The following is a 209,435-nucleotide window of genomic DNA, read 5'->3' as shown; positions in this document are numbered from 1 at the left end:
TTTTTTAGAAACTATAAAATTAAAAACAATAATTTTAGCGAATTCGCAAATGAGTTGCGCTTTTTATAAATTTGATTTCTCTCTTTTTATGGCGCTTTTTTTTAACATTTACATTTAGTTAACGTGTTGTTGAATTTAGTTGCACGTTTTTGTTTGACATTTGCTCGCGTTTGTAGTGGGAATTGTTTTCAACTATTTGGTAAACCTAAATGCTGCCATTTCCGTGGAAAGTTGGCTTAAATAATGATAATAGCGTTTGCGGTTTGTTTGCAAGTCTTAACACTTGCTAATGTTGTTTTGCTTAAAAAGAAAAATTCAAGGAAATCTTTTGTCATTTGTCATATTGCATGGCAAATACTATAATGTAAAGTTCGTGTCCTAAGTCTTTTGTTTAATGCTGCTAATTAATGCGCAACTCCAATTTTGATTAACCCTAATCCCAGTCTATGTATGCTAGTAGTAGAAATTATATGCAAGCTCAATATGCATGCAACTATTGCTAGATCCAAAAGCAAGCAAAGCTGCAACAAAAAAAATACATATTTTTCAACCGGTTCCTAGTGCAACTAGAAGCGGCTCTGTGGCATTTTTTTGCGGCAACTTTGGCCGACTGCGAGCAACTAGAAGACCGCAAATGCAATTGATGCTGTTGCTCTATTGTTGTTGGCCAAGTTTTTGGTTGCACATTGTATTAATTGTATAAAATACAATGCCGCCAAGTGTCACAGTTCACAGCAAGTACTTTGAGCTGAGCTCTGAACTACTTAATATTAATTTATATATAAATGATGTCATTGTAAAAGTTATAAACTGCGCTTGTTTAGACTGCCATTTCACATTTCACTCTCACTCCTTTTATGTGGAAATGGCAGCAGCTAAAGTCAAGTAAAGAAGAAGAAAACACACAACAGTTAGCGGGGAGAGCAAGCAACAAAAACTTGTTTTCTTCTATTTGTTTTCTTTGATTTTTAGGTATTTTTAGTGGAATTTTTCACTACATGTTTCACTTGATCTCGCTCGTTTGTTCAGAAGAAAGCCGCGCTTTGCATAAACGCACACACACATAAACATAAATATATATATGTATATACACTTTTGCACTAACCCGATGCGCAAAGGTTTTGTATAGTTGGCCAAGCGCAGGGGCCACGTTTCTGTTGCTGGCTAAAACACACGACTGTGCGCCTGATTTATTTGTAAGCAACCGCTCTGGCTGAAGCACAGTCTCCAACTGAACACACAGAGCACGGGCACGGAGACGGCGCGCGCTCAATTCACCACGAAGCCGGCCACGTCGCGACTCTATCACGAGACAGTCCACAGACAGGTTTGAGTCGTTAAGCTGCTGCGCTCGCTGTGTTGAGTTTCGATTGCTCGCAACAGCTGAGCGACAGGTGAGAGAGCGCGCTGCTTGACATAATCGCTCTCACACTCACTCTTATGTGGGTGTGTGTGTGTGTATGTGTGTGTGATTAATGCAAGAAGTCGTTGAATTTTTGAAATTTGGCAGCATAAGGCTGAGACTTTGGGAAACTTTGGCAAGGCAACGACTTGACAAGTGAACTCAACAAACTGATTTGAACCAGCAATCAATAACAGATCGACTACGCCTACTCTTGTACTTATCTATAAAGACCTAACCGCATTCAAGAGCGAAATCTTACTCAGCATCGAATCAGTGATTGCTGCGCCCAATCACAAATTCTTTGACTGAAATGCCAGCAATGCAAACGAAGACGCGCCCAGCTTATGTCAGCAGTCATCAATGGCAATCTTTGGCCAATTTGCAGCGAGAACCAGCAACGTCAAAAACTATAAGCCTTCAATTCGCCGACTTGCACACAAATAACATGAAAATGTGCACCACTGTCTGCCATTGTTAGAGTCATATATAAGGCATGTGGTTGTTGTTGCTGTTTCTGTTGCTGTTGCGGTTGCAAATTGAAAACAGAATTCCAAAATGCGCTTTTGGTGTTGCAAAAACTTTTGGCCAGGCCAACGCGCTGCCACTTCCATTGTTAGTCACTCACTGAGCTGTGTCTATAACAATAACGGTACAAGTGCCGGCCAAGTTGCAGTTGAGTTCTTTTGAAGTAAAGATAAACAGCAGAAATCGTTGTCTGTCGTTATGAGTCAGTTGCAAGGCTCATGCAAATATTAAACAGTAAAAAAACTTTATTAACTGACACTTGGCATTGCCTTAGCCAAACAAACGACTTAGGCAACAAACCTTTGCCGCCTGCAAATAAACAAATTCACACATTACAAATATATTGCAAGGCCAAATGACCAAATATATATACAGCTAACGTTGAGTCATTTCTGTTGGCTTAATTCAAAGAAATGCCAAATGACAAATGCAAAGATTCTCAAGCACGCCTGCAGTTAATGTTAATATGCTACCAACTATGATGTCATTGTGCTGCAAATAATTTCAATTTATGAACATTTGGCTTTCAATTTTTTGTATCTGTATCTGCGCTTATTTTGTCTTTGGCCAAAAGCTGGCGCAGCGGCACTTTTGTACGCATTTCATTAGCGACTAAATACTTGTTGTATACATATATGCATGCATGCATGTGTGTGTGTGTGTGTGTGAGTGTATAACTTGTCTGCAGCGGGCACAACCGGTGTCGCTTGTGCCTGTCTCGTCTTGGCTTTTGTTTGTTTTGTGGCATATGTATAAAGTTATTTATTTAAGCCGATATGTATACACCAACGATATGTCTGCACACACACATACAGCCGCACACACATACACATGCATATATATAACATACAAGTCGACTGCTTGCATTTGTTTTTGTCTGCGTTTGCTTTACTTTTACTTTCATATGCAACTGGTTGCTGAATGGGGAAGCAGCCGCATGTGTATGTGCATGTGTGTGTGTGTACCTGTGTGTGTGTGTGTGCTGCAGTCACGGGCCACAAAACGAAATTGTTTATAAAGTGATTGTCAATCATTTTTGGTGCCATGTCGCTTAACCGCTTTAACAACGAATAAACCAACAACAACAAGCCACAAAAACTGCTACACATTTGGAGCTTGGAGCCGGTCATGGCCATATGACACATGGCACAATTATAGCACCAAATATTTTGAACAATTACTTGATATAATTATTGTGAAATTCGTCGCAAGTCAATTTGAATTAATTTCGGTAAACAAACAATTAATAGCAACCAATATAATTAGCCCCAAAAACAAAACAATAGATTGCTCCAACATTTGGCCAATTAGTTAAATGCTTTTAATAAGCATATAAGGAAACTCGCAAACGTATTAAAAAGCGTTGTAAGCAGCGCTGGACTAGTTTGAGTTTTTTGGGGGCCACGCTAAGAGATTTTGTGTTGATTTCATGCATTGACGTTACGCTTGTAATAGAAACCTCCATGTGATTTGACGCGCAAATTTTCATGTGTAACCGAAAATGAAGACATCATGAAAATGAAAACCCTCACAGATATATATAATGATAGTTGTCTATGTTATGCACTTGGGCAGTCATATTGTGAAAAGAAATTCGTTTGGGCGCTTTTATGTAACGTGGAAATGACATTTGGCTCATTTCTATGTAGATCTCATTGTCAGCAGAGGAAATAGACAAACTTTCGCCTAAATACAAACGGTATATTTATGGCTAATATCCAATAACAAGTCGCACGCCTATCGCATTACCAACTGAAGACAGTCGCAGTCTAAACAACATTTGAATTTAAGCATCAAACACCTGCGAGGCGTCACTTGGCTTGTTTCTTTGGCATTTGACACGAGTCGTTGACATATTGACCAGTTCACAAGCATTAGCCATGACCATGGCTTGATGAGCTCTGAGCGCAAATTGTGCAACGTTTTTATTTTAGTTTAATTTATGCATGTTTGAACATGCGAACTGTCAAAATTACAATAATTATTGCAAATTTTTGCCAATCGCTACAGCGACGGAGACTGTGAAAGTTTTGCACACACAGGAAGATGGGTGAAGATTTATGCAATCGTCCGTCCGGCGATATCGTTTAAATTATCTACGCTACACTTTCGTGCTCTCGCAGCTCCCAAATGCAAATACTGGCTCAAGGCTGTTGGCCATAATGTGGCTGAGGCCTGCATACTAAATGCGCTGTGATTCACATTCAGGCTAAAAATTAGTGCTCGAACGGCCTTCACAGGCGGCAACGAAAGTCGACAACGTCACAAAATTGTGCGCGCGTAATTCGAGAAAAAACCAATTGATATTAACCGTTTAGCATTTCGTTAACAAGCCAATAAGTGACTCAGTACGCAAGCATTTTGAGGGTTTTATTTTTTATTTTTGGCAATAAACAATTCATTATAGCATGTTCCGTTAATAGCATAGTAAGCTGTTTAGAATTGTTAACGTGATCGTGCATCTCTCAAGCTCAAAGAATAATATTGAAGGTAACTAGCCAAAAGTATTAAAGCGCCCAAGGAAATATGAGTATCTTAAATAAAAAGCAGTTTGTTGTTAACCTTCAATGCATATGACTACTAATATTTTGTTAACTTCCAGCTTTGCTCTAAAAATAAATTAAAAAAAAAGTTTATTAGCGCGCGCTGGTCATTCATAATTATCAATTATTTATGCTTATGTCTTTTGAGAATAACACTAGTGCCATATTAAAGTTAAGGCAACAATTTCAGTTAACCTCTGCGCCAAGTTGCATAAGCTAAGCGTTTAATTGTTTGCGCACAGTGCGTATGCGCGATTTGGCATGCACGAGTGAACTTGAGACCACATGCATTTGTTAAACTTTAAATGTGCCTATTGTTTAATTGTTGCAACTAGCAACAATGTGGCAATGTGCATAGCTTAAAATTAGAGGACAGCTCAAGCTGAAGCTTGATTTAGTAGATTTCACGCTCAATAGTTCGAATGCTAAATGTCTGCACTGCATGATCTTTGTTAATTGTTATTTCTATTGACATTTAGCACAGCAAATTCCACAACTGGTCTTTCAGCACAGTCATAATTCGATTTGCGCTTGCTGTCTAATCAAAATGCCGGCTCTCTATGGCCGGCCAAAGTTTTTGTTTGGTTTTAGCCGGAGGCGCGTGTGCTGTGTACACAATTCAAACAAAACTCGTTGGCATCGTCTGCTCAAGAGCTGTGGTTTTTATTATGAAAATTCTAAATGACTTGCGCTTGCCATTTGCTAATTTTTTATGTCTCGCCTGCACTTGGCAAAGCTGTTGGACAAGTTCGTTGCCGCAGTCACTGCCAAAGACCTTGACTTTCTTTTCAAACTTTTCATCGCTTGCCAGAAGCCATAAAAACATAATTTTAGCTGACAAACTTAATAATATTAGAAAAAGTATTTTGAAAGCATACACAAACAGTTTGTAGAAAGCTTAAAATATTATTATATAGAAACTATTGTTGTTGTTTACTCACGCAGAGTTCCTATAAAGACATTTCACTTTACCAGTCGCTTTACTGTGACCTTTCTTAATATGACCATACATTAGTCCAAGCCCAGTTCATATGCAAATTTTGCCTAGCTTTAGTTCTTCTTCGGCCATCATATCAATGTGCATATAAATGGAATTTGCCCGTTTCCACTTTTGACAGACAAACAAACAAAAGAAGCGCATAAATTAGTGTGCAATAACTTTTGCTTTGTTAGCTGGGCTACAATGGTAAATCAATTAAATTTTAGTGCCTGGACAAGCAGCACGTTTTATGCTTAAAAGTCTGTCTTCCGCCTGCCAATTCATCAATATATCAATATATCAATATATATGTACACATGTATGTTTAGTGCAATTTTGGGGAGTTACGCAGGCGCCTTGGTGCAACCGGCATGCAACTAGTTTTGACTCAAAGCACACATTCCAAGGCAATAAACTGCACCTAGTTAAGTTTGTGGTAGCCAGGCCTGAGTTGCTGCTTGCAGCAAATGCATTTCGATTTCATTGCTTTACTGGCTTTGCTTGCTAGTCGTCTGGGGATGGGATCTCTTCGTCTGTTTGTCTAGTTATTGTTGACCGTGCATGTCATTCGCATTTACTTTGGACGTCTTTTTGAAAGTTGTTTGCTTCCTGCTGGCCATTTTAATTAAAATTCACAACACCCCACTGTCCACAATCTCTCCATGAAAAATGCAACTTCATTGCTCATCAGTGGCAATTGAATTTAAATTTAAATTTCTTTCACAGCACTTGGAAAATCTCTAAGCCGACAACTAGAACCAACGACTGTTAACTGAAAGTAAAATTAAAACAGCAAAATTACGCACACAATGCAATACAATCATGGGCGTAGACACGATGTAATCAAGGGAGGCCAGCAGCAAGCCTGCAACTACCAGACTACGACCATGAAAGCTATAAATCAATCAATCAATATACATCAAGCGTAGCGTAACAAATGCACTTCAGATTGCACTTTATTCAAGAGCTGTGGCACACTTTGGTCCTTTCAACAAGGTAATTGAGTGCATTAGCACAAAAAGAGATCAATGCTAACTTTCTTTTTATAACCACTGCGTTTTTTTTTTCGAGGTAGTGTCAAACTGCAAAAATGTATTAAATTAGGTATATAACGTACTCACTGTTCCTTGATAAAATCAGCGTAAATATTTATATGTTCTTAATTTACGCGCCAAGTCTGTCAGCTGTTTAGCTACTAGTATTTTTAAAATACTACTAAACTACTATTTTTCCCGCAGCTGGCCTTAAAAAAAGCCAGATTTAATTTGTTGTTTGAGCGCTAGCATCTTGAAAGTTGCACAAAAACTGGTAAGCTCTACTTTATAATAATTACTCTATATGAATTCAATATAAGTACATTTAAATTACAGAAGCAGACACAGCTTTAACAAAAGCAAAACCATTTGTATAGGCTGTGCTTGAAAATATAAAAAATGGCCGAAGAAGAGCAAAGAATAGATAGCAGGGTTTCTATTATGGTCAACTTCATACTCTGCCATTCGGCCAACAAAGTACCAATCAAGTACAGTGATTTATCATCAATAGTGGATGGCAAACATGAAGTAAACAAACGTCTACCATTTGTGACGGAGCTACTGGAGCAGCGGTATGGCATGAAGCTAGTGCAATTGGAAGGAGCCGGCAAAAGATACATAACTGTAGCCGAGGCGCCAGTTTGTTCCATACACGAGCTAACAACAAATCAGCGTCCACAATTCACACTGATCTCCATTGTACTTACGTACATATTCTTGCGTAGCAATCGATTGGAAGAGGAAAAACTGTACAATATGCTGGACGAAATGGGTGTGAATGTGCAGGAGGAGCATGGCTATTTTGGTGACAACATACGCAAACTAATTGAGGATACATTTGTGAAGCAGCAGTATCTGAAGCGAGAGCGTTCACAACTCTCTTCCAATGATGATCCCAAGAACTACTATAGCTGGGGACAGCGTGCCAAACTGGAGTTTACTTATGAGAACATAGTACAGTTTGCATGTAAGCTATTGGATAAGGACGAGGAATTCTTTGAGCAACATTTAATGACTGCGTACGCCGCAGATAATCCAGAGTTAATGTACCAGCAGTCAATGAGCACCAGTGTAAACGATAACTCAAATATTGGATAATGCTACTCAGTAAACCTTTGTTTTTGATTATAAGTTTAACAAAACCTTAAACAAAATAAATACAAATTGTTAGAGCCTACTTATATACTAATACTTTGCATAGTCTGTGTCCATTATAAGATTTCCATCCTTGTCTTTAAGACGTACGCGCCCATTGGAATAGCGCGTCTCCTGACTGCCATCTGGATACACAAGCTTGACAGTGCCATCAGGATACTCGCGACGCTTGTTCAATTTGGTGTGTATCTCTTTTTGGCCATTGGGCAGACTTAAGATCTTATCACCATTGCGCAGCTGCACCAGATATGAGCCATCCGCATAGCGCCACTCTTCCAGCTTCTCTGCATCATTGGGATCAGTAATTTTAATGGAATTATTAGGGAAGTGTGTCTCAATGATGCCATTCTTATGGCGATGCTCAGTCTGCCCATTGGGAAACTCAAGAATTTCTAGACCATCGAGATAGGTAGTGTGCCAGGTATTTGTTTCCGCATAATAATACTTGACTGTACCGCCGCGTATATCTGTTTCCTTTATGTCCTTGTTGAAGTAAAGCATGCGCATGTTCATGCCATCGGCGCTTATCTTCTTTAGGTTGCCATTGGGATACCAGACATCCTTGCTTCCATCAGCATTGTCAATTACACGACTCAATTCAACGCCACTATTGCTATCGTTGTTTTGACTATTGTTGTTACTCTCTTTAGCTGGTTTCTCGCTTGGTTTCTCAGCCACTGGAAACGCAAGCACTTCTTCCATATCACAGGAGCTGCTAGAGTCGTAGTTTTCAGATACTCTTTCGGTTCTTTTTACAGAGCGCCCAGTGCTATGACGACGATTCCCAGCTCGTTGTTTGCCTGGTTTCTCCTGAGCAGTGCTACCCAAAGATTTACTCTGTCGTCTTCCATTTTCATCCGTATTTGGTTGTAGTAATGGTTGTGGTTGTGGCTTCTCCTGCTAAAATATTGTTCAGTTAACAAAAGACAAGCTGTATAGTTCCATCTACTTACCAACTTGGGTGCCAAACGCGCTATATTACGATTTATCTCCTGGAGCATTTTACTGTTACTCTCACGTGTAATCTTCACTAGCTCCTGCTCCAGTCGTTTGTTCTCGCGTTTGAGCAACTCGATTTCATCACTGAAATGTCGCTGCTCCTTTTCCATGGCGCGCAGCTGAGCACGTAAACGCGCCTGCGCTGACACATGCGTTTGTTCTTTTTGTTTCAGCTGCAGCTGCAGTGCCTCTATCTCCTGCTTGAGCGTGGCCACCTCCTTTTTCTCTTTGCTGTTAATGTTGCTTTTTTGCATGCGCATTTGCTGTTCAAATTTGCGACGCTCTTCCTCAATCTTCATGCGCTCGTCATGCAAATAGATTTCCGCTTGTATTTTCTCATCATGCACGCGACCCATGGCATCCATATGATCTTGTATGCATCTGTTTTTATCCAGCTCATGCTGCTGCTTCATGCGCAGTAGTTGTGCATTTTGCTCTTTAAAAGTGGCAATTTCAATTTCTAGCTCTTGCAGACGCTCACGCACAAGTTGGGCTTTGGTCTGCAGTTCTTGTGAGAGTGGTTCCTCTCCCGGCGGCGGTGCCTTCTTTTGCTCGAGTGCTTGAAAGAGCGCGGCTTTAAACTGCTCAAAAAGCTGCACATTGGAGCCATCCTGCAGTGTGGTCTCGTCCGTGTATTCATGTGTATCGTTGGAATCGGAAAAACGAACACGCACCTGCGCTTTGCTAGCACTCAAAGGGGTCATGGTCAGCGTGCTATTGGTATTTTGGTCATCTTGCTCGTCAATTAAATCGGGCACTTCTGGCTGCAAGCGCATTTCACGCATCTGCGTCACCACAAATTGATCACTGTCATCGTTATCTAATTGTCTACGGTGCTCCTTGCGCGCCATGAATGTGCGTATACAACTCGAGTTCATATCAATGTTACCCTCGCGTGCCTTCTGCTCTAGCAACTCAAAGATGCTCACATTGTCCTCATTCTCTACACGTATCTGTGCTGTACGTCGCTGTAACATTGGCGGCTTGATTTGCTGCGTGTCCAGCACCTTGGCCCAACAAATATTCGTCAAAGCACTGGAAGCTGTATCTGTGTTAGACTGTTCGTCGTCAGCACTGTGTGCTATGACAGGACTCGCTTCCTTTTGCTCAACAAAGCGAACTTTTGGCGAAATACTTGCATTGGTATTGCTGGAAGAGGAGCAAGAAGACTTCATATCCGGCGTGGAGCTGACTACATTCTTGTGCGACATTAGAGTCTGTTGGAAATGTTGCTCCTTGAGCGATAGCTTTGCCGCTGGCTTGGGTACAGTTGCTTCCACCACTTTAGGGTCCTTCTGCGACTTCAAAATCCCACGCTTTTGAAATTTACCCGGTTCTGGGGCACGGAGATGCGGATGCGCTTTGGCGAACTTATAGCGTGGTAGATTGTTAAGACGCAATTTATCGGGGTCAACCTTAAAGCGCTGCTTTAAGCCCTCGCCACGACGTAAAAATGGTTGCTTAGGCTTTTGAGGTCGTGGACTGGTGTGCTCCTGTGCGACAGCAGCTTCAGCGAATTCAAATTCTTGCTGTGCCGCCGCTTCATCTTCGTCGTGCGACTGGTCGTCGGGGTCCCGCACCATTTGTATACTTGATTGCTCGTCTCCTGATACCGCTTCATCCAAAATGCTGTCGTCAAGTGGTTTAAAGTCGTTCTGTAAAAGTCCTAGCATTTCGTACATATTGCGTTGCTCCAAGCCCAACATTAAGCGCTGATTGTTTTGCCGCTCCTCTAATAATCGCTTTTGCTCTTCCTGCCAGCGAGTCAGAGCCGCCAAGCGAGCTGTGATATCCTGTTGTGTTGCAACAGCTATTACATCGTCACCCATCTCTTGCATTTTACACGCAATAAAAATAACAAAATATAAATTACGCTGACGACGCTACACATTCAAACAGAATTACAACACAGTGTTGTTTTCGATACACACAGTTCGATTTTAGATAACGACAGCAGGGCTGAACAACCAACCATCGTTGCAATTCAATTAAAATTAAATTTTAATTATAAAATTATTTACAGTAAACATATGCATATATAAACGGTTTTTTAAACTACATGTTTGGCTCATTATCTTCCTCTGGCTCTTGTTCATCAAAGTCGCGCACATGCACGTCAGCATCTTCACCGTACTGTAAGATGCTATCAATCTGTAGCAAAAGATCTCCAACACTTTCCTCATCTTCTGTGTCCAGTGGAAAGAATCTTACCAAGCTGCAAAGAAATAACAAATTATTGTGTAAAATTATTAACTTTAATATTACACTCAGTGGCAACGCCAGCGTTATACGATAGATGGTATATAGATGGTATCGATATATTCCTTAATGGGCTGACACATTTTTCACGCAACATTTTTTGGGCACACACAAAAAAACAAACGTACTGGAATTCAAAACAATGGAGGACCATGATATGGACCTGACGAAGGTAAATGTCGTTCGCTCTGCCAAGGGCGTGGACATGCTCTGCGTGGACGATTATCTCTATCACTTTGATCGCATAGCCAAAAACAATACCTACCGCTGGCTATGTAATCGCCGCAAAGATAAAATAGCGCCTTGCCGATCACGAATAGCCACCATGATCCCCGATGCGGCGAACAAGTCCCAACATATTGTTGTCGAAGTAGCATTGGGTCACGTGCATCCGCGATGCAGCGATCATGAAATTACCAAAGTCACGCAACGTAAACGCCTCTCGAACATGAGCATGAATAATGCCTACAGCAATACCCAACCCAAACGAGCGCGTCAATACGAGCGTGCCACGGCTGGACTCAATCCACCGGAATGGATATCGACAGCGGAAACGCTGCACTGTGACTTTTTCTTAGACTTTGAAGTAAGTAGCAGCTGTAAGCTTTAGCTCTAACTAATTGCTCTGCATATATTGCAGGAAAAAGATCGCATATATATGCTGAGAAGACGCGATGGCCGTGTTATGGTGTGCATGGACGGACACTTGTACTATCTGAGTGGCAAATCATCTAAAGGAGATATTTACCGTTGGACCTGTGTGCGTAACCGTGATATTGAATGCTCCGCTGAGATTTGCACAGAGGGCACAGTTGCTGGCGGACATCGTCTCCATCCATTCGAGTCTGATGCCCACTTACATACACACTATGCCGCACACAAGCTAATGCAGATGTTTGCAAGGCATCAAATACTACTTGTCGACGATGATCAAATTAATGAGGTTCTAACAGAGTGTCCCAATTTGGCCACTTTTGATCTGGACTGTAGTTTAGAGTCGCAACTTAAAACCGAGGATTGCGAAGCACTTATTATTGAAGAGCATGAAGCCTATAACGATAGCCTGAACATGGAAGATGAAGAGCAAGTGCAGGAACAAACTGAGCAAGAGGCTGAAGTCAAATGGCCAAGTGCAAGCGATATTATTGATAACTTTGTGCAGCCAGCAAATTATGATGCGCTTAACGAAACCGATTTGACTAAGTTTACATTTCTGCCCTCAGCCAAAGGGCGTAAGGTGCTGTGCTTGGATCGGCACTTGTTTCACTTTGATTCGCAGAGCCGAGCGAATGGTAACTTGTTCTTCAGCTGCATCAAGCGACATGACAAGCAGCAAAGTTGCCATGTCCGTGTAACCTTGGATTTAATCTATGATGAACCCTTTGTTATGCGCATTAACGGCGAGCACAATCACAGGCCTGATCTAGAGGAGTTACAGCAGCGTATAATTCGACAACAAAAACTAGATAGTGCTCACATGAGCACGGAAGAGAACAATGAAAGTGAGCTTCATTTTGACAGGACGGATGCAGATGAATTACTTGAAACTACGGAGCAACCACGCAGCAATGTCATCATGAAGAAAGTGATTGATATAGATGGCATACGCATGGAGCCCGAGCAGCATAAGACCTCGCCCTCAATGATTGTGCAATATATGAACGATGGAGCGGACAATATTAGCGCCCAAATTGAAATATTACCAAATGCTTTGCATAGCATAGAAACTGCTACCACATCAACACCCAAGCCGCTGCTGACCAACGTGCGAAAGCGTCGGGAACCACATCCAACGTCGCCTCAACAAGATAGCAGTCCAACTGCTGATATGGATTTGACAAAAATCTGCACGTTGCGCTCAGCAAAGGGAAGTGAAATGCTTTGTGTCGATGGTTATATATTTTATGCCAAGAACCGCGGCCTCATTTCTCGCAATTACTGGGTGTGCATCAAAAGCCGCGATCCGGAGATTAATTGCAAAAGTCGCATATCAACTGCTACACAAAAGGATGGTACCATACGAGTGCTGCGTGTCTACAATAGTCACAGTCATCCTTACAGCGAAGATGACATAAAGCGACGTCTCTTCAACGAGATTAACAAGAAAAATAACAAAAAGCTTAAATTTCGTCCACTCCACTTCATAGGCAAATCGCTGGATCAAATAAAACAAGAGTTTGGCGACCTAGCTGTCGAACGTCTCAATGTGTCCAATCTCAGCGAAAGCGTTGTGGTGCACAAAAAACCACGCAAGAGTGCCGATGTCAGTCAGAGCAGCAGTAACACAACCGCAGATGCTAGAAGCCAGACAGCAGCAGAGCACAGGAGACAACAATTTGAGGAGTATGAGGATGATATTGAGTTTACAGAAGAGCACGAGCATTTAGATTGCAATGCGGATAGCGAACTTTTGTCCATAGGAGACAACACAGATGCAATAATAGAAGTGATTGAGGAGGCCGACATAGACAACTATAGCGCCATTGAGTAAGTGCACCCAATAAGTGATTTTATTAAGCGCACAGTAAAAAAAAGCTGCTATTATCAAATTGCGTGCACAATTGCTGCAATAAAATATTGATTAGAGTCGGCTAGTTAATCAGTAACTGATTCTGAAAGAAACGATCACTACACATAGCAAAACTAAAGCTTTGATGTAGCAACAATTAAGCTTGTGAGAGAGACATATTACTAACTGGTTTTTTCGACATCAATTGACAAAACTAGCCGAGTTCAGAGCTTTTGGTTTAGTTGAGTGTAAGAGCTGGGCGAGCACATATCTAATTTACGGAATAGCAAAGTAATTAAATATTATAAAAAAAATTCTCTATATGCACGACACCTACCTAAAAAAAAAAGCAGTGCTAGTTTTCACTTTCACTTTATCTATAAATTGAAGCCACGACATTGAAACAAAAACCAGTTTTACCTGCTACAATTACTCATTTGCATTTGCCATTTGTTTAAGCATTGACAGACCCATTTACACCATGAAGCTATACGCCGTATCCGATGGCCCACCATCTCTGGCCGTACGCATGGCCCTGAAGGCTTTAAACATTCAGTATCAGCTTATCAATGTGGACTTTTGTGCGCTGGAGCATCGCACTGAGGACTATGCCAAGGTAAGCAAATCAGAAATTTTACGAAATTCATATTAAAATTATCCATACCATATGCAGATGAATCCACAAAAGGAAATACCTGTGCTAGACGATGATGGCTTTCATTTGTCTGAAAGCGTAGCAATTATGCAATATCTGTGCAATAAATATGCGCCACTCTCAACTCTTTATCCAGAGGACCCGGTCGAACGTGCATTGGTTAACCAACGCCTGTGCTTCAATATGGGCTTCTACTATCCACCTATTATGATGCACAGCATGGCACCCATATTCTTTGATTACGAGCGCACGCCTATGACGTTGAAGAAAGTAGAAAATGGACTCGACGTATTCGAAACATACTTGCAGCGTATGGGCACCAAATATGCAGCAGGCGAGAATGTAACCATTGCGGATTTTGCATTAGTAGCGTCTACGCTTTGCCTGGAAGCTATCGATTTCGATTTAACGCCCTATTCGCAAGTGAAGAAATGGTATGCTAGCTTCAAGGAAGAATATCCAGAACTGTGGCAGATTGCTGAGAGCGGCATGAAGGAAATAAATGCCTTTGAGCACAATCCGCCAGATTTGTCGCAGATGGAACATCCATTCCATCCCACGCGCAAATTAAAGGCCTAGTGCTTTGTCTATTTTATTTTAAGTCACCTTATTATTCTGATTTTTATTCTACAAATAAATAAAGTTAAACTCACCTAAAATCCTCAATGAGCGAACCAATGGCTTCAGTTAGCTTGCGATATTTTTCACCGAATGCTGTGCCAATAGTCAGCTCACCCATCAGATTGTGTGTATCTGGTTCCAGGTACAGTTCCAGCTGCTTGCGCGCCTCCGTGCTGAGCAAATCCACTTTGGTCAACACATTTACATGCGGCTGCTCCATGTTTGCCATTACACTTAATGCCGCCATTGTGCCTGATATAAACTTGGCACCATCGACCATAAACTGTGAATCCAGACAGAAAACAACGCACGTACGAAAGTTCCATGATTCCAATAGTTGAACCAACTGCTTGCCCATTTTCAGATGTGTGAATAGCTCTATTTGTCCGGGCATATCGAACAGTATGTAGTCATCATCAGGTTCACCCACCATTAACTCATCTTCGCCACCGCAAAGCTGCGTTTTTAACCAATCCTGGTTCTCAATGAGGAACTCTAGGCAAAAGATCAAGCCGCCATTTGGTCCATAATGCAACTCCTCATCCTCCATTGCATCATCCAAGTGTATTAGCTCTCGTATATCTGTCAGCGGTGTGTAATTAAAATGCTCTGCAGCTGGATCCAAATTAACAACCTGTATGTTTCGTTTGCTGTCCATAGCATGTTGTTGCATAAAGCTACAATATGTAGACTAAACAAATATCAGATTAGAGCTTTGATAGACGTACTAACAACAGACATACCTTGCCACTGCCAGCGGGCCCAACAATAATCTGTGCAAAACGCATCTTGGCTTTAATTTCACGTGCAGTTTAAAATTGACCACGCTTTGTTTATACTCGGAACTGACAACAGTGTGACCGCTTTTCACAACAGAGCAAACATTTGGCTTTTCCCCCCATTAAATCTGGCTATTTTTGGCTAATCAGGTATCGAACAGCTGCTATCGATTATAATCACATTTGAATATTTGTTGGCGCGCGAAATTAACTCGCATCTGTTTTGAATAATGCCCGCAGAAGCAAGTTAATTAAATTTATGACCGCAAATTTACATATGATCAGATTGATATATCAAAATGCTCAATCACGCCAGAGCTCTGATTATCGCGACCACCCCGCGGACTAAGCCTAATTGCTGATAAGTATCTAAATTGCGCTACCAAACGTGCGCACGCGTCGACACAAGGACAATAGAGGAAACGACAGCTGTACATCTAACGGTTGTCGCTGCTACAGGGCATGACAGTCATAATGATTTTTTAAATGCTACGCTTGAAGCAAAAACTATAACGCTTAAAAATAATAAATTCCCATTCTCTCAATATATGTTTTTTTTTACAAAATTCTCTAGTTTTGCTGGCTTTGCGTGTGCATGTCGGAAGACCGGAAATAATTTTCTAGTTGCACTGCCAAAGGCCGAGGAACACCCACCCCCAAATAAACTGCACTTGTGCTATATGATTGTTTGGTTTCGTTTTTTTAATGATATCAGCGACAGGGGCCGAGGCCAGGTGTTCAATAATGTTCTGCTGATAAGTAGACACGTTATTTAGTTGTAAATAGCGCCTTTTGGCCTCATCGCTTGAACTGCAAATGGCTGACAAATGGACAAATTAGTTTTTAAATATGTACTTGATTTATTTGATTGTAAACTAAACCACTAAGTATAACATTTAGATATTAGCAAACTTAGAGCAATTAGATACCACAGAACATGTTTTTGTTTTATAATAATAATAATAATAATTTTAAATTGGATTATACAATAAGTATTGTTTGTATGCCACTATATGCTGTCGACTAGCGAAACTTGACTAGTTAAGATTTTTGAAATTGTATTGCAAATTGTAGCGTATTGCTTTAAAGTCCACCACTGCCAAAGATGCTAGCGGCAGCGCCGGAGTCGCTACGCATATCATCGGAGAGATTAAAGTCGTCGCTGCTTTGATTGCTGTGGGGCGACTGGCTTGAATGAGAACTGTTCTTAGTCACATTGTTGTTGTTGTAGAGCGGCTGCACTTGCTGCTGCGGCTGCTGATTAGGGACACCATTGGGATCATCTGGTGTCCAGGTGCGCGCATAGAGCTTGCTGCCGGGATAGCGATCGCCTTTACGATACCAGGACAGTGAGTGTGCCATGCCACCAGCTGAAAGAGAGCAAACATAATCTATGAGCATACCTATTATAGTCTATTATAGTCAATTAAAAGTCAAGCGCCGCCCAGTCAATTTAAATTGTTGCCAAATACTGAGCAAATGCCATTAGCAGCAGCCGAACAAACAAGCAAAGGGTTCAGGACTAAGGTTGCTGTTGCTGTTGCTGTTGCAGCTGCCCGCCATTTGCGTTGAACAAACACAAATCTTGCAACCCGAATCCTCCCTCTCTGAGCTTTGCTGCTGCGTCCAATCAGCTTGCAGGCACTTTATCCCACACCAGGATTTAAGCAAAGTTGAGCAATTTGTTTCGAGTGCTTCATGCGGGTGTTGCTCAAATATGTATGTAACCGCATCCCCCGCACAGCTTCACACCGCCACCCCACCCGCTCTTAGACAACTTGCAACTTGGTGTGAACATATGCCAGGCGCGTGCTTCCCCAAACCAAACCACCCAATACACTTGCAGCCAAGTTCAGTTGCGTTTTGCGTTGTGCGATTTCTATCTACTTTTCTTTCTCTGTCTCTTTTTTGCTCGACATTTTTAATGCCCTTTAAGCATGAAAACGCTTTTGCCATCCCATGCACTCTGCTTGCTCCCAGGCTCCCCCACTTTAGCTGTAGTTTGGCCTTTAACAGGACCCAGACCCGGACCCGGACCCACAAATCGTTCGTTCAATGTGATGGCGATGGCGACGGCAGACATCTGCTGGAGTGTAACGAATTTCTCACGATATGATTATGTCGATTGCGCATTGTTGTTATTGTTTAGTTGTTGTTGTAACTGCTTTATTGTTATAAGCGCGCATGTGTGTGTGTGTATGTTGGAGTTGAAAGTTGGGCAAGGTGTATGTCATGTTGGATTTTATGATAACAAATTACAAATTCTACTGTATGTATGTATTTATTGCTGTGTCATGTTCCAACAGAGATTAAGCTACAGGCTTATTTAAAGCCTTTTTAATACAAATTATTATAGTTTTTTATACAAAACAATAACTATTTGCATAGACTTGCATTTATCATCATTTAATAAGTGCACATAAATCAAGTTGCTCTTAAATATTTTTTTGTTTTCAATTGCCAAATGACGGCAGTTTTCTCCACTAAGTGTTTCAATAACCAGTATTAATTTTTGTTTTGACAAACATAAGAGTAGCCTGGTAAAAAAAAACTTAGAAAAAACATTAAAAAAAGCGCAGCTATAACTCTCTGCACCCTTTTTGGCGTACATCCTGTTGAGCTATTAGCTATGCAGATGGCTCGATCAGAACTCTGTGTCAGGCATTGCAGTGTCATACATTTTGAATAGAATAATTATTAACCAAAAAACCGTAACTAAAGCAACTTTTATGAGCTGGCCCACGGAAACCCTTAATCCATTCTGCCCACCCCTGACAGGCGCAGAGACTCATGAAAACCTTTCGTGTCCTCTGCCAATGAAGCGTTCAGCAATTTTCATGATCGATGCGGCATTGAACAAAACAATTTGCTTGACTGGCAGACACGCAAAGCCCGCAAAGCGAGAGATGCTGGAGAGAGAAGTGTGAAAATTCTAATTAGCTACACTTAGACAAAGGAGCAGCAGGACCCAGAGAGCTACCCTCTATATCAGTAGCGCAGGCAATTCAACATTTTGCTAACCACACGAATGTGTTTTAAATATGCAGCTGAATAATGTTATTAAACTAAACGTAATGGAAAACTAAACAGATGGAACGCCCCCACTGCAAATTGATGAATGAGTTCAGTTTGACAACTTACTGCGATCCTTTAGTATAATTTTCTTTGGTGGCTCCTTTTGATAGTTGCGCTGCAAGCTCAAGCCCGCTTCGTTACCATTCTTATCCTTTTTGACCATCTCACTTAAGAATGTTATATAGCTGATGGCCAACTTAAGTGTATCGACCTGAAAAGAAAGTAGACAAGATCAATTTGAGTGTCTGTGTGTCTTTTATGTTTCAACAGCAATTTAGTGTTACAGATTTTATTTTTATACCTTGCTCACCTTGCTTAGTCGCTTCTCGTAGGGCAATGTTGGAATGTGAGTGCGCAATCCCTCGAATGCCTCATTAATGCTCTGCATACGCCGACGCTCTCGAAGATTGGCCGCTTGTCGCTGCTGTGCCATCTGTGAAGCACACTTAAGACGTCGTGGCTTATGGCTGCGCCGTCTGAACATAAATAAAGAGTAACTGAAAGCGGTGAGTATCGAAAGGGCTGAGAACTAGTCGGGCTGCCTTACGTCTTTTCGTTGTTCTCCTGATCGCTATTGAAGCCACTGCTGTACGCATCGTCATCATCATCATCACTCTCCGAACTATGTTCGTCGGCAAAAAAGAACTCGGAGCTGGAATTGGAGGCATTGGTTGCCTGCGAGCCTTCGAAGAAGTGCCGCGCCATGGTGGCCTCCAAATCGAAATTGTCCATGGAAAACATTTTTGCAAAATTTCTATGTTGTCTGCGCTAATTTAGGCCAATTATGCAGCCAGTGGCATAACGGTAAATACAACGCCCACTGAATCTAAAAGCAGACACGTGTCCAGCGCGTGTCGTTGCAAGTGCCACAAACTGATTCGATCGCTACTTGAATGGGACAATAAAGACGCGTGTCGTCGCTTTTGACTCGTTCTGAAATTAAAGGATATACATATTATAATGTTTCAATATAATTGCTGTTATCAGTTTGTTTGCTTGTGTTAAGTAATTGTTGTAGTGACAATAAACATGTTTGACTTTCTATAGATAAGATATCACAATGATGGATGTAAACATAAAACTGTTTGCACCTTTTGCAATAATATGGTAAGCGGATCATTAAACTTTGTCTATATCAGCCAATGTCTAATACTGATTTTAAAAAATTTTGTAGCTTCTCTGGCAGTTAAGTGATGTTTACATTCTAAAGCTTGTCCAAGTAAAAATAAACAGTAGTCCTTCAAGGCTTTTTCCTTTTAAAATCTGAAGCTTAACGGTTGCATTTAATTATACAGAACACCATCTAAAACTGATTTGTATTAATAATTGTAAGTACACATATTATTAGGAGTACGATCACAATTATAATTTTGAAAATCACTGAACAGATACCAATTTAACTGGAGTGTATCATTTTATCTACCGACGGCATTAAATTCCTAATGTAGGGCATGTTTCATACCTGTGCAGGAAAAAAGGTAATCCAATTTGCAGAGCAATATTTTCTTATTGCCAGCATACACGAACTGGTATTTGTTTTATAAAATTGCACATAAGATGATTCACAATGCACTTGAGTGCATATGCAGAGTGCCACGCCCAGTAACTAATAGTTAATAATTTATGAACACTTCGAACACCACGGAGACGCGATTCCGCAACGAACAACCGTACGGCCAAAGAGCGAATGGCAAGACCCGGGCAAAGCACGCCAGGATATAGTCTGATAAGAGCTGAACTAGGGGTAGTTTATCAACTTAATGGCGGTGCCACATCAAATGAAATGGGCGGGCTCTAAGCTGTTAGCTGTCAGCCAATCAGCGCCTTGCTGAAAGTTTCGTGCCCCAGCAGCAATGCAACAACCCCTGCTATAAGCTTATTAAGTTGGAATTCGACGCTGGCGACAGTTAGGGGCACATTAAATTGTTTTCAGACCCGGTACATCAAAATGTGCAAAGGATCTTATAAGTTAGCCAGTTATACTATATATTCGACATCTTGATCACATTAAAAACATAAAAGTTATAAGCTTATTTACATTATGTGATTAATAATTGATATATATAATATAATAATTCAAAATTCAATTTGTCAACAGTTTTGTACCGGGTCTCGTAGTGTCGACTGCGCGCGACTTTCCCAATTTTTTTTATTGTGAACGCGTTTATCTGTTTAAGCGGAATTATTGCCCGAGTGCCAGGCAAAAGTGTTTGGGACAAGTGTATAAGCTGGATTTGGGTTGGGCGTGAGTTTGAGGCATCTGCAACAACTGATGATGCATGAGCTGTTGAGTTGTTGCGCTTTTTGTTTGCCACAGCATCCCGAGTCTAATTAATGATGTGTTGCTGGAAAATCCACCAAATACAAAATGAAAAAAAAAAATTTTAAAAAACCAAGGCTTTGTCAACCAGCATAATTTTTAAGCATTAGTGCAAGGCAAATGCAAATATTTGCACTGCCTGGAAACAGCTCCATTAAAAATTGAAAATTTGTCTACTTATTTGTGCGGCGCCAGACAAGGGTGTCAAAATATGCAATCGTTCTTCCCATCCCTTCCCTTCCCTCCCCTTCTCTCGCCTGTAGAGGCAACCACATTGCAAAGCGCCGACCCTTGGCACTGCCAAAATAACGTTTGTTTGTTGTCCTTTTGCCTGTGTCTGTTGCTCCTGCCCGTAGTAGTCGTCTCATCATCGTCCTCAGCGACTACGACTACCCCTTACTCCATGATAAACAAATTGTTGTGCTGTGTTGTTTTTGCTTTGCCGGCGCTGCTCGTTTGCTGCAGCTGTATAAACAAATTAGTTTTCAATTTTATCAAGTTGTTGGCCAGTGGCAATCAGTTAACAACTAACTGCAGTTTTTCTTTTTATCAAAGTATGAGCTGTGCGTAGACGTCAACTCACTATTATTTCTATGGTTTAGCTACGTTTAAAACTTAACTGCTTCAACTATATAATTAAACCTCCAACAAATTACAGCCTTGGCTTGTCGTATACTTTTAAAATATATATATGTATGTATCACTCGTGGTATTATGCACAATCAAGCGTAACCACTGCAAAGGGGTTGCCCTTTTGCACAATAATTTTAAATTTGTTTTTTTTTTATTCGAGTTCTAATTAAAAACCAAATGTATTGTTAAGGTAGAACTGGGGTGCTTATCACACTGTCTGCCTTGATCGCTAGATCGCTTCGCCTGCTTATATGTCCGTAAGGGTTAGCAATATTTTAATCTCATTTGAAAAGTGCGTAAATTTTAATCTCATTTGAAAAGTTTTAGTTTTTTAAGTGCTATATAAATTGAAATCAATAAAGGACATTTTGAGGGGTTGAGATTGAGTGCTACTTATCCAGGCATAAGTAAATCCACTCGAATACAAAAAGTACTATTAATTTTGTTAAAGTAACGGAAAGTGCATCGCTGTCGCCATCTAGTGTTTATGTATGAAAACATATGTACAAAACGCACCGCCATCTATTGTTCGTATATGAAAACATACAACAGTTCGTTGCTAAATTAAATTTGCAAAACGAAGCGATTTGGACCGTGGGCGTCGGTGGTGTAATGGTTAGCATAGTTGCCTTCCAAGCAGTTGACCCGGGTTCGATTCCCGGCCGACGCACGACTCTTTTTTTATATTCCTTTGCCAACATTTATTTAATTTTGTTCTTTTTACAATTTATATACAACAAGCTCACTGAACTTGTGAAGTTCTCCAATGCGTTCGTCAAAGCCCTTTCCATCAAATTTAAATTCAGTAAACGGCACTGTATTAAGCACCTTAAAATTTAAAGATTTTCCAATTTTTTGTGTATATATGGATGTCCAAAGCGCAGTAACTGCTGCTGGACGTTTATCATGCAGCTCCTTCGGCACATCTTCCAAGTTTTTACCTTGCGCAAACTCCTTGGCCAACTTTACTGTGTATTCAGTCAGAGCACGACCAAGTCCGAGGCAACCAAACTCAGGTAAGGTGCCCAAATACATTAGTTCCAAAACGCAATCAATGTTGTACATGGCACAGACATCGATCCTTGTATCCATATTTATCATATAATTCATAAGGGCTTGGGCCTGTGGGCTTTTAACGTGTTCATTGCGAAACTTAACAAAGAAAGGCTCTTCGCCATTCGGTGGGGCAAACTAGGAAACATAAAAAAGTTTTTGGAAAGGCTAAAAATAATAGAACTGTAACTTACCTGAAGCTTATTAAATGCAACGCTAACAATGCGACCACTTTCCACATGTCTAATGAATAATGACACGCCATCCTGCGCAGTTATCACGCAAAGTTGTCGTAACTCCTTACGCGCCTGTTCATTTTCTGGTAAATTGATTTCACAGCCTATGCAAACAGATTCATGGGCAAAGAATGCAGCATCATTTACCTAAAAAAAATAATAGTAGTTAAAAAAAATACAAATAATAAGAACAACAAAAAAGCGAACTGCGTCGGCCGGGAATCGAACCCGGGTCAACTGCTTGGAAGGCAACTATGCTAACCATTACACCACCGACGCCACGTATGAGTCGGTGCTTAAGATCGTTGTTATATATAGCAAGCAGTAACAACAATGTCGAAAAATGTTAACGGAAATGTCAAACGGAATTTATTCGCTTAAAATTCGCGTAAATAAACATGTTAATAATATTAGACGTAGGTGCAAACCTCTTTTATTATGTTATATTACTTACATCTAAAGCTTCCTCCAAATCAGCCTCAGACAAACTGCGTAGCTCATACTTTCCTATTATGAAATGAAAAATATAATAATTCAGTTGCTACAGTTGTATATACATATATAAATAAACACGAATAAAATGAAGCAAACATATATAAATGTTATAAAATCATCATTTGTTATTGCAAATTGGATTTATTAATGCCAGCAAATTTGCATGTTTGAAAAGCGACCGTGAAATTATGCAACAAATTCATTTCAAGCTGCAATTTATCTGCACGCCAGATGCATCATTTAATTTAAGCCAATAAAACACACGCCAACACATTTTCCTAAGCCTTTTAAGCTTAATCTTAAAATTAAGCGGTATTAGAGAGCGTAATGATTAGAACCCACGCAGTAGTACAGCTGCGCGCTCATAATTAACAAAAATATGCAAGTTTAAGTACATAATTTTGGAAATATTTTCCGTATTACCTTCGAGTAAAGTGCTCCAAAGTTTGCCGTGTTCCGCACGCATTTTTTTTCTTATCTCGGCACTGCGCAATAAAATCAAACCGGCGGGCTTTAATGTTTGATTGTAACTGAACTTAGATTAGTCTAGTGGCTACACTATATAAAGTCAATTAGGTACAGTACACTCGCGATAATTAGAAGTATAAAAAAGTTAGCGTAACGAACGAAATCTGTCGGTGGACTTATGCCCACATATAAATAACTAAAGCAATTAATTTCCAAAAATATTATTTATATTTTACAATTGCTAGGTGTTTGCTGGTAGGGCTGCAAACTACAGAGAACTTGAGCTGATAGTATCGATGATGCCCACAATCGATAGCTTGCCACCTCTACAGAGAAGAACAGCTGTTCGAAATTGTTATTTATTTATTGTTGTAATAGACTGTTGTAATAAACTGCACTTTGCATCATCCTATCGTTGGAAAACGACAACAACTGGTTGCCAATAGCAACAGCTTTCCCATGGCAACGCAGGAGTAAACAGAGCTTTAACATTTATATTAGCTGCAAACTAAGTTGGTAAATTTGCAACATGTTTATTCTGGATACAATCTTGCCGTATATATTTGGGTATATCCGTCCGTTTATTAAGTGGTTCCTGCATGTGTTCACCCGCCTGTCTGAGCTTCAGCGCATATGCTATGGCGCCAGAACAGGTGCGCCCAGAATACGGCAAATTGAGCGTTCCCTGCTGCAATCGAAGCATCCGGATATTAAGACCATGATCAGAGAACTCGACGAAGCAGCGCCTTACGCTGAGGATAGAGAGCTGCTGTACTTTGGTGAGTCATGAGTCTTGCATCTTTACTAAATATGATTACTAACATATATATTGACATTAATAGCGCCACGCGCCGTGCAAGTGATCTCACGTGTGAAGCGCATTAAGAGCAACGTGCATCCCGATTTTGGCAGACTGTTTGGCAATTGTGTTACCGCCATTTGGGGCTATAAGCGGCTCATGCACCAGGTGGAAGAACTACGGGCTGAGGCTTATGATGCGGCCAACCTTGAGCACGAAGAAAAGCTTTTAATGCTATGGCAGCTGCTTATGCCAGATTCTCCGCTGACGGGGCGCATTTCCAAGCAGTGGCAAGATATTGGTTTTCAAGGCGACGATCCCAAAACGGACTTCCGTGGCATGGGCTTGTTGGGACTTGAAAACCTATTGTACTTTGCCAGCCATTACAACGATGCCGCCAAACATGTGCTCCTGCATTCGATGCATCCCACTCTGGGTTACACCTACGCCATTGTGGGCATCAATCTAACTGCCCTAGCGGTGAATCTCCTCAAGAGCGGCGCAGCGAAGACACACTTTTACAATCAGGTGGCAGCGCACAAGCAGAACTTTAGCACACTGGATGATTTTCATAAATTATATTGCTATTTGTTCTTTGAATTTGATCGCTTCTGGATGGACAGCTCGCCCAGGAATATAATGGACTTCCGTGAGGTCTATCAGGCCTTTGAGATAACCAAACTGCAGGCGTTGCACAATGATGGCACAATTTTTAAAACGAATCTGGTAGTAGAGTCTGTGTAGTTCAATTGTAATTAAAAAATGTTCATAGCATAGAAAATTTATATTTGTATAAATGCAGCTTTTATGCGTTTATTTGAGAGCTAATCGTATTTATATATATATAATATATGTATGTATGTATATTTAATATGTATATATATATATTTTTTATGCAAATGCAAAATGCTACTTAAACACTTGGAATGTCAAAAACGTTGCGCATAATACTATAAAAAAAATTCAAGATCGAGATTGCACGTACCATGAGTAGAAAAGTTTAAAAATAAATTCATAAATATCACACTAAACAAAACAAATGGAAATTGCACCAAACAAAATACAAATAAATCAATTCAAAGATACCCTGTCGTTGCATTGCATTAAGGAGCATATAAAAAAAAAGCCTATCAAGTTTGGATTAACTGCGCGTTGTCTTGCTTGCAAGCTAGTTAAATATCGAAATGTGTTAATCGTTATTATAATTGTCTAGCGATAGAACTTTACTTCAGCCTCAACGCAGTCCTTGAGTAGTTCGTCCAATTCGTCACTGGCATGATCCTGGAGCGAAAAGTAATTGTTCAACTCATCCACACAGGAGCCCTCCAGACTGCGTAGATGCTCCAATGCAGCAGGCTTGCGATTGGCATGTAGGCTGTGCAGCAGCGTCTCCTTGGAGTCCGGCTGCAATTGGGTTAGCGGCGAAATGCGCGGCTTGGGCGCAAATACAAATGGCTTGAACACAGAGTCGGCGGCATTAGGAGTGCCGGTAAACCAATGACACGACACACCCTTGCCGCTCAACACGGACACGCTGGCGCCACGCGAATCAGCACCACAAGCTGAGCGCAATGTCAGAAACATATCCTGTTGCGTAAAGGCGCCCTCACCTTCCGGCTTAACGCCACACCAATCGGCTGTGGAAGCCTCAGCCTCTGCATCATGGGCAGCCGCAAAGCTAACTGATGTGTCTAAGCCATCACTAGACTTGTCAATTGTGCTAGTTACAGTCAAACCACCGCTAGGCACACGCTGCCAGCTTGATTGTAGCTTTTCGGCTGCCCAGACCTTGCCGGCGCTGCTTAATATCCAGGCGGCCGATGGATCACAAACTATAAAGTTAACTTTGGTATTGTCATTGCAGTGCTTGGCCACCAACGAGCCAATGTGGTCCACAGCAGTCTCAGCATCATTGGACTGCGCCAAGGTAATGCTGTAACAGATATAAGAAATATATCCAACAGCATATATTAGAGAAATATTCTTACCGCACTATATCCGTTGCTAAAAGACTATCAGTATCTTTTGCCTGCTCCTCGCCCGTACTCCAAGTGAGTGCAACAGTCACACCTTTCTCATTGGACCCGTAATCGCCGCCCCAGACGCCGGGTTGGGGTTTTTGCAATATTACACGTAAAGTATCACTAGTTGGTTCCAAGGCAGCGCCACCATCAGTCTTAATTGTAAAAAGAAAAGAAAAGTGTTAGATGTGGCAAGTGTGCAAAATGACTCATCTTCAATCAGCTTGTCTGGCTGTGTGCCCACCTTCCCCTCCAGCACGGCACTTGCATCAAAGTAGCAAATTTCCGAGGAAACACCTATGCCACCCACGGCTGTTGCATCCTCCGCATTTCGACCCAAGATTAAAGAGTCAGACGAACATTTTGGAGGCAGCACCACAAAGCAGTCAGCGTTCGATGACATTTTCTTTGCTCGACTTTAAATATTTGCACAGACTTAAAAAATTGATTTTTCCCTAACAGCATTCACATTTTAAGGGTTGCCACACACAAAATTGAAATTCGAATTTCGCATGTATTATCTACAACGCTGTGGTGGAGTCAACGGATGATACTTGCGGGAGGAACGTTTGGAATACAATACAATAAAACAACAAATACGGTCGATGTAAAAAGTTGTACTTTCGTAAAAAGTTTCAATAATTTCGCAAATATATTCGTTTGCTGACGTTTGACATCAACAAAATTGCTGTGCAATAGTTAACTTGCGCGTAAAGTTATCGTTTAACTTTGAAGAATTGTCAAAGACCTGCAGGTGTTGTTGTCTCATTTGGGCGTATTGCATTTATACGAGGAAGAGTGAAACAACAACAATAAGTTACAAGGTAAATTGTTGTTGTTGTTGCTGGTGTTTTTGTGTTGCTGGTGGATGTTCAGCGCCTTTTTTCGTGTGTTGATTATATTACTTGCGTGCGTTGTAACTCGTGGGCGGCTGGCTGGACCGACACTCTTCGAATTTTGCGGTTTAACCAAATTCAACGGCATATTTACCGCTCGAGCTATTGAAATAAAAGCCAAACAAGAGGCCCAAGTGCAATTGCAATTGTGAAATATTGTAAAAGTGAACAAAGTGGTAAAGAAAATCAATAGTCACTTTGCGAAAAGCACGTCCAATAGGAATCTACAGTGCGTACGTGAAAATAACAAACATAATTAGAAAGAATTTCGAGTTTAGAAGACTGTCTGTTGGTTTCGGTGGGGGGCCGCTCCCTAAGCAGATACAATTTCTTTTATTTTTTCTTAGTTTGTGTTAGTGTGTGTGTGTGTGTGCGTGCGTGTGCCGCTTTGCGTTGCTTGACCACTTTGACCGCGCGCTTATTTTGTATGTTGTTTTTGCCTTAAAACGAGTTTTTGTTGTTTTCTTGGGTTAAATTTTCACCCTGGACTGTGATGACGTTTTTTTTAAAGCCCCCGAGGCTAGTAAATTTAAATCAAGTCTCAGAAAATCAATAATTTCAAGCTTCGAGTATACACAAAATTTTGTGAGAAAACCGCTTGATATTAAATTTTATGTGGCAAGCTTTAAGTGTGTGAAAGCGGAGCACAAACCACCCTCAGTGCTCCAACTCCAGACTCAGACCAGCCCCCGTTAAAGCATCTTGCAAGCAAAAGCAAAAAGCAATATTATGTATTTTGTATAGAGTGCCGCTACATTCCTCCCCCAAAAACAGACGTTGCGCTCCCTTTTGCGGCATTTCTGTTTTATATACAGTCGTGTTTATGTGCGAGTGCGAGTTTGTGTGTGTGTGTGTGTGTGTGTAATCTTCGTATGTATCTGTCTGCCGAAAGTGCATTGCTCTGCCTCTTCCCCAAAACGTATTGTAAACATTACAAAAGCTGCGTGTGGAGCGGCCTCGTTTTATATACAGACGCGTTTCTGTGTCTGTGTGTTCGCGCGTGTGTGTATGTATATGTTCTAGTGCTTTTATTTACATTTACAGCGCTAAAGTTGCTCTCGCTGTTGGCAACACGCGCATCTCAGCCGCATTTTCGGCAGTTGGCAACACGTTGACCCAATAACGGTACAAGAAGGCACCCGCATATACAAACACACGCATATGCATGTACATATGCATTGGCATACAAATATATGAATGAATGCCGCATCCCGTATGAATTATGATTGTGTTGTTATTAGTGTTGTTGTTGTTTTAGCATTAAAATCTCTGCAGTTGCGACCCACATAGGCAAATATCTAACTTTTTGTGCTAATTATGCTGTGTACAGTGGTACGAAAACGCATAATATGAATTTGAACTAATGCAACATTTGCATATAGTTTTATTTTTCACTTTTGCCTTTGTTTACATTCAGAAAATAGACACATACATACATGGCAAGTTCAATGAACTCCACTCTCCGCCGCCGCCGCGTGTGAGTGTAAACGGTGCGCGAGCACGTAACCAAAATTTCTTGTTGGATTTTATGAGTTTCGATCAGTGTGCGGCTTGATATGTTTATAACCATAATTTGTGCGTTCCCAATCAAAAATATTCAATACCTATGTATGCGTTGGCGGCGCCGACAAAATACCTTGACATTGAGCAGTTATACATCTGCATACTTGAGTACATATATGTGTGTGTGTGTGTGTTTTGCAAACAACAACAGCAATCATCAGTTTATTTTGTGTGAATGGTGCGCACATTGGCGCTATCTCTATCTCTGTTTAGCAATTGTAAATGATTATTTAATAAATAAGTTGCAACTCAATGTTATTGTGTGACGACCTTGCCGCTGACACCTGGCAATGCAACAAAACCTAAACTTGACATCGATACATTTGCCTATCAATCTGGCAGTAATTAATAACAAATCTTAATTTAATTTCAGCTTTGGAGCGTGCCTAGAGACTAGCGCGACTAATTTTACTGGTGAGCATGCATTTAAAAATTAATTAAATTTGCATTAACATAAATCTATTAATTGCAGCTTAAAAGTTCGAAAAAGCGTACGCAATTCCTTCAACACTAAATGCAAAACTGGAGTTGCTAGACTCCAGCAGCAGCAACGACGACACCATTCAGTCCACCAACTTGAATCGAAAATTAATCAAAATTAAAAAGTTCAAGCTGGACGATATGAAGGAAATGGTGGGCGGCTGTTGTGTTTGTTCCGACGAGCGGGGGTGGCCGGAGAACCCGCTCGTCTACTGTGACGGCCAAAATTGCACCGTTGCCGTGCATCAGGCATGCTACGGCATCGTTACCGTACCCACTGGACCCTGGTATTGTCGCAAATGCGAGTCCTTGGAGCGCACCTCGCGCGTACGCTGTCAGATCTGCCCCTCCAGAGATGGGGCGCTCAAGAAGACCGACACCTGCGGCTGGGCTCATGTCGTTTGCGCGCTGTATATACCCGAAATACGTTTCGGCAATGTGACCACAATGGAACCCATTATATTAACACTAATACCGCAGGAGCGTTACTCAAAAAGTAGGTTAAGCATAAAGCTATTGAACTTTTAATATAATGTGACTATTGACAGCCTGCTACATTTGTCTGGAGATTGGCAAACCGAATCGCGCCAATGTGGGCGCCTGCATGCAATGCAACAAGGCCAACTGCAAGCAGCAGTTCCATGTGACCTGTGCGCAGAGCTTGGGCCTGCTATGTGAGGAGGCTGGCAACTATTTGGACAATGTCAAGTACTGTGGCTATTGCCAGCATCATTATAGCAAGTTGGTATGTAGCTGCGTTTTAAACTTAACGATTGATTACTTATTGTTGGTCTGCAATATTTTGCAGAAAAAGGGCGGAAACGTCAAAACCATACCGCCTTACAAACCCATACAACATGACACATCCTCTGATTCGTGCTCATCGCCCGAAAAGGAAATCGATTCCACGATGAACTCAGCCTCAACCTCGGCGACAAGCATCAAAATTACCAGCAGCAGCTTAGCAACTAACTCCAACAGTCAATCGAGTTCGGCCAGCAATGTTTCATCCTCAACAAAGCAGCGCAAATCAAATGCCTCGGGCAAGTCGTCAAGCTCTTCAAGCAGCAGCTCCAGCAATGCTGCAGCACAGTCAAATTCCAACAGTGCGTCCAATGCAGGCAACGCTGTTAATGCTGCCAGCTTATTGCCAGGCAACAACAACGGCAGCAGCAACAACAACAGCAACACCAGTGGCAACAACAATAATAATGCGAGTAGTAGCAGCAGCATGAACAGCGGCGCTGTTGCGGCAAATCCAAGCAGTGGCAGTAGTAACGCCAATGGCAATCAGGCACAAAGCAGCAATGTAGCCGCCACAGCAGGCACAGGCAGCAGCTCATCACAGATTGCAAACAATTCCAGCAGCAAATCAGCAGCGAGCAGCAGCAGCTCTGGCAGCAGTTACAAGGATAAGCATAGCAAAAGCGCCAGCAAGCAGTCAAGCTCCAGTTCCAGCAAGGATAAAGATAAAGATGTTATAGGCAACAGTTTTTCACATTCATCGACCTCATCTTCGTCATCATCGTCTTCCTCTTCACGCGAAAAGTCTTCGAAATCATCGAAAAATAAAGAAAGCTCAAAGGAAAGCGCCAAGGAAACAAGCAGCAGCAGTAGCAATCACATGCCGCAAGTGTCAAGCACAGCCAACAGTAACAGCTCCAACACTAACGCCGCGGCACATGTGTCCAGCAGTTTGGCTGCTGCAACGCACAGCGAGCATAGCAATCATGCTCAAAACTCAAGTGCCACAGCAGCTGCAGCTACAGCAGGCAGCAGCTCAGCGGGCAAACTGCTGGGCGGCGGCTTTGGCAGCGAGCTGCATGCAACTAATACGAATGCAGCAAAGGATGCAACAATCTTTGGCAGCAGCAATGCGAGCAGTGTGGATAATCTTACGGGCGCTGGTACGTCCGCAAATCCACTGGCAAACAGCAATGCAGCTGCAAGTGGCAGTGGCAATGGCAATGGCAGCAAGAGCAGCACAACTAGCACAGCTGCTGCAGGCGCCAGCAGCCAAAGCAATCAATCCTTAGCCAGCAACAGCTCCTCAGCGACTTCATCAAAGAAGCGCAAGACTGATGCAGCCAAGTCGCAGGTGACCAGTGTACATTTGGATGATCACAATAGGTAGCAGCAATGCGCTCATTAATAACAAACTTTTATTAATAACATTAACTTGTTTATTCTAGTTCATATCGTGATTTAATTAAGGATGTGCATGTATCGCTAACAGACTTTGAAAAGGAAATTGAGAAGAGCTCCAAACGCGTAAGTGCCCCAAGCATTTCTCTTTAATAAACAAATTGTTTCCCTTGAGTGCAAACTATGCCGCCGCTCTTGAGCGCATTCTCTCTCTCTCTATCGCATTCGTTCTTGTTATTCTAATCGTTTACATTTGTCTACAACTTGTCAAGTGCCAGTGCGCGTTGCTGTTATGTTATTCATCACTGCCTACGTATAGTCGATTGGAAAGGATCAACTGAATAGTTGCCATAGACTGTGTTCCTATGGCCATTTCACTTGCTCGCACTGCGTGCCAGTTGAGAGTCCACAGCGCAGTCGCTTTGCCAACTTTCGTATCATATTTATAAGTAGAAATGCAATTATTAATGCATACACCTTGCTGAACAACATCAAGGTGTGTCCCACACACACCCATACATATAGACAAAAAACATGTGTAACTCACCTGTGTGGGTGTTCAAAAGGAAAATTTACTGTAGAATTTAGCAGTAAAACACTTTGATATTAAAATGTTGGCTAACAAAGACTTAAGGCAATTTATATTTACTTTAAGCTTAAGAAATTATTATGATCAGTTATATATAATAAGCAGCTAAATAATTTAGTTTTAAATATCATACTTAGAGCATTTAACAATTTAAATGCAATCAATTTAATTATGCATATATGTATATATGTTTGTATTTTCTATTTCTGTTTGCCAATTTGATTGATGCATGTGTGTTGGTATTTTGATGTGCCATGCACCATTAAGTGCATTTTAATATCTACAAAAATATGATGTGCACTTAAGAATGTTGCAAATTGCAAATATAATTGAGTGCATAGTTAACTAATTGATATATCTCTTGCTTAAAATGACAATTTCTTGCACACAAATAATTTATAAGTTTGTTGTTATTAATCTGGGCTTGCAGGCTGTTAAATTCGTTTTTGGAATTGCTGTTTTGTTGTTCAAATTCAAGACAATGAGTCTACATTAAATACATTTTATGCTTGTATATATATATTTGCTTAATTTGCTGGGTTGTTGTTGCTGCTTTTGTTGTTGGCTATATAGTCATCCCTATCGTTCAGCTTTGGCGACAAGCATCTCGTTGTCTATTGTCGCTATAGTCGTGCCGTGTGCAGATATAATGTCTTAGAGTCCACACAAGAGTTGACAATTTGGTAGCGCGCTCAGTCGAAAATCGTTGCTAACCGAAGCCAAAAGGCTCCTAGTACAATTAAGAAACAAGCTGAAATAAAATTTACTGCGAATTTTATTATTACGAACGAAAAGTAAATATGAAAAACAAGGCATAACATACATAATGCTCAGCAGCTGACATAATATACTATAGCGCGTTAAATATCGGTTAAAGCTGTAAATTGCATATGATAAAGTTTAATTATAGCAGCGACGTAAAAATTTGGCACACATATTGACACAACAACAACAACAACAAGAAGAAGAAGCGACAAAAGAACTATAAAAAACGAAAACAATATAGCTGACTCCATTGAGAAATTGTTTCCCACACGTATCTTGTATTTATAGAACTGTTTTTTAGTGAAAACTACGAGTCGTTGAGTGAAAATCAGTTGAGTGAAAAATAGAAAAGTGCTGCGTGAATATTTCCAGCAGTTCAGTTTAGCAGCAGCGCAGCAACAAATGTTTCATATAGAGAGAGTTTTTAAAATAATATTGCAATGACCTTACTGCAGACTGTAAACAACAGTTAACAATAAATTAGTACTAATCATTTGGCTGTTGCTTTTTCGCACTACATTTTCAGCCTGTTACCGCATATAAAAAGAAAACTGAACAATAGACGAATAATGTGAAATGAAAAACTTTGCTAGCCAACCTATGCGTGTAGCTAAGTTTCAGTGTGTGTGTGAACTCAAGTTGAAAAACCACAGACGCCTTGAGATACACACACAGACACACACACACATATATTTCCATTTCACTCTCTTGCGAGATATTAGATGAAAATTTTGCGCTACATCTAAAGTTTCTCAACTCAACATTTTGTTGAAATCAAAAAGCGCACAGAAAAATGAAATAAAATTCAGAGAAGTAGTGAGCACCACCAAAGCTGTGCCGTGTGCACTCAAAATTCTATAGATTAGTTTGCGTTGAGCAATCTTCCAGTTCAGTACTTGTTGTTTACCGTGTGTGGTGTTTGTGTCAATATGTAGGTGCCTGCTATCTATGCATACATATATATATATAAAAAAGCATATAACCGTTATTTCAACTGCACTAACCTAACTGCATTAGTTAGACACAGACAGACGCTAGTTAAACTTACAGACAGCGCATAGAATAGACGTCAGAATTTCGAAAATGTATTTGTCATCATATTTTTTTTATTTTTTGTCTTACCTGTGTTATTTTTATAAATATATGTTCGCTTGCCAACAAATAGACAGCTAGATAGATACACATTTATTACTCATTTTTGTTTGCTAGCATAATTTAGTTATTCCTTATATTACGTATACGCCGCGTTTAAAGTTGAGTAATTATTAGATAAACAATTCAATGACATGGCGAGGGGTGGGGACTCCTACACTTGCAGCTGGACTTGATTACCGACTTTAGTTACTTTTGTCTCATGCAGCGCTTGAATCATCTTGATCTTGAAACATCTCATCTCACTCACCAACGCTTGAGCAACCCGCACGCCACACGCAGCACGAGACGATGATCGCAATTTCTTCTGCTCTCTGTTTGCACTTTCAGATAATAAGCATAATATACATAGATACACAATACAGATAAAATTGTAGTCCAGAAGTCCTCTTTTAAGCTATAAACAAAAATAAATAAATAAAAGCAAAGCAATGCCCCTGCAACCGATCGAGTCCCCAAAGTGTCCGCGTTGCGGCAAGAGCGTCTACGCTGCTGAGGAGCGTCTGGCCGGCGGCTATGTATTCCACAAGAATTGCTTCAAGTGCTCCATGTGCAACAAATCCTTGGACTCCACCAACTGCACAGAGCACGAGCGCGAGCTGTACTGCAAGGTTTGCCACGGACGCAAATTCGGACCCAAGGGCTACGGCTTCTGCACTGGCGCCGGCACACTCTCGATCGACAATGGTCCACAGTTCCAGAACGGTCACGATGCCGTCAGGAACGGCGCTCGCATGGAGCCACGCGCCATTGCGCGCGCTCCCGAAGGCGAGGGCTGCCCCCGCTGCGGCGGCTATGTGTACGCCGCCGAACAGATGTTGGCACGCGGTCGCAGCTGGCACAAGGAGTGCTTCAAGTGCGGCACCTGCAAGAAGGGCCTGGACTCCATACTCTGCTGCGAGGCGCCGGACAAGAACATCTACTGCAAGGGCTGCTATGCCAAGCAGTTTGGCCCCAAGGGCTACGGCTATGGCCAGGGCGGCGGCGCGCTGCAGTCCGACTGCTATGCCACCGACGACGGTGCTCCGAATATGCGTGCCGCCATCGAGGTGGACAGGATTCAGGCGCGTCCCGGCGAGGGCTGCCCACGCTGCGGCGGCGCTGTCTATGCCGCCGAGCAGAAGCTGTCGAAGGGCCGCGAGTGGCACAAGAAGTGCTTCAACTGCAAAGACTGCCACAAGACGCTGGACTCCATCAATGCCACCGATGGCCCCGATGGCGATGTCTACTGCAGAACCTGCTACGGCAAGAAGTGGGGCCCACATGGCTATGGCTTCGCCTGCGGCTCTGGTTTTCTGCAGACCGACGGCCTGACCGAGGACCAGATCAGCAACAGTCGCCCCTTCGTCAATCCGGACACCACCTCGATCAAGGCACCGGAGGGCGAGGGCTGCCCACGTTGCGGCGGCGCTGTCTTTGCCGCCGAGCAGCAGCTCTCCAAGGGCAAGATGTGGCATAGAAAGTGCTACAACTGCACCGATTGCCATCGCCCACTGGACTCCGTGCTGGCCTGCGATGGCCCCGATGGCGACATCTACTGCAAGGCCTGCTACGGCAAGCACTTCGGCCCCAAGGGCTTTGGCTATGGCCACGCTCCCACGCTGGTCTCCACCTCGGGCGAGTCCACCATGATGTATCCCGATGGCCGTCCATTGAACGGAGCGCGCACGTCCGGCGGCTGCCCGCGTTGCGGCTTCGCTGTCTTTGCCGCCGAGCAGATGATCAGCAAGAGCCGCATCTGGCACAAGCGTTGCTTCTACTGTTCCGATTGCCGCAAGTCTCTGGACTCGACGAATCTTAACGACGGACCCGATGGCGACATCTACTGCCGTTCCTGCTACAGCCGCAACTTTGGACCCAAGGGCGTGGGCTATGGCTTGGGCGCTGGCGCTCTGACAACGTTCTAATCTGCACTAACCAGCAATCGTTCCGATTTAAATTTGTTTACCCCCCAATCCCCCCCAAAAATAAGATTCTACTAACTTGCTAGCTAGCTTAGTCTTCGGTTTTTTCCAACGATTTTTTGATGAACGATCTGCAGTAACTGCAAACGTTTTTTGTCTTAGGTTATGTGAGAAATAAGCTCTATGAACAAAACAAACAAACAAATACACACAAAAAAAATTTAAAAACGCAAAACAATTTAATAAAAATTTTAAAAATTTAAAAAACCCAAAAAAAATGAATGTATCAAGTTCAGAACTTACGAAAACAAAACTTAAGCATAATACGAATCTTTATAACGAACGTTAACTAACGAAACAAGTACCGACAATGGCACAGGCACAAAAAAAATATAAAAAAAATATATAAATATTAAAATATGCAGGCGAACTGAGACGAGCACAGCTAAAGAATTGTCAACTGTAGCGCAGTTTTAGTTTTTTTTTTTGGATATGGAAGCGAAGTGAGCTGCATTCGTTTTTTTATTTTCTATATACTGTTTAACAAGAAATTTATTGCGAAAGTATGTTATATGCTCCAACATGATATTTATTATATATAAAATCCAAACATATACTACAGAGCTATTGCTCGCTTATAATAATTATAACTGATTTAGTTTTTCTATATCTTTAAGTGCTAATTGCGAAATATTATGAGCAATGTTCAAATTCATGCTACGCTTTGGATTCGCTCTATATAAAACAACACACCCATACATAACAAGCAATAATATATTATGCCCTGGTGGGTTCCATGAAAAAAAAAAAAACAACTAAAAATCAAAAAATGTTTTTACGGAATTTCTATTTTCCAATTTATGCACCTTGTTCAATTAATTTTAATTGGTGCCTGCATACCTGTGTGTATTGAAAATAATATTTTCTCTGCTGTTTTGGGTTAGTTCTGGTGGCGGGTGGTTTGCTTGGGTTAAAGATTGAGCCACCGCATCTGGTCTATATTTAGCAGCCGACCGATCGACCGACTTGTGCTGAACAAAATAATTGCTTAACACACTCGCATAATGTCTATATATATACACACACACACATATGTATACTTGTGTGCGTGTGTGTTTATATAGATCTCATTTTGTATGCTCAAAAAAAAATATAGAAGAATTCGAAATGTTCCATAGGCGTATTCGTATATTTTCTAAATATAAATATGATGCTTAATATCATATGCGTACAAAATGTTTGCACTCTTGAGCTAAAAAACTCTCTTACACTCAAGAGTATTAAGGTTTAATATAAATATTTACATGCCACGTGCGATGGCTCTCTTAAGTTTCGAAAGCGTAACAATTGAAATGTTTAGAATTGCTTGCGTATTGTTGAAAAAGCAAAAATACTTAAAACTAATTGACTTGACGTTTGGCACAAAGTTGGACGCGTCATCAGCTACAAAATCCTTTTTGCATACACTGCAAACTATGAAAAGTACATGCACTTTTATGAGTAAATTGCGGCGCATATAAAGTTGTTGCAAGTTGTTGGGAAGATCTGAACTAGACAACACAATTTTATAGTTGAGCGCCAATTAATTAATTTGTTGTTGCCATGCAAGGTGGGCAGGCCATATATTATATTATTTCATTTTTGTTTTTTTTTTTCACGCTATTTAATTCAGGAACATAAAATAAATCGTCTAAGGCCATTGTGTGCAACCAGGTGTGTGTGTTTACGTATTTTGTATTTTGTATTGGCCTTTCGATACGTAGCTATGCAATATATTTAGACCTTCCTAGTCATCGTCTATTTCTGAGTGATTCGATTTTTGAAATTTTTGCACATATGACACATGCGATGAAATGTTGGCTCTTAAGCACAAAAGTTGATAAACAACGTCAAGCGTTCTGTACGCTAATGATGTGCGCTATATATAGTGCATGGATATATTTATATATGCGATTTAAATTAATCTTTAATGTCTTGTGATCACGAGTGCGAATGGATTTATGCGTTGGCATAGAGTTTATAAATTACTTTTAGATTGCGTAAAAAACAAAATAATGCTCATATTTATCAAATTTGATTGTATTTGAACTGTATCCAATTATATAGATTTATTGTTTACGTGACTTCATTGCATTTAATGTCGCTATTATTGATTTTCAAAATGAAATTTCCCTTTTATCAAATATAATAAAAGCAGCAGCTAAAATTGCCTTTTTTTATATTTTACAAAACCAACCACATTTATTGCCAAACGCAACAATCCATGTCGACAGGGGAGAGTTCGAGCGAAACAATCAAAAACTAAAAACGGAAGGATCTCACGCTGTGTGGTTAAACTGAACTGTAGCTTGTTGGTTATAGCATTGGTGGTGGTGGTGGTGGTTACACTGCCTGACCTCTGGGCTGGGCTGGTGGGTGGTGGGTGATAATTTATAAATTTGTCACTTGTGTCTGCATGCAATTATATGCGCTTGTCAGTCCAAATGTCAAGAGCCCAAATATATATATTTTATGGAAAATTATATAGTCTTATGCTGCGCAGTTTATGACAGGCTTAAAATGGTTTTTCTTCAAAAACAGTCATAAACATAAAACAATTTTCGCAAAGCAATTAATGTGGATCCTTCGACGTCGTCGTCACCCGGCAACAAAAATCAACAGCAACACCTTTTTGGCTTTTAGCTAGCGTGTCGTCTGCCTGCGACACGTGTCCTGCTTGTGTTTTATTGCTGCCACATTTGGTGGCATGTACGTACAGTTGAGTTAATGATGCTACAAATAGTTATAGATTACTGCTGTTTACTCCTGATAATTAATATTTTATTTTTGGCTTTTATTTGCCTGTGCTGTTGACATTTGCAAATGGAAACTGAATCTTTGATCTTCCATATGCATATTTACCAAACCATTGCACTTTTTGTTTAACATTTATGAAATGAGTTTACTTAGTGCCGTATGCCAAGTCAAAATATGTGTAGCCTGTTTAAATATTTGACGTTGTGCTCCCTGTTCCTTCATATTTTTTGAAGTTGAATGACCCTCAAGCTGTCTAGAGCGCTACTGTCTGGAACATATAAATGCATATTAAGATTGTTAATTAAGCACAACAAAGTGCCCATCAAACATAGCCAATGTTTCTTTGTTTCCAGCAGCAACCGTAATATTAAAATTAATTTTCCACATTTTTTATGGCGACGGCGCCATTGTCACCTTCTAATTTGTGAGCCCAGTGGCGCGTCCAAGGAATCCCCCAAGCAACGGCAATGTTTGTGCTCATTTTGCTTGTGTTTTTTGTTTGTTTTGTAAAACAGGCACGTTTCTCAAAGGTTCGCCAGGTAAATGCCACTTAACGTTACTTTTTCCGCTCCATGATTTTTTGGGCTTTGCATTATCATTTATTTGCATTACAAATTATGCTGAATCTTTCACTCTCGCTCCCGCTGCCACTCGCTCTTGTATCTTTTTGCTTTATTTATTGGCAATTGCAAGCGTCTGGTGGTCTCTTCACACCGCAATCTCCAGTAAACATCGCCTTACAATTCAATTATTTTTCATTTTCCTGTTTTGTCTTCTTCAGTCGTCGTCGTCGACGGGCTCTCCTCAGACAAAACAACAACAACAACAAGAAAACAGTAGAATTAACCTGCATGCAGCACCCGCCCTCACCCCCGCCGCTGCTCTGTTAACAGTATTGCATAAACCACACACAAGCAACAAATTCACACACACACACACGCACACGATGTTGCAATAAATTGTTCTCTTGCTCTCTCTGAGTGTGCCGCTCTCTCTCTCTCAGGCGTTAGCAGCCAGACTGTTCCCAGCAAAAGTGAATGACTGAGAACAGTTTGGCAGCAACAATGTTTGAAATTATTAAGCACAATTTAACGAACAAATATGTAACTTCCTGTGCTTTCCAACTCTATTTACCGTTTGTTTTTTACCATGGCTTTCTTGTATTCCTGACCATTTATAGAATTGATAACATTGTCATTGTTATCTATCGACAACCTGTATCATTTGAATTCGAATTTTAGCATTGGCCCAAAGTGAATCGGCTCTAATCAGCAACTGTGGCCCTTTCGATTTACTGGCCCTTATCGCTGCGCTTTACCCCACTGGGTGACGCTTTTCCAGCTACATGCAGACTAAGTTACGTTTTAACATACATACATATGTATGCGTGTATGTGTGTGTTTATTTTTATGCTGTCGTCGAGTTCGACTTCTTATGCGCTTCATTTTGTTTTTGTTGTTGTCGTCTGGCCTACGTGCAGACATAATATGCAATACATACATATGCACACAAACTCAGTACGTTTGTATGTATGTCAATAATCCCCCACTGAAAACCGGCTGCAGAAAGCAACTGCGAGCGAGAGCAGCGCTTTTCTCTCCCACCTATGCGCTCTGCACCCAGTGGGACTGCCGCTGGATAAAGCTAAACATACGCAAATTAAACAAATGTGATGGAAACTACATCAACGTTTTAGATGCTGCTAATGCTGTAAAAATGCAAACTAAAAATACCTGAGGGAAAATACAGATTTTCCCAAATATTCACGCAGCTGGCAGGCACAAAGTCATGTGTGAAATTCCCGCTGGGTATCGCTGCCTGCGTACGCGCTACATGCATCACAAACCGTCGCGGAGAGAGTTCACAGTAAAACTCCGCACGGCCAGCGATACACAACATTGTCGCGGCCGCTCTCGTTGTCTTCTCATTTCGTTTTTTAAGTTGTTTTAGTGTGTATGTGTTTGTGCTTGCGCATGCATAAGAAGTGCATGTCTGGCTCTATGCTTACATATTTTGTTGTAAATTGTGTAAATTGTTGCAAACTCGTAATTGTTTGTCATTCATTATCAGGAGTTGTTAATGTAATGTACTGTGAATAAAACGCGCGCAAAGTGTGCAACATTTTCTAGCCACCAGTGTTGTCGGGCATTGACGAAAAGCTGTCTTTCATTCTATTGTACATTACCAACAGAGAGAGTGCTTAAATAATTGTGTATACATGTGTATTTAAATCGTTCACGTGGCTAGTCAAGCACATGTTTTAAATGTTGCCAGAAACAAAAAAGCTAATTTCCAACTAAAAGAAATTCACTTTGTGTTTTTGTGTGGAGCAGCAAATGAAGAAAATAAACGAGTCGAATCTCTGCGACTGCTGTGCTGCTGCTCCGTGTGTTTAAAGTGTGCGAGAGCGAGAAAGAGAGCGCGCGTCGTTTACGCTAACAGAGAGACGAGAAGAAGAGGAAGAACAGCCGCCGCAAGTTATTCACCCCAACAACAACAACAGCAACAGCAGAGCTAGGCACGCACACCTCGACAGATGGCTCACACAGATACAAATAAATGTGTGCATGTGATTGTTGTTTATACACATATGTGTGAGTGCGTGTGAATGTGATTTGAAAAAACAAAAAAAAAAGAACAGCCTAAAAGAGCAAAGAGCATACAAAATAATATTATTGAAGCCGAATCAACAACAATACCAAACCGATTCAATCAAAGTGTAAGAGAGAGAGAGAGCGCGAACGAACGAAAGAGAGCTCAGTCCAAGACTGAGAGTGATTCAAAGACTGTCAGACAGCAAACCTATGTTGCCAGCCATTGCTTTTGGGCCTAATCGCAGTGCACAAAACAAAATTGACGCTAAACGACCAAGTCAAAGCACAAAAGAAAGCAAACCTGGCTTGGGGCCAAGCAACAGCAACAACAACAACAACAACAAAAAGAAGCCAAAACTGTGATCCCCACAGAATACTTAAGCAACAGCCAAGCAAAGCAAACAAAATGATGATGATGGACACACTGGACGCGCAGCCAATGGACGTGGCGCCGGCAGTTGCAGTCGCTGCCACAACAGTCAGCAACACGTTGGACTTTACGGCCACAATGGTGAGCATGGCGGCCACAGCCGAGGGCAACAATAACAATCACATTGAGATGGCCGAGTACAAGGAGCATCGCAAGAACAAGAAGAAGAAGCGGGAAAAGCGCGAAAAGGACAAGGAGCATCGTCATAAGCATCGCGAGCATCGTGAGCATCGTCGTCATCGGGAGCGTGATAGGGAACGCGAACGAGAGTCCGCGCATCATCAGCATTCAACATCCGCCTCTTCATCACCATCCTCCGCCTCAACAACGCCATCGGCCACCATTGAATATGTCGGTGGCTCGGCATCCGCATCGCCCTCCTATCTGGGAGCCAGCGGCAGTGCAGCAACTGGCGCTACAGCTGTAGGTGCCACTGCCACCGCCACCACCACATACCCGCACAATTTAAAAATACGTTTCCTGCTGTCCGGGGTAAGTAAATGGCGCCCATGTTGCGCTCAACTGACAGCTCCAGCTGCAGCGCAAACTATTTTAGGAGCGCAGGCAACTGCAAACTACTTGAAATTAGCCAAAGTTGTGCACATTAATAATTAAATTGTCTCACGGCCCATGGCGTTGCCCTCGTTAGCTTCACTGTAATTGTTTATCGATACTCATTTCGTATTAAGATATGCGCGTTCTGTTTTCAAGTCTTTGGCACTTCATCAATAATTTAAATGCCTGCAACATGCAACGGGACCAGCACCTGCATAAATGTCCTGCGAACGCTGCCACCTGCCAGCTCCAGAGCAATGCAACGCCAAAGGGGGAAAGACTGGCAATTATTGGGTCGCCCTCGTTGCAACTGCAACGCATGCCGCATGCATCTATCAAAGTCGTGGGGCAGGCGCTCAAATTATTGATTAGTGTAAGTGACATTTAGGGCGGTTCGTTGGTCCTGTTGCTGCTGCTGCCTACGTGATCTACTGCAGAGCAGAACAGGGCAGACCCGGCCAGACCAGCTGTTCGTCTTATCCCTTTTATTACGTTTTTTTGTTGCTTACTTAAGCGCGCGCGCTCAAGGATAAATTTAGCTGCCTGCTGTATGGGAAGTATCCTGTGTGCCTGCGTCAGCAACAGCTGCCAAGTTGCTCGCAGCTACCTCTCTTCGTTTTTTCTTGCTTCCATTCCATTCCATTTCTTTGTTGCCTGCTGGCGGCTGATTGATCCTGCCTACGATCTTGTTACAGCTGCTGCTTGTATATCCCGTCAATGTCTCAGGTATGCGCTACAGCAAGCCGAGTCTGCCCCAAAGGATATTTGTTAAAACGTTAGCGTTCCTTTGTTGACAACTGCATGCGGTGCTAGTTTTTATGTCTAATTTCAATTTGCATTTTTTCTCAGCTCTAACCCCGAATGGAATTCGAGCATTGCCTGGCTTTTATTTGTTGTTTTTTTATTGCGAAATTCCTGCCGTAAAGCGGACAAGGACAACCCTTTTGCTGTCGACAACAGCGTCGCATGTCCTGCGAAACTTTGGCAAAGCTTTCAGACGCACGCTAATATAATATTTATAGTTGGTATTTTGTTTCCTGCCGTTCGTGCTTATTCAATTTGTTTGTTTGCAAAAAAAAAAAACGAAGGGAATTAACAACAGTTTGAAAAATGTGTGCGGAAGTACAGTGAGCGCAATTTGATGATGCAAAGGGGTTGCAGATTCGTTGGACCATTAGGCATTAGCCTGATGATGCAGCAACAGGATAATCAGCGACGGCGGCGGCAGCCATTGTTAAGCGACCAGCTGCCGCTGCTCAATGTTTGCATACACTTTCCTAGAATAGATGCAACTACTTGATTTTGAGGCACGTTTTGCGCTTGTTCACTGCTGACTTGACCCAAATTAAATAAGGCGTGAAGGTGTTATGCAGTAATTTGACACTTTTTAACCAGTTAACAGCAGGAGAGAGCAAAGCAAAGCAGCGAGAGCGCAGAGGCAGGTAAAATGTCAACGCTGGAGCGCCTAGTTATGATTTCTGATTGGAACTTGGCGCCAGGTGGCAACGCCATGCATAGTTTATGTGTCTACGTGACTTACAAGAGCAACAAGAGCCAACAATAATGACAACACCAGCAGCAGCAGCAGCGGCAGCAACAACAGCCAATGAACCCCCACCTTTATACCCACCACCCAAAATAAACAATGAACGCTCACGCAGCGGCAGAGAGAGAAATATCAAGAGAGAGAGAGAGAGCTTGGGTGGTTACAATACTGTTCCCAGTCTGTGTTGCTGCTGCATTTAATAAACTTATACATACTCGCATACACACACACACACAGTTACATACGTAATATTGTCAGCATGTATGTATGTGTGTGTCGCGGCTGCATATGGCAAACCACAAAACAAAAATATTAAAAGAGAAGTAAACTTGTCTATTATTGCAGCAACATTTGTTGCCCTCGCCAAGTTTTGACACAGCATGTTGCGGTTGCTGTTGCTGTTGCTGCTGTTGTTGTTGCTGCACATTTTCTGACTCTGACTCATTTTGGAACAGGCTGCAATGCCTCTACCACTGCAGCTTTGCCATAGCCATGCAGCATCAGTTGGCTGCGATAAGCTTTTACACACTTTTAGTTTGTCTGTATGCGTGCGTGCGTGTGACTGTATGTGTGTGTATTTTGTCTTCCGACTCTGTCAGTGCATTTCAACAATTGTAATCTATGTGGAGCAGCAAGAAGTTAAGCTTCGCACTGATTGCTGCCGTCCATTAACTATTGCTCAATGATATGATAAAGCCCACACACACGCACACATATGTGTGCACACATACTTTTAAGCATAAACATGTGCGCTTGCTGCTTGCCGGAAGCGAGTACAACATTTTTAATGACCACAAGAAGAAACCGCTAATAAGTAACATAAGCGCGGCAATGAAGGTTATCAACAGATGTTAGCTCGAGAGTGAGACGTGCCCAACTATATTATACACTTTTATTTATACATATATTGCTGCTAAAAACTAATTAAATTGTTTCTTTTTTTCTTACAGCAACGCACAGAGCTCAGTCCGCCCACGCATCAGACATCCGCCACAGCCGAGGTGAATGCAACATTGGTAACAACAGCAACAATTGTTGCTGCCAGCAGCGGCACACCAATAGCCACAACGGCAAGCACAACAGCAGCAGCAGTCACTACCTCAAGCTCCAGCAATTCAAATGCATCCAGCTATGCCAAATTAGAAGCCAGCAAAAGTAGCAGCAAACACAGCAGCAGCAAGGATAACACCAGCAGCAGCTCAGTTTTGGGTGTAACTGGAGTTGCCAGCAGTGGCAGCAACAATGCTCAGCCCAGCTTGTTTGTATCGGTGCCGTTGTCTGCCGCCAATGTACCTGGCATTAGTTTGCCCAACAACAGTGGTGAGTGCATCATTTGAATTTATAGAATCCTCAAACTCAACTCTTGCTATTCCAGAAACGCACACGTCCGCCCAAACGCAAGCGCAACAGTCGCCGCTGATAGCTGGCGCGCCATTAAGTGGCAGCGGCTCTGTCATACAGCAGCAGCAGCAGCATCAAAGCGGCAAATCATCACCAGCGTTGGGATCTCTAGTGAGCAGCAGCAGCAGCGTCGTTGGCACTACCAACTTAACGGCGTCAACTACAGAGAGCGGCAACCTAAAGATTAGTTTTGAAAAGCAAACGACGCGTGTGCAGCAGCTTCAGGAACAGGAAGCGTCACCAGCTCGCCGTAGCAGGTACATACTATAGATATAGATCAGCTGTCATTAACTAATTATCATTTGACTGTGTTTGTGTTGCCTGCTGGACAATTGTAATCTTAAGTTGAGTCTCCTAGTTTCCATTGTGTTTTAGTTTCGTGTTGAATGTTGCTCTGTGTCATTTGTTTGTTTGTTATCATTTCCACCGTTTGCCGACTGTTGCACTTTTCACCACACTACACTGAAATTCACCACGTCATAACATTTTGTTTGTGTTTTTCGTTTTTAACTCACTCAAACACACACAAGCAAAATGCGCCATTTATAAAATTACTCTCTCTCTCTCTCTCTCTCTTTGTTCTCTGCTTTAAACGCTAAAATCCAAAACACACAATGCACTTGTTAATAACAACAACGTAGATCGCGCTCTGGTGAAAGTGGTAGCCATCATCAACATCACCACCAGACGCACCCAACCCACCACAATCATCACCAAACACCGCAGCAACAGTCGTCACAATCGCAACAGCAGCAGCAACAACAACAACAGCAACAAGCACTGCACTCCTTCACGTCCTCTTCTTCCTCCACGTCAAGCTCCGCTTCGTCATTGTCCCTGACTCCACCCGTTAGATCACAGTCGCGTTCGGGCAAGAAGCGCAGCGCAGTATTAGGCAAAGCCAGCGATGTTGCAGCGGCTGTGCCACCAACAACAGCAGCAGCAGCAACTGCAACAAGTGCCGCTGAAAAGCTTAGCCGCAGCGGCGGTGGCAGTGGCAGCCGTACAAGTTCACCACACTATCGTGCTACGCCCACACCGCCGCCGCAAGCTGCAACGCCTGCGGTCAGCTCGCCGGTGGTCATGCTGCAGTCCTTGTCCACATCCTCCATAGACTCGCCACCAATTGCAACTGCTACGCGTCATACGCGCAATCAAAATAACAATAGCAACGGTATTGAAAACATAGCATCGCCTTCATGCTCCTCCACATCCTCAATGTCGTCGGCAAGCGGCAACAATGTTGTCAACTTAACAGACTCACCTGTTAACATGTCCACCCAGTCACAGTCCCAGTCCCATCAACTGCAGCCGCAGCCACAGCCACAACAGCAAAATGTTGCTGTCTACAATAGAAGCAACAACATTGCTGCTGCTGCTGCCAAGCCACTGAATAAGAAAATGTTGCGAGCGCAACAAACTCAGTTGTATCAGCAGCAACAGCAGCAGCATCAATTAGCACAAAACACTAGCGCCTCAGTCTCTGCCACTGCTTCGCCCACAAGCCTCAGCTCAGTCAATAGTCAATTTGCGCAGCTGCAACAGCAACAACAACAACAGCAGCAGTCAAAGCAACATGAAGATTTAGAAATATTGCAATTTATTAATATTAATACAAATACTTCTTCCACAACGACAACAACAACCACAACAAACGCAACAACAATGTCGCACAACAACAAATCCACAACGAAATGCAACAGAACTCCCGATCTCAATCCCATGAGCAATGCTGCAACAACAACGACAACCAGCAGCAGCAGCAGTCTCAATCTGCAAATGGGCGGCGGCGGTGGATTAAAGTTCAGCTATGAGGCGCAAACGATTAGCAATCAACTGGATGTGCCCATGTTGCCGGTTAGTGCTATCAAGGACTCACCGCCCAGCTCACCAGGCTCGGAAATCGGCAGCGCCATGCATACAACAGCAGCAACAACACTCAACACAGCTCCAGTTGTTGGCAATGTGCGCAAACGCGGACGCAAAGCCAAGGATGCAACACTGGCGGCGGCGGCAGCAGCTGCAGCCGCAGCGGCTAGTGTGCAACAGGATCTCAAGGATGTGCGTTTACTACAGAATGGTGTTGGCCCGCTCAGTGTGCCAGTGAGCGCGCCCACGCCGCCAGCCACGCCCGCCATAAGCAGCGCCAGCAGCTCTGGTGCCAGCTCGATTATCGCCCACACGGCTACACATATGCTGGGCAATCATGTGAATCCCAGCAGCAGTGTGGCGCAGAAACTATCCGAGCAGTTGCATATGGAAGTGCAGGATCATGCCATCTACACAACCGACCCAATCAATGCGCAGTTTACAGGCGTGCCCTTTCCCGGCAAGCAGGTGAGTCTAACAGCAAACAAGAAGTGGGAACTCAACTTACATTTTATCTTTTTTCATAGCGCAATGCTGCAGCAGTTGCCGCCAGCAGCACAACAATGGCGCCAAATCCGCTGCAGTCCATGTTCAGTGGCATTAGTGGCATGAATGGCAACATGCCCATACCGCAGAGCCTCGAGCAGCTGCTGGAGCGTCAGTGGGAGCAGGGCTCACAGTTTCTTATGGAGCAAGCGCAGCATTTCGACAGTGAGTATGGTTAAACGCCCACAAAGTCAAAGCGTCAGAGTCCAAGTTAATCTTTTGTTTTGCATTTCAGTTGCCTCATTGCTCAATTGTCTGCATCAGTTGCAAAGCGAGAATCTGCGCCTGGAGGAGCATGTGACCAGCTTGATAGCGCGTCGCGATCATCTGCTGGCCGTCAATGCGCGCCTCCAGATACCGCTGAACAATGCAATAAACAACGCCAAAGCCGAGGCGCATGGTAAGTAGCGAGACATGCAACATGCTTGGTGAAGGCAACTGCCCCAACTTCTACCTATCCACCTACTACTCGCACACGCACACAAAACACACACACACATACATACAAATGTTCACACTTAACGCTAATGGCCACTGGAGCGAGGATTCATCTTTCAAATTGAAACTGTACATTAACTTACATCAGAGATGTCAGCCGATCAGCCAGTCCTTAGTCATAATTTCTTTACGCTACATACTATATAGCCTGATTCTAACTAGCTTAAGTTAATAACTAACTGGGTACAAGAGTTAAACATGTACATATATATATTAGTTTTAAATTTACTTGCTACAATTACTGTTTTGTAACTAGCTTAACTTACTAAATCTATGACTATGCTAAGTTATACACAACAATTTGACTTTAAGTTTCCAATTCGTGTATTTTCATTTCGACAAGCTACAAATTAATTTAAGTTATACCACAAAACTGAATTCTTATTATTTTATTTATTTCAAAAATGAATAAAATGTAACCGCAACAAAAAACAACTTTACAAAATTCTAAATTCATTTATTTTGTATTCATTTGGACTTTTTCCTATGCGATGGACATCGTTGCTTTCTGTGTTGCATGCAACTATTTAACACACACACACACATACACATACGCACAAACATAAGCAACTAACGTGTGTTGAACCCTAGCTACAATATTCTCTATTTGCACCATTAGCTTCTAGCAACAGCAGCAATGCCCTCAATGCAGCCACAACGATAGCAGCAGCAGTTTCACTGGCAACCACTGCCATCAACACTACGACGCCCACAATGGCCAACAGCCGCGCCAGCAATGTCAGCGGCCTGCTGGACTATAGAAGCAGCAGCAACAGCAACAATAATAGCAGCAGCAGTATTAATAGCAGCAACAGTCTAAATAGCAATCCTGCCTCCAGCAATGCCAATGCAGCACAGCCAGTGACGACCTCAGCGCCGGTTAACAGTCTAGCCATGAGCAATTCCAGCAATCTAAGCTTGAGGTATGTTTTTTGTATTAAACAAATAGTTTGCATGAATTATAATTTACTTATCTGCTTATCCCATAGAAACGTCGCGTATAGCAGCAGCAGCAATCCCATTAATAGCAATCTGAACGCCAACAGTAGCAGCAACTTGCACGCACACACGCATCAGCAGCAACATGCAGCGTATTTGTCATCACAGCAGCAACATCAGCAGCAGCAGCATCAACAACAGCAGCAGCAGCAACAGCATTTGCATCACACAAGCGCCGCTGTGGCCGCCCACATGCTAGGCGTGGGCGTAGGCGTAAGCAACTCCGCAACTGCGGGTATTGGACGAGGTGGGTCTGCTGCCACAACAGCCACATTGACAACAACAACATCAGGCAACATCAGTTTGCAACATGGTGGCGCACAGGCACACCTAACGCACCACCAGCCTAGCATTCAAGGTGGCATCGTACACGTTGATGATTTGAGTAGCTCCTCCACCTCCACCACAGCCTCAGTCTCAGTCTCAGCCTACGCAGCACATCATGCGCTCTTCAACACGCATCACCAGGTAGTGTGTGTGTGCGTGTGCGTGCGTATGGGTTGGCTGCATGTTTATGTGTGTGTGAACGTTAGATTCAATTCGCTGATAACCTCCCCACCACGCTCCCACCATGAGTGTTGTTAACTTTTCATTTTTCATCCAAAACCAATCATACATACATCATCATCATCTCATGTGTACATACATAAATATTGGCCCATTCAATTCGCTTTATTTTGCCACAGCCTCAGCCATTTGCCACTCATTTATTGTTCACTCTGAAATTCAAACATCAATCTCAATGTACATAAGCAAAATTGTTGTTACTGTGTGTGCCAGCTTAGAATACTCTTACTGTTAACTCTTATCATTCGGCTTGTAACAATTTATTAATCCACATTCCAATGTAACTCCTACAGTCCCAACTAAGGCGCGACGATAATCTCGCCAAAACTAGCTGAAAGTCGTACCGTGAGCAGCAGCAACAGCAGATGAAGTCCGCCCTGGCCTTGGCCAGACGTGGCCGCAACAAGTTACAACACCAAACGCATCCTTATAAAAAGCTTAAGCAGACGGCCGTCAGCTTTCAGCAACAGCACGACAATCAAGAAGACGATGTTAGTACGACTTTCAAATATTAGCTGAATCTAAATTTGACAACGTTTATCTGTATCATTGTAGCTTAGCAGCAGCAGCAGCAGCTCAACATTTTCATCATCCTCTCAGCAGCAATCGTCGGTAAGGCTATTGACACATCTTAAGTGTTTGGTAACTAATTGTACATTTCTCAAAGGTCTATGACTATGAAGCTGAGGATGAGAATGAAGATAAGGAGCGACAGCGACGTCATAAAGATGAAAACGATAGTCTAATCAATGTGCAGAATTTTCTGAAATGCTTTGGTGCCAATGCCTATGCCATAGGCGCGACAAGAGCCACACCCTCAGTGCCAGCATCCACAACAATCTTATCGGCTGCAACAACCACAGCAACTGCCACAAATGATGTAACTGAACTACGCAACTGGCGTCAACAATATCGCACGCCAATGATTACAGTTACAACTACAACAACAATTACGACACCAACAACACAAGCCCCATTGACATTGGGAAAACCACAGAAGTTTCAAATTAATACAAAATTTTTGCGCAAGCCACGTAACAAAGTAATGAAAATGCTGCCAACAACAGCAACAGCCACACCCACACCACTTCAACAGCAAGAGCAACAGCAACAGCAACACCAAGAGCAAGAGCCACAGGCGGCGCAGCTATTTAATGATGATTCCAACGCCAAATTTAAAGACTTTTCAATCGACTCGCTATTGAATAAGTAAAACGATCCAGCACCTAGCCCTATTATTTGTAGTCCAATTCATCAAGCAGCCACCCACAAACCGCGTTCCTAGTTTTTCCCTCAGAAGACAATTTTTGTTTAGCCAATCATACAAAATATATAAATACATATAATAAACACATATAGCATACATATATTTACATAGTACTCGAATGCATTAAAGCCTAAGTTGTTTATTTATTACATATATACATAGATTTGCACTTAAAGTCACGAATAGTAATTATATAAGCATGTACATACTTAATAACAGTTAAATAAATCACAAATGTGCGAGAATTTAAACTTTTGCATTTTCTTTAATCCTTATCAACGGGCAATTCAGACTCTAAGGCTTCGCGTACACGTATCATCATTTCCTTATGAATCTCCTCTGGAACTAAGGCACGAGCCTAGAAGATTTACAATTTTCTTTAGCTTACCACACATCTAAAGACAATAAGCCACTTAATTTACCAGTGGAATAATCTGTTCAACAAGCTGCTCTTGGCTTATGTTTCCCTCGCTTTCTTCCTGGAGCGCCTTTCGAACTAAATGCTCAACGCTTGAGCTCCAACCACAATCATCTAGTCGTTTCTGTAGCAGATCTTTTAGAGCAATCTTGTTAGTATTTGCTAATTTTACGCTACTATCCGGCTTTAAATCAGTTGACGTGTTTTTTGATGTTGCCATAATTTAAAGAATTGGCTATAAGTAATAAAGTAATAACTCAAATGACTCAAAGTGTACTAGATTATCTAGTTTAAAATTTAAATTTATTGGAATCACGGCGGGCTGTTCAAATGAACAATTCATTGGTTCATTTGAACAGCCATCTATCGAGCTGCGATAAGCCGCCTATCGATAGGTAAATTTTAGCAAGATGTAATTACTTTTTATATGCATATTTAAAAACAATTAACTTATTTGTCATAGCCGTACCATGTAAGGACAAGGGGGTTAGCTGCTCACCCTAGATTATGCAAATTTACTTATTATTTATTATGTATTCAATAAATAGATTGTTATATGTTTATTATTGATCAAACTACCAAATGTCGTTCAATCAAAGTCTATTCACTTGAATTAAATTCAATTAATGAACAGACTGACGTGATATCACAAATACCCACACAGTTTCGCCTACACCGAAATCCCGTCATCTCATCTATGTATGTACATATATACATGTATGCATGTGTGTGGGTTGGAACACACTTCATTGACTTATTTTACAAATGTTTTACTTGCACCTGGCGCTAAAATATATATACTTAAGCATTTAATTGTCAATAAATGCTTTCAGATTTCTTTAACAATACAATAAGCTGTAAAAAAAATCATTTTACATTGAGGTTTTACTTTAATAATGCTAGATTGTACATATACATACATACACATGTGTGTATTTACCTAACCTAACTCTAGCTGACGTCATTGTTTACTTCTACTTCAGTTTGACCATCTGTGCGGCTTTGCTGCATTTCCTGTACTTTTAATGTAATTCTGTAAAAATTCTTTAGAAGCAGCTGCGTCTGCTTCTCGAATTTACCAAAATATTGCATTTGTTTCATGGCAACGGCAACAACAAGCCGGTTTACCTAGGCTTAAAATCCACAATTGCGAAAAACAACCCCATAAAAGGCAAGCCAAATACAAAAACCCACACTTATACATAAATATATGTATTAACTACATAATGTACATAAGAATGAAGTCATCGCATGATGATTGTGCCCCCACAGAGTATGCGCTGTATGTAGGTTTGATATTGCTGCAGCATGACTCATCGTTAAATCGATATATGGATGTATGCATGTGTGTGGGCATGGAAATGCAGTAGACTATTTTTAAAATAGGGAAAGGGGAGCTGGTGCATGCCACGCCTTGGTACAGTCGCCGCACTTACAACGGAAATGGAGCAAAGTAGAAAGCCCACTCTTTGCTATTAACAAAGCAAGAGGCACATAAACGGCCCGCTTTCCCCGGCAACTTCAATTATCCAGCTATTATTAGCGCAAAGCGTTCACTGAACTCGCTTGGAGAGGAAAATGGAGAAAAATAGACATTAAAATGCGTTTGAAATTGTTTTTATAGGCAACACTGACTATTTATTTTCGAATAAATTGCTATTCGTTCTTGTTTTTAGCAATGGAAATACTATCTGGTTGTCTGCAGTTCTTTTTTTTTAACCATTTCTTTTTTTTATTGATGACAAAAGCAAAACGTAAACATCAGTTTCGACGTATAGCACGCCCACCAACGACGCTTGCCCTGTGCGTGTTGCTGCTGGTGATGAGTGTGTTTAATACTCTTCGGCGCCCTCGCCCTCACCATCGCCGGAGTCCATGCCGACCTCCTCGTAATCTTTCTCGAGAGCAGCCAAATCTTCACGGGCCTCAGAGAACTCGCCTTCCTCCATACCCTCACCGACGTACCAGTGGACGAACGCACGCTTGGCGTACATCAGATCGAACTTGTGATCCAAACGAGCCCAGGCCTCAGCAATGGCGGTGGTGTTGGACAACATGCACACAGCACGCTGTACCTTGGCCAGATCGCCACCAGGCACCACAGTAGGTGGCTGGTAGTTGATGCCAACCTTGAAACCAGTTGGGCACCAGTCCACGAACTGAATGGTACGCTTGGTCTTGATGGTGGCAATGGCGGCGTTGACATCCTTAGGCACAACATCACCGCGGTACAACATGCAGCAAGCCATGTACTTGCCGTGACGAGGATCGCACTTGACCATCTGGTTGGCTGGCTCGAAGCAAGCGTTGGTGATCTCAGCAACCGACAACTGCTCGTGGTAGGCCTTCTCGGCTGAGATGACGGGAGCGTAGGTGACCAGAGGGAAATGGATACGTGGGTAGGGCACCAAGTTGGTCTGGAATTCAGTCAGATCCACATTGAGGGCACCATCGAAACGCAGCGAGGCTGTGATCGAGGACACAATCTGGCCGATCAAACGATTCAGATTGGTGTAGGTAGGACGCTCAATGTCCAAGTTGCGACGGCAGATATCATAGATGGCCTCATTGTCGACCATGAAAGCGCAGTCAGAGTGCTCCAGGGTGGTGTGAGTGGTCAGGATGGAGTTGTATGGCTCAACAACAGCCGTGGAGACCTGGGGAGCTGGGTAGATGGCGAATTCCAGCTTGGACTTCTTGCCATAGTCCACAGACAGACGCTCCATCAACAGGGAAGTGAAGCCGGAGCCAGTGCCGCCACCGAAAGAGTGGAAGATGAGGAAGCCTTGCAGACCAGTGCACTGATCGGCCAACTTGCGAATGCGATCCAGCACCAGATCGACAATCTCCTTGCCGATGGTGTAGTGACCACGAGCGTAGTTGTTGGCGGCATCCTCCTTGCCAGTGATCAACTGCTCAGGGTGGAACAGCTGGCGGTATGTGCCTGTGCGCACCTCATCCACTACGGTGGGCTCCAGATCAACAAACACAGCACGGGGCACATGTTTGCCGGCACCAGTCTCGCTGAAGAAGGTGTTGAATGAATCATCACCACCGCCGACAGTCTTGTCAGAAGGCATCTGGCCATCAGGCTGGATACCGTGCTCCAAGCAGTACAGCTCCCAGCAGGCATTACCAATCTGGACACCAGCTTGGCCAACATGGATAGAGATACATTCACGCTGAAGAGAAAGCGAAAATTTTTCATAAGTAATTTGCAAGAAAGAAAAAATCGATTTGCCGCATAGCCACACCCATTATTTCAAGTATGTACATCCATGCAGACATATGTATATATTTATGTGATGCAGACATCAGTAAATAATTTCCAAGTAGAAATACATAATATTCCCAATTTAATTGTAATTTAGATTATTCAAGCCAACATGGCGATTTTAATTTGCAAAATGTTTTTCTCTATAAGGTTGACGTCATCACTTTAAAGTGAGAGAAAATTATGCGGCGGCCATTTTGAACATGCCACATGCCTTTACTATCGTAAATAAAAGCATGCGTATTTATGCATTATGATTGTAAAATATTTTTTACTTAAATAAATCAAATGCCTGCCTGTACTTACCATATTTAATCCCTTTTATTTTACTTCACACGCGACAATAAAAATTCACAGAGCTCTCGGACAGAGTTTACGTTCGAATTACCGGCTATGAGGCTTCACAAACGTATAATGATGAAAATTTTATCGGCGACTACTATTTATACTCTCGCACACGCCTACTTCGTGACGAGAGAAACGATGCTTCGTAACGAAAAAAAACGATGTGTTGTCAGAATATCATAGGTTCGATGGCTACGAATAGCCAAAAGCAAAAAAAAAAGCTAAATACAAATATGCTCGATATAATACGATATACAAAATTTGTTCTAACTAAATTTAGCTATATACTCAATTGCCACTATCGTTTGTGCGAGGGAAAGATTATAATTTAATTTTGTGCAAGCTTTATTTACATGTCCGGCAACGCCGCAATATACATATTTACATATATATACACAATTTGTGTTAGCGCGTGTGATACCGCTTTAAAACCGCAAATAAATAGTTAAATTAAGCTTTTAAGTATGAGAATCGACGATTACGATTCATTTTGGGTGGACAAAGCAGTCTACAACTATGCTGAGAGACTGTTTTACGAGGCGATCCAATCAAGTGCACAAATACCAGCGCCAGAACCTAATAGCAGTGAAAATGTAAATTTATAAGTAAATAGTAATGTACATACATATCTATGCTATGCTTTTATGGTGAAATGCGTTTTTCATACACACTTGCATAGTTAGTTAAGTTATGTACATAGATGGCTACCCTAAACAAATCAGCTGCTGATCACAAAGCAAATCATTTTTATACATATATATTTTTTATTTGTTTACTTTGTTTTTATGCTTTTCTTTTTCGTAAAAATTAAATTTGTTTTTTGATTTCTACAGAAAGTTGGTGATACCAAAAAGAATAAAAAGACAAAAATGGCTGAAGATCAACGAAAACCGAAAAGCTTGTTGTATGTAAGTAAACTGGGATAAATGTTGACGTATGCATAAATATGTATAAAAATTAATATAAAATTATGTGTTTAGCTAAATCCATTAACATTGGAAGCCAGCTTCTTTTTAGAAACGCTAGAAGAAGTAAGCAGACAAAATGAGCCACAATTGGATCCTTACTTGACCAATTTGCTCGAGCGTATTGTGGTTGGCATTGAACAATATCTGGATAAGAAGCCTGCGTACATTGTACCGAAGGAAAGGCAACAAGTTGCAAGCGAGCAGAAGCAGCAGAATGGTACGCAGAGTACAGGTGTGGCCTTTGTGCTACCAAACGAAATGCAGAAAATAAGAAGAACATTCAACTGCGCTGCATGCACGCATCGCATTGTGGGCACAACGATTACCAAGGCAGTGGCGCATTTAGCCGAACAGCATCCGAACCCCAACCCAAATCCAACTCAAGGGCAGCGGCCAACAGCACCTAAAAAACTAGAAAAGAAACGTGCTGAGGTAGAGGCACGCGCCAAAGTTTTGGCATTACCCAAAAGCAAGTAAACCATAATATCTAAGAAAGACAAAGGAAATTCATTGGTTATTTTCTTTTAGAGGTTAGGGCTTTGCTAACTGGCGACATTACAAACAAGTTCAAGGATAAATACAAATTAGCGGATAAGCTTAAAGTGATACCAGAGTACGACGTCATCGAACAGGCATTGTGTAATCTGTTGTCTCCGTTCTCTTCGCAAACAGTGCGTGTTTACAAGTTTGGATCACGCATAACAGGCATAGGAAACTGTTCATCGGACCTCGATGTTTTTATTGATATTGGTACGTTAGCTTGCAAACTTAACTAAACCAAACGAAGCAACTATAAGTTTAAATTATAATAACAGGCAACTCCTTTCATACATTCGAGCACCGTGCTTCAAAGGAAACTCTAACTAAATTGCGAGCATTGCGTGCTCTTTTCTGTGCTAGCCGCGAGTGGCGCATAATAAATGTAAGAAAGATAACTTTTTTAAATATACAACCTATTTTTATATTCATTTGTTCGACTACTAAGGTTATCGAGCAGGCGCGTGTACCCATTATAAAAACTCTTCATTTATCCTCTGGCATCGAATGTGATATATGCTTTAATAGCTTAGGCTTCTGCAACACAAACCTGCTCAAGTACATATTTGAAACGCAACCTATTGGTAAGTTGCTCAGCTTAAAATCAGGATAGCTTACTGACCATTGTTTCAGCACAATTTATGTGCATCTATCTGAAGACCTGGCTGGAGCGCTGCAGACTGGCGGAACAGCTAACAACGTACAGCATTGCATTAATGGTCATTTACTTTCTACAAACCAAGAACTTATTACCCTCTGTTCTCGAGCTGCAGGAAGAGCCCTTAATGACTCAAAAAGTGTTTGTTGGACGTAAGTGCTCTTATGATAGTGCATGAAATAAAAATTGGTACAATTCATTTCTTCCCACAGCATGGATCTCAAATTTTGCGCATAAGTCACTCGCAGATTTGAAACTAGATACAATTGAAGTTACTATTTCGTGTATCAAAGAGTTTGTTAAAGAATTTTTTAAATTTTATGCAACATTCAAGTACGAATCTTTTTTGGTTTGCCCGTATTTTGGAAAAGAGAAAATCTCTATATCGACCATGGAAGCTGCGTTGCCTCCACGGTAAATATGATATATGTACAGGCTTTATACATACATATCTCAAATGTATTTAATTTTCAGGTACCGTGAGTATGCCTCCCAACATCCGGAATCGGCTTTGCAGCTGCGAAAGCCTATGGTCGTGCAGGATCCCATACAATTGAATCATAATGTTACGAAAGCTGTATCCAAGTATGGCCTGCAAACATTTGTTGAATACTGTCAACAATCAGTTACAATTCTCGGCGATCAATCTGAAAATTTGAAAAAGCACAGTAACAACACTGCATAATGCATTGTGTTGATAATAACCATTATCGTATGCACTCACTTACGCTTACATATATATGTTATTATTGTACAAAGCTGTTCATAACCTATGCATCGAATTTCGAAATCGATTAAAACTGACTGCCGTCATTAAACTAAAATAAAGCCTTTTATTAAATACTCAAAATGTGGCCTAAAGTACACTTTGTAGTGTATATTTGGTATAAGCTCTTGCTTTCTTATTGACGCCATGATAAGGACTTGACATCAAAAACATAGTTTATGAAGTAAAAGATAAAGCCAGCGACTAATATAACGCCCAGTATAAACATGCGATTGTACCAATGTTGATTGCTCTCCTGCATCATATTGTAAATTAAATTGACCGCAGCCTCAGTCTGCTCCACGGTCCCATTATTGTCTACAACAAAATGAGATTTCTCGCATTTTTTCTCCAGCGGCATTTGAGATTCCACGCGCTTACGTGCCTCTGCTTCAGACAACTCATTGCGTGCAAGTAGTCGCTCCAATTGTTTATTAGAATCACTACAAATATATATGGCTAATATAGATAATTGTACTAGATATGTTTAAACCACCTTACCAAGATACAGTTATAATTTTGTGCATAAAGTCCATCAAGATTTCCGTTTCAAAGAGTAAGGGCAAGTCAAGCACAATCCATTTGTGGCCAGCCATGAAGAGCTTAAATACCGTTATATATATTTTACGATGTATGGCAGGATGTGTTATCTGATTAAGCTTGCCTCGCAGCTCCTTGTCCTCAAAGATTAGTCGTCCAAGCACAGCTCGGTTCAGATCTTTGGTGGGCAGTAGTACTTCATCGCCGAATACTTCACGAATTTTTTTCCAGCACGGCTCACCTGGTTCAACAACTGTGAACGTGTAAAGTCAATTATTAGTTTAAGCTCTTACGCAGACAAATTAATTAGTAAGAATTATAACAGCCCGTACAACTCAGCGGTCAACTTACTCTCTCTAGCAATTTTGTCTGCGTCAACAACGGGTATACCATGTTGCTCAAATACCTTGGTTACGGTACTTTTACCCGTAGCAATGCCACCAGTTACAGCCACAATAAACATTTTAAAATATAGTTTTTATGAATTAAATGGAATGTTCCGTTTATTTTTCCGTTTTTAATGAGCACCAGTGTTGCCAGGTGTTGAGCTACCATATAAGCTAGATTCTGTGTAAAAAAAAGCTAAAAATAAGATAGCAATCCTTAAGCTCGCTACTTTGTAGTCCGGCATCACGAATTTATTTTAAGCTTTGAGATTATTTTAGTGCAGCCACTAATGCATTTAATACTAGAATATGGTGCATAAATGCAAGTTCTGAAAATTTTATGCTAGGTCTTGCTTGAAATAAACTAATCTGGCAACACATATAAGAAGATCTGTTGACATATACAACACTACATGGAAAAAGAGTGCGTTGCTCAACACGCTTTTTCACAAAGTCGGCCATATTTAATTTTGTTGCTATAAATTTTGTTTCGTGAATCTTGCACGCGTTTGTGAAATAATATAAAAAATCGCTGCTACGCGTATATAACTAAGAAATCTGCATAATTCGAACGATCTCTTTAGCTACTAGAAGTCGCAAATATAAATAAAGCAAACGCAACAATGGTGGACAAAATTGAAATGAGTCTGGATGATATCATAAAATCAACGCGCACACAGAAGAAACCACAGACCGGACGCGGTGGTCCCGGAGGAGCACGCCGCCCTGGTGGACGTGGAGCACGTCGTGGTGGTGGTGGTCCGAGTGGCTCACCACGTAAACCAGCCCCAGCTAGTGGAGCTGGCGGTGTGCTTAAAGGTCGCCGCGGCGGCAGCGGAAGCGGTGGCGGCATACAGAAGCCACGACTCGCACGGGTAATTGAAACGTAGCGTTTTGTCATATAGAGAGAGAGGGAGAGCCTTTAAGCAGCATAATATCCATGCACATGATTAGAAAGGACGGTCATAGTTGGAAACTAGATTGCTTTCTTGCGAATCGGTGGCAATATAAAAAAAAAGAGATCAAACAGCAGCTGCACACAAACATACGTACACATACAAACGGATTCAAAATGGCCACCGTGCAGAATTAAAACGGTACCTGTGCTGGTACATTACAGTCTTCGCTGCAAAATGGCGGCCGCGAGTGTGCCGATAATATATAATACATATAAATTAAACAAAACTAAAACATTGCAGCAGCAGCTGATTATCAATCAACGAAGTGTCGAACGTCAAGCTCAACAGTCAATTAAATGTGTTTTCTAGCAGTCTTACAGCAATGCGTATGCGTTCCGTTATTGCGAACTCAATTTTGTTTTTATTGTATTCCAAGTTTATAATACTTTTCATATTTCTCTTGCACTTGTCAAATCAATCAACGAGTGACAATTCAATCGATATACCATACCATATATATGCCAAAAATATTTAGTATTTATGCACTCCTTCGATGGCGTCCTCATGATATGGCTAGGATACGACAACTGCTGCTACGACTACTACTCCCCCCCACATATTTGATCAGAAACTTGTTCCCACGCGTTCCAACAAACAAACAAAAACCTTCTACCCCCTCTAGGGCGATGTGAACAGCGCTTGGAAGCATGATATGTACGATGGGCCCAAGCGTAACGGAGGCGCTGCCGGCAGTACGGGGCCAACTCGTCTAATCGTTGGAAATTTGGATTACGGCGTATCGAATACAGACATAAAGGAGCTATTCAATGACTTTGGGCCGATGAAGAAGGCAGCTGTGCATTATGATCGTTCAGGTCGTTCACTCGGTATGCTTTCATTATTGCTTAACAAATAGACGGAGCTTATAAACATTTTCATCATTCATTTTATCCACCAGGCACCGCCGATGTTATATTCGAGCGTCGTTCTGACGCACTTAAGGCCGTTAAACAATACCATGGTGTTCCCTTGGATGGTCGTCCCATGACCATACAACTTGCCGTATCAGATGTGGCAGCACTGACGCGTCCAGTAGCTGCCGATGATGTAAAGCGTCGCGTGGGTGGTGGCTCTGGGCCACCATTTAAACGTGGTGGTATGTAACTCAATATATACCAATTAAGTTGACCGATGCTATAATCAAGTCGACTCTAATTACAGGTGCTCAGGCTGGCGGCGCCGCACGTCGTGGCGGTTTCAAGCGAGGAGCTGCCGCTGGTGGCAAAGCCGCTGCTGCAGGAGGTCAACGTCGAGAACGCAAAGCCCCACCCACTGCCGAAGAACTGGACGCCGAATTGGATTCATACATTAATGACATGAAAATCTAAATAGTTATAGTAGTCGATTTAGTCTAAAAGAAAACACAACACAAATAAGGACTCACTTTGGTTCAACAAATTCAACGAACAGACATTGTGCGAAAACAGCTTTTAGTCATAATCTATATAAAATAACACTTATTTACAAACAACAAGTGAACAAGATTTGTTGTTAGCCGTATCAATGTGACTCCCACTAGCTGATAAGTCGTCTAAATACAGTTTCATTATGTATTTATTATGAATAGAAATGTATTTGATAATAAATACCAGACCTAATATATATAAACAAACAATCTCATTGTGTTTTCGTTTTCCATTTCCCCCAGGTCCAAATAAGGAACTGCAAACGTTTGTTTAAATTTTAAATGTTTAATTTATTTTTAATAGGTTTTTGTTGAGAAATACACAAATAGAGGGGAATGATAAGCAAATTTTACAGTTTATCAGTTTAATTTTGCAATTGCGACACTTAAGTACAAATTTATTTAATATCCATTCGTAAAGTTATAAATTTTATCGTGGTTGTTTATGTTCAGGGCGGAATCGCGAGTCACTTAAAGTTTAAACTATTGCGTTAGACGTTATCAAACATTTTGCTTAGTAATACAAAAACAAATACCACAAAAAAGATAGAAATAGAAAGAGCGATAGAGAGCGCAGGTGAGAAGGCGGTGAATTATGCAATAAAATCACATAATTTGCATATGAAATCGTATCAACATTTAGCCAATGAATTTATGTATATGTTATGTATGATTTGTATAGGCTATATAAGTGTATATATGTTTTAAGCGATTTATATTTATAGATGTATGCATTTATGGGCTTGAGGATGTTTTGGCGTCTGTATGTATGTAGGTGTGTTGGTATTAGTAAATGCGTGGCAGTCAGACAGCTACCCCAGCCAAGGCTTCTGCGCCTCTGCCTTGTCTACCAGAAGCCACCCGATGAGTAACCGCCTGGTGGCACACGTCCACGAGGCTCATTTGTCGAGTTGCTGCCATTTGTGGTTCCTTTGTTCTGGCTTGCAGGTGCTGCTTTCGGCTCCTCCTTTTGCACCGGCACCTCCTCGCGCAGCTTTTCCACCACAATGTTGGCATCGGTTGAACCCATGCAAGCATTCAGATTGGAAGAGTTTTGCTGGTTGTATTTAGGACGCGGCGCATTGACGGCCACCTCAGGTTCAGAGAAAATGTTTGTATGACCGCCGCCTGGAGGCTTCAGTACACGGCTGGATGGACGGGCGCTGGCGTTAAGACCAATTTTCAGTTCAGTGGAAGTCATGTTGTTAGCGTTTCTGTGTGGGGAAGTCTAAAAAAAGTATATTTGCATTAGTAACATATATTTAAAAAAAAATGTTGTATGTAAGTCACGTCTCCAGACTGTACATCATTTATATGCATATAGTACATTTGTCTGTATGAACACAACAGTCACGCCACTTACAAAAGATGGTCAACAATGAAACGATGACGAACGCGTTGGTCGACTGAACCGCAACAGAGCGAACTGCCAGAAACAGAAGAGCAGAACGGAAATAATGGAATGTCCACCACCCCCCACAGTGGAGTGTCAGATATATGTATACACACACACATGCATATATCTATTTTTGCGCGCTCTTTTATGCTTTCCCGTTAGCTATAATTGCGCGTTTTGCAGCCAGCCGCACTTTCTAGTTGTTGCCGTTTTTTTTTCTTTTTATTTCTCTTTTTTGGTGTCAAGCTGCTGCTGCTGCTGCACATCATGCACACAAAAAAGCGGCTGAATAATAGTTTTGAATTGTTGTAAAGGGCCATTAATGATGTTGTTATAATATTCAACAAAGGCTTTCATGACTATCACAAGTGTAGAAAGAGGTCAAAGTGGGGGATAAGGGTTGGCATCTGCTGTGACAAGTGTTGTAAAACGAGCATAATGATGAGTCATGTTTTATAGCTGTATGGGGGGTGGACAGAAGGGTATGTTTCCCAACAACTTCAAACTAAGCTAACCACGATTATGTTGAGGTACATAAACATATGTACATTTCTATGTACATACAGACAACAAAGTAAAGTGAATGACCGGAAAATGTCGAAGATTTTTTAATGAGGCCAGTTTGTTATCATTTTCCACTTTCGTTGTTTTTGCAAAGCAATGCGAGCAAACGTCAGATAAATTTATATTTAGCAACCGCAAATGGCTAATAGCTATTTTTTATAATATTAGTCACGTTGGCCAGCACTACACACATTCATCTGTATGTATAAAGTTACAAGCCAAACTTGTGAACAGACATTATTGTTAAGTAAATGTGGTGCAAGTGTGTGTGTGTTTGTAAGTAATTTTGTAGAAATTATGAGTAATGATCGATCTGGATAAAACTAGAATTTGTGCCTCTCTCACTCTCTCTCTTGCTACGATTTTGTTATTGCTTGGACTAATGACAAGATACCGGGCGGACGACAAAATAAATAAGGTAGAAATACATTAAGGCGTTTGTATGTATGTATTGTACATACAATGACGGTCATTTATTTGCATATCTACACATACACACATAACTAAAAGCGAATTCAAGTTTAACCAGTGCTGGCCTACCTACCTATATTTATTTACCATTTGTGATAGTTAAGACCAATGCATAAAGCATAAAACACTGTTTGGCATATTGTTAAATTGACCTGGAAATATGTACGTGTACACATGTTTTTAGACTTTAACAAGCCGCATGTTTTAAAAATTCGCTTTAATCTGCTTGTAGCTAGTTTTTAAAGTTCGCTGCAATGTAGCTGCACAAAATGGCCACTTGGATAAACGAGAGGGCAGCAGGGCGGGGCCCTAAAGTTTGGAGCACATAGCATCTGGGATGTTTTGTGATATTTTTATGCCTCAAGCATATGGCATTGCTAAACTAAGCGAAACAGCAGCTGCATTTCAACACATACAAGTACTCAACGCACACACACAGACAACCCTCCAAAAACACACACACAGCGCAATTAAATTCCATGACACGAGCAAAATTAATTTTCAATGAATTTCATTAACGTGCAACAAGTCGCCCTTACATCCTTTTAAAACATTTAAATTCTGGATCTTTAACATACCTTGTTGTACTTTAAAAACACTTTTTGCACCGACAAGAAAACTCAATGCGACGCTATGAACGGTTTTTTTTAAAATGGAGCGTTGTGTGCAGTGCTGCCAATTCGACTTTTTCACCGCTAACGGCGGGATTTCTGGCTTTTTAAGAAATAGATTTGAGTCGAACTCATACCATTGAGACGAGCCTCGAACATGGATCGAGCTAACTTCGAACACTGTTAAAGCGACTTGTAGAGAAATTGGTCACACTGCAGGCCAATTAAGGTAATCAGTGGCAGCTCTGCTAGAGCTATCGCTTATCGGTTGTTTGATTCTAATAAGAACCGCCAATGTTTCTTTTTTATTAAATATCTAATTCGCTTTTACCTTTTCCCATATATTATTCAGTTGAAGGTATAAAATTATTGTAGAGCTTGGCATCCAATGTTAAGATCTATTTTAAATCCAATTTAATTCCAGCGCTTCATGAGTGCTATAGCCTTATGTAAATGCACGTTGTTAATGTTTTGAAAAATGAAGAACATCCGTTTAGAGTTAAATTTAAATTGTTTCATTTATTATAAAACGGATATTTGCAGGTCAAATAATTAAGTTAATCATTAACTTAGATCCTTGATGGGTACAGCATCTGAAAGAAGACATTAAAAATACGTTAGATTATAGGGTATGTGTATGTAACGCAAGCTGCTGCTTTACTTACAATGCGAACACGGTGTCCCATGGCATGACCGGGCAAATTCCTGTTGAAACGGGCACGCACGGAGCCAGTGTTGCCGTGGATGCGGGTAACCTTGCCCCAGACAGCGCGGACGCGAGTCTTGCGGTCAGGATGCTGTGGCACGCACTTCTTGGTTTGAGCCTTGTAGACATAAACGCAACGCTTGCCAACGTAGAAGTCACCGTGCTCCTTGCGACGGGCACCCTCAATCTTAAAAAGGCAGAGCAGCGTGTTACTTGAGACTTGTTGTTTATTTACTGTTGGTTAAGACTTACCTTGAGGATAGCATGGTTCTCATGCTGGTTCCTCAATCCGCGCTTGTAGCCGGTGAAGACAGCCTTGGCAAACAGACGACCGTGACGCTTGTATTTCTTGGCAGCCACCTTAGTCTCGGCAGCAGCAGCCTTCTCTACCTTGGGTGCCTTAGCAGCCTTTGGTGCTTTGGCTGCCTTTGCAGCTTTGGGCGCAGCGGCGGCGGGCTTAGCTTGTGTGTCAGCCATAGTTAACTGTAAAAACAAGAACGAAATTAGCCACACATGACTCTTTGAACAGTTGGTTGGTTTCGTATGCGGCTGTCATTTGTTTTGGTTGTCGGGCCTGATGGGCACTCGACCTTAGCCATAAACATCGTCAAAGTTACACCATTCCACAACACAGGTACAATTTAATCACGTAAAACACATATTCTTTTATGCATTAACGGCACGATTTAAGTTTATTTTCGCAATATTCATGTATATTTTTGTATTTTTCATTGGCGAGCATAAATTCCCCGTACGTACCGGAAATCTGTCAAATGGCGAAAGAGAGAGAGGGTGACAGTTGTGCCAGTGTGACCGCTACATTTGCCAGAAAAACGTACTATTTTCGTTGTGGCTATCGAGCAGACCTATCGACAGTCGGACGTAAAAAATACTTATACTTTGATTTGGGGAAGTAACTCAAAACAATAACTAAATTACAATAACAATGTTTCTTTGAGCTAATATTTTGATAAATTAACAAAATTTACTGGCACATGTACAAATTGTACGTACTGCGGCAATTCAGAAACAACATAACTGGAAAATCTTTCCCATCTGAGTTGCATAAAAGCTGGTCAAAGATTCGTTAAGGGGAACGGAAACCCGCTGCTGTTGCACTTCTCACGTAGCTCTGCGATTCACAACAAATGGGTTTGTTTCTGAATACCATAAAATGGGAAAAACGCTGGCAACTGCTGCATAAATGTGATATTATAATAAAGCGTAGCATTAAAAAACAAGCTGTTAACCCCACCAAGTAAGTGAATACTGTATAGTTGCTTCGGTGTACGGAGGGGGTGGTTGGGTGGTTGTTTAGCTGCGACGCTGTTAAAACGAAAACAAAAAGTTGCATAACGTTAATGCATACACTTTGATTTGCAGGCTAGCGGAGGTTGGTCGCCTGCAGGATGTCAAGGAAGAAAAATACGAGACCGGCCAACTGTTTCTGCATCGCATCTTTGGCTATCGCGGCGTAGTGCTCTTCCCATGGACGGCGCGCGTTTATGACCGCGATTTGCATAATCCCAATAAACAGGTGACAACAACAACAACATCAGAGGCTTCATCACTTAGGATTAAGGCTAACAACGACAGCAATGAAAATGCAACTACTGCAGATCACCACGAAGCGGCGACAGCTTGGCAAGCTAACAGCAGTGAGACTAGTACGCAGACTACTACAAAAATCGGTACCGCAAAACCTGTAGGCGAGATCAATACGGATTCGAAGGAAGTTAGAGGGAGAACGCAAACGTTCTATCAGGTGCTTATCGACACCAGGGATTGTCCACATATTGTAAGTAAATCCATCCATCCATTATGCTGTTTATTAAACGCTGTTGTTATTGCAGCGCGCCCAAACGGAGGCTGTGACATTTTTAGGAAATCAGGACTCAAATCGTAGCCTGTATGCCATACCCGGATTGGATTATGTGGCGCATGATGATATTATGCCATACTGCTCTGCGGAAAAGCATCCGTTGCAGCACGAACTTTTCGACAAATTTCTAACATATGAGGCCAATGCAGATCCGCCATTTGTGGGTCAGGATACACTCAAGGCATGGCAGGAGAAGAATCATCCTTGGCTAGACATGAGTGATGTTCACAAGGAAACAACGGAGCAAGTGCGTGTCACTGTAATTCCCTTCTACATGGGTTGTCGCGAGACTCCAGCTTCTTCTGTATACTGGGTACGAGACATTAACCGCTTTTTCCTTTGTTAGTCCACTAATGAATTTGTTAATGCAGTGGCGATATTGCATACGTTTGGAGAACTTGGGAGAGCTCAGCGTGCAGCTGCGTGAGCGCCATTGGCGCATATTTTCGCTCTCTGGCACTTTGGAGACCGTGCGTGGACGCGGCGTTGTGGGCCAGGAGCCTATACTCAGTCCACGTTTGCCTGCGTTCCAGTACAGCAGTCATGTGAGTCTTCAGGCGCCAAGCGGTCATATGTGGGGCACATTTAGGCTGGAGCGTGAAGACGGTTACTCCTTTGACTGTAAAATACCTCCTTTTTCGCTGGAGTCCAAGCCGGAAGATACAAGCACTCCCACGGCAGGCACGTCCACGTCCTCTTCCACGCGGGACGACAGTGAATGAACATGTTACTAGGAAAGTTATTTTGTAGCTAATCATATTTAAATTCAAACGATTTTGACCATTCAGCAAGTACATGTGTGTTTAGTGCAAATTACATTTAATAATCAACCAAAAACGAGAACAACACCTTAACCTAGCCTGACATGCTGTGCCTCCAATTGCACTCGAAAGTCAAACGGACGACGGCTATCATGCATGTCAAAGAGTGCCTGTAGTGCATCGATGGCGGCAGTTTCTGTTGCCTGTTGCACATTCTCGCCAAACCCTTTGCCAAGAAGTTTGCGATCGGCATAAATGCCTACATTATAGGCAGCTAATACAGTATTTTTCCCACAATCAGCGAGCAGGCGTGGCTCGGGTTCGCCTAGATTACGTTGCTTGCAAACATCGCTGAGTAGCTGCATTGGTTGCTCGGGTGTCCATATTTCTAGTAGATCCTTTTGATTGAGCTGCGTACATATGAAATCCCTGACAAACAGAAATGCGCGTTCAACACCATTTGAGTCGGCCAAGGCGCCAATTATAGCCTGCAACGTTTTGGCCAAGGTCTCTTCACTGGGGGGATATTCGGTGGACAAGATCAGATCTTTTGTTCCAAGATGTAATGATACATGAGCCAGGGACTCGTTGCTAAGCAGATACGTGGTAATTTCTCGATGTCCAATTTCTGGCACTTTTGGCAGCGCGTAACGCAAATATGCCTCCACATAAGCTTTGGCTATATGTGCGCCTTTGGCTATTAGTTCGCTGTTGTCGCCTCTTTGCAGATCAGCCTCAGCAATTCCAAGTTTCCGCTGGCGCTCCTGCTCCTGGTGCGCATATGTACTTTGCATAAATGCAGTCTGTAACAGAGGCAGCTGGAACTCCTCATTAAGCCGCTTGCCAAAGGCAAACAGCTCTGATCGGTAGTTCCATTCAATAAATCCGGAACGCGGCTCCGGCTTTTGTGGTCCTTGTTTTTGCACACGATGTGCAAGCTCACGTAACGTTGGTGATACCCAACGTTTTATGTGTCGGCGTGGTTGCACTGTAAAAATAATGTTTAATGTATGAATTGAATTATAAAATCCTAGCTTACCTCCGCCGGCAACATTTATAGACCTTGTTAGGCATAATACACCCGTTGCGCTGCGAAATAATGACATATTCTGTTTATTTTTTAATATGCACCTTAAATTATTTCGCTCGACCTAGAGAGATGCCACCCAGTTTAAACAAAATTCAATGTATTTATTCCAACGTGGTGGCAACGTCTGATTCCTTGTTATCAGATGTCGAAGTATGTCGATATTTGGTGCCCTCCAAAAGTAATGATAGTTTTCCACATCTACTCAATACAGCTTTGAAAGCAACTCTGGTTCCGTCATAATATCCAAAAAGTCTGGTCACTTTAACGACGCCATATTCACAGCTTGCATGAAAATTTTTGTTTTGGAGTGGGTGATAAAAGTATTTTAATTAAAACTAAAGCATAAATAATATATAAAACAGCATAAAGTGCGTGAGTGAACATAAATTGAGATTATGGCACTACAAACATATGGCGATAAGCCAGTGGCATTCCAACTAGAAGAAGGCGGGGAGTATTACTATGTCGGCTCGGAGGTGGGAAATTATATGCGACACTTCCGTGGTATACTCTACAAAAAGTATCCGGGCATGACACGCATTGTCCTTTCTAATGAGGAACGCAAGCGCTTGGCTGACTCTGGACTTAGTTCACATATACTGGCAAGCTCAGTATCGCTGTTGCGTGCTGTTGAAGTCGATGACATTATGGCCGGCAACGATGAGAAGTGAGTGCCTAGTGTGTGCTTGCAAATTGATTAGTGCTCATTTATGTTTGATTTTTGTTTTAGATATCGTGCTGTATCAGTAAATACTTCGGATACACCAGCTCCCCGCGAAAGCAAGTCAAAGAAACAGCCACAGTATGTTCCAACCATGCCTAATTCGAGTCATCTGGACGCAGTACCGCAGGCTACACCTATTAATCGCAATCGTGTTCATACCAAAAAGGTGCGCACATTTCCCATGTGCTTTGACGACACCGATCCCACGGCGAGTCTAGAAAATGCGGCACAGAAAGAATGCCTGGTGCCCATACGCTTGGACATGGAATTAGAGGGGCAGAAGTTGCGTGATACTTTCACTTGGAACAAAAACGAAAGTATGATAACACCAGAGCAATTCGCTGAAGTGCTGTGCGATGACTTGGACTTAAATCCCATACCCTTTGTCCCGGCTATTGCTCAGGCCATACGCCAGCAGATTGAAGCATTTCCCAATGATCCTGCTATATTAGAGGAGAGCTGCGATCAGCGTGTCATAGTCAAACTCAATATACATGTGGGCAACACATCACTTGTCGATCAGGTTGAGTGGGATATGTCTGAGAAGAACAACAATCCCGAGGAATTTGCCATCAAGTTGTGCGCCGAACTTGGACTCGGCGGTGAATTTGTCACAGCGATTGCATATAGCATACGTGGCCAATTATCCTGGCATTGTCGCACCTATGCATTTAGTGAGGCGCCATTATCCACCATTGATGTACCATTCCGCAATCCAAGTGATGCGGACGCATGGGCACCATTCCTAGAGACGCTAACCGATGCTGAAATGGAGAAGAAAATACGTGACCAAGACCGAAATACGCGACGCATGCGACGCCTGGCCAACACAACAACTGGCTGGTAAAAGTTGCGGATCGTTCCTCTACTCTCATTAGCCCATACCACAAAGAGCTGGAAAACAGCTTATTGCGTCTCTTATAATTGCGATACCTTTTCAATAGGAAGTGATCGTGTGTAAGCTGCGATCAACTTAGTCCAGTTTCGCTTAGCAATATAATTATTAAATATATATATGTGTCTATTTTAAAGCCCAAGCTTGACCGTCTGTTCATTGTTTGCATTTCTTAAAATCTAAAAGACTTAATAGTTATATACAATCTTAACTTTCAACTGAATCTGGCTTGTCCTGGTCTTGTTCGTTATCGTAAAACTCATTTTTTGCATCGACTAGTTTGTCCTCCTCGGCCTGTGACATGCGTATATCCGGATCAGATTCTTCTCTTGAGCGCAATTCCTCCAGATCTACGTCTGGTGGTGTTTGTATCATTTGCACGCTTGGTGAATGTTGGCACATCTTGAGATTCTCATAAACATGCTTAACAATTAGTTCCAAATATTGTTTTGAGTTGGCATTATCTTGACGCGAGTTGATTTCTGGATGTAACGTAAAGTCGGGCGCAAAAAAATCATAATATTCGGTTTCGGGCAGGTCATTTGATATATCTTGATCCAAGAGCAGTGAGGTTTCATGCGTCCAGCATCGTGCCACGTTGCGCAAGGTGTAGCCGCCACCACCAACCACCAACGTGGGCACATTCAATTCTTTCACGAACTTGACACACTCTCCGTGTCCACGTGTGCTAAGCGAAAAGCAACCAAGACGATCTCCAGCTAAGGAGTCAGCACCACATTGTAATACAATTGCCGTGGGTCTATAAAAGTCCATTATGGCAGAAATGATCGGCTTAAACACTTGGAAGTAACTCTGATCATCAATACCCTCCTTAAGCGGTACATTAACACTATAATAACGACCAGACTCCGCACCAATCTCATACATATCTCCAGTGCCAGGAAAGAAGTAATTGCCGTATTTATGAAATGACGCTGTCATTACACGATCTGTTAAATAGAATGCCTCTTGCACACCATCGCCATGATGTACATCTATGTCTATATACAACACTCGCGGATTATACTTTAAGAGCTCCAGTATGCCAATGACAATGTCATTCACATAACAAAAACCTGAGGCTTCAAATTTCTTAGCATGATGCAGACCTCCTGACCAGTTTATGCAGATGTCGCTGTGATTATGGTTAAGTTTCTGTGCACCTTCAAGCGAAGCTCCTGTATACATTGCGCAAAAGTCAAACAGCCCATCGAATACAGGACAGTCCTCACCAACACTAAAGTGTGCCAAATATTTTGTATAGGCCACGGCTGGAAGAAGCAAATTAGCAGCAGTTATAAAAGAAAATATTATGTTTGTACCTACAATTGCACTGTATATTCTGTGGCGTCACCTGTTGCAAGTAGGCAATGTATTCATCACTATGAAAACGCAGCATGTCCTGTGCACTCGCTCTATACAAATTATAAACATTAAGTAAACAAGTATGAACTTCTACTTGAGCACCTACTTGTACGGTCTGTAGATTTTCATCTTTTTGTTCAAGCCGTAGTTCATAACTAGACTGTGGGTAACTGCTAAGCGCTGTGGCTTCATTGGATGCCCAGCACCGTAGTGGAAGTTACCCACATCGGCATTGTAGAAATATGAGACACGCCTTTCAGTCATTGCTATATCATTTATAAGTCACTTGCAGACCAATCCCACTCCAGTTCGGGCAGTATATAGGTTTTTGCATAAAGTACAATGCCCAGAACAGCCGCAATAAACAAAAGTCGACGAGTTGTGCTCAGCTTGTCCAGACCAAATAACATACCGTTCTCAGCTATGGTTGTTCCAATTTAAAACTAATAATGGTTTAAAAAATTTTCAATACAAGCATTTAAGTTCAACTTACACAATTGATTCCTATTTGTATTGAAATAAGTTAAAAACACCGCATTGCAAATTGTTTAACAACTTTGAGATGGTGCCATCTTGAATTTATTGCGTGTAACAATCGATACACCATTGAATGAGATGAGATAATATCGATAGGGGCGCTTGCAATATGCGGAATTTTAAAGAATTAATATGAAACGTATTTTACTTATGGACACAGCAGAAAATATACGCGTAGTTACATAGAATAAGCATAAAATTGTTTAAAATAATTCACGTCATGCGAATAATGCAATATTATACGGCAACTTTTATCGGTGGCGGCCGGTTTGTTTTGGTTTTGATAAGCCTTGCGCGAAAGTGAAAGAGCGGTAATCAACAATAACGGTGAGGGTGGAGCGTAATGCAAAAACTGTGTCAAACAGTTGGCAAGGAAGCACGAATAAAGCTCCAGTAGTGAAAACAGCAAATGGAAAGAGCTCAAAATTACGAAACCATAAATTGATTTTATTCAAGCGCCTATGGTTGATTATTCCATTAGTTGCTGTGCGTGCGATTGTTACTTATGAATATAAACGTAAGCTGCGTGCTGCACTACCTAGTCCAAAATGTTAACACTGTATTACGTGAGCGCCACATTGGTGCAGTCCTGGCGCATTCAAAGAACATGTAAAAAGATTACGGAACAATTGGCGCAATCAGCAAGCATTGCATTTTATACGCTACAGCCAGGTGGCGAGGATGGTTTTGGTAAGTTGATTGCCAATAAGATAAGAGCGTGTGTGTGTATGTATATCAAGGGACTAATCAATTGGCTTGTCTGCTTCAACAGATGCCACCTTTGCTAGCTCTGAGTTGTGCGGGAATCGGAATGCGGCCAAGGTAACGGATATTTTGTGGTTACATGGCAACCAACGTGGTTGCTGCTTGCACCCAGTTCAAACATTGCAGATTACGCCTTGGATTAGCTTTCCAGCTGCACCCAGCTGGTTGCCATTTGCCTATGCATCCGATACCTTAAGCCCTGTGACGACGCCAACAGACAACAAGCTGCAGCCCAGAGTAACTTTATCAACAGATTCAAAGCAGCATTTGCAATTGCTGTTGGAGGCACGCTTAGAGCCTCAAGGCGATGCGGACTCGTTGGAAACTCTGGCTGTGCGGGTATGATGCGTTAAAAACACCTATAAAAACATATAAACATATTGACTAATTTTTCTAGCTGGAAGATTACGGTAAGCTTATAGCATGGAAGGTAGATTCACACCTGGCAGTACTTATCGAAACCGATGTTCAACATTTCACTCAACTTTTAATAATGACATTTTTACAAAATAATTTATGCATAAATGATAAGTTGCCACTGATAAGGATTGAGTGTAAGCCCCTCCTCAATATCCGTAAATTTTAAACGTTGAATACAAAAATTAATCTCAATCAAACTTTCAGCTGTGTTGCGTGAAGGTAATCCGCAGCCTTTCGAATTGCTAACTAATCATGTTAAGCGTCAGTCGCGTAATTCTGCTGAGATCGGTGCAGAGAGCTGGCAAAAACACTTGGAGGACTTGCGCGCATTGGGAGTGCTGGCTCATCAAGCCAATGAGTTTGAGCAGCAAAAGCAACGTACCGAGAGTAAGCTGGGAATGCGTTCAATGGAGCAATCGCCTGTTGGAAATACTAAGGCAATAGCTGTTGTGGAGCCCACCACCAAGGCTACGTCTCCTGCCAAAGTAACGGCAATAAAGCCGCTGCCCAGCGAGTTGGAAAAAATTGCTGCTTCAAAGGCAAAGCCAAAGCCAGCTGAGGATAGTAACAAACCAATAGCTGCACCGTCAACGCCAGCGCCAAGAAAAACTACTCCCACCAAAACGTTTGTTGCAGTTGCTCCTACTTCACCACCGCCAGTGTCAGCATCGCAAGGTGCCTCTGGGTCACGACCACGTCCCATATTGCGCCGTAACAAGGATAGCCTAGGCGAGAGCAAGCCGTTGAATGTGCTGGTTTACTCGGACAGTAGCAGCGCTCGGGATTCAGTAATTAATACTCTAGAACAACTGCTGGAACGTGATGTGTACACTGTGTACGCACTAACGCCACAAGAAGCTGTTAAAAAATTTTGGCTGGAGCAGACAGCTTTGCTGGTAGTCTGTGGCTCTGTATCAACGTCAGTGGGACAGATACTTGTGGACTACTTTCTACATGGTGGCAAGGTTTTGAGTCTCTGCTCTGATATACTTCATTTCGTTTTACCCAACTATCGCACGGCGGAGGTAAGGCTCATAACTATCTTAGTATATTTTTGTATGATCATTTATTAATAATTTATGTACATAGGTGCGAGAGCACGAGTTGGTGCAGTTCTCCTATGACAAGTGGCAGCGTGTAAAAATGATGCATCATATTTTCTGCTATCAGCCATCGCCGGTAAAGAAACACTTCTCCTCTGATAGCGAAGAGTCAACCGTTGCAACGCATTCGCGAAATCCGTAAGTTTGAATAGCTCCAAGTAGCTATGCTACATACATACACACACATGCGCATTATTTAAACTGGCCACTGGAAATTTCATATAAATAATACATATTGTGATTGAAGCATGGAAACATCGAATAATTTGTATATACATTTACTAAATGTAAAGGGAAGATTGCGTCATATACATTGCATGATTTAGTAACCTCTATATTGAATGTTAATATATCTATCCAAATTATGGTTTAATAATTGCTTTGAATCAATGTATTTAAACATCGTTTCACTTCTTTTTTAATTCCTATCTAACTATGCATATATATGTATATTCTAACATTATAACCATTTATTTATCTACTTCCTATGCACAACTGATTGTTGTATAATGTGATTTCCCCACCTGTTTTTTTTATTTTTTACTGTTTTGCTTGCTTTATTTGTTTTACATTTTGTGTTTGTTCCTTGATATCCTGTGTGCTTCTATATGTGTGTGTGCTCACTATTATTATCCTGCCAACCAACTAAACAAACAAACAAAAACCAAATCAAAACGCAAAACGAACACCGCTTAGAGCTTTAGTATGTCCAAGGTCCATGGAAATGAAAGATCTGATTGGCCATAATCACAAACTGGATGTGCAAGTACTGGGCAGCGAGGAAACTTGGAACACGCCCAGCATAGTGCTGGCCAATAGCTTACAAAGTGGCGGCAAGGCTATATTCTCCCAGGTACCAAGAGCAGCTAAAAAATATAATTTATATTTATTTTTGATTAACCACATTATTCTTCAGGTTCATTTGGAGACCAGTCCCAGTGAGTTTGAGTTTGACGAAGTCAAGTGCTCCATCTTGAAGCAAAATGAGCGCACACGTCTGGAGATCTTTGCGCATCTATTGCGCAAGTATTTGGATGTGGATGTGCAGAGTACACAAACTGCAGCTGGAGCAGCACCTGGAGCTGGCATTGTCTATAAGCAAGCATATTTCCTGGGTCGTCATGAGGTGAGCTAAGCTGTATGCTCTGCATTCACGTAGCTTAATCTATTACCTTTGTATTTTAGTCTAAATTCGAGTTGCTTGAAAAATTGGGTTCCCGCTGCAGTGGCTCCGAGAATGTTATTGTAACACCAAAGCTAACGCTGAAATTCTGTGGCCGAGATGACAAGCCACCAACAGCAAGCACAAATCTCTTGCCTATTCTAATACATTCCTGCCCAGATGATTTCTCAACTGTGGATTATTTCGACGTAAGCATACACTGTTGAAAATATTTAAAACTTGTAATAAAACGTTTTATATATTGTAGTGCTTAAAAACGGAACACATTGGTCGATTGGTCATCTATGCGCCTGTCATAAGCAGCTCGATGAATTTGATTAATGATCTGGAGCTAATGCATGGCATTGTAGTGCTGCCACTGCAGCAGACAGCAGGCATGGGTCGCCATAATAATCAGGTGAGCAAGACCAGGAGTTTATAGGCTTCCTTGCCTTAATATTGTATTGCCTGCTTATTGACGCTGTTCTTTTTTCTTTCAGTGGCTGAGTCCTTTGGGCTGCGCCATGTTCTCCACACAGTTGCACATTAGCATGGATACGCCTCTGGCACAGCGTCTGCCTTTGTTGCAACATATTATTGGCGCCGCAATTGTAAACACACTACGTTCTCATCCACAATATAGGGTGAGTTGTGAAAAAGAATCTTTGATCTATGGAAATAAGAACTCATTTGTTGTGTTATTTTTGTATTTTGTTTATATTACAATTATACCTGTGCAATATTGCTTTATTATAACAAATTTAAATGAATTCTGTATAATTGATTTGGTTGAAGTGATAGCTTTTATTTTGACATTTCTCGTGTATGTATATATAATTAGCATTCAACTCTTTATCTAAATATGTATATGTATTTGAACAATACATAATGCTTGCATGTCTATTATAATTATTTGTTCACATATAGTTTGTATATTTATATATACGTCTCAATATTTTTTGTTTGTTGCACCTTACACATAATTAACAATTTTAAAATTGCTCACCTGATTTACGTTTACATATAGATTTGCCACAGTGTTTGTTTCTCATTCACATACAATTTGATACATGTAAATATATGCATGTGTGTTATCCCTATTAGTATATTCAGAATTCAGTTTTTGCACGCTCTTGCTCATGAACATTTAAACATTTTGTCTTTTCGTTTTTGTAAATTAAACATTAACAATCCTGTACAATTTGTAATTTTTTATGTAAATTGCTATAACCTGGATATTCAATACGCATCATACTAGTATGTGTGTAATTAGTTTAATCGTTATTTGTTTGCCTGTTTTCTAATAATTATGTACAATATTTGTTTATTTGTTTGTTGTTGTAACACATGCTTATTTGAACTTTGCTGTTGAGAGTCGTTGAGTTGCGTACATACTAAAAACATAAAAGGCTGAGGAAATGAGCTTTGCTCTCTCTCGCTCTCTTCCTGTCTCGCGCCCTTCCCGCCCCGCTCAATTGCTTTTGCGAGCGACTTTCACATTTGACATTTTAAAACGCACAATAATTAATTACAGTTAGAGTTTAACATATTTATATGTATGTGTATGTACGTATGGTTGCTTAAATTTAAAACGTGGAATTGTACTAATTAGAAACTGTGCCTGCTTACATACATACGTATAAGTAACGCATAGTGTATACATACATGCATGTATGTGTGTATGTATGTGTGTGTGTGTGCTTGTATGCGTACGCCTAGAACACAGACTCAGCGGAACGCGACAGATTAACAGGATGTGAGGGACTGCGCGCCAAGCGTTTCTTTGGCAGATTCTCGAGCAGTTGTAGCAAGATGGCAAAGTCCGGACGGTTCCCCTTTTCATATGCCCAACAGTGCATTAGCAGATCTTTGACATCTCGTCCAGACTGCAGGTTGGCCAGCGATTGTTTCATGCCACGACCCACCTGCCAAATGATCGACTCTGCCGGCTGATCCTTAAACGTAAACTCACCGCATATGAGCTCATACCAAACAGTGCCAAACGAGTAGACATCCGATGGCGCGCTGAACTCCAGACACTCGCCCGCTGGCTTATACGGCTTGAGGGCGCGTATTAGCTCCGGCGCCAGATAGCAGAGCCAATTGTGCGGTATGCCCAGGCCCATATCACAGTACAGCAGCTTTGTGGAGCTAAAGAGTCCAAAGTCCGTGATGATCACTTTGCCGTTCTCAATGAATATGTTCTTGGTGCGCAGATCCTTGTGTATTATGTCCCGCGCATGCAGATAACCCATGCCCTGCGCTATCTGCTGAGCAATCAGCAGCGTGCGATTCATGGCGAACTTCTCACGTCGCTGATGTATATACGTATAGAGGGTGTTGCCCTTGCACAGCGATGTGACAATGGCCAGATACGGCGGATTCATGCAGGCGCCCATGAACAGCACAAGATTCTCGTGACGTGTCTTTTTGAAATTGGCCACTTCGCTGCGAAATGTTTCCAGCATATGCTCATCCTGCAGATAATCCTCGTTGAGCAGCTTGACGGCCACATCGCCATGCCAGAGCGCACGATGCACAGTGCCAAAGCGTCCCTGGCCAATGCGTTCGAGCAAATGGAGATCGCCATATGGTATATCCCACTCCTTAAGCGATATGGAGTTTTGACGCCACTGACCCGAGTCGCCATCCTCTGTGGAATCAAGGCGCACTGGCGTGCGATCCGAGTCCGTGCTGGCGCTGCCCGACAACGAGACCGTCTTGTCGCTATCGTTCGACTTGTGTGTGTCCGTGAATTCGCTGGTAAAGGGCGTGCGCTTATCCACGCCCGCATTGCTCAGCTTGCGCGGAAAAAAGCTGCCGCTGTTGACCAGGCTGGATGTATAAGTAGCAGTGCTGCTGCTGCTGACATGCGAGGCCTGCGAGGCGGCTGAATGCGTTGAGGCCTGGCTGCTTATGAGCGAGCTCAAATGCCCGTTAATGCAGTTCATGTTGCTGTGGCTATTGCTGCTGCTGTTGTTGTTGCTGTTCGAGTTGCTGCTGCTATTGTTGCACACGTTATTGCTGCTGCTGTGGCTGCTGGTGCTGCCGCTGCCGCCACCACCGTTGTTGCAATTGTTATTGCCATTGGCCAGTGTTTCATTCGCTGCAGCGCTCGACTCATTGGAGATGAGCGTCTGGGCAGCACTAGTGTTGCTATTGCTGGTGCTTATGCTGGTGATGGTCACATTGGGAAAGTTGAATTGACTCTGCTGCTGGTGTTGAGCGTGTGCTAGGCTTGGATTGGGCTTCAATTGCAGGGCATTGGGCGTAGCAATTTGCAACTGTTGGTGATGTTGCTGCTGCTGCTGCAGTTGCTGTTGCTGAAACAGCGCTGGGCTGCTAGGCGTTGAGCTATTGCAGCTGGAGCTGGGCGAGCTACTGTCGCCATGATGCAGTTGCTGTTGCTGCAGCTGTGGCTTGCCCAACGTGCTCTTCTTAGGCACTGGTGAGGCCTTGCTGCTGCTGTTGCTGCCCACATGCTCCCAGCCCTGTGTCTGCTGGCGAAACTCGTGTATATACTCGGGCGGCAGACCGCAGGACAGCGGCACATGCTGTGCGCAGGACTTGTGACAAATGTACTTGCAGTCTATGCACTTGAGCCCATGACTGAGCATTTGCTTTTGGCACAGCTTGCAGGTGGCCATGAAGCCGTACCATTTGCTAAAGCGATGCTTGATGGCATGGCCCATGCCAACTTGGGCTACGCCTGGGGAGGGCGGTACTAACAGTATATTGGAGCTGCTACTGTTGCTGCTACAATCCACAAAGTTGTCCGAACTGCTGGCTGAGCTGTGGCTATCCGGGCTGGGATCTGTGGGCAAACGACTGCGCGGCGGCCGCGGTGGCTGCTCCGAGCCAGCTGCGTCGGCAGCCCCAGCGGACGTGTTGTTGTGCATGAAGAGCGTTTGATGCTTCTTGGCGGGTGGCGGTGTGCCGCCGGCTGCAGTTGTAGTGCTGCGACTGCGCTGCGGTGTGCCGCTGTTGGATGCAGTTGAAGCGGGCGTAAAGGGCGAGTTGGGTGGCGAAGGTGTCAGCGTTAGAGTCATCTGTGACCCTGTCAGCGGCTGCTGCTGATAATTATGATGCTGATGTTGCTGCTGCTGCTGCTGATTCTGAGGTTCACTGCGTGAGCTGGAGGTCGAGTTATTGCTGCCTTTCGACTTGCTGTTGGTGTGAGCATGCTGATGTTGTCGATGGTGGGCACGTGGGGAAGCAGTGTTCAGATTGGCGCCAATGTTGCCAATGCTGCCGCGATGCATGTGGTGCGCATGGGGACGATCCCAGGAGTCCCAGTGCCATTGCTCTGGATCGGAACTGGGCGCAATGGCGCCGTTGCTTTCCAGAGTTTCCATGCATTTGCGCAAATTATGCATGGCTTTGGTCAGGCGGCGCAGTTCTTCGCCATGCTGGTTACTTGGCTGGTTTTGTGTCAGCAATTGTTTTAAATCCTCATCGCTTAACTGCAGAGATTGCTCCAGTGTCGTTAGGCTCGCCAAGCACACGTTCAAAGACTCTGGGCTAAGGCCCACAACGCGCAGCCATTGACGCAGTTCATTCCCAGTGGCCTGCTGATGTGGCAGCAGTCCATTGGCGGGTATACGTTCGTTTAGACGCGCCTTAGTCAACAGCAGCTCGGAGAAGTATCTCACTAGCTTGGACTCCAGGCAGCGTATCTCCTGTTGTGTTAGTGTTGCGCTTGTCGCGCACTGTGTGCGCAGGCCCTCCAGGTGGTTGGCTGAGAGATCAATCATATCCTGTATGATGATTAGATTGCTTTCGCTAGCAGTGGCCGCCGTATTATTGTTGCTGCTGTTTGCGCTATTGTTTTTGCTGACTGGCGGCGCAGTCAGCTGGGCGGCGGCGCTGCTGCTCATATTGTGTGTTGCCCCCCCGCCCTCTCTTCGAACAGCACAGAACTGATTGATTTTTTCAGACGCACCACTTACAAAGCATTTGTTGTCCAACAGCTTGGGTGAGCATTCTGTTTTCACCCACCTGCAATCGAAGTTGCAGCATACACACGTACTTATTTTTAATCCTGGCCACCGGGCAACTACCGTTAAGCACTAAACGCGTTGAATTTTATAGTTTTTTAGCAAGACAGACAGACAGACGGCTGCGGTTGTTGTTGCACGCACGAAATTTCTCTACACATTCGAAAAGAAAAAAAATGTAATTCTTAACAGAGAATGTTAAGTTGTTGCCTTTTTCGTCTGATATTGGAACCACTGTGTGTTATTTTATCGGTTTCGTGAGTTTGCTGCCTATCGAATCGATGCTTATCGTTCAACTTAAGGCGGATGCGGATCCTTCGTAGAAATTTAATTTATAATTAATGACTTTATTAATCAATTAATTAATATTTATAGGTTCTGGATATAGCGCTTAAATGGCCTAACGATATTATAGCCAACGGCAACAACAAAATCGGCGGACTTGTAGTCAATACCATTTTACAAGGATCCCAAGCTATTGTAAACATTGGAAGTGGTATTAATCTCAACAATTCGAAGCCTACAGTATGCATTAATGATGTCATAACGCAGTACAATAATCGCCACCCAGCAGCTAATTTACCTCAGTTGAAGTATGAACAATTTATGGCATTCATCTTTAACGAGATCGAACGAATATTAGCCATTGTGCAAAATGGCCATTTTGATTACTTCTATAATTTATATTACGATCTTTGGCTGCATGGGTAAGGCTCACAGTTCGTATATGAAATGTATACAATTAATATCTTTATTTTAGTGAACAATCTGTGAGGATTTGCTTGAAAAACGATGAGGAAAAGGATGCCACAATTGTTGGCATAGATGACTATGGGTTCTTGAAAGTGAAACTGGCCAGTGGAGAGATCGAGACGGTACAGCCGGATGGTAACAGCTTTGATATGTTGAAAGGGTTGATTGTACCCAAATACCATTAGATAGAAAAACTTAAAAACTTCTTTATTTACATGCATATGAGTGCTACTAATATTACTAATTCCAGTTTGTAACGCCAGGTGTATTTAGGTAATTATATATGCAATGAATTTCACTGTAAGTGACACTTAATATCGAACATTAGTAAATGTTATTTCGATCTTTAATAACACTGCCAAATTAAGGTGTTTTGCTAGTTATTCCAAAATTTATAAGTGTTTACATTGAGTCAGAGTCACTATATTAACAGTTTTTCTTGATTAACAAGTCAATATTTATGAAACTATATGTGTTATTTGAAAATTGAAATTAATAAAGTCCTCCGAATTGAATGTCTAAACGTATAAGTAATGTTTGTTTCGTTTTAAGCTTTCAAAGCAACATATTGCTGTTAATTTAAAATAGTTCAATATCGATTGAGAGAAACGGCTCTCCAGTTTGAGAGCAACTACTCTTCAATTGGAATTCGGAAATTCGAATAGGACGGTGCGTCAGGGTTGCCAGCTTAGCTTTTTAAAAAGCTCTGGTCATACTGTTTTCATTTGCATAGTTTTTATTTGCAGCGAACAAAACTCACACAAGCCATTGATTTATATAAGCATTTTTGATAAAAGCAACGGAAAAGCACATGAAAATGGCGCAGCGTAATCATCGCGTGGATCGCTTTGCACAGATGAGCAAGCAGGAGGAGATTATTGCGAAAAAGCGGCTGGAAATACTTGAGAAACAGCGCACATCTGAACTTGCCAAGGCTGTGGCTGCTGCACAGACATTGGCTGCACAATTGAAAACGATGGATGCGCCATTGCCGCCAGCTGTTGACGACCCAGAGGAGGAATTGGATGATGAGGAGCAATCTCCTTCGCAGAATTCACCAGAATCGAACGATGGACAAGAAATAGAGGCAAAAGGCATAGATCAAGCTGTGCCAGCTGTCAAAGTAAAATCTGACGATGGCACGCCCAAGACATTAAATAGTTTTACTGGGAAAACGGGTAAAATAAATTTCAACCTAAAGCGTCAGCTGCCACAGCACAGTGTGGAGCAGCCCCCGCCCAAAGTGATAAATACTTTTTGCAATGACGGCTCATTTTTGGAAAACTTTAAAAAAATACTCGAGAAGCATGAGCAGCCACCGCCGCCCCCGCCAATGCTTAATTTAGTGCCAAGGTAAGTGGTTGCTATATACATACAAAACACTTGTTTAAATGTAAATTATATCTTGCAGCGGCAATGAGGATAACACATCCCCAGAGCTGCCATCTGGTGAGAACGATAATCCAACAATTCCAGAGCTGCCTGTAAACACAATAACCACAAGTGCACCGGTAGCAATTGCTACATCCATGGCTGGCAACATGGGCGTACCTAATGCGGGCCAGCATTTAGCCTTTAGCACAGCGCTAGCGCCTTCTGGACCACCGCCTACACCTCCGCCGTTTGCGTTTAATCCAACGCTGTTAGCACAGGGACCACCATTCTTCCATGGCCATCCACATCTATCCATGCAGTTGCACCCTGGCGCAGTGGTGCCACCGCCGCCGCCTCCACCGCCTCAGCTGCCATTTTTAACACCAATTTATATGCAATTGGGACCAACGCGACCACAGATGCCGCCTGTAGAAGCTGCTATGCATCAATTGAACACTATTCCGCCACCCAAAGATTTCGACTTGAATGCAATACCAAAGCCTCAACTCAACTTGGAGGCGATACAAATGCCGGAGCAATTGGGTCTGCTGCCGGAGATTGTAGCCCATCCGCCACCGCCGCCACCCGATGAGCCCTTAGTGTTGCCGCAGCAAGCGCTACAACAAGAACAAGAACAACAACAGCAGCAGGAACAGGAGCAACAGATGCAAGCGGAGCAAGAGCATCAGTCGACGCCACCACCTCAAGGTGTGTATGGTACACTTGACATATGTTGATGTCCGTTCTGTTCTGTTCTGCCCAAAACACCCATCCAGAGACCACTATCCAGTCCAGCACGATATCTCATCCCATCCCATCATCTCTCCACCAATCCACCCCATTTTAATATGTTTATATTTAATTACAAAAACGTTGAGCGCGATTTTAAAGCAATTTGTGTAGTTTTTTCAGAAACATGCATACAATTGCCAACATGCATAGAAAACCTTATCGCACTGGTCGCCGAAAATGGTGAAGATTACGAAGATAAAATACGTTTGCATAGAAGCGAATTGCATCCGGCCTTGTGGTAAATCAGCAGCAGCTAATATTTACGTTTAGGGCACATATCATTTAAACAATTAGAACAGACTAGGGCTGCGAATTTATAGAATGGGGCTAAAGAATTGATTAGCTTGTGTACAACTGAGCAAAACATTTCAAAATCGAATCAAACCATAAAGTTCGTAATAAATTTATACGCTTTGGAATTGTTTAAATTTGTTTATTTTTTGCTCGAATTGTACATAGACTTTAAAACAGTGTGCTTATTGTTTTAAAAATTCTTTTATAGATGCAATTATGTAAAAAGTTTTCTTTTTTGAAGTAGTTAGTGCTCGTGAGTGTTTTTTTGTTGTTTATATTCTTGTTTGGGAGGGGCAAAATAAAAAGAAGCCGCGAGTTGCCGTCACCTTTCATCCCGCTGGAGGAGTAAGCTGAAGGATTCTGTGCAAATACACTACTACTACTAAATGGGCGTCAAAAGCCAGTTACTCATATAATGTCTTTGTATAACTCTTAATGCAATTGAGCACATTTCATTGGACGTTTCACTTCTTCTTCCAAAATTTTTAATATAGGTTTCTTTATGATAAAAACTGCGAACAATATCGAAACTATCGTGCACAAATCTTTGACTACGAGCGAAAGCGAGTCGCGCGACTCCGAGAGCGGGAGCAACAGCTAACAAATGCGCAACAGCAGCCGCAGCAGCAGCAGCAGCAGCAGGAGAGGCAGCAGCAACATGAGCAACACAGCAGCGATTCGGCAGGAGACAAATATGATCCAGAATCGGCTATTAATGCGGATTTCGATTCAGATGATGAATACATGCGCGGCATGATGGATCGTAATCGCGACAATATAAAGCGTCGCATTGAATGCCGCAACGAACTGAGCGACGAGGAGCGTCAGGAGCGGGAAGAGGAGGCAGCTGCTTTGGCTGCCGGTGGCGATCCGAATAGTCCGGATCAGGACGATCGCGAGTCGTCGCGCATGCGACGCAAACGCGAACGCAAAAGCCGCTGGGGTGAAAAAGAGCACCAAATGCCAAGCGTCTCAGGTAAGTGGAATACAATCATTTATATCAATATAAACACTAGCAATAATATTTAACTTTTCCCAGGCGTAAACAGCAGTTTTGGCAACCAGAACAAACCCATGCTGACAGCGGTTACACGCAATGATCCAGCACTGCTGCAGTATGCGCGTCTGAACTATGGCTCCACACAGCTGACGGAGGAGCAGTGGAAGCAGTGCGAGGAGCACTACAAAGTCAATCTGCTCTATCAGGATATGATGCGTAAGCGGCAAGAGATTGATCGCTTGGCGCGTGGTGGAAAATTCAAATATGAATACGATTCCGACGAGGATGTAGAGGGCGGCACCTGGGAGCACAAGTTGCGCACGGCCGAAATGGAGGCAACGCATCTCTGGGCGAATGCACTAACCAAACAGAGCGAGGGCAAGCATCATATTGGTGACTTTTTGCCGCCCGAGGAGCTAAAGAAATTTATGGAGCAGTATGAGGCCAAAAAGAACAATAGACAACCTGATCTAAGCGATTATAAAGAATATAAACTGAAAGAGGACAACATTGGCTTCCAAATGCTGCAAAAGCTGGGCTGGAAGGAGGGACAAGGCCTGGGTCAAGACGGCGCCGGCATAGTGGAGCCCGTCAACAAGTGAGTGAGGTGCAAAATAAACAAGATTGTTGTTTTTAATGTTTATACTATTATTTATGCAGAGCACCGCAGCGTGATGGCAACCAGGGTCTGGGTGTGGTCAGCGCTGCGCAGCCAGGGGATTGTGACAACGAATACGATGCCTATCGCAAACGCATGATGTTGGCCTATCGCTTTCGACCCAATCCACTGGTAAGTTGCTCTGACTACTCCAAAAAAATAATGACTAATATTTCGAATGTTTATTTCGTTGCAGAATAATCCACGTAGAGCCTATTACTAGCAAGCAGCCTTAAATTTAAGCTCCAAATTTACTTAAAAATGCATCTATAGTTATATATTCACCCATTTACACATCCACACACACTCACCGAGCCACACACACACACACATGCATATACTCACGTTGACTGCTGGCCCATAATGAAGTTTGCTGAAGTTAACTGAATGATTAAAATAATGCCACAAGCTGTATTTTGAATTGTATTAAGTATACAGTTTATATATTTAGACATCATAGTTCGTAATCGCGACTTAACAGCTATGTATGCTCTAGGGCCTATCAAGTTGCTTGGATATAACTCTCCTTGTATATTTGGGGATAGTAATTGTTGTTGTTTGTAGTTGTGTGTAGTAGTTTGGCTTTGCGGAACTTGAACGCCTACAAGCTAATAATACTAAATTGTACTCGAAACTGGAAAACTGTCTTAGATCTAAGAGTAGAGTGTAAGCACTGGCGTTTGATTGCCGCGAGCCATGACCACTGGGCATTTCATGTCTGACGTCAGCATCTCCAGCCAGGACATGTAGAGAGGTGCGGAAATTGCCTCCTGTAAGCAATAGATACAAATGAGTAAGGAAATTGCCGTTTGTGTGGGATTGTGCTCACCTTGCGCGGCATGGGCAGCGACATGACCACCAGCGAGGCATTGGTCGAATGCTTAACGACTAGCTCGTGTATGCGCAGCTGGCGCTGCGTCTTCTCCGCCATGCTGTGCAGCTCCTCATCCGTAATGCCGAACTCATTGCGTGCACTGCGACGGAAGGGCTCAATCAGACGCTTGTGCTTCAACATTGTGTCGTGACGCGGCTGCTCCGTGACGCCCTTGAGCATTATGAGCTCTGAGTACTTGATGCGGAATTTGGTTAGCAGACTGGCCATGCTGCAAGATTATAAACTTGGTATTGGAATTCTTCATAGCATAAACAAGTAGCGCTTACCTCTTCTCCTCCTGCTCTTCATCCTTGCCATGGCACATGGTGAACACGCGCAGCTTGCAGTTTTGCCAATGCGAACGCATTGATATAATATATGGCAACAGAATGGTAAGACCTAAGTACATATATATTGTATATTTAGCTACGTTTATTTAATTCTACGCTTACCGCCATCGTCGTAGAGCCAGAAGACATCGATGGTGCCCTTGGGCTGTTTGCGTGTGAATACAGTGACTGCATCCAGTATATTCTGTGGGACCTCGGAGCCGCCTTTGGTGTGATAGGTAATGGCAGCTGCCTCGCTGTTGTTCACCTTGTAGCTGCGTGAGCTGCGCTGCATGTTGGGCATGGGCGCAGGCTGCGGCATGGTGTAGGAAGCATTGGGACTGGGATTGTCCATGCTGGCTAGATTCAGGTTGGAGTCAATGTGCAGCAGCTCGGAGGCAGCATTAGCTGCGGGCATCAGCTCATTGGTGAAGCCTTGTGCGTTGGCTGTGTTCATGTGGCCCAGACCAGTTGGTGGCATATTCACCTCAGGGCTGAGCTCCGAGAAGTCCAGGCCATGTGGCAGACGCAGCAAGGCCACGCCCATGCGCTGCGAAAAGGCGTTGCTGCAATTTCAATTTAGTTAAAACTGCAAGTTAAGCAAGTTGCTAATTCTCTAACTTACTGCAATATGGCAAAGTAGCTCTCCACCTCCTCCTTGCGGCAGCGATTCCAGTCGGGCTTGTAGCCCACCAGCACAATGTTGGGTGACATTTTACCAAAGCCTGTGGACTTGATGAGCGCATTGATGCCATCCTCCAAGCTAAAGCCATCGATGACATTGTAGAAAGCTTTCATCTTGCGCGCGTCCAAGAACTTTTGGCCATCCTTAATGAGATTCTGGCGATTCTTATAGCCCACGCGCACCTGCAGCAATTAAAAGTTAATTAGCTTTAGTATTAGCAGTCATGTAATTGCTACTCACTGGTATAATGTTGCCCACAAACATGAGCGAGTTGTTTTTGGTGAGCAGATAGCCAAAGTCAATGAGCGGCGGACGCGCCTTGGGATCACCTGCCAGCACCAGCACCTGCGGATGATAGTTCTTCACATGATCGGAGACATTCTGCAGCCGATGCACCGCAGTTAGCGCCGCCTTATACTGCTGCGCCTGTGTGGTGGAGCCCCAGTTGGCGTCCGGCTTGCGATACATGACAATCAGATAGAGCGTAAAGATAATGCCAAAGGTAATAATGGCAGCCACATAGTTGATGAGGAACATAATGGCCACGCACATGGCGAAGCCAAACAGACTTATCCAGGCGTTGTAGTACTTGAAGGTAGGACGCCAGCCCAGCGGCTTGACAAACGCCGCATGGAATGTGCAAAAGTTGATGAGCGCATAACTGGCCAAATAGAAGGTGGAGATGAGCGGCGCAATCAGATTCAGCTCGCCAATGAGCAGAAAGCCCGTGGATATGAAGAAGGTTAGCACATAGCCGCGATAAGGTTCGCCATGCTTGCCATAAGGCTTGGAGAAGAATATCAAGCCGGGATAGATTTGATCAATGCCCAGAGCTTGCACCAGACGCGGCACGCTCAATAGATTCGTCAGCGCTGTGCTCAGCGTGGCCGCAAAGCAGCCGGCATAGATGAGTGGTCCCCAGAGCGACATTTCCTGCATCATTTCGTAGGAGTTAAACAGACCCCACTGGCAAGTGTTGTTCTGCATGCAGGGCAGCTGGGAGGGCACAATGGTGCCATTGACAAGATCAGCGGGTATGCCAGAAGCGTCACGCACTGCGGCGCCACCAGCGAAGAGCACAAAGAGCGCGTAGGACGTCATCGAGATGAGCAGTGACCAGAAGGTGCCCTTGGGTATGGCAGCGCCGGCGTCTTTAAGATCACCACAGATATTAGCGCCCGCCTGTATGCCCGTTACGCTGGGAAAGAAGATGGCAAACACGCTGAAGAAATCGTGATTCACTCGCTCCGAGTATCTGTAGTCCGAGCCAAAGTTCTCCTTGAAAGTGTCAACTGTAAGCAGCAGCAGATGAGCAACAAAATCTGTTAATTTTTATTATGGTTGCTTACATGAGAAGCCCACAAATCCTTTGGATATTAAAGTTTCATCGCCGCGCGGTCCAATGGCAGCGCCAATGAGAAAATTGAATATGGCCAGCACAATGGTTACAATCAGAAAGTTCTGCGCCTTGGTCTCCCACTCCATGCCCACGCAGCAGATTAAGATGAGCACCAATATGGTCACGGAGCCCACCACGCGTATGTCATTGATTTCACTGCCAGTTATATTCACCTTATATGTGCCTGCAAAAGAAAGCATAATTATCGATATGTTATCGATCGGTTTAGCGATTGGAACTTACGCAGCAGGACATTGAGCGATTCGCAGAAACCAATTGTGTTCATTGAGGCGGACACCGCATTGGCAAAGGCAAACACAACGCCCACCGAGGCGCCGAACTCGGGTCCCAGCGATCGGGAGATGATAAAGTAGACGCCACCACCTTTAACCTCGCCGTTGGTGCTAATGGCCGACAGCGAGAGCGTCGTAATTACACAGACCACCGCCGAGATGGTGATTATAATTAAGGACCACAAAATACCGGCCTCAGCCACCACCCAGCTGAGACGCAGGAACAGCATAACGCCCCAAATGTTGAGCAGGCATGGTATGAGCACGCCCACAATCCAGCCCAGCTTGATGTGGCCGCCGGTTGCTTCCGGTTCCGCGGCATCGGGTATGGTGATGCTCTGTCAACATGCAAATGAAGCAAATTGAAATGTAAGTAACCAAATCAGACAGCAATTGAATTACTCACTAAATACTTTTGTAAACATTTAACAAATATTTATTGAACTCATGCGCGCCTACGCAATTAACAGCAATTGCTTGTGATTAACGCCCAGTTTATGGCCATACTAAAAATCGCACATCAGCAGCTCCCAATTATCACAAGCAATTGATAAATTGAGCACAGCCTGCCGCAACAATCGTTTAACTTAGGCAATAGTAAGGATTGGTTGCTCACTTCTTAAGCCTGAGTCTTGCAATGTCGGCTGCGCCTGACTTTACTTTTCAGTATGCTCTTGTATTTTGCGTTAGTTGAGCTTATCCTTTCGCTTGATTGTTTGCACACATAATTGAGTGTTGTTGGCTTTAAAATGTAAGTGAACTTGCATAGGGGATGTGGCTTAGTGTGTGGGACACTTGGACACGCTTTTTCAATACCAACCCCAAGGGCAGTTGCTTAGCTACGCAGCTGGGGGGCACTGCTGGAGCAGCGACTGCTCCCCGTGGCTGCTTAATGTTGATTGTTTACACATTTTTGGCGGCAGACAGACAGTCACACACACACACATGGAGAGTCAAACACACCCACGTCGTAGCTATCAGCTGGACATCCACATTGACAGTTGGACACGTTTGTAACCAGGGCAATTTAATTTAGTTTAGTTTGAGGCGCATTTCGCATTTGCCGCCTGCACAAGCGTGGAAAAGTTTTCGTTTGTTATTATTTTTATTATTTTTTTGCTATAAATTTGCGACGTGTGCGAGTCATACACACACACAGAAGTGTCGTGTGGCAGCAATTTGACAATGCAACAGATTAAAAGTGGCAAATTGCTCAATTGTTGGCACGCTTTGGATTTTCAATTTGTTAACAATTCAAACGGTTGGTCTTGTTTACAATCTCAGCTCTTTAGTTTGCGATTCGTTGAGTAAACAGCTGCAAAACGCATAAAGACGAATCTATAAAATTCGAAATGCAAAAATAGCATCAACTGACTCTTTTTGATATGAATTGTAAATTAGAAATGTAATTGCAACAATGGCCGGGGCAAGTGCAGGGCAAGCACAAAGCGCAAGTGCGCGCGGGCGGGCAGCAATAGAAATGCGCCGTAGTCGGCAATGCTGATGATGTAAACACAATACTCATACGCAGCGTGGCACAAGCAAAACTATTTTTATACTGAGCGTATATGTAACACGCACAAGGCGCAAGAGTGAGAGAAGTTTGTTGGCAGATGAAAATTGAATTTGGTTAGAAGTAAACTAAATTGAGCTTCAAATGTGATTATGCTGCAAATGAGAAAGCAAAGCCCAGGGCAAAAGTCAAGTTAATGTTAATAACAAATGCTATGCACTAAATTTTCTAGCGTTGCTAACATATTTGAATTCTTCGCAGGCAGCCTGTAAACAATTTTTAAAGTGTGCGCTTATCGCATTGACAAACTGTCAGCACTTTTGACAGGCTATGCACACACACACACACACACACATGTGCGGCGAGGGCTGCGTCTTTGCTTTGACTGTTTTTATGATAAGTGCGAAGCGCACATCGATCGATGAACGCGTTAGCGCCATCTGTCGGCTGTTTGCTGTCAATTTTAATGATACCCGCTGTTCATTTTTCAAATTTGTAATGGTGTTGACTATAGAACTACTGCCCCTGCTACTGTTGTTATTGTTACTGTTATTGTTGTGGCTGGGGCTTGTGGCAGCTTGTGAGGCAGTTAAAACAATGTGTTGCATGTGGTGCTGCGTCTTGTTGACAATTAATTTGCTTCGAAGGCTGTCGTTGGTGTCAACTTACAAGACACATGCGCTCGAGACACTTTGTATGCATTGAACTTTAAATTGAATGCAGCCAAAGCTTAAGCAATGAGTTTTATCCTCATTTATTGCAGCCGTTAACACTTGGCGAACTTTAGTGCATTTGAATTTGACTAAATGCGCAGTAAGTTGCTTTAAGCTGCTGGTTTTTATTTTTACGATATCTATCATACGCCATGTTGTCGCGTATTAATTAAATAATACACAGGACTCACATCAGAGCAATTCCTCACGCTGTCATCAGACTGGTGCATATAAAATTTACTGCTTTGGCGATAAGCATTAAAAGTTTAGCGCAGAGTGCGCGCTTACCGCGTTTCTTCTTAATTGAAGACGATAAGAGCGCTACTGGTCACTGGCCTTGGCAATGCCAATACCATTGCTGATAAACTTATAGCTGAAACTATTTTCGGCTACGTCATTGCTTGGCATTTTGATTGGGATTTATTTGAAGTGCAAGCATATTGCGTATACGTCATGTTGCGCGCATGGGAAGTGTGAAATTTGTTCAACTAAATAAATAAAGCAGGGGCGTATTAATAAATTATGCACATAGTACAAGTGTGTATTATTGTTATGGTGTGTATTAATATATAATTTGCTCTTGTTTTTGTTTTTCAGCTGCACACAAGCGTTTATGGAAGCTGTAACAAGCTAAAGCAATAGAATTTTTGATTTTGATTTCTTGTTTCCATGTTCTTTGTTATAATTTGTATTGGATTAGGGCGACGTGTGTAGCATTTGCTTGTTTATTTGTCGAGCACTTGAAATATTTTGAAATTTCGTGTTTATTTTTATAAAACATTTGAATTTAACATTTGCAAAATGCGCAACATGAATTTCATTTTAACATTTTCATTTGCAGCTTACCTGATCTGCTGCCTCGCCCTGCAATTCACCAATGGACGGACGCTTCAAATTGCGCATAGATATGCGATAGTTGTCCAAACGCGGCAGCGTTTCCCTGTAAAAAGTAAGTACAAGCGTTTAATTATCAATTACAAGCCGTAGAGTGTAAAATATATACGGCTGATACGGCAAAAGCACAAACAGCGTATCGGGCAACATGTCCGTAGTCTGCAGCACTCGAGGCACAAATATATCCAGTGGGTGCCCACTCGTTAGAGATTTCAACAGAATTGAGTAAAGCGATTTGCTCAAGGTGCCCAAGGGGAAGGCCGTGCTGACTTTTGCCATAATTTTATTTATTATTCGATTTCTGTGTCTGCGCAAACGAAATGAAAATGATGAGATTGCTGCTGTGCGTCCAGTGAGGCGAATTGCAGACACTTTTTTTACATTACATATTTTTTATTACGTATATCTATATTTACTGATTGGCAATGAAAGCGCCAGCAGTAGCAGCAAGACAAAAATTGATTTTGATTTAAACGCAGAGAACGCACAAAGAGACAATGTGACGTCATCAATTGCACTTAAGAGTTAAACTTATGGATTATGTAGTTTTCATTGCATACTTTTGGGTACACACACCGCTATTTGTTTGCCAAATTAAATATACGAGATTTGTTATATATTTTACGTGCTTATTAGTTAAGCTATAAAACGCTAAATGGCGTGGCAAATCAAAAGCACTTGCCATAGGTTAAAATAACATTGCTTAGTTTGAAATAAATTGAACATACAGCTGACAGCAAGCTGGACACTTGAGAGCTCTACATGCATTTATAAACAATTTCATGTTGCATGTTGCAACTGTGCGTGTGTCTGTGTGTTGGTGTGTGTGTATTGATCTACGATATATTGGCTGTGCGGCGGTTACGTTGAGATTTAGCTGGTATAATTTAGTTGCACAACTGCAGCCGATCGCAGCTCCAGAGAGCGAGAGATGTTCGTCTCGCTCTCTCTTTCTCGCTCTGTCTTGCAGCTTGGTGTCTGTTCAATTGAATTCTCGTTCCTTGCGCTGTGTGATATCACACTCAACTCACGAGAAATGGTCAATGACTAATTTATTGTTGACACACAAGTCAATTTTCATGAACTCGACTGCAAACTCTTATTGCTGCAGAACCGAATCAAAACAAACCCATCTAGTTGAGAGTTTTGTGGGGCACAAATTGTTTGGCTCTACGAACTGCAAAGCCAATAAATCGATGCCAATAGCACTTATTCATCGACTCGACTTTGAAATCGAACGCTGATGTAACTTGTCAAATTTGTTAAATTGAATTTTAATGATTCAGCTACTAAACGCTTACACAATTTATTTTTTGGGCGTCTGCGTTTAATTGAATTTAATTTCTTGCACGATATGTAATTTTTCTGTTTTTTCAATATAGTTAATTCAGCAAGTGTTATGGTCTTGATTAATCTGATCTTGGCCTTAGGGTCGACTTGATGTCACCGTTGTCAGCTGCTTAAGCTTTTCACACATATTTGCAACTTGAATATTCCAAATAAAAATTCTATTAATTTATGCATAGCAATTAAAGCTGCTGCTGTTGTTGTTGTTCACCTTTGAAATCGATTAGAGTAAGTGAATGAATTTAGATTGAATTTCAGGCTTGTCAAGTTTGTTGGCTTTGCTAACTCATCAGCTGCTCCTCATATTTATTAAACAAAACAAAACAATTGCAATTTGTATTTTACATTTGGCATGTTGTTGTTTAAAAAACGTGATTACAATAAAAATAAGCTGCTAACCTTCTTCACAGCTAAACACACAAATTAAATAGATGCTTTCGTTTTTTACATTCTCTGTATTTATTTTTGGCAAATATTTATTGTTGTATTTAGCAAGGCCATTTTATTGTTTTAAATGTAAATTTTGTTGTGTGCCGATTGCCGTTCCTGTTTGTTTTATGGAACGTCATTATACGATTTTCAGGTTTATGACAACAAATACGAATTTAATTTTGAATTTGTCAGACTCGAAAAATAGCAGCTAGGGAATTTTACAATTGAAAACTGTAATTAAAGTAGCAAAAAAATTGAATATTTTTAATTGTAATTGCTGCATCATTACTGGAAAATATTAATAAAATAAAAACTGCAGGCGACTAATTAGCATAAGGGAACGCTTGTAGTTCGAAATATAATTTGCTCGTTAGTTACTTTAGTGATTAGAATATAGCATGTGTACTTAAGTGAGATCATATAAGCATTAACAATAGCACTATGTGGGGAAATAATTATATCATTTTCCAAAAAGCAATTCACACAGGCAAAACTAGTTTTCACTTTGGCTGAAGATCACAAAGCGTGAAGAACTAAGCTGTTTTTATTTTAAATATATTGGTATAGGCATATAAAAAAAATCAAAGAATGTATACGCTTGTTTATAATAATTTATATAATTTGCAACAGTAACGCCTGCATTTGATATAGAAATAAGCTAACAAAGAATTCTTGAAACGTGATTCATTTAAATTTTAGACTTAATTGCTTACTTTGTGAGCTGCGCCAGACTGAACTTGCGTTCGGCATCCGATTTACGCAGGAATTGGCCAAAGCCGCGAAAGGATAGGCGTGAGGTGCGTCGATTTTCGCCCGCCTCGGCTGGCTTGGGCTGCAGATGATTATCGTGGGCGGCGTGATTGCCATCCGTGTTAATTGTGGCTGGCCCATTGTTTGTCTGACTGTCGCCGTTGGCCATGCCGGGCTCTGCATCAAAGGCGGCATTTACACTGGCACTGCCATTAACTTTTGAGATTTGAAAACGATCTGCCATGGCGCGTGGCTTTAAATTTGTCAATTATGGTGCAACACTGGGGCTATAAAGTTAACACATTTGCATAACACGCGACTGGACAGCAGGTCCTTTAATATAACGAAGCCGTAGCGTAGCCGCTCGCTGTGTTCACTTGACGACGTTTGAACTGCGTTTAACACTCAAAGCCAATGTTTATGCATATATATATATATATGTATATTAAATTGTTATGTGCGTTATATATTTATATTTGAAACGCGCTCTCGCACTAACGTTTAACGTATAACAAAATGCCGCGGCGACGCGTCGCTTACAACTTACAACTTGACGCACTGGCTGTCGCGCTCAGTGTGAACGTTGTCAAGTGTTTGCCGCACGATTATTATGGTTTTTATTTTCTTCGCTTGATTATGGACACCATTCTGACTGTTTGCTGCTGCTGCGGCTTTGGCTTCATTATCACACACACACACGCGCGCTATACGTATAAGCGCAATGCGCGCTTGTGTGCGTGCGTGAGTGTGGTGAGTTTTCAACAAGTGTTTGCCCTGCTGCTGCTGCTGCTGCGCTCTCTCACACACACACACGCGCGCAGCAGAGTTCACTTGGCAGCTGCCGCGCTCTCTCAGCTGCTTGCAATTCTCGCAGCAAAACAAATTCAACTTAAGTAAACATTACAGTAGCTGGCAATGTTATTAGCATTAACAGCGTTGACCCTCAAGGGTCCTTTGGCAGCTTGAGCTGCGCACTGTTGCTGTGCGGTATTTTCTTGGTATTTTAGGCGCTTTGCTAATTGTACTAATTGTAGCGCCATTTTGTCATAGGATCTAACTAATTGCTGCTCACGCACTTTGTGCCAAGTTTGGTTTGCGTTTTCCTCTTTGATTTGCTTCACGCTGCTATTAGCTTGTTTATTTTGTTTACTTAATTCATAACAATGCGAGACAAATACTTGTACTACTCACAAACACTCTTAACATCTTTATAGCTCGGATCAAAGCAACAACAACAAACCGCAACAACAACAGTCACAATCTGGCCAAAGAGCGTAGCGAAAACCTCTTTAATCGAATTAAAATCGGTTTTATCTGGTTTGATTGGCTGGCGTAGCCAAAAGGCAGTTTACACACAGACACACACGCATACACAGAGAGAAACACTTACGTTTGTATGAATGAATGTGCTGCGGAAACAGCAAAGAGTTGCTGCTGCTGCTATTAAGCAAACATACAACTGTATTTATTCACATATTTACATATATGTTAACATGTGTGTGTGTGTGTGAGCCTGTGTGTGTGTTTATGTTGGAAAGTAACTCTCTTCGCTTACATTCGCATTCGTTTCTCAGACGAAGCGACGTTAAGTCTTGTCGCGCAAAGAATAAAACACGTTGACAGTTTAGCCGTTAACAATCAGCCTCTGGCCTGTTTGTTATACTCGTGGCCACATTTTCTCTTTCTTTTGAACTCGGCACCCGCATAACTTCATAGCTGCCGCCAGCGCATGCTGCTCTCTTACGTCATGGATGATTATTCTTTCGAAAGCGAAACAAGTTCTGAACCCTTTTCCATTATTGTTTTGTTACCGCACATGTAAATCTAATAACTTGTTTTGATTAAACGCTAGTACTGCTTGCTTACTGCTGTTTACATAAGGTTGACGAACCCAAGTGATCTTGAGCTTTCGATTGTTTATAACAATTCTGTTAAATCACTAGTCGCTCACTTTGCTAATCGCCATTAGATCTTATCGTGTTTGCCTTGCACTCTTTTGGTTTCTAAGCAGATTCCGTGTATTTTCGTATCTTATCATTTTAAATAAGTTCAGTGCATGCGCCGCTGTATTTAGGGAAGTAAACTATAAAAACTATCAAAGTGGCTCTTAACACATTAGGCTTCAGTTAATCTGCAAGCGCTTATAGAATGAATGGCTAAATATATTGCGCATACGCACTGTTGATTAAACAAATGGAAATACCAGTTCACTGAATAAATTAAAATCTAATTATATAGCATGCTACAAATTCTGGCATATGAAATATTTGAGAATAGAGTTCCCCACTTCGTTACGGCTAAATTGATTCACCTGCGCATGAGTAAAACTCGTTTTTTGTTCTTTTTTTTTGCTAAAACCAAATACACATAATACGTAAATAATTAACATTTGCGCTTGTGTTATTAATTATCTTTACAATTGTATCAGCAATAAGTTTAAACAACTTGTTGTTGTTGTTATTATTGTTGTAACTAAATTAGATACTATAAATTGCTAATGACAGTTGCATTTCCAATAGTACACTCGCTGCATAGTATTAATTATACAATTATACGCTAAAGGGCATAAATTTGCTTATTACAATAAATAATAAATTTATTGCGTTTTTATTGTGTATCTAATTCACACTTGTACGCTTATTTGGGCAATTCTTCAAGCCAATTATTAACAGTTAACACATTTGTTTATAGTATAATTTCTTTTATTGATTGTATAACAAAAGTAATGTTTATAAATGTGCGAGCAATAAACATTTAACGCTGATGAGTGTGTATATACACTAAATTCTTATAGCGTTGTCAAAATGATCGACCAGGACATGAGTCATGCAGTTTTTGGAAAGAAATACATTTTATTTGTTTATGACGCTGGAATTATAAAACTTTAACTAAGCTGTGAATACTTTGATTTGTTTTTTGTTTATTGTTGATGCGGCATTATAGTTGATATAGAATCTAGAGTGTTGTTAAGATAAGTCTTTTGAGATAATACCTGGCATTGACTGAGGCAACCTTGAATTGGGTTAACCCACTTCTTTTGATAGTGCGCTTGGTAAACTTATTGCTGCCCAATGTGAACTTGTTGCAAGCGGTTTGATTGAGTTCGTAGATGTCGCGATCGATGCAGCGATTAACACCTAGGACAGGCAAGACTTGGTGTCTAATTGATAGACACACAGTTCGTGAAACAGACAAATTGATTGTTTTACAACACAAATGTGTAACTGCTAATTAATAATGCCAATGACAATAAGGCTGATCGAGTATTGCAAAGCAGGTTGCATTGCATGGGGGTGGGGGAGGGGAGGCTGAGGATGTCACCCAGCAATTGGCTGCGACTTTGGGGTATGCTGGAAAAATATTTGACACTTGATTATTAATTGAATTAACTGCTTTGTACCACTTTAAAAAGGTTTTAATTTAGCGCTTGCTGGTCGAGGCGTTGCGAACAATCCGCAGAAATCGGCAAGTATCTAGATACAATCGCTTTCGCTCTCGTCTCTTTGCCCGCTGGACGCCTGTCAGAGCCTTTGTCTTTTGTTAATTGTTGCGTGTGACTTGTGGCTCACTTTGTTTGGTCTCTGGGTTACGACTGCACATCAATTGCGCCCGGTCTGGTCTTGGGTTCGACTCGCTTTGGTATTGGGCAAGTAATCAACAGTTGTTTACCCAGCCACTTATATCTTGTTGCGTGTTAAGCGATTGAATAAAGAACGTAACGAAACGGAACGAGACCAAACAGTTGTGGCTGTCAACGCCGACTAGATTTTTCTATATAGCATTGTGGCCCCTTGGCCCTTACTCTAACCCTTTTAGCCTCTGGCCAACAAAACGTTTCACTCTGTTTTTTTTTTTTTTTTTTTTTGGCAGTGACAATGAAATGAAAAGTGTGGAATTCCAATGTCAATGTCAGTCTAACACAAAGAACTTGTGTTTTCTTTCAAAGCAAGTTGCTTGCTATGTTGTTGTTGACCGGAAATTATTATTTACTTGCTATTAATATTACGTAGCTGCGTGTCATATGAATTAGAACTTAACACGTTTTAAAGCAGCGCCTTACCGGTTAGAACTCATAGCATACTTTGTGACAAAGTATTTAGCACAAGTCCAAGGATAAAACATATTTTCTGCAGTTAAAATTCTCTTGCTTTTAACTGCTATTAAGTGTTGCAATCATTTGCATTTCAGTCGCTCTTGCATTGAAATCTGTTGCTTGGACTTGGCGCCTGTCGGGGATTTTTTTTTTTTAGCTGGCTGCGCTCAACTCACAGCGTTAATTCATTTCATTTGAATAATGTTGTTGTTGCTTTTGTAAAACGGCTAACGAAGCAGCAGCAGCAGCAGCTCCCAGCTCAGTCATTAATAGGGCGGGGAGTCTCTGACTGATTCGAACCGCTTTGGGGCGGTTACAACTCGCTTAGCGCCGGCTGGTCTGGTTGAATGTTTTGGAAGGTTGCTTGGCCGGCTTTGAGCTGGATGAGCTGCATGGCTGGCTGTCGTTGTAGTGTGACAATTGCAAAAAACTGTTTAGAATCAAATGTTTAATTGCACTAATTATATTAATTTAACATTTTTAGACAATAGCTACAAATATATCCGCAAATTTAGTCACTTAGTCAGTCCCAGCACGTGTTGGGAAACTCTGTGAGCTGCATTTATTTATTTTTATATATGTTACATTGAACTCTTGGCACATCTTTGGCCAAGAACGCTTTTGAAAACCAGTTTACAAGCTGCAGCTCTTTCGTAAAGGGGTCAACTTGACTGCCATAACGGTAAACAAAGGTCTTAGGCTGCGCTCTGAGTGGCCGCGTCGTATAAACAATTTATGACTATATGATAGCTGGCTAGCTGGTATCTGCAGTCGACTAAAGGACTCTTGACTCGGCGGCGCATGTTTGTTGCTTGCATAAGTGTAACTAATTAAATCTGGTGCAGACTGGGTCAACAGCAAGGCCATTGTTAGACTATTTATGGATTGGCTAGATAACGATTTATACAACAGTAATAGCTGCAAACTGATAGCACAGCGAGTAGTGTTGGCTATTCTATAAAATAAATGAGAGTCTTGAGAGCGCGAGCATTTTCTTTTGAAGGCTTTTCTTCGCACTCACTTCCGTTAACGCTCAATCGGCAGCAAAACTGCAAAATTGCAAACAAATTAATCAAGACATCAATCATCATTACAGGCCAAAGCGAAAACAATTTTCATTTAGCTTGTCAATCAGCCATAAATGTTTGGATTTACAAGCAGCGAAAGAGGGGGGTACACAAATCTATAAATATGCAAATAGTTCTACAACGAATATTTACACTGAACAAATGTACATTGCTGACAAATTAAGTTATTAAATAGTTGTGCATATGTTTCGTAAATATTTATTGATTTTTGGCATAAATAGTTGCACATTCAAAACATTTAAAATTCTTATTACATTTGTTAATTTCAGTTGCTCGTTTTAGTTAAATTTTTCATGTTTGTTTGTTTGATTCACATTTATGCTGTTAACTTTCACACTTAATATACATGTATGTGTATATAATATAGACATTTCAAGGTATTTGGTTTAAGATACATATTTTAAGATTCATATTTTAGTTAAGCTTGCAGTATTTTAAGCTACTGTCTGTAGTTTATAAGTAATCGGTTTTAATTGTCTGCGTTCCGCATAGAACCGACGTTTTTGTTTTAAGTGTTTACTTCTTTATGATAGCCCCGACTTGGGGTATATCTATATTTATTTAATGTGGCAGAAAATCGGAGCGTTTCTTGTTGTGGCCCTTTCGAGTTTATACCCTATATAACAATGGGTGGGTTTTGTGTAAATGAGTTGCGATGAGTTCATATTTCATATACTTAACAACGAGTGGGAGTAGCTATATCGGTTAGAGTTTAGTTAGGTCAAAACAATTGGGAAACATTCTTAGCTGTTAGGTTCAAGCAAAGCGTTTAAATTAAACAGTTAGTTAACAACATTGAAAGCAGACGCGAATGTTTCGCAGACGTTTTGAACAAATGTCTATCAAAATCTATGGCCAACTACACAAACTTAACTCTGCAATAAAATAAATGCAATTCATATAACTTTACATATACAAATATATAGATATATATATATATATTATAAATACAACTAGACTCTGTTTGAGTTCCTGGCGCCAATTCGCATCCAGTGCCAAATATTCATTCATCATGTACAAATTCAGGTAATGAGCAATGGAATGGTTTATAATATTATAACTATGATATCTTTGGATATCGTTGTTCTGTGCCCAAGGCATAAATGTTAACTTAAACGACCAAGTGCGAAACATCGCTAGTGTAGCCGGGCGAGTAGCGCGGCGGCAATGCGTTCTGTGCTGGACGCGGCTTCACCATCAGCTCATGCGGCTTGCGTATGCGCAGCACCTCGGCTGCATCTCCGGGCCAGGCGCGCTCCGGTCCCAGGCGCTGTCCCAAGCGTGGAAAGCGCCGCTTATCGACAGCCAAACTAATCGTACCCGGCGTATGGCTTGCCATCAAACCCACGTTATACTGTCGCTGCATGGCCAAAGAGGCGCGTATGGTCTTTCGTTTCTGCAAGCAAGTCAAGCATTTGTTGATGCTCATAACTGGGTTTGTACTAGGACTTACCTCTATAGTGCCACGCCACTTGTCGGCCGCATGCCTGGCAATGTCCAGACGCTTTTGCTTTTTCACCTGATGCTTTTTATAGATCACCTCTATGATAATCAGACCCACGCCGCCAGCAATGCCCACGCCCACCAATATGAACACGCCTGCCATATTCTTGAGCCCCAGCGTATTGGGTGTTTTCTCAAACAGCTCGCAGTTCTGTTGCACACTGCCATGGAAGATCCATTGTTTATCCAGCTTCTCCATGAAACCACCTGCAAAGCAATTTGTTTAAATCTATGGCAATCATATTAGATTAATTCTACTCACTTTCATGAAACTCGAGTATTGCCAGCGTTACTGCATCCGTCCAAGGTGAGCCCTTCTGCAGTCCAATGCCATAGCCACTGCGTCCAAAGAGCTCACCAGCTGTGACCAGCTCACAGTCCTTGGAGGCCTCGTACTCCAGACGCGATGAGTCCCATATAAAAGCCATCAGCTTGCTGCAAATATTATGCAGACATTAGTACAAAATAAACGCAATAGTTTAAAACGTAACAACAAATGCAAGAGTATAGAAAAGAGTTACACTTTAAGGGAAGATTACGTAAATACGGGGACTATGACATAACTACGGCTACTGGAAAGTTAAACAGCGAGACAGAGAAATAGAGAGTTTAAATAATTGTACTGAGTGAAGTGGAGAGAGAGAGAGAGAGAGTGAGGAGTAGTTGGCTGTTGCTGGTTAGTTGGATCATGCGATTGAGCCTAAAGCCTATAGAGAGCGAGCTGCATGTACCCCTTCTTCACATCCTGTATGGCCTGCTCGGCAGTCACATAGTTGTTGGACTCCATGGTGCGATACATGTTCGATAGCTCCACCTGCCGTCTGAAGTACATGTCCACCGATGAGCCCTTGACAGTGGCGCAAGTCAAGTTCTCCATTGTGTTGCGCAGACGTGCATCGTTGATGCCGCTTAGCTTGGTCTTCGGACGCTCCAGCACAAGGAACGCAGCCAAGTTGGCAGTGTATGAGGCAACGATGATCATAGCAAAGCCAGCCCAGACCATGCCCAGCACGCGAGCCGAGAAGCTGCGTGGCGTGCCCTCGCCAATGCCGCTGTTGAGCAACACGCCCCAAGCGAACCACACGGCCGAGCTAAGATTCAGCGCCTTCTCCTCGTTGCTGTCCGAGTGCGACAGCTTGAAGCGTCCAAACGGTGAGAATCTAAGTGTTAGAGAATGGAATAATATTTAGTGCTAAAAGTGCAACAAGTGCGAAACAAATGAAACCTTGGCTAGGGGATCGCTGCTTTTCAACCGCCGAATGCAACGAGTTGGGTGAGTTGGGAATATTTGAATTTATGTTTGGGAATTTACGTACCTGTCCAGCAGATAGAGCACGAGCGCCACAACATGAACAGACACCATTACCAAGATCCATAGCGTGTTACTAAATGGCTGCAAGAAAGACACAAGAGTACTCGATCGTGACGGTTTCTTCTCGAGTATTGTAATGCCTTGGTATTTGAATGGTTTCGAGAATTCAATGTACTCGGCACGCTCCGGATTGATGGTTAGTGGTGCAACGATCATGCTAAAAGCGAAAGATTAGAATTAGTAAAGCACAGTTAGAGTTGCAGAAAGTTCTTCAACTTGAGGACTTTGCAAGCTTACTCGGCGCGTTCATTGACAAGCTCGCCAATGAGACCAGTCCACTCCTTGCGCAGCGTCATCGCCCCACTGCTATTGCGCAAAATATAGTGTCCGAACTGCCCATCGGGAGAGAGCGCCAAGTCGTAGGTGAAGTTAATGCGCTTGGACAGCTCGATGAGCAGATCAATGCAATAGCCACGGCAACAGAATTCGTTAGCTGCAGTGCAAGATGCAAAGTTAATCTAGCAATGCTTAAAAATTTAATTGCAACTGACCAGTAGCATCGCTAGCATTGAACAGCGGGCAGGGACGTTCGTCTGGCTCGCAGCGAAACTCGTCATCGCCCATGCGACGCACATAGACAAAAGGCTTCTCCTCTATGGTTAGCACTTTGAGATGCGTTGGTATCATTATACCCTCCGGCTTGCGCTTCTGCTTGCCGCCCCAGATAATCTCGCTGTCATTAATGCGCATACGCATCTTGGCACGCAGCTGTAACTGAGACCATGTTTAAAGTGCTCCAATACTCAAAGGTGTTACTTACGCTATCGTAGCTAAACTTGCCCACCACATGCTGCTTTTGATTTTCACGTATATTGATAACATCGTAGGCGGCGTAAATGCGATCGCCATTATCATCAAATGCCACCTGACCCGTCTCCCCCGTAATGTTTCTAGTCTTGAGATACTGAAACAGTCGCTTGCCTGCAACAAATTGTGGCATTAATATTGTAAGCAGCGTCTCTCCAGCACACACACACACACAAACCTGATTCCCAGTTGACGGCAGAGTCACCGCAGTCCTTGGGTGGCTCGGCAATGGTCTCATTTGAAATCATCTCCTTAATAGCCGAGGCCAGCACATATACACTGTCCTACAAGACACAACATCATGCATAATTAAGCTGTGCCCCAGCGGCTCCCCTGGGCTGGTATTGTGGTTTACTTACTCTAATGTGTCCCTTGTCGCTGTGGGCATGCTCCAGCTGCAATCCAAGCACGCCGGCTGGCGTATTGCTCGCATGCAGCGCCTGCTCCGTCACAATCCACACATGACCTTCGCCCGTCATATTAAATTCAGCAGCATTGCGGAATATCACTTGAGCGTCCTCGGCGCTGCGGGTTAAACAAAATGTTTAGCGCTCAACGGTTTATTCAAATGGAAATGCAAATACAAATGCGACGATTAATCATTCCAAATAATTTAGTGCTCACCTGGCGTACATGAGATACACTCTGGACTGTGCCGTCTTCATGTCAATGAGATGCTCGGTGAAGCTTTCCAGCTTGGGCTCAAACTCGACTATCATTTCGACAGTGGCACGCACGTCGACATCATCGTAGTAGGTCTGTGAGGTGGTCTGGAAACGACCCAAAATGGCGCGTCCATCTGTATCGGAGCTGTGAATTATGATTACCTATCGATGGGGCAATGAGCATGCCATAAGTTAAGAGCTCGCAAGCTGAGAGGGTGGCTGGCTGCTTACCTTGGTGTATAGAAAGTGACTGAGCAGCTCGAGCCAAACGTCCGCCTGATGGTAATAGGGGGGCACAGTGCGCAGAAAGGAGACATGTATATTTTTGTCCGAGAAGGCTGCGTCTCGCGAGGATATGCCAATGACGGGAATTGAATAAAAGCCGCTCGTATAGCTTACAGCAGCCGGCGACAAATCACCGAGGGTTTGCTCATGCGAAACGACAACGGCGTAGACCTGAAAAACGCCACGCCAAGCGTCAATTCAATGGAAATGAGTAATGCGAAATGTACGCGCAAAGGGAGATGAGGAGGAGGAGGCTGAGGCAATCGTCAGACAAGCGGAAGTGTAAATCGAATTGGACGTCGCGTCAGCAGGCGTCACCAGGAGCTGGTAATTGACTGCCGAATATATATGTGGGATGTGGTGCCATTTGCAGGCAACTGACTTGACACTGATTTGTTCTCCTGGGCGTATAATGAAAGGTTAAAAATGGCCACATCCTGCTCTCGATGTTAGCATGATAAATGACAATGGCACATTGCGCGAACGTAATTCCAACTGCGAAGAGCTGTGAATTCAGTTCTTATGTTGTGATAAATGAGTCCCCCCCGCCAATACTTTTGTTGCAAACTTTATGAACTGTGGCTAAACTTGGTTTTATGAGCTTTGCCAACTGCTTGCAATAAAGCTTCTAAAGTGAAAGTAAACGAAAACATAAATATCATCGCAATAAAGCTTGTTCGGCATTACTCAAAACATTTACTGCGCAAGCCTTAAAAGACGGTTATTCATAATACATAACTAAATCCCAGATGCTGCCAATAAGTCCGTAGGCAGCCAGCACCAACGTGTGTGTATTGGTGAATTACCGCTTGTCATTGACTCATTTCCGAATAATTTCCTTTTGAATTATTGAAATGCAGAGCAACGGCTGAGCACGAGGCCCATGCCCATGCCCACGCCACAGGATGTGGCAGCTATAATTGCATTTGAACTGTCTCCTTCAACAGTTGCAGCTTCTTTGCTGCTCTTGTGTTTACTTACCCGTTTTTCAATAAGCTTGTTGCAGACATTGAATACCGTCTTAATTGGATTCTTGTCCATGCGTATGGTTTTATTATAGTAGGTGACTTTGCGTGGCACATATTGTTGATTAAAGTTGAGCGTCTGCAATCGAGTTAGAGTAATTGATGTACAATTAAAATAATGTTCATACTTATGCTATTGCTTACCGATATTATTGTGTGAAAATGCTCCTCGCTGTCGAAATTGCTCAATACACCGCCTATATTGTATGTGGAGGGATTATCCGAAGCTGTGTGCCTTTGTGCGTTTACAACAATAGCAGCCGCCGCACACAAAAGCAACTGATAAACAAATGCAGCAGCCATATTGCTGCGGGCTGCCATTTACATACAATAGACTTTGGGGAAATGTAGCTGTGTGCAATGATTCCTGTGCCTTTTTGTGCATCGACTACTACGCCTTGGGCATTTTCTGCAATAAAAAAAAACGTTGTAAAACGTTTCGCTTTGAAAATTAAAATTCAAATATTTGCCGCCACTTGATCGTGAGCACGATAGGCCGATTAACCGGTTAACCGCTAAGTACACACAAAACTTTCGCCCGCTTTGGAGCGCTGGCTCTCAAACTGTGATCCAACGATAAGAAAATTGCGATCATATGTTTTTGACACTTGTTAGACTTAGACGCGTTTCACGCTTTCGCGTAAAAAATAATATTTAATATTACGGGTACATAAATAGTGTATATTCGCTTATAAATATTGCTAAAGTGCGTGGCTTAATATAATAAATACATTATTATAATAATAATTATGAAAATCTGCTTGGAAATATGTGCAAATTGTAATTGAAAATTGACCATTGTTTGCTGCTTTTGTTTGTTTTTCATTTTGTGTTCGTTGCTATTTAAATAGCATATATTCGCCTCTAAATATTACTAAAGTGTGTGATTTAACATAACGATTGCATAGCAATAATAATAATTGTGTAAAAGCGCATGGAAATATGTGAAAATTGTATTTGAAAATTGACAATTGTTTGCCCGTTTTGTTTGTTTTTTCTTTTGTTTTGTGTTCGCTGCCGCGTTGCCGCCAGCAGTGTCTCAAAAGCTAGCCCAGCGGGTCGAGTGGGGCGTGGGGGCGACGGAATTGTTAACACGGAATTGTTGGCGCGTGTGTTTTTTGTTTTTGTCGCTGGCTCTGCTCAAACATTGCTATTGCTATTGTTATTGTTATTATTGTACAGCCTTTGCCGTACTTTGCTTTTGCTTTGCGCTTTTTGTGGTTAAGTGCGCGCACTCAAGGTGAAAAATATATTGAGTTCTTTCAAGCGCCTCTTCGAGTGTCTTCGAGTCTGTCTATGAGTGTGCGGCCATAAAATTTAATTTGCAATTTAATTTGATTTCGGTATACGGGCAGTGCCGATAAACATTGCTGGCCAATGATTTAAGCAAATGCAAAATAGAAAACAAATGATTAGGCGTAACGTAAATCTCAGTGTGGCGTTAAAATAATTATAATCATTTGGATTATCAGCGGACAAGCAATTACTGTTATTGTAAGTACTAAATGCCAATTTGCAACGCTTCACATAAATATACTTATATATACATACTGTGTATACATATGAAAAACTCGTTCCACCTGTTGACTACGCTCAGCTGGACGCCTCGCATGGCTTGCAGTGTGTTTGGGGCTTGGGCACGGCTAAGTGGCTTTCATAAGGGTCTAGTGCACTTGTAACTGGGTCAAAAGGCAAGTCTTTTGATAAGCGTACAATGGCAGCACAAGTAATTGCTTAAAACAAGTTTGCTTTCACGTTGAATAATTGAAGAAAACACACACACACACACAAGAGCCACACACACACACACTCACAAATAAACACGCACACAGCTGATGAAAAAATAAAAGGAAAATCAACTCGTTCACTGCCTATTCAGAATCAATTACAAACACATCAACAACAAAGCGACGATGCTCGCTCTCCCACTCCCGCTGTAAAACCAAACCAAAGAGGGCGCCAGCTGTAGGCAGACGAGACGAGACGCGTGCTTAATTAAGCGCTAGCGCCGCATTCTTGCCAAGCTGCTAGACGGAGATAGCAGACACTGAAGTGAGTGAGTGAGTGAGCTTTCGCATACGATTCAATGGGCTGTTGCACTCACTGCAAAGCTTGCAGTTGTTGTTCATGTGCAATGACGAGGCAACAGGGTGAAGGGCGGTGGGTAGAGGTGTGCATGTGTGCTGTTGGGTTCAGCAGATACCGACGCCGCCGGCAAAGCCCATTGCATTTAGCATTTTTTTTATTCCACTTTGTTTTTTGCGTGCACCCACAGAGACACACACACACACACACACACGTGTTCGCAGCATTTTCAAGCGCGTTGCGAGCTGCCGATGACGACTCAATTAAACTTTCAACAAAAATCAATGACTGAGCTATCGAGAGTACTTTGAGTTATGCATTAAATGCAAACACACACACACACACCCATACACGTACATATTATATGTATGTACATAATTTGCAGCTTAATTGAGTGAAAGCGAATAATTCTTTTAGCAACTTTGCAGTCTGCTGCACTTGAATATATTCATTTAGTATAAAAGCATATAAAATATTAAGGCTAACGTTTAATAAAAAGAGCAATCAGCTGCTTAAGCATATGTGAGCTAAGCTCAGCTTAAATTATGAGCTATAAAGATTGCAAATAGTTTAAGTTAAATGCTCAGCAGCTTGCTTAAGCTACTGCTAGTTAATTTTCTATAGCCTGCTTCTAGGCACTCTGTTGTTGAGCATATCCTTTCGCCTTGAAAGCTGCACGAATTTCTTATTAATAGGCTATAAATAGTTGATTAGCTGTCGCCAACTGAACTGAACATAGGTATTGTGCAAGACCAAGACCTCGCCTCGCCTCGACATAACAACAGGCTTACATATTGCCCTCTCTCTCGCACACTATAGCTGCTGCTCACTCATTAACGCTATGCGCTGTTCGTTTGTTGTTTATGTGGCGCTTTTGTCATGACGGATTCGCAGCAGCGAACGTGCCATGGCTTACATTTCGTTTAATTGGTATTTTTGTTATTGTTGTCGTCGTCGTCGTCGTTGTGAGCGGGTCTCTGATTGAAACTGACTGTGACGGACATCGCGTCTCGTCGGCGGCTTTTGTGTAATGCGAACAGACAGTTGCAAAATAACAAATGCAGCATCTAAATATGTGTGTTCATATGTATTTACCATATATTTAATCTGTTCAACATGTGCGCGCATCAAATGATTGATGAGGATGCGACTCAATTAAAACGATGGTTACTCAATTTTAATTCTGGCTGACTCAATGGACACAGGTGCAGTTTGGTATTGAACAATTTTGCAGTTCAATTTATTTGACTTGAGTGTGGAGAATAACTAATTTATATACATATCAATGCTTGCTACGGCAGCTGCGGATGCAATCAGAGTGCCAGGATATCCTTGAGCCCTAACACAAACAGGATGTGCTGCACAACAATTTCGTCGTCCTTTTACAGTGTAATTGAATTTGCCAAAATAAACGACAATTGTTTTATGTGCTATAAGGGGATTGCCTGCCTGCCGCACGCCCATCCCATGTGCCCCTTTAAATTGTTGCACACACAAAAGCTTCAATCAAAGAGTGCCCCAAAAAGGACTTTGCTATACTACAATATTTTATTTAGCTGTAGCTATAGCTATGTGCTCCTGTTACTTTAACCTTTTATCCCTTTATTGTGCGCTGTCTTAGCCCCGAAAGCTGCCTAAGCCAATAACTAAGCAGAGGACAAGCAACAACAACAACAACAAGCAGCAAGCATTTTCTAAAGTGTTCAAGACTTGACTTGAATTTCCCAAAAACTGATTGTGTGTGTCCGTCTTTTGTGCGTTGAACAATACATTTTAGTTTTAGCCAGAGAGAGAGAGAGTTTCATAGTTTGCGCAGCAAGTTTCAAATTCTATATGTATGCGTACTTAGCCTTCATCAATGTCTAATGTCTGTTTGAGTTACTGCCAAATAATTGTTAAGCAAATAAAACGCGAGCGAGATTTGCACAATTTATGCAAATTTTTAATAGTACAAAACACACATATTGACGAGCAGAGTATTTGAGTGTTGAGTGTTTGAGATGCTTTCCCGTGAGGGCATAGGCGCATTTTTCACACACGAACTGTTAAACATATGTGTACACATTTTCCTTTTTACCAGCGCCTAACGTTGCGCTTCATTGAGTTGAGAGCAAACCTTTAAGCCAGTTATTGGGCCTTGTTTAGTGCCCAGCTGCTTTCAAGCGTTGCCGATTCGCTGCTTGTTTGCCAATTGCCAATAAGTGTTTTATGCATAGATTGGCCAAATTTAGTTCAGAGCACATGAATCAATATATAAATTATAAAGCCAGCGCAAATTATGAGGACGCCAATAACGACGCTAAATACAACACACTGGGCTGTCCTGCTTGAGTCCATAGTGTGTGTTTTGCTGCGAGGCCACGCCTTTCATTTATATACATACATATACATATATATATATATGTGTGTGTGTGTGTGTGTTTATATTAGATTTTTATCATTTTGCAATACGCGTTTATCGCTTTGCTTTGTTGCCAAATATCTGTGCATTAAATTAAATTAGCTCTATAGTATATACACTTTATTTTAAATACGTATCTCGCTCTCTGTGTGTGTGTGTGCGCCTTAAGTTATGCAAACACTTTTATGTGTGTCTGTGTGCCACTCCTACGGGATGCTTTTGCTTTCTCTATTTTCTTTAGCTGCCGCGCACACAGACAAATACACACACACACACGCGCGTATATACACACACACACACACACAGTTACAGCGCTCAGCGCTTGGGAACTTTTTATCGTTTTTGGCCACAGTGTTTGGTCTTGCTTTGGCTGCTTTCAACTTTTTACTGCAAATTTGGGCATGAATGAATTGTTTTATAATTTCTTCAATTTTGCTGTTGTCGTATTTATTTTGTCTGTATGATTTTTAACAAGTTTGTAAAAGCACAAGTTTTTCATTTCAACAGCAATCTGAGTGAACGGTCAACAATCGCGCAAATTTCTCATACGCACCGTGGCACATTCGTCGCTGTGTCGCTGTCTCTGCCCCTTGCAACGAACGCGGCCTGCCTTAAGCACCACTGATGCTGTAAGGAGTTTGCTCTAGGATTTCGACGACTGTGCGCTTTGCGCGTTGCTTAACTACTGAATGTCCCTTTCGTTGGCGAGACACAAAACTTTTACCCGCCTGTGCTTTGCCTCAAAGCTTTTGCAGCAGCGAGCTTTATGCCATGTAAGCTTGTAAGCTTGACAAAAGCTAAGCTGCGCCTGCGCTGCGCTCATGTAAACAAATCGTTTGATTTCCCAATTCGTTTCATGTTTTTGTTTTTGCACGCATTACGTTTTGTTGTTTTGTTTGTTTCGAGCTCTCAGCTGTTCCATTTCAATTTCCATCGCATGTGCGTTCAGCCAACCACTTGTTGTTATTGTGTGCGTGTGTGTGTGTGAAATGTTTGCTGCTAATGCGCGCTAGAATTGATTGGTTTTTAATTTGCATTTGTCTAATTAGTTTAGCACATTGACAGCCCGATAATGAGCGCAGCTAAGTAGCTAAAAACAAAGCGATAAATAGTGAACAATTAACATAGTTTGACAATTCTTCAAATTATCAAAATAAAAAAATTTACTTTAACAATTTAAAGCCTTGCATTGCTGCCTCATGCTGCGTCCTTGAGTTAAATGCTCTTTAGTTTTCCATTAGCATTGCGCTAAACTTTTCTGCTACTCAAGCAACAGGCAAGAGAGCGCGAGTGCCACTCAAGCAAAGCTGCAGCAACAACAGACTTGAGTTTAATTGTCAGAGACACGACCCTGACCCGTTAATGGCAATTGCATTGTCGTTGCCAGCCCAGGCGGATGTCTTTTGTCGCCGCCGTGTTAGCAGTGAAATCAAATAAGCTGAGCTCAGCTCAACTTAACTCATCGCAGCTCAGCTCAAGCGTGTGCAAGCAAGTCAAAGGCGTATCCACTATAAACTTGGCATTGATGCGTGCAGGCAACGCAGAGCGGAAGCGACACATGAATGAAAGCAAAAGCAAAAGTTGGGCGTGCAAATTGAAAAAACTAAAACTGTAGCAAAGAAAGCACTCAAAGCAGCGAAAGCTGCACGACCCACTGCCTTAGTTCTGGGAGCGAGAGCTTGCCTGAGCTTTTGCCCACGGATGGGCGCTTGAGCTTTTCCAGCATTTTCATTTGAGCGCTGGCCGTCGGCAGTCGAGCATTGAGACCAAACCGCTGAGTGCTGAGTGTTTGGCATAAATTAATCACAAGCATTGGTAAATTCTTTAAACGCGCCAATAATTTATACTAAATTGAGCTAAAAAATCTATAACAAAAAATTCTATAGTGCTTTGCGTTTTGTTTACGTGTGAAAAATTGTGTGAAAACTTGTGAAAATTGTGTGTAAGTGGCGCTGCTCTTGTTCTTTTTGGGGCCAGAGCATGAAAATGTACACCTGGCCAGCTTCCGTACCAGAAGCAGAAAAAAAACCAATGAAAAAAAAAAAAAAATAGGCTAAAAATCTAAATAGACGCTTGATAATTACTCCATGTGCATATGTGTGTGTGTTTATCTAATCATGTGTGTGTGTGTGTGGGAAGTTGTTTGATTATTATGATTGCGCACGGAATTCAATTGAATTGCCTGTTAATTAAATTTATGCAATTTTAAATAAATTTTTAATTTAATTGTCTAACAGCTGTGAGCGTTCAAAATTAATTTATACAAATCACAAACGCAAACTTTTCAGACAAGTGAATGTGTGTGGCTTGATTTAAAAACATAATTCCATTTATGTATCCTGTCTCCCCTAAGGGTTATCCTTGTGTGCTACGTGTGAGTGACATGCAAACTTTTTGAGTGTACGGATTCTATTAAATTCCTTTTAAGCCAAGTTGTCTGTCAGTCTTATAAATAAAAAATTTCAATTTCCTTTCGCTTTCGGTGTAGGCAGCTGCTTGGCAAGGGATTTATGTTAATTGGCCGCAAGCATAATTGGCTGCCATTTAATATGCTCAACATGAAAGGCGCTGTCAAGCTCAATCGAGCTCTATGCCAATTGATAGTTAAGCTCTCGATAGCTCATTAATATGTCAGTCGTGTGCTGCGTTGTGTTATGAACACAATCAACAGTTAGAATGTGAGCAGCAGCTTGAAGAAATTCCACAGAAATTAGCCTTATGACCTTAAATCACTGCAAGCTGTTCAAGTTTTAGGAGAAAGTCATGACAACTGTAGCAACAAATGTGTGTACACTTGATTTATATTTTTTGAGTGGGCGTACACACGAACAAAAGCGAAAACAACAATGCAGCCATTATCTATAGACAATGGTGACAAATCATGAAAAGCATAAAATGTAGAACATAAAAAATTAAGTATACGTAGCTACGTAGCACTGTGGGCTAAGCGAGCAGCTTTTCGCGTATTAATTTAGCAAATAATAAATTTAATTGTTAAAGAAATTAATGCAATTGAAAATATAAAATATTAAGTATACGTAGCGTATGCACTTTGGGGCTAAACGAGCAGCTTTTCGCACATTAATTTAATATTTACTAAATGTAAATCGATAAAATAAATTTAATTGTTAAATAAGTTAGTACAATTGAAAACATAAAATATTAAGCATACGTAGTTTATGCACTGTGGGCTAAGCGAGCAGCTTTTCCCTCATTAATTTGATGTAAATCGAAATAATAAATTTAATTGATGCATAACCTAATGCAATTGTTTCCCATGACCATGTGTCTGTTACATTTATTTCCATATTTTATACATTACATTGCATTAGTTGAAACAAAATTGTTACGCCGCCCACATGCTCTAGGTCAATGACTGTGAAAGCAATTGATAAATTATATAGATAAGCCGCGATAACTGAGTAATTATATAATAGCATATAATTAAAGCAAAGCGCAAGCGCTTAGTATGTGTATGAAACATAAATTTTGTGTAAATAAAGAGTTCATAATATGTTATTTTATCTCTGCAGGACATACGCGCACTTAAACGAGGACAGCGACAAATCTGTGGCAATTAACTCGCGTAACCGGCTGCAAACAAAACAATTGCAATAAGCCAGGCGCCGCGGGAATTATCACACACACACACACAGAGAGAGAGAGAGAGAGAAAGTCACATATACACATTGTGCAATTGTTGAGGCCCACATAGACTTCAAACCATGGGCGACAATATAATTGGCTCGGCGAGCTTCCTTCACTTGGGCGACATTGTTTCGCTTTATGCGGAGGGCAGCGTTTGCGGCTTCTTGAGCACACTCGGGTAAGTGTCACACACACACACACACATACATACGCCTAAGTAGTACTTGTTAGGATCTTTGAAAGCTCTGCAACTGTTGCGTTGGAACTCGAGTTCTCTGCTCAGTTGCACGCTTTGCTGAGTGTCTGAGTGTTGTTAGTTAACACTTAATTTACTTATTTACAGCCTGGTGGATGATCGTACGGTTGTGTGCCCGGAGGCTGGCGACCTAACATGTCCGCCCAAGAAGTTTCGAGGTGAGTCGCATTTATAGCAAGCACAATTATAAGCTTAACTCTTTGCTCTTGCCCACAGATTGTCTCATCAAGATATGTCCCATGAATCGTTATTCTGCACAAAAACAATTCTGGAAAGCAGCCAAGCAATCCGCCAGCTCCAATACAGACCCCAATCTGCTCAAGCGTCTGCATGTAAGTTACAGTTGCTCACTTGAGTTGCTTTACTCATTTATTTGTTGTTGCAGCATGCGGCAGAGATCGAGAAGAAACAGAACGAAACGGAGAACAAAAAGCTGCTGGGCACGTCCATACAATACGGACGTGCAGTTGTGCAGCTGCTCCACTTGAAGTCCAACAAATATCTGACGGTGAACAAGCGACTGCCCTCGCTGCTGGAGAAGAATGCCATGCGTGTGTATCTGGATGCCAATGGCAATGAGGGCTCCTGGTTTTATATCAAGCCCTTCTATAAGCTGCGCTCAGTGGGCGACTATGTGGTGGTGGGCGACAAGGTCATACTCAGTCCGGTGAATGCGGATCAGCAGAATTTGCATGTGGCTGCCAACTATGAGCTGCCCGACAATCCGGGCTGCAAGGAAGTCAACGTGCTCAACTCATCCACATCGTGGAAAATCTCGCTCTTCATGGAGCACAAAGAGAATCAGGATTTGATACTTAAGGGCGGCGATGTGGTGCGTCTGTTTCATGCCGAGCAGGAAAAGTTTCTCACCATGGACGAGTACAAGAAGCAATATCACGTTTTTCTGCGCACCACTGGACGCACTAGCGCCACGGCCGCCACCAGCAGCAAGGCGCTGTGGGAGATTGAAGTGGTGCAGCATGATTCGTGTAGAGGTGGTGCTGGTGACTGGAACTCACTCTATCGCTTCAAGCATCTGGCCACGGGACACTATTTGGCTGCCGAGCTGGAGTGCGATGTAGCCGAGCACTCTGCCTCATTGGCCGCACATGAATCGCTGCTGGGCGACTGCAGCAAGGACTCGGGCATTGGCGCCACTATGAATTCCACTATGAATGGTAAATAAAACTGTAAATCAATCGACTGAGATACGATTTGTATTGAAATTCAATGAATGTATTCAAAAATTTCTAAATTTAAGCTAAATAATATTGCAAAATGATTTAAATTTCTATTGTATTGCAGGTGAAAAGTCCAGGAGCAAGCAGTACCGCTTGGTGTCCGTGCCGCACTCGGCGGACATTGCTTCGGTATTTGTGCTGGATGCCACGACGATGGCGCGTCCGGATAGTTTGGTGCCGCAATCGAGTTATGTGCGTCTGCAGCATATTTGCTCCAACACTTGGGTGCATGCCACATCGATACCCATTGATGCGGATGACGACAAGCCTGTCATGTCCAAGGTGTGCTGCTCGCCCATTAAGGAGGACAAGGAGGCATTTGCGCTCATACCTGTGTCGCCAGTGGAAGTGCGTGATTTGGACTTTGCCAACGATGCGTGCAAGGTGCTGGCTACGGTCACCAGCAAGCTGGACAATGGCAGCATATCGATTAATGAGCGACGCGCGCTCATATCGCTGCTGCAGGACATTGTCTACTTCATAGCGGGCATGGAGAACGAGCAGAACAAGACCAAGGCGCTGGAGTTTACCATAAAGAATCCCATACGCGATCGCCAGAAGCTGCTGCGTGAGCAGTATATCCTTAAACAGCTGTTCAAGATACTGCAAGGACCTTTTCAGGAACACAACGCTGGCGATGGTCCCTTTCTGCGGCTGGATGAGCTAAGCGATCCCAAGAATGCGCCATATAAAAACATTTTTAGGCTTTGCTATCGCATACTGCGGCTTTCTCAACAGGATTATCGCAAGAATCAGGAATACATTGCCAAGCATTTTGGTTTGATGCAAAAGCAAATTGGCTATGACATCCTGGCGGAGGATACGATCACCGCACTGCTGCACAACAATCGCAAACTGCTGGAGAAGCACATTACAGCGGCAGAGATTGAAACGTTTGTGGGTTTAGTGCGCAAGAATATGCACAACTGGGACTCACGCTTCTTGGACTATCTTTCCGATTTGTGCGTGTCCAATCGCAAAGCTATTGCTGTTACCCAGGAGCTCATCTGCAAGAGCGTGCTGAGCGACAAGAATGCGGACATACTAATCGATACACAAATCAAGGCGCTGCGTGGTGGCGCCGCCGTGCGCTGCTACAAAGGCGCCTCCGAGGATGTGTGCCTAGCCACGCTAACTGAAGTGGCTGGCGATGATGAGGATGTGCAGTCCAGCTCCACCACCACCACCTGGGACAGCGGCAGTCACAGCGATGAAGACACTTTAGCCATGGGCGAGAAATACGAAATTCATTTGCAGTGGAAGGGACAACCTGTAAGTCCGGCGAGTCCAGCTGCATTTTGCTATTTACTAATGTTTGCTTTTAGTCCTCACGCTCCATGGCGGATTTGGCCAATTGTGTAGCCGATGGCTGCGAGCAGGAAGCGGCTATACTGAACTACTATCGCCATCAGCTGAATTTGTTCTCGAACATGTGCCTCAATCGCCAGTATCTGGCGCTGAATATACTTTCGCCACATTTGGATATTGATTTGATATTAAAGTGAGTGCTAAACTTATATAAAGTCAACAATTATTTATACTTTTAAATACTGCAGATGCATGTCGGATGAAACGATGCCCTATGAGCTGCGCGCATCCTTTTGTCGTCTTATGCTGCATTTGCATGTGGATCGCGATCCACAGGAGCCAGTTACGCCTGTGAAGTACGCACGTCTCTGGAGCGAAATACCCTCGAAAATGTCCATTATGGAGTAAGCTAAGCTACTAAGCTAAGTGCAGTTTCCAATCTAATCTGTTCGCTTTGCAGCTACGACGGCAAGAACCAGCAGCCGGATCAGAATAAACAGGCATGTCGCGCCAAGTTCAACACAACGATTGCCTTTGTGGAGAACTATTTGTGCAATGTGGCCACCAAGGTGTGGCTGTTCACCGATCAGGAGCAGAACAAGTTAACATTCGAGGTGAATGATCAAAGCCTTAAACTTGTTCGTTTAATCATTTATTTTGTTATAGGTGGTTAAGCTGGCTAGAGATTTGATATACTTTGGCTTCTATAGCTTCAGTGATTTGTTGCGTTTAACCAAAACGCTGCTCTCCATACTTGACTGCGTCTCGGAGAGCTCAACTGGCGCTGGCGGCTTCGTCAACACGGACATGGACTGTGAGTAGTGCAATTTTGTAGTTTTAAGTTTATGTTTAAGCTCTTTGCTCCACTCTCCACACAAGCTGTCGAAGAGGAGACCAACAATAGCGGTAAGCCCACAATATGCACACTGCTCAACCAAACTAATGCTGTCATCTTTCTTTCCGCACAGCTGAAGGCGGCGTGCTGCGCTCCATTGGCGACATGAGCACTGTTATGACCTCGCTGGCTTTGGGCTCAGTGGGTCAGGCTATGGCAGCGCCTTCGATTGCGCTGCAGCAGCGCAAGTCGGTATCACAGCTAATGAAGGAATATCCGCTGGTTATGGACACCAAGCTTAAGATTATAGAAATACTGCAGTTCATACTGGACGTGCGATTGGACTACAGAATCAGCTGCCTGCTGTCCATATTCAAGCGCGAGTTCGACGAATCCGACATCATGACACAGAGTCAAGGCAGCAGCAGCGCCACAGTCAGCGAGGAGCAGCAACAAGCATTGCAGCCAACTACACCGGGCACGGAATCGGAGCAAATTGCTGCTGCAGAGGCGGCCATGGCTGCTGCAGCAGCTGCAGCTTCAGCAGCAGCGGCACGACAGAAGAACATTGATCTGGAATCGATTGGCGTGCAGGCCGAGGGCATTTTCGATTGCGAGCGCAGTGATGCAGCTAATCTGGATCTAGATGGACAGGGTGGACGCACATTTCTGCGTGTGCTGCTGCATTTGATAATGCACGACTATGCGCCGCTGGTGTCAGGTGCGCTGCACTTGCTCTTCCGACACTTTAGTCAGCGCCAGGAGGTGCTGCAGGCTTTTCGTCAGGTGACTGTCTTGCGATTGCTGCACATACCGAAGACCCTTGCAAGACTCTTAATATTAAACTTAGTAACTTGTTATAAGTTTAGTTAGTGCAAAGACTTTATTATTGTACAGTCTTTGTTTAGTTTTGTAGTTGGAATTGTAGATTACTAGTTCGTTAGTCCTTTGGAGTCTTGCAAGGGCATTGGGAGTGTGTTGAGTATATTAGAGCGTTGCTTTCTAATTTCTAAATCTGAATCTCTCAATCTCTCTTGTGTTTGCATGCCTCGCTCTCTCTCTCGCTCTCGCTCTTACTCTCGATCTAACTCAACTAACGCTGACTTGCTCGAGACTAAACTAATCTCTAACTGCATCTTACATCTCACAACTTATACTAACCAAATTTTGCTTTGCACATTTAACACACATGACACACACACACACACGCAAACACACATACAATGAAATTAACTCTAAAGTGGACTTGTAATGCATATCGCACTGAAAGATATTTTGATTTTGTATGTATAATTTCTTAGAGTCGTAGCGCCTGCTGCTCTATTGCTGTACTCCAAACTAAACTTTCGTTTGTAGGTGCAACTGCTCGTCTCGGACAGCGACGTGGAGTCGTACAAGCAGATCAAGTCTGATCTGGACATACTGCGTCAGAGTGTGGAGAAGTCGGAGCTTTGGGTGTACAAGGCCAAGGCCACAGACGAGCTGGGCGGCACTGATGCTGGCGCCGCTGGCGACAATGTGGAGTACGATGCTGCGCTGTCGCCAGAGCAGCGCAGCGAGTATCAAAAGGTCAAGGAGATACTCATACGCATGAACAAATTCTGCGTCACAACAGGTAGGGAGGGGTTTTTATATAAAAGTGTAAACTTATGTAAATTCCTGTCACTATGTAGGGCCCGTGGTGCGGCCGCGCAAGCACGAGCAGCGGCTGCTGCGCAACGTGGGCGTGCATACGGTGGTGCTGGATCTGCTGCAGAATCCGTACGATGAGAAGGACGATGTGCTGATGAAGGAGCTGATGTGTCTGGCGCACGAGTTTCTGCAGAACTTTTGTCTGGGCAATCAGCAGAACCAAGTGCTGCTGCATAATCATCTCGATTTATTCCTAAATCCAGGCGTAAGTGCAGCCAAACTTGCATAGCATGCACTACTAACTAAGCGTATTTTAGATACTGGAGGCCAAAACAGTGTGCGCCATATTCAAGGACAATCTGGCGCTGTGCAATGAGGTGACCGATAAAGTGGTGCAGCACTTTGTGCACTGCATCGAGATTCATGGCAGGCATGTGGCCTATTTGCAGTTTCTGCAAACCATCGTCAAGGCGGAGAATCAGTTTATACGCAAATGCCAGGACATGGTCATGCAGGAGCTCATCAATGCTGGCGAGGATGTGCTGGTGTTCTACAATGACAAGACCTCGTTTCATCATTTCGTGCAAATGATGCAGCAGCAGCAGCTGCAGCAGCGTCGCCAGCAGCTGCCGGACGACAGTCCGCTCAAGTATCATGTGGAGCTGGTCAAGCTGCTCGCCTGCTGCACCATGGGCAAGAACGTGTACACGGAGATCAAGTGCAATAATCTGCTGTCGCTGGACGACATTGTGACCATCATTTGTCATCCGCTGTGTCTGCCTGAAGTGAAAGAGGCCTATGTGGATTTTCTCAATCATTGCTACATCGACACCGAGGTGGAGATGAAGGAGATCTATGCCTCTGGCCACATGTGGAGCTTGTTTGAGAAAAGCTTTCTGGTCGACTTGAATCAATTGATTGCCAACAGCTCGGCCAGCGGCAACAAGACGCTGCTCAACTATGTGCTCAATGGTTTGACCAATCTGCTCAGCAGCTTCTTCTCCAGCCCCTTCTCCGACCAGAGCACCATTGTGCAGTCGCGTCAGCTCATCTTCGTGCAGCTGCTCCAAGCGGCCTATCGCCTCACCCAATGCAAGTGGCTCTCGCTGGCGGATCGCTTCAATGTGGAGAACTGCATACGCACGCTCACCGAGTCCGCCAAGATGCGCAGCATTGTGGTGCCGCTGGAGCTGGAGCAGCAGGTGGCCAACATGTCCAGCAAGACGGCCATGCTGACGCGCCAGACCACCAAGTGGCTGCTCGCCTCCAAGCAGCCCAAGTACGAGACGCAGCAGTCGGCCAGCCTAATGCGCTGGGATCGCTCCATCATCGAGGGACTGCAGGATATAGTGTCGCTGCTGGAGGATCAGCTGAAGCCAGTGGTGGAGGCAGAGCTTTCCCTGCTGGTCGACATACTCTATCGCTCCGAGCTGCTCTTCCCGGCGGGCACAGATTCGCGCAAGCGCTGCGAGAGCGGCGGCTTCATACGCAAACTCATCAAGCACACCGAGAAGCTGCTGGAGGAGAAGGAGGAGCGCATGTGCGTCAAGGTGCTGCGCACGCTGCGCGAGATGATGGCCATTGATGTGAACTATGGTGAGAAGGGCGATGCACTGCGCCAGACGCTGCTGCTGCGCTACTTTCAGTGCAAGGGCGCGCCCAAGCTGGAGGAGGAGCTGCCGGCGCAGTCGGCGGTGAACAAAGCCAGAGCCACAGCTGCTGCTGCGGCGGCCGCTTTGGATCCCGCCAAGCAGCTGCATTTGGTGACACATGGACCTGGCGCCAAGTACTTGGCGCGCGCGGGCAAAACGCTGCACGAAATGCAAAACCATTTGGATCGCGAAGGTGCCTCCGATTTGGTAGTGGAGCTGGTCATCAAGTCTGTGCATTCGCCCAACATCTTTGTGGAGGCTGTGGAGCTGGGCATAGCGCTGCTCGAGGGCGGCAATCCCATTATACAGAAGGGCATGTTCCAGAAGTTCCTTAGCGATGACCTCAATCAAGCGTTCTTCAAGGTGTTCTTCGAGAAGATGAAGGATGCGCAGCAGGAGATCAAGTCCACGGTGTCGGTCAACACCACCGACATAGCAGCCAAAGCGCATGAGCACAAGCAGGATGCCAACCTGGAGCTGGACAAGATCTCACGCAAGCATGGCCTCAAAAGCAACGGCGTTGTTATTACCGATGAACTGAAGCGCGAGCTGCACAATGCGGGATTGGCCACAGCTAGAGCCTATGGCAATGCGCGGAACATACATTCGGGTGAGGAGAGCTCGGCGATTAGCGTGAACAGCCCGTTGGAGGACATTCTGGCCGAGAAGCTGGAGAAGCATCGCGACAGCAAGGAGCAGCGCAATCAGCTGTCCAACAAGGTGCTCGTCATGCAGCCCATTCTACGCTTCCTGCAGCTGCTCTGCGAGAATCACAATCCGGATTTGCAGAATCTGCTGCGCAATCAAAACAACAAGACGAACAATAATCTTGTCTCGGAGACGCTCATGTTTTTGGACTGCATTTGCGGCTCCACCACTGGCGGACTGGGTCTGCTTGGACTCTACATCAATGAGCACAATGTGGCGCTGATCAATCAAACGCTGGAAACACTCACCGAGTACTGCCAGGGTCCGTGCCATGAGAACCAAAACTGCATAGCCACACACGAGTCCAACGGCTTGGACATCATTACAGCCTTAATACTAAACAATATCAATCCGCTGGGCGAGAATCGCATGGATCTGGTGCTGGAGCTGAAGAACAATGCCTCCAAGCTGCTGCTGGCCATTATGGAGAGTCGCGGCGACAGCGAAAATGCCGAGCGCATACTCTACAACATGAATCCCAAGCAGCTGGTCGAGGTGGCCTGCAAGGCGTATCACCAGGAAGAGCTAATCGACGAGCAGGACGATGCGGATGAGCCTAGCGCAGCGGCCGACGATGATGACGCCACTGTCAGTCCACGCGAAGTGGGCCACAATATCTATATACTCTGTCATCAGCTGGCGCAACATAACAAAGAGCTCGCGGCGCTGCTCAAGGCATCCGAGGATCCCCAATCCGCGAGCTTCGATGCCAAGACTAGCCAAGCGCTCATGTACTACGCCACGCATACGGCGCAAATCGAAGTAAGTAACATTTAAATAATAATAAATAACAAACTAATGCTATTTGCTTTTAAAGATTGTGCGCAACGATCGCACGCTGGAGCAGATTGTGTTTCCCATACCCGAAATCTGTGAATACCTAACCACAGATACTAAAATCAAGATACTTAATACGGCGGAGCGCGATGATCAGGGCTCCAAGGTGGCGGACTTCTTCGACAAGGCCGAGGAGATGTTCAACGAGATGAAATGGCAAAAGAAACTGCGAAGTAATGTTGCTTATTGTTTTGTTAAGTTTATTGTTAATAACTTTGCTTGCAGGTCAGCCGCTGCTGTTCTGGATTAGCAGCTACATGTCGCTATGGAGCAATATACTCTTCAATTGCGTGGTGGTCATCAATATGATTGTGGCATTCTTTTATCCCTTTGACAACACTGTGCCAGGTAAGCTACCATTTAAAATGTATGTGCATTTGTTAATTATATTTCATTTTTAGAGCTGAGCCCGCATATTTCGCTGCTATTCTGGGCAATCTTAATATTCTCACTGGTCATTGTTATCACGCTGCCACGCGAGTCCGGCATACGCACATTAATCGGCTCCGTTATATTGCGCTTTATATTTCTGCTGGGTCCGGAGTCGACACTTTGTTTGCTGGGCGTGGTTACGGTTCGTAATTTAAACTGCATCTTATAGCGGCTACTTACTGTCTTGATCTCTTAGGTAACACTCAAGAGTGTGCATATTGTAAGCATTATGGGCAACAAGGGCACGCTGGAGAAGCATTTCCTTAAGATCATCACGGACGTTCAATTGCTCTATCATTGCATTTATATAGCGTTCTGCTTTTGTGGACTTATCTTTCATCCATTCTTCTACTCGCTGCTGGTAAGCTGCGTTATTTATTCAATAAACAAATTGTTTAACGCTTTAATGTTCCACAGCTCTTCGATGTGGTCTATCGCGAGGAGACGCTGGTCAATGTGATTCGTTCAGTTACGCGCAACGGTCGCTCCATTGTCTTGACCGCCGTGTTGGCCTTGATTTTGGTCTATCTCTTCTCCATCATTGGCTACATGTTCTTCAAGGATGATTTTCTGGTTTCGGTGGACTATGAGGAGCAGGAGACAACAACGCCCTTAACGCTTTCTGTGCCTGTGACGCCGGCAGATACTTGCAGCAAGCCAGATGAGTTTGGCGCCTGTCCGAGTGGCAGTGCTCAGCTAGCTGCGGATGTTGCTGCTGCTGGCGAGGCTAAGGAACGTTCTTGCGACTCGTTGGTCATGTGCATAGTGACAACATTGAATCAGGGTCTGCGCAATGGTGGCGGCATTGGTGACATACTCAGAGCACCATCCAGCAAGGTAATGTCTGGAATTCTAAGCTTAAGCTTAACTAATCAGCGCTCTTTTCATTTTGCAGGAGGGTTTGTTTGTGGCGCGTGTTATTTATGACCTGCTCTTCTTCTTCATTGTCATTATTATTGTGCTGAATCTGATTTTTGGTGTCATTATCGATACCTTTGCGGATCTCAGATCGGAAAAACAGCAGAAGGAGGCTATACTGAAGACCACCTGCTTTATCTGCTCGCTCAATCGTTCGGCTTTCGATAACAAGACCGTTAGCTTCGAGGAGCACATCAAGAGCGAGCACAATATGTGGCACTACTTGTACTTCATTGTGCTGGTCAAGGTCAAGGATCCCACAGAGTTCACCGGCCCCGAGAGCTATGTGTATGCCATGGTCAAGGCAGGCATCTTGGAATGGTTTCCACGCTTGCGCGCAATGTCATTGGCCGCTGTAGATGCGGATGGCGAACAAATCGAGCTGCGCAGCATGCAGGCACAATTACTGGACACGCAGCTGCTCATAAAGAATCTGTCGACGCAGTTGCATGAGCTCAAGGATCACATGACAGAGCAGCGCAAGCAGAAGCAGCGCCTGGGACTGCTCAATACGGCGGCACAAGCGCTGATGCCGTTTCAATAAGGCAGCATAGCGCATAGGCAAGGATACTTGGCATAGCATAATGCATAAGTCAGTTGAGTTTTAAAAGAAAACATTCCCCTGGGTAGAGCAATTAATATATGTCGTTAACTTCTGGCATTTGAATTTGTATTGTAATCTGTTAAAATCTCAGTAGCATGGCCATGAACAATTCCAAAACGAAATCTTCAACTACTTTTATATAAACTTTTTATTATTTTTATTCAACTTAAAACATGTCTTAACATGAAGTATTAAATTCGAATTCCAAGAAACATTTGCCTTAAGCAAAACTCATGACTCGATCATTTCCAATATAGCAACAAATATATATTACTATGTACTATACCAATATATGCATTAGCATACCTATACAAATGTAACTCACTCAGAGAACTTTGGGCTGTTGAAATGTTAATCGGATTACGCATTATAAACTATATTCACAATTTACCATGTACTCGTTAGCGTCTATCTAGAAAACCCTTTTATACCACAATATACATACACTATATAGGCGCCAATTTTTCGCACAGCGATCTGAAGAATTGTATACATAACATAGTGCACTATTTTAAGTAAAATGCCAACAAATTATTTACACAATTTAAATCAACAACACTTAATTATTGTGATTATCGTTTTTGAATCGTTTCCAATTATACTCGATACGAGTTTTGTTAGTTAATTTCATTTTAAGCTAACATTTAATTAGCATAAAATCTGTTCTATATGTAAGCTAATATTAATAAATGCAGAAAAACAAAATAATAATGCAGTTTCAAATAAATTTGAGAAGAGATAAACGTAAAAGTCAAATCAAAAGTTAGTGCAATTGTGTTTTCGCCTCGATTTGTTACGTTATAAACCAAGTTAGTTAATAAAACTTATGCACATTTTAATTATGCTTGTTATGCAAACAAAACGTGGTATGAAACAGCCAACTGCAACAGATTTTCACTTAATTATAGCATCTCAAAGTTTGAAATCAAACATGACAGCAGCATTTGTTTTTTAGTCATACCTTTAATAATTATCATTCGATTTTGAAACTGATTACAGTTTTATGCTTGTATTGATATTTAAAACAAAGTTGCATCATTACATTTTCAATTCTACAACTTAATTTTTTAGCGATTTTGAGAAAAATTCAAAGAGTAACCATCATGAATTTTTTCAAAAAATCAATAATTTTAAAATTTCAAAATTTAAATGCAGTTTTGTTAAGATGCCTCTCACGAGTATAATAAGACATAATACTCTCAAATCGGACGATATATAGCTGAGTTATAGCCTTCTAAAGTTTGAGCAACGCAATCTTTTGTTGCTAATGTAACAATGTTGTTATTGATGTAACTCTCTTTGTTTCTCCAGTTGAAAGCGTCGTTCGCTGCTGTCTGCAATGATAAAATACTTACCTTACTTACCCATCATCCATTTAGTTTTACCCAATTCAAATTGAACTTAGTTGAATTGAAAAAAAAACAGTTTTTAAACTTTAGTGAAATGTTAATTTAATTAAAAAATATATATATATATCTATACATATATAGCATGTGATTTAGCTTACACACTCTTCAGGCTTAGCAGAGATTGTTTTGTTTTAAATAATTTCTTCTAACTATGTGCTTGAGAGTAGTTAAAGTGAATGAGGAGAGCGTGTATGGGTAGGGGTATGAAATAAGATCACAACATTTTTGATTCATTGCTATAATGCTTTACATATTTGAAATTCCATAAATTTGCGGTTATGTTGCTACTTGTTAGCTATAATACTTCGGCAGCTAAGCAAAACAAAGGACATTTAAAACTAAAAATAGGTTGAAAATATAAATGGAAATAATAATAACACAACTTGAAGGCGATTAACTGAAAGTTAAACATACGACTTAGCGGCAAACTAAAGTACTTAATAACTAAAGGAGCTTTGATTCACATTTGTTATAGATTAGGCTTTCATTTGCTTCAGACTCTGCGCCTGTTGCCGGACTATAAATAACATTTTCATGTTTACATACATCATATACATAAATAGATTTTAACTAGCTTTTTACAATTGTTGGTATTCTTTTTGGTTTGCCCATAAGCTATCGCAATATACACAGTGCCATTGATGGGTGAGCACACAAGGGCTACGTGCAAATCTCGTTGCTGGCGGCGCAGGAGCTGCTTGCCACAGCACCCGTGCCCGTGCCTGTTCCCGTTCCAGTGGACATGCTAGCAGGTGTGTAGGCTGGTAACTGGTTCGCAGTGCTTCCTGATGCCGTTGCCTCGGGTAGCGACGTGTATGTGGGTGTAGCTGCGGGTGTGGTCGTAGAATCAGGCTCTGCCTGCTGCGTTATTGAACTCATGTTGTTTGTCTTGCTGTCCAGCTTAGCGCGATTTAGCGCCTCCTCGCGCTCCTTGGCATCAAAATACCAAACGGTAATGGCATAGCGGGTACGATGCGCAGGCTGCACTTCATGTGGATTACGTATGTCCGACCAGAAGAATATGAGGCGATCAAACTTGGGCTCAATATCGGCAACTGTTGTGCCGGGCGTGGGACGTATGCTGCAAGTGGAAAGTGTTAATTTTAAACCAAAGGCTTAAAGAGATTAGACTTAATGGCACTTACCGCAATATGCCGCCGCTTTCTCGCGCATCCCAGTCAATATTCAGGTAGTATATGGCAGTAATGACGCGGCCATCCTTCGTGGGATTGTCCACATGCATAACATAGTGTGTGCCGGAGCCAGGATAGCAAGCGACCATAGCCTAAAGATACATGGAAAGTTAGGCAAATGCTTAAAGCCTTGACGACGAGCGACTTACTCTCGTACGCTCTTTAATATGATAATTGCCCAATATGCCATTGTCCTTCATAGTATTAACGCGATACACCACAGAGTCAATCTAAAAATAGTCATATAGAGATTAGTGCTGGAATGTAGAGTATAACACTTGAAGCTTACCTGATTAGTCAGATGAGCGACATTGCTGCAGCCCGGCTCATCGCCACCAACCCATTTGATTTTATCACCACGAATCTTATCGCTGACCACCGATAATTGCGCATCGGTCTTCATATTGCTGACCAGTTGACCATCTTGGAAGGCGCCCGCATTGTACATGCTGCGCACTTCATTTAATATTTTCAGTCCCTTTTCCACACCCAGAAAGTCATCCACAACAGAGAGTCCGTACTGATTCATATCGTTGATAATGTTACGGCACAGATCCTCATAGCGACGCTCACTGCAATGAGTTAAAATGCATAATATGCTAATTACTTGTTGCTTTAACATTTTATATATTATATATTATACATTATACACTATTTTACGACAGTTTTATGTATCGCAGGCCATAAAATTTTGTTGCAATTTATTAGACATGTTTCAGTCACGTAGGCCAACATTCCCACTCACACTCACATGTGGAGAAAGAGAGCGGGAGCGGGGAGAGAGAGTGGCGTATTTACTAAACGCTGACTAAACACAAATCAAATTTAAAATTCCAAGTTCATTGAAACACGCGTATAAATGCAAAAAAGTGCATAGAAGCGAATATATTAACGTAAATTTCTATTTTAAACATTCAAGAGAGTGAAACCGGCAAATATTAACAATTCAAGTTTGCCTTTAACATTATAGCCTCAGTTTTTCAAATAAAAAAAACCCGCACTATGCTTAAACCAGTTTCATTTTCGTCACACGATAATAATATTCACTATTTTGTTAATTACCGTTTATCCAGTAGCTCGCGAAAATATTGTTCAGCATTGGCAGGATGTGCCGAATGCTTGAAAAAGTTTTTGTAATCGGTTGTTGTTGATGTTATCATTTTAATGATATCATTTATTGCCTGCGCACTTTATCTTAGTCCTTGTTGCACTTTCACAAATACTTTGTGTTAGATTTAGAATCGAGTTAAGAGTCACTGCGGCAAGAATTCAGGTACAACTGAAGAAAGTTCAGATTTGCCAGGCAGTTTTATGTGATAAGCACAGAGAGAGAGCGAGAGCGATCGACTAAGCACCGGTATCAGTTTGTTATTGTTTTCTTTTTTTTTTTTTTGTATTGTAATATAAACTGCAGCTGTTAGTTTATGCAATGTTTGTTTTTGTGACTTGTTTCTAAATAAGCAAAGTTTGCGTGTTCTGCAGCGAAGCGAACCAAACTGGCTGAAGGCACGTAAGCGAATGAGCCGATACAAGAAACGTCGACAGCAGCAAACCAAAGAGAGCGAGAGAGCGTGTGTATGTGAACATATGTATGTATGTGTGCGTGTGTTGGGGGTATGCGATAACAAGCGATAGCTTTAGGTACGTAAAGGTGCAAGTAATTGAAATATGAAAATGCCAGCACAGATTACTCGAAGCTTTAGTTTTAGTTATATTCTCTTATCAAATCGACATCGGCAGCAGTTTGCTTCCGCATGCCCTTCAACTTGCTGCGAACGCGCTCTTCCTCTCAATCTCTCACTCTCCACCGCTCGCAAGTAAATACGAACGAGCCGAGCAAGCAGCACTCATACAATAAACGAGCCAGCGCTCACGTAGCCCATCACACAGATACTCACACACACACGCACGCACATAAACATGCATGCATAAGTAGCGGCACACGCGTGAAAAGCATAGCACAACAACTAAAGACAGATGGGCAGCCGAAAATTTAAACGCAAGTATCAACAGATAACATATATATATATATATATATATGTATCTCATACATGATCAATGAGACTACACTGAGAAAATTGTAGAAGCAGCAGCATTAGATACATGTATCTATGTCTACACTATAGTAGACGTGAGCGCTTGTCGCGTACTCCATAAAATTTGGGTCAATGGCCCGATTCAAAGTCGAGCGCAAGTAAAGCAACAAATGATGGATTTTAGCCCTTCGCCTTTGTTTTATTACGTGCCAAGCTAGAAAACGCTGCACGTGCACCAAACCAGCGTAGATGCTAACATCTTATAAAGAAGTTACGAGTTTGAATTGTTATAGGAAGTCAACAAATCTTTGTGTTGCAAGTTTACGCATCAAAATGTTTGACCTTGTGAGCTGTTTAACTATTTCTATATAGTTGCTAAGTATGTTTTTATTTTTGCATAGCTCTGTTTGTTACTAAGCAGCTGACAATTGCTCAAAATCAATTACAATTCAATTTATGCAGCACCTTTCACATATTAAATTACATAAACCAAAACATCGTAGGTGTTTTGATAGCTTTTTGCGCAATGTTTTGTTTACTTTTGGCAATGCGCAAGAGTTGGGGAAAAAGTTGGCGGATAAGAGTGATAAAATGATACATATGCAAATAAATTAGCGACGTTAATTGCCTGAGCAAGAACAATACGAAATTTGTAAAATATTAAAATCTGCATCTGTTTGATATGCAGGGCAGGTAAAAAGACCACCCAAGCAGGGACCACCCACGGCAATCGACAACAATAATAAATGATAAGTAATAAATTCACAATTCTAGTAACGACTCATCGCTGAGGTCATTAAAATCGCGACAGAGCGAGACAGAAGAATTTTTCGCAAGTGCGTTTTATAATATATCTTTAATATATTAAATTATAAATAGATAATGCTCTATATACATACATGTACATACGTGTAAGAAACTGCGCAACAGAATAATTACAAAGTCAGCCAGAGTTTTATACACAAAATGCGACTGCAATTCTCTAGAGGTGTTAGCCAATCATAGCGTCAACTTACACACACGTACACTTATGTACACACGCATACATACATACATTATATATGTACTTTATAATAGTAATTATAGTAAATGTGTACGTGCGCCGGTTCGCTTGGGAATTTTGAGACTTAAAGGGAATCGGAATCGGCCATGTGCATTGTATTCGAATGCACGTAACGGCAAAAATGTAAACATTGAGGAAGACGTGCGAGAAGTGTGACCAAAGAGAGAGAGAGAGAGAGCGAGAGAGCTAAAGAGTTTGTTTAATAAATACTACAAACATATAACACATTCTTCGAATAGAATAAGGTTAATGTTGACAGTAATTATTGATATATTTATATAGTAAAAATTGTTAAGCTAAAAGTCAATTCTCAGCACTGGGTATGACACACACATACATATGTAGTTGATATTGCACTCAATCTAATCGCAGGGCACACATTTGTTCATGACAAATAAGCAGGCAGAGGTGAGGGTAGGGGGCTGGTTGTGGGGTAAGGCGTTAGCTTGCAGTCAGCGCCAAAGATCTGAGCACGTAATGCTTATCGCTAATTAAACATATGTACATATGTATATACAAATTTTTATAAATAAATATAACGTTTGCAAATATGCACAGACAGTTCGTTTGCCTTTTATCAGATAATCTGCTTAAATATGCAAATCCCATAGATACATATATCATATTTTCAGAGAAAATTCTTTTAGAATCATATTTGCCAAGCCTTTTGAAACAATAATTAGTTTTTTGGAAAATCAAGTCAAACTGACTATTCGAATTATGTTTACACGAAAATTAGTTCCAATACATACACGTATTTCGTACAGTTGAATAAAAAACTACTGAAACATTGACCATTGCGTCCAAGAGATACTTGGACACCACGAAATTTGATTAGCAGTTGAAACAGACACACATGACAATGGTTGAATACAATCGCCAGCCGTGCCCCATACGCATTGTGGAGGACTGCGGCTGCACCTTCATGATGGGCTGCATCGGGGGCTCGATACTGCAGTATGTGAGAGGATTCCGCAATGCTCCAGCCGGCATTATGCGCGGACTGTATGGCGGACTGGACTCGGTGAAACTGAAGACACCAGCAATAGCTGGAAGCTTTGCCATCTGGGGCGCCACATTCAGCGCTGTGGACTGCAGTATGGTGTACTACAGACAACGCGAAGACTCCTGGAACTCGATTGTAAGCGGAGCTGCTACGGGCGGCATACTTGCTGCCCGCAATGGACTCAAAGCAATGGGTAATGGTGCAATAGTGGGCGGTCTGGTACTCGCAATGATTGAGGGCGCCGGCGTAGCCGTGGCCACCATCTATGCTGCCCAACCCAATGGCAGCGATGAAGAGAGCAAGCCACAGCGCCCGCAATGGGAGGTGGTCGACAATGTGACAAACCCAAACAGCAACGAAAACGCTCTTGCCGAGCTTGAGAGTCTGCTGGAGAAATGTAATGCCTACAAGCAGATCAAAAGTATTCCCATGCCGCGCGAGAGAAGAGCACGTTATAGGCTGCGGGAGAATACCATGAACAAGGTCGAGAGCAAAGCGAACAATCAGCCAACGACGCCATCTCTGCTGGAGCTGGTGAAACAGGCAAACATTTTTAATACTTAATGCATTTCCCAAGATTTTTCGATCCCTATCTACCAAATTAAATATGTATGTAAGTGTTCTATATGTAAACCACATGGACTCGTCATTCATTCACACACTCACCTGCCACTGCCCATGAAGCAAGCATCGGCCTGGCCAATTTGATAGCTGGAGCTCTTTTCGCCATGCTGCTGATGATTATGATGGTGATGGTTATGCTGCTGCTGTGGATGATGCTGCTGGTTAAGCCCGGCGTGCTGCGCCGTCGTCGGCTGATGCAGTTCGTGGGACCAGCTATGCGCCTGAGCTGCGGGCGTCATCATTTGTGCAGTGGAGCAGTTGGCACCGCCTATTACGTCCAGCGTTGTGGCAGCCACCGCCTTTTGCAGTTGCTGCATTTTATGGCTACTGTTGGTGTTGTTGTTGTTGTTTTGTTTTTGTCGCGTCAACAGACGACAGTCGTGCCGATGGGCAGGCCAGTCCATGTGCTGATGCGCTGTGGAGCAGTAATAGACGCTCTTGCACTTGGCGCAGCGCAGCAGCTGATTTGTAGTGCCACAAGTGGCGCAGCGCGCTGCTGTTGTCACAGATAAATTTTGCATATTCAAGCTTGCTTAAATCATATTGACCAGCTCAGCGTTAGCTTCAGAATTTTACCAATTTCACAAAAACACATTTATAGTAATTGGACTATGACTACGGGCATATTTATCACGTAGGCCACGCCAAATTATAACAACAATGCGATGCTCTATGATTACTGTTGTTGTTGCTGCTGCTGCTGTTGCAGCTGGTATTGACGTGAGTTCTTCTGCTTTACGCACAGTTGCACTTATTGCAGTTTTGGGTGGCTTCACTTATCGCACACGCGTTGCACTTGGCCTTAATCCTATTTAAGCACTTTTCTTTTGCCAAAGTAAATTAATGCAAAAAAATAAAATGCTATTCACTTTTGCTCACTTTTGCTGTTTCAAACGAACTAGTTCGCTCACAAATGTTCAGTGCAAAAGAGACAACAGCACTCGCTCTTAGTGCAGTACACTGTCATCCAACCGAGTGTTATTCGCCTGCTGGTTCATTTGAATGATAAGCAATTCAAACTTCAGCTGTTGACATTCCACTTTGTTTTATTTAAATCAACAATGACAGCAGCGCAGCCTTCTTTAAATGTAGTGCTAGTGGACATAGAGGGCACCACAACCTCCATTAGCTTTGTTCACGATGTGCTTTTTCCATATGCCAAAGAAAATGTGCAACAATATCTACAAGAAACTTGGAACAGCGATGCCACCAAGGATATTGTTCAGGATTTGCAACAGACACCACAATTTGCAGAATGGCGAAGCACTCTGAATAGTTCTATGGACACAATAGATGAGCCTCTAATTACTGACTTTGTGCGTTATCTTATCGACAAAGACCTAAAGGTAACGCCGCTGAAAACGCTGCAGGGCTTAATCTGGGCCAGAGGTTATGCTGCTGGGCAGCTTAAGGGTCAGTAAGTTCTCGTTTGTCAGTCATATATACACAAATTTATAGGCTGCACTTTGTTTTAACAGTGTGTATGAGGATGTGCCTGCGGCATTTGAAGCTTGGCGTAACGCCGGACTCCGTGTGGCTGTCTACTCCAGCGGCAGCGTGGCCGCTCAAAAGCTTATCTTTCATCACAGCATAGCTGGCGACTTGCTTAGACACATAAGCGCGCACTTTGACACACACGTGGGCCACAAACAGCAAACGGAATCGTACACAAAGATAGCTGAAGCGCTGCAAGTGCCGCCCGAAAAAGTTATTTTCCTTACGGATGTGGCTGGCGGTGAGCATGCAGGTGTTTCTCTCTTAGCCGTGATGCTTACATAAAGATTTGTCTCTTGTAGAAGCTGATGCTGCGAGAGCTGCTGGAATGCAGACGAGGATACTACAACGTCCAGGCAACGCCGCCCTTAGCGAGGATCAAAAATCGACGTATCAACTAATTGAAGACTTTACGTCGTTGCAGACGCTGCAACTCTCATAGTCATGGGTATAAAACAAATTGTTATGCCAGGAATGTACATAATTAATTTGTAAACAAAAATCTCATGCCAAAAACAATTGTAAATTTGAACTAACATTGCACTAAAGAAAGGCGCGATCCATGCTGCATAGCTCATCGGCACTGTCATGCTCTGGATCAGGTGTCTGCTGTTCTGTTTCCCTGCGACGTGAGCTCGAGCGGTGAGACTGCCTTAAGCTAGAGCCATAAATCTTGCGCAACTGCTGCAGCTTGGAATCTGATTCAGCAGCGGCTGTGGCACAACGACTGCCGCTACACTTGGATCTGCGTGACTTGTGGCTGCGTTGTTGATTGCTTTCACAGGCATGCTGTAATCCCTCGCTGCCACAGCTGTGACTCAGTTTGCCTACCTCGGGACCCCAGAAGGTGGGTCCTTCTAGCAAAAGTGGTGCTGATTTTACGCGTTGCCGCATCATTTGCATATGCAGATCATATTGGCGTTCTTGCAACGCCTGCTCCGCCTTGCGTGTGGCCAGACGTATGGACAGCAGCGCCTTGTGGGATTCACTGTAATTGCCACAGATATTATTGCTTAGTTTTTTGGGATTAAGTTTCGCTTACTTGAGTGACAACGATTTCCATGCTGGCGTCTTGCGCACTTCCCAGTCAAACGCAGGCCTGGGATCATGATATGTGCAGTTGTTCTGCAGCTCCTTCACCTTTTTCCGTGAAACTTCAGCACGCAGTGTGGCCGCCAGATTGGGACGCGCCACTGGATGTTGAGGAGAGACACTAGCTGTTCGCTTTGGAAGCTGCTCTAGCTCAAAGATGCTGAGTAACTGGACTGGCTGCTCTTCTTCCGTCTTAGTCGCAGCTAATTTAACCTTTCTGGTACGACGTCTACGCAAGCGACTCGAACCGGAAGTTGCACTGCCACTACCACTGCGCTTGGAAGAAATCGATGGTGATTCAATGTTAATCTTGGGCACATCATTGCCATCCAGCGGTGCATCCTTTACAGAAAAATAGCTGCTTAATGAATGCTTTGGTAACTGGACGGCTGTTGGTGGCCTGGGCGTTGTCGCTGGCGTAGGCGTTGTTAGTCCCAGATCGTTGACACTGTAGCATCTACGCAGCAGTTCACGGCGGCATTTGGCACGTTCCGCGGTATGCATAGCAGGTGTTTTGGGCTGCGTGGCTGGTGTTTGCTTTGTGACGTTGGTAGTTTGTGTACCGCTGCTGCTGGTGGATTTGGGTCGTTCCCCTTTGCTCTTAAATTCCAGTTCAAAGTTCTTTAGCGAACGCTTAAAGTCAGCAACCTCTAGAGCAAAGTCCTCCTTAAAATTTTTGAGACGTCCCAAGTCTCGCAGGCACTTGTCGTACTCCTCGCTCAGGCACCTGGAGCTAGGCGTTATATCGGGCACAGCTGGACAATGAGTGGGTGGAGAAATTGGCAGTGGCAATGGTAATGGCATTATGCTAGGTGCCAAGCACTGCGACGATTGTTTCTTTTTCGCTTTCTTGCCTTTTCCATTTCTCTGCTTGCCCTTGCAGGAAGTGCTGCTGGCGCTGGCACTAGCACAACGCTCTTTTGGTTGAATTGTTGTTTGTGGGGTGGGCAGTGCGCGCAACTCCCGACTGGTGCTGCGCAGGCTTTCTAACGTTGAATAAAAGTCCGCCTTATGCAGATGCTTCACTTCACAGTAGTCTGCAAATACATGTTAATAAATATTATTTATTATTGATCACAAGCTCATTGACTTGCCAGGTATGCTGTCGTAGAATTTGGCCAGAGATCGTATGCCCGTCTGGCTGTTCCAAGACTGCTCCACTTCGGTGTCCACAGTTTTGGCGCGCGTTGCTTTCGTTGTTGTCCGCTTACCCATGCAGAGCTTAGGACGATTGTATGTTGGCGCTGGACAGTTGTTGCACGGATCTATGGGCACTTTGATGCAGGAATTCAACAGTGCGCGACCCGTATGAGTGCTCATTGCTTTAGAGTGAAAAATTGTGATGAATGGCAGAGCGCTTTATCAATATTTTGAAACTAGTTTGTTTGCGGGGCTACTGTTGCTAACGGTAACCGTGCAAGGCAATCCTTGTTTTTGTGCATTTCCGCTTTGACTAGCTCATCCGTAAGATTGTGTACTTGTTACTCTTGACTCTGGTTTTTGCGTAACTATTAAGTTTAGCTACAGTAATATATTAGGCACAGAATAAACATATATATACTTTCAAATGTTGCGGGGCTAAGCAAAATTGAATAAAGTGCTGTGTAATTCCAATTCCTAATTATTGTAGATGATACTCACGAGTTCCATTAACTTTTCGCGCTTGCGGCTCGTCTCATTGGTATGAGTTCGACTCAAATTGTATGAGTTGCAAGGCTTCTGCCGCTAAAGCGAGGGCAGCGCTGCTGCTGCGGCTTTGTTTCATGCATGCTTAAAATTGTTTTTGCTGTTAATGGAATAGGTTGTGCTTCCGCGCGAGTTAATTTAAGTGTAAAACGTAAATAAAGCGAAAACTAAAGGCGGCGCGAATAACGTTGCACAAAAAACAAATAGTTTCACCGTTATTGGTGTGAAATAGAAAATAACAAGTGTTTTGTTTGTTAATTCAGTAAAAATAAAACTCTAAACATGAAGCTGTTGGCAGCAACAGTTGCGCTCTTGTTGGCAATAATCCAAATCCAAACAGCTGTGTCTGATGAGCAGCAGGAGGTAAGTTATGAATCACAATATTTTTCTGGATAATTGCTTAACGCCGAGTTGTCTAATAGCTTTGAGGGTTGCGGCAGTTTTTAAGCTGAACAACAATTTAAAAGTTAAAACATTGCCTTGCTTGCTGTGGTAACAATGCCGACACACATACTTACGCATACGCAACGCAAACACACTTACATGAATACACGTTACATACACATACATACATAATACGCCATACTTATCGTTGTTGTTGTTTATATACCCCATTGCGCTATTAACTTTGATTAGTCAGCAAAAGAAAATTAAATGCATAAATAAAGCGAATTAAGCGAAAGAAAATAATACATGCATTAATATCCATTGTATTCATTGTTACATTATGTACAATGAGTTTGCATGTGTGCGTAGGCCTATTATCAACTAAGCAAGTGTGTTTTTGCTCTCTATTACTTTGTTCGCTGCATTTATACAGTCTGCAGTCAGCTGTTGTATTTACATACACAAGTACACATATTTATGCTTGTGTGTTTGTGTATGTTTGCATATCAGCTTTGACCGATAGCACAAACAAGCCGCCAATGCTGATTAGTACCTTTCCCATTATACATACATAAATAAATGGACTTTAAAAGCAAATTGCGTTTTAAAATTGCCATTGATGTGCAGTCAACTCACGGAATGATTTATATATAGCGGATTAGAAATCAATTTTTTGCTAACTGAAAGGTAAAAAGGCATGAATTAAAGCCCAAACAGAGTCATGCGCCAGCTAATTGAAACTTGTCCCCAGCAAATTAAAAAAGAAAAAAAGTGGATTTCAGATTAATGGCTATCAGGAGTTGGTGTGGGTGCATTCGTGTGGCTCAAGCCAAGCGTGCTCGGCCAACATAATCAATATCAATTAAATGGCTGAAAAAATAAATGAAGCATGTATTGCATAAAAACAAACGCCGCATATACATAAATAAACAAATTAAAATTATTTTATATTTGCATTCAATATAATTAAAACGTATGTATGTATATTTGCTCTTTCAGGTTCAGCTGAATATTTTATGCAATTAAAATAATACATTCACATTCATACAATTTGAATACAAATTTAAAGAAAACAGCTTAAACGAAGCATAGATACGCTTATGCTAAAATCCCTATTTTATTTAGTTCTAGGAAGCTTAACTAAGCTTCTGCACTCTATGCTTGAATAAGAAATGAAATTAAAAGTAGCAAATAAAAAAATGGCCAAATTTAAATCTAAAACTGATTTGAATATGCAAACAAACAAAACGAGCAATGCATAGAAAAATAAACTACAGATTTGCATAACTGTATAAAATGCGGAACTGTATGAATATCTATACACATACATATGTAAATATATACTACATATACTTTTAAAAAGCAGACAGACAAAAAGTTGCTGTCAAAATTGCAAACTAGTAGTTGAGAAGTAGAGCAACAACAATAATAGAAGCAAAAACAAAAAAAACAGCAAAGAATTAAACAGATGTATGACTGCTGAGATGCTGAGACTTAGAAATCATCGCTGGAGGCGGATTTATCTCCAGCTGTCGTCTCTGTATCTGTTTTTGTCATTTAGTAAATCACACTGCGAATGATTCACAATCAAATGAAATAAAATATAAAGAAATGCTCGCTCGCTCGATAATTTGCTCTGCAATTGTTCGGGGGTTTCTCTTGAATTCTATTTGCCTAGCTAGGCATTATGTAAATTAGATCGAAAAACACTATGCTCAAAAGCTCATTGTGTGATGTTGTGCTTGATTTGCCGCCTAATAGAAATGCCAATGGAAATTGCGTTATTGAACCCACTAAACGGCTCAGCATACAGCAGTTGCCCTAATGCCCAACACACACACAGCCACACACACGCACACCCACACAAAGTACAAATTAGCACCCAGGGGAGCAGGAAAGTCAAAGTTTATAATGAGCTTGCCATCGAACCCAACGGTCGACGCTATTGTAAAATGAACGAAAATGTGATTGGAAATTTAAACAGGCTTAAGTTGCCTCCATACAAAAGGCAAATGGCCACCCACCCCCTCACTACTTAAATAGCTTTCGGCCAGGTACTGTGCACCTGACGCATTCGGCTGAATAGTTGAATAGTTGGGGGGGGGGGGCCAGAACAATAGGCCAGCCCCCTGTTTTAGCCCAGTGTTTGCATAAATCAAATGCATAAACGCATCGAAAATTCGTTTGAATTATTAATTAGTCAGCAAAGAGTAAATAAATAATAATGCTTATGTCATGAGTTAAGCTCAAAAAGGCAATGTGCTGAAAATGATGCTAAGCAAGAAAAGTTTATAGCTTTAAATTAAAATGCATATACAACAATGTTAAATATTAAATGTAGCACATTCTTGTGTTTAAGCTGCTGCAATTGTTGGCCGAGTTGAAGAAAGAAGAAAGTGCTTGGCCAAGGTAAATGCGGCCATTAAAAGCGGCAACTACAACAAGCAATGAAAATGAAAAGAAACAAGCGTTTTGTATAAAAATGTGAGAGCTAAACGACTGTAAAACACGCGCTCATTCCACAAAGCGTAAGAGCAAAGGCAACACGACCTTGAAACAAAAGAGTCAACTTAGTGCTCCTCTGCCCCGCCCTCTGCCCCTGTAACTATCCCGCAGCTCTTCACAGCTTGAAGAAGCTGTTGACACTTTGCGTAATACCGGTTTTATTTTTTTGCTTGCCATATAAATAAACTTTTTGGGTTGCAGGCCTAAAGCCAAAACGCGTATTTGGTAAATATTAATAAACCCGCCAACAGTTGACAGCTCCCACTCTGTCTCTGCCTGTGTGTGTGTTTGTGTGTGTGTGGTTATTTATTTATAAGCCGGCAAAACGCTTTAATTAAACACTAATTAAAAACATCAGTTTTATAGCAGAACGAGTCGTTTGCAATTTGTTGGCCAGGTTACCTTTTTTTAACCCACACGCTCTTTCAACTCTTCGTACGTCAATTCAATTAAACTTTTATTTTGTGGCACAGCATTATTAATTCACAAAGTGCAATATTTATGGCTTCAAACAAAGTGCAGCAACAATTTGAAGCAGAGAATGCAAAAAAGTTTTAATTAAAAAAACGTAAATAAATTTGCAAAAAAGTTTATTAGTTTTGTCTGAGCTTAGAATAAATAAAAGTTGTTTTATTTATTACTGTATCATCATTTGTTTGTTACTACTACCTTGCAACTTGGCATTAATTTCTGCTGTGCGCTGATGCATAAAAGTGCATTAACTATGCCAGCCCAGGACTTAAGCCTGACTGGAGCTGAAGCTGTAGCTGAAGCTGGAACTGGTTGTGGCGTAAAGTTGGCTGCGCTTTTTGCATTAAGTTGCCAGGACAACCAATTGCTGGTGGGGTATGTCAACCACTGGGGGCTGGGGCTGGGGCTGGAGCTGGTTGGTTATTGCAGTGCCAACAGCGTTGCAATCTGTGAAGCTATCGTTTCATTTTCGTATGCTGGGTTTTTGGGTGAGGGGTGTTGCTTAAAGTGCCATAAAGTTTAATTGAAAAACAAGCTGCAAACAAGCAGCAGCAGCAGCAGCAGTGGTGGCAGCAACAAACTACAACAATGCCAAGACCCCAGCAAAGCCAACGGGTACCCAAAATCCACCCACACACACACACAAACACACACATAAGCAGCCCAAACATGAAGCTGCTGCTGCTGTTGTCGCTGGCTTGGCTACTGGCTTTGACTGCAGGCTGACTGATGATGACGCAACCGCGCTGTCAAAAGTTTTTCTTCAGCACTGCACATTTTTTTGCTGCGCACATTTTCTTTGGCTTTTCTTCGTTTTTTTAGTTTGTTTTTTGGCTTTTTGTCACGTTGCAGACAAACGTCAACGGCAATGAGGATGAACAGCCATAACCACCATAACGTCAACAAGCTTGTCTCGCTCGCTGCTGCAATCTCAGCTTGAGCTCCCCCTCCGCGCATCTCTCTTTTTGTTCATTCGCTGCTTTTATTTGTGAATTATTCAGCGTCTGGTCCGCTTGCTGCTATTTGCTCTCGTCTGGCTTTCAGTAGCTGCAGCTCATCATTTATCGATGAGCTGTGCCAAGCTCAGCTTTTGTGCCACTCCCAAAAAAAACTGAATAAAATAAAAAATAAATAAAACCAGTTCAGTGCGTTGCGGCTTGCTTCAGAGCTTGCATTAATTAGTTTTTGTGGGCAGCCGAAAGCGCAGTGAAGCGCTCCGATCGACTCGATTGGCCAACACCAAGTTGCAACCCCAAATGCCCTCCATCCTCCTCCTCCTCCCTTTGGCTGCTCAAAGCCGCAATGCAATTGCAATTATGCCGAGTTCATTAGGCCGCTCTGGCGAAGCGTTGAGCACTCTGGGCCGCTTAATGTGGCAACAATTTAAATATCATTTTGTAATTTGATTAATGAATTTCAGTTTTTTAAAGAAATTATTGCAAAACTATCGACTGATAATTATGTTGCAAAGGCAAAGCTTAACTAAATATATGTAAAATAATAATACAATATTCATGCTAACCACACTATCAATATATATATGCTAACAGCTTTAAAATGTATTAACAAAACAGAAAAAAAGGAAAGCATTTCAAATAAATTTCATTTCAATCAACTAAATTTGTTGCCCATTGACTTTGGTTGAATTGTTTTGTGGTTTTGTTGTTGTTACAAAGACAAACAATTTAAAACCTTATCGAAGCAAACACCTTGGGCCACACACACACACACATGCATACACATACACACACACGCTTGCTTCACACTAATCCCGCTATTCGAAACGAATAGCTAAACTTTTTCTATCTGTGTGTCTCTCTCTCCTTATATGTGTTCTTTGCTTTTTGTTTTTGTCTCTTCTTATCACACACACACACACACACATACACATAAACAAACAGACCACAGAGAGCGCAGCTGAGGCGATCTCCGAGCCGCCAATTAAACTCGTCCATGTGCTGAATCCAGGCGAGCGCGAATTCCTCTCACCCAATCTAATTGGCGTGCAGAACATTGCGATGACCTTTCTCCCACTCTCGTTTAACTTTGTCAATATTATTGATGCCTTCCGTGAGATTGTCAACGGTGTGCGCTATGAGATTCACCTGAACGCTGTGGATACAAAGGCCAAGGATGCGGACACCATTTGCCGTCTGGTCATACTCGAGAAGCCCTGGCTGACCACCCAATGGGGCGACAGATATCGCGAGCTGGTCAACTCCAACTGCAGCGATGCCGCCGACAATGCACTCACCCCCGCCGATGCCGAAGAGCGCGGCAAGGCGCTCAACGAGAAATATGTGAGTAACACTATCTTCAATGGCGGGCAGCGCAACGAGCTGAGCGACAACGAAATGGCGAACTTGGAGAAACAAATTCTCAGCACGTTGCCTGCTAAGCGACGTGTCAATAACTCCGCCGTCAGCAGCAGCAGCAACAGCGATAGCCATAATATCATAGCTAGCTCCAGCGCCAGCGTCAGCTCCAGTGCGCAAGTAGCGCCAACTAATGAGCCCACAACGTCAATTAGCGTTGATGAGTCTGCAGCTACGGCTGCTGTAGTTGACACAAAGGTGCAAGCGGAAGGTGGTGAGGGTGAGGGTGAGGGGGATGCCGAGGGTGAAGCCAACACCACAATTGTGCCCACACCGGAGCTAAATGATAATGAGAAACGCTGGTTAGATGATATCCTATCGGTGGGTGCGTATAATTTCGAAAAGACCATTGAACAGCAACGCACGGGCATGGAACAGCAAAAACAAAGGGATGACGAGCCAAAGGAGCAGCAGCAACAGGAGGGAGAACAGGAGGAGCAGGAGCAGGTGCAGCAAGAGGCAACAACAGCAGCAGCAACAGCATCATAATCATTATGAATCTGAATATTATTATCATACGCCCAGTGCGCACACACACACACACACACTCCACTCTCACACACACACAAACACACACACACACACATTGTTTATGCCTTATATATACTCTCCTATATATTTACTCGTAAAGTAAATGCGAACAATAAAAAGAAAATGTTATTTAATTGAATTTATTTAAGCTGCTCGTTTTTCTCACCTGCTCACACACACACACACACACGCCCCCACACACACACACACACGCACAGCAGCTGGCTCTTGAGTTCCAGCTAAGCCAACTGGCAGCAACTGCCAACATTCCTCTGTTTGCCCACTTAACCTGCACCCCGGCCAGCGCCTGTAGCAAGCAAGGACCTCCCCCCAGAGCACTTATTTCACCTTAATAATCAAATGAGTTTCCGCTTTCAAATTACGGCCGCAATCTGTTTAACCCGGCTCTGGCTCCGCATCTCTGTCTATATAACTTGCTAAGAAGGCCCCTCAAGTGCGCGCGTATGTGTGTGTCTCTCTGTGTGTGTGAACGAGGTGCGAGATGTCGACAGCACACAAATGCAAAAGTGCTCTCATTATCCTGGGCTCTGCTCTACTTTCGTCACCCTCATAGGGGAGCGTCTGCCTCAAGCGCACAGTGGATCAAAAGCAAGAGATCGACTGTCAGACAGACAGACAAACGAACGAACAAGACAAGTTGCTATGGCTTTAAGCTGGTTTAAAAACAGTTTAAATTATCATAAATTTGCAATCGAACTGGCAAGGACTCTCATGTGTCAATGCATTTCATGCTCCATTTGCCAGATGAAAATCAGCAAAGTGTTGCAGCGCACAAGCATTTAGACTTATTGAAATGGCAGCATTAGAGCGGAGCTAATCAGGACACGTGCTACATGCGTGAGAACTAATAATAATATATATCTAAGGGCTTAAACGATCTTTGTCTAATTTGACAACGTTTGACATCGCCAGTTCAATTCCTGCCTGGATGCATCTGTTTTTTTAATTATACACACGTCGCTGCCATTACATTTCATTTCGTACTGTTGTCATTGCATACTTCAACACACCTGACTGCGTTCGAGATCCTGCTGCTGTTCCTGCTCCAACTCCACTCTCGTTGCTGTGCTTCATCAATTACACGCGCACGCAGTTGTGGCAAAGCCAGGCATTTAGGCCCGCCCGGCTCTGCCCACGTGCAGTCAGAGAGCAATCCGGCGTACGAATTTCCAGCCAAAATGTTTGGTTTAATTGGTTTTGTGCTCGGCATTGTTTGGCTTATATGTCTGTATGTATGTATGTATGTCTGGCTATATGTATTGCTATATGTCTTTTTAGTCATGTTTTTGTTGTTAACTCGCATCTGTGGTGCGACGGCAGTGGCTAAGTGGATTGGTTTGGCATTGTCTCTATATGCACTGAGCGCAATGAATTGCTATTCAAATCAATAGCAGCTGAAATTATTTTAAGACTTAAATTATATATATGATATATTAATGTTATGTTAAGAATTCATTCAACTCTTCAATTTAGATATATTTGAGTCAATTCTTTGACTTCTTTTGTTTTAACTGAAACTTTAATATTTGAGCTATGTTTGCAACTTTTTTCCAATAGATAGTACCAACTTTATAGTTAATGCTCTTTATGGATTTAAGCCATACAACATTTATTTTTTGCAGTGTACATTTATATGACTGTTTGATGCAAGTTGTATAGAGTTTTTTTTTTGTCTTGTGGCACTGTCGATGTTTCATTTGCATTTAAATGTAATTTATGTATGTGCCTCAGCTCCGAGCTCCGAGCTCTGCTCTGCTCTGCTCTTGTCTCTCACTATATTAATTAAACGCATCAGAACATATATACATACAAATGTATATCCCTGGCTAATTAGGAACACACTTATCGATTTGCCAGTTGTTGTGAAGCAGGCGTAGATTTTAGCTTAATAGTTTGGCATTTGGGTACGAACTTTGCTCAGTTGGGGCAATAGTCGAGCGGCGCTCATTTCAATATACAAAATATTATTTTATTTTCTATATGTTTTCCATGAGCTTATTCCTTTTACAAATCCTGCGAGCATAACGTCATTTAACGCGAACGAGTTTAACTTTTGGCTAGCAATTCTTAAATTAAAGTATAGCTGTTGACAATTTTGGCAATATGAAACCATCTGGGCTGATGCTGCGCCTGCGGCAAATCTGGATACTCTCCGCTTGTCTGCGCAATGAGGCGGCCCTATCAGCGGCCATGCTGGTGTTCCAGCGGCATGAGCAGCACGTGGATCGCGCTGAGCAAGAGCAGAAGCAAGCGGCCGAGGTGGGACTGGTGGGCGTCGACTCGCAGGGCAAGCTGCGTGTAGTGCGCGTGCTGGATGACTATGTGGTGCCCGCCGAGTGTGGCTTCTAACAGAGTTTATTTGCAAAGAGTTTGCCATTTGTGGAATCTTAAACTGTAGAAAATTCGAATAAATCGTAATACACTTAGACAGTTTGTTGACAGTTTTATCTTATGGGCTTTCGCTTCTTGTTGCAGCTGAGCCGCAGCAGACGCAGCTCCAATGCGGTACCCGTGGGCGGCGCCAAGCGCTTCGACGCGCAGCAGGCGAAGATTCAACTGCAGCGTACGCTAGACAAACTCACCGAGGGCGAGGTCGGACCCCACTACAGGTAGAGTTGAGCATAGATATGGTCTCCCACTTGGCTTCATATGAGCTCTCATCTTTGCAGAATTGCCGAAGTCTACTCGGCATCGCGTCAGGTTGTCTCCGGCACACTGACGCGCATCGACGCGGATCTGATTGATAGCAAGGAGAAGCAGCATCGTTGCATTGTGGAAATATGGGCGCAGCCGTGGCTGGAGCATGGCCACGATATAACCTTCAAGTGCCGCAATCAGCCGACGGTGCATGCGCGGCACAGTCGCTCCGTGGAGTGGGCGGAGAAGAAGGCACACAAGAAGCATTCGCATCACACGCTCAGCAAGGTGGAGCACTTGTTCCACAAGTTCCAGCTGAAGCACAAGCGTCACTATGCCAACAGCATGGAGCATCAGATGCGCCTGCGCATTTTCCGCCAGAGTCTGCGCACCATTGAGGAGCTGAATGCCAATGAGATGGGCAGTGCCAAGTACGGCATTACCGAGTTTGCCGACATGACCAGCACGGAGTACAAGGAGCACGCTGGACTCTGGCAGCGCTCGGAGCAGCAGCCCACTGGTGGTGAGCCGGCCGTAGTGCCTGCCTATGCGGGTGCCATGCCCAAGGAGTTTGACTGGCGTCAGAAGAATGCGGTGACACATGTGAAGAACCAAGGATCCTGCGGCTCCTGTTGGGCATTCAGCGTTACAGGCAACATTGAAGGTCTCTACGCGGTGAAGACGGGTGAGCTGCAGGAATTCTCCGAGCAGGAGCTGCTCGATTGCGACTCCACCGACAGCGCTTGCAATGGTGGACTCATGGACAATGCCTACAAGTGAGTCAACCACAATTTACACCAAAAGTTTATACTTACGTTTGCTTTTTACAGAGCCATCAAGGATATTGGCGGTCTGGAGTACGAGGCGGAGTATCCGTATAAGGGCAAGAAGCAGCAGTGCACCTTCAACAAGACGCTCTCGCATGTGCAGGTGGCGAGCTTTGTGGATCTGCCCAAGGGCAATGAGACTGCCATGCAGGAGTGGCTGCTGACCAATGGACCAATCTCTATAGGTAAGCAGCAGTATGCATAGGCAGGAGAAATCTTTAAACAACTATTTTTGTTTTAGGTATCAATGCCAATGCTATGCAGTTCTATCGTGGCGGCGTCTCGCATCCTTGGTCACCGCTCTGCAACAAGAAGAATCTGGATCATGGCGTGCTAATCGTTGGCTATGGCGTATCCGACTACCCCAACTTCCACAAGACACTGCCCTACTGGATTGTGAAGAACTCGTGGGGACCACGCTGGGGCGAACAGGGCTACTATCGCGTCTATCGCGGCGACAACACCTGCGGCGTCAGTGAGATGGCCACCTCAGCTGTGCTGGCCTAAGCAAGCTTTAGTCTAGCCATATACACATGCATACATACATATATACAACTATATACAGCGTAGTCTATGTTTATGTTTGAGCTAAAACGCACATTAACTCGCTAAGGCTTGCAGCTGCTCTTCGTTCTCCTCTTTGTGTTTCTTTCTTTCTTCGCTAAGGCAACGATTAACGATTAACTCAACATTTCGATTTGTTTTCCCCCCTGTCTACAATATAATCAATCATATACAAATAAAACCATACATACACACATATATATATATATATACATATGTATATTTAAATAAATTTAAACGACAAATTGTATAAACTCAATAATTTTCATATTCACTGAGCTTGATAAGCAGCAGACGCAGCTTTCTAGCCTCGAGTCCGATAGTCAGCGGCTCCTCTGGCGCCTGCTCCGCTGCCGTATATATATTGGCCGGCGTGTATAGCCCGTAGGCCTCGCAGGACTTGAGAAAGTTGAGCACCTCCTGCACTGCTGGATAGGGCAAGATAATGTTCTGCTTGGCCATGCCAGTGAGCAGGCCAAGCATGCAGCGCTTCACATGCAGCCAGGTGTCCGCATAGAGACGCGCACCGGAGCCGCCTTCCAAGGCGTGCGCAATGCGCGATAGGCCAAACTCGTAGTTGGACTTGGCGCAGTACAAGGTGCCCACGACCAGATTGACAATGCATAAGTGATGATACTGCTTGCCCTGATTGCCCTTCTGCTCCTCGGCGTTCTCCACCTTGCGCATGAGCTCTTCGGCCTCCTCGTTCTGAAAGGTCATGATGTAGCTAACGCACAGATTGGCCAGCACAGCAGCGGACACGGACATAATCTGCAAGCATAAATATTTATATTTGTAAGCTTCAAGTGTGTCAAGTGTCGAGCACCCACATCATCCGCATGCTGGCGCACTATGGGCTCATAGAAAGCCGCCGCCTCCTTGTACTTGTCCTGCATGAAGAGCACATGTCCCGCATTCAGACGCCACACCGAGCAGATGGCATTCTCCGAGCAGAACTCAGCGCTCGAGCGGAACTCACGCTCTGCGCCCAGAAAGTCATCCTCTCGCCAGGCAATCCAAGCGCGTGCCATCACCACAGGCAGATATCTAAACATGCATACACTTTAGTTGATAAAGCAGTGGGATGACTTGTACTTACAGCTCCAGTGCCTGCTCGTAATCCTTGAGTGCATCACGTAGAGCCTGCTGTTCGCTGGTGGCTCTCACCTCCTGCACACGTGCGGCCAAGCTGCGCAGTTTACCCGCCAGACTGGAGGCCAGCGTGTTGAGTTTCTTCTCGGCCAACTCGGAGCTGGTCTGAGCTGTGATGAGCGCATCCAGCAGCTCGTATAGATACTGCGATAGATACTTGTAGGTGAGATCTGTGTGCTCAGCTAGAATATCAGCTGCGGTTTCATACAGCTCATGCTTGCAGCAGGTCAGCAAGATGTTGGCAAAGGTCTCCTTGGGACAGGCGGGTGCGCCCAGCGCCAGCAGAAAGGCCAATTTGCGTAGTCCCGCCACGGGACCCTGTGCGTCCGTTAGCGCCATGTTGTGCAGCGTTACCGGATCCAGTTCGCTCTCGGCACGTGGTGGCAAATCAAGCAAAGCATCGCGTGCCGCCTCCATATTGCCGTCTTGGTACTCCAGCGCAGCCTTCAGATTAAGCGCTTGTGTAATGCCGGATAGCGCCATCGTAATGGGATTGCCCACGCTGCGTGCGCTGCCATCGGTGTCGACCTGTGCGCCTATACCCAGCTCCGGATGGTTGCGCATGCCGCGCTCCACAATCTCTGCGGTATAGTCCAAAGCCTGGGCGCGCTGCTTGCGCTGAAAGTGCGCCAAGGCCACATTGTAAGCCACCAGCGGATTAAAGCCGCCCACCTGCAATGCAGACTGAAAACGCTGCACCGCCGTCTCATGCTGATCCGCCTGATACAACAAGCAGCCCTCATCATTGAATGTTTCCGGCGTGCCTGGCGTGCGCTGATTCAACAAACTCTGTGCGCCCGCGTAGTCCTCGCTGGAGTAGAGAATGGCGCTCTGCAGCTGCAGGCAATGCTCACGCAGTTCCGTCTCCTTGTCGCCAATTTGCTTCAGCACGCGCAACGCCTCCGAAAAGATGCCAGCTTGGTAAAGCGACTGCGCATAGTAGAATCTAACAGGCAATTGAGTTAGTCAACTCTTGGCTAAGCGCCAGTCGTTACCCACCTGTACTTGGGCTCTGTGGGCACCAGTTGACAGAGCTGCTCATAGCAGCTGGCCGCCTCCTCGTACTTCTGTGCATGATAGTAGCAATGTCCCAGAGTGGAGAGACCCGCTCGCGTATTTGCCGCCTCGCCAAAGTTCACAATGCACTCGATGACATCCTCATAGCGCTTGTCCTTGATCTTGATTAAGCTTGATTAGGAAAATAGCTTGAGCAGCTGTTGGCCTACTTACCAGATTGTATATGGTGCGTGTAACATGCCCTTCACGTAAAATAATTCCTTGATGCAACATTGTCAAGCCGATTGGGAATTAATGAAAATTTCTAGCCAGGATTTGCTTTGGCTACTGCTGGTGTTGTCGTCATGGTTACCACCGTTATTACTTGCGGCAGCCTTGACAACGTTAAACTGAAGCAACAGTTGTTCAAAGGCAGCCACAGTGGAACAACAAAACAGTGTGTACATAAGTATGTTTGTATGCATATTTTTGTTCAGTCCAGTGTGCATGCGTTCAATATGCTAATTAGATTTGGACCAGGGCCGCCGTGCCAATGAAGCCATACCAGCTGCTGCAATTGCTGGAACGGCAGCAACCCGTTGAAGCTCAGTAGCTGCTGGCAACGCATTGGATGCAGTTAGGGCAATGGCAATGGATGACTATGACGATGACAGTAGGTGAACTAACTAACGATTTGGAGTACATTTTCTCTAAGCAATGCCGTAACCGTTGCAGGGAGCAGCGTGGGCATAACCACTGCACATATTGAGAATCAACAGCATCAGCAGCATCATGGGCATGGCCACCAGCAGGGGCAGTTCAGTAGTGGCGCTGTCAAGGTGGGCGGCTGGCGTTACGAAGATGCGAGTCGCTACATTGGTGAGTGGAACCAACTTGGTCAGAAGCATGGTATAGGCCATCTGCAATTAGCTGATGGCACTCGTTACGACGGCCAATTTCAAGAGGGTCTAAGCCAGGGCCTGGGCTGTCTCTGGTTTCCTGATGGCGCCAAGTAAGTCGGCTCACGCCAAAAACAAAAAAAAACAAATTAATTAAATAAATAATTATTTACTTTGGCTAGATACGAGGGTGAATTCCATCAGGGCTGGTTTCATGGAAACGGCATCTTTTGGCGCTCTGATGGCATGAAATACGAGGGTGAGTTTCGTGGTGGCAAAATCTGGGGAATGGGACTGTTAACCTTTCAGGACTTTACTCATGGATTTCCGCGCAACGAAGGCTTCTTTCAGGACTGCCGCTTCATGCGCAAACGTCGCTGCCCGGAGGTAGTGCAACGAGCCCAAAAATGTGCACTCTTGGCACGTTCTCAAAGCGATCATCCTTACTAAATAGCAGTTTTTCAATAAATAAATAACCTAAATGTTTGTTACAAGCTTTTGAATATCAAGGTAATCCATGATATTGTATATAGAATTAAAGCATAATATTCCTAGTCAATATGCCAGATGAAATAATTATAACAAGTGGCTCATACGGCGTAGTCAGAAGACAGCGTTATTGGGAAGTTCGCAAGGACCAATGGACTAAGCATCAGCAGTGTCGTTTACACCGAAAAGAACCGAAACGCACCCCATTGGGATGGGTTAAAATCATTCTATACTATATAGTACTATATGCGTTAATTACGGCTATGATTCTGATAAATATCCAATGGACGTTTAAGATGATTAAACCAGGTGAGATCAAGACAACAAGTCTGTCCAGTGTACCAGGCTTTTATAAAGGCAATGTGAAATACATACGATATAGAGAATATATGAGGAGTGACATACGCAGACATACTGAGAAAATAGAAGGATTTATCAAAAAGCTTGGTGTTAATGTGTCGCGCCACTTAAGAGAATGCAATTTTGATAATAATTGGGGTTACACGACCGCCTCACCATGCATATTGTTAAAACTGAACTACGCTATTAACTTTACGGTTGAGACATACAATAGCGCTATTACTGTTCCCAAAGAAATGCCTGATGAACTTTACGATTTTATTCTGGAGATTCCCGAGGAGTATCGCAGGAATCGTATTTGGGTATCATGTACTTATATGGACCCCAAGATTGAGGAAAAAGCCAAGGTTAATTATATCCCTCACAGGTATTATGAAGCAGACGGTTTATTCGCCGAAACTGATGAGTTTTACTTATATGAAAACTTAACACGCGTCAATGTCACTGAGAATCCCAATTATCGTCGTTTAATTGGCGTTCAGTTCGAAAACTTTCCAGTAAATGAAGATGTTTACATTGAATGCCGTGTTTGGGGAAAAAACATTCCTATAGAGTTAGCCACAACAGTATTTGCACTACACTTGGTTAAAATAGTAATTCCTTCTAATTATGAACCTGAGTGAAATAAAAAATAGCACATCTGTGTTACTATTATATTTATTGTCATTCGAAATTTCCATTTTGAATTTCGGTTTTTTCTCTGTTAGTATATATTTTGTAAAGCAGATTTTTTCAGTATAAATTTGATATAATGCCGCAAGATATAGTTGTACCAGCCGGAGCGTACAAGCTTCGTAAACAATTTCGACATGAGGAAACCGTGCGCAGAAAGAAAGATATACCTTGGTCGAAAAAAATATTAAATTTGGAGAAGCATCAATTATTCGGACGGACAGCCTGGGCTTGGTTTAGAATAGTTGCGTTCTACATGGTTTTATATATAATTATAGCATGCATACTCTTGTTTTGGATTCTGATATTAATATATGCTATTATAAATGGTGATGAGCCAAAATGGAAAAAGGAATTCCCTGGACTTTCAATAATTCCACGCAAGTTAAGCACTTTCAATTACTATTCAGACATTTTAGATGAGGTTTATCCAATTGCCGACCAAATAGATGATTTTCTAAACAAATTAAAAGGATATAAAGACGATATAGACTTTGTTAAGTGCAACGAAGACAAGTTATGGGGCTACCACGCAAAAACTCCATGTTTTTTTGTTAAATTAAATTATATTATTGGCTTCGAGGCAAGAACTTACGATAATGTTTCTGACATACCAAATAGTGCTCCAGACGAATTGAAAGAACATTTTAAGAAACATGAAGGAGATACAGAAGGAAAGATTTGGTTGACGTGCAATAATAAAGATTGGGAGAAACCTACATTCACTTACTACCCGACTCCCTATTATGACACTGATACGGGACTGAGAGGCGTCGATCGTATTATTGCCGTACAGCTTAAAGATATGCCCATCGATGATTATATGGGAATTGTTTGCAAGGTGTGGGCCAAGAATATTCCGATTGACACCCAAGTTAGTGGACATGGTCAGGCCGTTTTTAAAATTAATATGAAAGTAAAAAAGATATCTGTAACTTCAACAACGAAAAAGCCATGATAATTGCTCCCAGTAGTCGTCACAAGAGATTTACAAAAATAATTTAAATTGTGGCGGTTTTTTTCATGAAAGTGAATACATATAGTGAAACTTTTTAATGTTAATTGTTACTTTTGCAAGTGTTACTTATCGAGAAAAAGTTATCGAATAGCAAGTGCTATCAATCGTGCAAAAGATTTCGCAAAAAAAAGTAAATTGAAATATTAATTTTACTTTGTCAACAGCGCACACGTGGACATGGCCGGCGAAGATTTGATTGCCCAGTTCCAACAGCTCGGCATGAGCGAGCAAAAGGCCAAGGAAACCCTAAAGAATGTAAATGTCACCCGAAACTTGCAATTGGCGCTGACGCAGACTAAATTGCCGCTCGCTGAAGGCGCTGGCATGCTGCTCTATCATATGGCCACCAAACTGAAGCCACAAGCAGCTGAGCATATGCCGCTGCTGGTGAAGTACATAGCGGATCGAAAGCTGGACAACACTCAGCGTGTGGATGCAGCTTTAGAATATGTGCTTCGTTGCGTTCAGAAAAAGAACAGCAGTCTTGATGTGGCCGAACTGGAGCGTGAATGCGGCGTTGGTGTTGTGGTCACACCCGAGGAGATTGAACGTGTTGTACAGCAAAAGATTAAGGGCACCTATAAGGAAATATTGCTCCAGCAGCGTTATCACTTTAATGCGTTCAAAATCTTGCAGGAGGTGCGCAGTGAGCTCAAATGGGCTGACGCCAAGTCGCTTAAGGCAGCCATCGATGTGGAGATATTTGATCTACTCGGGCCAAAAACTGAGGCTGACTCAAAGCCTTTGCCCAAGCAGAATGACAAGCAGACCAAGGGAAAGGAAAACGTTAAACCGGTGCTCAATGCGCCTACTACAGATGCAGCTGCAGAAGCTACTGATGGCGCTAATACCATTGCTGAGCTGATGAAGACCAAGGTGCATTTCCATGCACCAGGGGAGAACTACAAAACCGATGGATATGTGGTCACAGATCATACAGAGCGGCTACTCAAGGAACACTTGCAGCGTACTGGCGGACGTGTGCAGACGCGTTTCCCACCAGAGCCCAATGGCATTTTACACATCGGTCATGCAAAGGCTATTAATATAAATTTCGGCTATGCTGCTGCCCAGAACGGTATCTGTTATTTGCGCTACGACGACACCAATCCAGAGAAGGAGGAAGAGAAGTTCTTTGTTGGCATACGCGACATGGTCGAGTGGCTGGGCTACAAGCCATACAAGGTGACGCACTCCTCTGACAACTTCCAGCAGCTCTACGAATGGGCTGTAGTGCTCATACGCAAAGGCTTGGCCTATGTTTGCCACCAGAAGGCCGAGGAGCTCAAGGGCTTTAATCCACCGCCAAGTCCATGGCGTGAACGACCCGTTGAGGAATCTCTACAGCTATTTGAGGACATGAAGCGTGGCAAGATCGATGAGGGCGCTGCTACGCTGCGTCTAAAACTAACACTTGAGGAGGGAAAAGTCGATCCGGTGGCATATCGCATTAAGTTCATAGCGCATCATCGCACTGGCTCTGCCTGGTGCATCTATCCAACCTATGACTACACGCACTGCCTCTGTGACTCTATAGAACAAATCACGCACTCGCTCTGTACAAAGGAGTTTCAGTCACGTCGCTCCTCCTATTACTGGCTCTGCAATGCCCTGGACATCTACTGCCCGGTGCAGTGGGAGTACGGTCGTCTGAACATGAACTACGCTCTGGTTTCTAAACGCAAGATAGGCAAACTTATCACAGAGCGTATCGTTCACGATTGGGATGATCCACGTCTATTTACCCTAACGGCGCTGCGTCGTCGCGGCTTTCCAGCGGAGGCTATCAATAATTTCTGCGCACAAATGGGCGTTACTGGTGCGCAGATCTCTGTGGATCCAGCTATGCTAGAGGCAGCGGTTAGAGATGTTCTCAACGTGAGCGCACCACGACGACTGGTGGTGCTCCAACCGCTTAAGGTGACCATTAGCAACTTTCCCCATGCCAAGGCAGTTGAACTGCAAGTACCGGACTTCCCGCAAAACCCAGGACAAGGTACGCACCAGATAACCCTGGATCGTGTAGTCTACATAGAGCATAGCGATTTTAAATTGGATCCCGAGAAGGGCTACCGACGTCTGTCACCACAGCAGTCGGTTGGCTTGCGACATGCTGGTCTCGTGATCAGCGTCGAACAAGTTGTGCGCGATACGTCCACTGGCGAAGTGACAGAACTCGTCTGTCGCTGTGAGCTTGCAGAGCAAGCTGAGAAGCCAAAGGCGTTTGTCCAGTGGGTGTCGCAGCCCATTGAGCTGGAGGTGCGTCTCTATGAACAGCTCTTCAAGCACAAAAATCCCGAGGATCCCAATGAAGTTCCTGGAGGTTTTCTTAGCGACATTGCCGAGAACACCATGTCCGTCTTACGTGCTTATGCAGATCGCGCCCTGAGCTGCGTTAAAGCATACGACAAGTTCCAATTCGAGCGCATTGGTTTCTTCTCAGTTGATCCAGACACAACTGCAAAGCAAATTGTGTTCAATCGCACCGTGGGCCTCAAAGAGGACTCGGGTAAAAAGTAATATTTCTTTTTATGTGCACATAGATACGCACAAAATAAATTTGATTTATAAAGCCTGCATTTATTTCTTGCCTTCAACCATTATTATGTGATAACCAAATTTCGTTTTAATCGGTGGATCTGTGTAAACGGGATTGTTGACAGTAGAGATAGGCAGTGCAAAGGCTGCGTCCTGGAAGGGTCCAACCATCGCGCCACGTATTTGCCAACCCAAATCGCCACCCTGTCGTGCCTTGTCTTCACTGTAGGCTGTCGCCACCTCAGGAAACTTTTGTCCAGCCTTCAATTTCTCCATAGCTTCCATAATCTTGCTCTGCTTCTCACAGAGTATGTGTCGCACCTTAACCGCATTGCCACCTTTCTTTTCCTTACCGGCTCCTAAAAACCAAACACAAATACCTGTTATTTACGGCATAATTAAATTGTGGCGCTACACACCTTTGTCTTCGGCTGCCGGCTTTTTGCCACCGCCACCTTTCGCATCCTTTCCACCTTTTGTATCTTTTTTAGGCGGCATGCTGAATTATTTTTAATAGGATATTCTAAAAATTATACATATGTTTTTTAGTGCTCGATAGCTTATCGGCAATAAGGCTGCTAGAGTGCTATCGAAATGCATACCTGTATATTTGATTTTCGTAATCTGGCAGCATTGTATCTCGTTTGTCATCTCGCTCACTCCTTTTCACTTTAGCGAGGCAAAATTTGTCACATTTCTTTGGCAAAATTGTAAGTTTTTGTTATTAAATAATAAGATAAACTTGCTCTAACGACTAAAAATCTATAGTGCAGTTTGTGATTAATCATTTTAACATCGTCGGGAACGTCAAAAGTTTAGCTCACACACCAAACAGAGTAAACAACTAAATTAGGAAGCAAGATGCCAAAAAATAAGGGAAAAGGTGGCAAAAATCGTCGTCGTGGTAAGAACGAAAACGAATTCGAGAAGCGTGAGCTGATCTTCAAGGAGGATCAACAGGAATACGCGCAAGTGACCAAAATGCTGGGCAATGGTCGCTTGGAGGCAATGTGCTTTGATGGCGTCAAACGTCTGTGTCACATACGGGGGAAACTTCGTAAGAAGGTGAGTGCGTATGTGTTCGTATGTATTAGTGTGGGAGCGAACGGTGCTCTGTTGTGTGCATGTGTATGCGTGTGCTACGCGTGCACATCGAATTGCAATACATATAGATTTCAAAGTTTGCAAACAATTCTTTACCAAATTGTTAAATATTTAATTTCAAAACCATTTGTGTCAGTGCACTTGAAAATTATGTATCTATGCAGTATATACACAATACGTCTGTAAGCAAACGGCCTTGATAAATAGCAAACAAAGAGGATAGCGTTGAACTAAATATGTATGCGTGTATGTATGTGCATATGTTTGTATGCACTTGCACATACATACATATGTATGAATGTACGAATTATGAATTTTACTCAAAAACAAGCTCTCAGTTTAATTAATTTGGTGGTGTTTTGTCTACACTTGAATAATTTAGTACTCTTTGCTTTATATCAATTTAATTGAATTTGTTAAGAGAAGCAGCCCTATCATAAATACCACGTTGAGGTATGCAACTGGCGATGAAATGTGGTATTGTCATTTGACAGTATATATTTTAATATTTTGAATTTTGATTAAATATATTCATAGCAGGTTGATCATCGTTCTAAGTTACAAAGTATTTGCCAGCTGCTATCAAAATCCTTTCCACTGTGCTACGTAACCAAATATGGGTACAACACTATAATGTTCAAGGCATATCGCAGTTTATTGTTAGATAGTCATGATTATGAGCATTTTGTTTAGAACGCAGTTAAGGGTAACAAGACGTTGAACTTTGTGCAAATTGCACAAAAAACTTACATGGGTATTAGAAACATAATCGCCTAAAGCGAAAGGTTTTGATTAGATATCACCAAATCGTTTTTGAGACAATTGAGTATACAGTGTTCATAAAATACGACGCAACAAGTAAATTCGTCGTGTAAGATACAAGCGTGGGCAGAGTCTTAAAATTACATTAAGTTTGATTAATGTTTCTATATGCTTTGATCCTTGAGACAAAGTTCAAGTTTATTAAACAGAAATTGTGAAATACTTTCTTTTACATATGTACGTACTACGAACGTAATTCAAGAAGTAGCCAGATACGAATCCCATATTCATAAGCAAGTATTAGTCCATAGTCCGTTCCGTCAATCATATGTTGTCAAGCTAATCGGTTGGAATAACTTATCTGCAGACAATCATAAATTTTGGCAGCATAAAGTGTGCCACCATTAGTTGGCCAAAAATGCAAGTCAAGACATGAAAAGCGTGACTAATTGTCAACTCACGTTCCAACCCCACCTCACTCAGCAACAGTAAACGATTTAATTTCACCATAAACAAATGTTTGTTAGCTAAATAAAAGACACGTTGGGAATTATGTAAAATTACGCTCTAAATTTTATTATTACAATGTTTACATCTTAAATCTGCTTGACTTAGATTAGGGGCAGTTTTATTTTGGTAACACTTATTTAACTACGAGATTAGCATCTAGATATTTTTAGTTAACATTTGTGCATTTTTAAGATTTTTTTTGGTATTCTTTTTCGATATTATACATTCGAGCTGCGTGTCCAGAGGCGTTTGAGTTGCTCTGCTTGCTTACATAATCTGTGTAGCGGTGGTAATGATCTGATTGATCCAATCAGTAAAGGCAGAAACACGCACAAACACCGAGGGCGCGTTCTTCTGTCCACATGGCAGTCTGCCCCAGGAGACAATGCCAATGATGATGCGGCTTTGCTCCAATTCGGGCTCGCAGCATTCCTGGATAAGTGGACCGCCAGAGTCGGCGGTGCAGATGCTTACGCCACCAGTCAAGGGTCCAGTGCAGAGGTTCGTCTCGTGCAGCTGCAGGCCAGAGCGTGCCAAGATCTCCTCGCACAACGACATGTCCAAAATGGGCATGTTGGCCAACTGCAGCTTGTGTGGATAATCGGGTACGGCAGTCATTGAAACGTTGCCCCAGCCATATAGCGTGCCATAGCCCTCCGGATGAGCATCCTGCTCTGGCAGCGCAGCGGCCTGCACATACTCGTCAAAGACCAGCGGCTTCTTTGTGTAAATGAGCGCAATGTCGTATGGATTGACGCCTCCCAAGTAGAGCTCGTGGCGCACATAGTAATCAATGTGGCGCAGCTGCAGATTGGCCGCCTCGCCGCGTCGATTGTGTATGTCGTGGCTGCCGGCGACAATGACCGAGTTCGCTACCGATTGCGGGGAGCTGAGGCAGTGGGCTGCTGTGAGTATCCAGTGCTCGTTGATGACAGTGCCTGCGCAATAGTGCACCAGTCCCTGATCTGGCGTCATCATTTGTATGCTGACAACATAGGGCGCCGAGTGTGGTGTAGCCTCTCGCTTGGCCAAGAATTTTTTGCTCCAGTGCGTCTGCTGCGGCGAATCCAAGGTGGTAATGCGATTCTCCAATAAACCGTAGGCGGCTAAATTGAGCGCCATGCTGTGTCCGGGTCCGCTGCATTTACGCACTGGCAGCAGTGCGGCATTGTGCGTAGCTGAGCTGAGCACGACCATTATGCTGGCAATGGTGGTCAGTATAACCGAGTATATGTATTTGTATGATATGAGCATGATGAACTCCTCGCTCTGGCTCTGGCACGTACCGCACGTATTCAAGCTGGTTGTATACGAAATTTTGACGCGTTAGTTCCCGCGAGTGATTTGAATTGGGTTTTTGTGATTTGTGAAGAGTTTTGAGTTTGAAAAGTTCTCTCTTAACTCTTCGCTTTGACTTTGGTGTGCCGATAACACTTTGTAAATAGTATTCCCTTTATCTTTGGCATGGGATTTCACTTGGGCACCTTTTGATGGCCGTTATTATTGCTTCTACTTTGCTTAAAGGCAATTTTACATTTGCAGCTGCTCGCAAATGTGAGCCGTATTTATAGCAAAATTATCAAGACGGATAGCGCAATCGTCTGATAAGAACTACGGCGAACCAATGGGAATTTGCAAGTGCTTATCAGTTGAATATCAAGAGCGCCAAATTTGGCGAGAGTCGCTCCACAGCTGTTAGACAGATCCTCCAAGCGCTTCACATGTGTTCTATATTATATAAGCCGTTTTTATTGCTAAAGTTAACTTTTTTTTTAGTAACATTACGACTGTCGCATTGCTAGCTCATGAATCATTGGCTTCACTTGGCGCTAGTATCATACAATGTGAATCAGTCTTTCACTTATGCTTAGGTATTTTACATAAAATGTAAACCCTCTTATCGGCAAATGTGTAATTCCAGATTTATTGATGATCGAATTTGATTCGCGTGCTCGGAGTGGAGCGTTTTACCACAAATACCAAACTTATGACGCTGAATTGCGTTCAGCGAAGAAGGTTTACGTTATCAGTAATTAATTAACGTTCGACTGGTACTTCCCAGACCTGTTCCCAGTCGTGAACATCGTTTTGCTTATCACTGCAGCTCACACGCCCTTGGGTAATTTGCTGAATATAAAACTCTTTAGTCATGAATCTAGTATCACTGCTACCTGACTTCGGGCAATGCCTAGATAAGTTAGAAACGACGCCACACGCCTTAGCTCACATGTTGAGATTAATGAAAAGCAATTATGCCAATTGATGAGCGAACGCATTTGTGAATAATATTCCAAAGTCCAGCAAGCCCTAATATTTATTTTCAGTGATAGCGTAACTCTGAAATTATTTCAGCCAATTGAATTTTTAGGCCGAATTCGGTCTTATCATAAATTGGTATACTATTTATGTGTCACACTTATGCATTGCTTTGGTATTTATTGCACTTATTGGCATTAGCGAGTGGTTAGTAGTCCACTACGCCCGGATGTGCCAGCGGAAATGAATTCATGAATGAATTTATCAATCATACGCTACTGCAACTTATTGCAGGTCAGTTCAGTCATTGATTAATAAGCCAAATAGTAAAATAACGTTAATTTAAATCATCACCATCCACTGACGAACAAAGCAGTAGAACATGCCTACAAATAAAATCTACTGAACCATCTTATCAACAGTACTTGTAAAAAAAAACTAAGCACTTTAGTTAAATGTCAAAAAAGCGCTTAATCTTATCCATGCGCTATAATTATAAAATATTAAAAACATAACTTATCAATGTTTCTCACTAATTAAACGTTAAACATAAACGCTAATATTTATGAAAAAGGAGACAACGTTATTGTCTATTATCTTAATATTAGCAAAAATTTTCCATATTCTTCTACGCGAAGTTGTGCGTCAACATTGCAGCTTTTTGTGAAATACCAAGAACTGGGGCGCCAATTTATTTAAAGATCAGTTATCTGCTATCTATTACAAGCAGCAAAATTAGTTTGTTTTCCCACCCACCCCAGTGTTTGTCTTTACTGAGTCACGCGAGCGCGCGCGCTTCTATTTAATTCGGTTGATATAATTTAGAATAACTTGGCTAACAATCTGTTTTTTTCTTGCAGGTATGGATCAATCAGGGCGACATCATATTGGTTGGCTTGCGTGATTATCAGGACTCAAAAGCTGATGTCATCTTGAAGTACACACCTGATGAGGCCAGAAATCTTAAAACTTATGGCGAATTCCCAGAATCGGTGCGCATCAATGAGACTGTCACATTCGTCGAGGACGGCTTCGATGAGGACATTGAGTTTGGTGATGAGATAAGCTCTGAGGATGATGCTGATTCCGTTGATAATATCTGATTAGCAAAACAAGAAAACAACAGTAATAACAACAATAGTAGCGGCAACAACAATACCCAACAGCAAAAAAAACATCAGCAGCTGTGTCAGTTCAAGAGTAGAGAATTAAACAAATTTGTATAAAGCCGGCAACCCTCTTCCTTTCCCCCCTATAAAATCCTTTCAGCAGACAAACAAGATATATTATTTTATTAATTGCCAAGTGCGGCGCATTGACATCTGGAGGCAAGATGATAACACTTTTTACAGCTTATACGTTGTTTATTTTCCATAATTTTCAACTTTTCATTCGGATGCCCAAGAGCCGAACCTTTGATTCCAAAATTCAAGCTGTTAGCTTTACAGCCGCAATGTTCAATATTATTATAATGTAAAAAAAATACAATGATTGCGTTATATGAGGGGATATAGCGCGTAAACGCAAAACACAATACAAAAAAAATATTATTTCAATTAAAAACAACATAAAAAACGATATTAGTTATTTTTTTATTAAAATATAAAATACACACACGCCCAATAGAAAATGGGGTCAAAACCGAAGAAAAAATTTGTTTATAAATCTTATATACTAGGTGTTTAACAAAAATGTTAATATGTAAGCAATCGAAAAAGGATTTTAGGAACGTGTTTGGAATTGTACGAATAATAGATAGTGTGTAAGCAAAAACCAAACTAATCGAATTCTCTATTGTTGTATTCTATTCACCATCTCTTCTTTTTCTTCACTACAATGAGCCAGCCTCTGTGTTCGCTAATGCTTTGTTTATTTTATATTTTTAATTCAACTTTTATTTGAAGCTTATTTTATTATACCTTTTATTGTTTTTTTGCTGTCTATGCATCAGTTCATTGCTCTTGAATTACAAGTGAAAGATATACATACATAACATACATAAAGAATACAAAGTTGATTAGTGTCCGTAATTGTATAATAAATTATGAAATGAATTCAATAAATAGTTAATTTAATCAAATGCATAACAGCAGAGAAAAACGATGGAGTTTAACTTGTTCAATTCAAATTGAGTCTATATTTGTTAATACACTTTTAAGATTCAAGCTTTGGCACCGCTGCTTACAAATTACAACTCCTCATGGCGTGATGGGAACTTCTTAAGTATGGCATTATATAGATTATAGAATGCGTAAACCGATACGGTCACAATCACTAATAGAGCACCCCCAAAGGCGATGCTAAGAAAATTTCCATCAATAATGTTAGCTGTCTTACGACGTTTTGCTGTAAATATTTCCTCGGTAGATACAGGATTGTTTTTTTGCTGTGCTGTGCGTTCCGCCATTAGACGTTTCATGGTGCTAAGACGCTCACGCAAAACATCTACAGACTCCGTGTCCATATCCGATGTACCTGTGAACAAAACAATTAATTTTTAATGGAATGTAAATACGGATTTCCAGAAAATATTTATACAGTTTCGCACTTACCACTTAAGTTCATATTTATATTATTAAATGAATTGTCTAACAAAGGTTTTATATTTATTGTATTATTGTAAAAAATGTGTATGGCAGTAGAAAAACTTTTGTTTTTGATTTACTAACGGGCGCATGAGCATAACACATACCATCCATTTTTAGTGTTGTAAAAGTTAACATATCGATAACTTTTATTGCAGACCCATCAAGGGAGTTGGTATTTTTGTATACCAAATTTAGCACATTTTTAAATAACATTGTTAGCACGTGCGGCGTGTTTGCTATTTGTTGAATTTGTTATAAGTGCGTTTTAAATGGTATAATGGGTTTAACTAAACAATATTTGGCCTATCGTGCCATAGACAGCTTTAACATAATCACCTCGGGTCGTAGCAATGTGAATTTCGCTGTGCTCGAGAAGAGCGAAGGACGCTTTGCTGCAGCTGCAGCGGCCGAGAACGTTATCATATGGGACTTGCGGTAGGAGCGGAAATATTTCTATGTATGAAAATTAAAACATGTGTATATTAACTTGCAGTATGGGTGATCGTAAGCTGACTTTGCGACGAGAGAAGCAAGAGGTCACGGCTCTGAGAGTATCTCCAGATCATCTGCATATTGCTGTGGGGTTCGCCGATGGCGTAGTGCAAATCTTCGATTTAAGCTCACGCACATATTACGATGCAATCTGCTCTCTGGCGCTGCACAAGAACGCTGTGAGCGTGCTGCGTTATGATTCACAGGGCATGCGTTTAGTAAGTGGAGGTCTGGATACTGAGATGGTTGTGGTGGACACAGTGGAGCAAGCAGGTCGTCAGCGTTTAAGTGGACATAACGCGGCCATAACAGATGCACACTTTCTGCAGCGTCTGGTGGAGCAGGACATTGTGGTGAGCTGTTCAAAGGATACGCAAATCAAGTTCTGGAATCTCGAGACACAATTCTGTTTTAAAACAATTGTTGACAATCGTACGGAGATTTGGGCCTTGGCTTTTGTCAATGACCTTATGATAGCTGGTGCTGGCGAGAGCGGCATGAATGTTTATCGTCTGCGCAAGCGCGATTCGACCGAACATGGCTCATTGGAGTCAGCCGTCGAGGGTCTTGCTATAGACGATGAGGATACTATCAGTCCGATTAGTGTCAGCAACTGTGGCACTATACAGCGGGCCGGCAAAGGTCGCACAGTGAATTTGGTGAGCGATCCCAATGAGCGTGTGCTGAGCTGTCATGGCACCAACGATCTTATTGAGAACTTTTATATCTGCACGGCGGAGGAAGCCAAACAGCGGCTCAACAAACGGCTAAAAAAGGCACGCAAGGCAGCACCAGAGGAAAATGCTGAACAAATTTCGAAGGATCTCTCGCTTAGCGATGAGATAAAGCGATTGGAAAGCATTAAAACATCAAAGCAGAAAATCAAATCCATTGATGTCCTGCTGGGCGAGAACAAGGAGTTGCGCGTTCTGGTCAGCTTCGCCAACAACAGCATGAGCCTGTACTCCTTGGAGGTGTCCTTAAAGTCGCGCAAGGCTGACGCAGAGAGCAGCGTCAAATTGCTGCGCTCACTAACACGCCTGGGCCATCAGTCTGAAGTGCGCTCCGTGTGCTTTAGCAATGATTCCTTAGCCATTGGCTCGGGCGCTGCTGAGTCCTTTAAGCTCTGGGATCGTGATGCCATGCAGTGCCTGCGGACAGTGTCCACGGACTATGTGCTCACTTCACGCTTCGTGCCAGGCGACCGCTATGTTCTTTTGGGCATGAAGAGCGGCAAACTCGTAATTATGGACGTGGGCGCGGCGGATATTGTGGAGAGCATTCCTGCGCACGAGAGTGAACTGTGGAGCATTTCATTGCTGCCGGACCAGAAGGGTTGCGTTACAGGCAGCGGCGACACCACAGTGAAGATCTGGAGCTTTGAGTTAATTGACGCTGGTGAGGGCGCCGCACAGACCAAAGTGCTATCGTTGCTGCACAAGAACACCTTGAAGCTGGAGGAGACAGTACTTTGTGTGGTCGTGAGTCCGGATATGAAATATCTGGCCGTGGGACTGCTCGATGCTACAGTCAAGGTCTTCTTTCTGGACACCTTCAAGTTCTACTTGTCGCTGTATGGACACAAGCTGCCTGTGCTGTGTATGGACATTTCCTATGACTCCACATTGATAGCCACAGGTTCGGCGGATCGTAACATCAAGATATGGGGCTTAAACTTTGGCGACTGCCATCGCTCTATCTTTGCACACGACGACTCTGTGATGTCGCTACAGTTCATACCCAGGACGCACATGTTCTTTAGCTGCGGCAAGGATGGCAAGATCAAGCAATGGGATGGCGACTCCTTTGAAAAAATAGTGACGCTACCTGGACACATTGGCGAGGCGTATAGCCTGGCAGTGTCGCCCAATGGACGTTATCTGGTTAGTTGCGGATCGGATCGCACGCTGCGCCTGTTTGAGCGCACCGAGGAGACAATTGTGCTCAAGGATGTGCAAGAGGAGGAGCGCGAGCAGCTGGAAAACGAGCGACTGGCCACAGGCGAGGACAACAGCGTGCCATTGCTGCCGGGCCTGAAGCTGCCATCGCGCAAAACCGTTGGCTCCGAGCAGGCTGCTGAGTCTATTATAGAATGCCTGGAGATAAGCAAGCAATATGAACTGGATGCCGAGGAGAAGCCTGAGCTGCATCCGCTTATGCGTGCGCTGCAAGTTAAGAGTCCGAACGACTTCTTGGTCACCACACTGGTGCGCATACGCACCTCCGAAATGGAGGAGGCGTTGCTGTTGTTGCCTTTTTCCGTAGTCTGTGAGTTGCTGGAACGCTTGCCAGCGCTCATAACCTCTCGACCCGACGAACTGGAGCTGCTGTGCCGCGTTACAGTGTTTCTCTTCAAGGTGCACATGAAGCCCATAGTGAATGCCAATCAAATGAAGCCGCTGCTCATGCGACTGCTGGCGCTACTCAAGTCGGACATACAGGGACTGCGCGACGTCATGGGCTACAATCTACATGCACTGGCGCTGCTTCAAACCGAAGTGGAGCAACGGGAAGGTGTGCAGCTGTTCCACGAAGCGACGCAGGCGAGACGTAAGCGTGAGAAGAAACGACGTGAGGCGTCCAAACGGCGACTGCAGATACAAATGGTTTAACTAGTACTTTAATTTTAGCAAGACATAAAACAATACACGTTAATTAAACAGAGCACATTTGCTAATTTTGCTAATGATTGTCGGTAAGACGCAACAACAATTAACGCACCTGGTTTGGTTGCTTGTATGTGTGTATAGAGAGAGAGATGTTCTCTCCCATTGGTATGCATATCTATGCATGCATCTGTGTGTGTGTGTATTTATATATAAAACGGGCTTGGGTGTGTGGGTGTGTAACATTAATTGCTGCTTGCTGAGCAGATTTAAAAGCGCGACGTTGCCATTTGACTTGAAGATTTTGAAACGACAGGAAACATGGAGGAACACTGGAACTTGAACAATCCGACTCGATCGGCACGTGTGTGTGTGTGAGTGTGTGTAAGAGATAGAGCAAGCAAATGGTATTTCCGAATCAACAAATGCCAGCCTTGGGATAACAGCCCGCATCAGCTGGGCCAGAGCCACACGGACCACCACAACGTTGAAAGGCACCTGGCGGTCCATAGCTAAGCTTCTGTATGGTGCACTTCTCAATGGGTGCATTGGGACGACAGTATGAGGTGTAGCGTGCCCAGGGCAGCGGCTCTTTGGGCTGCACACAGTTGGGCAAGTAGCTCAGCTTGTAGGTGGTGCAGTTCTCCATGGGACCCTCGTTGCGGCAGAAGCCTTGGCGCGGACGCACCGGATCCGGTCGTGGGAAACAAGTCACATCCACCGGCATATACGAAAGCTTGTTAACGGTGCAGCGCTCCATGGCGCCGCTGGGACGACAGAACGCCGTAACCGGCATAATGGGTGCACGGCGTACATGCGGCTTGGGCACAAAGTCGTGCTTCTGTGTAGTCATTGCGTACATGGGCCCATCAAAGCGCAAGCCATTCTCCATGGGACGTATGGGCGGCGTGCGCTCCGTGCAATTGGGTTGGTATGAAAGCTATGAAAAGCGGAGTATTAATATAAAAATCCATAAAAGTAGCTGTCCAGGCTTACCTTCTGCACTGTACATTTTTCCAACGGTCCAGTTGCTCGACGGAAAGTGTCGCGCGGCATAATCGGCAAGGGCCTGGTGCGTGAGGCATCGACGGGCATGTAGCTGAGCTTGTAGACTGTGCTGGATGCGCCCAGATCATTGCCCAGGAAACGCAGCGTATTCATGGGCATAACAGGAGCAGTGCGTCCGGCATTGCAGTTGGGCATGTAGCTAAGATTGTATGTGGTGCAGATGTTCTGATATTGCGGCGGCACACAGCGCACTTTATCCGCCCAGGGTGTGGGCTCCCTGGCCGGCAGACACACTGGCATATACGATAGCTTCTGCACGGTGCAGCGCTCCATCGGACCACACGGCTTGGTGTAGTGCGAGCTCTGCGGTATGAGCTTCGGTGGCGGATTCTGGCACACATCCACTGGCATATAGCTGAGCTTCTGTATGGTGCAGCGCTCCATGGGCGCCGTCGAAGTGCAGATCGCAACGCGCGGCAGGCAAGGCTCACGCTTCACATTGCCCTTGGGCACGTAGTCGTGCTTCTGAGAAGTCATTGCATAAATGGGACCCTCGAAGCGCAGGCCGCTCTCCATTGGACGTATGGGCATGGTGCGTCCGGCCGGGCACGGAGGCATATATGATAGCTTTTGTATGGTGCACTTGTCCATGGGCGCCGTATTGGCGGCAATGTGGTTGCAAGGACGCACTGGAAGCGCCCGCAAATTGTCGCCGCAGTTGGCATAGTATGAGCGTCGATAGACCGTATCCGTATCAAGCGGCGCCGAGGAGCGCATAAAGTGCGACTGCGGTATAATGGGCAAGGTGCGCGCTGGCTGCTGGTAGCAGCAGCCAGAATAGTCGCCGCAATCGCATGGCCGGCACTGGGCACCAGCTGGACAGGGCGGATAATCCACGGGCGCCTGGCAGGGATCGCAGGAAGTGGGGCATGGATTGCAATCGCCAGACATGGTTGTAGTTGTAGTAGCTAAAGCTCGTTAAACTTGTTCGTGTGAATGCAAACGATGCGCGATATATAATTTCCGTGTTATTGTGGCGTATCCGCGTATTTGGATTCCCACAAAACTGGACAGCTGTTAAGGGAAATAATTTTGTTTGCTCCGAGAGTACAGAAATTAAATGTTGTATTTGTTAACACATTCGTAACAACGAAATGATAATTTTGCTTCAACATTCAACGATGAAGTTTGTTTGCAGTTTGTACACTGTTCAACAAGATTCAAGGCCCTGCCATTGAGCCAACTGCCATGGCCTGCCCTGCCCAGCCCCAAAAGGAAAAATTTACATTTCGATTCTCGATCAGTTTACTCATTTATTTCAGTTCATTGTAGCTTTGATAGATAGATGTATAAATCCTATATAGTATAGTAAATGTATATTATCGTATAGGGATCTTATAAACTGAATAGCACACATGCGTAGTAAGTAGTAATACATAGAATTTGGAAATGATAAATGTGCCTAACTAAAATCTAATTAAACAGAATACAATTTGTTTTGGTGTATAATCAATCGATAATCAAAAATGTAAACTTGTATAAATATTCGGAAAAAAACAAAAAAAAATTATTTTACAGCGCAATAAACTTAGGCGAAGACACACAACTGCTTACAATCATTCTCTCTTATGAACTATAAGGGTGTAAATTGTATTAACAAATTTTTAGAACTATTACAAAAGCTTTTAACAATTTCTCTTATTGATTTTGATTTACGCGCTGTAAAATTGCATTTCAAAAATATTGCTTAAGGACTGCACTTAATCGTATATCATATGTATTGTAAATATGTATCATAAGTTGCCTGTTTTAATTTCTATATATATATTTTTAGTTGCTGATTATCTGTTTAAACACGACAAGCTGAAGCTGCTTGTATACATTTCAATAGACATAGTTGCTAGTTGCTAATTCTTGGTTCCTATTTCGAGAGCTCACAGTGTGGCTAGATTATCCGGCACGTGTTCTAGGAAATTTGCCGGAAACTGTCCCTGACGTCCGCCCACCTCGCCATAGAGCCAATCCTCATTGATCCTATAAAGCAGAGTGACAACTTCGTTTTCCTGTGTAGGAAAAACAAATAAAATTAAATCCAGCTTAACAGAGTGTGAAACTAATCCGAAACTTACTCTTAAGCCCAAATCACCCTCAACTTCGCCAGGGAAATTGTAAAGACAGCGGCCCGTGAGCAACTGTTGGTGCTGCTGTTGCGGCTCCTGCTGTTGTTGCTGCTGACCCAAGGGCACTTTGATCTCCACATAGTTGGCGGGAAAGAGCCCAACACAGCCGGAGCGTGTGCGTCCGCGATACCATTCCTCTGTGGGCTGCTCCAGCAAGTAGATCTTTTCACTCTCCTGCAAAGGTAAACAGCCACATTATAGTTTACATACTTATATTACAATATGTTTGCTCACTCTAAATGTCAGATCCCCCTCCTCGGCGCCATCAAAGTTGTAGAGCGCAATGGCATATGGCACTTCAGTTTCCTCAGCATAGCCCGTGCTGCCGTTGCTCAACGCCATGGCATCCACTTTGCCAGCAATCACATCCAGCAGCGAGATGCTGCCAGCAGCTGCGAGCGGCGGTGGCGCCACCTTGGGCATGGGCGGCGAAGGTGGCGTACTGGCGCCATACGCAAACGATAGCTGACCCGACTGGCCTATGAATGGCGGCGGCTTGGGCGCCTTGGGCTTCTGCGATATCTTGGGCTTAATGATGGTGGGCATGGTCAGTGACTGAGCTGGCGGCAGCAGACTCTTGCCGTTGCACAGCGGATTGTCCGAGTTGCGTGTGGACAGCTGCTGCATTTGACGCACAGGCGCTGCTCCAAAACTATCCACCGTGTTGCTGTAGATGCTGCTGCTGTCCACCACCTCCCAGGGATCAACACGTGGACTTTGCGTGGCGGGTCGCGAACGCGCCAGATAATCATCCTCGAATCCGCTCTCGGGCTGAGAGACGCTGCCGTTGTGCGGCGAACTAAAGTTGCTGTCGGAGCTGAAGCTGTCCACACTGACGCAGTCGCTGTTTGACTTTTGAGTGAAGGTGGGCGACGAGGGCGGCGAATCGAAGCTAATCAGCTGCGCATCTTGTGTCTTCTCGCTTTGGCTGCAAGTTAATGTGGTCGTGGTCGTTGTGCTTGCAGTATTCCATGCCGCATTCCAATCGTTGCTGTTAAAGTTGCTGCTGCTGCTGTTGCTCTGTGTTGTTGTTCCAGCTCCAGCATGACCGATGCTCAGGCCGTAGACGCGACTCTGCGCTGCGGCCTTGGTAGCAGCGGTCGTTGCCGTTGGAGTTGGCTTCTTGCGATGGAATATATTGCTAATGATGCCACCACCACCACTGCCACCGCCGCTGCAGCTGCTGCTGCTCGCATTGCGCAGTGCTGTCAATTTACTTTCATTGACCTTGGGCGGTGGCGGTCTTGGTGGTGGCATCTTCTTGTTGCACGCATTGCCATTGATTGGAGCAAAGGGTGCATCATTCCAATTGGTAGCAGGCGTATACCGTGCCTGTGGAAACTTGCGCGTTATGCTGGATCCCGCCGTAGTGCTGCTCTCCATATCGTAAAAGTTATTATTGCTGCAATTAGTTCGATTCCTCTGCTGCTGCTGTCCCTTTGGTGGCGGCGGCAGCTTTATGGTCAGCTTCTGTAGTCCGCCACCATTGCTAGCCTGCTGCTGCTGCAGGTGCTGTTGCTGCAACTGCTGACGCAGCTGCTCCAGACTTGCATTTGCACCCGCTGCGGCGCTTTGTGCTCTCGAGCCGGGCGGAGCAGGCGCTGGACGCGATGGAATCGTCATACTGCCTGCAAGACCATACAGAAAATCAAAGGGAGTGAGTATATATTTAAGGAACATTTTAAGCTTTGTTGGCTTGGTTAACTGTGTTTCTAGCATGCGCTTGTTGTTCATTTCGTTGAAACAAAATGACGATTCAAATTCTACTTCAAATTTTAGTTTAACCTTGACCTGCTTGATGTAGTGAGTTAGTTATAGTTATTTAGTTCGAAATTTAATTCAAGCATAGAAAAATAAAACAATAAAAATATTTCCGCGAAAACTGCGTCATACCCATAGAAAGTTGCGCAGTTCACAGACGCCCTCTTTTTTTTTTTAATTCTCTGCAAGAATTTACGCAGAACAGAAAATATTGTGGGAGTTCGAAAACTGGTGCTTGGTGGTGCCAGCAGCAGCTCAACAAAATGAAAATGCAAATCATTGTACGACAAAAAAAATGATAAGAGGACTTGCGTCAATAACATTATATGCAAAAAAACAACAACAAATGTGCAAGCTTAAGCATCCCCTAAAGAGTAAACAAGCAAAAGCGTAGAAGTGATTAACTGGTTCCTTATTTTCAAACTATTATATTTCAAAAAAATATATATATTTTATATCTAAACTAATTTGCGATAAAAAAAAAAACAGTTATTGGTATTTGTTGTTCATGCAATTTGCTGTATACAAAAATATTGCTACGTTTTTATTATGTGTTTAGTTCTCAAGACTTTAATTTCATATGTGTGGTAAACAAAACATTTATTTGCTTAAATATTGCGTGCAAAGTTAAAATAACTTAAAACACTAAACAAATTGAGTAATTTGTGTAATGAGTATTACAGCAAAGATTCTATTTAAGGAAATGGAATGATATGAATTTAAATACAATCAAGGTATTCTTAAGTTACTTCGGTTCAAAAGCCCCAAGCACTGATAACAAAGCAAAAGGCAAATACAAAAAATTAACAGCAGCAATCTAATTAAAATGACCTTCTGCAATATTGAAGGGTTAAAGGGGCTTATTCACTGTTGTCTGGAAATTTCAATATGTGGGTGGTAATTGCATGTGGATTTGGATCGACTGCGAATTGGACATACGGTATCTAACTCATGCCTCATTTGCTGTAACGGATGCATTGCTAGTATTTATTTATGTACGCTTTAAGCAAAACAATAGAAAGCTTTTACGTCAATTGCAGCCATGCCAAATGCTAAAAAGAAAAAAGCCAGAGAGAGAGTGAAATGACCGATGAAGAGCGAAATTTAATTGAATCTAAACGGTGTAAACGTGTGAGCTTGTTGGGCATAATCTATATATATATAGTATAGTTAAAATTAGGGCTATACATAAAGTATTAATTGAAGAGCTGCAATAAACCTTGTAGACTTTTAATATACACAGAGAGCTAAGAGTCAAGCTCAAAGCAGCGCCTAAAGCTTTGCTGTTCTTGACCGATGCAAATGTATATATGTATATATATGTAAGCTTAATGCTTTGTTAAGGTCACAGCCTAGGCTTGTTAGCTGTGCTTGTAATTCTATTGTCTGATTTACACACAGAGAGCTGAAGAGAACATTAAAATATTGCTGGCTACAACCGGTTACAATCAAATCAGAGTGTCATCAAATAAAAATATATATTATATTCAAAACTATTATTTGAATTACACACACACTACATTTTCGGCATGAAAAGCAAAGTGAAATTGCATAAACAAATGACTAACAATTACACAAGCACATGCTATGTTTAAATTTGGACTCGTAATATACACTTTATGGACTGCTAAGCAAGTTGACAAGCCGTCTGGGCTTCTGGTGTTCCCAGTTACATAGTCATATATACGATATGCACCAAGTGAGTCGAGTCGAGTCGTTGACTGTGGGTAGATTGACTTTTACTCTCAGACTCTCAGACGTTTTAATAAACTTGACCACGCGCTTTGGCAGCTTTTGGCGAACAATGAAACAAACAGCAACAGAAATTGAACAAAAGAAAGTGTTTTTTTTTCTAGCCAGATACGAACGCACATACATTTGCACTTATATATAAGAGTGTGTTTGTCATCTTAAGCACTGATAACAAAGTGAGAGCAAAATACTTGACATACTCATCATGCGACAGTTAATTTGTACAATGTTTTGCTCATGAATAAAATGGAATTGCTATAAATTTACACATTTCTCTATTTGCTCTAATTTACTTAATGTATTCGTTGTTGTCGCTATTTTGGCAATGAATGACAATTGTTGAAAAGTTCGGTATTTTGTCAATTGACAAGACAACGTTAAGATGGCAAAGCAATTACAACAACAAAACAACTGCAAATACAATGATGGCCTTGAGCTTTTTTTTTTTCTTTTTCTTTTTATTTCAATCGCTAAAAAATATAAAAGTTGTGTACATTTATATGATTGATCAATTGTTTGAACGTTAGCTAAACAAGTCGTTTTAATATTTATTGGCATTATTCCAGCAGCCAACGTCGCACAATTTATTGACATAAATCGAAAGTTAAATGAACCCAATTGCAGATATGAATACTATAGTGCATAAACAATTATTTAGAGGAACGTGCCTAACATCACGTTACTTAATTACGAGAAGCAATTATGAAAGTTTAATCAATAACAAATTTAATGTTGTTGCTTTCAGTGAATTTTGAATGTTAAAATGTTGAATATTTTTAAGCTTTTGATTCCTTATAAACTTCTTAAAGAAAACATATACACTTATTGGTATTGTGTAGGTGTGTGTGTTACTTAACTCGTTTCAATAGTAAAAGTCACACTCAAAATTAAATAAAAAATGCCTAAAACATCAACAGGTTTTTATAATGTAGCATAGAATTTTTATTTCCCTATTGCGTCTTTCTATAAATTTAAACTCTATATGTTAATAAAATAACAAATTTATGCAAACGATTTCTCCTCTTAATTGTTTTCTCTTGTATAATAAAGCAGAATGAACATAAATGACAAAGTTTAGCTAAAATGCACGTTCGTTTCAACTAAGCGTACTTATCATATGAGAGTGTGTGTGCATGAGAGAGAGTCACACATACACTGACATTCCATCAATAATATGAGAGTTCTCTGCTTGCATTCATGCGTTTAGTTTACAAGGCGCAGCATTTGGTCCAAAATCTGGGTCAAAGTTGAGCATAGACTAAGCTGAAAGAGCATACAATGCATTGAAATAGTTTTTGTACTCGTGTACGCTGCTAAAAGCTTTTCTATAAACTTTTATCGCAATTACTTTTATTGTTTTCAACATGCACCATATGCAGAATTAAATGCTACATAACTAGTACATACATATGTATGTATGTGTGTAACTTTATTGTAGCATATTGATATTGTGATTAACTGCAAAGTAGAATAAGCTCATGGTTTTTTTTATGTACATATATGATAACAAACATTTACATACATATGTATGTATGTATGACTGCATGTATTGTATTTCCGGCTTTGGAAGCAATCTTTAGAAGCGTTGCTTAATTTTTGCACCCTTCCCTTCCCTTTCAGAGAACTTATGAATGAAACCGGTCAGCAAACTCTAGCATAGAGAAAGAGAGGCAGAGAGCAGAGTGTGTCTTGCCACATTTCAAGTAAACTCAGTGAATTGGAAAGCAGACGGAAGCCGGACGGAAATGCAACACCTGCTGCGTTTGAAAGCGAGAGAATGAAACTGAAACTCTTCGCTATGTGGAAGTAATAATCTGTTGAAAGTCCTGACAATTTCCTATAAACAGTCGCACGCACAATACAATTTTAAAGCAATTTATATTAAGTACACTACTTAGTATAACCTTGAGCGCGTTTTAAATTTATTGTTCAAGCTAAGTTATTGGTCAGACGGATTTTGGCAATAGAATCGCAAGGAACGGCCAATTAAAAGTGATGACCACATGTGGGCTGCTTACCTAAGCAGAGGCTTCGTATATTTTTGTGTCTATGTAGTTGTGGTTGCTGCTGATTCGCTCCAAATGTTACGGGTTAACAAACAAAAGCCAAGACCAACGACCAGGCCAGGCTAAAATGACTAATCACACACACACAAACACACACGTATTAACAATGGCGAAAACTTTTTGCCGCGCGCGCTCTCCCAACTATTCACACACATGCACACAATCGAATAAAAATACGTTACTGTGTGCGTGTGTCACAACAAAAAAAAGGCAGCTGCGAAATGCAGTTGCCAATGGGAATTTTGATTAAGCGCAGATCTTTTTCACTTGCCACTTGTTAGCAATAACAATATGCACTTATTCACATAAAGCAGAAACTGCTAAGTGCTTTTTTGCTAATTGTATAAACAATTAATTCCGTATTTGTTTTTTAGGCAGCAAAACTGCGACGCGACTTCTCGTTGTTGCTTTTCGTTTCGATTTGTTCCGATAGACGACCTTACGAAACATATCATAGTTCGATAGCCCGCTCGATAGGCCTATCGTAGCTCGATTTTAAAAAAATTGAGCAGGGCTACTGCTCTGTTTAGTAGAAAAACTTAAAATTTTACTGTTTTATCAGCTAGTAAATAAATTACGAATAACTCGGCTGCAAGTTCTAAAGCTTAAATGTAAACCATTTGATATGCTGTGCTACAAATTTCACTTGTGCTTATAAAACCCCCTTTTGGATATGTAGACATTCGGCTAACACCAACAAAGGAGGAAGGGTAGATTAAAGAGCAGACACAACGAAATTCCTAGGCACTGCTAATTTACTCAGGCTTAGCCTGTTGTTGCGCACTTACACTATGGCCTGGCGTTCAGTAGGTGCAGACAATGCTGATCTCATACGGCAGCTAAGAGGTAGGCTCCAATGATTTGCATTTTGAGGACAGCATAATATACTATATACTTTTATTAGAATACGGCGTCATTGCATCAGAGTCTGTGGCAAGTGCAATGGTAGCCACGGATCGCAAGCATTATTCCCCTCGTAATCCATATATGGATGCACCACAGCCCATTGGCGGTGGAGTAACTATCAGCGCTCCACATATGGTTGGTCTTGGCCCACAAAAATAAGAGATTTAAACAACTAATCGATTTGACTTTACGCAGCATGCCTTTGCTTTGGAATATCTGCGCGATCACTTAAGACCTGGCGCACATGTCTTGGATGTGGGCTCTGGCTCTGGGTATCTGACTGCCTGTTTTTATCGCTATATAAAGGCAAAGGGAGAGTCTGCCGAAACGCGCATAGTTGGCATTGAACACCAGGCGTCACTAGTCGCTATGAGTAAGGCCAATTTAAATTCGGATGATCGCAATATGCTAGACTCTGGGCAATTGCTCATTGTAGAGGGTGACGGACGCAAAGGACATGTCGCCCATGCACCATATGATGCCATACACGTTGGCGCCGCCGCACCCGAGACGCCCACCGAGTTAATAAATCAACTAGCCAAAGGAGGACGACTAATAGTGCCTGTTGGACCGGAGGGTGGCTCGCAGTATATGCAGCAGGTATTAAATATTACGTGCATATACGTATTGAATTATTTGGCTAATGACGACTTATTTAAAACAGTACGATAAGGACGCAAACGGCAAGGTGGAGATGACGCGCCTAATGGGCGTAATGTATGTACCTCTGACAGATTTGCGTAATTGACTGCATCTCCTGTGGAAGGCCTGCGTCGTATTGTTGCTTGGTTTTGTCATCTACCGACTTTGGGTTTATTATTTTTAAAATATCATCCCTCAAGCGACTTAAAATGTTAAACTCAATTATTTTTGTATTCCTATAAAGAAAAATCCCAATAGAATGCCTTGATTACATGCATCGCCTTCCAATTGTACTACTTTTTGACAGCTGCGTCAAATATTAAAGTTATATTGTTAATTCAGCTCCACTGACAATATGAATCAAGATTTTCCGGAAATACCAAAAAATAGCTGGGATAAAACTTTTACGACTACGCTCTCACGGAAATCATTGAATAGCATATCAGAGTTTTACATTGGCGAAACCTTATCAGATACTACGATTTTGACGGTCCAGCTTGATTTGCGCAAAGAGATAACCCAAGTTATTGTAGAAGTAAATATGCAAACGTATAATCACAATTTACATTTATAATAGACTATCTTAATGTTAAGGCTGCAAAGTACGCTAGACGTACCACGCATTCATCAAAAATTAAAATGGAGCATCTGCAGTACGCATTAAGAGATCAAAACTCTGACTTTTATATACTTCAAGTCGATTATACAGGGGCAGAATCAGAACGCTTTTACAAAAATGAATTATTATTTGAGTCGTTAAAATCCAGAGTATCTATTCCAACGACAAAGCAAAAGCTCAATGACAAATCGAATGCGTCCAATGTTATTCCACGTCCGAAGCATATTCGAAAATGTGATCTGGTATTGCTTATGCCAATTAAGAAGTTTCCGCTATCCAAGGAGCAACAGGAGTTCTATGTATTAATCACAGAGACATGCATGGGCGCTTCAGAGTCAGTGCGTCGCGAGGCACTTCAGAGACTACAGTTGGACTCATCGCTACAGCCAATGGCCCCCACCTTATGTACTTTTATTTCCGATGCTGTTAAGGTGAATGTAGTTCAAAAGAACTTTGTCCTACTCGTGTATCTCATGCGTATGGTCCATGCTCTGCTCGGCAACTCCAATCTACAGCTACAAAGTTACGTGAGTGACAATAATTTGCATTTGTTCCTAAATAATTACTTATCTGTCTTAAAGGTACACCTGCTAATATCGTCTGTGCTTTCCTGCTGTGTGGCAAATCAGCTGTGTGCTTATTCCTCAGCTCAAAACCATTGGGCCTTGCGCGAATTCGCAGCCATCATTATGATAGATATTTTGAAGCTTTTTAGTAATGTGGACAAGAGTATTTTGCCAAGAGTACTTAGGTATTAATGTTGAACGCTTATAATACATACATCATATTGTTTATTCCATTTGCAGAGTATATAAGAATGGGCTGCAAAGTGCAGTCTTACCCACCATTTACGGCTGCGCAGTTGGATTGTCAAAGTTAGGCGGGTACATAATATTTAAATTCATTATACCTCAGCTACGTTCTATAGCAATTTGCATTGAAACACAGCTGAGCAAGGATGATGACGATGTGGATAAGCAGGCAGCCATATTTATTAGACATCGGCTTCTGAAGATGTGTGCTCCAATACTTAAAACTATTCACAGCGCACCCGATATGGTCTCGGAATATATAGAGCACTATGGCTATCTTGGCCCGGGCTTATGCGATGCAGTTGTACTAGCACGCATTATCGATGAATTATCTGTAACATAAATAAGAAAACTAAAGTTGTGCGGTTTTGTTATTTTTTTTATTATAGTGCGGTTCGACATACTTATTTGCAGCACTGTTGCTTTTAGCCTTTGAGCTTAACACAGTGTCATCCAACAATTAGTCCACACAAAAGAGGAACAACAACAGGTTAAAGTTAAAATACTTTCAAACATGTCAACAAATGTGGGCAAAATACGACTTAGAAATTTAGTAGAGCTACAAGCACACGTTATAGATGAAATCGCTGTAAGCAGTGATGTGAGTGAAATTAAGACACCAGAAAAATCAAAAAGAGCGCGAAAAACACGCTCAGCAACAACCGCAAAGAAGAAGAGTAATGTAACAACAGCGGCTGATCCAACTATTTCAACAAATACAACAATAAAACGCACTGGGAAAAAGGAGCCCCTACCAGGACAACTACGCATTGATGCCTATTTCAAGAGCAGCGCAAAAAATTACAAGGTAAACGCACTGGTAAAGACCTCTACATCCGAAAGAGCGCCACGCAGAGGATGTAAGCGATTGTTTAAGGACGAATCAGTGACAACAACTACAAAGACAAGCTCTAAGTTCGAGTATTGCGCAAAGAGTAGCACAAAGCGTACACAGCCACCAAGAAACTGCAACGCAAAATCCAAAGTAACTGAGCCTGTCGATGGCATCATCGATCTCTGTGATCTCTCAAGTGATGAGGAAGTACAAACAAATGAGCAAATTAAAAATGTCAAGCCACAAGCTATACTACAGCCAGTGCAGACACAAGCAATGGTGTGTATACCAGCGCCACTGGAATCCCATAAGACTGATACCTCTAGCAAGGAAAATGAGCCAAAAGGTCGTGCACGTAAACGCTGTCCTGCATATAAAGTCGTAGAAGGCACTACATTTGTCGTAGATGGCTTTCAATTTGGCGACATTCCAAATGCAACACATTACTTCCTTAGCCACTATCATGCTGACCACTATGTAGGCTTGACGCGCAAATTCGCCCATCCTCTATACATGAGTCCCATCACAGCTCGGCTTGTGCGCACTTTCATACCCATAGACAATCAGTATATACATGAAATCGATGTGGATCAGACGATTGTGGTAAATGATGTGGAAATAACAGCCTTAGACGCTAATCAGTTAGTAGCACTGAAGTTTAAGTAACAAGTACACTTCATAATTTGTGCTTAATTTTTCATTTTAGCTGTCCGGGTGCCATATTGTTGCTCTTCAAACTGAGTACAGGCCAATGCATATTGCATACGGGAGACTTTCGTGCCAGTTTCGATATGGAGTCGCTGCCCATCTTTTGGAATGTAGACATTGATCTCCTTTATCTGGACACCACATATTTGGCTAAAAACTATGATTTTTGTCATCAGACTGAAAGCATTGATCGTGCAATCTTGTTGGTGCGCCAGTTTCATGAAAAAAATGCCAACAAACGCATATTGCATGTATGTGGATCATACTTAATTGGCAAGGAAAAGGTATGGCTCGCACTTGCTCAAGAATTCGATTTGCAAGTATGGACTGAACCACATCGTCGTGAGGCAATTGATTGTCTGAACTGGCCTGAACTGCGACATTTACTCTGCGATAATGCCCACAACGCCAATATGCATGTGATAAGCATGGGAAAGCTTAGCTATCCGGTATGAGCCAGCCATAATGATAGGTCTAACTATTTGTTAATTATATGTGTATTTCTTACAGCAACTTGCGCAATACTTTACGCAGTTTGAGGAACAATACGATATGCTGCTGGCCATACGTCCGAGTGGCTGGGAAAAGAACACAAAACCCTCATATGGAAAGCGTATAAGTGTTATTGGGGTGGAATACTCGGAGCATTCAAGCTATAAAGAATTGGAACGCTTTGTGCGTTTTATTAAGCCAAATCGTGTAATTAGCACCGTTCCTGTCGGACGAGATCTCTGTGTGACCGCCAACGTGCCTACCAAATGGTATAAATACAATGGACCAGGAGGTATGCTGAGTAAAAGCTTTCAGCCATCCATTACAACATTTATGAACACACCGCACCGTAGAGTGCCCTTGCTAGCGAATGACAGTACAGAAATGGCTGTAAGCCCAGTGGAGGAACCCAAAGAGCTCAATCCCAGTGAAAATGTAAAGAGTTCTCCTCTTAGTCCAGCTGCAGCAACGCAGCTGGCTAAAAGGCTCACATCGAATGCTTCAGACGATTTGTTACCATTTGTATAGTTTTAAGTATTCCAATATGCGAAAACAAAAGTCAGTCTAATTTTCTTTTAGTTTCCATTATAACACATATATTATCCGTTTGTGAGCAGGCATAATATTTATATATACATTTGATACACATAAGAATGTATATATATTTATGTCTAACTTCTTTTTTTGATTCAGTGTATGTAATAATATATTTTTTACTAGATGACATAGTTATACTCTTTGATAGAGCCTATAAATAATGTTAATACCCCAAAGAGTAAATTATATTATGTTATCTCGTTTGTTTGATTTTCATAATGATATTCACAATGTTTACCAGTTTATATACGAAATGAAGAGTTGAGATAAGGCATTTTTTTTTACTGATATGTTTAAAGATAAATAATACAATTTTTTATGAATTTTGGAATGGAGACAATTTACTAAACAAGCAAAGGAGACAACATGGTATATGTATGCGTATACATGTGCATATGTATATGTATACAACAAAATCAACCATAAATGTATATAAATAAATAGCAAGAGACTAACGACTTGTTGCAAAAAAACTAATAAATTTAACAATATTATATATATCCTGGGGACTGGGACTAAAAACTATAAACTTTTGGTAATATTTAATAGACAATAACAAAGCGCATATGCAGGCGACAAATGACTTGGGAGCCAAACCACAATTGGTGGGTAATACAAGAGTTTTGAACCATTCGAGCATTAACTGAAATAAAATTAGAATAGATAAATATACGGTTTTCAAATAGATTGCTTGGGCTTACCACCAAGAAAAGAATGGACTCTTGTTTTGGAAGCGCTGAGTGAATGAAAAGAAGCGACTGCCACTGGAGCTGCATGGATAAGTATATGTTAAGGATTATGGATGGTTAAGCGTATACTCTGCTTACCGTTCAACTACAACTGCAGGCATTTGAACCAATTGCACGGGCGATTTGCCGTCACGCAGAGCTTGAGTTAGATTCAAAATCTGTCCACGCATCACAGACATTTGCCTTTCAAAAAGACGTTTATCAAATCCACGATCCTGTTGAAACAAGTACAAAAGCTCCGTACAGATTTCCTCCACAAAATTCATGTCCGATAGCTGTGGGAGCACCTGGTCTTTGATGTCGTCGCTGAATGGAATCTTTGCCTGTGGCAACCAGGCCCAGTGATAAGGATATGCGCGCCACGAATCGGGATGCTTAAACGGAAACGCCAAGCCATTATCGATGGCAGCTATTCTAATTTGTGGTGCCTCCACCAAATTCCATGTCGGCTCCACAGTAGTTTGTGATTTCTTCTTTGAGGGGCCTGCCACTTCTTCATCGCTACTGGGATAGCTGCTGAGAATGGCTGAAGCCGCATCGCCAATCGCCATCGAAGTGGGCGCCGGTTGACCACCACTGACACGTTCCTTTCCATCAGTCTGTGGCACTGCTGACAGATCGTTTAGATCAATGATTGGATGCCCCAATTGCGATTTATGGGATAGACTTCGACCACCAGATCCACCAACCTCGCCTACCAGCTTAGGTGCCACATATTTAATTAGCCAATTATCATTGCCACGATCCGTGTTGCGTATGATATAGTCTAATACCACCAGGCGCTCGAACTGTAACTGAAATGACTTGGCTAAAGTGGGCGACAGTTGTTCTCCCTCAAAGCGACGCAGCCAGTAATCAGCATCTTTGAAGCCTTCCACAAATAATTGAAACGAACCCGTCTGCAAAATAGCATAACACAATAGATGAGAGGATTATTTTTCAGTTGCTGCGTGCCAAGTGTACTTACCTTAAGGGGCAGGCTCATGCGATTAAAATGCGCTGATGGATAATGTTCCTTGATTCGCTTCTTAAGCTTTGCTTTCTGGCGATCAATGCGCGCATAGTTGAAACTCTCGGCGACCAGACGCACCACACGTGTCTTCGGTACCACATTCAGATTGAGCTTGCGATCAACTAAGCTGGCTCCGGCTTCGGACAAGTAACTGGCGTAATCAAATATAAAATAAAACATGTGTTGTGCGTTAATTAAGTAATAAGACTTACCCCTGATTTGGTATAAGGCAAGCTCGCCCGAAGCAACAGGGGCAACATAGTTTGTGCATCCATTTGGTCCACTTGGGATTCAATCTGCCATAGGGCTCCTCATCTTTGGGCTTGAATACGGCCAAGCAGCGTTGCTGCTGGATGTATAATATAATTAATAAAGTTTTCGCGCTAATAACATTTATCTATATCTATATGTTTTGTTTCTAAGCTAAACCAAAAGTCATGTAAAGTAACTTAATTATATGACTTCCCCGTTTGCTTGAAATTAATCTATGCGCTTTTAACTAACAATTTAGTCAAAGTTCTTGAGCTCGACGACGTTGACTAATCAATGCATGGCGCAGTTAATATTTTATTGATTTTTGTAGTAATTTGTATAATACTTACGTTGGTGCTATCTTTAACGAAATAAGAACCACTGCTGCCCTGATAGATGCGCTCAGGTAAAACACCCTGCTCTATAGCGTATTCCGCCTGAGCTACAATCTCCGAGAAGAGCGGATCATCTGCAAAGAGCATAAGCAAATAGATAAGAATTAAATGTTAATTTACTAATATCAAATTTACTAATATAATTTGTGCGCAACATAAGTACACGCATGTTGGTTACAATGTCAAAAGCAGACTGCACCACACACAGAAATGAATTAGGAAATTTCACTTTATTTCACAAATTACTTTTTAATTGATATCACTCGTCGCGTTGACGAGACAGCTGTGGCTAAAAATAGCAAACAGTATATGTATGTACTGCTGGCTTGTGGTAACTTGAACTCGGCAGAAGTGGTAATATAAGCTGCCAAGGCAGCCGAAGCCTTAGCACACCCACTGCATAAATAACGTGATCTTTGGTAGCTTAGGCCGCACCACAAGAAGCCTGCAAAACGACATACTGCATACTTATATTCAACTTGGAGTATATAGCTTTCCTACCTATGAAATCAAAGTTATCATTGAAGTCGCAATGATCCTGGTAAATGGTAAAAACATGCTGTATTATATTTTCTCGACTAGAACTCGACAAACGCGACATTTAAATGAAATGCTGGCAACAGCACAAGTGTGCAGCTACAGGTGGCAATAAAGTTTAATTGGGGCATGGAGTACGCATGCTAATTATGCATATCAGAACCATTTCGATAGGGTATAACCCACATTGTGTGTTAATAGGCCGACACTTACATAAGTTAGCCAGGGGGCAATTGGCGCATTGGCACTTGGGGCGCGCTATTTTAACAGTAATTGTGTCTGTGGAGGTGCGTAACGTTGATGGCGACTCATAGATTATGGGTGGCTGCTCGTCGTCCGATACCGATGGCAAATAGTCCTTTTCTTCGGCATCACATTTATCCTTACAACAATGGCAAGCATAAGGCACAATTTCAGAGTTATCTGAATACCTTGAAAAAACTTTATACTCTGGAGTTAAGGATTGCCCGCTAGACGTGTCCTCCAGATCAGCACTTTGATTCTTCTTCTCTGGCGGCGTCGACATCATTGCCATACATTTTCTACGCTTTGTTGATGGTTGTTTATGTGTACTTTATGTCCACTCAGCGACAGATGTCTGCTGCAAAGCAACGCCCATTTTTACATCCACACAATTGAGTGCTTTATGAATTCGTCACGGACCGCGAATCTGTACAACAATAGCTACTCCTACCGTATGTATGTATGCACATAGGGTATAACGGAAAATTTGGTATTATATAGTACAGAGAAAACCTAAAGAGAAACAAGTTTGAAGGAAAATTCAAGACGTATTCATTCGATCAGCAGAGCTATATGCCCATATGTACGCTCGTTGTAACATTTAAGCAGTGAATACATAAATGTTAATTTCAATAGTTTAAAAATTAATAAGATAAGTTTTGTGTATATCCAGTGTAGGTTGAAATAGAAATACCCTACACCAATGAAATGAGATAAAATCCCGCTCTTCACACAACCACATGGTTATAATATGAGATTGAATGTGTATGACGAATCAAAGCCTATTTCGCATTAACTAAACGTAATTTCATCACAATATACATAAAAGAGTAGTAAATTGTACGCTATTTAAATCCAGTTAGGTCACAGTGGACATAATTTGTGAATTACTATATGCGTATAGAGTATACTAAACGAGATAAACATAAGCAAACAAAGAGAGAAGCCCCACAGAAATCGCTGTTTGCTATTTTATAGCTTGTGACGTGTAGAAAAACTCACCGCCAAATGTGTTCGAGACTAGATCCAGATGATCATGTCCGCGTCCAAGTGCACCTAGTAGATCCGTGATACGACTAGTGTGGCTACCGCCAAGCAGTGGCTGCGATTCTCGATTATCACTTCCTGCGTCCGTGGACATGCCATCGAAATCGATTTCTGGCACAAGGCAAATGTCGTCGGCCTCTTCGTGTGGCAAACGTGTTATAGTTTTGAGCGGTGATGCGGTTTTAGCCGTTGCTGCTGCTGTTGTTGCGCTTCTCGTTGGTGTTGCAATATGACTAATCACTGGCAATGGTTGTGGTGTGGCTATACTCGATCTACTGCTAACACCTTCGCTGCTGTCGGCTGATTGCTCGCAATTACCATTGCCATTTCGCAGGGCTGCCGGGTTTGCTTGAAGCAAAACGTCTTCTTCGTCTTCGCCATCAGCATCGTCGTCATCGTTCAGATTGAGCAGCTGCTTAACTCTCTGTTGCGGTTGCCTTTTCGAAGTTGCAGGCAAATCGACATGCTGGTAATTATCGCCGCCAGCTCCATCGGCATGCGCAACAATAGCAGCCACATCATCAGAAGCGTCCGAATCGCTGTCACTATTATCAGCCTTATCATCCACAGATAAAAGATTCTGCGCTCTGTCTCGTTTCACCTTTCGCCTTGTCCGGCGCTTGCCATTCACAGGTCTGCCATGACTCCCAATCGTATTAATCTGCGCAAAGCAAAGACAAATTAGTGCCAGACAAATTTAAGCCCAGAGCATTAGTTGCACCTACCTCAGCTTGGGTTGTCAACTGATTACTACTCTCGAGCCCATTTAGAAAAGGTGCCAGCTGATGCGTACTCGTCGCTTGCTCTTTCACAAAGTCGCCAATGAGATCCACCTCATCATCGAGCTGCAGCAGTGGCGCCTCTGTAGGACTTCCATTTGGTTGAGTTTGATCGTTGTTCATGACGACGCTTCAAAGGCACTAGTGTGAATGTCTGTAATTTAGGGCGGGGTAGCGCGCGCGACAAATCGCAACAAAACGGGAATGTCGCCCTCGGTTCACAATCGCAATAACAACAACAACAAACGCGCGCCTTTGTTTTTGTCGCTTGGCTGTGACTTTTTTAGGCGAACGTGAACACTGTTATCTGCTGTTGGGCGGTACGCCTCTATAAGTCATAATTTGCATGTTCTATAATTTAAGCTGCGATTTGATTACTTGCCGTCTCGTTGCCAATTATGCGCATTTGCTTTGTGGCAATTATTGATTGCTTGCTCTGCTTAAAGATTATAAATATATATGTACGTGCGTATATCGATTCTTTTTGGAAGATACGAAAATGATGAGCCACAGGCCTGACCACTTGCTAAGAATAAAAATTTGCCATGAACAGCTGTTCTAGTGCTAACCACTTGCAATTGTTCTCAAGCGATTCCTATCGATAGCTAATGTTAAGAAACTGCTGATAGGCTAACATCATGAACTTTATTCTTATTAAAACAAGCATATATTATACTAAATTTTGATTAATACACATAGAATTTACTTTAGTGCAGCGCATCGACGTAGCCTGTCAATTCCATTCAATACGGCGTTAAGCTCCCGTTGCAGATTTGTGCTTTCCGCAACGAGTTCAATTGATTTTTTGAATTTATCTGCTGCATTTCTCAAGCTCATTGGTGGCAGGACGCTGAACCAATGCAGTGGCTCCACATAGCCGTTTTCTTTATCCACAGCGAGCCGTTCAACGGTGACGTCGTTACCGGTATCTGAGTCCTTAACAACGCGGCACAATGCATTGAACTCGGCACTGTTTTCAGTTGGTATTTGTGCTGTTCCAATTGAATTACCTCCTTGCTGAAATTTGGTTCGCGCCAGCAGTATAGCCCCATTTGAGTTTGTACGCTCGATGTCAACGCGACAATTGGTGTGCGCTTCAATAAGATGAAACATGTCTAGGTAAAGCGAGTCCAGCAGCTCAGCAGCACCGTTCCGATCTGTTTCACAGTTGTCTGCAGTCATTTTTTCAATAATTTAATAAATTTACCACTTTTTGTTATGACAATACGCCGCAATGTAACCAATCATATGATCAAAAGCAACCCTGGTTTGGTGTTCCCTTGGTGTCGTTGGCAACGCGTTTGACGTTCACTATCATCCACACAGTAATTAAAAAACTTAAAAACTATGGGTTTACTCTATTAAAGAAACTAATAGTTATATTTCCTATTAGTATTTATTGTTTACAAACATCAATATGCACAGGTTTTTGTATTGCATAGGTATGTAATTTTTCATTGAACAATATAATAGTTGGTTAATCTTGGAATTCGAATTGCCAAGAGTGTTAAAAATTCGGCGTGCAATATTACAGTACTCTTGTTTACAATGCTGCTGCGGATTAGGGAAAGTTTATATAAACCCGGTGCAATTAGCAAGTGCCAGTTAGTTTAAAAAACAATAGAAGGGCTGTTAGACGTTGATGAACACAAATACATACTTAAAAACTAGTGTCAGATCAAATCACGGGTGCACGCAAATTAATTACAAAACCAAAAAAACAAATAGTTACAAAACTAAAGTGCAGTTTGACGTGCAAGCAAATAATAATGCTTAAAAGCCATAGTGTAGATTCGGACTTACGTAGTCGAAAATGCGGAAGCCAATTGAACAACAACAACACACAAGATGACGACACTTTAGCTTGGTCGGATAAAGCGCAGGTGCGGCCATAAATATTTCTATAGATGATTGATTGGCACTGAAGTACATAAATACATATACATATCTTGTTAACCCTTGCTGCATATGCAATTGACATGCTTGACGTCATTAGCTATAACTTCATAGCCTAATATGTATAAGTGTACGAAAATTACATGCCCTTCTGTTATCAAACAGTCGCCCGAATAGTCACGATTATACTACTACTACCAAGATTACTATATATGCACATGTATTCCTACATATGTATGTATATTTAGCGGTCGGTACGTCTAATGACTTTGCTTATTATTTTATCTTATCAATTATTCAGGCACCAAGGGATACGAAAACATCGAACAATCAAACCAACGACAACAGTCCAAAGCATAAGATGTTAATATCAAATGCTACGACCAAATCGCATCGCAGCAGTCCGAGCGAAAGTATAGATGAAAGTTTAAGCATAAGCAACGACAAAATGTGGCGAAATGAACTCCCGCAAAACGATGGTGACTCATCTAAGCAACAAGATCGTCCGCAAGGCATTTCACGTCTTAGTAATCTTGTCGATATAGCTTTGCGCATATTTCTAGTTATTGGTTTCTTGTAAGTCGCGCTAATGAATATCAACATTGAATAAGATTTCTAATTGAATATTATTGTAGCAAGCTGGAAACCATGTCCGCCTTTCAGCGGCAGATACATGCAGAGGAGTTGTGGCTGTACAAAAACCCCCGTCGGCCAGATATAGTTAAGGCCGACGAACTTTTGCTGTCCGTAATAGCTGTGCCGTTCATTGTTACTTGTATATACTATCTGTTTACCAAGGATCGCAAAGATTTTCGTTCGGCTAGCTGGGCTTGGACATTGGCCTTGTGCATGAATGGCATACCTACCAGTCTGCTTAAGATAACCGTTGGACGACCCCGTCCAGATTTCTATTATCGCTGTTTTCCTGACGGAGTCATGGTTCTAAATGAAAGGACTAACAGCTTGGGCAGCTCCTTACTTGATTTTAACTGCACGGGCTCATTGAGTGATATCAACGAGGGACGAAAAAGCTTTCCGAGTGGACATTCATCATGTTAGTAGATCATAATTTGAACTACATATGTAAAAACTCTTGCTTAAACTGTTGTTTTTCTTTCTGCAGTTGCGTTTGCCAGCTTTGGATTTGTTGCCTACTATGTGGGCGCCAAGCTGCATGCATTTGATCCACGCGGCAGAGGGAACACTTGGCGACTATATCTGGCGGTTGTGCCGCTTTTTGTGGCTGCTTTGGTAGCAGTTAGCCGCACTTGCGACTATCATCACCATTGGCAGGATGTAACAGTGGGCGCACTGATAGGTCTTTTTAGCGGCTACTACAGCTACAGACAGTATTATCCATCAATATTCAGTCCAAATGCAGACAGACCATTGCCACGCCCGCCTCAACACAAAGAAACCTTCTCAAAGCCAGAGACTCTGGACGATGCTTCTCGAGCGCCATTACTTGATGAGGAGCAGACCAAGTGGCACTAAAATAACTAACTAGCTTTACTAATGTAACATGGACCGATTGCCATGGAGCAGCAGAGCTGTGTAACTGTCCGGCTTAGAATAGACATAGATGTTTAGTAAATGGTTAATAGCGTAGCTGGGATAATGACAATTATTGAGTTTCTAGTTCAATTGTTTTTAAGGATTAAGACATTGTTAAGTTCGACATTTCAAGGCAAGCGTAATTAGCTTTAATACGGTTTAATTTTCCAATACAGTTGTGAATACTTCACTGTCACTATCACTACAGGCTTATTTGTATATATTTAAAGATCCATTAAATAAAACACATGTTGATTATATTGCTAAACTCTAATTTTAATGACTGCTTTACATCCAAATATTGTAAATACAAATTGCTTTACTAAAGCTTGACCGAAACTAGCCTAAAGTGTGAGTTGTTTGTTGACCGCCTCGGCTGTTGCTTTAACTTGAATTGAACGCTTGCAGGAGGACTTGCTTTTCCCGCTCCTTTTTTTTGACCACATCCAGACTGCGCTGGCGCCATGTGCTCTTACGCAGCTTAATTGGTCGACTACCAACATAGCGACCATCCATTTCTTTCATGGCGCGTATGAAATCCGCTGGCTCGCGAAAGCTAACAAAGCCAAAGCCCTTACTTTTGCCCGTACGCTTGTCACGCACTACGCGCGCCCTTTGGAAAGATGGATACTTGTTAAAAGTGCGGGTTAGAACCTCATCGTTGACATCATTGCCCAAGTCGCCACAGAATATGCGAAAATCATCGTCGGGCCAGTCCGCCAGTGATGAGTCCTCCCAAACTGTACCACCAGCAATGCGAACAGTCTTGCGGTCCTTCTTTTTCCGCTCTGTGGTCTGAAAAGACTGTAGCGCCGATGAGGCGCGTGCTGCTTTTATAGCTTCTTCGGCTATCGGATTGGGTCCAGATTTTTCCGCCTTTAACTTTTTTAATTTTTGTGTTACATCGAATTGAATTGAATTTATGTTTATGTCAATCGTGGGCGCAGTTGCTACAGTCGGTACGTGCACAGATTGCCGACATTGATACAGCTTAGGAGCGCTGCTCAGTACAACTGGCGTCGATGACATTGGCTTGGGTTGGCCAATAGTTTGATTATTGCCTGTAGGCACAAATGTTGACATGAATGTCGGCGGAGGAGGTATTGGTGGTGGAGGCACCGTTAGCCTGGGTTGATGTTGTTGCAGTTTTTGCTGCACGTTTGTGTACGTATTCGCTGCAATAATCGGTCGTACTTGGTTGGGTACAAACAGATTGCGTGCGGGCGGCTTGGATATTTCCGCCTCAAAGCGGGAAAGCTCATCCTCGATGTTGCGACGCTTGGTGCCCATCTTTAACGCTTAACTATCAATTGGACAAGTCCAAATATAAACAATTTTCTAGGATCAATCTTTTCTTTTTTGTTGTAGTTCCGCACTCGATTCGTTCTTAAGTTAATTTTTTTTATATTCGACTTAAATGTGTGTGGTTATATCGATATCATAAACGATTTCTATCGATAACAGAATGTTGTATTAAGGTATCGGATGAATCGATATTGGTATAAACTTTTTTCTGCAGCCCTAGACAAAACCACAACTATTAAAAAAATAATACATAATTAAGTTAAACAACAAAATATAAGAATTTCAGTATACAAATAAAAGCTCTGTGATAGCAACGCGTATTTGTAGCAAATCCGAGCAGCTAATTTAGCAATAAAAACTGGAGGCGAAATCATAATACACATACGCAGTTGCACACACACACACACGCCCAAAAATAGCAACAACAATTTACTAAGAAATTCGAAAAAAAATTTTGATTGCTGTTTCTACTAAATAAAATGCCACCCAAGGAACGCAATATTGCTATGATGGGATACCGATCAGTGGGTGAGTTTGTTTGTCTAAGCAAGTTGAATACACTCTTTCAGAAAGATGTTCTTGTAAGTTCAAGAAGATTGTTGTCACTGTCGCTGTCGCTTGTAGTGTAATTGCGTAGTATTTCAACAACAGCAACAACAACATTGCAAACAGTATCCATATGTATGTTAATAAATTACGTTTTAATTATTTTACTAGGTAAATCCTCACTGAGTATACAGTTTGTTGAAGGACAATTTGTGGACTCATACGACCCAACAATTGAAAATAGTAAGTTTTACACGAAAACATTGCTAGCATATAAATTGCAATTAGTCATAGAAAGTAATGTTTGTAAGAGGATGCCGTTACTGTTCATGACACTACTGCATGAACAAAATTGAGCGCAGTTCATCAATCTGATTTTTATATTGATTTCTTCCATTGCACAGCATTCACCAAGGTGACGCGCGTCAATTCACAGGATTATGGTGTGAAACTTGTCGATACGGCTGGTCAAGATGAATATAGCATATTTCCGGTGCAGTATAGCATGGACTTTCATGGATATGTGTTAGTCTATTCCATAACCAGCCTCAAGTCATTTGAAGTGGTTCGAATAATATACGAAAAACTATTGGATGTGATGGGAAAGAAATAGTAAGCTGCTCTTACACCATTTACTCACAATTTTAATTGGTATCTTATTTTTTTCAGTGTACCTGTAGTCTTAGTAGGAAATAAGACAGATTTGCACCAGGAGCGCACCGTATCCACTGAGGATGGCAAAAAACTGGCCGAATCTTGGCGGGCAGCGTTTTTAGAAACATCTGCCAAACAGAATGAGGTAAGAATTACTTGCACGCTATAGTTTAATTATTTAATTGTTATTAAATTGAATGTTGTAGTCTGTGGGTGACATATTTCATCAATTACTTATGCTGATTGAAAATGAAAATGGAAATCCTCCGGAGAAAAGCAGCTGTATTGTATCATAAGGAGGATGGGGCAGCCTGCAACAAATATAAATATTTTCCAAGTTGTTGCATATTCTGGAAATCTGCAAAGAAGAAGACGGAGAAATTTACAAATCTACTAGTAGCTTTAAGTTTAAACACCAACCACAAAAACACAACTTACAAAAAAATGTAAACCTCCCTATCCCCTCTATAGCCACAATCGTTGGTCAGCAACGATTGTTTAAGCAAAAAAGCAGGTTTAAGTTAGTACACTTTTTTCACAATATCAATTCAGCTACAAAATTATGAAACAACAAACAATGTAAATTATTGCCTTAGTTTCAATTTAAATATAATTTTTACAAATATCTTCCATTGGTTTTATTTGTTTAACAAAAGTCTTGGGGAGCTAGTTAATCAACTAATTCAAACGAACGTGTGTTTTCTAACACTTGCCGAGTTTCGATAAGACATTCGATATCTTTAGCTCATGTTTTCTTGTTTCTTGTGTACAAAAGTTAAAATAGTAAGATTATTAAATGGATTTAAGTACATTACTGCAACGCGCCACCAGCTTGGCTAAGCAGAATGTGGTCGATTGTGAGCTGCCTGGCGTGGAGCGAACGCTCCAACAAGTGCTTCAGGCAACGGAGGAGATGCACAGCCGTGTTACACAAACTGGCGCCAAGGAAATGCAAGCGTATGTTTCTGTAACAAAATTGTCAATTTCAAACTGATAAAATGTGGTTTAACTTTGCTCAGGCAAATGCTTCTTGGCTCGAAAGGAATTGATTTGCCAAAACTAAACCAGAAACTTGCGGGACTGAGCTCTGGAAAAACCTTTGAGCCGTTGGAAATTGCTGGCGCCGAGACAGATGTATGCACGTTTTTGAAAAATGAGCGTGAAAACGCTATACTCTCTGTCATAGAGGATACAAATAGAAATGTATGTACTCTGCTTGTACGCCAACAAGTTTATCACGTCTAATATTTTTCAGATAAGTGATTCTGTAAACAAGCAAAAATGGGGGCATTTGACTAACAGTTGGAATGAGGAAAAAACGCGCCTGCTGGACGCCTTAATTGGTCCCTCTCAGAACTTTATTGACTTGCAGCGCCTACCCGAGCAAACCATACTTAATCCACAAAGCTTGCCAATGTCCTGCCTTGACAAAGTGGGTTTGCTGTATGCCCAAGAGCTGTGCCATTACAATACATTAGTCTTGAAAGGCCGCGACCGTCCAAATTTGTTACAAAGATTTGCCCAGCTTGTTAGCACATTTGGTGATGCGCGCTTAACAGACATGTGGATTCAGTTGTCATGTGTAACGCAGACGAGCGATATACCATGCAACACGGACCCCATCAAGCGTCGCCACCAGCAGCCAGAATTTGTCTCGAATGCGAAAACGTATTTGGAGCGACGCTATAAAGTGTACATGAGCTCTGTGGTGGGAACGGCTAGCAGCACTGACAACTATCAGCTTGTGCGTGCCTATGTGCATCGACTTTTTAGTGGACAGCAAACAATTGGATTGGTGGACACTGCTGGCGGCAGACCTCTATGGCCACTAATCTATTATAGTTTACGCTGCGGAGCTATTGATACGGCTCTAGATTATTTACGTGAAGCGGGCTCCAGTTGTGAAGACTTTGCGCAATTCATGACAGAACGCATTGCGGGCGTTGTTAACTCGAAGATTGAAAATCAACTGAAGCTGCAGTATGCGAACAAAATTCGCAACTCAACAGATGCTTACAGGAAAGCGGTTTACTGCATATTGCTGGCCTGCGATACCAACGAAGCACATGGTGAAGTGGCGAAAACCATAGATGATTTTCTCTGGCTTAGATTGGCCATGCTTCGTGCAGGGGATTCCACTGGTTATGGCCAGTTGCAGTCGTTAATCGTCGACAGCTATGGCGAGAAGTACTTCAATGCTGGTCAGCAGGCTCATATATATTTCCAAACCTTGGTACTTACTGGGCAATTTGAGGCAGCCATTGAGTTCCTCTCGCGCACGGACATCAATCGCGTACATGCTGTACACATGGCCATTGCACTTAATGAGTTGGGCTTGCTTGGCAGCGTTCGCAGCGTTGCCCAGCCACTGCTCACCATCGATATATTGGACCCGACACCATTGAGACGTCTAAACCTGACGCGACTTATACGTCGCTATGTTGAACGCTTTGAGGCCACAGACACTGCCGAGGCACTGCACTACTTTTACACACTACGCAATCTGCATGATCCCAAGGGACACAATATGTTTCTCAAAAGCGTCTGTGACTTGGTCGTAGAGAGTGGAGTGCTGGACACTAGCAAATTTGATTTAATATTTGGGCGACGACACAGCGAAGAAAACGTCATGAGGTAAGTAGCTATAACAATATTTTTGTAGTAAATACAACAATAATAACAACTTTTATTCAATAGGGGACTGTTCCAAGAGTTCAGCTGCGCTGACTTTGATACACATACAATGGCAGCCTTGGTAGCCGATGAGCTAGTGGCTCGTGGCAGCTTTGAGATGGCTGTGCGTCTTTATGATATGGCTGATAAATTAAATCTGGCACTCAAGCATATATGTATATTGCTTGCCCAGGTTGTTCAACAGCGGCCAGTAGAGGGTGCACTGCGTGCCCGCCTCAGTTTGGAAGCTGAGCGTTTTGCCACACGTCTGCTTGTGGAGCAAGTAGATGTGGAGCCTAAAATATTAGCTAGCTTCACACTACTGCGTGATTTGCTCAAATTTTTCGATAGCTTTCACGAAGGCCAGTCCGTGGCAGCAATGCAAAGACTTGCGCGTACAGGACTAGTTCCTTCTAATATTCAGGAAGTGGACAGCTGTTTGGCCAATGCTAAGAGACTCAGCGGAGAGGTCATCAAGGTACTCCCCGAAGTAATGGTGGCCGCCATGGATCTTACACTTACTCAATATAACCAACTGAAGTCAGAAGCGAATTCTGGAAGCAGCATGCAGCAGCGTCAGTTACAGCATCTGCGTGAACGTGGTAAAGCTATTGCTAATATGGCAGCCACAATGCCTTTGTGTCCAACAAATCAGCGTTTGCTGCAACTTATACTGCAAATGCATTAAAAATAAAAAAAAGCATTTATTTGATTTGTACTTTGAAATTTTTAAAACCGTTTGGCACCAGCTGTTAGCCAGCTGCAATATGTACGACGTTATACAGCACTGTAAATTTGTTTTTAATATAGTCAGTAAAATTGTAGGCTATATAAAAATGGATATTTCGGCGCTTTCCGAACCCAATTTCAGCGCAGCTGATTGGATTAATTCAAATTACAATAAACATATGGAAGATAATGACAAAAAGAGCGGCGTCGATGCTTCTGCCATGCAATTTATACAAAGCTACGTGGCCAAGTTGCAGCTGTATGTGCAGCAGGTAAACTATGCTGTCGAGGAGTCCAGTCAGCAGGTAGTGGCCAGCATGCCGCGCATAGCCAAAGAAGCTGCCACACTCCAAAGCGACGTAGCATTGTTGCAGGATAAGATGAGCGCTATGCGTCAGGAAGTGGCAGCTGTGCAGGAGGAAACAGGCGATTGTATGGCCAGTTTGGAACGCTTGCAATCGATGCAGAGTAAGCTGCAGGCAGCTAAGGAATCATTGCAAGAGTCCGATGGCTGGGGAAATCTTCTGGCTGAACTTGAGGATTGCTTCGAACGGAATGATATGAAGGTAGGTAGTGAGGTTGATTTTGTGATTAACTTAACAAAGCTGCTTATAGGGCGTGTGCGACAAGCTGCTGGCGTTGCAAAAATCGCTGCAGGCACAGGAGCAGCTGCCCGGACATGCGGAGCGTCAGACACAGGTGGAAGACTTAAAAAATCGATTGGAGGCCATGGCATCACCAAGCTTGGTGCAAGCACTATCCGAATCGAATCTGGAAATGGCTCAACGTCATGTGCAAATCTTTGCCAGCATAAAGCGCGTGCCACAGCTGTTGCAATATTATCGCGCCGTGCAAAAGAATATGCTGCAGCAGCAATGGAAGCAATTACTGGAACTGCAAGCCAGCGAGTCGCAGCAGCACTTTCTAACGCTCTTCTATGATCAGCTTCTAGAGCATAGTCAGCGGCAAGTTAAGTGGTGCACACAGCTATTTGCGCAGCAAGCGCAGCTTGAATTAGAGGGACAGTCGCAGCCAATTTTGGTGCTGGCAGAGCTCCTACCAGCGTTGCAGCCAACACGCGATGCACACATTCTCCAACTGTTAAAGACGTCCAATGAGCGACTCGAGCTCCTGGCGAAGTATGCCCAAGCCAATCATAGCTTTGTGCTGCAGCTGAACACAATGCTGGAGCAAACTCATATTGTACTGTCGCCGGAGCTCTGCCGACAGTTGGGCTTCGCAGTCTTTGAGTATTTCCACAAGTTTATACAACAATATCCACGTCTGGAGGAGACGCAGCTATCCACACAAGTAGATAGACTGCTGTCCAATCAGAGTACACCCAGCGATGCAGTCCATCATCTGGAGCAGAGCACGCGCAAGCTTTATGAATGGCTGCAAGACGCACTGACACGCTGTGCGGCCATAACCAATGATCTGGCACTGTGCAAGTTTATCGCGCTGCTCAATGGCATCTTCAAGCGTCAGCTGGAGCACTTTAGTCGGACACAACGACAGCTAAGTTTAAGCTTGGGTAACAGTGGCACTAATACTGGCGGAGCACGCAATGAAAACTGGTCACTGCTACAATACACCATGTCCCAGCTGCAATGTCTGGCCGACTTTCAGCAGCAGCTGCAACAGTTTGAGCAGACGCTCCATGTACGCCTCGCAAACTTGGCCCAACTCTTGAATGCCTCCGCAGGTGCTGGAGTAATTCTACCAATTCATCAAACCTGTGAGCAGCCCATACGTAACCAGCTATTAGCCAGTATAGCTGACTATCAACAGAAGCGTAATGATGCCAGCAGCACTGAGAGTCTAGGGATCTTTCCACAAATCTATGCCACGCTCAAAACATATCTGGGAGAGACTCACGATATTACCTTGAATATATTGCTGCAGCCCATTGAGGTGCATTTGGCACAGATACGTCCGCCGCTCGATGTCCACAACTCCGCTGGATTGGACATGCCCACGTTTAGTTTTGCGCCACAAGAGTGCATAACACAGATTGGCCAATATTTGCTTACGTTGCCGCAGCATCTTGAACCACTCTTGCTGTCACCCTCCCCGCTACTCAAGCAGGCCTTAGAGCTGTGTAATATTAAGTATACTCAAGCCATTCCCTGCGCTGATGTGTTGCTCTCCTTAATTGTGGAACAGTGTTGTGTGCTGTACCAGACCCAAATATTGCAAATTAAATCACTTAGCATCTCCGCCGCCACCCAGCTTAGTGTGGACATTGAGTACTTGTCCAACATGCTTGAGGAACTTGGTCTGACCATCACTGTTCAGCTTTCACAGATTCTGACGTTACTTAAAGCGGCGCCCGATCAGTATTTTAAACTAAGCAGTGGCTGCGAGCCTCGTCTGGTCACAGCGATTAGACAAATGCGCAACATTATATCTACACAATAAGCTATTGAAACTAATCTTAAAGGACGTATTTTGTTCAATAAAATCTGTAAGCTTATTAGTAATTGTTTTTTTTTTTTTTTAATTAGAAAGATCAATTTGAATTAGGTTAAGCCAAGGATTTAAATCATTTGTATCTTTAAAATTTCTTAAACTGTTAAAGTAGTGCTGTAAAAAACTGGGGCAACAGCTGCAACAATTCCGCCATTATCCAGTACTATAAATTGTTATTTTCCGTAGAAATAAATACAGTCACACTATTTTATTATCGATAGTTTTTCCTAGGCTCTCCAAAACTGGCAACAAAATTTTAGAAAAATGCGTAGTTTGTGTTGAATTAGCGTGTTCCTTGTGAAATAAGCCGCGTGTAAGTGTTTACAATAGTTAAAGGAAAATGCATTAGCTGTAAGCGAGTAGTAAATAAAATATTAGACATTTTGAGTTTAATAGAAAAGTGCGTATGCATTTCGTATTGTATGTCATCGATATTATCATCGGCCTAAGCAGCAACTTGATATATTGAACAAGGTAAAAGGCAGCTGTAACTCAAAACCAAATAACAAAAAGTGTTGGGCATAGATACAAATGTGCATGAATTGAATGTGTGCGTGTCCAGCAATTGAACAATAAAAAGCAGATGGGCTTAAGTGTCCTCCCTTTAGCTGCTTTAAAGTAGTAGGGCGTGGAAAACAAACCCCACGCCTGTCTCGCCAAAGTTAACGAAGCGCAAAATTAAGGTAAAATGGCTTTGGTCTTGCGTGCTTGAAGTTGGGAAAGGTTGTGTATACAAATGCGTTAGTTATAGCACTTTAATTTGACTATTCACACATATGTAAATACAAATGTATATAACATTCCAGTCCATTGTTTACATGAGTGTGTTTGTATTGTGCTCGTCAAATCTTTGGAATTTATTCTTAAATTAATTTGTGAGCACTTTACACACACACACACACACTCGATGCTGTGCTTAAGTGTGCGTGTGCCTTAAATTGGATCATTAATAATAATATAGCGCGCACTTTTAACGTTTTCAATTGGTTTTCATGTGTGTTTGTGTGTGCATATATTTTCAGATTTTGTTTCTGCAACTATTATATGCGTAATTATGGAGTGAACAGCTGCTAGGCAAGATAAAAGGCAATTAACGTGTCATCGCCATGTCGTTGCAACCAACGCCGACACCGACGCCGACCCCGGCAGTGCCTACCAGCAATGGCAGCAGCGTTGTATCCGTAGTGCGCCCCCAATCACTAGCTGGTCCGGAGCGTGAGCCCGTCGAGTTCAATATCAATCTAGTAGGTGCACCGCCTGAAGTCGAAGAGCTGGTGGCACAAATAAAGTGCGTAGCTGAGCAGTTTCTCTATCACTGGAAGAGTTTTCCTATTGGTAAACTAACATTAAAGAATACTTTATACCAAATGCAAAATGTTAATTTAATTATTTATTTACAGTTCTCCCTCAACCATTGGCCACCAGCGGCAGCTTGAATGTGACGTCTAGCAACGCAACAAACAGCGTCAGCGGCCGCAAAAAGCGTGCCATTAACCAAACTGACCTATTCATTGCACCACCCTTTGATGAATTGGATGCGGTTGCATCCGATGGCAGCGGCGAGCCGCGTCGACTTACAAATGCACAATTGAAGAGTTTGCGTGAAACTGGGTGAGTTCTGTCGCCAAGGCATGGCATGACTGCTTATGATGATGATGAAGATGAAGATGATATGCAGAGCATTAACATAAACAATAGCAAGAATTAAAGTTTAAGCTTGTCAGCCGCAAGCATTACACACTTGTTTTATGCTATTTGTTTATGTGCAATGTGCATATGTAAACGCCTCGCCAACTATGCCATGGGCAACAAATCATTTGTCACTTGCGCTCGCACTTGCAGCTGCCTAAAAGCAAAAAGCAACACTTAAATTAAAAGCATGTACAAAAATTATGAGGAACGAACAGGGGCTGCGTACATTTATGATTTCTCGTTTTAATTTCTTTCTGCTCAACAAAAACTTGCATGCAACACTTGATCCTATACAGACATACTACCCACTACTACTACTTGTTACTGTTACTACTACTACTATTACTACTACTATAACGTGTAGCAATACGCGAAAATACGTAAACGATAACGTAAACCAAAAATTTGTATGTGAAATATATATATTTTTGTAAAGCTTGCAAAAGGATAAATATGGAAAGCCGAAGAAATTAACTTTGGAACAATTGGAAACAATACGTAAAAATGGGTAAATGAACTTAAAACAACAAGAAATAAAAAACTCATAAGATAAAATAAATGTTTTGCGTGTTACCATTGCCTAAAAAAAAATTAAAATGTTGTCTAGTCAGTGTTTTTATATATGCATATAGTTTTTTACATATAATCATTTTATTTTTAAACTTAACACGCATGCATGTGAAAAATAACTAAAACAAAACATGTTAAATGAATGTAAGACAAACATAAACTTTGAAATGCGAATCTTAAATATATATTTTAATATTTATAATGAGGGTACTTGATGCAAAATTTGTTATGTTTATACAATTTGCTTGTAAATATTTGATTTCGCTGTACAAATATCATTCACACACATTACATTATACAATTGGACTCAATTATTATAAGATCGCATGGAATTGGAGCTTGAGCATGCCATAAACCAAATTTAATGCCTTTTTATGTTTGTACTCGTGTCAATCTACATTTTGTGTGTGTATCTTATGTTGCTTTCATGCATTAGCTGTAATTCAAATTAATTTGCAATATATCTCAAATATCACTTATCTCTCACTCATAGGGAATTCGATGTGCCGAGCTTGCATTTTGTCGGTCAGGTGCACAAATGGCGTTTGTCTCAGCTGCTGCAGAAGGGCACGCTGCGTGCCAACGACTCCTTCCTAAGCGATCTCGCATTGGCGGCACGCTTTGTGGTGGTCACGGCACGGGCTCGCATCTTTTCGCATTTCTTTTCGCTGCTGCATGCAGCACACGCTTTAATCGATTCCCTGATCAAGCTGGCGGACATGTTCATTGGCGTCCCAGCGCTGCTGGCTCACAATCTGGACTATAAGATCAAAGAGGAACGCTGTCGTTATCTTATTGCTGAACTGGTGTGTCGTGTAAGTATGTGAGTTTAGCAAAAGCAACTTAATATTCAAGAATTTCGGTGTTTAGCCTGAGTACGAGGAATGTCTGGATGGACTATGTGCCTATGTGCGCAAGATGCTGCGGCGTGCTACCATGGAAAAGTTTGATTTCAACAGTTGCGAGGTGAAGCAGCCAGTGCCATATCTCTTTCTGACGCCCAAGGGGCAGGAGATCGACTTGCGACTCTTTTGCCGTGACATTATGCGGAAGGCCTTGCCAGTGCTGGTGGGCATATTGGAGCGAGAGACGCGTGGTTGGTTTCTTCACTTTCGAGAGCGACTAATTGCCGAGATGCGCGCTAAGAAGCTCAATGACAAAGAAATCGAAGAGGAAGTCAACCAGGCTGTCATGAAGGAATATCTGCAGCGTGTCTACAGCTCCATTATGTCCAATGCAAAGCTAGCTGAACTGGGTGCTGGCATACCGCAACTGCTGCTGGAGCAGGCCCAATCGGTGGTCATCATGTATAAGGCTGTCGATAAGGTTCAACAGGATATTAAGCGCACGCGTGAAGATCACCAGAAGTGTCTCTCCAATGATCACTCTGTGCTGTCGCGTGTGGCGCCCTGGCTGCGCTCCAAGCTGCGGCACGCCGAGCAGAATAAGCTTTATAAGTGCGCATGGTCCGCACACGAGGAGGCACTGAAGCTGTGCAATCAGCACAATCTGCAGCAGACCGCATACTTTCTGAGTCGTGATCTGGCCTTTATGAAGGAGCGTGAGCCTGTGCTGCTCAAGGAATTGCAGAATGCCAAGACGCCGACGCGCACCTTTCAATGGGCCTGTCGCATTTGGTCGCCTCAGTCGTGGATTATACGCCGTAACTTTCAGGGCCAATCGGATGTAATACCCACGGTAATCAGTCAACAGGCCACTTCGATTGTAACACCTCGCTCTGATCCCAGTCAGCCAGTGTTTTTGGTTGAGAAGGAGCGTTTACGTACGACAAGCACGCGCTGGCCTTTCTGGCGTCTGTTGAACCTGATGCAGCGCACCTGGTGCTGGACCTGGAACATGATGTTTTTGTTGGGCATTCTGGTGCCTTGGTGCAGTCCGCTGGGCTTGCGAGCTCTGTGCTGTGTGAAACCGTTTATGCCCGATCTGGAATTATCGCAAATCAATGGCACACTCTTTCCGCGCAAGACGAGCATAACCCAGACCATGGCATCGCGTCTCATCGAACTCTGGCGACACATATCAAAGTCACGCACACGTTTCGAAACCGAACCAGACACGGGTAAAAATGCATAACTATATAATAACTCTGTTCAGTTTATTCTAACATGTCTGATTTCTATATGCAGGATTCATTGGCAAGGGCTTGACACGCAACATGAACCGCACGTGGAACTACTTTGTGAAAGGTTTTCTGGGCACAATTGTCATATTGTTTGCATTCCCATTGATTTGCCTCGCCACCAGTTGTCTTAGCATAGCATTAGCCTTGAGCGCTCCGCTGTGGATACCAGTGTTTGTCTTGCTGCTTCATATTTATATGATATTGGTCTACGATCTGGATGCGCCCGACAATACAGCGAATCGTTACTGCATACTGCTGGAGGCGCTCATATGGAATTTTCTCGTACAGGGCATATTGCAACCATTGGCAGCAGTGCTTGTGGCTACGCTGCTATGTCCACTTGCTGCTGGGCTTGTGCTTATAGGTAACATAGCATTTATGCTATGCATATAATTTACTAAATTATCAATCAATTTTGCAGTTGGCTTTGCACGCTACGCATTGCGATTACTGTGGGACTCGCTCACCTTCCACTTGTTTATTAAGAAATGTGGCCGCATACCTGCGTCAGATAGCATTGCGGTTAAGCGCATTGCCGGGCCAGGACTGGCGCTTGACTATTATTTCATTATACGGCCGGAGCAGGCATTGGCAGCATTAGAGGCTAAAATGGAACTAGACGAGCTGCAGGCCTATCAGCATGCCACCGAGCGTGTGGTGTTGCAGCCACAGCAAGACTTTCTACAGTTTGTGGAAGCTTGCTTTGGGCCCTTCTCGGCACAGCTATCCAAAACCGGTCCCTACTTGGCGCTGGATCGCGAAGCGCAGGATCTGATGAGCACGTTACATGAGCGGCTCGAAAAGCGACGTCGAGAACTACAGTCCATGCTGACTACGCAGGTCAAGTCGCGCATTAAATTAAATACCAAAGAGTTAAAGGTACAAACTCATTCATACAAACATTAAAGCAATCAATTAAATTTTAAATATTTATAGATTGCAATACAACTGGCCGCCCATTTACTCGAGAAGTACTATCCGTCTCATGTTATAGGTCGACTGTCCATTAGTGAGGATGAATTCTGGGACAATAAAGTAAGTGCAGCTTATTAGAATGCAACAAATACATTGGCTAATTGATCATTTGTTACAGGGACTCTCGGTGAATGATTGGCCTGGTCTGGCTGGCCTTATTTATACCGACATATTTAGCTTAGATTTTCTAACACCACTGACTGAGAATGACACGCATTTTAAATTAGAGCCACATGCCTCGCTTGATTTAACACGTTACACCGAGATGGTTAAGAATGCCAATGATGTGATTGGCTCCAAGGGTTTGGATTTGTTGGGCAATGTTTATGCGCCGCGCGGCAATGTCCAAGTGCATTTACCGTTCCTTGAAGTGACCGCATTTAATCCACGCTCACGCATCACGTTGACCTTCCGCAAGCCAGAGAAGCGGTAATGCACATTTGTTTTAGTGGTTTCTTCAATTTTAATACGCTTCTTTTTTGACTATAGCGACATGACTGTGGGTCTAACGACGCCAAGAGTGCGCGCTCATCGTGCGCAGCATGCTCCAAAAGCAGGCCAAGATACACCGAAACAATGGCGTCCTTGGAAGCAAAACAGTGTTGAGCGTAGTGTGACCGAGAAGTTGCTTATACCGTTGCCTGTGCCACATCCGGTACACATTGCCATTGCTATTTACAATCGTGATACTGAACAGCCTATACCATTGGATTCGGAGCTGGTGTGGGAAATACTCAAATCGATAGAAGACTGTCAAGGCGGCGATGCAATAGTGTGTCTTGCTTTAGTTTACACTGCACTCTTTTGCTTACTAATGTTTTAATGTTGCAGGCGGTGCACTCAGTGGCACGCTATCATGGCGCAGCTATGGAGTCCAGCAATGATTCGTTGGCCAGCAGTAGTAGCATTGGCAGCACACGGGAATCTGGTACTGGTTCGGTCTCCGGCTCGGCGATGGGCAATGGCACAGAGACCTTGCCATGCGGCAATCGAGAGGTAAGCTGCTTACTTGGATGCCAAGGCAATGTTCAATATCTAATCTAAACTGCATTAGGTTTGCACACAAGTCAAGGTTGATGCAGAGCCGGCACCAAGCGCTTCCGGTTTCCACTGGACTCTCAGCAACTGGGGAGCCGCCCAAACGGCACGTCGTCGGACCAATTCCAACGTGCGCGTCGATTTAGCCAGTCCCGAAGACATATCGCTGGACACTGACAGCTCGCGTGCCGTCTTTAACAACGCCTACGGCACCACAGTCTAACAGATTCATGAGAACAACAACAAACAGTATATAAGCTTACAAATATCTTCATACATTAACTTTATATACATACACAGCATATGTAAATGTAAATGCATGGGCTTGTTCGCTGCTCCGTCGCATATCTTCAAGCCACTTTTAGATTTTAACCATTTTAAATGCAGTTAGCTTTTGTACATGACACGCGTCGCAATGTAAACTCACGCGTATTAATAGCTTTACTTGATCCAAGTTCTTAGTCGAAGCCAAGCATTTGCTACCAGGATTTTATTTTTTGGAAATTTGAGCAATCGAAATATTCTGCATTCTTTTAAGCGTACAGCCTAAGAAGCCATTCTAATAGTAGTTAAGCGCAAAACTTATCTATATATACGTATTTACAAGTATATATATATACCTATATTTAACATACGAGTTCTTAGTTTATAAAATTATACATACATACACAAATTTATGAAGCAAGCAACTTAATTCTAGTCGCAAGCAAATTTTATGCAGCAATTTTACTCGAATTCTTCTTATGCAATTAATAGAATAATACACAACAAAAATACAAACAAGCAGCTTCAATATATATACGGCTTCTCTAATGATTTTACATATGTTATAGGATTAACTTTTAACTTTCGCTTCAAAGCATAACTAATACATTAACAACTGCACACTGTGTGCTCTATTTAGCAACCGAACTACGTCAGTCTATGCGGCAGCATTTCAATATTTAAATAACATTCGCAAATCAATTTAGAATAGCAGCTTGACTGAGCAAAATCGATGTTGACACACACAACGTGTAAGGGCCATGAGATTTTTTTTGTACCTAACATATTTTGAATACTTAAGTTAAAAACTAACAATAAATGTGTATGAGTATGAATGCCACAAATTGCTTAATGAGCAGTTGAACAATATTGTTAAATAATGTTAAACATCGTACAACTAATTTATATACGAAAATCAGACCTGCATAGAGTACTACAACTTCTACAGCATGAACAACAAATACAACGCCCAATTTAATTCCCAAACAATACTAACTCAATAATAAGAAAATTTATTCTTATTAAGTCTCTTTCCAGCAATTCCTACTCATGTCCTCCCAGTATTTACAAAAAAACTTTGTGTGAACTGCCTCAGAACTTTAAGTATTACGTTTTACTAAATCTGCAATGCACTCTTAAAACTTCAAGCTTCGGCAGCTTCCAGTATTTGTCTAGATTGGTTATTTGCATTTTTGGAGACATTTATATGTACAATACAGCCCGTTTGTTTGTTTGATACCTTATTAGAAAACTGCGAACGGGTCGTAATTATTAGTTTGTGTGAATTCAAGTTCAGGCAAGCTACAATACAAAAATAAACATACCTACATACTTGCGAACATACTTATTTTGTTGTTATACAAATACAAACATACGGATCTAAAAAACTAAGATAATCTCATGAATAATGCAATTTTATGAAAATGTACGTAGTGTAATTTATATGTAATAAATAATGTTGAATAAAAAACAAATAAATATATTTTGCTTTGTCCAAATAATTTCATATATCAGAAGTTAAATAGCACAGAACTTACAACGGGTTTCTTCACCACGCCATTTCGTTGAGTTTCAAAGCTTTTAACGCAAACGTTTAGTATTGATGTAACAATCTTTTGATATTGATGTAACTATTTCTTCCTCCAGTCGAGGCTTTCGCTGCTGTCTGTCAATGAGAAAATACTTACCTTACTTACCCTGTCCATCCACCATACTTACCTATCATCCAGGCACCAGCTTTACCCAATTCAAATTGAACTGTTACATTCAACTTGAACTTAGTTCTTTTCATAATTCGATCTTATATCGTACATTCGATCTTATTAACATTATTTATGTTTTGTACATAAAACAAACGAAGGTTGTATTGTAATCAATATTTAATGCAGCATTTCGTTGTTAAGTAGAAACCATTGGTTGTTGATGTACAAAATAATCAATCTCTGGTTGCTGATGTACAAACAAGCACACAATTTCACAGAAATAATTTTTATTTCATGCATATTTATGCTCATTTTAATTGTGCTTTCCACGCAAACATAAGGACGTATAGAACAATTAGATCGGATTTTTTTTAGCTGACTTATAGCTTCGCAAAGTTTGAAATTAAGCAAAAAGTAGCTCTTTGGCATTGGATTTATTGCCATAACTTTGTCAAAACATTTTTTTTATTGATCAAACTTAACAGCATATGTTTATTTACGATCTCATGATTAAATTAAGCCAAACCACTCTTCAGTCCGATTTTTTTTAGGCTGAGATATAGCTTCTCAAAGGTTAGAAAAGTGATATGAAATGAAGACGGCATCATTTTTGGCAAAAATTTACAGGGGTTACACCACGTTTTTTGCCAAAATATGAAAAATTTTAAAGCTTCCAAGTTTGAATGCAGTTTTATTCTTCCGCATCTCACGAGTCTAACAAGGAATGAAACTCCGCAATCGGATGCAAATTTCCGTCTGAATCACGGCTTATCAAAGTGCGATATTTCACGAAAATTTGTCTTGTTTGCTTACTATTTTGCTCATAACTTCGCCCAATAATTAATTTTTTATCAGACGTATTTAAGCTCATTTTAATTGTGCTTTCCACGCAAACATAAGGACGTATAAAACAATTAGATCGGATTTTTTTTAGCTGACTTATAGCTTCGCAAAGTTTGAAATTAAGCAAAAAGTAGCTCTTTGGCATTGGATTTATTGCTATAACTTTGTCAAAACAATTTTTTTATTGATCAAACTTAACAACATATGTTTATTTACAATCTCATGATTAAATTAAGCCAAATCTCACTCATGCCTATTTTTTTAAGCGGAGATATAGCTTCTCAAGTTAGAAAGTGATATGAATGAAGACGGCATCATTTTGGGCAAAATTTACAGGGGTTAACATCACGTTTTATGCCAAAATATCGAAAATTTTAAAACTTCCAAGTTTGAAATGCAGTTTTATTCTTTTCTGCATCCTCACGAGTCTAACGAGGCATGAGACTCCGAATTCGGATGCAATTTCGCTGAATTACGGCTTATCAAAGTGCGATATTTCACGAAAATTTGTCTTGTTTGTTTACTATTTTGTTCATAGCTTATGAAATAAATTTTTAATAACTTAAATTTAAATGCAGTTTTGTTGAGATGTATTTCAAGTTTCTTACAAGCTATTAAGCATTGAAATCGGACGCCATTTCGTTGAGTTCCAGCCTTTCAAAGCTTTAAGCGTTGAACACAACCGTTTGGTATTGATGTAACAATTTTTTGATATTGATGTAGCTATTTCTTCTTCTAGTTGAGAGCGGCATTCGCAGCTATTTGCCAATAATATACTTACCTTACTTACCCTGTCCATCCACCATACTTACCTATCATTCTGTCAGTATTACCCAATTCAAATTGAACTGTTATATTCAACTTGAACTTAGTTCTTTTCATAATTTGATCGTATTTACATTAGGTTGTATTGTACATCGACATTTTGTTGTTAACGAGCAACCAATGGTTGTTTATGTACAAAACAAACAACTATTGGTTGCTTTTGATGTACAAAACAAACAACATTTGGTTGTTGATGTACAATCAAACAAACTTTGGGTGCTGATGTACATTGTACAAAAAATAACCTTTGGTTGTGTTTCCAACGCAAGCATATAATGGTATAAAACAGTTATATCTATTTGAGTCATGGCTTCTTAAAGTTTGAATAACGCAACCTTTTGTTATTGATGTAACAATCTTCTGTTATTGATGAAACTATTTGTTCCTCTGGCAGCGTTCGCTTACCATTCAGCGTTCAGTCTTTGCTGAGTGAGGACATCAATAACAAAAGATTGTTCCATCAATAACCAGAGGATTGCTTAATGTTTCTCTTGCATATTCTTGTTGTAAGACAGTGGCATTAATGCGGAATTTGTTTAACCGACAATACACAAGTATAATTTGAGTTAAATGGTTACTATAATTTATATTTGTAATTTCTGGGTAATGAGAATAATATTCTTTGATCGTAAACTAATAACAATTGCAGTATATGCGGCAGTGGCACGCAACACAGCTGCAACATTATATAATTTGTAATTGTGCACATTATAAAGATCTAAGACATGACATGGCGCTTAGCAAGATTGAATAATTCTAAGTAACCACAAGATGAAATTGCAATACTTCTATTGCCAAAGATAAAAAGAGGTTAAAGTTCACACTCTGCTACAATTGCAGCTTAACATTTTTATTATATAATGCGCTCTAAGGTCAAAATATTAATGCATGTACACACACAAGAGTAAGTAAAAGGGAGAAATAATTTAACAGGTGTAAATTCAATAGAGTCGTTCATACAGGTAACAAGCCCAAAACTCTACACCTCTCTACACACTCTCTTTGCGCTCTTCGCACAAAATTTCTCTTATTGTTTGCACTGTCTTGATCTTCAACTTCCTGAAGATTGTTTGACTTTCATACACCAGCAGCGACGAAGAAGGTGCCAGACAGCAGAATAAGCTGCGTTCGTAAACTTCTTCATGGCTCTTGGTTCAGTTCTGTTTTAGCCGCTGCAAGATAAAGTCGTCTTCTGGTTGTGTGTTTTGTTTTAATATGTAATAAGTCTGTGCCGAACTTTGCGTTTTTACTTGTAACTATTAAGTGTGCTATAAATAAAAAATAAAATTATTTGAACATTAAACAAAAAGTTTATACACACACAAAGTTTAATTCAGGTACGTGCTGTAATAGTTTTTAATTGAAAAAATTTGTACGCAGGCATATTATCGAACCGCAATGATTAGGACATATAATGTATATACTATATATGGCGCATGCACAAATGCTGCAGCTAAATAATTCAACTCAAGCAGAAGAATGACTAAGAAAAATCTGAAAAAAATGTTAACCGGTTTGTTCGAACTGCAGCATAAACGGGGTCTAAAAACCTATGGTACAAAGAAAAAAATTGTGGAAAAAATTAAACTGTAAGAATATAGTAGAAAAAGTGTCAGTTGCAACTAAGAACGACATACACACACACAGACGACTATAATAAACATGCAAAACGGTGTGATGCCAATAGCATCCGTTCGACAGAAAAGAAAAAAAAAATTGCAGAAGAAAAACGCTAGGCAGAGAGTGCAGTTTGGCTGCTGCGGCGACTTACATAAGCTTGATTGACTGGTCAGTTGGCTTTGAGAAAAGCATTGGAATGCTATAATTGACGACGCAGGAGTCCACTGTATACACATTATCCAAGCAGGATGATGGCGCTGATAGTAGTATAGCTGCAACACTAATACATCTACTAAGCTAGCAACTTAAGTATAGGCTGCCGCCAATTAGATATCAGAAATTAGAGAAAAATAATAAAAACATCACATTGCAAAGAGTTAACAGTTAGTTGTTATTGAAATTAATTGCTAAGCGTAGCAGAGAATATTATAAAAATTGCTGTGTAGGCGATAGGCTTACATTTAAATTTGGAGGCCCGTACAGATGAGTCGAGCTTATGGCCTGAAAGCAACAGGTTTATTGATACAATATGGGTCAACTGGGTGGGCAACTGTGACTAACACAACGATTTTCTCTCTAATTTACGCAAATAGTACACACACACATATTTGTGATATTTAATTCTGCGCTTAACGGCAACGTTGACATCTAAACACATCTGAGCTTTATTTGTTTATTATAATTTGAAAATAAAAATAGCGCTATTCAATGAGTGATCAACACCAATAGAAACTCAAATCACATCATGACACAGATAATTGTGAGTGTTCGGCAAATTAATAAAACCAGACGCGTCAGGGCAGCAGCAGCAGCAGCAGCGGCAGCAGCAGCATGCAGAATGGAGAAAGTTCTTTTGTCCGGAATAGTATTCTGTTTGATTTTCAACAGTTATATTTACCTATGTATCTAGCCGCGTGAATTGACTTTGAAATGACATCACGTGGTTGTTATTACAAACTTAACAAGTTCATTATTATAACTTGCACATTTTTGGCTCTATTTTGTTGTTGTTTATTTTTGTAAGTACTTTATCGCAGCGAAATCTCAGCTTGTTATTCAAATGTGTTGGTTTTTATTAGCCTGGGCGTATCTAGATATAACAGCTTTGGGCTTAATTTCTATAGCACTGGGAAATTCAGCATTGAAAGCTGGCTTCAAAAAAAGGTCATGTTTGAATTTGAACGAATATATTATGTCGCTGGCTGCATGAGTGAGTAGAAAATACCGTTGCTTTTGGCACTGCGTCGACAGTGTTGCAGATTGAATTGCATACACACAGACACACACAACACACACACACACACACACACACACACACACACACACACGCGCGCAGCTTTCTATGCCTGTTGCACAGATTATTATTAGTGGTAGTAGCTGGTGCAGCATGCAATGCTTGATGTTCAACTTGTATTAAAGTTTAAAGCTGCCGCATGCACATAGAAACTAATCTATGTGTATGGGTGTATCTGTGTGCATAGTCTACGCAGGTTTACTTAATAAATTTCACGGTTAGAATAACAAGTTTTTGGCCTCTGAGCCTGAGCCGTATGAAAGCTTCGTTTTGGCCATTAGAGAATGCAGCATTTACGAGTTGAGTGACCAGCCGTCTCGCTTGGCGTACGCTGCTAATTGGCTATAAGATAACCAAAGCAATTTATAAAAAGAGTATAGAAAAGTCGGGCGACCTTATTTCAATGCATATAACTAACAATAAAGACAGCTGCCTAGCGCGAGACACATTAGCCGCAGATTTAATACTTCAAGGCGACTTACTAAAAAGTGAAATTTTTCAAATCCCTTGAAAATTTACTGATTGTGAGCTGTCATTAAGAAAGTGCTTACTCAGCCAC

The 209,435-nt window shown here is 42.4% G+C and overlaps 56 protein-coding genes and 2 non-coding genes across 88 annotated transcripts; 31 read left to right on the top strand and 27 right to left on the bottom strand.

Moving 5' to 3' along the window:
• The first annotated feature begins 6,693 nt into the window (after nt 1-6,693).
• Nucleotides 6,694-7,656, top strand: LOC108604677 (non-structural maintenance of chromosomes element 3 homolog). Its single transcript, XM_017994232.1, has 2 exons — nt 6,694-6,760; nt 6,823-7,656. The coding sequence occupies exon 2, from the start codon at nt 6,886-6,888 to the stop codon at nt 7,582-7,584; it is 699 nt and encodes a 232-aa protein (XP_017849721.1). The 5' UTR covers nt 6,694-6,760; nt 6,823-6,885; the 3' UTR covers nt 7,585-7,656.
• Nucleotides 7,590-10,535, bottom strand: LOC108604676 (titin homolog). 2 transcript variants are annotated; one of them, XM_017994231.1, is made up of 2 exons: nt 8,595-10,535; nt 7,590-8,538 (listed from the first exon to the last, which is right to left on the bottom strand). In XM_017994231.1, exons 1-2 carry the CDS (start codon nt 10,476-10,478, stop codon nt 7,672-7,674), a joined length of 2,751 nt encoding a protein of 916 aa, XP_017849720.1. In that variant the 5' UTR covers nt 10,479-10,535; the 3' UTR covers nt 7,590-7,671. The 2 variants fall into 2 exon arrangements, with proteins under 2 accessions (XP_017849720.1, XP_017849719.1); XM_017994230.1 differs by having other exon boundaries at nt 7,591-8,541.
• A 142-nt stretch (nt 10,536-10,677) lies between these two features.
• LOC108604210 (GPN-loop GTPase 3) lies at nt 10,678-15,516 on the bottom strand. Its single transcript, XM_017993572.1, has 3 exons — nt 15,428-15,516; nt 14,717-15,375; nt 10,678-10,855 (listed from the first exon to the last, which is right to left on the bottom strand). The coding sequence occupies exons 1-3, from the start codon at nt 15,470-15,472 to the stop codon at nt 10,696-10,698; spliced, it is 864 nt and encodes a 287-aa protein (XP_017849061.1). The 5' UTR covers nt 15,473-15,516; the 3' UTR covers nt 10,678-10,695.
• Nucleotides 13,617-14,721, top strand: LOC108604211 (glutathione S-transferase 1-1). The gene is made up of 3 exons (XM_017993573.1): nt 13,617-13,699; nt 13,868-14,024; nt 14,082-14,721. Exons 2-3 carry the CDS (start codon nt 13,890-13,892, stop codon nt 14,640-14,642), a joined length of 696 nt encoding a protein of 231 aa, XP_017849062.1. The 5' UTR covers nt 13,617-13,699; nt 13,868-13,889; the 3' UTR covers nt 14,643-14,721.
• Nucleotides 15,517-16,458: 942 nt separating the features above from the next.
• On the bottom strand, nt 16,459-20,208 carry LOC108602427 (pancreas transcription factor 1 subunit alpha). 4 transcript variants are annotated; one of them, XM_017990543.1, is made up of 5 exons: nt 20,001-20,208; nt 19,086-19,471; nt 18,840-19,035; nt 18,605-18,749; nt 16,459-16,833 (listed from the first exon to the last, which is right to left on the bottom strand). In XM_017990543.1, the coding sequence occupies exons 2-5, from the start codon at nt 19,277-19,279 to the stop codon at nt 16,547-16,549; spliced, it is 822 nt and encodes a 273-aa protein (XP_017846032.1). In that variant the 5' UTR covers nt 19,280-19,471; nt 20,001-20,208; the 3' UTR covers nt 16,459-16,546. The 4 variants fall into 4 exon arrangements, with proteins under 4 accessions (XP_017846032.1, XP_017846033.1, XP_017846034.1 ...); XM_017990544.1 differs by having other exon boundaries at nt 18,849-19,035; XM_017990545.1 differs by having other exon boundaries at nt 18,840-19,014.
• Nucleotides 20,209-22,089: 1,881 nt separating this feature from the next.
• Nucleotides 22,090-22,161, top strand: Trnag-ucc. Its single transcript has one exon. It is a non-coding gene; the product is annotated as a tRNA-Gly (tRNA).
• Nucleotides 22,162-22,180: 19 nt separating this feature from the next.
• LOC108602479 lies at nt 22,181-23,871 on the bottom strand. The gene is made up of 4 exons (XM_017990602.1): nt 23,699-23,871; nt 23,235-23,287; nt 22,739-22,927; nt 22,181-22,682 (listed from the first exon to the last, which is right to left on the bottom strand). The coding sequence occupies exons 1-4, from the start codon at nt 23,739-23,741 to the stop codon at nt 22,212-22,214; spliced, it is 756 nt and encodes a 251-aa protein (XP_017846091.1). The 5' UTR covers nt 23,742-23,871; the 3' UTR covers nt 22,181-22,211.
• On the bottom strand, nt 22,988-23,059 carry Trnag-ucc. Its single transcript has one exon. It is a non-coding gene; the product is annotated as a tRNA-Gly (tRNA).
• Nucleotides 23,872-24,082: 211 nt separating the features above from the next.
• On the top strand, nt 24,083-25,367 carry LOC108601689 (ELMO domain-containing protein 2). The gene is made up of 2 exons (XM_017989599.1): nt 24,083-24,522; nt 24,586-25,367. Exons 1-2 carry the CDS (start codon nt 24,273-24,275, stop codon nt 25,284-25,286), a joined length of 951 nt encoding a protein of 316 aa, XP_017845088.1. The 5' UTR covers nt 24,083-24,272; the 3' UTR covers nt 25,287-25,367.
• A 59-nt stretch (nt 25,368-25,426) lies between these two features.
• LOC108601688 (secernin-3) lies at nt 25,427-27,051 on the bottom strand. Its single transcript, XM_017989598.1, has 3 exons — nt 26,808-27,051; nt 26,531-26,718; nt 25,427-26,475 (listed from the first exon to the last, which is right to left on the bottom strand). Exons 1-3 carry the CDS (start codon nt 26,964-26,966, stop codon nt 25,752-25,754), a joined length of 1,071 nt encoding a protein of 356 aa, XP_017845087.1. The 5' UTR covers nt 26,967-27,051; the 3' UTR covers nt 25,427-25,751.
• A 198-nt stretch (nt 27,052-27,249) lies between these two features.
• LOC108603129 (serine-rich adhesin for platelets) lies at nt 27,250-48,471 on the top strand. 4 transcript variants are annotated; one of them, XM_033294114.1, is made up of 11 exons: nt 27,250-27,387; nt 29,396-29,436; nt 29,495-29,998; nt 30,051-30,247; nt 30,311-31,632; nt 31,695-31,773; nt 44,929-45,298; nt 45,354-45,636; nt 46,021-47,716; nt 47,776-47,959; nt 48,030-48,470. In XM_033294114.1, exons 3-11 carry the CDS (start codon nt 29,644-29,646, stop codon nt 48,200-48,202), a joined length of 4,659 nt encoding a protein of 1,552 aa, XP_033150005.1. In that variant the 5' UTR covers nt 27,250-27,387; nt 29,396-29,436; nt 29,495-29,643; the 3' UTR covers nt 48,203-48,470. The 4 variants fall into 4 exon arrangements, with proteins under 4 accessions (XP_033150005.1, XP_033150006.1, XP_033150004.1 ...); XM_033294115.1 differs by lacking the exon at nt 27,250-27,387 and adding an exon at nt 27,644-27,692 and having other exon boundaries at nt 30,317-31,632; nt 48,030-48,471; XM_033294113.1 differs by lacking the exon at nt 27,250-27,387 and adding an exon at nt 27,651-27,692.
• Nucleotides 32,932-36,855, top strand: LOC108603130 (muscle LIM protein Mlp84B). The gene is made up of 2 exons (XM_017991650.1): nt 32,932-33,030; nt 34,484-36,855. The coding sequence occupies exon 2, from the start codon at nt 34,585-34,587 to the stop codon at nt 36,058-36,060; it is 1,476 nt and encodes a 491-aa protein (XP_017847139.1). The 5' UTR covers nt 32,932-33,030; nt 34,484-34,584; the 3' UTR covers nt 36,061-36,855.
• Nucleotides 48,472-49,454: 983 nt separating the features above from the next.
• LOC108603131 (kinase and exchange factor for Rac A-like) lies at nt 49,455-51,214 on the top strand. Of its 2 annotated transcripts, none has more exons than XM_017991652.1 (4): nt 49,455-49,538; nt 50,152-50,349; nt 50,414-50,470; nt 50,526-51,214. In XM_017991652.1, the coding sequence occupies exons 2-4, from the start codon at nt 50,224-50,226 to the stop codon at nt 51,069-51,071; spliced, it is 729 nt and encodes a 242-aa protein (XP_017847141.1). In that variant the 5' UTR covers nt 49,455-49,538; nt 50,152-50,223; the 3' UTR covers nt 51,072-51,214. The 2 variants fall into 2 exon arrangements, with proteins under 2 accessions (XP_017847141.1, XP_017847140.1); XM_017991651.1 differs by lacking the exon at nt 49,455-49,538 and adding an exon at nt 49,673-49,759.
• Nucleotides 51,215-51,279: 65 nt separating this feature from the next.
• Nucleotides 51,280-51,809, bottom strand: LOC108603132 (enhancer of yellow 2b transcription factor). The gene is made up of 2 exons (XM_017991653.2): nt 51,548-51,809; nt 51,280-51,483 (listed from the first exon to the last, which is right to left on the bottom strand). Exons 1-2 carry the CDS (start codon nt 51,761-51,763, stop codon nt 51,391-51,393), a joined length of 309 nt encoding a protein of 102 aa, XP_017847142.1. The 5' UTR covers nt 51,764-51,809; the 3' UTR covers nt 51,280-51,390.
• A 1,346-nt stretch (nt 51,810-53,155) lies between these two features.
• Nucleotides 53,156-55,235, bottom strand: LOC108603673 (tubulin alpha-1 chain). Its single transcript, XM_017992671.2, has 2 exons — nt 55,124-55,235; nt 53,156-54,725 (listed from the first exon to the last, which is right to left on the bottom strand). The coding sequence occupies exons 1-2, from the start codon at nt 55,124-55,126 to the stop codon at nt 53,376-53,378; spliced, it is 1,353 nt and encodes a 450-aa protein (XP_017848160.1). The 5' UTR covers nt 55,127-55,235; the 3' UTR covers nt 53,156-53,375.
• Nucleotides 55,236-55,562: 327 nt separating this feature from the next.
• Nucleotides 55,563-58,035, top strand: LOC108601666 (terminal uridylyltransferase Tailor). Its single transcript, XM_017989567.1, has 9 exons — nt 55,563-55,755; nt 55,996-56,070; nt 56,143-56,599; nt 56,659-56,880; nt 56,946-57,052; nt 57,116-57,251; nt 57,301-57,477; nt 57,538-57,739; nt 57,800-58,035. Exons 1-9 carry the CDS (start codon nt 55,627-55,629, stop codon nt 58,008-58,010), a joined length of 1,716 nt encoding a protein of 571 aa, XP_017845056.1. The 5' UTR covers nt 55,563-55,626; the 3' UTR covers nt 58,011-58,035.
• A 98-nt stretch (nt 58,036-58,133) lies between these two features.
• LOC108601667 (dephospho-CoA kinase) lies at nt 58,134-59,169 on the bottom strand. The gene is made up of 3 exons (XM_017989568.1): nt 58,983-59,169; nt 58,593-58,884; nt 58,134-58,534 (listed from the first exon to the last, which is right to left on the bottom strand). Exons 1-3 carry the CDS (start codon nt 59,092-59,094, stop codon nt 58,228-58,230), a joined length of 711 nt encoding a protein of 236 aa, XP_017845057.1. The 5' UTR covers nt 59,095-59,169; the 3' UTR covers nt 58,134-58,227.
• Nucleotides 59,170-59,479: 310 nt separating this feature from the next.
• On the top strand, nt 59,480-61,338 carry LOC108601781 (THO complex subunit 4). The gene is made up of 4 exons (XM_017989708.1): nt 59,480-59,892; nt 60,599-60,803; nt 60,875-61,072; nt 61,138-61,338. Exons 1-4 carry the CDS (start codon nt 59,641-59,643, stop codon nt 61,302-61,304), a joined length of 822 nt encoding a protein of 273 aa, XP_017845197.1. The 5' UTR covers nt 59,480-59,640; the 3' UTR covers nt 61,305-61,338.
• A 338-nt stretch (nt 61,339-61,676) lies between these two features.
• On the bottom strand, nt 61,677-64,486 carry LOC108601889. Its single transcript, XM_017989864.1, has 2 exons — nt 64,391-64,486; nt 61,677-62,609 (listed from the first exon to the last, which is right to left on the bottom strand). Exon 2 carries the CDS (start codon nt 62,580-62,582, stop codon nt 62,229-62,231), a length of 354 nt encoding a protein of 117 aa, XP_017845353.1. The 5' UTR covers nt 62,583-62,609; nt 64,391-64,486; the 3' UTR covers nt 61,677-62,228.
• Nucleotides 64,487-64,922: 436 nt separating this feature from the next.
• On the bottom strand, nt 64,923-65,976 carry LOC108603646 (60S ribosomal protein L35a). The gene is made up of 4 exons (XM_017992610.1): nt 65,889-65,976; nt 65,382-65,612; nt 65,089-65,316; nt 64,923-65,016 (listed from the first exon to the last, which is right to left on the bottom strand). Exons 2-4 carry the CDS (start codon nt 65,604-65,606, stop codon nt 64,993-64,995), a joined length of 477 nt encoding a protein of 158 aa, XP_017848099.1. The 5' UTR covers nt 65,607-65,612; nt 65,889-65,976; the 3' UTR covers nt 64,923-64,992.
• A 77-nt stretch (nt 65,977-66,053) lies between these two features.
• LOC108603643 (polymerase delta-interacting protein 2) lies at nt 66,054-67,802 on the top strand. Its single transcript, XM_017992607.1, has 4 exons — nt 66,054-66,387; nt 66,513-66,927; nt 66,983-67,324; nt 67,383-67,802. Exons 1-4 carry the CDS (start codon nt 66,278-66,280, stop codon nt 67,731-67,733), a joined length of 1,218 nt encoding a protein of 405 aa, XP_017848096.1. The 5' UTR covers nt 66,054-66,277; the 3' UTR covers nt 67,734-67,802.
• LOC108603645 (39S ribosomal protein L44, mitochondrial) lies at nt 67,795-68,959 on the bottom strand. The gene is made up of 2 exons (XM_017992609.1): nt 68,812-68,959; nt 67,795-68,760 (listed from the first exon to the last, which is right to left on the bottom strand). The coding sequence occupies exons 1-2, from the start codon at nt 68,876-68,878 to the stop codon at nt 67,862-67,864; spliced, it is 966 nt and encodes a 321-aa protein (XP_017848098.1). The 5' UTR covers nt 68,879-68,959; the 3' UTR covers nt 67,795-67,861.
• Nucleotides 68,960-69,116: 157 nt separating this feature from the next.
• Nucleotides 69,117-70,623, top strand: LOC108603644 (SWI/SNF-related matrix-associated actin-dependent regulator of chromatin subfamily B member 1). The gene is made up of 2 exons (XM_017992608.1): nt 69,117-69,529; nt 69,593-70,623. Exons 1-2 carry the CDS (start codon nt 69,258-69,260, stop codon nt 70,431-70,433), a joined length of 1,113 nt encoding a protein of 370 aa, XP_017848097.1. The 5' UTR covers nt 69,117-69,257; the 3' UTR covers nt 70,434-70,623.
• Nucleotides 70,624-70,674: 51 nt separating this feature from the next.
• LOC108603642 (histone deacetylase 3) lies at nt 70,675-72,419 on the bottom strand. Of its 3 annotated transcripts, none has more exons than XM_017992603.1 (4): nt 72,340-72,419; nt 71,953-72,289; nt 71,808-71,896; nt 70,689-71,752 (listed from the first exon to the last, which is right to left on the bottom strand). In XM_017992603.1, the coding sequence occupies exons 2-4, from the start codon at nt 72,108-72,110 to the stop codon at nt 70,689-70,691; spliced, it is 1,311 nt and encodes a 436-aa protein (XP_017848092.1). In that variant the 5' UTR covers nt 72,111-72,289; nt 72,340-72,419. The 3 variants fall into 3 exon arrangements, with proteins under 3 accessions (XP_017848094.1, XP_017848092.1, XP_017848093.1); XM_017992604.1 differs by having other exon boundaries at nt 71,953-72,267; nt 72,340-72,398; XM_017992605.1 differs by lacking the exon at nt 72,340-72,419 and having other exon boundaries at nt 70,675-71,752; nt 71,953-72,110.
• A 265-nt stretch (nt 72,420-72,684) lies between these two features.
• On the top strand, nt 72,685-82,062 carry LOC108603831 (biotin--protein ligase). 4 transcript variants are annotated; one of them, XM_017992971.1, is made up of 12 exons: nt 72,685-73,073; nt 73,156-73,487; nt 73,546-73,558; nt 73,773-74,593; nt 74,658-74,809; nt 75,386-75,524; nt 75,588-75,797; nt 75,857-76,042; nt 76,102-76,251; nt 76,334-76,477; nt 81,206-81,537; nt 81,591-82,062. In XM_017992971.1, the coding sequence occupies exons 1-12, from the start codon at nt 72,932-72,934 to the stop codon at nt 81,766-81,768; spliced, it is 2,799 nt and encodes a 932-aa protein (XP_017848460.1). In that variant the 5' UTR covers nt 72,685-72,931; the 3' UTR covers nt 81,769-82,062. The 4 variants fall into 4 exon arrangements, with proteins under 4 accessions (XP_017848460.1, XP_017848459.1, XP_017848458.1 ...); XM_017992970.1 differs by having other exon boundaries at nt 75,368-75,524; XM_017992969.1 differs by having other exon boundaries at nt 73,546-73,702.
• Nucleotides 76,597-80,958, bottom strand: LOC108603830 (kinase suppressor of Ras 1). Its single transcript, XM_017992967.1, has one exon. The coding sequence runs from the start codon at nt 80,708-80,710 to the stop codon at nt 77,549-77,551; it is 3,162 nt and encodes a 1,053-aa protein (XP_017848456.1). The 5' UTR covers nt 80,711-80,958; the 3' UTR covers nt 76,597-77,548.
• Nucleotides 82,063-82,234: 172 nt separating the features above from the next.
• Nucleotides 82,235-86,115, top strand: LOC108603681 (SURP and G-patch domain-containing protein 1). 4 transcript variants are annotated; one of them, XM_017992686.2, is made up of 7 exons: nt 82,236-82,252; nt 82,330-82,936; nt 82,995-83,665; nt 83,861-83,987; nt 84,538-85,019; nt 85,083-85,650; nt 85,704-85,786. In XM_017992686.2, exons 2-6 carry the CDS (start codon nt 82,395-82,397, stop codon nt 85,643-85,645), a joined length of 2,385 nt encoding a protein of 794 aa, XP_017848175.1. In that variant the 5' UTR covers nt 82,236-82,252; nt 82,330-82,394; the 3' UTR covers nt 85,646-85,650; nt 85,704-85,786. The 4 variants fall into 4 exon arrangements, with proteins under 4 accessions (XP_017848176.1, XP_017848175.1, XP_017848173.1 ...); XM_017992684.1 differs by lacking the exon at nt 82,236-82,252 and adding an exon at nt 85,898-86,115 and having other exon boundaries at nt 82,315-82,936; nt 85,083-85,641; nt 85,704-85,833; XM_017992688.1 differs by lacking the exons at nt 82,236-82,252; nt 82,330-82,936; nt 82,995-83,665; nt 83,861-83,987 and adding exons at nt 84,285-84,466; nt 85,898-86,115 and having other exon boundaries at nt 85,083-85,641; nt 85,704-85,833.
• An 87-nt stretch (nt 86,116-86,202) lies between these two features.
• LOC108603680 (bumetanide-sensitive sodium-(potassium)-chloride cotransporter) lies at nt 86,203-95,330 on the bottom strand. The gene is made up of 10 exons (XM_017992683.1): nt 94,894-95,330; nt 92,354-92,447; nt 89,232-89,619; nt 88,939-89,172; nt 87,830-88,881; nt 87,530-87,771; nt 87,028-87,470; nt 86,863-86,974; nt 86,531-86,804; nt 86,203-86,471 (listed from the first exon to the last, which is right to left on the bottom strand). The coding sequence occupies exons 1-10, from the start codon at nt 95,172-95,174 to the stop codon at nt 86,355-86,357; spliced, it is 3,237 nt and encodes a 1,078-aa protein (XP_017848172.1). The 5' UTR covers nt 95,175-95,330; the 3' UTR covers nt 86,203-86,354.
• A 5,745-nt stretch (nt 95,331-101,075) lies between these two features.
• Nucleotides 101,076-110,925, bottom strand: LOC108603308 (glutamate [NMDA] receptor subunit 1). The gene is made up of 15 exons (XM_017991991.1): nt 110,808-110,925; nt 105,913-106,177; nt 105,725-105,847; nt 104,690-104,914; nt 104,418-104,620; nt 104,153-104,318; nt 103,972-104,077; nt 103,747-103,907; nt 103,478-103,694; nt 103,224-103,419; nt 102,931-103,143; nt 102,346-102,774; nt 101,877-102,049; nt 101,565-101,821; nt 101,076-101,507 (listed from the first exon to the last, which is right to left on the bottom strand). The coding sequence occupies exons 2-15, from the start codon at nt 106,087-106,089 to the stop codon at nt 101,223-101,225; spliced, it is 2,931 nt and encodes a 976-aa protein (XP_017847480.1). The 5' UTR covers nt 106,090-106,177; nt 110,808-110,925; the 3' UTR covers nt 101,076-101,222.
• LOC108603307 (inositol 1,4,5-trisphosphate receptor) lies at nt 107,026-124,921 on the top strand. 2 transcript variants are annotated; one of them, XM_017991989.1, is made up of 21 exons: nt 107,026-107,262; nt 113,788-114,080; nt 114,246-114,316; nt 114,375-114,490; nt 114,544-115,336; nt 115,464-116,671; nt 116,725-116,900; nt 116,956-117,111; nt 117,168-117,321; nt 117,374-117,521; nt 117,587-117,613; nt 117,676-118,328; nt 118,899-119,157; nt 119,216-119,439; nt 119,492-122,296; nt 122,352-122,544; nt 122,597-122,719; nt 122,773-122,945; nt 123,000-123,164; nt 123,221-123,640; nt 123,699-124,921. In XM_017991989.1, the coding sequence occupies exons 2-21, from the start codon at nt 113,980-113,982 to the stop codon at nt 124,263-124,265; spliced, it is 8,532 nt and encodes a 2,843-aa protein (XP_017847478.1). In that variant the 5' UTR covers nt 107,026-107,262; nt 113,788-113,979; the 3' UTR covers nt 124,266-124,921. The 2 variants fall into 2 exon arrangements, with proteins under 2 accessions (XP_017847478.1, XP_017847479.1); XM_017991990.1 differs by lacking the exon at nt 117,587-117,613 and having other exon boundaries at nt 107,027-107,262.
• Nucleotides 124,922-125,796: 875 nt separating this feature from the next.
• Nucleotides 125,797-132,522, bottom strand: LOC108604258 (egl nine homolog 1). Of its 2 annotated transcripts, none has more exons than XM_017993651.1 (5): nt 131,699-132,522; nt 127,217-127,499; nt 127,077-127,157; nt 126,880-127,019; nt 125,797-126,815 (listed from the first exon to the last, which is right to left on the bottom strand). In XM_017993651.1, the coding sequence occupies exons 1-5, from the start codon at nt 132,175-132,177 to the stop codon at nt 126,395-126,397; spliced, it is 1,404 nt and encodes a 467-aa protein (XP_017849140.1). In that variant the 5' UTR covers nt 132,178-132,522; the 3' UTR covers nt 125,797-126,394. The 2 variants fall into 2 exon arrangements, with proteins under 2 accessions (XP_017849140.1, XP_017849141.1); XM_017993652.1 differs by lacking the exon at nt 131,699-132,522 and adding an exon at nt 127,990-128,462 and having other exon boundaries at nt 125,798-126,815.
• On the top strand, nt 130,722-131,658 carry LOC108604259 (probable mitochondrial import inner membrane translocase subunit Tim17 3). Its single transcript, XM_017993653.1, has one exon. It carries the CDS (start codon nt 130,883-130,885, stop codon nt 131,594-131,596), a length of 714 nt encoding a protein of 237 aa, XP_017849142.1. The 5' UTR covers nt 130,722-130,882; the 3' UTR covers nt 131,597-131,658.
• Nucleotides 132,523-132,654: 132 nt separating the features above from the next.
• Nucleotides 132,655-133,669, top strand: LOC108601938 (enolase-phosphatase E1). Its single transcript, XM_017989915.1, has 3 exons — nt 132,655-133,073; nt 133,135-133,391; nt 133,453-133,669. Exons 1-3 carry the CDS (start codon nt 132,718-132,720, stop codon nt 133,590-133,592), a joined length of 753 nt encoding a protein of 250 aa, XP_017845404.1. The 5' UTR covers nt 132,655-132,717; the 3' UTR covers nt 133,593-133,669.
• Nucleotides 133,609-135,645, bottom strand: LOC108601937. The gene is made up of 3 exons (XM_017989914.1): nt 135,337-135,645; nt 134,193-135,279; nt 133,609-134,138 (listed from the first exon to the last, which is right to left on the bottom strand). Exons 1-3 carry the CDS (start codon nt 135,560-135,562, stop codon nt 133,694-133,696), a joined length of 1,758 nt encoding a protein of 585 aa, XP_017845403.1. The 5' UTR covers nt 135,563-135,645; the 3' UTR covers nt 133,609-133,693.
• A 376-nt stretch (nt 135,646-136,021) lies between these two features.
• LOC108603714 (putative cysteine proteinase CG12163) lies at nt 136,022-146,453 on the top strand. Of its 2 annotated transcripts, XM_017992754.1 has the most exons (6): nt 136,022-136,291; nt 141,193-141,591; nt 144,694-144,827; nt 144,888-145,631; nt 145,686-145,867; nt 145,924-146,453. In XM_017992754.1, the coding sequence occupies exons 1-6, from the start codon at nt 136,211-136,213 to the stop codon at nt 146,187-146,189; spliced, it is 1,806 nt and encodes a 601-aa protein (XP_017848243.1). In that variant the 5' UTR covers nt 136,022-136,210; the 3' UTR covers nt 146,190-146,453. The 2 variants fall into 2 exon arrangements, with proteins under 2 accessions (XP_017848243.1, XP_017848244.1); XM_017992755.1 differs by lacking the exon at nt 141,193-141,591 and having other exon boundaries at nt 136,024-136,291.
• On the top strand, nt 144,115-144,644 carry LOC108603715. Its single transcript, XM_017992756.1, has one exon. It carries the CDS (start codon nt 144,322-144,324, stop codon nt 144,565-144,567), a length of 246 nt encoding a protein of 81 aa, XP_017848245.1. The 5' UTR covers nt 144,115-144,321; the 3' UTR covers nt 144,568-144,644.
• A 45-nt stretch (nt 146,454-146,498) lies between the features above and the next one.
• Nucleotides 146,499-148,898, bottom strand: LOC108602865 (tetratricopeptide repeat protein 30 homolog). The gene is made up of 5 exons (XM_017991153.1): nt 148,629-148,898; nt 148,398-148,576; nt 147,346-148,344; nt 147,077-147,293; nt 146,499-147,017 (listed from the first exon to the last, which is right to left on the bottom strand). Exons 1-5 carry the CDS (start codon nt 148,686-148,688, stop codon nt 146,502-146,504), a joined length of 1,971 nt encoding a protein of 656 aa, XP_017846642.1. The 5' UTR covers nt 148,689-148,898; the 3' UTR covers nt 146,499-146,501.
• An 83-nt stretch (nt 148,899-148,981) lies between these two features.
• LOC108602871 (MORN repeat-containing protein 4 homolog) lies at nt 148,982-149,791 on the top strand. Its single transcript, XM_017991159.1, has 3 exons — nt 148,982-149,067; nt 149,130-149,406; nt 149,476-149,791. Exons 1-3 carry the CDS (start codon nt 149,040-149,042, stop codon nt 149,741-149,743), a joined length of 573 nt encoding a protein of 190 aa, XP_017846648.1. The 5' UTR covers nt 148,982-149,039; the 3' UTR covers nt 149,744-149,791.
• Nucleotides 149,792-150,828: 1,037 nt separating this feature from the next.
• LOC108602870 (sodium/potassium-transporting ATPase subunit beta-1) lies at nt 150,829-151,797 on the top strand. Its single transcript, XM_017991158.1, has one exon. The coding sequence runs from the start codon at nt 150,894-150,896 to the stop codon at nt 151,770-151,772; it is 879 nt and encodes a 292-aa protein (XP_017846647.1). The 5' UTR covers nt 150,829-150,893; the 3' UTR covers nt 151,773-151,797.
• Nucleotides 151,798-151,920: 123 nt separating this feature from the next.
• Nucleotides 151,921-154,409, top strand: LOC108602864 (probable glutamine--tRNA ligase). Its single transcript, XM_017991152.1, has one exon. It carries the CDS (start codon nt 152,010-152,012, stop codon nt 154,350-154,352), a length of 2,343 nt encoding a protein of 780 aa, XP_017846641.1. The 5' UTR covers nt 151,921-152,009; the 3' UTR covers nt 154,353-154,409.
• On the bottom strand, nt 154,392-154,928 carry LOC108602873 (peptidyl-prolyl cis-trans isomerase NIMA-interacting 4). The gene is made up of 2 exons (XM_017991162.1): nt 154,790-154,928; nt 154,392-154,729 (listed from the first exon to the last, which is right to left on the bottom strand). Exons 1-2 carry the CDS (start codon nt 154,866-154,868, stop codon nt 154,413-154,415), a joined length of 396 nt encoding a protein of 131 aa, XP_017846651.1. The 5' UTR covers nt 154,869-154,928; the 3' UTR covers nt 154,392-154,412.
• Nucleotides 154,929-154,978: 50 nt separating this feature from the next.
• Nucleotides 154,979-160,580, top strand: LOC108602872 (eukaryotic translation initiation factor 1A, X-chromosomal). The gene is made up of 3 exons (XM_017991160.1): nt 154,979-155,080; nt 155,139-155,435; nt 159,863-160,580. Exons 2-3 carry the CDS (start codon nt 155,232-155,234, stop codon nt 160,103-160,105), a joined length of 447 nt encoding a protein of 148 aa, XP_017846649.1. The 5' UTR covers nt 154,979-155,080; nt 155,139-155,231; the 3' UTR covers nt 160,106-160,580.
• On the bottom strand, nt 156,807-158,307 carry LOC108602868 (transmembrane protease serine 9). Its single transcript, XM_017991157.1, has one exon. The coding sequence runs from the start codon at nt 157,998-158,000 to the stop codon at nt 157,014-157,016; it is 987 nt and encodes a 328-aa protein (XP_017846646.1). The 5' UTR covers nt 158,001-158,307; the 3' UTR covers nt 156,807-157,013.
• A 153-nt stretch (nt 160,581-160,733) lies between the features above and the next one.
• LOC108602874 lies at nt 160,734-161,589 on the bottom strand. Its single transcript, XM_017991163.1, has 2 exons — nt 161,555-161,589; nt 160,734-161,477 (listed from the first exon to the last, which is right to left on the bottom strand). Exons 1-2 carry the CDS (start codon nt 161,565-161,567, stop codon nt 161,191-161,193), a joined length of 300 nt encoding a protein of 99 aa, XP_017846652.1. The 5' UTR covers nt 161,568-161,589; the 3' UTR covers nt 160,734-161,190.
• A 226-nt stretch (nt 161,590-161,815) lies between these two features.
• LOC108602863 (WD repeat-containing protein 3) lies at nt 161,816-164,708 on the top strand. Its single transcript, XM_017991151.2, has 2 exons — nt 161,816-162,025; nt 162,084-164,708. Exons 1-2 carry the CDS (start codon nt 161,868-161,870, stop codon nt 164,692-164,694), a joined length of 2,769 nt encoding a protein of 922 aa, XP_017846640.1. The 5' UTR covers nt 161,816-161,867; the 3' UTR covers nt 164,695-164,708.
• On the bottom strand, nt 164,687-166,903 carry LOC108602867 (stabilizer of axonemal microtubules 1). The gene is made up of 2 exons (XM_017991156.1): nt 165,685-166,903; nt 164,687-165,628 (listed from the first exon to the last, which is right to left on the bottom strand). Exons 1-2 carry the CDS (start codon nt 166,645-166,647, stop codon nt 165,107-165,109), a joined length of 1,485 nt encoding a protein of 494 aa, XP_017846645.1. The 5' UTR covers nt 166,648-166,903; the 3' UTR covers nt 164,687-165,106.
• Nucleotides 166,904-166,988: 85 nt separating this feature from the next.
• Nucleotides 166,989-173,842, bottom strand: LOC108602866. 2 transcript variants are annotated; one of them, XM_017991155.1, is made up of 4 exons: nt 173,408-173,842; nt 168,111-169,504; nt 167,826-168,050; nt 166,989-167,759 (listed from the first exon to the last, which is right to left on the bottom strand). In XM_017991155.1, exons 2-4 carry the CDS (start codon nt 169,497-169,499, stop codon nt 167,631-167,633), a joined length of 1,743 nt encoding a protein of 580 aa, XP_017846644.1. In that variant the 5' UTR covers nt 169,500-169,504; nt 173,408-173,842; the 3' UTR covers nt 166,989-167,630. The 2 variants fall into 2 exon arrangements, with proteins under 2 accessions (XP_017846644.1, XP_017846643.1); XM_017991154.1 differs by lacking the exon at nt 173,408-173,842 and having other exon boundaries at nt 168,111-169,623.
• Nucleotides 173,843-173,976: 134 nt separating this feature from the next.
• Nucleotides 173,977-175,255, top strand: LOC108603449 (protein-L-isoaspartate(D-aspartate) O-methyltransferase). Its single transcript, XM_017992279.1, has 5 exons — nt 173,977-174,066; nt 174,135-174,301; nt 174,360-174,496; nt 174,557-174,961; nt 175,026-175,255. Exons 2-5 carry the CDS (start codon nt 174,247-174,249, stop codon nt 175,107-175,109), a joined length of 681 nt encoding a protein of 226 aa, XP_017847768.1. The 5' UTR covers nt 173,977-174,066; nt 174,135-174,246; the 3' UTR covers nt 175,110-175,255.
• Nucleotides 175,256-175,348: 93 nt separating this feature from the next.
• On the top strand, nt 175,349-176,809 carry LOC108603448 (transcription initiation factor TFIID subunit 6). 2 transcript variants are annotated; one of them, XM_017992278.1, is made up of 5 exons: nt 175,349-175,538; nt 175,598-176,149; nt 176,204-176,373; nt 176,429-176,506; nt 176,571-176,642. In XM_017992278.1, the coding sequence occupies exons 1-5, from the start codon at nt 175,359-175,361 to the stop codon at nt 176,572-176,574; spliced, it is 984 nt and encodes a 327-aa protein (XP_017847767.1). In that variant the 5' UTR covers nt 175,349-175,358; the 3' UTR covers nt 176,575-176,642. The 2 variants fall into 2 exon arrangements, with proteins under 2 accessions (XP_017847767.1, XP_033150088.1); XM_033294197.1 differs by having other exon boundaries at nt 175,482-175,538; nt 175,581-176,149; nt 176,429-176,809.
• A 71-nt stretch (nt 176,810-176,880) lies between these two features.
• On the top strand, nt 176,881-179,388 carry LOC108603447 (DNA cross-link repair protein SNM1). Its single transcript, XM_017992277.1, has 3 exons — nt 176,881-177,910; nt 177,976-178,426; nt 178,488-179,388. The coding sequence occupies exons 1-3, from the start codon at nt 176,949-176,951 to the stop codon at nt 178,995-178,997; spliced, it is 1,923 nt and encodes a 640-aa protein (XP_017847766.1). The 5' UTR covers nt 176,881-176,948; the 3' UTR covers nt 178,998-179,388.
• A 203-nt stretch (nt 179,389-179,591) lies between these two features.
• Nucleotides 179,592-184,545, bottom strand: LOC108603445 (phosphatidylinositol 4-kinase type 2-beta). 5 transcript variants are annotated; one of them, XM_017992272.1, is made up of 8 exons: nt 184,027-184,545; nt 183,257-183,962; nt 181,430-181,548; nt 181,040-181,176; nt 180,783-180,978; nt 179,894-180,714; nt 179,768-179,836; nt 179,592-179,709 (listed from the first exon to the last, which is right to left on the bottom strand). In XM_017992272.1, exons 1-8 carry the CDS (start codon nt 184,201-184,203, stop codon nt 179,706-179,708), a joined length of 2,229 nt encoding a protein of 742 aa, XP_017847761.1. In that variant the 5' UTR covers nt 184,204-184,545; the 3' UTR covers nt 179,592-179,705. The 5 variants fall into 5 exon arrangements, with proteins under 5 accessions (XP_017847761.1, XP_017847762.1, XP_017847763.1 ...); XM_017992273.1 differs by having other exon boundaries at nt 181,040-181,173; nt 184,027-184,544; XM_017992274.2 differs by lacking the exons at nt 183,257-183,962; nt 184,027-184,545 and adding an exon at nt 182,225-182,796.
• Nucleotides 184,546-184,714: 169 nt separating this feature from the next.
• LOC108603450 lies at nt 184,715-185,324 on the bottom strand. Its single transcript, XM_017992281.1, has one exon. The coding sequence runs from the start codon at nt 185,260-185,262 to the stop codon at nt 184,783-184,785; it is 480 nt and encodes a 159-aa protein (XP_017847770.1). The 5' UTR covers nt 185,263-185,324; the 3' UTR covers nt 184,715-184,782.
• Nucleotides 185,325-185,501: 177 nt separating this feature from the next.
• LOC108604707 (phospholipid phosphatase 5) lies at nt 185,502-187,907 on the top strand. 3 transcript variants are annotated; one of them, XM_017994272.2, is made up of 4 exons: nt 185,502-185,522; nt 186,278-186,552; nt 186,612-187,030; nt 187,100-187,905. In XM_017994272.2, exons 2-4 carry the CDS (start codon nt 186,338-186,340, stop codon nt 187,468-187,470), a joined length of 1,005 nt encoding a protein of 334 aa, XP_017849761.1. In that variant the 5' UTR covers nt 185,502-185,522; nt 186,278-186,337; the 3' UTR covers nt 187,471-187,905. The 3 variants fall into 3 exon arrangements, with proteins under 3 accessions (XP_017849761.1, XP_017849759.1, XP_017849760.1); XM_017994270.2 differs by lacking the exon at nt 185,502-185,522 and adding an exon at nt 185,654-185,963 and having other exon boundaries at nt 187,100-187,907; XM_017994271.2 differs by lacking the exon at nt 185,502-185,522 and adding an exon at nt 186,041-186,210.
• LOC108604708 (RNA-binding protein 42) lies at nt 187,902-188,927 on the bottom strand. Its single transcript, XM_017994274.1, has one exon. It carries the CDS (start codon nt 188,818-188,820, stop codon nt 187,915-187,917), a length of 906 nt encoding a protein of 301 aa, XP_017849763.1. The 5' UTR covers nt 188,821-188,927; the 3' UTR covers nt 187,902-187,914.
• Nucleotides 188,928-189,054: 127 nt separating this feature from the next.
• On the top strand, nt 189,055-190,393 carry LOC108602249 (GTP-binding protein Rheb homolog). Its single transcript, XM_017990300.1, has 5 exons — nt 189,055-189,363; nt 189,553-189,624; nt 189,786-189,993; nt 190,051-190,180; nt 190,242-190,393. Exons 1-5 carry the CDS (start codon nt 189,315-189,317, stop codon nt 190,329-190,331), a joined length of 549 nt encoding a protein of 182 aa, XP_017845789.1. The 5' UTR covers nt 189,055-189,314; the 3' UTR covers nt 190,332-190,393.
• A 375-nt stretch (nt 190,394-190,768) lies between these two features.
• Nucleotides 190,769-193,404, top strand: LOC108601923 (nuclear pore complex protein Nup93-1). The gene is made up of 4 exons (XM_017989900.1): nt 190,769-190,992; nt 191,055-191,238; nt 191,291-192,669; nt 192,733-193,404. Exons 1-4 carry the CDS (start codon nt 190,832-190,834, stop codon nt 193,394-193,396), a joined length of 2,388 nt encoding a protein of 795 aa, XP_017845389.1. The 5' UTR covers nt 190,769-190,831; the 3' UTR covers nt 193,397-193,404.
• A 104-nt stretch (nt 193,405-193,508) lies between these two features.
• LOC108601884 (conserved oligomeric Golgi complex subunit 7) lies at nt 193,509-195,903 on the top strand. Its single transcript, XM_017989858.1, has 2 exons — nt 193,509-194,003; nt 194,053-195,903. Exons 1-2 carry the CDS (start codon nt 193,545-193,547, stop codon nt 195,856-195,858), a joined length of 2,265 nt encoding a protein of 754 aa, XP_017845347.1. The 5' UTR covers nt 193,509-193,544; the 3' UTR covers nt 195,859-195,903.
• Nucleotides 195,904-196,055: 152 nt separating this feature from the next.
• On the top strand, nt 196,056-204,027 carry LOC108604130. 4 transcript variants are annotated; one of them, XM_017993430.1, is made up of 13 exons: nt 196,056-196,222; nt 196,932-197,244; nt 197,310-197,520; nt 198,038-198,109; nt 198,665-198,986; nt 199,042-200,251; nt 200,319-200,678; nt 200,736-201,193; nt 201,251-201,349; nt 201,408-201,718; nt 201,779-202,061; nt 202,121-202,285; nt 202,344-204,027. In XM_017993430.1, the coding sequence occupies exons 2-13, from the start codon at nt 197,016-197,018 to the stop codon at nt 202,548-202,550; spliced, it is 3,927 nt and encodes a 1,308-aa protein (XP_017848919.1). In that variant the 5' UTR covers nt 196,056-196,222; nt 196,932-197,015; the 3' UTR covers nt 202,551-204,027. The 4 variants fall into 4 exon arrangements, with proteins under 4 accessions (XP_017848919.1, XP_017848922.1, XP_017848920.1 ...); XM_017993431.1 differs by lacking the exon at nt 196,056-196,222 and adding an exon at nt 196,281-196,383; XM_017993432.1 differs by lacking the exon at nt 196,056-196,222 and adding an exon at nt 196,512-196,592.
• The last annotated feature ends 5,408 nt before the right edge of the window (nt 204,028-209,435 follow it).

This window comes from Drosophila busckii, chromosome 3R (genome assembly GCF_011750605.1).
Source record: "Drosophila busckii strain San Diego stock center, stock number 13000-0081.31 chromosome 3R, ASM1175060v1, whole genome shotgun sequence".
NCBI lineage: Eukaryota > Metazoa > Arthropoda > Insecta > Diptera > Drosophilidae > Drosophila > Drosophila busckii.
The sequence above is the reverse complement of the archived record's forward strand: the minus strand, read 5'-3'. Positions and strand labels throughout refer to the sequence as shown.

Excerpts from the sequence above, each read along its gene's own strand:
- LOC108603680 (XM_017992683.1), bottom strand. The coding sequence starts at position 95,174 with ATGGCAGATCGTTTTCAAATCTCAAAAGTTAATGGCAGTGCCAGTGTA. Across the intron at positions 92,448-94,893 it reads AGTCTGGCGCAGCTCACAAA|GGAAACGCTGCCGCGTTTGG; the intron begins GTAAGCAATTAA and ends TACTTTTTACAG. Across the intron at positions 86,472-86,530 it reads CGCTGCCCATGCCGCGCAAG|GAGGCAATTTCCGCACCTCT; the intron begins GTGAGCACAATC and ends TATTGCTTACAG.
- LOC108601688 (XM_017989598.1), bottom strand. The coding sequence starts at position 26,966 with ATGTCATCGAACGCTGACTGCTTTGTGGTGCTGCCTCCAAAATGTTCG. Across the intron at positions 26,719-26,807 it reads GTGCCGTGCTGGAGGGGAAG|ACTGATGGTGGCGCTGCCTT; the intron begins GTGGGCACACAG and ends TTTACAATTAAG. Across the intron at positions 26,476-26,530 it reads TTAGCAACGGATATAGTGCG|CATTACCTTGGCGCAGTCCA; the intron begins GTAAGAATATTT and ends TATCTGTTACAG.
- LOC108601667 (XM_017989568.1), bottom strand. The coding sequence starts at position 59,094 with ATGTTTATTGTGGCTGTAACTGGTGGCATTGCTACGGGTAAAAGTACC. Across the intron at positions 58,885-58,982 it reads AGACAAAATTGCTAGAGAGA|TTGTTGAACCAGGTGAGCCG; the intron begins GTAAGTTGACCG and ends ACACGTTCACAG. Across the intron at positions 58,535-58,592 it reads AAAATTATAACTGTATCTTG|TGATTCTAATAAACAATTGG; the intron begins GTAAGGTGGTTT and ends ATATATTTGTAG.
- LOC108604677 (XM_017994232.1), top strand. The coding sequence starts at position 6,886 with ATGGCCGAAGAAGAGCAAAGAATAGATAGCAGGGTTTCTATTATGGTC.
- LOC108601938 (XM_017989915.1), top strand. The coding sequence starts at position 132,718 with ATGACAGCAGCGCAGCCTTCTTTAAATGTAGTGCTAGTGGACATAGAG. Across the intron at positions 133,074-133,134 it reads GCTGGGCAGCTTAAGGGTCA|TGTGTATGAGGATGTGCCTG; the intron begins GTAAGTTCTCGT and ends TTGTTTTAACAG. Across the intron at positions 133,392-133,452 it reads CCTTACGGATGTGGCTGGCG|AAGCTGATGCTGCGAGAGCT; the intron begins GTGAGCATGCAG and ends TGTCTCTTGTAG.
- LOC108602863 (XM_017991151.2), top strand. The coding sequence starts at position 161,868 with ATGGGTTTAACTAAACAATATTTGGCCTATCGTGCCATAGACAGCTTT. Across the intron at positions 162,026-162,083 it reads GTTATCATATGGGACTTGCG|TATGGGTGATCGTAAGCTGA; the intron begins GTAGGAGCGGAA and ends ATTAACTTGCAG.
- LOC108604708 (XM_017994274.1), bottom strand. The coding sequence starts at position 188,820 with ATGGGCACCAAGCGTCGCAACATCGAGGATGAGCTTTCCCGCTTTGAG.
- LOC108604259 (XM_017993653.1), top strand. The coding sequence starts at position 130,883 with ATGACAATGGTTGAATACAATCGCCAGCCGTGCCCCATACGCATTGTG.
- LOC108604210 (XM_017993572.1), bottom strand. The coding sequence starts at position 15,472 with ATGCGTTTTGCACAGATTATTGTTGGGCCCGCTGGCAGTGGCAAG. Across the intron at positions 15,376-15,427 it reads GGCCCGCTGGCAGTGGCAAG|TCTACATATTGTAGCTTTAT; the intron begins GTATGTCTGTTG and ends ATATTTGTTTAG. Across the intron at positions 10,856-14,716 it reads TCGCTCATTGAGGATTTTAG|CTTGGTAAGATTCTTTCCAC; the intron begins GTGAGTTTAACT and ends ATTTCTTTGCAG.
- LOC108604258 (XM_017993651.1), bottom strand. The coding sequence starts at position 132,177 with ATGCAAAATTTATCTGTGACAACAGCAGCGCGCTGCGCCACTTGTGGC. Across the intron at positions 127,158-127,216 it reads TCGCTCATCTGACTAATCAG|ATTGACTCTGTGGTGTATCG; the intron begins GTAAGCTTCAAG and ends GACTATTTTTAG. Across the intron at positions 127,020-127,076 it reads ATATTAAAGAGCGTACGAGA|GCTATGGTCGCTTGCTATCC; the intron begins GTAAGTCGCTCG and ends ATGTATCTTTAG.
- LOC108603830 (XM_017992967.1), bottom strand. The coding sequence starts at position 80,710 with ATGAGCAGCAGCGCCGCCGCCCAGCTGACTGCGCCGCCAGTCAGCAAA.
- LOC108601689 (XM_017989599.1), top strand. The coding sequence starts at position 24,273 with ATGTTTATTCTGGATACAATCTTGCCGTATATATTTGGGTATATCCGT. Across the intron at positions 24,523-24,585 it reads TAGAGAGCTGCTGTACTTTG|CGCCACGCGCCGTGCAAGTG; the intron begins GTGAGTCATGAG and ends TGACATTAATAG.
- LOC108603715 (XM_017992756.1), top strand. The coding sequence starts at position 144,322 with ATGAAACCATCTGGGCTGATGCTGCGCCTGCGGCAAATCTGGATACTC.
- LOC108603644 (XM_017992608.1), top strand. The coding sequence starts at position 69,258 with ATGGCACTACAAACATATGGCGATAAGCCAGTGGCATTCCAACTAGAA. Across the intron at positions 69,530-69,592 it reads ATGGCCGGCAACGATGAGAA|ATATCGTGCTGTATCAGTAA; the intron begins GTGAGTGCCTAG and ends TTTTTGTTTTAG.
- LOC108603643 (XM_017992607.1), top strand. The coding sequence starts at position 66,278 with ATGGGTTTGTTTCTGAATACCATAAAATGGGAAAAACGCTGGCAACTG. Across the intron at positions 66,388-66,512 it reads CAAGCTGTTAACCCCACCAA|GCTAGCGGAGGTTGGTCGCC; the intron begins GTAAGTGAATAC and ends TTTGATTTGCAG. Across the intron at positions 66,928-66,982 it reads CCAGGGATTGTCCACATATT|CGCGCCCAAACGGAGGCTGT; the intron begins GTAAGTAAATCC and ends TTGTTATTGCAG.
- LOC108604211 (XM_017993573.1), top strand. The coding sequence starts at position 13,890 with ATGAAGCTATACGCCGTATCCGATGGCCCACCATCTCTGGCCGTACGC. Across the intron at positions 14,025-14,081 it reads GCACTGAGGACTATGCCAAG|ATGAATCCACAAAAGGAAAT; the intron begins GTAAGCAAATCA and ends TACCATATGCAG.
- LOC108603129 (XM_033294114.1), top strand. The coding sequence starts at position 29,644 with ATGAAGGAAATGGTGGGCGGCTGTTGTGTTTGTTCCGACGAGCGGGGG. Across the intron at positions 29,999-30,050 it reads GCAGGAGCGTTACTCAAAAA|CCTGCTACATTTGTCTGGAG; the intron begins GTAGGTTAAGCA and ends GACTATTGACAG. Across the intron at positions 45,637-46,020 it reads TCACCAGCTCGCCGTAGCAG|ATCGCGCTCTGGTGAAAGTG; the intron begins GTACATACTATA and ends ACAACAACGTAG.
- LOC108604130 (XM_017993430.1), top strand. The coding sequence starts at position 197,016 with ATGTCGTTGCAACCAACGCCGACACCGACGCCGACCCCGGCAGTGCCT. Across the intron at positions 200,252-200,318 it reads CGAAACCGAACCAGACACGG|GATTCATTGGCAAGGGCTTG; the intron begins GTAAAAATGCAT and ends TTCTATATGCAG. Across the intron at positions 202,286-202,343 it reads TGCCATGCGGCAATCGAGAG|GTTTGCACACAAGTCAAGGT; the intron begins GTAAGCTGCTTA and ends AAACTGCATTAG.
- LOC108602873 (XM_017991162.1), bottom strand. The coding sequence starts at position 154,868 with ATGCCGCCTAAAAAAGATACAAAAGGTGGAAAGGATGCGAAAGGTGGC. Across the intron at positions 154,730-154,789 it reads GCCGGCAGCCGAAGACAAAG|GAGCCGGTAAGGAAAAGAAA; the intron begins GTGTGTAGCGCC and ends TTTGGTTTTTAG.
- LOC108602479 (XM_017990602.1), bottom strand. The coding sequence starts at position 23,741 with ATGCGTGCGGAACACGGCAAACTTTGGAGCACTTTACTCGAAG. Across the intron at positions 23,288-23,698 it reads TTGGAGCACTTTACTCGAAG|GAAAGTATGAGCTACGCAGT; the intron begins GTAATACGGAAA and ends ATTTCATAATAG. Across the intron at positions 22,928-23,234 it reads ATTTGGAGGAAGCTTTAGAT|GTAAATGATGCTGCATTCTT; the intron begins GTAAGTAATATA and ends TATTTTTTTTAG.
- LOC108603447 (XM_017992277.1), top strand. The coding sequence starts at position 176,949 with ATGTCAACAAATGTGGGCAAAATACGACTTAGAAATTTAGTAGAGCTA. Across the intron at positions 177,911-177,975 it reads ACAGCCTTAGACGCTAATCA|CTGTCCGGGTGCCATATTGT; the intron begins GTTAGTAGCACT and ends TTTTCATTTTAG. Across the intron at positions 178,427-178,487 it reads TGGGAAAGCTTAGCTATCCG|CAACTTGCGCAATACTTTAC; the intron begins GTATGAGCCAGC and ends TATTTCTTACAG.
- LOC108602868 (XM_017991157.1), bottom strand. The coding sequence starts at position 158,000 with ATGCTCATATCATACAAATACATATACTCGGTTATACTGACCACCATT.
- LOC108604676 (XM_017994230.1), bottom strand. The coding sequence starts at position 10,478 with ATGCAAGAGATGGGTGACGATGTAATAGCTGTTGCAACACAACAGGAT. Across the intron at positions 8,542-8,594 it reads CGCGTTTGGCACCCAAGTTG|CAGGAGAAGCCACAACCACA; the intron begins GTAAGTAGATGG and ends ACAATATTTTAG.
- LOC108602866 (XM_017991154.1), bottom strand. The coding sequence starts at position 169,610 with ATGAACAACAAGCGCATGCTAGAAACACAGTTAACCAAGCCAACAAAG. Across the intron at positions 168,051-168,110 it reads AGGGGGATCTGACATTTAGA|GAGAGTGAAAAGATCTACTT; the intron begins GTGAGCAAACAT and ends TTACCTTTGCAG. Across the intron at positions 167,760-167,825 it reads AGGGTGATTTGGGCTTAAGA|GAAAACGAAGTTGTCACTCT; the intron begins GTAAGTTTCGGA and ends TTTCCTACACAG.
- LOC108603450 (XM_017992281.1), bottom strand. The coding sequence starts at position 185,262 with ATGACTGCAGACAACTGTGAAACAGATCGGAACGGTGCTGCTGAGCTG.
- LOC108601666 (XM_017989567.1), top strand. The coding sequence starts at position 55,627 with ATGAGAATCGACGATTACGATTCATTTTGGGTGGACAAAGCAGTCTAC. Across the intron at positions 55,756-55,995 it reads AACCTAATAGCAGTGAAAAT|AAAGTTGGTGATACCAAAAA; the intron begins GTAAATTTATAA and ends TGATTTCTACAG. Across the intron at positions 56,071-56,142 it reads AACCGAAAAGCTTGTTGTAT|CTAAATCCATTAACATTGGA; the intron begins GTAAGTAAACTG and ends TTATGTGTTTAG.
- LOC108601781 (XM_017989708.1), top strand. The coding sequence starts at position 59,641 with ATGGTGGACAAAATTGAAATGAGTCTGGATGATATCATAAAATCAACG. Across the intron at positions 60,804-60,874 it reads TCGTTCAGGTCGTTCACTCG|GCACCGCCGATGTTATATTC; the intron begins GTATGCTTTCAT and ends TTTATCCACCAG. Across the intron at positions 61,073-61,137 it reads GCCACCATTTAAACGTGGTG|GTGCTCAGGCTGGCGGCGCC; the intron begins GTATGTAACTCA and ends CTCTAATTACAG.
- LOC108603449 (XM_017992279.1), top strand. The coding sequence starts at position 174,247 with ATGGCCTGGCGTTCAGTAGGTGCAGACAATGCTGATCTCATACGGCAG. Across the intron at positions 174,302-174,359 it reads TCTCATACGGCAGCTAAGAG|AATACGGCGTCATTGCATCA; the intron begins GTAGGCTCCAAT and ends TACTTTTATTAG. Across the intron at positions 174,962-175,025 it reads GCTCGCAGTATATGCAGCAG|TACGATAAGGACGCAAACGG; the intron begins GTATTAAATATT and ends TATTTAAAACAG.
- LOC108602249 (XM_017990300.1), top strand. The coding sequence starts at position 189,315 with ATGCCACCCAAGGAACGCAATATTGCTATGATGGGATACCGATCAGTG. Across the intron at positions 189,364-189,552 it reads GATGGGATACCGATCAGTGG|GTAAATCCTCACTGAGTATA; the intron begins GTGAGTTTGTTT and ends TTATTTTACTAG. Across the intron at positions 189,994-190,050 it reads GATGTGATGGGAAAGAAATA|TGTACCTGTAGTCTTAGTAG; the intron begins GTAAGCTGCTCT and ends TATTTTTTTCAG.
- LOC108604707 (XM_017994270.2), top strand. The coding sequence starts at position 185,850 with ATGCTTAAAAGCCATAGTGTAGATTCGGACTTACGTAGTCGAAAATGC. Across the intron at positions 185,964-186,277 it reads CTTGGTCGGATAAAGCGCAG|GCACCAAGGGATACGAAAAC; the intron begins GTGCGGCCATAA and ends TCAATTATTCAG. Across the intron at positions 186,553-186,611 it reads TTTCTAGTTATTGGTTTCTT|CAAGCTGGAAACCATGTCCG; the intron begins GTAAGTCGCGCT and ends ATATTATTGTAG.
- LOC108603448 (XM_033294197.1), top strand. The coding sequence starts at position 175,643 with ATGGAGCATCTGCAGTACGCATTAAGAGATCAAAACTCTGACTTTTAT. Across the intron at positions 176,150-176,203 it reads ATCTACAGCTACAAAGTTAC|GTACACCTGCTAATATCGTC; the intron begins GTGAGTGACAAT and ends TCTGTCTTAAAG. Across the intron at positions 176,374-176,428 it reads ATTTTGCCAAGAGTACTTAG|AGTATATAAGAATGGGCTGC; the intron begins GTATTAATGTTG and ends TTCCATTTGCAG.
- LOC108603642 (XM_017992603.1), bottom strand. The coding sequence starts at position 72,110 with ATGACTGAAAGGCGTGTCTCATATTTCTACAATGCCGATGTGGGTAAC. Across the intron at positions 71,897-71,952 it reads AAAATCTACAGACCGTACAA|AGCGAGTGCACAGGACATGC; the intron begins GTAGGTGCTCAA and ends TAATTTGTATAG. Across the intron at positions 71,753-71,807 it reads ACAGAATATACAGTGCAATT|CCGTGGCCTATACAAAATAT; the intron begins GTAGGTACAAAC and ends TGCTTCTTCCAG.
- LOC108602427 (XM_017990543.1), bottom strand. The coding sequence starts at position 19,279 with ATGTTTTCCATGGACAATTTCGATTTGGAGGCCACCATGGCGCGGCAC. Across the intron at positions 19,036-19,085 it reads CAGGAGAACAACGAAAAGAC|TTACTCTTTATTTATGTTCA; the intron begins GTAAGGCAGCCC and ends CACCGCTTTCAG. Across the intron at positions 16,834-18,604 it reads AATTATACTAAAGGATCGCA|CTGGTGGCATGGCACACTCA; the intron begins GTAAGTTGTCAA and ends GCTCTCTTTCAG.
- LOC108603308 (XM_017991991.1), bottom strand. The coding sequence starts at position 106,089 with ATGGCAGCCCGCAGCAATATGGCTGCTGCATTTGTTTATCAGTTGCTT. Across the intron at positions 104,915-105,724 it reads ACAAGCTTATTGAAAAACGG|GTCTACGCCGTTGTCGTTTC; the intron begins GTAAGTAAACAC and ends GGCGTTTTTCAG. Across the intron at positions 103,695-103,746 it reads GCAAGTTTAGCTACGATAGC|CTGCGTGCCAAGATGCGTAT; the intron begins GTAAGTAACACC and ends TCTCAGTTACAG.
- LOC108602871 (XM_017991159.1), top strand. The coding sequence starts at position 149,040 with ATGGCAATGGATGACTATGACGATGACA. Across the intron at positions 149,068-149,129 it reads GGATGACTATGACGATGACA|GGAGCAGCGTGGGCATAACC; the intron begins GTAGGTGAACTA and ends TAACCGTTGCAG. Across the intron at positions 149,407-149,475 it reads TGGTTTCCTGATGGCGCCAA|ATACGAGGGTGAATTCCATC; the intron begins GTAAGTCGGCTC and ends TACTTTGGCTAG.
- LOC108602867 (XM_017991156.1), bottom strand. The coding sequence starts at position 166,647 with ATGTCTGGCGATTGCAATCCATGCCCCACTTCCTGCGATCCCTGCCAG. Across the intron at positions 165,629-165,684 it reads AAAAATGTACAGTGCAGAAG|CTTTCATACCAACCCAATTG; the intron begins GTAAGCCTGGAC and ends CGCTTTTCATAG.
- LOC108601884 (XM_017989858.1), top strand. The coding sequence starts at position 193,545 with ATGGATATTTCGGCGCTTTCCGAACCCAATTTCAGCGCAGCTGATTGG. Across the intron at positions 194,004-194,052 it reads TCGAACGGAATGATATGAAG|GGCGTGTGCGACAAGCTGCT; the intron begins GTAGGTAGTGAG and ends AGCTGCTTATAG.
- LOC108603645 (XM_017992609.1), bottom strand. The coding sequence starts at position 68,878 with ATGTCATTATTTCGCAGCGCAACGGGTGTATTATGCCTAACAAGGTCT. Across the intron at positions 68,761-68,811 it reads TATAAATGTTGCCGGCGGAG|TGCAACCACGCCGACACATA; the intron begins GTAAGCTAGGAT and ends TTATTTTTACAG.
- LOC108603681 (XM_017992684.1), top strand. The coding sequence starts at position 82,395 with ATGAAAATGGCGCAGCGTAATCATCGCGTGGATCGCTTTGCACAGATG. Across the intron at positions 82,937-82,994 it reads ATGCTTAATTTAGTGCCAAG|CGGCAATGAGGATAACACAT; the intron begins GTAAGTGGTTGC and ends TATATCTTGCAG. Across the intron at positions 85,834-85,897 it reads GCTTTCGACCCAATCCACTG|AATAATCCACGTAGAGCCTA; the intron begins GTAAGTTGCTCT and ends ATTTCGTTGCAG.
- LOC108603831 (XM_017992968.1), top strand. The coding sequence starts at position 72,932 with ATGTTAACACTGTATTACGTGAGCGCCACATTGGTGCAGTCCTGGCGC. Across the intron at positions 74,594-74,657 it reads CCAACTATCGCACGGCGGAG|GTGCGAGAGCACGAGTTGGT; the intron begins GTAAGGCTCATA and ends TTATGTACATAG. Across the intron at positions 81,538-81,590 it reads TACGATCTTTGGCTGCATGG|TGAACAATCTGTGAGGATTT; the intron begins GTAAGGCTCACA and ends TCTTTATTTTAG.
- LOC108601937 (XM_017989914.1), bottom strand. The coding sequence starts at position 135,562 with ATGAGCACTCATACGGGTCGCGCACTGTTGAATTCCTGCATCAAAGTG. Across the intron at positions 135,280-135,336 it reads ATTCTACGACAGCATACCTG|ACTACTGTGAAGTGAAGCAT; the intron begins GCAAGTCAATGA and ends ATGTATTTGCAG. Across the intron at positions 134,139-134,192 it reads TGGAAATCGTTGTCACTCAA|TGAATCCCACAAGGCGCTGC; the intron begins GTAAGCGAAACT and ends TGGCAATTACAG.
- LOC108603714 (XM_017992754.1), top strand. The coding sequence starts at position 136,211 with ATGAAGCTGTTGGCAGCAACAGTTGCGCTCTTGTTGGCAATAATCCAA. Across the intron at positions 144,828-144,887 it reads GAGGTCGGACCCCACTACAG|AATTGCCGAAGTCTACTCGG; the intron begins GTAGAGTTGAGC and ends TCATCTTTGCAG. Across the intron at positions 145,868-145,923 it reads CAATGGACCAATCTCTATAG|GTATCAATGCCAATGCTATG; the intron begins GTAAGCAGCAGT and ends TTTTTGTTTTAG.
- LOC108602865 (XM_017991153.1), bottom strand. The coding sequence starts at position 148,688 with ATGTTGCATCAAGGAATTATTTTACGTGAAGGGCATGTTACACGCACC. Across the intron at positions 148,577-148,628 it reads CACGCACCATATACAATCTG|ATCAAGGACAAGCGCTATGA; the intron begins GTAAGTAGGCCA and ends AGCTTAATCAAG. Across the intron at positions 147,294-147,345 it reads TACGAGCAGGCACTGGAGCT|ATATCTGCCTGTGGTGATGG; the intron begins GTAAGTACAAGT and ends ATGCATGTTTAG.
- LOC108603132 (XM_017991653.2), bottom strand. The coding sequence starts at position 51,763 with ATGGCAACATCAAAAAACACGTCAACTGATTTAAAGCCGGATAGTAGC. Across the intron at positions 51,484-51,547 it reads TTGAACAGATTATTCCACTG|GCTCGTGCCTTAGTTCCAGA; the intron begins GTAAATTAAGTG and ends TAAATCTTCTAG.
- LOC108601923 (XM_017989900.1), top strand. The coding sequence starts at position 190,832 with ATGGATTTAAGTACATTACTGCAACGCGCCACCAGCTTGGCTAAGCAG. Across the intron at positions 190,993-191,054 it reads GGCGCCAAGGAAATGCAAGC|GCAAATGCTTCTTGGCTCGA; the intron begins GTATGTTTCTGT and ends AACTTTGCTCAG. Across the intron at positions 191,239-191,290 it reads TAGAGGATACAAATAGAAAT|ATAAGTGATTCTGTAAACAA; the intron begins GTATGTACTCTG and ends AATATTTTTCAG.
- LOC108602864 (XM_017991152.1), top strand. The coding sequence starts at position 152,010 with ATGGCCGGCGAAGATTTGATTGCCCAGTTCCAACAGCTCGGCATGAGC.
- LOC108603130 (XM_017991650.1), top strand. The coding sequence starts at position 34,585 with ATGCCCCTGCAACCGATCGAGTCCCCAAAGTGTCCGCGTTGCGGCAAG.
- LOC108601889 (XM_017989864.1), bottom strand. The coding sequence starts at position 62,582 with ATGACTTCCACTGAACTGAAAATTGGTCTTAACGCCAGCGCCCGTCCA.
- LOC108603307 (XM_017991989.1), top strand. The coding sequence starts at position 113,980 with ATGGGCGACAATATAATTGGCTCGGCGAGCTTCCTTCACTTGGGCGAC. Across the intron at positions 115,337-115,463 it reads TATGAATTCCACTATGAATG|GTGAAAAGTCCAGGAGCAAG; the intron begins GTAAATAAAACT and ends ATTGTATTGCAG. Across the intron at positions 119,440-119,491 it reads ATTTATTCCTAAATCCAGGC|ATACTGGAGGCCAAAACAGT; the intron begins GTAAGTGCAGCC and ends AGCGTATTTTAG.
- LOC108603646 (XM_017992610.1), bottom strand. The coding sequence starts at position 65,606 with ATGGCTGACACACAAGCTAAGCCCGCCGCCGCTGCGCCCAAAGCTGCA. Across the intron at positions 65,317-65,381 it reads AGAACCATGCTATCCTCAAG|ATTGAGGGTGCCCGTCGCAA; the intron begins GTAAGTCTTAAC and ends TGCCTTTTTAAG. Across the intron at positions 65,017-65,088 it reads TGGGACACCGTGTTCGCATT|ATGCTGTACCCATCAAGGAT; the intron begins GTAAGTAAAGCA and ends GTCTTCTTTCAG.
- LOC108602872 (XM_017991160.1), top strand. The coding sequence starts at position 155,232 with ATGCCAAAAAATAAGGGAAAAGGTGGCAAAAATCGTCGTCGTGGTAAG. Across the intron at positions 155,436-159,862 it reads GGGGGAAACTTCGTAAGAAG|GTATGGATCAATCAGGGCGA; the intron begins GTGAGTGCGTAT and ends TTTTTCTTGCAG.
- LOC108602870 (XM_017991158.1), top strand. The coding sequence starts at position 150,894 with ATGCCGCAAGATATAGTTGTACCAGCCGGAGCGTACAAGCTTCGTAAA.
- LOC108603445 (XM_017992272.1), bottom strand. The coding sequence starts at position 184,203 with ATGAACAACGATCAAACTCAACCAAATGGAAGTCCTACAGAGGCGCCA. Across the intron at positions 180,715-180,782 it reads GCATGAGCCTGCCCCTTAAG|ACGGGTTCGTTTCAATTATT; the intron begins GTAAGTACACTT and ends GCTATTTTGCAG. Across the intron at positions 179,837-179,893 it reads CCTGCAGTTGTAGTTGAACG|CTCCAGTGGCAGTCGCTTCT; the intron begins GTAAGCAGAGTA and ends TTATCCATGCAG.
- LOC108603131 (XM_017991652.1), top strand. The coding sequence starts at position 50,224 with ATGAAGTCCGCCCTGGCCTTGGCCAGACGTGGCCGCAACAAGTTACAA. Across the intron at positions 50,350-50,413 it reads ACGACAATCAAGAAGACGAT|CTTAGCAGCAGCAGCAGCAG; the intron begins GTTAGTACGACT and ends GTATCATTGTAG. Across the intron at positions 50,471-50,525 it reads CCTCTCAGCAGCAATCGTCG|GTCTATGACTATGAAGCTGA; the intron begins GTAAGGCTATTG and ends CATTTCTCAAAG.